Source organism: Lepisosteus oculatus, chromosome 8 (assembly GCF_040954835.1).
Source record: "Lepisosteus oculatus isolate fLepOcu1 chromosome 8, fLepOcu1.hap2, whole genome shotgun sequence".
NCBI lineage: Eukaryota > Metazoa > Chordata > Actinopteri > Semionotiformes > Lepisosteidae > Lepisosteus > Lepisosteus oculatus.
In genome coordinates this window covers 46000915-46282323 of record NC_090703.1, presented here as the reverse complement: position 1 = coordinate 46282323, position 281409 = coordinate 46000915, and the positions used below count along the sequence as shown (strand labels likewise).

Sequence of the window (281409 nt, the reverse complement as noted above, 5' to 3'; positions counted from 1 at the left end):
AAATGAGCTCTTGCAGATTTTCTTTAGCCAACCAACCCACCGTATCACATAGTATGAGAATACTTACCAATTTGCTCTTACTCCTCAGATTCAGATTCCCAAACCAGCAGATCAGGGCTAAAAGTTAAAGCAGCCTCAATACAAGACTGCTAAAACACGATTAACAATGTATTATCAACCTTAAAATGTTTAGGCTTCCTTATACAAAATACTTGCAGGCCAGAATGGTCCCTAAATACTTATATATATCTATCTATCTCAACCATTAACACCAATTCTCCCTGGATGCAGGTTTGAGTAGGGGTCTGGGGTTTCTTCCTCAGATCAATTGCCATGTCTTTGGTTTTACAGACATTTAACTGCAAATAGTTAAGCTCACACCAACTCATCTACAACTGGCCCACGCTTGCGACAAGCTGAGAATAACAGAGTCATCTGCAGATTTAATTAAGGGTCTTAATTAATGTTATTCATGAGCAAGTGATTGATTTAAGAGAGATCAGATAGAAAGCAGGGGGCATTCTGGTTAGTGATGAGGGCTCCACGTTCAGGCACAGCCAGTCCCAGACAGCGGGTGACTGGCACAAGCAGAAATAGGGCTTTGGAAGAATTGCACACTGCCTCCATAACCCAACAGCAGACATCATAACAGAATTATAGCACAGATTTCAGAACATGGTTGCACTTGACAACATAAGAGGACTAAAGTCATAGCAGAAGTACTTAACATAATAAAAGAATTACAGGAAGCCGTAACAGAGTTTCAACAGAGTGGGAGGCAAGGTTTCATGTGACACATGGAGATGATGTTGTGCAGAGCCAGCTCTACAGTTAATATAGTAAATAATGGTGGTAGTGGCTGTAGTTCTCTGCTAGTCTGTGCAGGTTGTGAGCTTGGCTGCACTTCCCCTCTGGTGTGTGTCTTTTGTCTTGCCTGGTTTCGGAGGTCTGTTGTTGCTCTTATGGGGAAAGTCAGATCAGGTCTGTAGAGCAATGATTCCCAAACCCAGTCCTGGAGGATCTCCACCTGCTCTGTTTTAATTTTGCTCTAGCCGAGCGCTTGATCACAGGTTAATCAATTTCGGTTTCTGTCTGGGGCATATCTGTACATTTGCTTTTGGCTCTTAAAAGGTCAATTTGAATTTAGAATTTCAAAACGGCCCTTATTCAAGCGTGGTACCTGACATACCATTGACTGTCATGACCTTACAAAGTGAAACTGAACTCCTTCCATCAGGGTTTCGAATGCTTAGATTTAAGTGCAGTAGTTATCCTTCATTCCCACAGATTTTAACCTGCTTAATCTGGTCAAACGATTATTATATTTTACTTTATTTTTTTGTAATCAATGCAAAGCAAATTTTCCATCTCTGACAATAAAGGACGTAAGCAAGCAAAAGGGAAAATGCTCATTGTGGGCATGTCCAATACAGTGTCACTCCATGGGCTTGTCTAGTCTGATCGTCTCCTTCACAGCTTGAATTCATACCAGAGACACAGTGCTGCTCCAGGACCAGGGCTTGGTGTCAGACAGGCAAACACCTCTCACCACCCTCAAACACACACATGTATTCCCAATTCCCAATAAAATCCCCTCATGTCTCCAAACCCCGCCACCGCACACAGGAGAATGAGTTAGTTTGAACCCGCCTACATTCGAATCAGTGATCAGTAAATGCGTCTCAGGCAGTACAGTCCCGTGCCAGAGGATCAGCTCTGACTGCAAGAGAGGCCTGTCCCTCACTGATGGCACTGCTTGCCTGCAAATGTCCGCAGACTAATCCCCATATGCCTTACTCTCAGTGGTGCTCAGCCAATGTCATGCTGCCATTTGGAGTATCTTAGCCACAGTCAGCTAGTAACATAACCCAGGCTTGTACCCACGATCACTGAGTTCAACCTGAATTCGGGGGAGTTACCTTTAAGGATTGAGACACTCAGAAGGCCCATTTTTTCAGAATTTTTTACAACATAGCAAGAATTGAACAAAGTATTGTAGACAAAACGCAAAGCGTTTTTTCACGACATCTTTCTACATGGACAATTTTTGTAAACAAATGCAACCAAGTGTCAGCCAAGAGTCCGAGCTCCAACCAGTTTCTCAAAACAGATTTTCTGGGCTGCCTATAGATCAACTCGCGGAAGGTGTCACGCAGGATTAGTAGTAAACTGGGACTCGTGACTGTGCAAGAACATCTGGGAGCTCGGTGGCACACTCACATCCAGAAGCCCATCAGTGACTTCCACCCAAAAGTGCTCCATCGCTGCACAATCCCAAAACACGCAGCTATGCGAGTACCCAGTGTCAACACTGCGGAACTCAAGGGATGGAGCCTTTCAGAAACGAGTGAGTTATGGGTCAGAAGGCTTTACTGATTCTGCTTTGTTACGTAAGGTCCTGACTGGACAGCCCTTGTACCTGCAGGAGGTGTTTTTAATCGCGGCCCTTCGGAAGAAGTTCCCAGGCGAGAAGGCAGCTGTCTGTCCTTGCCGCTGCTCCTGAGTACGGAATGTCATTAGCTCTGAGACAAAGCCAGCTGGCTACTCCTCTGTGCTGGAAAGCCTTCGCAACGTCATGCTGATCTCATCTTTTTTTCCCATGCCACACAGTGCAACAAAGAGAATGACTCTCGGGTGCCTCTCGGTGCCTTCTCTGCTCCGCTGCTGCTGTGCAGAGGCTGTCTTCTTCACCTTTCCTGTCTACATGGTGCAATCTGGCCTCTGGGCTTCCTGCTTTCATTGGTAAGGACAGGACAGCCTGGATCTAACACAAGTCAAGCAACCAGAGAGAGCCCTTCACATCCTCCCCCAGGTGCCTGGGAACACATGGATATAATCTGCCTGGGCACTTGGGAAGGCTGTGAATGGAAATCAGTCTGATGTAGTACAATTGTCCTGCTAATCATTGCACCGAGGAGGATGCTCTCTAACATACACTCTCTGGTGGAGACAAAGAGGGGCTGGGAGGGGATTAAATAACCACTCTTCTGAAAGTGCAGGAGATGAAACAGGCAGGATTAATCCAGACACCTAACAGAAGAAGGTGTGTGAGCACACTCTTAACAGCTTGGCAATCTTTCTCTCGTCTTACTCCTTGCAGATCATACTGTACGTAAGACTCCTTCCAGGTTCTTGCTGGGCTTTGGTTACAGCCACTCCTCTGCAAAGTGTTTAGAGAAAGGACTGCTCCCAAGGCCATCAAGTTTCACTCTGCTTACATTACAAACAAGATCCTAATGCTCTTAGTGACAGGGATGCCTGTTTCACTGCTTTGTCCATCAAAGATCCAAGAGGCTGGACCATGTTTTATGTTGTACTCTGTGTGACTACATAGTTAACCTGGCTGAATTTAAGGAAGTGCTGTTGCTCTCTTTTTTTCGTATTGCCTGGTTTTCCTCGAACAGTCACCTAGTCATGTGAGACATAATTGATAGAGCATTGTTCGTGTTTAAGGGAAAGAAAAGCAGAACTCCATGTTGGTTAATCCAATTTTATTCACTGCAGTGTCCAGTAATTAGAAAGCAGTTAACAAACCCAGAGCTGTTTTGCATTTTCAAATGGGGTATGTCTGTTGTGCAGGTTTTAAAACATGAGAGGTTGAGAATATCCTGAGGTATTTTCAATGCCTCCCCAAGCTGCAGTCAAAGAGCTGGTCTATGAGATCATTACAGATCTTGTTTTATTGTTTTAAAATGGACTGAAAAAATCACGGCGATTTCGGATGTGAATCACTGAGATGCAGACTGTGAAACAGAACTGGAGGAATACATGCGACTCTCAACGGCGTTCCCATCCGGGAAAAGCGCGTTGTTTTGTTCCGCAGCCCGGGACATCGGTGAAAGAGACTCTACCCCGCGTCTCCCCCGCCTCCACGATGACCTGTGGACCTGTGGAAGGCGTTTCTCAGGGGAAGCAGCTGGCTCTGGAAATTGGAAAGGGGCATTCGCTTTCGTTTCCTGCCAAGGCTGCAGTAAGTGAACGTAAATAACCTGGGAGCAAATTAAACTTTAATCCCAGCAGCAGCTGTCTGTGCGACACCGCACACCCGGAACAAGGCCAGTGTTACCAGGAGATGAGAATTTTCCAGCTGAGTGATATGAGAGCAGTGGGTTATGACCTTTTGGTCAACAGGGCTGTACGGCACGTTTTCCTGTACAAGGGGGAGACTGCTCAGAGTTTCAGCAGGAGCTAGCACCCCCAGACCCAGGTGTGCTTCCATAGAAAGTCCTGCAGACAGTGCAGGCCTCTGCCCGCCCTGGTCAGGCTTGCCTTCTCCAGACTGACTCCAGGGCTCCATCTCCTCCCTGCAGCAATTTGTGATTAAATCGCAAGCAAGCAGCGTTGAAGACTGACCAGTCACAGATGGGTGCGTGGGCGAGAGGGGGGGGGGGGGCACGACTGAATATTTTAGTGACTTGGTACAAGCGGCAGTGATGCTACAGAAAACACATTCCAGACGCTGTAGGGAAGTTCTAGAATTCGGAACTTCCGAGGAGGCTGGGAAGAAGCCAGGGGAATCCGGAATCGCGGTCAGGAAATGTAGGAAAGGTTGGTACACCCCCAGCATGGTAAAGAGCAAGCAAAGCAAGGAAGATCACCAGTAGAACGAGCAGAGCACGCTTGAGACAGTGGAAAACCCAATGACAGCACAGAGCAAGGGCTCGGTCAGGACTTAAATACAGGAGCTGATGACCATGGTTAACAAGAGACTGCAGTGGGGACTGATATTCGCCCATACTGGGTACGGACAGCCCCAGTGGAGGAATCAGACCGCGTAGAGACACAGTTGGTTGTTATAATGGGAGTGTGAACCAGCATTCACACAGGTATAACATATATACAACAGAAGACACACATGCAACACCCGGAAGGTTGTTTGCTGGTTTATACTTATACGTAATGCTTAACAAAACAGGAACAGAACCCACTGCTTTACACAAAAGGGTGGTGGGAGTATGGAACACGTTAGCCTGTCATGCTGTTGAAGCTGATACCCTGGCTTCTTTCAGGCAGTGGCTGGAGGAGATCCAAAAGATAGGCAGGCAGGATGACCTCCTCATTTGCCACCTTTCTTGTTTTCAGCAGAGGACATGTCTATTGTGCTACACACAGCTCAGCCCTCCTGCCTATATAGTGACAGTACACTCACACTCAGGGGTTAAACAAAGGTACTCTCACTTGGAGACAAGAAAAGCAACCCATTTACAGAAGAATCTTTCAAGAGGCTCTTAATCATTCTCTCCCCCTCCCCTTCTCTCTCTCCTGTCTCCTGTGGTTGGAGGGATGGGTCTCTGCCTCTGTTCTCTCTCACACTCTGCTCCCTGTGCAGTGCTGCCCCATCAGCATTTACCCAATTTTGTGCAGGGATGAAGAGTGGCACTTCTATTTCTGCACTTCTCTCTCTAATTCAACACCCTACCGCAATGTTTGCAAGAAAGATACAACAGATTCCAGGCAATGCAGCAAGCATTGTGCCCTTCATGTTAAAAGCATTCATATTCATTTCACAAAGACACGCTCCTCAGTGTGAGGGCTGAGCAAGAGGAGAAGAGGACAGGTCGCTACAGGAATTGACACTGGAATCACTGTTTACTGCTACAAGCTGAACACACCAGCAACACGTCACCTCTGACTTGGAGACAGCAGAGGTGGACAGCGGGTAATCTTCTCAATCATTTTATTACTGACAGTACAACCTCCACAGCTCACTTCCCTCAATCTGTCAGTCAGCTTTCATTATTTACTCATTAAAAGTAATTGCTGTCAGGTGCTGAGCCCTGAGGAGAGTGGAGGTTTGTCTGTAATTGGCACCACGGCTGTTTCGAGGCAGCAGAAGGGAGGTTAGGGGGGTGGGGGAGTGGCCTGGGCAGGGGGCCTCCATCTCAAACCTCAGCTCCACCTGCCCCTGACTTGAAGAACATGCGAGTTTGAAGACAAGGCCATTCGCCCCAACGTGCCTGATGCCCTTCTTGAAAGATCCCAAGGATCCAGCTTCACCTGGATAGCCTCTGTTCTTCTCCTCATGCCAAGAGCTCCTGTTTTCAGTTCTGCAGGACTGAAGTTTATTTCCACTGGGATCTTTCTGCCTCTGACTCTGAAGTTACCCACTGGGGTTGACTTTGTCAGGAGCATTAAGGCCTTTCACTGGCACAATCTCATCAGTTCATGCCTGAAGTGATTCGGTTTAGTGTTTACTGAAGATCCTGCAGGAGCTTTCTGATAATCCTTGCAATTTAGCTTTGAAAGAGCCCGAGAAGTCTCTCTGTACAGCCCTTGACACATTCTCATGTGAATCCACCTCTGCTGTGCAGGCACATTTAGTGCAATCCATAACAGTCTCATTACTGAACCATCAATGAGTTCATGCACGACAATATATTTGCCTTTCCTGTGAGCTGTGAAGCAGGTGCTCTTCCCGTCTGTCTTCGCTGGCCAATATGAGCTCAACAGCTCTGGGGAGACCCCTGCTGGACCCGCACAATGACCCCCCAAGGACATGGGCTCTGTGTGGCGCCCCCTCTAATTACCCTCTCCTGCAGGCCAGAAGTGGGGGGGAGAGGGAGATTAAGACAGGGCACCTGGCAGGACTGACCTTCTCTTGGCGCTGCGCGGCTCTGCCACAGAGCCAGGAGTAAAAGGGCAGACTGCAAGTGTCACTGTTCCTGACTCCCTGTTAAAGAATAACCACAAAAAACCTGTCAATCCTCTACTGGCGGTCTGATAGTCGACTACAGAAACCATGGATCTCCCTGTCGTGAGGAGTCCCCCTTTTCAGCCAGCAAATCCCTGTGGAGATTGTGTCCAGACTACCCAGGCCAGCCCAGCTCCGGTCTCCCCAGCCAACACTGGACCAGTGATCCACTGTGGTCAATCAGAGAGGTCGGCACTCCCATACTGTGGTGTGAGAGTCCAGTACCATCTGGTCTTCCTTAGCGTGTCTTCGGGAGTTTTGTACATCTGTCTTTGTGAACTGGGTTGCTGGGGTTCCGACTTGCCCTTTATTTCTCGGCTGGCGTGCGGACGTTTGCATTGTGTTTCCTCCGATCAGCCCCTTTTTCAATCGCAGGCCAAGCCGGCCGGATCAATACCTCGGCGCATCCCTCCTAGGGACACATTTCCCTTTTTCGGGCGTTTTGACATTTTCATTCCGCACACAGCACCCAGCAGGTGACCTTCACTGTGAGCTCCACTCGGCAAATGCAACTGGCAGATGTTGAACTTCCTAATAGGGAAGAGTATTCAGATGGAGGGTGTGCTGTGCTTCTTGTATAGCGGAAATCTGCTTCACAGCGGCAAGACCCAGCAGGAGGAGGATGTAATACTGAGAGAACAGACAACTGGCAAACCAGGGGAGTCAACTTAAGGCAAGACTGTAAATATCTAATTATGTCGCTATTATAGGGCAACTTGGTGATGGTGAGGTTAGTACTGCTGGCGCACTGCTCTTCTTGGGTTCGATTCTATACTGAAGCACTTTCCGTGTGGAGCGTGCATGTTCTCCCTGTGTCCCTGTTTGCTTATGTGTGAATGGGTGTGCCCTGCAGCGAGCTGGACTTTATGCCAGGGAACAGTCCCCACCTGGCACCCTCTGTACCAAAATGTTTCCACAACCTTTAAATGCAGTAAGCAGATTTTTAATAATGGATAAGAATAACAATGGATAATTTTCTAATAATGGATATTTGTAGTCTTATTAACATTATTGGGCTTTACGGCACCACCCTGCCCTTCTGCAATTTCCCTCACGGGATCAATAAAGTATCTATCTATCTATAATTTCAGGGTCCTAGATTTGATTGCATCCTCAGACACCTGTCCTTAAGGAAGACACGTTCTTTCCCAGCTGCCAGAGCATGATAGTTACAGTAGGTTTGATTGGCTGTTTTACATGCTTGGCTGTGGACTGAGAACAGCCTTGTATTCCCTGTCATGCCCAAAGCTGAACTCAGAACGATTGATATTGCAATGACCCTCACAAGAAGCAGTGGTTCACGGGCGCCGAATGGAAAAACCAACCTTTGTGCCAACAGCAGAACCGACAGCTCCCTGCCGGTACATTTCAACACAAATTAATGAAACCTCTTGCAGCAAATCTCATCTCATTAAATCACAAAGCCATCTTTCAATGCCAAGACCAGCCTACAAGATTCACACGGACTCTCTGGAGAGGAGCTTTTTAAACACGCGCTCGTTATTTCCTCACTTATAATAAAAGTGTCGTTATTAAACTTTAATCTCCGCTATTATCAAGCGGGGGGGGAGGGGACACAGAGCACATTAGCGATTTCAATAAGACTGATTGACAGTCCACACATGAAGCCACATCACTTAGACCAAAATGAAGTAAGCAGTTAAGAGCAGAATGAGTATAGTATGGAAGCCCCCTCTCACTACCAGGGTCAATGGGCAGAGAGGGTTAGACAAAGCATAGTCTATTCCATTTAATTCTCCCTGGAGCACTGTTGGTGAGAATTATTAGTGCATTGATCGAAAGAGAACTTAAACAGTATTTATATCAGGCTGTGGTAGTATAAGTAGCATCGGCTGTGATATTAGAAGTCATAGTTTCAGATTTAATAATAATTTTATATAATACATTTATTGTGCCACATTTCACAGGACAAAGGGGTAAAACATAGGACAGATATATACTACAATATGAACAACAATGCCTTTCCAGTTTGGTAACAGTTTCAGTCTCTTATAGTCTTTAGAAGATTATTTCACATTGTAGTGATGGAGAACAGAAACAGAGTAGCTGAAAGACTGCCACTTAGGGTTTAGGTACTGAGGAAGAGTAGAGAAATCAAAGGCCACACTAGAAGGAGTGTATGTTTAAAGACATTTGCAGATGGAAAAAAGTGCTAGCTCATGCAGGGCTTCAAACTTCAGGATATTTTTCTCTGAACCCTACTGGTAGCCAATGCAGGGAAGCTAAGATTGGAGTAATGTCATCACAGAATTCAAGTTTCCTGAGCAGAGTGTCGTTATACAGGTGGAAAAACGAGACATCTGAGTAACTGTGAGAGGTTTTTTAAACGCGGATCAAATTTAACACCTGTTCTTAAAAATAAATCTCATTTATATCAACAACTCATTTGAGATTTCCATATTTATGTAGCTAAGATGTAATCCATCTGGCATTTCTTTGGTCTCAACAGAGTTCCAGTCCAATTCTTGATATCAGTCAAACAGAGTGTTGAAGAAGATTGTTTCACTGGCCCAATTTAAATGCAAAATTGCTAAGTTAAGTTGGAACAGGTCAAACTCTTGGGAAACACCTGATGTTGATGAGAAGCTCTGGTCCATATTTAAAACTCAGTCCCTTCCTGTTACAAAATAAACCAAGAGAGAACAGAGCATGTAACAGCCTAACAATATGATTTGATTGTTATCAAAAGCAGTGGTGAGTTCTAGGAATAAAAGAATGGAAACAAAACCTAAAGCTGTATTCATTAGTCAACCATTCAGTTCCCTGAGAAGTACTGTTGCCACACTGTGCACAGATCAAAAACCAGACCGAGGGGATTGGGAAAAGCTATTAGCTCAGTGATCAACAGCTCACAAAAATGGAAGGTGTGAATCACTTTTCTTGACTCAAAGCACTCAAAGCGTTTTTCAGCTAATGGAGACTCCCCTCCACCACCAGTGTGTGCCCCACCAGGATGATGTGACAGCAGCCATAGTGCGCAACACAGTCCCCACACACCAGCTCTCAGTGGGGAGGAGAACAGAGTAATGATGCCAGTTCAGGGATGGAGATTATTAGGAGGGCATGATTGGTAAAGGCCAATTAGTTACACCCCTACTCTTTTCAAGAAATGCCCTGGGATTTTTAATGACCACAGAGAGTCAGGACCTCAGTTTTATGTCTCATTCGAAGGACGGCGCCCTTTTACAGTAAAGTGTCCCCATCAACATATTGGGGCATTAGGACCCACACAGACCACAGGATGAGCGCCCCCTGCTGGCCTCACTAACACCTCTTCCAGCAGCAACCTTAGTTTTTCCCAGGAATCTCCCATCCAGGTACTGACCAGGCTCACACCTCCTGAGCTTCAGTGGGATGCCAGCTGTGAGTTGCAGGGTGATATGGCTGCTTCTCTTACTCAATGCTGAAGGGAAGCATCCTGCGCCCGGCTGACTCAAGCCTCTTTCAAGCCTCTGTGCCCTTTTTACAGCAGCAATTTCTGAAACGCGGCAGCGCGTGCTCTCGTAAATTATGAATACAATCGTTTGAAACGAAGCTCATCTGGGAAAACCGCCCTCTAATTAAATTGCAATTCTCATGAAACTGTGATGAGATCAGAGGCGGGGAAGCTATCGGACTGGCCGGCGGGGGTCGGTCTCCGAATTAAAAATATATTCGCGGACCACAATGCACCGCGGGAGTAACCCTGCACCCCAGAGCTTTGTCTTCCTTGGCGTCGGTGGAGTTTATCTCAGCACCACAGAAGAGGAGGCAGGCGAGTGAGACACTCTGCTGCTGCTGTAGCAGCCTGATATTTTAGGAAGGTCACAGTCAAGACTGTAATCCTATTAATAATGAATTCTATCGCATGTTTAAGGAGGGGCTATACGTTGAGCAGGGCTGGAGGGCTCAGCCTGCTCTGAGCGATTGCAGAGGGGAGATCGGAGAGCAATACCCAGCCCGGGGAGAAAGCAAACGAGCGAGATTTCCACGGATCTTTGCATCCCTGCCCGCGCCACGCAGAGACGAGCCAAACCCAGCCCTCCCACGTCCGAGGGAGAGAGCCCGAGCTCTCCTCCTTCTCCGGCTTTCTCCACGCGGCGCGGGCACGGGCGCCAGGCGAGCCTGCGCCGCCGCACGCCATGTGTTGGTTCCGTTTTCCATTGTCAGTCCCTGGCGTTCTCTGTTGGCAGCTCACCCGAGCAGCTTTCCTAATTAATATATTATTTTAAGAATATAAGAACAGTTCCAAAGTGGAGGAGGCCGTTCAATCCATTTGGCCCATTTGGAAATATAAGAACAGTTTGAATGTTCTCCCTGTGTTTCTGTGGGTTTCCTTCGGGTGCTCCGGCTTCCTCCAGTAGTCTTCTTCCCACCTGCTGATACGTCAATAGGCCTCCAATAGTCTTCTTCCCACCTGCTGATGGGTCAATAGGCCCCCAATAGTCTTCTTCCCACCTGCTGACAGGTCAATAGGCTTCTGGGGAAAGTGGCCCTGGTGTGCGTGTGTGTGCGTCTGTGTGTTCCCTGTCTCTTCCGTTGCTTGCCAGGATAGTTCCGGCTCCCCCACAGCCCTGGACTGGATGAGGAGGTTTAGAAATTAGATGGATAGGTGGCAGATTTAAGTTATAACTGCAGTTATATAATAGACACATTATACAACTGCATGCTGTTATAATCAGATTTATAAAATACACCCATAAAACTTTACATCATTTTTTAAGCCGTACCAACGATTTAACAATATCCAAGGTTTCCAAAAGGCTTCCAGGTTGGGGAAGATCTGTAGGAATGTGGGATATGTGAAAGTCAAGCCACACAGCTCCCCGAAAGAGCACACAGATAGCATCACCTCCTTCGAGAGTGGCACTGAGCCTAGCGAGAGATGAAAGGTTTGTCCCCTCCTTTTCTCCTCTTCACAGACGTATATTTACACACATTTTCTTTAATCTGCCTTGCCTTTATTCCCCTGCCGAAAGCACCTCTCTTCGGTGAGATAATGATGGAATAAATGCACTTCGAGGGCAGAAGAGCAGAAAGAACAGAGTCCAGCTCTGGAGAGAGGAAGGAGTGTCCTGTGGGCCAGTACTCGCGCGTGATGAAGCGTCAAGGAGGGGGAGCGTCATTCGGTCAGACCTGGTCCGGACAGAGGGGGCTCTTTCCTTATCATTCCTGCCGAGCAAATATCCCTGCAGCAGGCCCACACAGGGAAAGCTCAGAGCAATTTCCTCTGGAAATCTGTACAGTATTTTCACAGGTGTATCACGTTCCCGCTGTGCTTTTTTCCTGCAAAACTGGGCTACACTATAACTCTACCTAATCTACCATGATATTACTGTGCATTGCCGCCTTTTATATTTCATGTCCCAGCACAGTGCAACACAGTAGGCTTTATAAGGAAAAACACAAACAGTGGCACGCACGTATGCTCCAGCAGAGAAAAGGCAGAGCTACCGACTGATGAGAACAACTGCAAGAATCGCACCTGCACAAGTACCTGCGGAAGCACAAAAGGCACGATTATTTACAGGAGGAAAGCAAACATACAGAGGCACGGCACCTCACCCGCCTACGCGCGGACACACACAGGAAACATACTGAGCGTTTCACAGACAGTTTCACATGCAGGCTGGCACCTCGGACAGCAGGCCCCTGAGCAACCTCACACACATCTGCGAGAAGTCACAAGCTACATTTCAGCACAATCCTGCCAGCTCACACACAGCCTGTAATCCACCACTAACGTGAGTGAATGCTGTAGGCTTTGACGATTGCTGTGGCCTGAGAGAGCCTGGAGAACATAGACAGAGGAGGAGAGAGAGAGGAGAGAAGAAACTCAATAGAGCTGCAGCCCAATAGGTGATCTCCTGCCAAAGCCTGAGGAACAGAGAGTGAGCTTCCTGGGTAATAACAGTTCTAAGTAAGCTTTGAGAACTCTCAATGCTTTGTCATTTATCGGTCATGTGGCTAAAGCACTTCAAATCAGATGGTGAAGCACAGAGAGAAGGGGGTGGCATAGCACAGTGGATAAGTCTCTGGATCATAACTGGTGGGTTGTGGGTTCAAGGTCTCCAGCAGACACTGCTGCTGTAATGTGAGGGAAGTATTGTTCCCCCAGTTTGCCCAGTCCTCCCAGTTGTATAAATGGGATCCAGCATTGCTGGGGTAGGGCCTGTGATAGACTAATGTCCCATCCAGGGGGGAGTCATGTGCTCAGAGACTGACTCAGAGAGGAGAAGGGGAGGGCTAGGGTGGGCTAACAGTCAGAGAGGGGCCCGTACCCCTGCTCATTTAATTTCCGTGCTCACAGCCCCCCTCCAATCCTCAGGGCTGCTTTAATCTCGCAGCGCCGCTCTCTCCTGTGTGCTCATCAACCAGCACCCTTCACAGTGCATCTCAATATCACAACCACTGCACCGCACTTCAAACACGGGAGGAACACGCAGGAAAACCCCTATGAATTAATAATAAGAGGGAAAAATAATCTGCTGGAGAGGAGAAACCTGATTTACACAATACTCTCTTTCAACAGCCAGAACCCACCCCAACATCCTCAGTTGTTTCCATGAGCTCTGGCTAACTCATATCAGGTTATTGGGCTACAGGGTGCAGTTTCCCACTGCTAAACGTCTGTCTGTCCTCAGAACTGCGCCAACAGCATGCTGGACAGCTCCCAACATTACTGTCAGAACTGATAATTCCCTAGGCCAAGACGGATCCAGATGACTCTGTGTCTGAATACACAGTATCCACTGTATGTAATAGAAGCACTGGATAGTTACAGAGTCCTCCCTCAAATTAAGCTTAGGAACAACAAAACCGTTTTCTAGAAGAACATATACAGCAACCAAATGCTGTCCCCCAAAACCAAGCAGGCATCTGCCCTCTCCTCGAGATTTTAAACCCCAGAACACACACAGTCTCAAAGATTTCAAAAACATTTAAAAAAAAAACCTGCAGTTACAGAGCTTTTCAGCCCAATCCTGTACATAATCCTGTGCACCAGGTCAGACAGCAAGTGTGAAGAAACATTGCCAAAGACTTTCCAGAAAGACAGACATACTGTAGCGGGAGATGTCAGATGCAAACAGTCCAGAATGCTGGACGGGATTAGAAATCTGAAAGAATGAATCCCATGTCACGCAGACAAATCCATCAGCCCTGCCTACAGCTCTCCTCTCTGTGAACCCTGCCTGAACAATGTCCACCTTCATCTGGGGCGCAGAGATCATTACAGCCTCTCATTTCCACAGACAGTGGAAAATCTGTACAGTCGTCATGGGATTCGTAACTCAAGTGATTTTTGACATGTGAGTGAGTGTTTTATTTCCACTATTGCTGCTGTCTACATTTTCTTCAATCTGCACAAAATCCGCAATTCCTAAATCCTTCTCCTCTCATTTTCAACCCACCCACGTTCTCTGAATCCCTCTTATTGACAACGCCTGGCATGAACCAGCCCAGTTCCTGTAGGTCAGTACCAAGCCTGAACACAGGTGCTAAACAAAAACGATCTCAGACATTGGCGGAACTCAAACTCAAAGATTGGGCAAAAGATCAAAAGAAGCAAATATCGTGCCAGTGAGAGGACAGATCTCAGCAGATTACACAAGCTCTAGATAACACAAGAGCAGATAACACAAGCTCTCTAACAGGCATTCTGGGGAAATAACTCATTTTGCAGGATCCGCACATCTTTTGATGTGCGTCTAGTTTCAAAACTCTTAGTGCCTCCCCAGCCAACTGACGAAACCTATAAAAAAATTGCTTGAAAAAGAAAAATAGGATACATTTTCCGTAAGGACTGCAGCTGCAAAACATTATTAAACCGTCTTTATTGTCTGGAAAACAGCATCTGATGTGCGTTTCTGAACAAGGCATTCCTGCAAATCATACTTAAGTGCTATACACTGTCAGAAGCATTGTATTTAAGAATCCAATTATGACACAGAACAGGATCCAAGGGTTAGCTCTCCAGTTTCTGAGCCTCAGAATATCAATAATATAACAAAGAAACCAGTTTTTGAAGATATATGCTCACTAAGGGCTGCTGACTTCGTCTTTGTAGCTGTTGAGCAGCAGCTTTTAATGAACTGCTCAGGAAGACAACATTCAATAGGACTCTGGTACAAAAAATCCCTGCTAATATATGACTTCTGCATTTAGTCTGTAAAGGAAATTCAAGTTCAGACCAAAGACTGTCCTCATTACCCCTGTGAACAATGAAACAATGCACAGTTTACTTCTGTTTTAATTTCCACAAAGCTCTTTCAAAGCTTCATGGGTCTCTTCTCTCCTACGTTCATTCCTGATTGAACTGAGATCCAAGGCTTTGCTCTTCAGGAGAAGGGCAAAAGCAAAAGCTAATCCACCCATCTTCTAACTGCTTCTTTCAGCCCAGGGTGGCAGGAGAGCTTTAGGGAATCCAATTAACCTACCACCATGTCTTTTGACTGTGGGAGTAAACTGGAGCAACTGAAGGAAACACATGTGAACACAAACTCCACACAGATAGCACCTCAGGTCCAGATTTGAACAGAGGGCCCCCACAGTGTGAGGCAGCAATTCTGACTACTGTGTCTCTATGCCATCACGCTCTCCAGAGCCTGGTTATTGATCAAGAACATGTTTTTTTCAGGCCGGAAGAACTGGGAACATGTGTGTTTTCTGCAGTTTGAATAGTGAGTCGGCAGCTGCATTTCAATAAACGCGTAACCTTATCAAAACCAAAAGCACAAGAAGCAAAGCACAGTTTTACGTTTGACTTACTTGGATCCGGGTGTTTCTGACTTCTGAGGTTGCAAAACAGGGCAGGGAAGACAAAAACAAAAACAAAGACCGTGTAGATGAGAAGTCTAGTTCTGGGGTTCCCCAATCTAGTTGGTCTATTAGGTCATCAAATTACCTGTTTTATTTAAGATGAGAAACATTTGTGAGTTACTGATCATCAAGGTTAGTAATCTGTTCAATTAAGGGGACTTATACTGTGCATTCAGAGAAAGACCAGCTTCCCTGGGCTCTCAGGGCTCTCAGGGAGAGAGCTGATGTGACCGACTGTAGGTTTGCAGACCACCCCTCTGCCCTCCTTCCCGAACAGTCTCTCTCATATGCATTGGCTTATCCGGTTTGTGTTTACAAACTCTAGGGTCCCTCTCAGCCTTGGTCTGTGCCAGAATGGTGTTGTCCCATCCTCCTGTCTCGCCCAGCGGGCAACACTGCTGCCCCCCCATCCCCTCTGCCCTGGTGGGCCAGTGTCAGTGGGAGTGAGCACTGTGGACAGTGAGGAAAGGAGAGAAGCCAGCCAGCTCTGTCTGGAGTCATGCAACGCCTTCTATAAATAGCTCCTGTTATTGACAAGCCTTCAGATTAATTCCATTTTAAGGGGGCATTCAGCATGCCCTGCGGTTGTCCAGGCATCCCAAGTGCTTCTAATAGCAAGTCAGATTATTTAATGAATTTCTCTCGTTACAGTTGGCAAAAGCTTTGACTGCATCCACAGCACAATAAGAGTGCCCGACATCGGGGCTCAGTGATGAGGTTCATGTGATTTCTCACACTTCTGAGCAGACCTCCCATTAAATACAACATACCCAGCCCTGGGTAACTTCATAAACATGTTTAATAAAATCACTCTCTCAGGTTTAAACAGGACAAGCCTGATCATACTTATGTGGCAATTAGATTGACGTGATTGGCAAACACTTTTACTGGCATGACATTGGCAAAATTGTTCATAAGAAGGGGCAAACTCAACACCTGTTAAGTGTCACAGATAATTCCAGACCTGGAGACTTTAACAGCTGTGACCTGGAAGTGGTTGGAGCCCTTGGTCCAGTTTGTTCCTCACGAGCAGGTGATAGATTCTGCACGGATGAGAGTGTGGGTGTGTCTGGCAGAGAAAGTGTAAATCAGTCCGTCTCTCTCCTCTCCTCCTAGGAGACAGGAATGTGCTCTGCAGGCAGAGTCTGTCTCGGCAGAAAACGGTTCCCCTCAAGCCTGTTCTCAGAAACCTGGCCCCTCTGCTGAAACGGCCCCGTTATGCGCACATATAAAGATGCCAGTGACAAAACTACAGCTGCCGACACCCCGGACACCTTGGTTCCTCACACACCGTGCACGATGCACTCTGGGACCAACAGGAAGAGAGCTGTGAACTCCTCTTTGACTGAAGGCAAACTTTCCTCTGTCTCCAAACTTTCCAAAATCTGCCCGTGAATGAGCCCTGCCCTCCAAGGTCAGCCTTTCAGCGATGAGTAATTTGTCTTGCCGAACAGCTCCCGGAGACCGCTTCTGAGGGGCCAACGTGTCTGTCTTTGTTCGTTGTGTTATAGCTAGGGCAGGATCGTAGCTTCCACTCTCAGAAACCGCGAGCTGCAGTATCCACCTTCAGGAGTCGTGCTTGTGGCAAGAGGGGTTTTATTGCGGGCTGCAGGTGAGGAGGGCATTGCTCTTTCCCTCTCTCTCGCAGTAACGAGGGAATGTGGAAAAAGGAGGAGTATTTTGTCTTTGCGCTAGTGTCTCCACTAATCCGCGGTCTTTTCTTGCACTCAGATTTGGGATGGTGGTGGGGTGGCTCATCTCCTAGGCTTGTTCAGCACATGCCAGCATTTTCTCGTCTCTTTGTGAAAGCAACAGGCCTCCTGCTCTCTCCCTCTCCCATCCCTTAAATCTGTTTCTGCCCTTTGTCCAGGACGGCCCATCAGTCTCCCCTCAGCTAAATTGAGAGAGATTTTTAATAAGCTGACTGCACCATGGCAACCGCTGGCAGCCTACCCTGTGTGGGGAGAGGTTTCTCTGACATCTGACTTCTTGTTCCTATTCGGCCCGCACCCCCTGCTTACTGCGCTCTTCTGCAATCGTGCGGGATGAGCGCCGTGCCCTTAAAGAGGCTGCACCTCTTTAAGGGTGTCAGCAGGGGGCTCAGGGCGCGGGGGCAATGCCACCCGCATTGGACACCGTCTGCCTCCGGAGATGCCCTGACTCCTGAGTCGTTTTTCTTTTTTCATGCCTCAGAGGAAAGATGACTTTCAAGGGCGTGCGGCTGAGTTGTTTGAAGGACTTCCTTAAAAAAAAAAAAGACTCCACGTATCGCCGCTTCGCTCACACGTCTGTCCTGCAGCGCTCGGTTACTGCAGGAGCAGATCAGCAGTTAAAATGTTGGCAAGATAATTACCAGGCTAATTAAACAGCACTGAGAACACGGCACTTCAAAAACAACATCGCGTCCCATTACGGAGCACGGCGGAGTCTGGAGCGGCGCCTTTGAAGTACAGCGCGGACGGGGGGTGATGAGAGCCAGACTCGGTTCTGAGGAGACGCAGCCTCTCTCTCCCCAACGGGTTGTCATTTTCAATTAGGATCCTCGTTGTGTGCTCATTTCTCACGGGAGGAATAGAACCCAAAGCAAAAAAAAAAAAAGGAAAAAATCCTTGAATTTCTTTCCTCCCCTCAAACTTCGTCTTCACTGACAATTCAAACAGAGATGAAGGTTGTGGTAGAAATAGGTGGTAAAGATGACAGGCTGACAGTGCTGCTTCCATTCATTTTCTAAACGTTTTATCAAAGACAGGTTCCACACTCTGGACTGGAGCCCAGTCCATCACAGGGTACACACACACACACACACACACACCAAGGCCCATTTTCCCAGAAGCCAGTCAACCTACCAGTACGTCTCTGGACTGTGAGAGGAAACTGGAGCACCTGAGGCAAACTCACGCAATCACATGGAAAACACACAAACTCCACACACACAGCACCCCAGGAACAAGGCCCAGGGCCCCAGCACTGCTAGGCAGCCCTGCCACCCACTGCCCATACAGTGCCACCCTGTTCTGTGCCAATGTGATTCAAATCCCAGTAGCTTTATTGGCATGACCCATACATTAGCCAAAACAATACCACAACAAAACACTTCCAAACATTTAGAATGATAGCAGAGCATTTAGCTCACTCTCTGGTCCCTGAGCTGAAAGCAGAGATCACATATGTATAAAACTCTTTCCACAATGATTAGTAAGCACTGCTTGCCAAGATAAGAAACTCTCAGGAATAAAAATCCTTCAAACACCATTGGCACCCCAACCTCTCTACTCAAGCCCTGAACAAGAAACTAAGGCGCACAGTGCTGCATAAGTCTCCTCCAGCGCACACATCCCACAGAGTCTTCCCCTGACACCAGCGCCCTTCAAACAGGAAGACTGACATCTAAGAACAATCCTCATTTATTCATCCTCTGCTCATTTATTCATGCGTCTGTTTCTGTGTTTCGACACATGTAAAGACAGTAGAGACCCTCTCAGTGAGATGGATGTGTGTGTTTGGGGAAGGGGCATCTCTCGGGTGTGTACAATTCCCTGAAGGGCCTGAGCTTCTGCGCATGAAGAATCTTGTGTTATTTCTCCAGTGCCTTATTTGCGTGTTCTCAATGTCAGGTACTTGTACAGCTCAAGAGGTTGACACGGCACTGTCTGCTGCTACTGCACTCACCCAGCTCTGATTCCCAGCGATTGCAAAGGCAGCGGGCCCCATATTTTGAGCTATTGATCTCATCGGGTCAATGCATCGAGCGTCGCGGTCTTCAGCGGGTTCGTGTTTGTGGGAGAGCAGCAGGAATCCAGCTGTCTTGCGGGAGCAGTGCTGTGAAGCTGGAAGGGCAGCCAGGCTCTCTCCTGTGCAAGCACGTTCTCTGAGACAGCTGTCCTGCCTGCCTGGCATCTGCCTAATTGGAGAGATTAAATCTCCGTGCAGGCGTCGAACTGCAGGAGCACACACTGAGGCAGGGGTGGCCAAGCCTGTGTATGGGTAACTGGAAGAGTGTGGGTTCAGATCCAAGGTGGGGTGCTTGAGCAAGGGAAATTGCTTAAATCACCTACTGAAATTCTCTCCAGGTCATCACTGGGAATGAGAATATGCTCTCTTGCATATCTGGATAAATGAAGATGTAATACTACTTGGGAACTACAAACCTTAGAGCCTTCTACACACGATCTCTGAGTCACAAACAGAACTGATCCCGCTTCATCCCGCCTCCCAGACACTGGCACCTTCTCCAAAGAACCTGTTGGACAGAGAGGTGATCCTGACTCTCGCAGGGCATCGCCAGGCGGGCCCAGGAGACTCACAAGCACAGTCTCTCTGCATCAGCCGAGCCGATTCTCGTCCTGCAGGCACTGATTTCCCTCTGCAGGGAAATGAAGGCAGAAAATGGAAGAGTCTGAAAAGGAAGGCCAATGCCCCATCTGCCCATCGCAGGACTCCATGGCCTGGGCAGGACAGACGTGAATGGGGGTAAGGAGCTGAAGCACTGAGGTGCAGGCACCCCACTGCAGGGAAGACAACCCCATTTGTTGCCAATGTGTCGGAAGAAGAGAAAGAGGTTTACAAAGGCGAGGGAACCACTGCGCTCGTCTTGTCTTTTTCTTTTTGTTCTCTGCCCGGAGAGATTCATTCAACCCCCTGATTGGTAATAAGACCCAGAAGAGGACCTCCTGTACTACACTGCGCAGTCCTGTAGGGGGCAGGCAAAGCAATGGCACAAGTAGGGCCCTGCACTGAAACAATCGCGACGACGAAGACATCCTCAGGGGACTTAACCTTTGTAATCTTGAACACAGAGAGAGGACCTAATCCCCAAAAGCACTGACGATCCACACAGTAGACGACTTCAGAATCAACTGTGAAACACAGACCAGTGGAAACTACAATGAAGCACGTTCGTAACCAAGACCAGGAGGCACTTCTTTGCCCAGAGAGCTGTGGTAATACGGAACATGCAACCCGGCTGTGTTTTTAATTTCAATATCCTGGTCTCTGTCCTTGGACTACCAGCCTCCCCTTGCTTCAAACTTTTAAATTCTAATGGAGACACAGGATGTCTTTTCCAGCTTTGATCCACTTAAGGTCTTGCATGCAGCCAGTTTCCAGTCGAAAATGCACTGACGGAAGAAGGAAACTAGATATGATCTTAATCCCATCTGCTCGGAGGGCTCTGCAAACTTCCTCAAGATGAGGCAACAAGAACAAAATGTCTGTCGCGTGGCGGTCGACACGAAAGCCTGCAATCTCAGGGAAATTCCCAGATCCCAGCTTGTTTAGGCAAAGCCTGTTGTTGCGTTGGCAGTCCCCAAGTCTGCACAGCGGATATCAGCGTAATCGGAACTGTAAATACTCTATTTCCGAAGCCTGTTAATTGGGAGTCTCTGAAGCGTGTAGGTGTGAGGAGGCATAGTGGTGCAGTGTGCTGGGAGTTAGTGGCTCAGCTCACCGGAGCCTCACAGCTCTGTTCTCCCATGTGCTGCCCTTGATGCTCGCCTCACCGACCAGCCCAGTCAGGGGAGGCTGCAGCAATTACACACTGGCCTGGCCCAGCCCCTCCACCGCCCCCCGCTCCCTCTCAGACAGACTGCAAGGCAGCCTGGTGGAGAAGCAAAGCCACACCTTGAAAAAAGAGACTCGTTTCCCATTCGGGAGAGCAGGGGAAGGGAGCTCTCCAGGCTTCTGTTCCACTGGGGTAGAGCTTTAGTCCTGGACAAGGAAAAGAGGCCTTGGCTTTTCATTTCTCTTTTTTCCCCACTCGAGAAGCCTGCACACAGAGCCCCCTGCACCTTCAGAAACAGCGATAAAAACTGTGCAAGACATAACCCCATGCAGAGAACAAAACAAGCGAATCACACCAGCACAGCAGCGCCCTGGGTTCCAGGAGGTGATTTCCTGCAAAATTTGACAAAATCAGCTTTCACAGCGGTCCAGTACGGTCACTCGGTCCATGCACTCGCCACTCTTAGTGTCAAAGAAACACCTCTTTCTACTTTGTGTGCAGGGAATGTAGTACAGGAAGCCGCGACGTTCATCGGCTCTTGCAAATGTTTCACCTTGAGAGCAGCCGCAGAAGAACTCCTGGACGAGGAGTTCACGGCCTCTGTCGAAGCCAGTGAGCAGATCTGTCACTAATGGGGTGGTTATCTTAATTCTGGCCTCAGACACAATTATCTGCAGAGCAAGAGTTCTGTGCGGATATTTAGTGGCGCTGTGTTATAAATGATAATACACTTGAACTCCGCGTCACTTCTACTTTCTGTCCAATTATGATTCACAATCCAGCCCAGTGCAGTGATACAGACGCTAATGGGAGAAATTAAGTTTGCTGACAGATAGTCATTAGATCATTATTAGTCTTTCAAAGCCTAATAGTTTCTGTGCAGGGGCAGATCATCCAGCTGCACGTGCTCACCCATGACCCACAAGCATATTGATAGGTGGAGGCCCTGCAGTCCTGCAAGTGGTCAGCCAGTGCTTATTGATCCATTATTAACAGCTCTTTCAAAAGGCTGTTTCTTTGAGAAGCCTATCAGGAACCAGACAGGAGCAGAAACAGCATCTTATCTTCCTAGGGCTCCACGTTTGGGCTGAATCAATTGAACAAGGTCCTGCAGCAGAAGAAGTTAATGCACAGTTCTCTCCTCAGTCTCTATATGTCCCTTTGCATGAAGGGGACAACTAAATTGACCGACCACAGACCACAGTCCACAGTGTTATAGATGCTTTACAAGGATAAAAGCTTTCCCACTCAAGAGCCTCTCTAGATTTCCACCTCTGGCTGCCATCAGCTTGTTAATTTTCTTCCCCATCTCTTCTGCACGTGATATTGAGCTGTTAATATAAAACCAGAGCTGTGGACACCCCCTATGTGGTAGTCTTCAGTGCCTCCTCCTGCTTACACAACAGCGATAGAGAAAAGACACTATATACATGCAAGATAATTAATCCTTGCAAGAATAACTCTTGTAAGAATAATTCTAGATTTCAGAATAAGAGAAGCCTGCAAAACAAACATTATTACTTTTTGCTGAAAGGGATAGTGTTAAGTAAATGTCTAAAACATGTCTAATTAATGAAAGGTATATAACTGTATTAGTCATTTATTATCTGTTTACTACCAGTAAAAGGTAATAAATAGTTAGGGAGCTCTCCTAATAGATTGTCCATCTTGTTTTAGGGCTTGTATATCATTCATACTCAACTCACACGTCTAACAGGTTTCTCCTAGTCCAAAGTGTTGCTATTATTTACAGTATAAAGCAAAAGGTGGTTTCTTTCAATTACCACGGTGCACTCTGACAGCAGAGTAAAGACTAGTTCGGCACACTGCAGAGGCACAGAGAGCTTTTTCTAGAGCAACGTAAATGTGTGATATAAGTACAATAAAGCCATGGAATAAATGCACAACATTTGTGCAGATTTACAGAACCAGAAGGGTGATGCCCTCTCTTCGCTCAAAGCCTGTCTGTGTCAAAACTGGCTTATTGAGAAGCAATATGAGTTAGTAGGAGTGTGCAGAGGTTAGAGGGAGGGGAGGGGGCTTCATAGCAGTTCAATATCTGTGATGGTTCAATGGAGTGTCCGGACAAGTGCTTTCAGGTCTGTGTTCCAGGCAGCCAGCTCCACAGCCAGCGTTCATTAGAACTGAAGGTTCATTTCCGTTCTTTCTTTTATTCGAGGCGAGCTGACAAAATCATCCGTCACTTTAAAGCCAAACGGCAGGACGGCGGCCATGTGATGGAGGATTAACGAACACCCGCATGAAAAGGAGAAGCGTGGAAAGCGGATGGATAAGTGAATGGATGAAGCAGCCGGTTCAAGGTTAAAAGGTCTCTTAATTGCTGTGATATCCACATCTGAAAGAAGCTGCTGACAGACAGCTCTTATCAGCCGGCACACTGTAGAATTCAGAAGCGGGTGTCAGCAACACATTCATCTGTGACTCAATAAAAAAGTCAGAATTGCACAGCAATTTGAAATGGTGAGGTTCTGAGCAAGCCATGGCATCCCATGGAACACATTTAGCAAAAACAGGAAGGTAATCAGCGTTAATTGCGCTGCCTTTCAGAAACACACCTGTAGGCTCTTCAATTAGCCCTCCTGTCATTCAGCCCTCCCCCTCTTCCTCCTTATCTCTGTCTTCCTCTCCTTCTCTCCTCAGCTTCAAGGACAGCGAGCAGGAAGACAGAACCGCCCTGAAAAACACTGCACATGTCCTGCAGGAGAGGTAGAGAGAATAACAGAGCTTGAATTTGCTGTCTTCCCAGAGTCTACGAAGACCAGGCTTGTGCTCAGAGTGGAGATCCTGTGCGTTAAGGAGGCTGTGGAGTTTGTAGCCGGCTGTCACATCCTGAGGGTCAGAGAGTGATGCTGTTGGCCTACATAGCACAGACCGGGCACACTTCTAAACTGAGCTTTTTGTCTGTTTTACTCATTATAAAAGATTTTTGTCATGCTTAACGCTGTATTTTTTAACTGTTAGCATGAGTTAGATTCAGCTTTTGGTTTCTTTCTTTTTGCTTGTTTCCTAGAACTAATGAAACTGTCAGTGAATTGGCAAATGCAGAATTGGGACGGGGGGAGGCCTCAGGGGCATCAAGAGAGAGCAAGACAGAGAGAGATGAACACAGCAGATAAGATAAGGTACAGGAAATGAAAGAACGAAGGTTCTGACAGACAGGGGATGAAAAGAGATGCACATGGAAAGCGCAAATGACAACATAGCACTACGCACGTAAAAATGAAGAGACCCTTCAAATAAAGCTCCTCCAGTGCAGGAATTTTCTCTTGGTGTAGTGCACCACCCGGTGGCAAACGACAGTAACTGCAATGAGTTGAGATGCTTTTATCTGCCCCTTTGGTCAGTGCACACAATTGCTAATGGTCTTATTATTCCATTGTATGATCGTGCTTCATAAAGTAGATAAGTATTAAAGAACTACTAATGAACTGACACGAAAGATTAAAAAAAGGTCAGGTTACAAGCAAGAGGAAGTCATTTGTTCTAATATTACAAATAAGGTAAGGTTATCCAGTAAAGTGCCTGCTTGTGAAACAGATTGAAGTACAGGCTGAAATGCCACAAAATTCTTTCCACTCTTTCTCCTTATTAAACAGATTCTGACTAGATTGTACCCAGATATGGTTTCAGCCAGCCTAGCAACTACCCAACATTAAAATCAGTATCAGTGCATCTCCTGCAGGCAGGCATTTTAATACAGGTAAACTTCCCAGTGCAGAGTCTGTACACACCAAGGTGATTTATCACCTCTTTGAATCAGGCTGTGCTCAGAAAGCAAATGCACTGTGCTCATTTACGTCCAGAAATTGAAAAGCTGTCCAGCAGTAATTCTTATTATCAGTTTGTTTCTATGTTGATTGCCATTGTTGTGTCACTTTTCTCTGCAATAACAATAAAATGTCCCACTGCTGTTGTCTGGCCTTCAGACACTACTTTCTGTTTTGTAAGTATATTTAATTTCCGCATTCGCACGAATAAATGAATGAATTACAGCCTTTTCCTATTGTTCAGTAGCTCAATAAAGTCTGTCAGTCATGTTCAGACACAATTTCATTAGTGCCAGTCTTTATCCTCTGTAGGACCATGTTCTGAATGAATTCATAGGAGACAATGCATCTCGTTGGCTCAAACAACAGCTCATGAACGATTATATAGATGTTTATGGGAAGATAATGTTACTAATTAATAATAATGATAATTGCTTACACTTATATGTAAGAGGTGTTAGTGGGCCCAGCAGGGGGCGCTCACCCTGCAGTCCATGTGGATCCTAATGCCCCAGTATAGTGACGGGGACACTATACTGTAAACAGGTGCCGTAAAACCGAGGTCCTGACTCTCTGTGGTCATTAAAAATCCCAGGGTGTTTCTCGAAAAGAGTAGGGGTGTAACCCCGGCGTCCTGGCCAAATTTCCCATTGGCCCTTACCAATCATGGCCTCCTAATAATCCCCCTCTATGAATTGGCTTCATTAACTCTGTGCTCTCCTCCCCACTGATAGCTGATGTGTGGTGAGCGTTCTGGCGCACTATGGCTGCCGTCGCATCATCCAGGTGGGGCTGCACATTGGTGGTGGTGGAGGGGATCCCCATTACCTGTAAAGTGCTTTGAGTGGAGTGTCCAGAAAAGCGCTATATAAGTGTAAGCAATTAATTATTATTATTATATAGCGCTTTTCTGGACACTCCACTCAAAGCGCTTTACAGGTAATGGGGATCCCCTCCACCACCACCAGTGTGTGGCCCCACCTGGATGATGCACCAGTACACTCCCCAGCTATCGGTGGGTAGGAGAACACAGTGATTAAAACTATTATTAAAAATCGACAATATGAATATCTTTGGCAAAACAATGAAGCAACTCCAGCAACGACACACTTCCTGCTTCCATCTTTTTGCCCCGGGCCTGCTATTCTCCAAAGCTCCAGCAGGGGGAGCAGATTCTGAGACCGTTGCCTTGCCCATAAACCCCAAAGTTCCCTCTCCCTCGCCGACCCACTGCCTTGAGCTCCACTGTTCACTGCAGTCCACAGTGGCTTTCACACTCTATCCCCGGAGTGGGGACCGGGGATGGAGACACTTCCCTGTGGCCCCGGCCGGCTGGCAGTACTCCTGCCTGCTCCACATTGCTTTCCGCCGGTGCTTATGGAATCCTGCTAGGAGAGACCTGCCCTCCAAAATGGCGCGAGCTGGAGAGAATCCAGATTCCAGCTCTGTGAATTCCAGCGCAAACTCCCTGGCACAGGGCACCGTGGGGAGGGGAGGGGAGGCGTGGGGCACAGCTGTGTCAGTGTCAGCTTGGCGGTCAATTTCAAGGCTTGAGGAGCACCAGCCAGTAATGGTGTCGTATGTGTAGGGCCCTGCTCCCACTTCCTCCAGCACAGAGACCAGCAGGAGCTCTGAAACACCATTACACTGCTGGCAAACACGCCAGTTATTTCACTGATGTCATGCCAGACTTCCTGTAATTGAAAAGCTCCATCTCTAACACGTTCTTTCCCCTCCCCTTGAGAAGCTTCTCCTGGTCCTGCGGCAGGGAAAGAATGCCTCAATGGTGCAGATGGAGGAAGTCGCGGTTTTACTTACACACTTTGCAATGCTGCTTCAGTATAGAGAGAGTGAACAAGATCGCGGGGAGGGGAAGCCATGCACATCTGGCACATCTGTTCAAGCTCCAACGACCCCCCCCCACCACCACCACCACCCTCTGCTCCTCTCCCCTGTTAGAGGCAGACCCAGGGGTCTGGGCGCAGATAAATAACACAATAAACCAGCCAAATAAGGCAAAGCACAGAAGCCAAAACAGCCTCTGAAGCAGGAAGGCAAAAAAAAAAACCCTAAAGCTCAGCTCTGTCACTGTTAAGAGTTTGAGCTTTCAAACAGAGGTACGTTTGATTTTGTTCAACACGTCTTCGCCCAGCTCCAGCTTCTGTTTTTCACCATTGAAGTAAATGCGTCCCCTTGAACAGCAGATCTTACAGATCTCCCAGCTGAGGCAACAGAAAAATAAACCACAGCAGAGTTCCTGAATCGAGAAGAATCACGATCTGAAGAAAGGCGGGGTAGGGCACAGCTGTGATCCACTGATCCACGGAATTAGAGCCTAATTCAACACCAAGCAATTTCAAATTAATTTTTCCCCCAGTAATCTGAAAACTGCATTAAGCTCTGCTTCCAGCGAAGGGCAAGCAAAAGACTAACCGCTTCACAAGGAGTAGTGCTGACAAAGGCTTTCTAATTGGGGCCGCTGAGAGTTTTTGTTAGGTTTTAAAAATGAAATTAAACATTCTCTTCAGACCGATTCGTCCTTCCTTTGATGCCTGCTGTTCCTTTGTCCTTTGTAGAGACATAGAGAGGCAGAAAGCCGTTTGAAGAGGCGCACAGCATTATCTACAGGACTGGCGAAGGCAGCCATCATGGTTAGAGACTTCCAGCCCCGATATACATGCAGATAAGGAAACAGTTGAAAGCATGAGCAGTTTGATTTGGATCAATCGCCGGAAAGCTGGAGCAGAACACTGAGGTGGCACTTTTGTCCTTGCTAACATTTTCTAACGTGTTACTTTTATGAACACAGTTTTGCAACGTCTCGTCCCAGAGCAACTTTGCTCCTCTTTTTCCATTGAATTCTGGTGAAAGTTTTAAAACCGTGCAAACCTGGCAACATGCACTGCAGGTATGGAATAGGTGTGAATTCCTCAGTTAAATGAAGATTCCTGGGAAATGAAGTAGCTTTTATCTGTGGTTAGAAAATGTTCCTGTGTCAGAAACTCTGAAACATCTTGTGTTTTACGTTGCAATATGAGATATGCCAGATTCTGTTATCACAGCTTTCATCAGCCGTGCTAATGAGGAAAATTCCGTCTTTTCCCATGCAGAGCATTAGACCTTCAATTCTTAAGACAGCCATCAACTTGGAACAAGAGGAGAGAGCTATTGAGGCAAGAGCCACTCTCAGGACACAGGAAACTCATCAGCTTCATTCGCTGCAGCTGTTGCTGAGGCATCTTGGTCTGTGCCTCCCAGACTTTACTTGTACACATAATTACCCAGCAAGCTGTCTCCTGTCCTGACTCTACAATGTCTTAGAGCCACTGCAGTGCAATAGTGCAGAATACAAGGGTTCTGGCCTTTACCAGTCAATCCCCATCTTTGGACTGGCTTCATCACTCTGTTCCCCTCCCCACGGAGAGCTGGGGTGTGGGGAGTGTACTGGTGCACTATGGCTGCCGTCACATCATCCAAGTGATGGGGGTTTCACATTGGTGGTGGAGGGGAGTCCCCATTACCTGTAAAGCTCTTTGACTTGAGTGTCCAGAAAAGTGCTATATACTGTAAGTGTAAGGATGATGATGATAATGATGATGATTATTATTATTAGTAGTAGTAGTATGTGTGTTTCTTGTTTAGCTCAATTTCTGCTAAAGCTGGATTTCTTAAGGTAAGTAAGGGTATTCTTTCAGCTGCTCTGACCTTACCTCTGACCTTCTCAGGCCAGTGTTTTGATACTCAGGAAAGCTCCCTTCTGCTATCAGATTGGGTCAGAAATTTGCACCCGGAAGATAATATTAATAATTATAATTGCTTACACTTATATAGCGGTTTTCTGGACACTCCACTCAAAGCGCTTTACTGGTAATGAGGATCCCCTCCACCACCACCATTGTGCAGCCCCACCTGGATGTGTTTAACTCTCTGGCTACCATTCCTTTTCTATACCGACAAGGCAGAGATCAGCGAACGAGCTCAGCTCAGCTGTTCCTCTGCAGGCTCCTTAGTGGAATGAGCTAAAACAGCAGAGGGGGAGGGAGCTAAGAGCCGTTTCCTGCAGCCTCTGCTCTCGCCAACGGGGTCGGCAGCTCAGACAGATGATTATGTCTCTGGGATTCAGAGCACAGAGTAAACACTTGTCATCCTTTCCATAACAAGCAGGAGAGGAGGAGGAGGGGTGCAGTCCATCACTCTCCCCGCGGATCAGCAGACTAAACCTCTGCCTTGGACGGCTGCCATAAGTCTCCAGCTCAGACCGACAGGCAACTCTCTAGAAGACCACGCTGTCTGCTCCGGCCCCCTCTCGATCCGTTACCAGGTTTGCTCTGGGCTCGCGGTCTTTGACAGAATGACAAGCCCAGGGTGAGGCGATAAAGATGATTTAAAAGACACTGTGGAAATACACACACCACTCAATGAGATTGGTGTACACCATTAGTGAACTCCATCTGCATTCTCGGAGCTGGGGGCTGTATTGAAACAGCAGACATCAGCTGTTGAAAGACTGAAACGGCATTTATCTCTGGACACATCTAATCCACCCGAAAAGACAAGGAGTTTACAAACAACGTGTGCAAATATTAATCTCAGAATGAATCCTGTATGCAGCTCACCTAAAGCTCAGAGTCCTGGGACATGCTGAGAGAATGGAATGTCTATGATTATCAAGACTATGAAATGAATGCCTGTAAAAGTCCCAGATGATAGACCGTACTTGACACCTCATATAGACTTGATGACAGACTTGTACTGGACACTCCACTCAAGAGCTTTACAGGCAATGGGGACTCCCCTCCACCATCACCAGTATGTAGATCCCACCTGGATGATGCAACAGCAGCCAAAAAGTGCGCCAGTAAGCTCCCCACACACCAGCTATCAGGGTAAATTTACAGCCATTACAGAAACGAAGACAAATTTTGGCAAAGGCCAAAGGTTTGAGGAGTCGAAAGTAAGAATGTCCTGTGTTGATCTTGGTAACAGCAAATTGCCAAGCACAAATGCAGTGAAATTCGAGACAACTCTTGTAAAATCACAAAACATCAAGAAAAGGGGAAAGACACTGCATAGAGTAAATCCAGAGTATCAGCACAGGAAAAGTGCTACAATAATACTGTACAAATGTAGTATAGTAGAACTTGATGTTAGAAGACTCACTGGAGTCCAGGAGCAGGGAATGAAAAACTAAATCCTAATCCTAGAGAGACAAGAACCCCCTCCCAACTCCTTAATTTAAAAGCAGATTATCTGTGCAATCTGCCCCTCGATCCCTTCTCCAGAGCATTCCTCCACAGATCTCCCAGCAGCTCTCCAAAACAAACAGGGAGATTACACGAACAGACACAGATTATCATGCTGACTTTATACACCCCAGAACACGCTGATGCCACAATCTAATACTTTTGACACATTTCCACCAGTTAGAAACAGCCCTGGGAATGCTATCCAATATTCTGCACAGGCTCGGCTTTGGAAAACATGTCTATGCACAACAACCATGCCTGATCGGTTGGGATTTCAGAAGGTTTTCCAATAACAGGGAGGCTTTTCTAAACGTTTGGTGAGCGTAACCCAGACAGTGTAATTAACACGCCAGTTAAGTGGCGCACTAGCTCTGGAATGCAACACACCCAGCCTTGTTATCCATTATCTGCGAACTACTGGCACAGACATCATCTGCTCAAGGTAACAGGGAGCCATACTATCACAGAGGTTCAGGGACACAGTTAGACCCCAGTGCGTGCCAGACAGCCCTGTCTGGGAACAAGGAGAAAGATCACAGCTTGTGAATCCTGCTGGTGATGAAAGTCCGACCCACAGTTACCACTCTTGGGCACGGTGTCTGTACATCGCTGTGGACGTGCATGAGATGAGAAAGGCGTCCTGTGGAAATTGGCATGCCCTTGCTGGTGATCCCTCCACTAAAGCCAAGTAGTATTTCACGTTGTGCCACCACAGAAAGCTGTGTCAAAATGGGAGTGGAAAATCAGGTGAGCAACCGATGGGGAGAGTCAGAGCACTTCATTAGCCAAAACAACATTGGCGATTTTGCTGAGGCTGTTAAGAACACAAGCCTTCATACCTTGGCGGTCGGGATCAAGTCCTGAGGCTGCTGGCAGAAGTCAGAAAAGCCTGTATGAAGATCTGAGAGAGTAAATCTGTTGCACAGAGGAAAGGGTGTCCGTGCTCTGCAGAGCAGTAGAAAATGCATTGGACGTTTAGTGAAATGACTGACTTCAGGAGTAATAAAGCTTCTGTTTATACCCTGCCGGACTCGGGTTCGAGGGACGTGACGTGAAAATTGCACAGCACACTGGCATAGCCTCATTTAGAATACCGTGTCCGCTACGTTGGAGAAAAGACATTGCTGGCCTCTCTTTCAGGGAGGAAGAACGAGATACTGTACAGTTCAGGGCTTAAAGGAATGTCCCACACTGACAGGCTGAAGAGACTGAATCTTCCTCGCCTCGAGCAGAGAAGATTACGGACCTGATACAAGTACTCGATATCCTTGAAAACGTCGACAAAGTCAACGCAGTAGATTGCCTCAGAATCTGCAGAGAACAATGTGCTACAGGCCACCAGTAGAAACTATGGGAAATAATGCATTTAAAACTTTTTCACATAAAAGGCTGTGGCAGTATAAAAAAATAACCCCATGTTGTTCACAGAATAGCTGGTTCCAGCTACCGATCAGATAACCACTAACTGCCAAGGGCTATTTGAGCCAAGTGGCCATAATTCATTTGCAATTTCATGTCACCTAGAAGTGCATCCTTCTGTCTTTTCAATTACTGAGACGCACACCTGCTTGTAAATTTATATAGCAGAGTTGTATAGCTGAGAACTGCTGTACTAGTTCCCATAAGCTTACACTTCAACTTTTCTATTCTAGACACCCTATGGTAAACCAGGCTGAAATCATGCTAAAGCAGTCAATGTGCAATATGCACATTTAAAACCAATGAAAAATTGCTGAATAGATTGGCTGAGTTCTCTGATATGGGCAGAGAAACCTTGGACCGTGAACTCATCTCCCTCAGTCTTTCTCCGCTTTGCAGAACTTTTATTGATACACAGCACTCAATCACTCTCTCCTGTCATCCATTATCCCTCCGGAAAGAAATAGACTCTGCTCTCAGGGTAGTAAATGTCAGCACTGGGGATAATCTGTGTGTTGATTTTTATACCAGGCTAGCAGGCTCTAATCAAAGCCAGCACATTCTGTACTGCCGCTGTTGTTGCAGCTTTCTCTAAAAAAAAAAATCCTCTGGCAGTGACGAACGACAGTAATTGCGGCGCAGCACGGGAGAATTCCAGAAAACGAAAAGGCTGAGACGTGGAAACCTGGGAAGAAAAAACAACACAGACTAAACAGCAGCAGGGGAGCCAGATAAAAGGAGGCAGGTCCTGCACTCACACACAAAAACACAGCAAGTGCTACTGCTGCCGTCCAGACTGCCAGTGTCCACACTGGAGCGGACCAATGGCTCGACACACCACTTCGAACCTGAGATACAGATGTCCAGTAATCTGTTTTCCTGTTTCTTCCGTGCTACACGTGCAAGACCTGACTTGTGAAAAATGGATCCAATTGCTATGGCTGTCTGATCAGTTGTCCTAGTCAAGATGAAGAGGCTTCCTCACCAGTTCAAAGGTTTGAAAGGTGTGGACTTACACATACATACAGTACCAGTGAGACAAGGAATCTTCCTTCACAGCAGCACTTTTCTGAGTAGCAGCTACAGACTGCAAACGGTTTTCTCCCAGGACACATTTAACGACTTATCACTGCAGCAGAGCCCAGCTGATGAATATGCAGTATTGGAATGTTAGTGTTTTGGGGAGGGGACAGGAGGGGGGGTTGTTAATACAACTCTGCTGGATTATCATTAAAGGGGTTGAAGAACTGTAGACCAGCAAGCACAGGGACACCAGTGCCCGGATCAGCGGACAGATCAGGAACGCAGCCGGAGTTCTGTTGTGTTGCATGAGTGCATGGCTCTGCTCTGGTGTTTAAATAAGCTCTTTGCCACTCCTTTCACTAAAGCAGAAAGGAGATCCTTTGTCTGGCAGCCTGCTTTAGCTTCTGCTTGCTGGGAAGGTCACGTACATTAACCCCAAGACCACGATGGCATTGCCAACTTCATAGTGCCAAGCTTCTGACGCGATGCAGTTACCAGCATGTGTTGTAAAAGAACCTGTGCTCTGGGCAATGAACAGAAAGTAAGATATAAGTTCATACAACACTCACCACTAGCTCTTAAAAGAGAACAGCAAAGCTACTTTTATATTTTGGGGTTAGATAGAATTGGCACTGATGAGTGCATTTCAAACCACAATGAAAGTAAAATGTATGTTAACACCTTAAATCTCCAATTTCCGTTACAAAATAGACAAAATTTCCCGGCATGGGCAGTGCCATATTCTGCGGTTCAGAACCAGGCAACCAAACTTCCCGTGAGGTGAAGTGGCCCTGTTACACTTTTAACAAGCAGGCTTGGGAATCCAGCTCTTTTAATCCACTAGAAAGATTGCTGGCAAATACTTCTTGTTAACTCTGCGTGCAGATCATGTTGGAACATTTCTGAGGTGAAATATTTGCTGCACAACCTGTATTTATTCACTCATCCATCACATCAGTCATTGAAATCATCAATTTCCCTTCAGGATCAATAAAGTCTTATCTATCTATGTATTACGGTGACTAGGGAGCAGGTAGGGACAGTTTTTTACGTCACAGTTCTTGTGAACTCTCGCTCTCGCCCGTGGAGACCAGCGGTTTGCGACAACATAGCCACCGTACAGTAATTTCACAAACACTTTTGTGAAATCATTTGGTCCCGATGTTCATTATTTTGTGCTTGATATGGAATCTGTAAACAATTTGCGATACCATCAATTAATTTATTTTGTTACCGAGATATACTAACCGGTCTGAGAAATCGGAGCCGCAGTCTCCAGTGGGTTGGCGAGGGAGGCAGTAAAAGGCAACTTGTTCCCTACAATCAGTAGACACGTGATCACAATCATCACCGCGGGACCAACAGTGGATGCCATCTCCCAATTTGTGCTGCTTCAATTTTCGACAAAAAAACAGTTGTGCAGTACTGTACAGTTCCCATAGGGAGAGCAGCCCAACCCTTCTTTTTAACAGGGCTAGAAAAGCCAAGAACTATTCGAGTTCTGTTTTGTCCTGGATCACCACCTAAGAAAGCCTGGGATTCCTCTTCTTCTCCCTGCAGTTACAAGCCCTGCTCTAGCACAGGAAATACAGTTTTACAACAATGCACTCCTAGTGCACTTTTTGGTGCACTAGGCTAATCCCTGGTCAGAATAGCTGTGCACATCTCATCCATGGGACCTCAGCTACAGCCAGGGTAATGCTTTCCCGCCAGATCTCTCACAAAGTACAGCACCGACAGCTAAATGACACCGTCAGCACCAGTTCACATAAACCAGACAAAAACCACAGTCCACGCACGGTCCACTTGAAAGAAGCAAGCAGGCGAGTAAAAATCACGACTGGGCAAAATAATTTTGACAGAGCAAAACCACTACGTGATATCCATAGATTATGCAAAAGTAAGACAGGTCCTCACTCTGCGCCTTATTATACAAAATCCTGAGCCAAAGAATCTGTCATGTTACAACATTGACACACATAGAGACACACACCATCGATGTTTCCTTTGAAGTTCAAAAACATCCTCCTTTTTATGGTGTTAGATACCAATCTACTGCAGCTTATTTTTAATGGAAAGCTGGAGAGTGTTTGAAGTGCCAGACAAAACTTCTGCAATCTGCCCCCCTCCTCCAGATCACTGCCAGCCTGCTAATTGATTAAAAGCTGCTGCGCTGTCAGCGCTGGACAAATATTGATTATCTGTGATGTCAGATTTACTGTGGATTCAGCACCCACTAGTTTAGAAAACACAAGAATAAGTTGTGGCAGCAGCAAGTCTGAACTAATGGATCTGCAGTGTGTCTGTGCCGGACTCAGGCATTGGGGAGTGTGGGGGAGATATATTACTCTGTGGGAGTGCAGTTTCGGGACAATTTCTAAAATGAGCGAAATCCATCCTTCCCCCAGAGCCTCGTCACGTGCGTCTTGTCCAGGTGGACAGTACAATAGCATGACTGTTAACTCTACCGTCTGCAGGGTCCTGGACGCTGGACTGGGCTGTCTATCTGTGTGGAGTCTGCATGACCTTCCCTCTTTTTGCCAGGCACTATGGCTGCCTCTTGCCACTCAAAAACAAGGGGGTTAGGGTTGCTTGGCTACTTGAAACTGTCCCTATCAGTAGGAAGTGGATTTCACAACTGGCAGGTTTGTGGCCAGCATAACCAGTAGTGACTATGGGACTATAGGAACTCAGACCAAAATAACTCAATGGGCCAAATGTCCTCCTCTCACCTGTGGTCTTTCTGATAATCTGATCGCTACTAACGGACGTCTGTAGAACTTACAGGATACCAGTAGAGTGGGGTCATGCACCCCTCAGGCATACAGTGATATATAATATCAGGCACCTTTCTCAAAGGAAACTCCTAAGTGTGCCATCTAGGAAAGGCGTCTCATCAGACAACTGAGAGATCACTGATTTGAATGCAGGCTTTTACTACAGCGCAATCACTCGAGAGCCACGAGGCGGCTGGGCTGCTCCACGCTCAGTATGAGCCTTGAAGATGAGCCTGGAATGATCTTACAGCTTCCTTCCTCCTTGCACAACTCAAGAACAGGCGCTTCCTCCTGCCCTCCTCAGCTAATCAGCATGCTTCAGCTACAGAGAAAAGACATCGGGAGCAAATTACACCATGAGGAGGAGCAGAGAGTCCTGGAGTTTCCTGCTCTCTGCTGGCATCAGCCCTGGGTTCATGTAACCTGGCCGAGGGCCAGCTCATGCCCTGCTGCTCCCCTGTACGTCTCCCCTGGTGCCCTGCCTGCCAGCCCAGCCTGCCTGTTATTGCTATTAAGCAGCTGTGACATTATAATTGTGAAGCAACCCGGTAAATAAAACACACAGCCCTAATCATCTCTCATTCTTCACAGATATATAAATCAATAAATCCTCCCCCCTCCCCACACGCTCGGACCCCAAGATGAAGCACTGTGCCAGATTTCGCTGTGATTAGAGCACGTGTAGAGCTTACGAGAGATAGAGGTATGCAGCAGGTTATAAATGCCGCCCCAGAGAGCTCCGTGGCGCTCCCTGGGGGACTCCCATGTTAACCTCTCGCCTGTGGGGCACTACAGCAAACCAGACTCTAATGGCGCATACGGTTCCAAGTCGGGAATGCCAATTTCCAGTGTGGCACCATCTACCCCAATGACCTTTGTACCAACATGTGGGGGGAATGAGGAGTATGAATACTGTCCTCCAAAATCGCACCCTTGTTCGAGGCTTACAGCTGAGGAGGGGCTTCAGGCAGCTGACTGACTCCCACTGACATCGCAAACCCCCAGCCGGTCAGGAATCGCAGGCGGTCGTTTTTCCCGGCAAGTCAGAAACGCTCTGGCCAGCAAGAGCGCGACTGGACCAACTGTGCACTGCCGTTTCCTGTTGGCAGAAACCTGATCTCGGTCAAATAACGCCGTAGCTTGGGCTCGACCCAGCGGCAGTGACGAGCAGGAGCCCCAAATCCCCCTGCTCAGCCAGGAGGATCTGGGGGTGAAACAGGCTCGCGCAACACGAGCTGCCAGCCAATCTCTTCTCGAATTCGGTTTCCTCTGGCTCCACACACATCTCCCACGACTCGACCGTTTCCAGCCAGCGGGGAGGAAAAGGAGAGAAGGAGAGCAAAGAGAGGACGAAACGGACCTGATGGAGAAGAGGGGGGCGATGGGGGTGGGGCTGCAGAGAGGGGGTAAGCGAGCCGTGTGAGTGGCTCAGCTGCTGCTCCGGTAGTCCAGCCCTGCCTGTTGAGGCTCGCCCGGAAGTCAGCTGTGGGCCACGCTGAGAGGAAATGGGACCTGCTCTGAGACAATCGATTCCAGCGCAGGAATCCTACAGGACCCGACGAGAAAATCACACGCTAGCAGATGTGTGTGCGGGTGGGTGTGTGTGCGTGCACACGTGGGTGGGTGGGTGGTGAAGTTTGTAAAGGACGCGCGAGGCACTCTCCCTCTCGCCGCTGATTGGAGACTGCAACACCAGAAACCACTGCTGCGCTGATTAGATGACGGAAAAGCCAAGAAGCAAAGCAGAGCAGAGCAGAGCCCTCCTCTTCAATTTGCTAACAACAGGGAGAATACCTTACATTACAGAAGAAAAGGATAGAAAGAAAGGACAGCTCTCTGAATAACTAAAAGACTTCTCTGGAGCCACTGATCTAGCCGGTTAACTCCTCTTTATGACCTTTTTTTCTGTCAGCAATAACCCATGAAGTGCCAGCCCCCTAATTAAAGGTAAACTAGTATTCTACTATGGGGTTCTGATGAAGCCTGTGGTGGAAGTGTTTCAAGTGTTCTGTGGGTGTGAGCGTGACACTAAGTACTGTACAATGAGAGCACTATGGGATAACAGCCTTGGATGAGCCTGTACACCAATGCAACACAGTGCTTAGTCTATATCCCCAACCCCTGGTGATGCCCATCTCCTCCTGCACCTCCTTCACCCCCTCCACACTCTTCGTCGTTCTGCAGGGTGGCATCAATTAAGCACTCCTCCCAGGAGGGCTCTGTCCTGGGCAGGATCTCTTTCGCTTTGAACAGAAGGGCAACTTCCCAGGGGCAGATCCGATGGTATTAATTAAAAGCCCTCCCTCCAACTCTTCGATAATAACCCTGCTCCGCCCCCCCACAGTGGCTGAATTCATTACCCTTCCCAGCCCAGCACTGCCAGCCTACCCACCCACTGTGTGCACAGTCTGGAGCTCCTGTTGCTATCTGCTCTCTGTCCCCCTCTCACTCCCCCTCTCACTCCTCACCCCATTCCCCCCCCCCCCTTGACAACCACTCCTCCTCACATCCCTCTCTTAACGGGAGCCCCCACTTCTCTCACTCCTCCTCCTTTCCAGATCACCCTCCGGCACATCCACACTATGTATTCCACAACAGGAGCAGCGCGCTAGAAATATTGAATCGTCATTGCTGCTCTTGGACGAGGGATGAAAAAAAGGCTGTTCGAAAAATGAGCACAACAGATCACCCTCCAGGAGTTTAATCAGAGCCGCACAACCCTCGAAGGAGCTCTGATTACACTGCAGCAGCACACGGCACACAGCAAGAACAGCCATTAAGTTGCAGGACAGTTGCAGGACTGTTTCTGTAGCTCTGTGGGAATGGGCTCATACACTCAGCCTAGAGGGGCTATTGCATTAGTTGTCTGGCTTCTGCTCCGCCAGTCTGTCCCATTATGCACAGGCCACAGACTACTAGTTGAACAGGTTCTTTGCAGGGCAACGCAATTTCATTGGCGGGTTCATTCCCTTTTTGGAAAGGTTTAGATATAATAGTAGCTTGGGTTTAATAAATCAAATAGCATTGGTTCATGCAAGTAAGCGGTACCACTCCCCAACCTTTTCTAAATACAAACTACCCCATACAATCATGTTGTCCATCCATATAATTCAATAGTTAAATTCTAGTATATTTATAAGTAATTATAAGTATAATTTTCATAATTTTGCATGTGATAGAAATGTGATTTATTGGTTTATAATTGTTTGACTACATTTCAAGTCAATTGCAATTATCCCTGATTTGAGTGACTGTTAAATGCCAATAAATAACAGCTCTTAGTTTTCTTTAGTACAACTAGGAAAATACTGTTAGGCTCTAGAGTTTTGTTTTCCTTGAATGTTACTAATCTTTTTTATCATAGAACATTGTGTTCCATCAGACTGAGGCAACTTGTCTTTTTCTTGCTTCGTAAAACACTTGAGTACTTGAGTTAAGCATTCATTGTACACATAAGCCACTTCCTTTTCATCTTCTAAAAGTTTCACACCTGCAAACTTTTCTTTTGCTGCTGTTATACTGAAAAAAATGTCTTATTATTTATTGTATCATCCACAATATCCTTCTCTATTTCTGTATTATAGTCATTCTAATATCCTTTATTACTTGCTTGCAGTTCAGTACACGCATCTTTTACCGGATCCTGTTCTTTTTTAATCATTTTGTGAAGTGCTTTCTTTCTCCTTATATTTTTCTCTATTCATTTATTTAACTGTGTGGAGCTTTGCTTTCTAGCCTTGGATTTGCCAGCTCGTCCACTGCCCGCCATCTGTTTAGTGTATCAGCAGGACCAAACCAGAGCATCACAGTCTGTTCTTCATCATGAGCCCCAAAAATAGATTTTCAAATCATAGGAACAGTGGATCTCCATCAGACCTGCTTTTATTTGCAGACATGAAAGCACTAGGAACCGATGTTTATGGCGCTTGCCTGCCTAGCTTTATTATTCTGCACAACGAGAAAACTGGTCTTCAACAGTCTCTGTGGTCTTTGAGTTGCATTTTAAGGACCACATTGCTCGCAGTCAGATATCCACACATGAATCCTACCATCCACCTTTTTACACCCTCACGCCGGAATTAAATGGCAAAGATCAGCTCTGACTCAGGGAAGTCACCTCCAGGTATTAAAAAAAATAGTTTCTACTCTCATTTCTTCTTTCTGAATTCGTAATAGCAGTTGTTGCGTGGGTTAATATAATCTCATCTACATTTGCGCTGAAAAAAAAAATCTATAGATCTGTACAGCCTATAATTATTTTAATCTGTGCTGATGACAAAGCGACTCCCTGGAGTAATTCACTCTGTAAGGCTCTGCGCTTGCTGGCTTGCTGACACGCTGAAATTTCTCTAGTTCACACTAGATTTGCAAAATCATCATGAGAGATCAGCAGCAAAGTGCACTAAAGTTATTATTCCATCCCAGCCCAGCAGGGGCAATGCACACAGGCCAATGTTGCTGGTAGAATGTAATCTTCAGGTTACGAAATCATCTCTGCTGCCTCCCCTCCCACCCGCTACACTAATGCCTTTGAGGGTAAGAATTATATTTCTCTTTTTCCATCCGTTGGGTCAGACATTTTTTCTCATTAGCGTAGCTTAATGCTTTCTAACTTCTTTCAGCGTGGTAATGAGACAGACGCGCGTCTGCCCTTCCCAATCTGAAATACCATGATTATAGAACAGTACCGCCAGTCCATAAGGGCCTCAGCACACATCCGTTGCTGCTCATTGAGAGAGAGAGGAATACGTAGCTCTGCCAGTTGCTTAAACCACATTACAGCGTGAGTACCTGACAATTGGTCAAAAAAGCTTCTTCTCCCTAGCCATGACAAGTGCACAGTCACATGGCATCAACAAGAGATAGATACGCAACCTTAAAAATTACAGACACATGATGGGTAAATGCCTAGACCATAACTCACTGATAAGCACTGATTGGAAGGACTGTGTTTACTGTGATCCTCAAGGAATGTTGACTCATTCAGGACAAAACCATGCCGAAAATATTTTTTTCTTGTTTTGAGTTCTGGTCCTGTGAAAGCTTTGCAAATCTTTCCCACGAATGAGATACATTCCTCTTTCCTGGGTGCTGTACTGCTGTATTTCAAATGTCTATACTCAAATGGGATCAAATGTTAGTCTCAACTGAAAATCTTTTGAAAGTCTCTGTCTGGGTGTTTAATAAAAAAGAACTCCACAATAAGAAAATCGGTGGCTCTGCCCAGGCAGAATATTTGCAGGTGTTGTAAATGGGAAGGGGTCTTTGTCTTATCCAGCTTTCCCATCAGAGACAACAATTGTGCCAATTGAGTCCAAGGCCACAGGACAACAGCAAAGGTCTGGCTGTCCATTAAATGTGCATCAGAGTGAGGTGATGGAGCCGTTTAAGATTCCTGCTCCAGCCAGGAGTGTTGCTTCCGCGCTCTTCCCAAGCTCCGACTCACCCGTCAGTGCCAGGTCGCCTGCTCAGGCCGCAGGAGTGGGATCAGGGGTCAGGGGTCAGGGGTCAGTGGACTCTCCCCAGGATCAAGCTTGCAGCACGTCACATGTACCCATCTCTGCTGCATTTCCTGGGTGGACTGTATGCAGAGCTGGTGCCTAAAGCTGGGAAACTTATCCCCAAAACCCTGTGGAAGGGGAGCATATCCACCAGCATCCCCTCTCTTCCACCTGCCTTAACCACCTCTGTGCGCCACTCTCCAGGTGTCCCATCAGTGTAAGCACCATCTGCTATGTTTCCTTCAACCACATTCTTTTTAAGGGAAAATGGTTCCAAAGTGTAACGACTGTAAACTACACAGGTGTGATGTCAATGATCAATGCTGTGGTTGTGAAAAAGCGTTGTACTCACAGGGTGTAGATTAACACAGGGCCAAGAGTAACCTTCCCACTGACTGCTGAGGCAGCAGCCCCTGAGATAGCTTGGCCCTCTAATCAGCTGTGAGCAGAGGGGATCAGGGACTGAGTGGCTGGCAGATTACAGCTCAGAGGCAGGGGAGGGCGGGGCTGGCCACAGCACAGTGGTGAAGCAGATGTTCCCCAGAGTGATGAAGCAGGGTAACCCATGGCAACAGAACCTTGGGCTCTCTATCTTTTGTCTCCCCTCTCCTTCACTCTATCACTCCCCACAAGGAGATCACAGGACTAACACATTACTGGATTAACGGATCCTTCTATCGCATCCTGTGCGCTCTCGTCAACCTGAGTTTGACAGGTTGCCATGGAGAAGGTGAGCTGCAGAACCTCCCAATTAAAAATGATAATCACCCAATTCAGCAGCCTCCCCCTCCACCCACCCGCCCAACCCCATTTAATAATCCTTCAGTCCAAGAACAATCCGGATTTGAGGCCTGGTCATTCCAGTCCGCTCCACCGAAACACTTTGAGACAATCAGCTCCTTAGCCCTTCCATCAGATCCTCATAAATTTTCAATAAAAATAATGATGGGAATCTGTAGCAAAAGTCTGTCATGGAGCAGACTGGTTTAGGGTTTGCAACCCACCGAAAATATAAATCATCAATTTAGAATATGGATGCAGATTCACCACCTCGGTCAACAGCTTTTCATATACAAGGAAACTTCCGCAGCATTTTCCAGTCCGGACTCTCGATGCCACCCCACACTGACCACAGCAGCCGCAGACAGACACACGCCAACAACCGCAGCCTCACTCGTGTGCCAGGACATGGAGACTCGCCCTTGGCAGAGATCCTTTCAGCACCCTGCAGGACAGAATGGGTGAGAGGGTGAGAGCCCGGGGACGGACCCTGTGAACTGAGTCTTTCAGGCAGGCTGGAGGGCAGTACATCTTCCACCGGGGTGGGAATATTCAGCCAGACTGAGGATGAGGATAGCAGCAATGCAGTGGGACAGCTTCCCTCAACGTCACTTGGAATCAACCATCTTCTGGGCCCGAGCTCAATGTCTGAGTGCCTCCTCAGTCCTTAATAGTCCCATCCATCAAAGTTAGCCATTTTGAATGAACCATGTTGCTTTGGGGGCTGAACTAGAATTCCTTTCAATGTTAAGAGTTTCACATTTGCGTTGCCCATCACACTTCCACAGATAGTGGACACTAGGCCAACAGAGGATACAGCTTGAGTTATTGGATTTTGTGGGTCATTGTAGGAACATTTGAATCCCTTTTTAAAATGTTAATGGATTACTTCTGGACTATTTTGTTGTTTTTGACCACAAAGCTGAACGACCCGTTTCCCAATATAACACACTTATTTTATTTTCCCCGAGCTCAGCGGAATCAATAACAGATGAAGATCTTCCATTGTTTTGTTTTTTTCATCCCGAAGGAGACAATTGAAAATTTAGAATTTATCCATTTCGATTAGGATTGTAAAGATTAGTGCGAAGATTAAGATTACACAACAATGTCAATTAAGAAGGCCAAGGACACATATAGTGTGGAGATTAGCCTGCAGGGATATTGATAAATTGCATGAAGCAATTGCACTCTTCAGCACATAGGTGATTAACAGCCTGGGGGAGATAAGCAGAGGTGATCACCTTGCCAGGCATGGAGGGACTGCAAAACATGGGTTGACACTTTTAAGTGTTTAGCATGAGCCAACGGAGGGAAGGCGAGGTAATACCCGTCAGGACAGGTGTAGAAATAAGACTGCAAACCCCAGTTTGAGAAACCTGAAAATGGATTGGAGCGCTGAGTCTTGCTTGTATCACTCCTGATGTGGTTGTCATGGCTCCAGCAGTGAGCTGGATGGGCACAAGTGAAGGGAGAGAGACCTGCTTGTTGGGCCTGCCAGTCCGGTAGGTCAGGCAAGTGTGCCCAGTCACATGGTCCATTCAGGGTCCACAAGTAAATTGCACAAGCTTCAGGAGGGATAGGGTTCCCCTGCTGGCCGGACTGCTGTCATTTCCCATTGGCGTGTGTTCTCCAGTGCACCGTTACACCAAATCCCAGTGCTCCGCAGTGCAGTGAAGCTGTTTGAACAGGCCAGCTAGCTTTAGGAGCACGTGCAGTCTGTACCCAAACACGCTTGCCCACAAAACGTCATTCAACAGGGAAGAGGCTCAGCTGGTAAGACTGATGAACACTGAAGTGCCAGCAGGAAGGACAAACACCCCCATTCCCCCAGGCTCCTGCGGATAATCAGGCCTGCGTCAGGGATGCAATCGGGCCTCTGCTGCCCACTTGGCAGACCGGAGAAGGATCTCAGCTGAAGTCCCCCAGGGATCATATTCCCACACTGCCCACACCAACCGGAGGCCGCAGAGAGTGGGATAAATCACACAGGCTGGGACAGCAGCAAGCAGAAAAAAAAAATGTGGACAGATGACATCTTGGCTAATCCAGTCTGACAATTTTCTACCACGCTTAGTGGTTTAATTTATATGTTGTTGTTTTTTCGGGAGAAGTTGCAGCCTGTCCTATCCCATTCCATTCTGCAGGGTAAGCAAATGAAAATTGCACACGAATGGCATTTTCTGTTACTTCCTCTCATGCGAGCTCATCATCGGGATACAACAGGTAGCTCGTTTCCTCCCTTGAACTGACCAGAAGCACTCGGCGGCAGCTCTGCATTCTAATCACAGAGGCGCAGCTCCTGGAATAAAATTAAAGTCAAACAAAGGCGGAGAGCGAGGACTAATGGGGATGACAATAGACAATTTCCCTGCGAATGCAGCACATTTCTAATCGCTTGCAATTATTCAAAGCAGACCTTCCCTGTCACCGGGCTTGCATTTTAGCATTGGGGTGTAAAATCCGCCACAATTTTCCAATCAAAAATCAAGCTGTTGGACACGGAATGAAAGGCACTATATGCTGCTGTGATACTGATACCGATACAGCTCTCTGCCTTCCCCACAGACTGAAGAACAAATGTGCTCTGCAGACACACTGCATTATTCCACGCTGTGCAGCAATCACTCTGTTAGCTGTTCAGCAGGCTGTGCTGTGGGAATGCAGGAGGCTTCTCGGGTGCTTTCAGGGCTGATCAATCGTCTTTTACTCCCTCATACAGCACTGGGTCTGGCTTCTTCACATGCCTGGCTGACTGGCCGGGGAACACTGGTTTGTATGGGTATCGCATCAAATATCAGGGAGAGGTAAAAAAAGGTACTCTTGTTGTCGATTAATTATGCATGCACCCAGTTTGGAATCGCCAGCAGTTGTGCTTGTTTGCTGGTTTTTATCAGCCAGGCTTCTCAGCCCACGTTCAGCTGGGCTGGTTAGTAGCCAGCAGTGGGCAGGAGACCGGGGGCAGGGGCGGTGTTCCACGCAGACGGATAGTGAGGCTGTCGCACGAGCAGGGTGCACATGTGGAACGTACATGGGAAGGGCCTTTAAAACTCAGATCAGGAGGCTGATCTTCTCTGGAAGGGTGGCTGGTGGGAGTGGGACACCAGCTGCCCAGCCGTGATGCCGAAGCCGATACCTTGGTTCCTTTCAGGAAACAGGTGGATGAGACCCTGAGATCAATGAATAAACTACTAAGTACTAAACGGGCAGAATGGGGGGGAACGACCTCCACTGGCATGTAACCTTTCTTATGTTAACATGCAGGCCAATGACTAGAGATGGAGCTGTGCTCCAGTGGGGTGAATGACTCTGCTCCTGCACCCCCTACCGACACGGCCCTGACCGCCCCCCTTTCTCCCTTTCCGCCAGGCCCATCTGGAAAGCATCCCGCAGTGGTCCAGAGCAAATAAGACCGGGGATGTTTCTTCAAGCAGACACACCTCTCCTCTATGCCTCAGACTGAATATAACATGTATTTATCAGGGCACTTTTGCAGACAATTATTTAGTGTGTACAAGGCACGGAGTGTGTGAACCAGTGCTTCTGCCAGGTATGATCTCCACACAATGGAGATTATTGTGCCTTTGCGGCTTCGGAGAACAAAAGCAAGCTGATTCGCACACTAACGCCATCCCTCTTCCACACCAAGATTGGATCACGAACAAGGTTAACAGCCACATAAAGACAAGCACCTCCTAAGACCTGCTTAGAGAAGCACATTTTCTTCTTTCAAGGGTCTTTAACAAAAGAGCTTAGCTGGAGCGGCTTAGAGATAGCCCGTTGAGACAGAAGCAGCTGAGTCAATTTGAGCAATCCCCGTGTGTCATTATTAACGTGGGGTTTGGGGGTCAGCGCAAAGGGTGCAGAATTGCATAAGAGGAAACGTGGGCAATAAATTACTCAAAAACTGGTGTTTGCACACATTTTGAAAATAATACACATGTATCCATCCCTAGCCGAAGGGCGTATCCTATGCTGCAAGGCAGGACATGCACACAACATGCGTTTGGGAAGTGGGAGGAAACTGGAGCACCTCATGAAAATCAACACAAACCCAGGGAGAACGTGCAGGTGCCTCACTCCAGAATCGAACCCAGGACTTAAGAGCTGTGAGCATGAAACACACTACATATACTGTAGCACCTCAGAGGTGGAAATAAATTTCCAATAGCAGTTTGTAGTGTTGTAGGTTTTGCAAATTCCTATCTGCTAGTGCCATGTGACCTAGAGATCAGACTGCTGGGATACTGCTAGCTGTCAGGCTCTGCCACCAAATGCTGCCATTCAAGGGAGGCAGATTGCTGTGACACTGCCTCCCGAAACAGGATTCTTAATTATCAATCTTGGAAACTTGTATTTATACATTTTCTAGCTTAATAACATTTGGCTTTTGGCTCCTTTGAATCTCTCTTCTGAGCTTGCCAGTGAATTGCGTTAGCATCGCTAACTAACCTTGAAGGACACACTTTTGGAAAAGCAGGTCAGATCTCTTCACGGTGTCAAAAGCACTGATGTTAATACAGCAGGGTCTCTTGGCTGCCGGTGGAACACATCCTGTGAAACCTAAACCTGCAGTCAGGAACCATAAATAAGAAAAGCTCAGGGCTCCAGTAGGGTCTTCAGACTGAGATTGCATGCAAGAACCTTGATAATTTAAAGACTCATATGATCAGCTGTTGTTCTCAAATACAGCGGGTCTCAGTACCAGTTCTGAGAGACCCTTGTGTCTGCTGATCTCTATTCCAAATGGGCTAAATTCCCATTTTCTACTTCTTGTTTTAATTTCTGGAAATGCTGAATGAGATATGCAATTGGCATGCTTCCTGTGCTCATTAGCGAGTTTCAGGATGGCCCTCACTCAGGTGCGTGAAAGTGAAATTCAGACGAACTTGAGCAGAAAGAAAAATACTGACTGACATAGCGTCATTCCCACCTCTGTCTGTTCATCTTCAATTTGTCACTCACCAAGAACTGTTTCGGCAGAAATAAGGGAGCAAATTCCCCATGAGCAAGTTGAGAAGAGAACACACAGAGTTCTGTGTGCAATTGATCGTATATTTGAAATGGAGGACTGGGCGATCAAGCAGATCAGTAACAGTCTACAATTTTCCCTGGTGATTAAGGGCCCAGTTGAAACAGTATCCAGGAGAGTCACGTGTCCCCAAAGACCAGGCCTGAGAATCTCTTTTCTCATCTAACACCTGTTCTCCCAGCTCATTTAATGCACTTGATTGTGAAGAAGATCAATGATGCAGGAAATTGACTGTTCTGCTGCAGAAACAGAGTCACATAAGAACAAAGGGGAACAGGTATATTGTAAATTAAGAATTAATAACTGTGCGGGAATTCTTTACAATAAAAATGATTGCTTATAGACAGAGGGTCAGGTAGCTGTCTCAGACTGAGGGTGAACTCACAAGCAGTCATCCATACTACAGGCGACAGAATTCATTTAGTTTGAGTTCAATTTGACTTTTTTTTCCCCTGCAGTCTCATAAAAAATAGCTGGAATTCCGAACAAAGCCCATGCATTCTAGCTGTCTGACATCGGGAAGAGGACTCCCGTGCTCCTGATCCGAGAGATAATAGCTGTTTTCAGCAGAGGCCATATTCCAGGCCTGAGCAAGCCCTGGGGGGAGGCGGCTCAGTCAGGATCGGTGCATCTGAGCCCTGCAAGGCCAGGAAGCTGGCAAACATATGAAGCTACCAGTGAACCAGGGAGTTTCTCTCCGTGGCAGGCACATCAGGAACAGTCTTGCCCCTGTTTGCTCATTCCCTGTCCTGCCAGGACAACCAGTCGTCTCTTCCTACTTTAAACAGGGACATTTAGCATGTCTGCAAGACCTTCTCCTCCTTCAAATAAAAAAAAATCCTAATAACTTCATGAGTGGCAGCATCATAGCTAGTTCTTGGATTTCTGCAAATGTATGTTCCGACAGTGCTGTGTGGCGACTTGAAATTGCTTTAATAGCAGCACTAGAATTAATCATGTGTACGGAAATTGAGTTTTCGTAAGCATGAATGTCAGCACAAGCCATTTCTCCTCCCCACCAGCAAGGCGCCTTTTTCAGAACATGTACTAGCTTAACTGAAGACCCCCAGCTCCTCTGGAATGAGATGAATAAAAACATCAGAGGAGACTCCTGGATTTCTTCTAAACAGCAGTCTCTAATCAGCTTGGCAGTTCCGCAAGCCCAGCACAATGTACATCTACTGGCTAAGGCAGATGTACAGTAAAGTTGCCAATTGCTTGGTAGATATGAAGATTAGCGGGTTTGTACCAGTGAAATACAGAATTCTTTGTAAAAGTCTCTCCAGCCTTGATTCCTGCTTCATGCTCAGGAGGCAATAAAGGACAGGACCACGCCCCTCTGCCACGCCCACCTGAAGTGTCATTGGTCAGCTGACACGTGGCAGAGGTCCATGGTGCAGCATGTCTTTCTCTGCTGCCACTGCAAGAGCCCAGCCTGGTGGTTCCCCACAGACTGCGCAGGGGTCACAGAAGCCCACTGGATCACACAGCCAAATGTGCGCTCTGACAGTTGCATGAAAAACCAGCATCAGGCCGTGGTTTCTGCAAATCTGCGCAGTATAATAAGGCATCATGACAACAAGAGTTATTTTTGAAAGCACTTGTCATGATGTGTCCATTGAACACGGCAGAAAATCGGCACTTGCTTCGCCAGCGCAATTTTCAAGACGCCGCATTTCTCCCGGCCCGAACGGGCTCGACACCGTTCCAACTCCGAGCGCTTGTCAGCGCTCTGCAGACTGCTGGGCCTGTTGTTTGCTGGAGTAATAAAAGATTACAGTGGCTTTAGCGGTGTTAACGCAGGCTGGGGGAGCTGTAAGCAGCTTTAGTCATCCCTCCAGGCTGTGTTCTGGCACTGGAATGTTCCGAGGACAAGAGCCACAACAATGACGCGCGCGGCCGTATCTCCACAATGCTGGAAGGGGCTTGTGCAGCTGTTAATAATCCACTAATCGCCCGCTTCAAAAATATCTTCACAGCTTCAGCTTTCCCACTCCTTGATGGTGTCCCTTCAAGAAATCTTCAGGTTATTAATACTCAGACAACTGAGAAATGACAGCGGCTACTTGCAAAAGGGAGAGAGGGGAGAGGTCTGGTACATTTATTACAGCGGTGTGATTGTGACTCATGAACTGTTATGGCACTGTGTGCCAGCATTTACTGCGTTACTGTGAATTTGAATTACTCATGCAATGAATTATGGTGGAATGTATTGCAGTCTCCGCATCGGACTCCGAAAGACAGTCTGGAATTCCATCCCAAATTCTGAGCAAGGCTGCCATCCCCGATGCTCCGAATCCCGAGGAAATGAAAAGGCAGGCTGCAAGCAGTGACCCATGTCCACGCACCTTGGTCTCATTTAGTAATCCTCAGGGCAGGCAGGGGAGAGACTACTGGTCATGCCACGTGTCCAGGAGAGCCACTGCTCATCGCAGCCTGTGCACAGCAGCGCCAACATTGCTGTTGTTGGAAGTGAACGCCCCCATCTACCAATCTGATCAAGGGGAGCATAAGGCCTCCCCTTCTGTTCTCTGTTTCCTCTGATGCAATGCTTTCCCCAGAAGGTCCCCAGGCTGGTTCCAGGGCCACGACAGAGAAAGCCTTCAGCAGCAGCATGATTTCGATTTGAAGTGCTTCGTGGTTTGAGCAGACCTGAAATGACATACCGTACTACACTCTGCGAGGGCCAGAACATAGGCACCCTAGTTTACACTTCTCTACATTGGCCCGGTCCATCTCCCTCTAAGAGGCCATGTCTCAGTCCTGCTGGTTGTGTAGCTGTAGCCCCCAGCTCACAGATGTCCATGCTGTGCAGCTGGCCTCGTTCATGGAAACCAGCAGCTGCATGGTTTGTGTGTTTGCGGCATGCACAATTTGTATGCTGAAAGATTTATGAAGGATTCACAGCCAGGCTTTCTGTCCTAATTGCTTTTCATCACATGCCTAAAGGGGGCTAACGAGCGACAGGGGCTGACAGTGGAGAAGGGGCTGTGTGTCTCTCTCTCTCGGACAGCAGCCTGCTCCAGCAGGGCCAGGACCTGCGCTGGAGCCACAGTATAATCACTGTGATTTTCCCCTGGAAGGCTCTCCAGCGTCACATGGTGCTGGAGAGCAACAAATAACCGTTCACGTGCTTCACTTCCAATTATACCTCCAGCACATCCAAGAACAGGATTTGCATAATGAGAGACGGGCCTGTTGTTCTCTGCTTGCTGTGTGTCTCTGAAGTGCAGCCCTGTAGCCTGGAGACGGCCCGCAGGCATCATCTCCAACTAACTCCTGATCCCCTTGTTGCGTCCATCTGTAATCAGATCTAAAGACCTCTTTAACGCAGGTAGGACTGAGTAAAGCAGTTGGTCATGTGGAGATTGAAAGGGTGATGAAGTAGTGTAAAAGCAGAATAAAAGCAAGGTAGCGTTCAGGAGGCACAGGAAGTAAAGAGCAAAGCGAATGTACAGTATGATCACAGCAAGGGTACAAGATCACCGGGTCCCATCCAGGTCACACAGGTGAACCTAACCAGCTCCAAACCCAGTGCAATCAAAGACAAGGGGAAAGCTTAGCGGTCCCATCCGTCAACCTCCTGATAAACAGTTCAGGCAGCCAGGCAGCAGGGTAGGGGTTGTGTGCCCTGCTCAAACCAGGGGCTGTCCAGTTCTTTCATCGACTACCCAATGCAAGAAGGTGCAGCACGGCACCCAGGGACATAGAAAATCACACAAGCAGAGAACAGCACGTGCATAGATTTCTAAAAAATGATGTACATTTGAAGTGTGAAAATGCACACAGTAGCCTCAAATATGGATTCCTGATGGGTACAGTGCCAGGCGACCCCTGACCTCCGCAGACAGGAGAAATTAAAGAGCTGGCAGAAAGAAAGGCTGCGACAGAGACAGAGACAGAGACAGAGACAGAGACAGAGACAGAGACAGAGACAGAGACAGAGACAGAGACAGAGACAGAGACAGAGACAGAGACAGAGACAGAGACAGAGACAGAGACAGAGACAGAGACAGAGAGAGGCGGGAGAAGAGTCAAAGATCAAAACCCTCCCCCCCGGTGACCCCAGACCACTGGCAGACCTGAGGATCCAGAGCCCTGCTGGAGATCACTGCTGGGCATCCAGGGACACTTGCACACCCCTTACGGATGGGCCTTTGTTCTGCTGGGTATTAAGACGGCTCACCAACTCCAGGACACCAGACCTCCTACTCATCCGAGACCGTTCCAGGTCACCCTGAAGCACCAGCTACAGAGGAGGCCTGTCACAACCCAGAGTCCTCTACTCGGGGGGAAAAACCAGAGGGGGTACTTTAAGCGTTAAATAACGACATCCTACAAAGAGCACCCCACAAAGGAGGGTGGGAAATAAAATGCAAAGCAAATGTAGGATTGGTCTGGATAGCTTTTCTCAATCGGAGTCTTTCAGAAGAAACAGCCCAGTTCCTATCAACTCCATTACAGGGAGTGCCTGAGAGAAATTAATTCTTATAAAGCTAGTGATAAGAACAGGACAAGACAGGTTACACATGAGAGGGGGCTGCTTGGACCATCTAAGAAATGACCCACATTTCTTTCCAATTTCCCCAATACAAGAAAACAGATTTTCAGTCCTCAAACTGGTAACTCAATGAGTGAACTACTCGTTTCCCTTCGCTATGTCCAGCTCCGTATCTGGGCCTCAAACTGTCGTAAGAGAGCCGTTTTACCTCAGCCGGCCCCCTGGCTTGGCGCAACAGAGCCAGTTAACCTCATCTCCACTCTCTTTCCTCTAAGAGCTCCTTCTGAATGAACAGCTTTTAAAGGACACCACACCGCCAGCTCACTGACACAAGCGACAGGCTCTCGGATGATTGCGGGGAACAAAGAGAAGCTGTTGAAGTGCCTCTTGGAATAGAGGATGGGGGGGAGGGTTAGTAAGTGGTTTTGCAGCAGAAAGATTAATAGGCGTCTTCATGCAACATCAGTGGTTTCCAGCTGTAATTAAGCACACAACTGTTGCAAGCACTCCCCTACCCACTACGTGCCCCTGGGCAGTGGTGGGAGAACAGGGCCATTAATGACTTGTGAAGGGGACGTCTATGCAGAACAACACCACAGATGCTTTCACCATCCCAAGGGCAGCAGCTGTGTTTTCCAAGCCAGCTCCTTATCAGAATCGCAGTCTTAATAGGAGAAATGGGCATGTCATCCAGTTCCACAGGGGACCTCTGCTCTGGGCTCGGTGCAGAATGCAGGCGGGGTAACTGTTGTTGATCTTGACAGGTTAGCCGTGGTACAGAGGTGGAGGGAGAGGCCAGCGCACAGCAGCGGCTCACTCAGTAATGAAAGCCACTTGGTGATCTGTGCAGAACCGTCATAGAGTTCACAGAGTCGCAGAGCAGCTCGGTGAAGCTTGGTAGAAAGATGTAGAGGGTCTGCTCTTTTAACAAACTCCACTGTTTTCAACGGCCTTTTATAATCCAAGCATGGTCCCGATCAACCTCTTGTGTTACCCTAAATGTCACGTTTAAGACAGGGAAGTAGCATGTAAAAAGACACACAGGTATGGGAATATTTTAAACCGCCAACACCTGTATTCTGATGTCCAGCTGTCCAGGAGAATCACACACTTTCCAGTCTGTCCCTGCCAGAGTCAAACAATAGGTGTGCTGCCTGCTTTAGCAAAGTAAGGTGCTAAGCTTAACATAATTCGACAGCAGAACGGTACACCCCTGCTAACCCTCATCTAGGCAAAACAACAAAGAGTGCTGCTCAGAGAGGTCATGTTGAGTCTGTGAAATAGAGGTCAGGATTTTTCCATCTTACAACTGCTAGCTGAGGGTGAGGGTGCCCACTGTTTCATCTGTGCCCCAGGCAGCGAAAATAATCAATGAGTCACTTTAGCAGGGTCTAGCCTTACAGCAATGTCCAACAATGTCTAGTACAAAACCACAGGAAATGCATGGTAGATGATGCAATAGTATGCTCACTTACTGCAGTAAACCTTTGAAATGGTACAGCACGGAGGTCTATTGGAAGGTAGAGAGATCTATTTTGTCTAGACCTGAAGATGACAGTCTTATAGTTATCAAAGGGAGAACAGAAACTGCCCATAAAGGACTCTGAAATGAACACTGAAATATTTGCTAATATAAACCCAGGCCTGGTTTAGAAACTAGTATAAAAGGCAAAGGGAGAAATCAAAGCAGTCTGGGTTCACACTTCAGAGTTTAATAGCCTGTCAAGGTGATGGATACAACAGACCTCGATGCACCTGGGGGCTCAGGAGTTCTGAAACACTGAGGAGCCAACAAACCTGCGTGCTGGAGCTGCAAGCACTACAGACTGCTAGCGAAGAGAACATCGAGACGGCAACAAAACAAAAACATGCTTCTCCAACGGCATCCTGTTTGTCTTGGGCCTGACAGGTCTGATCTGATCAGGGCAGAGAGCAAGCACCGGGGAAAGAAGCCGCAGTGCCGCTAATTGGGCTGTGAAGCCCAGGCAGAGGCGGGACTGTTTATTCTGCAAAAAGAGCTGCAAAACACCTGTCAGGTTCAATAAGGCAGCCTGCGACTCTCCTCAGCTCAACGCACTGCAGGAGCTCTGCACCTTAACGCGGAAAATGAAACGGATCATGTAAGCGATCTGGCAGCAGGACGCCAAACTCCCGAACGAGCAGCGACTTCCTGGCTAATCAACTCAGTGTCTCCGCTCATTAAGACTGGCGCCAACCGTGGAACTTTTCTGCGAGCCGGGGTAATTGGGGCGGCTCGTTTTCTGGTTTGAAGCAAATGCTCATCCCACACTCAACTCCATGGTGCACCAGATGGCTACAGAGCCGGGCTGCGGACTGCAGTTCCTGCTCCCTCGTCCGCCTGTGGCCGGTGTGAGAGTCCATTGGAAACACTGGAAGTCTAGTGGCAGGAACGCATCTGGACCTCTTCTCCTCTGGCCCCTTAATGCTGGCCTGCAGCGAGAGGCCTCTGAAATACCGGAATCGGTCCAGAAATCTTCAGCAGCAGCACAGCCAGACAGTGAAATCACATGAATGGTTGCAGCCGAGAGCTGGAGACAGCTCACCAATCCGGATCGATATGCTGCAAGTACCTGGATTCTACCAAGCTACAGATCCCTGGAAATCTACCCCACCTCTGGGTGGATTTCTGGCCAGCGTCCCATGTCCTGGGAGTTTTGCATGCAATTGGATAGAATCACTGAGGGTCTGCGCCCCTCTCACATGCATCTTGGAAGTCGCCCTATATCTCCCCCAGGAAGCTTGTACTTTGAGCCGCCATTCGAAAATATACCGATCTCCCTTCTCCACCTCTCTACCAGGGTGTCAAACCACCAGGGAAGAAAAACAAATGTTTTCAAGTCGAGCTATTTTTGGAAGAGGCTCAATTTGTCCTTTATCAAGCCTGTCCTCTACGTCACTACCCTCTCGTTAACCCACTATAACATAGGCATGGGACTCATGCCACTCCCTCAGGGGCACAAACAAATTGGAGAGAAAAGCTGGGTACCAGTCATGAGGCACACAGGAGCACCGTAAGAACACAGCTACAAAGGAGAGGCGGTCTGTCCAATCAGGCTCAAGCAGTTAACTGCTTTTTGAACCCAGAACTTCACTTCAGTCAGTTCTTAATGATCGCAGCCGGCCAACAGCAGTAGCAAAGGTAGGTTTATTGCAGACCTGCTCGAGTTTGAAAGCGAAGAAACGCATCTTGTTCTCAGTACTGCTCCTAATTTCCACTTGTGCCACAAGATGCACGTTTCATCGCTGAGCCTGAGGCAGACCCTGGGAGACTGCTGCCGCGAGCTGTGGACACGAGAGGTTCTCGAATCAATAAGCTACTAAGCTTTCAGCCCTTCAGTCTTTACATTAGGAAAAGTGTCATGTCTCAGCTCTGGCACGATTAACTTTCAAATAGATGCCTGCTTGCTTATTAACATTGCTACACTGGGACCCAGAGCATTATTTTCTAAAGGCAATATGGTCAACAGACCTACGTGGTTTTTAGACTCCAGATGTCAAACATTTTAATCAGGTCAGTAAAGCACATTTATACTGGCATGCGAGTGCACACAGACACATAGACCTGTGCTTAACTGCTTCCATATCCCTGCCGCCTCAGCCTTCTAAAGATCCGTGCTTCAGCAGAGACGGACCCCTGGGTTTCTGCCATGGCAGGGCTCAGTTAGCCTGCAGGGCCTGTCAGTTAAAGTGCCAGAGGGCTCAGAAGCTTGCTCCCCACCTCGGCCTTGCTGATCATCAGCTGGGGGCTCTGTGTGATGAAACGGGCTGCTGTGCTTGTGAAGAATGAGCCTGAAGACCTTTCTCGCAGGGAGGAGAGAGCAGCTCCCCCCAGCCCTAGGCCAGCTAAGCTTCAGTCGCCAGCCTCAGAGCAGTGAAAGCAGAAGAAAAGGGTCAGCCTGGGGAATGGAAGATCAAGAACGGAGGGAGAACAGAAGAGAAGCAAGAACGCAGCACAGAAAGCCCAGTTCTGTAATGTTTCAGCAACACTGCTAGCAAAGCAATCAATCGGGGGGAAAAAGGAAAAACGCTTCATAATACTTAAAGCATTAGTCACATAGATGTAAAGGTCATATAAATCTTCCTGTGATATTAATCCATTGATTTTGTGCTGTTGCCAGAACCAATGAAGCATAAATATATAAAAATAACAGCTCTCCAGTCAAACAGTGTCGAGCCCAGCAAAGCTTCCTGATGTAACAATGCAAAACACTTTGGACTGCAACATCCCTAGCAAGACAGTCCAGAGGAAGCCGCAGGCCCTACTGAAGCACACAGGGGCCCAGGGGCAGAAGCAGGAGACTTAACGGAAAGGCTGAGTAGGAATACACATGGCTTAAAGCATGGGCAGTTCATTTAATTTCCCTGAAGGTCAAGCTCGTCAATGATGATCTAAGCCACGTTCCACAGCAGGGCAAGGAAAATGAAAAACATACATTTTGTGTGGCTTGGAAACGCAAGATCAGCTGCCTGGTCTGTCAAGTGAAAGGACCAAGGTGAGAAAAAGGACATCCTACTTAAAACATGGCCCTTCCTCCTCCCTATGCATACTACTGCCCTCCCGATTTTCTACTGCTGGAGCTAGGACACCTTTACAAGACCCCCACATAAAGGCCACCATCTCCAAGGCCACTACATTTACACTCAAGCCAGCAGGGAACAGCAATTCACAAGAGAGGCTTTAAAGCTCAAAACAATAGCTAAGAAATAAGAAGTTCTCTGTTGCCATCTGCTGGGAAAAGAAAGCATTACAATGACCGTTGCACAGCCCAGCTGTTTATAAAACCAAAGATACCCTCTAATTCGCCTGTCTTTTCCCTATTACAGCAAAAATCATGTGGAAAAAAATCTTTATTATCATTTGTAAGCGCGGACTTTACACAAAAAAGTCTGCCAAACGGGTGCGGTGGTGACACACATCACGTGATTGAGCGGAGCAACGCTCGACTGCGCACACAGGAAAGGTGACCTGGTCCATAGGCTCCGACCAGCTTCACTCGGGGGCGCCTCACCGGGGGAGTCTCGGCCCCATCAGTCTTTACCCTCCTCCGTGAGGCTGTGCAACTCAAACCCCACAGATGAAGGTGCTCTACGATAGCAGGATGACGTCGCGGTGAAGTCTTGGGGTCTCCGGTGGACCCCAATCAGAATCCCACAGACTGTTCCAGGAGGACTGCCTGGGAAAGGTGAACGCTCACAATGGAGGATGGAAAAAATGCTCACAGTGGAGAACCGCACAGAGAAGACTGGCCAGATGGGTGCAGAAAGGAAGGTTTTACACAGAGAAATTCCAGACCCTGAAAGGGATTGGGAAAGCTAAGCCACTGCATGATCGTGTGGTCACTAAGGCACAAGGCCACGACAAATCCAGACTGCAAGTATTCCAATGGCTTCCTCTGGCTAGATGGAAATGTATCTGTCCAGCACCTGGCGGTACGGGAGGCTAAGTCGTGAGTGCTGCTCGGCACAGCCCAGACCACCACCGAAGGGGCTGGGCGAAAGGCAGATGCAAATGCAGCCCCAGTTGTCCAGATGTTTGGGGGCTCTCCCTAGGTATCGGAGTCCATGTCGCTGTCCCCCCCAATGGAACGGAAGTCCTCGCTGTCGTCCTCGTCTTCGCTCAGGTGGACCTGAGAGAGCACGCAGGGCCCGTGCCGCCGCCCCGCATCTTCTTCCTCCTCTTCCTCGTCCTCCTCCTCCTCCTCACTCAGCCCGTAGCCCGCGCTGCTGCCCAGGCTGGCAGGGTGCCGGCGGGTGCGCCCCTCCCCCTCCTCGTAGCTGCCATAGCTAAGAAGAACAGGAAGCGAGCAGGAGAAGGGGACGTGAGTATCTCACCCATGAGAGCAAATCCACAGCTTTCGACTGATCACTACAGCTCCCTTCGGGATCACCGTCAGAGGCCATCAGCAACACTTTCAAATTAACCAGGAAGAGGATGGCTGTGGAACAAGGGAGTCACGGAGAGAGAGACCGCGGCCCACCTGACGTTGCTGTCCTCCAGCTGCGAGTGCTCGGCGCCGTCCCCCTCGAAAGACATCATGCTCTCGTCCTGGTCCAGCCCCAGCCGCGCCGTCTCCTGGTGGACCCGCGGCTGCTGGGGACGCATCCCCCCCTCCGGCTCCGAGTCGCTGCCGCTCTCGCTCAGGTGGAACGCTGGGGGGGACAAGCGAGAGGTCAGACGTGCTGCCTTACCCACTCGGGCCCAGGGGGGAGCGTCCCCCTGTGGGCAATCTGCTTGGTTCTTGATGGGTCGATCGATTGCCCACATGGGCAATGAGGACCTCACTCTCCACCACAGAATCTCAAATGTTATTTCACACGCACACACACATTCCCAGGCACGCACACAGGCACACACACATTCCCAGGCACGCACACAGGCACACACACATTCCCAGGCACGCACACAGGCACACACACTCCCAGGCACGCACACAGGCACACACACACTCCCAGGCACGCACACAGGCACACACACACTCCCAGGCACACAGGCGCGCACACAGACACTGCATGCCCACTGGCCACTGGGGCTCTGACTTACAGGAGAACGGGTTGTCTCCCTCTTCCTCGCTGGCTTCATCATCCTCGCCGTCCGACATCAGCAGGTCCTGGTACAGCACGCTGGCCTGCGCAGGCCGCGATGAGCCTTCGTCGTCGTCCTCATCCTCGCAACGCCGCTGGGACAGATCCTCGTCCTCCTCTTCCAGGTCCCCATCTCCATCGTCCGCCTGGGGGAAGACAGGGAAGAAGAGGGGTGCGCAGGAAGGTTAAAACATCTTTTTCTTCCACTCCTTGCTACACTATTCATCTTGTATGTAGCTTGTCAGACCAACACATTCCCTAACCTGACAGAGGCAGAGACTGTGCAGGAGAAGGAGAAAAATCAGCCCTGATTTCAGATCACAACCTTTCGCTTTAACCAGGAGAGAATGCAGGGCAATCTGTAGGGGCTTGGAGCCCAAACTAGGCTTTAGGGGCTTAGTTTTTCTAGCATGACCAGAGGAAGGACAGAGAGGGACACCCAGCCCCTCTAACACACCAGTCTCTAAATGCTCTGTCAGTCTCAGTCATCATTCTGAAAGACCACCACGGTAACCCATCAAGACCCTTTACAATCAGACAATTCATCATTATGTCTGCCACTTCCAGATCTCTGATCTATGTAAGGATATTGAGCTCCCTCCCACACCCGGTCCTGGAGAGCTGCAACCCTGTGAGGAGCACAGAGGGAGAGGGTGCCCGGCCACCTCATCACAAGCAAACACGACAAGCAGCCCAAGAGTAAGAGACAGGACAGAGGAATGAGGTGTCAGCCCTTCTCTCCTTCATCTCCATCCCCCCCCACCCCAAGGGAGGCACAAGTCTTACAGGAGTTGGGGTCTTGGGCTTGCCATCATCCTCTTCCTCAAATCCTTCTATGTCCACATCCGACTCTTCCTCACCGAGTCGGCCTCGCCCATGACGCGCCTGGAAATGGGGGAGAGACGACGAGGGGTCCAGGAGCGATGGAGAGAGAGGAGCCAACAGCAGATGAAGACGGGAAGAGAGAAACAGGCGACAAAGAGAGACGGAAGAGTGGCGGCAGGGGACAGAGGCCAGCGGGATGCCAACAGAGGAGGGAGGGAGGCAGAGCGGACAGAAAGAAAACAAGAGGGAAAAGACGAGATCATTCACCAGCAGAAACAAAGGGCATTCAGCCATGCTTCATCACTCTCCCCGCCCTCTCCCTCATTCCAAGACTCGGATTATTCTCGACTTCTAATTTGCCCTGCCAGCCTGTCTGCTCACCTGCCCGCCCCTCTTTTCGGGCGTGGTGGTGGGCGTGGCATCGGCGTACAGACTGGGATCCCTCGGGAGGCTCATGGATGTGCTGGAGTCGTACAGGTCAGGAGGCTGGGGACAGAGAAGGCGGTGAGGTCACAAGGTTGGGGAAGAAGACACAAAATTAGCTCCGCCCACGTCTCCGTTTTTTGGACAAATTCTGGTAGCAATATGTTTCGGGGGTTACCTGCGGGGTGTAGGGCCCAGGTGTCATGGGGTCAAGGCTCTCCAGGTCAGCCGCATCCAGAGCTGCCTCCTTGGCTGTAGAGATGTCCTTCTCCAGCTGAGTCAGGTGTTCATCATACTGAGTGAGGACAGACAGCACATTCACATATTGAAGACAGGCAGCGCTGTTTGACACCGACCGGTTCGGCAGGAGCATGACGCACTGATCGCAAGAAGATAGTGCCATCGCACAATGAGAACTGAGAAGTTGCATGCTGGGACAGTGACTGAAGACAGAGGGAGCAGGGAGCACGACAGAAAGGCAGCCATTTCCTCACCTCAGCTAGCGTCTGCTTGCAGACATTGACAATCTCCTGAGCGGTCTTGGTGTAGGGGCTGTCGGGGCCTGAAACAGACAGACGCCCATGGTGAGAATGCATTCCCCAGACTTCAGAAAGGGGCCTTTCTTATATAGTTGACTACAGCGCCCACGCCAACCCCTCCACAAAGCACCGATTTCCCCCCTTCACACACTTACAGTCCAGCTCACCATTATACTTCACACTGTTGGTATAGATAAGATTGACATCATCGAGAAAAGCCTCTCTGTTCTGGTACTTGTGCTTTGAGATGTTCTGCAAGGATACAAAACCACAGACCCCATCAGCATCAGATCAAACCAATGAACAGACAGAGACCTTAAGAGAAAGAAAGGCTGCCCTCACCTTGCGGATGTTTTCCAGGTCCATGGGGTTGATGATCACCTTGTAATAGTCTGGAACAAACTTCTTATTGACCGGGTGATGGAATGGCCAGGACTGCAGAGAGAGAAAGGACTTGAGTTGGACAACAGTAGAGTACCAATAATACTCCGCTGCCAATACAGACAGGGGTGTAAACACTCTCACAACTCTATCTTGACTTCATTAAGCCATAACTAGAAGGAGTAAAGATGTTAACAATGGCTCCTTTATCCCCCCCACCCCCCGAGAGCAGATCAAAACATTAGAGATTAGAAGACTCACGTCCGGCACAGCCATCATCTTCTGCGTGACGATGTTGTCAAGGATGAAGGAGAAGGCCACCTGGTCGTCGTCATCCAGCAGGGGGTTTATAGCCTTCTCTAGCCTCACCAGCCTGTCCTCTTTCTAGAGGGAAACATGAGGGGAGCAAGAGGAACGCCATGTCACAGGGGAAACCAACATCGGATATCACTAGATATCACTAAAAGCCACCCTGTGAAGACACTGACCTCCTTCAGCTTCTCGTCACACAGATCCAGCATGGACTGCGCAACCTGGGTCAGAGGATGCTTTGCACCTGCAGCGAAATAAGAGTGGTCAGGACTTGAGTGCAATGCACATCTAATCTCACTGCTTTAACGCCTTTACCATGCGCTGCTTATGCATGGAAAGTGGACAAAGCTGCCCAGACATGCTGCTGACACACATGCTTCTTTCAAAAGAGAAGCCGGAGAAGATCCCTGGAGTAACCAATGGCCTCCCAATGGCCTCCCAATGGCCTCCCAATGGCCTCCCAATGGCCTCCCAATGGCCTCCCAATGGCCTCCTCTTGCCTGTACCCTTTCTTGTAAAGTTTGGGAAGCGATGACGATTACACCGTGATGGGTAAAGGGGTTAATCGGCACATTTATTCCCCCCCTGCCGCCTGTCCCCCTGTCCCGCACCGTTGTAGGTGATGCTGTTCTTGACGATGAGCTCCACGCTCTCGCGGAACTCCTCCCGCGACGGGTACATGCGCTTGCGGACGTTCTCCCGCAGAGTCTGCAGGTCCATCGGCCGGGTGATGATCTTGTAGTAATCCTTCACCACCTTGGCGTTGACGGGAGTGTGGAAGGGGTAGGTCTGAAGAAAAGAGATCGCCATTTTATGACAGCTGCTTTAGAGGTTCTTCATTTTTCCTTCGGTCATTCCGATTATCTTACAGACCGATTTTTTACTCTTCTGGATTCCCCCCCCTCATCTTACATCTTTTCATTTCTTTTGTTCACCGGTGGCTTGGAATGTATATTGTACACTGCTCAGGGAAATTGCTAACGTCACACAAAGAAACTTTGAACAGAACAGAAGAGGAAGAGAAGAGAGAGGTGTAAGAGAGCAGACAGAAGGGTAAAAGAACACTTATTCCAGGGACGTAACAGATCCACAGTACAGGGTGGAGTCAGAAGAAAGACTAGGGGTGAGGGAGCGGAGGTTCACAGAAGGATGAAAGGAGCAGGGAGAGAGCCTGAGAAGGGCTAGAAACTGCGAATCAGAGCAGGAGGAGGAGAGGGCACTCACGTTGGGGTGGTCCCGCATGTCGTTGATGATGCCCTCGAGGACCGAGGACAGGGTGACCATGGGGTCCGTGCGCCGGCGGTGGATCGACTTGTGTGGGCGCTGTTGGGAGAGCAAACCCACGTCAGGCGAGAGACGGGAACGAGTGCGGCACCGCAACGCCACCGAGCTCTACCCTGAAGCAGGGCGGGACCGGAAGGAGGCTCACGTTGAGGTAGTCGCAGTGCACGGTCGTGCCCACGCGCCGCTTCTTCTTCGGTGGCAGCTGCTGCTTCGGGAACTTCAGGACCAGGGACTTCCTCCGCACCTCGTCCGCGCTGGAAAGTGAGGTGGGGTAAAGACAGAACAGAGCAACATGATATTCAACAATAAATAATTTCTTACACTTAAAAAGTAGTGTAATTGTATAGTGCTTTTCTGGACACTCCACTCAAAGCGCTGTACAGGTAATGGGGATCCCCTCCACCACCACCACCAATGTGTGGCCCCACCTTGATGATGTCTCATCTGAAGTACAGAGCCTCTTTTTACAGTATAGTGTCCCCGTCACTTTACTGGGGCATTAGGACCCACACAGACTGCAGGGTGAGCGCTCCCTACTGGTCCCACTAACACCTCTTCCAGCAGCAAGCCCAGCTTTCCCAGGAGGTCTCCCCTCCAGGTACTGACCAGGCTCACACCTGCTGAGCTTCAGTGGGTTACCAGCTGTGAGCTGCAGAGTGATACAGCTGTGGGCGGTAGGTTGTACAGTGCTGTTCAGTACGAGGGTGTTACACAGTCATCATGTTCAGTATAAGAGCTAGCCCGTTACTGTACCTCTCAATGAGCTGCTTGCCCAGCACAATCTTAGTGCCCTCCACCTTGATGAGCTCCTCGTTGTCATTGTGGATGACCGTCTTCTCCAGCTCCTCCTCCTGCTCCTCCGTCATGGCGACCGGGTTGGAGGGCGGGGCATTGGTCTGGTAGTACAGCGGGCAGAACTTGTTGGTCCTCATGTGACCAATTGCACCGCAGGCGCCACACTTCAGCTGGAGCGGAGAGAGAGGACACAACAGCGAGACCATCAACGCCAAGTCCGACAAAGCGGGCCTGCAATGCAGACCTGCTCAAAGAGCGGCAGCACATTTAAATCTAAATAGGGGAGAATCACATTGTAGTAAAGGCAATACAAATTTGAAAACATAAATAATTCACAAAGAAGGAGCACGTGTGCAGCTGAAAAGCCTGAGATCATAACACAGACCTCAAGATGGCCAAGTCACAACTATCACTAGTATTTCAGGTGGGTAGCTGCGTCAGCATGTGTAGGCTGCAAAGGAACAAGTTATAGGTTTATTCCATGCTGAAAAAAAGAAGAAAGAGAACACAACGTTTCAGCCGTGGAGCCTTCTTCAGGTGTGGAAGAAGGCACACCTGAAGAAGGCTCCACGGCCGAAACGTTGTGTTCTCTTTCTTCTTTTTTTCAGCATGGAATAAACCTATAACTTGTCACTATCACTAGTATCGCTGGTAGTGACCTACTGACAGTGTCAAGTATGAGGGCCCAGGGTGGGTACCTTGAGATCCGGGCGCTCCTTTATCTTCTTGGGCTTCTTCTCGGGCGGGCCCTTGATCTTCTCCTTCTCCTGGTTGCGCTTGAGGCGCCGCAGCTGCTCCTGGATGCGCCTCCGCTCCTTCCGCATCTCCTCGCGGTGCTGCTCGTCGAACAGGGCGAACTTCCGGCTGCGTGCCAGAGGGGGGAGCCGGTGAGCTCGCGCGCGCGCGCGCGCGCGCACGCACGCAAACGACCTACGGCGGACTACGAGGGAGGCTCACGAGGAGGAAGAGGGACGGGCCGCGAGCAGCCCGGACTCACATGAAGTCGTCGTCCTTGGTGGTGCGGATGCGCGTGTAGGCGTCGATGACGGACGGCTTCCTGACGGTCTCGCAGCGCACGTACTCCTTGCCGTCCTCATCGCGGAAAGTGCGGTAGATCTTAAGGCGCCGCCCGGTGGCCGAGGAGTTAAGGCTGGTGACCGAGGAGGCGTCGTCATCCTTGTGGGAGCTGGTGGACAGGGCACTGGCTGCACGACACACCAGAATGACACTCCCATCAAACCTTGCACCTGGGCTGGACTGATGCGTTGCCAGTCAAACCCTGCACCCCGGCCTTACTGGCATCTGTGCCCTTCTCTTTCTCTCCGTCTAGCTACGATCCAGTCGAGCCCCGCTTGGTTAATATTATTGGTTAAAAACCTAAACGGATCTTGACAACCTCTGTTGCCAGGTCTGTCACTCAGGATGACGTGCCCCCTACAAAACCAGACAGGTTTCAGGTCAGGAAATGGCTGCGTGAAATTCTGTGGGACTGAGCTGCTGCAAGCACTGTACTGTGAACAGCTCATCTTGTGCTGCAGTTAGTCTAGCTCCGACATATGAGTTACCAATAAAATGAAAATCCAAGAGAAAATTTTGATATTGATGTAACCTACCAAATGTTTTAAACGTTTCATCGTCTTTCTGCACTATTACAAATAATTACATAATTTCAATGTGTTTTAGTTTTCCTAATTAAACCTCAGAAACAAAGTTTTATTGGCACTGAACACTTCTCGTAGCTTTAATAAATCCTATAAATCACCCAAGCACTGCACTGCTGAGCAAGACATATGACAGGTCGCACACAAGGGAAGGCCATACAGCCCATTTAGCCCGTGTGGTAGCTAGTTTTAAACTGATCCAAGAACCTCATCCAGCCATTTCCTGAAAGAAACCAGGGGATAGGGTTAAGCAACAAGGCTAGATAGTTTGTTCCACCTCCCGTTGGGTAGAGTCTCCCTTGCCCCTCTCATTCTCCAGACTCACAGCAGCCCTTGCGGTCTCGCCGGTCCTTGCGGTTCTTGTCCCGGTCAGGGCCACTGTCCTCGCCCAGCAGCATCCTCTGAAGCTCCTTCCTCTCCTGCTCCTCCCTCTCGCGGGACAGCTGCGAGCTCGTCTTCTTGTTCTGCAGCATGTTCTCGATGTTCTTGCCCATCTCCTCGAAGTCACTGTCCTCCGCAGAGCTGCTGTCCGTGTCGGTGGACAGGACCTCCGTCGACTCCAGCACCCTTGCGGTGGGGAGGGAGGCGGGTATTAGCGATTGCTAGAGGATCTGACTCACTGCACCCGTCTACAGCAAAATCAGTAGTGTGGTTAAAGAGCCATATGGCATAAGACAGTTGTACTATACACACTTGAAAAAGGCTTAACAGCCAAAAGGGTCTTTTCTTTCTACTCTTCGGTGTGGAATAATCCTTTACTTATTCCTTTGCAGCATGATACTGCTTTAAACCACAACTCAGTCTTCTGATTTCCACATCATTTCACACACATGTAACCCATGATCTGGAAAATGAGAGGTGAGTGATTTTTTTTTCCCCATCAACCCTGCGGGCACATCTCTTCCATAAACTAACGGGTGAATACGAGCATGCGCTTCTTTTGCTGGCAAGGAAAAAAGAGCCAGGACCACAGAGAACGGCCTCTGGAAGCAATCGGAGACAGAGGTTGGGAGCGACAAAGAGGTTTCTCACTTGTTCTGCAGGTCGAAGATGCGCTGGCACTCCTCCTTGTACCTCTCCTGGTGCTCTGCCACGGAGAAGCGAGAGCCCCGGGCAAACTTGCTCATCGGGCCCTCTCCAGAGCGCGCCTGCTCCGTCGACATGGTGCGCACCACATCGATCACCTCCCAGCGAGACAGCTTCTTAATCTGGGGACACAGCCAGCAGGGAGCTAGACACCGACCCAGTTGTTGGACAGGCACTGCATGTTGGTCCTTCCCGCTACACTGCCATCCAGCTTCCCTCCTACACCAACCAGCTGAGCAGAATGGCTCCTTCCACTTATCTGTTACCATGGAAACCCTTTCCACCAGCCTGACCCCTCCCTTCTGCCCACCTCTGGCCCAATGCGTTACCTCTTCTTCTGGAACCCCGAATTTTCGTAGAAGCTGTTTGGCATTTTTAAGAGAAAGCCGCCTCAAGTCAGCGTCTGTCCCCGTCACGGTCTTCTTGGCAGGCTGGGGCTCCTTATCGTCCTGTAAAAACCACCCACGCACACGGGAAGGTCAATCCTATTTCTCGAGATTTTGCCCCCCCCCCCCCCTTCAAGCATGCCGAAGAAGTCCGAAGAAGTGCAACTCTATAAATGAACATGGTGACCTTTCAGGCTCAGGGCACAGCCGTCTCCTAGCCTGAGCTCCTCACACAGACCACCCAGTTTAATAGACTCCACTCCTCAAGCCTGCCAGAACCCAGACCCCCCCCACCCACACAGAAAGAAACACAGTGACCGAGAAAGACAAAGAACTCCTGACCTTCTGCTGCGTTGGCTTGTTGGGAACCTTGACGTAGGAGAAGCCCTCCCCACAGCCTGTGGGGTCGGCCACTCCCGTCACCTCCAGCAGACACTTGCCCTTCATGGCCGCGATGAACGCCCGCGTGGTGTTCCAGGGGGCCGTGCGCACCTGCGGGGGGGGGAGGGGGAGAAAGCGGGGAAGAAGGTGGACAATTAAAAGAGTAGCAGAGTCTGCTGCACGTAACTAAAAGGTAGACCTGCAAAAAGCAGGACTTTCTGTAACCAAGGAGAAGCCGTCAAGGAGAAATATGTCAGGCACAGCGAAGACAAAGATCCTGGGGGTCAGAACCTCGGATCTCCAGGAAACAAGGCTTAAGCATGAAAAACAAACTCCAGCTGGAAACTCTGGAGCTCTGAAGAACTGGAAACAACAATAGAAGTCAGAACATTAGGACACGTCATTTGTTTTGCATAAGGAAATTTACTTGCAAGCTTTAAAGGCCTGCAGGGCTAGTGGTTATTCAATTCAACTTTATTGTCATTAAACTTACACAGGTGCATAGTATAATGAAAAGTGTTTCTCATTAGTCACTCAGGTGCAGTACATAAATAGGACAGAAGATAAGACAATAGACAGTAACACAATAGCAATAACAGTAACATGTAATAATATAACATAAATAACATGTAATCAAGTAATCGATTACTAGGGGCTGCACCAGAGATGGAATGGCACCCAGGACCAGCACCTGGTCATGCAGAGGGGGATACCCATCTCCCCACCACAAGCAAACAATACAAGAGGGGAAGAACATGAAAATGACTCCCTGTGGAAGAAAGCCCATGTGAGGGGGAATGATTTGCCCCAGGGCCCACAGAAAGGCACCACCAGCAAAACTGCAGTCTCACCTCATCATCAATCTTCATCTGGAAGTCCTCCTCATTCTCCTCCTCGGGGGCGAAGAAGGACTTTTCTCCATAGCCGGCATCCTGAGCGGCGCAGGGAGAGACAGAAGAGAGACATCTAGACGCATCAGCACTGGTCATCTGACTTAACACGCACTAGCAAGCAGCTCTCTACAGCACAAATCAGTAGACAATCTCCGCTGTGAAGCATTACTTCCAATACTAGTACAGCTCATAGCATAAAAACACAGATTTCCCTTATGTTTTGCTTGTGTTTTAACACACAGAATATACAGTGAAGTCCAAGTACTATGTGTGGAAATCTGGTACATGGACATATACCACCAGCCAGTGATGTTGTGTACCTTGAGTCTCTGCTCGGCTACCAGCATGCTGTAATAGGCACAGCACTGCTCTGGAGACACCATGGCCCGGATCTCCTCCTCTGTGGGCAGCCGGAAATCTGGCTTCAGCACCCACCAATTGGAGTCCATCCCTGGAAGAGAGAAGGGCAGAAACAGGGAGGTCGGTCACTCCTTCACAGAGCCAAGACACATGTTACTCAAGTATTTTCCACTGCATCAGGTCAGTGTTTAGAGATTCCTAATTTCAGAAAGGAACATCTCAAACAGCCTCGATGGGCATCCAGAAGAATCAAAGATTTATTCCCTCTATTTGGTTGCGTTTCCAGTCACATCCAGAATTCTATTCCCTCTCTTCTCTTTTGTATTGGGATTTCCATCATCCTGTCCACTATATACACATCTCCTCTCCCCCTCTAGATGAAGTGAAGCTCTGCTTCAGGGTTAAAACCTGTACTGGTCTGTTACAGCAGCAGCAGTTCTATTGATATGGAATAATTTATACATGTAGGGACCATCATAGGGCATTAGGAGAACTTCAGACATTGCTGCCAAAGGACACCATCACAGGATCTAGGGAGACCAGGCCAGTGCCTTCAGACCATTGCTCCCTGCTTACCCTACAAAGAGGGCTGCCAAACTTTCAGCACCTCTAAACATTGAATTTTCTGATTCTAGCAGAAAAAAACTGTCAAATGACATGAAGCTCATGTTCTTTCGCCATGTGAACAGCTGTGAATAAATCAATGGGAGCTCATGGGGAGCTAGAGGAGGGGTCACAAACTGCCTCTCGCCCAGGCCCACGTGCGCCACGCTCAAACCCTGAGCCCGGCCCGGTACCTGTGCGCTTGAAGTCGGCGCACAGCTTCAGCCGCTTGCGGATGCTGCTCTCCGAGTGCGAGGGGAAGGCTTTCTTGATGTCCTCCATCCGAATCCGCCGAGGCCTGTCCTTGCTCTTCCAGAAGAGCCGGTAAATGAAGACCTGCCCGAGGGAAAAGGACGAGAGAGAGAGAGAAATAAAGAGGAATGTCGACCTCGGGAGTCCTGATCACATACGTCTCTGGTGAAGCTGCACTTTCAGCACAAGCACGTCCCCTCAGACTGGACCGAGAGCAGTAGCACCTCTGGCTTGTCAGTGATGTGTTTATTACCTGTGATCACTGAAGATTTCGTTATTTTCCCCAAGAGATAATTCATCTAGGCACTGAATGAACCACGCTGGCAATGTGCACATGACTGAATGATAGAATAGTGGAGAAAAAGCTTAAGGACACAAGCCTAGCAAAACTGATTTTTGGAAAACAGAAGTGTAGTCCGTTTTCATGAATTACTATTAATCTTATATTTCCATATTGTTATTGTTGTTTCATAATTCTGCAAAATATGAATATTTCTATGCCATTTGCTTTTTTTGCCTTTTCAGTCCTCCAATCTCTTACCTTTCACTTTTCCATTACTATTCCGGGAACAATATGCTCATGTGTTTCAAAAGGGTACTGTTAACATGCTCTGTAACTGCTGATGTAAACTGCTGACCAAGCATCTCTGACGTGAAGTTGAAAAGATGAGGAGAGAAGAGAATAGAGCACAATAGAGATCTCTGACAGCTTTCCTCATGCTCAAGCCAAGATGCCCTTCAGCACTGGCAAGGGAAGAGTCATAACGCAGGTCATCGAACAGAGCAGGAGGTGTAGACCCGTATACAACGTCACTATCGATAGGTCACTGCAGTGAGCCTGTACCTGGAGGAAGTCGCGGATATGCGTGTTGGCACGTTTGGAGTTGGGCCCGGGCACCTCAAACAGCGGGCACTCCTGGCCCACCACAATGATGTCCACCAGCTCGCGGACATAGTAGCCCTGTCGCGTGCGCAGGATCAGGAAGTCCGTCTCCGGCATCTTGTGCAGGTAGATGGGGGCGCGGAAGAGGTTATTCTCAAAGGCCTGGGGGAGGTGGATGGGAAGACCCATTAGAAACACCTCATGCAACACACCAGAGAACCACAGTCAAGCTGAAAAAACACGCAGTGCTCCTGGAGCAGCACATTTCTTCCTACAAAGGGAGAGGAAAGTGTCAGTTATCCCCCCCCCCAAAAAAAAAATCTCCTTGCTTTTCAAATTCTTTCATTCGTCCTTTGCACTGTCTGTGATTTGTTTCTCTTTCTTCTGTTCCTCTATCTTCTTTCCTGTCTCACTCCGTAAATTGTTTCTGCTTATGAACATAAGAAGTGTTACAGATGATTAGCCCATCTCTAAGTACTTAATACTTTCAGAACCAGTACATCCCTTCAAACTGGACCCAGAATAACAGCAAGTGTCGCTTATCAGCGGTGTGTATTTACCTGTGGTTAATGCAGATTTAGTTATTCTTCCTAATAATTCAGCTATGTTGTAGATAATAGCTAATAACCTGAGGACCTCATCCAGCCATTTTCCTTTAAAGAAGCCAGGTGAGCAGATGTAATGACATGGGTAGCTTGTTCCATGGTGCCTCCTGTTCTCGTGTCCCCTGGTTCCTGTTTCCAGCGGGTTAACTTTGTCAGTGCCATGGAGGATTCATGTCTATCCTGCTCCCATCCCTCTCTGCTGCCCCCGCCCCTCCCACACTCCTCGCACCTGCAGCAGCTGTCCCGGGTGCAGGGACCCCAGGAAGGGGGAGGTGTGGCAGTACACCGTCTCTCCGTACTTGCAGTCAGGCGCCCCGGGATCCTTGCCTGGTTTCTGTGGAACGGAGCAGAGCCGTGTTAGCGCCGGATGCCGAACCCAGCGGCGAAGTGGTTGGGAAGAAAAAACAACACTGGCCACCAAATTCCTGTCCCCTCCAGCATCCCCAAATCTACTCCTAATGACAGAGCATGCCCAGCCCTCGATTTCCGAGCACCCGGTTTAGGAAATGTGCTGTAAGGAAACGTGCCTTTTAGTAGCCGGTTTTTGCAGCGATGAAGTGAATTTTTCTACAACGAAGGTATAGTCGTACGGAGGACACCATCCTCCTCGCATGACAACCCTCCACAAGACAGGTCCTCAGTGCGTTTGCCTTCTTAAAATGTTTACACCTCTATTTCTGTTGTCCATCTGTATCTATCCTAGTGGGTTAACAAAGATCATTATCATCTACAAGTTCATCTGAAGTTCAAGGTCAAATTTTAAGAGGCTGAGAATTTTAGCTCAAATGTAATGCCGGGTGATTTTCGGTTTCGGTTTCCAAATTTCGAAGGAACGAAATACGGTCTCAAATCGAGGGATGGGTGTACTCGCAGGAAGCAAGACACTGTGTACTGCTTGCCTTTCACATTCAATGACAACTGAGCAGCACAGACCACTGGAAGCGATGCTGGCAAGTCAAGTGCGCAAGACGCGGCTCTCACCCTCTTGTAGTAGTTCTTGATCTTGGTGGCCATGCCCACTTGCATCATGAGCGGGGGGTACTCCTCGCTGTACTCGGCCAGGATGAGGTCGCCGTCCTTGCCCGTCAGGTCCTGCGCCGTCCGCATGAAGAACATGTCGCCGCCGCCGGAGGCCTGGCGCTCCTGCTCCCGCATCTGAGACAGGAAGACGAGCGGGAGAGGGCGGTGAGCACGGGCCACGGAGGAGGGAAAGGAGGAGCGTGGGGCAAAAACTGGACCGAGACTTTGAGAGAGGGAGGATGAAAGATGGGGTGGAGACCGAGGTCACAGCCCTTTCTTCCTGCTGGCCTGAAAGGGCCGGGCAGGGAGGGGGAGGCGAGGAGACGACAGGGGCCCCAGACCTTGGCCTTCTTCTTGATGTGTTTGAGCAGCGGCTGGACAGGGTGGGGGCCGGGCTGGGACAGCACCCCGAAGGAGTACTTCTTCAGGGTGGGCCGGTGGAACTGCCGCAGCTTCATGGGACCCATGTGGGTGGGGAAGAACGGTTGCCTCAGCTCCACTGAAGGGATGGAGTGCTACAGGGACAGGGGGAGAGGGGAGAGAGAGATTGACAAAGACTCTTTTGGCACTAGTGTCACTACAAAGCCAACCTGCCAGATTCCTATTCCCGATGAGGATAGTGCTCTTCTTTAGCAGGAGACATAAGGACCAATACCTGATCCTAGATGGAAACAGTGGTCCTTAAGGAAACCAGCATCCTACCCTCCCCCCCGACCTCCAACAAAGGGACAGAATCAGAAAAATCTCAGGGCTTTCATCAGATCAGCCCTGAGCAGGCAAACAGGAGAACAGATCCATCAACCCTGTAAGGGAAGCTCACTGCTCTCCCAGATCTTCTTTAATACCCTACCTGGATGATGTTGCCTCCGAAGGTGCCCCGCAGACCCTGCTGCTTGGGGTAGTAGAACTCATCATTTGACAAGTTCCAGGGGTCCTTCACCTCTGGCTGGGACATGTTCTGAATAAAGAGAAGGAGCAGGTGTGAGTAAAGACGAGTGAAGGAGATCCCCCCCCCCCCTTTCCTTCCTCTCTTTCCTGCCTCTGACCTGCTGGGGCTCATCCTTGATGACGCCAGTCTTGCCCAGAAGGATGCGGCTCTTCTTCAAGGCCGATTCTTTCTTGTTCTCCTTGGAGGGGGAGTTGGAGGTCATCTCCTCTTTCTCGTCTGGGATCTCTGCAATTTGCGAAAGGGGGAGAGGGGAGATGTCAGATGGCCAAAGAGAGGAGAGAACGGCAGAGAGATGGGTGGAGAAGGAGAAGGGAGGAGTACCACCTAGGATGATGTTCTCGTCATTGGGGTCCAGGGTGAGCACTGGTGGGGTGGGCATGTCGTCCATGGCCTGGTCATCCCAGATGATGTTGTCCTCCCAACGGCCGTACACCAGCTCCTCGTTATCGATGGGGAAGATGGAGAACCAAGGGGAATCCTCCTCCATGGAGACTGAAGGGATGGGAGGAAGGAGCAGAAAACTGCAATATAAGATCAGCTGGGAATGGTCATTCACAGGAGTCAGCACAGCGCTTCTCTCTGCCAGGGTGGGGCCCACCGAGCCAGCTCGGCAATGTCAAAACCAGCTCTCCCCACCCCCCAGACACAGGGGCACCGCCTGCTTCCCAGTGCTTTCGCCACCAACTCGTCAGCTGCACAAGCATTTGCATCGAACCCCATGTGATCCATAAAACCAAGACGGCCCTCTATCTCATGCGCACATCATCGTCATTTCAAGGCCGTTGAGAGAGGACACTGTGCAGCAGGAAAGTTTTGCTGAGCCTTGATTTTGACTATAGGTACTATACAGCTATCCCACCACAGTGTACGTGCTGTTCCATTTCAGTCTGCAGGCACACTATTTAGCCATCTGCATCTTTTTAAATTTTTACTAGTCAAATTTCAGTGGCTGCTTCCCAGCAGCTACTAAACTCCAGGTCATACTCATCTCTCACAAACTACATTTACAACTCTGTCCCACGCTGTCTGCAGACCTCAGTCTATACACTGTGTGACATGCCCTTTACCCCACTCTTCACTTTACAATCCTCTGTTACAGACTGCATCCTCTCAACGCCATATTCGACCATGTCTACACCTTGTATTTCAGCCTGTCCAGTTTAGGTTTTCATACTTCTCCCTATCCCTAAGTGCACTGTCTATAGAGCTCAATCTCCTATTGTCCAGTTTATTTTCTTTATCCCTAGACAATGCGTTTTTTAAGCCACTACCGCAGTCTGTACTTTATTAATAGGCTCTAAACTGTGTCTATGCTTGTAGAACAGCCCCCTACCCTAAAGTAAACTGTCTGCAGGGCAGGTCTCTATACCAATCAATAACACTTCTGCAGCCCTCTATCCCAGAATGCCCTCTACCTAAGTCTGTGCTTTGCCTTGGGTCATGTGTCAGACTATTAACAGTGCTCTGTCTCCATCTGTACTGTGCACAGCCCTATATTCCTCTTGAAGTCAACGTTACCCTGCTGTTCCTGGGAGTGTTTGTCCCGAATCTTGCCGGAGCCCTGGGTACCGGGGGGGGTAGCTTTGGGCAGCGGAGGAGGGGTAGGGGGCACCAGCTGTGAGTTACTGCGGCTAAGACCTGCACAGAACAGACACATCCCATTAAGAGTGGCACGCTCCTTAACTGAGAGGTCGGGGTCAGGTAACTGAAAGGTGCAGCATAGTCAAACGGGAAGATACATTTTGGCAAAAAGTGTGAAAATGGAAATAAGACTCCCAACTGCACAGGGGTCGTTTTGGATTGCACATAGAGATTCTCTTATATACAACTGTACCCCTGCAAAGTTTTTAATGCCCTCAGTCTTATTCTGCATTAAATTCATCAGCCCTGAACTAGCCATGGAGCTAGAGGGCACTCACCCTGCTGGGCATTGTAGGCATTGGCGTTGCGGGTCATGCTGGAGGGCAGCCAGCCGGCCAGGCTGGCACGCTGCGTCTTGGTGCCCTTGTGCTTGACGTCCTCGCCGTTCCAGATGATGTCCTCCTCCCAGCGCAGCTGCGTCACCATGAGGAAGTGCTCGTTCTCCAGCAGCTCCGCCTCCGGCTCCCCTCCCCCCTCCTCCGGCTCGGCCTGCGGGCACACGCGCAGACAGGATCATGGGGGCGAGCCGCCTCTCCCCGCGGGACGGGCCGAGTCGGCTGGAGCTCAGCACCGCGGGGGAAGCGCCTGCTGCTCGCGCCCCAGGACATCAGCCCGGGGGTTCAGATGCATTTTTCAATCCAACCCTGACCTTTCACTGTCCCCGTCAAGATGAAGCACGCAAATATCCAAATGAGCAGAGCCCCTTGAGAAACGACGATCCGCTGTCTTCATTAAAAAGGTTTTGTTTTTTATGGCCGTTGGCAAAACACCACCTCCTACCAGACTGTCACTTTCAGAAGAGCACTCATCTACTCCTCCCGACAGCCCCACGTTCACCTAGCAGACATGTTTTAATAAGAAGGAAATTAGGCTCCTCTTTTTTTCAGCATGGAATAAACCTATAACTTCTTCCTTTGCAGCCTACGCATGCTGACGCAGCTACCCACCTGATGTTTTAATAAGTTCAAGTAGGTATCGGCGCCAGCACGCGCAGGCTGCAAAGGAACAAATTCAATTAAAGGCTTATTCCACGCTGAAAGGAAAAGAAAAGAAACAAATGTTTTGGCCTTACCAGAAGAAGGCTCCACAGCCAAACTTGTGCTTCTTTTCAGCACGGAATAAACCTTCACACGTTTTATTAAGCCTCACTCAACAAGTGGAAACCCACTAATTCGTCTTGTACTTGAAATCTGCAGCACTGACGTCACATGTAAGCAAAGCTGCTGAGCCTAAACGACTTCAAATGTCTGACGCAAGGTAAAAAAGGTGGATACTGCACACTGGTGGTGGTGGAGGGGAGTCCCCATTACCTGTAAAGCGCTTTGAGTGGAGTGTCCAGAAAGGCGCTATATAAGTGTAAGCAATTATTATTATTATTATAAAATGAAGAGGTTCATAGAGCACGCTTGCTTTGAGAGGTTTTTCTGTTTATGATTTGTGGCGAAGTGAAGGGTGCCCTTGTCTGCCAACAGGAGGTCGGTGGAAAGTGCCCCCCCTGCACAGCGGTGCAGACGCCACCCCACCCCACCAGGGGGCGCCCCGTCCCCTCGCTCGCCTCTCCGTTACCTGCTCCGGCTCTTCCGGCTGGGAGCCCTTCAACCGGAAACCGTAGTCGAAGCCCGCGCCGTCCTCCGGCACGCCCAGCATGTCGTACCACAGCTGCGCGGGGCCGTACCGCCACTCGGCCACCCGGGGCCGCGTCTCCGCCACCTTGTCCCCGTCCCCGGCGGACTGAGAGAACTTCGACTCCACGGGAGCCATCATGGTAATCTGAGGACAGAGGGAGGGAAAGGGGGAAACGTTGGAGACGGGACCAGGAACACGAGAAGAGTTACAAACCAGAGAGGGGAGCGTGGTTCAACGGAAAGGGAAGCGGGGAGAACGGATTGTTTCAGAAGACAAACAGAAAGACAACTGTGCAGGAACGCGTGGACTAGTCAAGCGGAAGAGCCCAGCGTTTCTTTCCAAATGCTGCTCTCCCACCAGAATGGAATCTGTCCTCTTTAAGACCACTACCTGACTATACAACAACCCAGATCCCATTAAAGGAAACAAAGCATTTTCTTTCAGGGCACCGTCTGCCATGTCAAAACTCAGATCGTTCAGGATTCGATCTTTTTTCGTCTGAAACAACCGCCCGAACGAAACTCACAGATGGATGTATTTCTCCAAACAGACTCGGCTGCGAACACCCCGTTTTTGTTTCCTAAAGTGCGTAAAAAGCAAGCTGCAGGACACCCACTGCTATCCTGGGAGAGTGACCGCGCCCGGCATGGGCCCCACAGCTGAGCAGCGCTGCGTTATCACTGCCCCCTGGTGGCAGCCAGCGGTACTGACCTCATCGTCAGAGAGGCACTGCTCTGGCGGCAGGGCCGGGGCGTACTCGTAGTCCCACCCCGATTTCTTCTCCGGCCCCGCCTCCCCGTGCTCGGGGTCGCCGGGCGGCGGCGTCCCGGGGTGCGGCTCCCGGTGCTTCTTCTTGCGCTTCCGCCGCGCGCTGCGCCACACCGACGGCATGTTCTTGCCGGGGCCGAACAGCCGCAGGAAACGCAGGACCTGGGGAGGGGAAAGAGGGATCAGAAGGACGCCGTCTGGAAGTGCGAACCTCCTCTCCAGGGAGGGCGGTCAGTCAGGAAGTCTGGTGCAGCGACAGGCATCAGCCCCTACATGTTCATCCCTCACACACAGTTAGATGCGCTTATTAAGGCACAAGGCAACGTGTTCGGATGTTCTCCCAAGACACTGCATCCAACCCTCTCTTAATTCAAGGGATCGGATTGTATCAGTGCGACAATCAGAGCAATCTTACTTTTTGTGCCAATTACAGTTACTGACAAATGGAAACTTTGTATTTTTAAGAATATATAAAAGCATTCATCATATGACTGAATATTTTTCTTAGTGCTAATTCTTCATTACTGTTAGTAACTCACATTCATGCACACTATAACACGGGACTGATCCTCTCCTTATCCCTCCATAACCCAAACCCAGGCTCAATCCTCCTCCGATGGGACTGATCCTCTCCTTATCCCTTCGCCCCCCACACCCCAATTACCTTTCCCGGACGGAATTCGGGGAAGAGGTCCGTGACGCTGGGCAGGAGCTTGGTGGCGTCCCGCTGCATGATGCCGGCCAGCGGCAGGGTCAGGCTGCCCTCGGACCCTCCCCCGGCACCCTTGCTGGGGCGATCCGTCTCCGACTCCGAGTCCGAGGAGCTGCTGAAGTCCACCTTCTCCCCCGCCGCGGACGGCGCGATGATGGACGGCAGGATGATCCCGTCGCCCTCGTCTCCGACTGCAGGGGGCAGCAGAGAACCACAATGTGCTTGTAGTCCTGCACATTATACATCTATTTTTTCAGAGTGCAGGTTGCAAGCATGTGGAGCCCCAGTACATTAACGAAAGCCACAAAGACAGGATAAACCAATCTCTTCTGCATCTATGGCATAAATATCAGAATGACCCTCTACATCAGAGCCAGCGTTCCAGACCTGCCAGAATATGCCAAGACTCTTCCGCACACAGACGACACTTGATCTTTTACCCAGATTTCCCCTTTATCACCATACACACAGTGTAACCCTGGTCCTGAAGAGCTCCAATCCAGCAGGTTTTGGAGGTCACAGTTAAATCACCAATTTCTAAGGACATCGAACAATTCAACTGCGGTCAATTAGGCAGCTTGTTAGATTTTGTAACCAGGACATCGTTTAAGCCTAAATCCAAGTACTCTTCAGATCTCAAGGACCAGAGTTTTCTTAACTGAACAGATTACCTACTGAATTCATCACTAGTTTACAGATGGTGCCAATCTTTAGGTGACTAAAGATGGTAAGAGTAACTGAATCAAGCCCTTCCAGAATCAGGCTTGGAGACCCCAGATGCAGAAACACAACTGGAACAGGTTGTTGGGAAGAGAGGAACCAAAGCCTCCCAGTGCACAGACAGAGAGTCCTGCCCCCTGCCTCACTGGGATAAACTCCAGAGGAACAGTTTGGGGAAGCCAATCAAGGCTAATCGGCAGTTTTTGGGTAGGTGGGAGGGAACGGGAGATGCTGGTGGAAACACTGAGAGAACACACAAACCACACACTGGCAGGAAGCAAAGGCTGGAATCGAAACCCAGGTCCCCTGGTGCTTTGATAACAGCAGTGCGACCCAGAAGCCTGTAAAGGTGTCGTAGTTTTCGGCCTCAGAATCGGGCGTCACAGGGAATGTTTAAATGCGGCGGCTAGGTATAAAGACTGAACAGAAAGCGAGAGCTGATGGAAAACTACATGTATTTAAGGATGGGCCACACTGTACCCCCCCTAACGTGATGCCTACCGCTGGGACCAGGAGCCGCGGGCTCGTCTCTCTTGGGCATGGTGGGCAGCACGGGCGGCGGAGGCGGGGGCATCAGCTTGGCATCGATGTCCTCGCAGTCGGCATCGTAGTCGTCGTCGTCGTCGTCTGAGGAGGCAGAGGGCCGGAGTGGGTGGGGAAACGCACTGTGCTTACAGAGAGAGGGACTAGCACTGACCACAGCTCTCAAGCCAGCACAGGGCAGGAAAACGCAGCTTGGCTTCGGTAATATTTAAGTCTTACTACACTTTCTGTGATCCTTAATCAGTCCTACACCTAGATTACCAGTTCTCTCAACATTTTTGTAATTACTGTTTGCGCAATTCCTACTGATATATGAGAAACCCACTTATTAATTGTTACTAATTAGCCGGTGGGATAGAGACAACTCCAGCCGAAGGAAAAAAAAGATAGTCTGAAGAGAACGTTTACGCCAAACACCAGGACGATGTCAGGATGTCAGAAATACAATACGCTGGTTCTAACTTTCCAAATGCAGCAAATATATGTAAAATAATAAACAGGTTAAAAAAAACTCTGCTTTTTTAGAGGTCATTTATTTAGTGTGAATTTATAGAACGTTAGCTTTACACAACTCTATCTGAAAGAGCTTCTATCTTAAGAGCTCTTGCAGACTGATTTCCACAAATACGGCCAGTTCTAACCGTAAGAAAGGGAGGGAGTCTCTTCTCGTTCGGGGGTCTGACCTGTCCGGTGGAGGGCCGGAAGGCTGCCCATGGCCTGGCGGTATTTCCGCGTCTCGTCCTCGGCGACCTCACTGATGTCCGAGTAGTCCACGGCGTCCTCTGTGCTCTTCACCCAGCCTAACGGGAACGGGGGAAGGGTTGAGCTGGCCAATCAAAAGGTAACGGACACCAGGAGGCTGTTCTGCCCATCTTGTTTACCCGGATGTCAAGATCTAAGAAGACTCTTGTTCAGTGTCCCCTAGGACCCCAGCAGTGACAGGAAAATCACTGCCGTGCAGTCAATATCTCCCTCCACCGCCCACAGCGCTGGGAGAGAACTCAGAAGAGAGAACACAGCTACGCAAAAAGGGTCCCTCTCCCCGAAACCTGTCACCTCGTCTCACAACCTGGCACTTGCGTCTCTTCCACTGCTGTCTCTCATTGTACTCCACACTCCCTGCCCAGCATCCCTGCGACTCCTCCTCCCTTACAACACTCCTTCCCTCCATTCATCCGATACCTCCCTTCCTTCCCAATCCCTCTCTTTCCCCTCCCTTTGCCCCTGCCCCTCCCCAGAAGGGGGGCGAGTTACCCTCCGCGTCTGTCCCCGATGAGTCCCTCTCATCCTGGGGCGGATCGTCCTCGCTGGCCGTGATCTCCGTGAGCAGGTTGCCCAGGCCCAGTGAGCCCAGCCCAGCCAGGTGCTTCTTTGACTCCTGGGAGACAGGGCAAGGAATCTCAGTCAGGCGAGATGGCTCTCAGATCACTACTGTCCTTCTGTCTCCGTTTCTAGTGAGCCACTCGGCAAGGACCAGTGACTGGATGAAGATGACATGAGCTTCTTTACTTTCTTCCTGCCCATTCTAACTCCTTGTACAGAAACAAAACACTCCTGTCTTTTTTTCTTTCAAAACAGTTTTCTACGTACTTCAGTAATCCCTACAGAAAGAGCAGCAAGGAGACAATCTTATTGTTGTACAATACAGCATCGTAGCCGACCAAACCTGACAAGCCTTACAGTTTTTTTTTTTTATCCTACACAAGGTCCATTTATACCTGCATCCTGAGAGCTATCTCCTAGGATCCGGATGTATTCTGTATGGGAACAGTGCATTTACACAAGTACTATTTCTGCTTACAGAGCTGCCTACACCTCTGCCCTGTATAATCTCTTACACCAACACAGATGTGTCAATGCCGTGGTGTATGATGCACAAACAAAGAGCAGAACTCATAGGACTGCTAGAATTAATCCAACTCTCTCTATGCTAGGACTTCAAACTGGAACTTATTTCTTGTCACCCCACTCTTGGCCTCAAGTGCCTGAATGAATAAAGGGGAAGCAGATAAGTGGTGACTATGTTTCTTGACATGCAGCGCCCCCTAGAAATTATATCTGCATTCTCCAATGCATGCAATAGGGTTTATATTATGAAAACATACGAGAATGCATCCTCTTGTCCTCTCATTCAGCTGTATTTCAGGTGCATTCCTCCCAATTGAAAAACACACGTGATTGTTTTCCCCAGGGAGAAAGCTACTTGATTATCCCTTCCCACTGCTGGAGGGGTATGTGTAGGCATCTCTAACAAACTCTCGCCACGACTGCGCAGTATGAACTACTGGGGGAATACTGCAGAAACAAACTTTTACAAAGCTGCCAGATCCATTTGAGGTTTTTCAAGCCACAGGTGGGTCTGTATTAGTAGAGGTGTTAGCCATTTCGGGATTATCTGGGGGTAGATTTGCACAGGCTAGTGTGGCGCATTCCAAGAGCCATCCTCCCCCCCCCCCCCGCCCCTTACAGTGTCCAGCACGCTGTCATCTTCCAGCTGGCCGTCCTCGTTGATGTTTCCGAACAGGAAGCCGGTGAGGGAGAAGGGCTGGTCCTGATCCTCCTCGCTGTCTGACTCCGACATCCTGCAGGCTGGGCAGATGGACAAGCAGTAAGTAGACAGGCAGTACGGACTGCTGAGAGAGATCCAATCAGGGCAGGACACTAGGGCAGCTTCTTGATGTCAATACTGACCCCTCGCCTACCGGTCTCTGGGAGCACTCTCACAGAGCCACTGGCCAGAGCAGAACGGTTACCAAGTGCGACTCCAAAAAACTATTTCTTACACCTTTTCTTTTGGGTATGAAATTCACCATCGCATCAACGTAAAGCCCTTTCAGAAGACTCAAAGGCAACGTCCTCACAGAGACAGTACGCCAGACCAGACAGTCCTGAAACCCGGATATTACATTCATCCACTTCATCCAATTCAGCGTCGGAAGGGAGCCTGAGTCTATCCTGGCCAGCAGACACAAGGGCAAGTTCGCCCAACTCACACCTGGGCCAATTTTCCCAGAAGCCAATTAACCCACTAACATGTCTTCAGACTGTGGGAGGAAACTCAACTAAACACGGGGAGAACGTACAAACTCCACACAGACAGCATCCCCGGGAACTGAACCCGGGGCCTGCGCTGCTAGGTTGTAGTGCTCACCACTGCGCCGCCCACCACAAATACTACACACGTTTTAAAACGAGAAAGATAATATTATATTCCCGCCAAATCTGGTCCAATAATCGTTTTTTTCTTTCCTTTGGTCGCAAACATACCGAAAAGAAACACTCCCGTTTAGATCAACATCGCACATTAAAGTATATCATGCTTTTAGTATGTTCTGTCCGAACACGGGCCAGTTTGTCTGCAGTGTGAGAGCACACAGAACAGTCCTCAAACAACATCGCAAACACAGACAGCTAACAGTGTGAGTGCAGGACAGAATCCAAGACACAGTCAATGCATTCTACAATTGAAAAAAAAAGATCATTACTGTTTGCTTTGCCACCAGTTGTGTCGTTGTCTTAGTTCTCCGCAGCTGGGGCCCAAACTGGATACTTCTTCTGTCTTACCCCCCAAAGAAGCAGCTATCTCCGGGACAGGGGTGAGAGACAGACCCGGAGACTCTAGCCAAAGGAACCCAATCCTCCTTTAATTTGCATGCACAGCCGAGTGGTCTCGCTGAAGTGATGCGAATCGTATTTCCATCCGTTTTTAAAATCAAACCTCTCCGCTCCCAGCGAAGAAACAAACCATTCCAGCTCACTGCATTTCACTGCTGCTTCCCGTTTCCTAGAGCGTCGCTCTTTACTTCCGCTCCTTACTGCCTGGCGGTCATTTCCCACAGCGCCCCCCTCCGGCAATAACCGGTACACCACAATCCCGTTCTCCGGAGATCTCCAGAACACGAACAGATTTTAGAATGAAATGATTTTATTTATGATTCAGAATTTCCTTAAAATAGTTAGCTGAGCCTATCTGTGTCGCTCGTCTTAACGGTCCTAAAAATAAGTTAAATTCTGAGAGAGCGGTATACTTTCAAATGGTCAGAAAGCGTCCGTCTGAAAAAAATGCATGCTTTCTTGTAAAGGAATTGGGATCGCCTTAAGATGGACTGGAAGACTTTTTTCGATGTATTAGCTTTTTTAAAATTGTATTCTTAAGAACTGTGCCAGCCCTCCCTCTGCCGGTCCCACCTGTGACGGGAGTTTGCCGCTGTCCCAGCAGGCGGCGCTGTCTCCCGGAGCCCAGCCGTTTACAGCCAGACCTCACTATGAGGTTCCGAAACTGTCAGTTTAAAGGGAGTTTTTGCTCCGAAGGTGCATGGAATAGAGTGAACAGAGTATAAAAACAACAAAATGACAACAGGAATGGCTGTCATGCCTCTTATCTCACACGCTGGAAGAAGAGTACTTTTTAAATCCCCTTTCCTCTACGGAATAGTCGCTCTGTACTTATAACTCAGCTTCTCTTGACTTAAACCAGCGTTTCTAAGCCCTTTCGATTAGTACTTGGGCTCCAGCTGCCGAGAGTGATGCGAGTCAGAGGACCCGCACCGGCCATCTGCGGTGCAGGATCTCACACACGGGGTTAATGGCGTTGCCGTTATGTAAGGAGGCGCCGTGTGACGCGGCTGCGCTGTCTCGCCTGCTGCAGCGCACAGCCGAGCCCTTTGCTGCGGTTACAGCGAGGCGGAGGTGTCGGCCAGAAAGGGCGCCCGTCTGCGAGCGGCCTCTTCGTCTCCTGCCCTGGTCGAGACGCCCCCCAGCTCTCTTACAGTAAACGCGGCTATTGCAGCGGCGCGGCCACCGTGCACAGGAGGTGCTGAGCTGCTGCTGACCCCCCGGCACGGATACCAGAGCTCTGTGCACGTCTGTGAGAAGCCCAGTCGTGTGCGAGAGGTCCGGAAACCGTTTCAATGTGACACCACACCACAAGGTGTTTTCACATCACCAAAAGACCGAACTACTTCTGCTGCCCTCTCCTGAAGGGGAACTGGGCCCCAGCAGAGCACAGGCAGGCTGTGAGATTCATATAGACTGCAAAGCACCCTGCTCAATCATGGAGCGGATAATCTCGTCTTGTGTGGCACAAGTAAATGTTGTGTTTTTTGCTTTATCCTGCACTCATCCCTAAGCACTTTTAGATGATTTTTTAGAGTGGTGGACCTGCTGCATGCTGCCAACTGATCTTGTGAGAGCAGGACTGGGATCGCTGGTCCCAAAACGATTCAGCCACCAGTCTGTGCTGGAGGCGATGGTGGCTGTCTGTGTTCACTGTCGGTTAGCTCATCGGGGAAAAGCCAGCCCACCCCCCCCATGAATGGGGTTTCCCACCTGCAGAGACTGCCCCCTCCCTCCCTTGTGCACATGCAATCGAAGAGTGTGAAGTAACCTTCCTCTCCATCGCGGGCTCTCAGGACATCACAATGGGAAGACAGCAGTAAACACAGGGCAGTTCGCAACAGAGACCACACTGCCTTCACAAAAAGCACATTACTTCCACATCTGAGATCCCATATGAACCTTGTCCCCAAGTATTAACGCACACTGTATAAACACCAGTAATAAAGGCCGTTGGCATCGTGCAACAAATTTAACACTTCCTTTATTTTGCACTGCTGTGATATGATTAGCTCACGGTGTTCACCTCAAAAAGCCATTGCCCCAAAGGAAGTGACTCATGAAGACCTCATGAACCAGAGTCTGGCTCACTCATCAGATTCATTGCTGCTATTTCAGAGTGTCATGACCGCACGTTTCAAAGCCTCCAAATGTGAAAACCGTGCAAGGGTCTGAACACTCTTGCAAAGCACTATATGTTATGAGCATCACCAATTTACCCAAAGCCCCCATTAATATGTTGTACTATCATCATCTATTATATATATTTGACTATTATAAATCTGACTGGTGCTAAAAAGGCTTAGCTTGGGTGAAAAACAATCTTGTCATTCCAGAATCATAAGATGTAGCTAAAACGTCAGATGAATTTCACTACAGAATTCTGTCAGAATGAAGAACGTTGGGTGAAAGAAGTGGAACAATGCAAGATGTCAGAGACAGCAGTATATATACACATCTTGAACCTATATTGTATATTCCCTAAATACAGTAGGCACTCTGAATTAGTGCATTGTGGAAAAAGTAGACATAATCCATAGGGAAGGAACTGCCAGGCAGAAAGGAGCTTTCAGAAAGTAACAGCTAAATCATTTTGTAAGAAATACTGACAAACAATCCCGAATCTACTCTGCCCTGCAGGCTAACTTACAAGAACAGTGAGTGAAAAAGGACATGTAAAACCGTTCTGGACGTGAATCTACTCCACCACACAAGGACAAATGAACTGCGCAGTCTCTCTTTTGCAGCTTTACAATTTTATTTAGCATAATTTAAAATCGATTTACCTGTTAGTTCTTTTTATACAAATACATTGTTAAAAAAATTCTACAAATCAAGTTCCCAGTGTATAAATTTAGTACCACACACCGCAGAGGAATGATCTGAGGCACTTGCTGTGGGACACTCAGTCATCCATCATTTTGACAGCATTTCTACAGTTATGTCAGTTAAAAAAAAAAGAGAGAGAAAATGACAAACTGTCTTTCACTCATTCATTCAGACTCAACACAGACATACTCTGGCATACTCAGCATTGGAAAAAGAGATATGTCATCTGATGAAAATGCACCGATGCAGCCTGAAGTACCTTCCTTTCCTCGTTCGCCAAGAGAAGACTCTCTCATTCCTCCAATCCCCCTCCCGACATTTAAGACAGGAGTGGAGACTGGCCCCTCCCATCACTACCACAGGTTCCTTTGAGAGGCTATAGAACTACTCGGATCCCTGAACACAGGTCAGGCCCTTGCCCAATCTCAGCAGCACACAATGGCTTCAGTTCTGCCTGGGGGAGGTGGCGATGAGTCTGCTCTCACACCTTCTAAAGAAGCCCTACCATTTCCTGGATACCCTCTGTTTGCAGTGACATCAGCGATAGGCGGGTCTCTGCAGAATTTCTAACGCGTCAGAGAAGAACTCCAGGAGTCCTGTACCTGCTGCAACAGTTTCAGATCTCGTTTCTGCTCCGCCACACGGGGGATACTCTGTGCAGGATTTACTCTGGATTCAGCATCTTCTTGGGCATCGTCCAGCTAGATCACTCTCTTGCAAAATAAAATCGCAGGGGAAGGGGGCGGGGCCGAACTGTGCAGATTAACTTACATTTACACCCCACTTTCTCTTTGACAATTAAATGACCAGCCTAACACTGCAGGACACACGGTATAGCCTTCGTGCCCTTTCCTGGTTGAAACTCCGACTGGGATCGAGTTGGTGTGATAATGGATCGGAAAAATTGCCAATCGATTTACTACCTCAAACGGTAAACGGAAGAAAAAAAAAAACAACGGTCTAAGCAGTGTGCATGAAAAGAGCACATTTGAGAGTGGTGCTATTGCAGCCAAACTGACCACAGGACATCCTGCAGGCCACATCTGCCCGCATAGTGATTGCGGCAACAGAAACTCAAATGAAGTGAAACAAAAGCCATAGACTATTATAATATATGGTACGGCTCGATACAGTGCTTCTTCCAGATTAACGATACTGGGATGAGAATGAGACAAGGGCACGAACATTTTCCCCCTACAGAAACCACAGACACCGAAATGAAAAACCTGCTGGGAGAAAAGTCAACACAAGCCAGGGGAGGACTAGTATCTGACCAGACTATGCAGAGCCAACAGTTTTTTACATTCGGTAAGTGAATCAGCTGTTCGGACTTGACATGGGACGATTTTAATGCTCAGACGTGCAAAAGTCATTGATCACATTTCTAAGGGAATGACGACTACAGAGTACCAAGGGCCAGACGGCTTGCCTTAAAAACGGAGAAGTCTCCTGCTCTCCGTCAGGCTCCAACAAAAGCGTATACCCAAGTGATCCTTGATGGGCAAGCTAACAAGTCCTGATGGTGGCACAAGGTAGCTACGTAACCAGGGCTCTGTGGAACAAGACCAGGAGTACTGCACCCCTGTGAAGCCTGGTGCATCTGTGAGCTGTGTCTGGGCTCAGCACCACACAAACAGGCCAGAAACAGCAGATCCGTCTGAAGAACTCAGGTTGTGGAAAGACAAGCAACCGAAAGCACTAATATCCAGGAACACGCCAAGGAACAGGAGAGGGAGGAAGAATAGGGCCCTGTGGATTTGTTCCCTGCAAAATGCAAATCGCAGATTTCTCTACCGATGCCAACATGCATGAATAAGAAAGCCAAAATAAAGGCAGAACAGCGCGATGGGCGGATGGATTAAAGGAACCCGTCTTCACTTCCTCATTCTTCCTGTGTGAGTACAGGAGTCAATGTGATGAGCCAAGACCTACATTCGCAAGAGACTCCAAACTCGGTAATTGCCAAATGGGTAGGTATGCATTAGGATTAACTGGGGACTGAGGGTAAATAAAAAAAAAACAGTCCTGTGCCACTCATAAAAGAGTCTACCTATTCAAAAACTCCAAAGAATAGCTGTGACAACAGAATTTGGTACTAGCACAATAGCTGAAAGGAGGGTTCTGTCACGTTGCCAGCCGAGTATTAACAGTGTTTCTGTTGCACCTCCTCTTCAGCCCTGATCTGTTCATCCATCAGAAACTCGATCCTCGCATGGAAATATGATCATTCTCAAACAAGAGGAGCAGTAAACCCTGCTAGACCGCTCCATGGATAATCTTTGACTCTTACATTGGCTCAGCACATGCTGGCCAACTCCTCACTGCAAGCAGGTATCACAGTGAGCTCCCATGATTTCTCGACGATTTAATCCTGAGAAAGTCATGACTGTCTGACCTTACAATCAGAAGGGCCTTGATGCGTGCTTAAAACAAGAGCCTGTGTTGAACTTCAGAAGCAATGCTATCTTTGTCTGAAGGTTAGTCTCTTTCGGACAGATCCGGAAACTAATCCTATACCACAACCTTCACGAACAACCCTGTGGGGAGAGCTTCATTTTATCCAGGATCTTAAACTCCTAAGCACCAATTTGATATTAGTCTCCGTCATTCCCTGATGCGTTTTGTAAACTAAAACCCTGGAGTACCTGACCCTGACAAGGATCGCGCAGTCGAGTCTGCAGCGACACCTGCCCTCCCGCAGTCCCGAGCCCTTGCACAAGACGGCGTACCCCACCCAGACTACAGGGGTTACTCTGCCGTCTGTCGTTCACCCCCAAGAGACCGGGTGAGCGGCTGGGTCCTTATCAGCTCAGCTGCAACCGGAACAGAGCTTCCCACACCAACCCGCGCGTGCAAACGGTTCAATCCACTCAGAACGCCACCCCAGCTGCAAGCTGCAAGGTTTGAACCCGGCAAATATTTGACGCCGAAACGAAGCCACAGGAAAAGAAGACTCGGGCCAGGTTTAACAGTCGGAAAAGCACCTCTTGACATCTCCTTCTGCGCAGGCACTAGTGGGGGCAGCTGCAGACCATCCGAGAGGAGCACAGTTTGGGAAGTCTACAACCTCAAGAGCTGCATTCTCTCTCTAAGCTCCGATGTGCGGTCCCGATGAAGCAGGGCACCCGCAGTCAGAGCCCAGACTGGGACACAGGCCTGTGCACGCCCCCCAAAAACACAAGCAAACATGCAATTAAGCCTGCCCACAGCTCTTAGACTAAAGTGCGAAATTAACACCCTCAGCGGCTCATTCGATTCCCTGCCTGCCCGGATCACGATCTTCCACGGCACCGTTTTCTCCACAGAACAGCTCAGGAACCCCACTTGTATTTGCAGCACAGAAACCCGAAACTTAAAAGGCTTTCTGTTCCCCGCTGCCTGCCGTGATCCTGGTTTCTTCTGGTGCCCATGCAGCAGGAAAGCAGTCCGGCTGTAGGGTTCGGTCGCACTGCAGTGCGCGTCATGTCTTGACATGACAGGACAGGGCAGGGCACGACTCCACCCTTCCACACAGGCACGGGGAGGGGAGTGCGGAGATAGGGCAAAGGCAGCTGCATTACCAGCTGCAGAGTAAACACTGCTGGTAAGCCAACGCTGAGAATCGTATCGGCGGATGAACGCACTCTAACGGGGGCGCTGACACTGAGGCCGCCGCGGGGGCACTGAAAGTGAAACCTCCGCGCGATCACGCCAGTCGTGCTGCTGGGGGTAAAGGTGAAGAGGAGGCACAGGCGGAGTTCCTGCCTGGTGATCACAAACTCCCCTAGGCGTGGGACGGACTACGGGAGGCCTGGCCGTGCTATCTTTTAGAATCCGCACAGTCTTTCAGATCTGTGCAGCTTTGCTCCTGGGGCCTCCATCTGGAGCTCCCAATGAGCCAAAGGGGAGATTATAAAAACCTTGAGCTACCTGCCCCCACACCTCTACCTGCACATCTGAAACAAAGAGAAAGAGCTCCCCTGCACATCACAAACACTATACAAACACTGTACAATTAAGGCTACAGAGCAAAAAGGCACTTGGAACCTTTTGAAAATGCAGATCACAAGCAATAGGCAAAATAAGTGCACTTTCGTCCTCCAGGACAGTTTGGTCAAACGTTGCCTCTCCTGTCCATCTGTAATCCCATTCAGAGGGAGGATTAGGAGAACAGCAGGCAGAGCAGAGAGCAAACATCGCAGCCTGGTCAGACACTCTGTGAATTGAAATGAGGAGGAGACACCGCCAGGGAAGTGGTCAGTGTCCAGATCAGACTGAAGCTGGACACTGAATGACCGTGCTATAACCTTTCACAAGTGGTTACAAAAGACCCAGCAGCTAGAAGTCTAAAGCCACAGACATCTGTATGACATATACATGAGCACAGGCGTTGTTCCTGGCCTGCCTATTAAATACTCCAGACACCTATGTATCTGCTTTTACATGTCAATCGCAATTGAGTGTTTCGAATACATGAATGTCAGCAAAAACCTAGACCACTGTCACGGTCCCTCTCTCGACACCCTGAGCAGGGTTTAAACGTCAAGAGACTTCCCAGATCCTCTCCTCCAAGGCCCCAGCACCAACCCAGTGTTTACTCACTGTGAACTTCTGTTTCTCAGCCAAACTGATCAGCTGCCTAGCAGGACGAGGCTAACACTGATAATTCCAAAGCAGAGCTGACAAACCCCAGAGCTCAAAACTCCAGTGCTGTTCCATTTCATCCCCCCCGCCAGGCCAAATTATTTGAATCAGAAGTCTGCTTTTAAGGCTTTATTAGCAATTTGCTAACTAGGGTGTACCTTCAAAGGTTCTGCAGATTTTACACAAATCTCTCCCTAATGTACTGGACCTGCTCATCCCTGATTTAAGAGGTTCTGGTTAAGCATGTAGGACTGGGGCGATCAAAGGCCGGAGCAGATGGCCAGACTTCACACACACACACCCGTCAGAGAGAGAAGCCCACAGTGTCCCCAGGTGACAGACCCGTCAGTCCATCTCTCATCACAGTCTCACCCAGCCAGTCCAAACCCTGAGCTTCAGACGCACATTGATTCTTCGACATAAAACAGTCATTTGGCTAAAAAAAAAAAACTGCATATAAAAAACTGTTTCCAGAAAGGTGAAATTCATTTGGAACTGATAATAAAACAAGCACATTCCTAAAAATAAAGCATAATACATGATTTCAATTGTTGTGTTTGCACATCGCAGCCCAAGACCAGATTAAACTCAGCCCCCTCTGTCTGCCAGTCTGATTTAAGACGGCAGGCATCAGCGCGCTGGGCTGCATGTCAAAAACTGGGGGTTCGCAGATGGGAAAACAGGGGAATGTTAACTGGAACTGGGAAAAAAAAACAACAGATTTGGTACGCTCTGTTTCAGCACTGAAGAAACACTGTCCGGTTCCACACCTTCGTAAGTCGCTATTCTGAAGTCACGTCGGCTGCAACGTGCATCAGAGAAAACAGGCGGTGTACCCCAGTGGGATTCGTGATCAAAAATCCCTAAAACTAGTGGGAAACCGATTTAGAAGACTTGCTCTTTAAGCGGGGACAGATGGATAGTAGGGGGCCGACAACAGCTCCTATTCCGCCCCGATCGGAGGGGGATCTGTGCTGGGCTGCAGGGAAGACCTCCAGACTGCCCCCCCCGTTTCAGTCAAACCTAACGCTGTAATACCTTACCCCCTCCACCCCCCCCCCCGCGCACAGCCGCGAGTGGGGGACTTGAAAGACTGGCACAAAGGTCCTTGAAGAGAGAGGAAAAAGGCACCCAGTTAAAGGGACAGGCACGTGACCCCAGTGCTGGTGGCGGCGGTGCTGTGCTCGAGGGGCTAGCCCCTGCTCCTGACGCACTGCGGCTGGGCCCGAGACCAGCTGGGGGGTTCGGTGCTGCTCCAGTACAGGCCCGTTCCAAGCACCTCGCTCTCTCCACTGGCAGCTCCACAGACACTGTTGCCCCTAGGATCTGGGGTACAGACATAACACGGGGGGGTCGGGACTGAGGAAAATGAGGTCCCCCCCCCCTCCTCCTCACGGAAAAAAAAAAAAAAAGTGGGTGTGTGTGGGTACACCGAGGTCTGGTTTTTTTTTGGTATTTCACTTTTCTTTCGTTCTCGCGTCCTCTGGGGTTTCGATTTCGAGAAAAAAAAAGCAGTAAATTGCGAGGCGGAAGAGGGCGTGGCGACCTGTGCCTGCTCAGCCCCCTGCTCTGACCCCGGCGCCTTGCCTACACGCGTCAGTGGTAAAAAAAATCCTTGAAATGCAAATTATTCCACAATCATCGTTAAAAAGTGGGGGGGTGGGGGGGAGGGGTTGCAGACAGGACACGAGAGGGAGTGGGAGGGGGGCGTGCCCGAGCGAAGGGAGACCGCAGGCCTCAGTCCGACTGCGCCCCCTCCTCCGGCACTATAACAGGACGCACTTTTTGGCGTTCTTCTTGGCCACGGGGTAGAGCACGGCGCGCACGGCCTCCGCGAACACCTCGCGCACGCCCTCCTGCTGCAGCGCCGAGCACTCCAGGTACTTGACGGCGCCGACCTGCTTGGCCAGGGCGCTGCCCTGCTGGGGCGTGGTGGGCGCCAGGCCCTGCTCCTTCAGCTTCTTCACCGTCTCCGCGTCGGCGCGCAGGTCCCGCTTGGTGCCCACCAGGAGGATGGGCACGTTGGGGCAGTGGTGCGACACCTCGGGGTGCCACTTGTGGCGCACGTTGGCGTGGGAGGAGGGGCTGCCGATGGAGAAGCAGATGATGAAGACGTTGGTCTGGGGGTAGGAGAGTGTGCGCAGGCGGTCGTACTCCTCCTGGCCCGCCGTGTCCCACAGGTTCAGGCTGACGGTGCGCCCGTCCACGCTCATCTGCGCGCTGTAGTTGTCGAAGACGGTGGGGATGTACTCCTCAGGGAAGGCGTTGGTCGTGTAGGAGATCAGCAGGCAGGTCTTGCCCACTGCCCCGTCCCCAACCACCACACACTTGATGGTCTGCATCTTCCCTCATTCACTCCGGTTCCGGCACCTGGGGGAGACAAGTCTCAGGGAATCAGGGAATGGGGAATCAGAATACTGGAGAAATCAGGAAATCAGAATACTGGGGAAATCAGGAAATCGGGGAAAACAGAAAATCAGGATATCAGGGAATCAGAACATTGGGGAAATCAGGGAATCAGAACATTGGGGAAATCAGGGAATCAGAACATTGGGGAAATCAGGGAATCAGAACATTGGGGAAATCAGAATATTGGGGAAACTAGGAAATCAGAGAATCAGAATATTGGGGAAATCAGGGAATCAGAATATTGGGGAAATCAGGGAATCAGAATATTGGGGAAATCAGGGAATCAGAATATTGGGGAAATCAGGGAATCAGAATATTGGGGAAATCAGGGAATCAGAATATTGGGGAAATCAGGGAATCAGAATATTGGGGAAATCAGGGAATCAATCAGGAGAGAGAGACTGTAGAGGGAGTGAACGAGAAACAGGCAGGAGAAGAAAAGGACAGAACAAAAAGTGGACAGTAACAGAAAGACAGGCTGACAAGAGCTCAGCAGACCAGTTTTTCCCCAGAATCTTGAAATACCAATTGTATCACTTTTATTATAAAATGCTACTGATAATGCACCATCAGAACAGAGCTCTCTGTACATCAAATGTAAACTCATTTAAGTTTAACTTTGAAAAACAAGGAAGAGAAACTAGAGAAGGCCAGGCACAGAGAAAAAGTCCACCCGGTTATGTCAACCCACAGAGCAGGGGACACCTGATGCCCCGTACTCTGTGGAGAGACACAGCAACTGCTAGGCAGCACAATATCAAATCAAGATCAACTGGCACAGATGAGAAAGTGACTCTTTAGATTGGAGACGCATGCTCACCTGTCTGAGCTGTTCCCAGGGGGAAATGCTGTATCTGCACACAGGTCTGCACAGGAACTCCCGCCAGCTGATCTGCCGTCTGCGGAACAAAGACAGGAAGGATTAAAGACAAGGAAGGGCTTTGTCTTAGCAAAGAGGGAACATCCAAAAAATGACGAGAGTGGGTGAATTTAGTCATCCAAAGGACAGAAACTCCTACAGGACAGTGTCTTTGGTCACCACCCTTGGCCTTGGGTTTGGAAATTCTGTTCCAGGTGGAACAGCGCCACCTACAGGTCCACCACCACCACCACCTGTTTTTTTTTTCCTTTAAAGTCTCCCATTCAAGTACTGACCAGGCCCAGCCTTGGTCACTGGGCTGCGATTGAAAATGTCAAATTACGCAACCTTAAATTCCGTTCCATCGGTACAATTCGCAGAATAGCCAGCAGCTTGAAAAGGCCAGATTGAATCGGATCCGTTACACAACAGCAGTGCTCTCCATCGGCTCCCTGGAGCTCCGGCTCGTACACGACGCACGGAAAGGAAAAAACAGAGCGCTGTTGCGGTGCTGGCGTTTCCCTTGCGTCGTGAAGCTCAGCGACCTCGCCAGGGTGCACTGGGGTCACCGGGCCCCTGGACAGACACCCGCCGCCTTCCTCACGCCACAGGGAAACACGCGTGCCGTCGCCTACAGCTGCCAGCACCGCCACCACATCATCGAGGCCGGGTCAGGAGACGTGAGGCAGAAGTAAACAAAATCAGTTCTCAGATCTGGTCTGATGCGCCAGCGAGCAGAACCGACGCTGCATGCAGATCTTCTGTCACCCTGTCATCAGAAAGGACATCGCTGCTTTGGCATCAAAGAACAGCAAACAGGTGTATGCTGGGATTTAGAGGAACGTCCTACACTGCCAGCAGCCTTATCACCCTGCAACTCACCACTGGCAGCCCACTGGAGCTCAGCTGGTGTGAGCCTGGTCAGTACCTGGATGGGAGGCTCCTGGGAAAAACTAAGGTTGCTGCTGGAAGAGGTGTTAGTGGGGCCAGCAGGGGGCGCTCACCCTGCAGTCCATGTGGGTCCTAATGCCCCAGTATAGTGACGGGGACACTATACTGTAAACAGGCACCGTCCTTCGGATGAGACGTAAAACCGAGGTCCTGACTCTCTGGTCATTAAAAATCCCAGGGTGTTTCTCGAAAAGAGTAGGGGTGTCACCCCGACAACCAGGCCAAATTTCCCATTGGCCATCACCAGTCATGGCCTCCTAATAATCCCCATCTCTGAACTGGCTTCATCAGCCCCCAGAGACAGGGACCGGAGAAGGTACCATCTACCGTTGTCCACTCCCACTAGAAAAACACAAAGCCTGTCCACAAATGGTAATAACACTCCCATTGTTGTGCAGTTCAATCCAGGTCAAGTTTTACAAACCGCACTTGAACCGATAAAGAATAAAAGTGAGCCCAGAGAGCACGCCCATCTTGTCTAAAAAAAAAAATACATCTAACGTGTACTTAAGATGTACGGAAAATAAGGTAATAAAGCATAATCAAGGAGCATCAGCAGACACGGGCTTGTACCAGAGAGCAGTTCAGGTGGGCAGCTGCGTCAGCATGGGTAGGCTGCAAAGGAACAAGTAATAGATTGATTCAATGTGAGTCAGTCTCACACCTGAAGAAGGCTCCACGGCCGAAACGTTGTTTTCTTTCTTCTTTTTTCCCCAGCATGGCATAAACCTATTACTTGTTCCCTTGTACCAGAGAGCCTGGCAGCTTTTAAAACACGAAGTGGACCAGACTGCCGTGCAATCGGCTCTGCGCCCCTCCTAGAATCTAACCCCGATGGCTCCGGACAGCATGGTCTCCTATTAAGCACATTCACAGGACCCGAATATATAATTTTTTTTCCGTAGCTGAGCAGGGTCAGATCAGGGCCGTAGACTCTTTCCTGCTCCCACCTCTCCGTCAGCCGAGCCCCACTCGCTCGTAAGAAACCCGGGCCGGGCCTCCGAGACACCGCACCGGGAGTACCTTTCCGCCCACCCCGGCCCGGGCAGACCAAACACCCACCTCGCTTTACTCATTTAAAAAAAAAGAAATGACAAAAACGACGGCGGCTTAAAAGCAGAATCGTCAGTTACGCCGACTCACCAATGCACACTCCGCAGTCCCCGGCGGCCCCTGTTACTTTTCAGCTGGCTGATCTAGACAACATTGGGAGTTTGAAGGCATTGGAGAGCGCTTGGATGACTAAACCACTCTGTGGTGAAACGGTTTTCCTGTTTTCAACTACAGGCCATTTCTGCCTTAAGAAAATGCTCTTAAATCGAAACTAGCGATCCGGGAACGCCGCGAAGGCAGTAAGTCTATAATTTACGTTGAACTCAGCTTTGATTTAAGTGCCGTGTGCTGGAGGACTGATTTTTTGTGTGTGCGGGGAGGGGGGGCGTTCGTATCAGTCTTCGTGCAAAAATGGCAGCAGGCAGATCGAGGGAAAAAAACGACAGATTCCGCAAATCCTCCCCCCGATCGCAAATCAAAAGACTATGATCAGAATATAATTAAATAAACCTTCACCACCTCACCGCCTCGCTCACGACTCGCGCTCTCCGTCTCTCAGTCAGACCCGCATCCGGGGAGCTGCCCCAAATACGGACTGCGCATGCTCCACTGCTGGACGGTGGGAAATGAAGTTTTTTTGTCTCCAAAAAACCTTCCAAGGAAATTGTTTTCCTACCTTTCGTCTACTTCCGCTTTTCCCCCACCGGTCTCTAAAGTCAAAGGCTTTCGGGAAATTGAGTTTTCTGGCTTTCTGAAGGTACATATCGTGCAGCTGCCCGACGAATGTTTTTTTTTATTTTTACACTTCTTGAAACCTGTCTTTTCACATATAATAGCTAGCGTTTAGGAGGAATTTACTGGTCTACAGAGATCTGCATGGAGTACTAACACACAGAAGACATGATGGATGGATTAATACCCTCATTATTTCCTTTTTTTAATTATATAATGTTAGCATGCCCAAAAGGGTTGGGCAACCAGTTGACCTTGGACCCCTAGAGCTTTTTTTCTCCTTACTAAGGAGTTTTTTGGTTCCTCTCCTCTGTTGTCTTCTGTATTGACAAAATGTATCGTCAATTGCATTGTTAAGCGCCTTGGGGCAGCCTTGTTGTGAAAGGCGCTATGTAAAAATAAATTGAATTGAATAAGTGTTAAAAATTCTTATAAAATCGTTGCTTCTCGAAGGAAGATGTACATTTTTAAAGTCAGTATACAAACAAGTCCTGATTCTGAATTCACTGTTTACTTTTCATTCTATGCAGCCGAAGAAATACCTTTTCTGGAAATGCCCTGAACCAAACTCTTATCGTGAAGCGAAACAAAACCGTTTTTTCCCCCCCTTTCGGTCAACGTGTTCTCGGAAACGACGAAGCACCGATACATGTGTGCCACCAGGGGGAGCAGTAGATCTCTCGGGTCTCTGCAGCATGAATCTTAAGTTCGGACGTGTCGCCCCACGCTTCTCTGGAGGCGATCTGAAAAGAATATTCCTGAATTCGGTTAGGACTTCGGTTTTCCTTGCGTGTTTCCTTCGGGTTTCAGAGAGACACAGAAGTGAAGTCTCATTCGCTCTTACGGTCGCCTATGCAAGGTAGTGGGATCATTCCAAGACCAAAGGAGGTCCTGCAGTGCATACTATAACCTCTTTTTCCTATACAGGGTCACAGGGTGGGGTGGGGTGGCTGGCAAGCAATGGGCTCGAGGCAGAATATAGACTCTCCCCGGGGGCACTACTCCATCACAGGGCACACACTTACACCAAGCCCAAGTCTTCCCAGAAGCCCATTAGCCTACCCATATGTCTTGGGACTGTGGGAGCAGAACGGAGCACCCCAAGGAAACCCACACAAACCCAGGGAGAACATGCAAACTCCACACAGATGGCACCCCAGGGCTGGAATTTAACCCATGACCCAGTGTTGCAGGGGCAGCCACATCCCCAGTGCAGACTACAACCAGACAAGTCAGCCAGGCAGACTAAATAGACACCTGTTGTCTCTGATCTTTGTGTGGAAAGTGCATATGCTTCTGGAGTGGAATGAAACGAGAAAAGCCGAAATATGCCGCACAGCACAAAAAAAGCCGAGAGCCCCAGTTATTGCTCTTACAGTACCTCAGTGCCCCAGGCCCGGCCCGTCAGGGAAAGGATGCCGTCAGGTTCAGAGAGCGTGAAATCGGAGACTCTCTCTTTGGGTCAGCAGGGGAAACGGTCCTGCTTTAAAACTGGGGCCTCCCAGCCCCAGAGCAAATGGAACAAAACCGTCAGGGTCCTTTCAATAAAAAAAGGGAAGACGACCGTCCTTTCTCCGAAGCTGCGCTGACGCTACAGGTGTGCGAGCAGGCTACAATAAACGCTTACGCCAAGAGACGCAATGACGCACTGTCAGGCACACACTCACAAAAGATGGGCTCGGCTGCGCGCAACAGGAGACGCGCAGACAGTCCCGAGACAAACGAGCACCTTCGCTCTCGCCTCCTTCCCTGGCGTCACCCCGGCCTGCAAAGAAAACCTTTCCCCGCTGACAAAGGGATTCCCCGGAGCCCCTCTCGAGTCCCCATGGCGACAGTCCCAGGCCCTGGGTGCTTGGGCAGAGAGAAAGAGAGGCGAGGGAGGGCTCGGGAAGCCAGGGAGCGCTGCTCCAGCAGGAGGAATGTGCCAGGCTCGTTAATAAGCTCTCCCTTTGAGTCAACACTTGTGGAACTCCTGAGCTCGCAACCCCACTCCCCCCAGTCCAGGAGTCTCTGGTGCCGCTGGTCAAGTCAGCCGTCTCTCGCAGAAAACCAGTTTATGCAGCGAGTGAGCGACAGCACAGCCTGACCTCTCCGGATTTGCTCTGGACAGCTAACCCTCTGCTCTGCGGGGGCTGTTCAACTTCCTTTCGGTTTCATGAACAAAGATGACAATTTGCCTTTGCCCAGATATGAACAATTATCTTCCTCACATCGAAAGGCAGCTCCTCACGTCTAAGCCAAAACCCAGAGGTGCCAAATCAATTTAGGCGCAAAGTGCAGTGTAATTAAGACTTAATGAAGGAGTTGTTTGCAGATACTGCACATGCATACATAATACAATGCACGGTTTTGTTTAATACTACTGCAATCTGACGTATTTGAGGGAGAACACATCTGCATAAAGGTTACTGGTAGAAAGTAACTTTCAAAGACTGTGACCTAAATTTTATTTCTGATGTGGCATAAATATTACATTTAGAAGTCCTGAGCTTATTTCTTGCAATTAACATAGAGGGAGCAATTATTAGCCATTTCCAAGTATTTTATATTCTGATCAAACTGCTTCCGTCCGTATAGAATTGTGTGCATGCATTTGTTGCTAAAACTCACAGGCGGCACAAAATGTGGTTTCATTTACATAAATCACTTTTATTAAGTCATCCTTTTCTCTTTTTTTGTAAAAATCACATACTGTACATTACAGATGCATTATATAACAGGAAAAAAAAACTGACCTTAACTTTTACAATTCTTATAAAGTGCACCAGAAATAAAGTCGCACTGTACTGTAAGGCAGCAAGACAGACACGCGTGCTGGGAGAACAGCCCAGAGAGGGAGGGGGGGTTTCCGTACCTGTAGGCTGTGGGCTATGGTTGTCAGGAGGTGGGAGGGTGGGGCACAGTCTCTGTATAAACTCTTCTACTCCTTTACTCACCCTTGAGTGGGCTGAACTGATTTTCAGAAAGTGGCAGCTGAACTACAGGATTCAGGATTGCTGGATTCAGCCCCAGGACTGTCAAGGTAGAAGAGGCAGGGATTCCTAGAGAGCCGACAATGTGGTTGTAGCCCAGTAGGTGGCAGTGTGAAGCAACTGTCTTAATGCCCAGGGACCAACGCGCCCTTACCGGGGCTCTGAAAGCTCAGGGACAGGACAGAAATTCCCACAGACAGGACCTTCCAATCCTTTCCAACAGAGTTTTGGTACAACCTCCTCCTTAATTAAATTGAATCAATAATCAATTAATCAAGCAGCCAAAGAGTTCGTTGTTCCAAAATCCAGGAGTGGAATGCACTGAAAGGTCAGGGATTCGACTCCCTCTTCCACCGGGCTCTTTTGGTTGTTTTTTTTTTTTAAGCGTAACCTCCTGTGTTGCCAAACAAGGAGCTGGCGCCACCACTCTGCCAGCCTGCATAGGCTGCCCTGCTAATGCCCCCCCGCGTGAGATTCAGGGGTCTGGCTTTTGTGGCACGCCACACTGTTAGGCCAGACTACCACCCCACCTCTGTAGGGCCGTCTGGTGAGGAACTCACTCCAATTCCTTACCCACCATGTCGGGTTCCACAACCCTACCCACCTTGGCTACTCATCATATACAGTGTACAAAGAAAGGTTAGATAAATTACAACACTTTTTTTTTTACATACAAATATAACTGCTCTTTTCTTTTCTCCCAGTTCCCAATTAAATAACTGTTCAGAACAAAATCGATGACTCCGCCAATCATGGCAGCCTCCTTTTCCATCGTTTGGTCCCATCGTTTTCCCCCAGTTGGCACGGCAACAGTGTGGGGGCGGGATTTAAGGCAGGACAGGGCGGGGCACACATACAGGAGAAGGCGGGGCTCTGTGCTAGACAGAAGTCTGACAAGAAAGCACGTTCCTCTCGGTTTGGTTTAAGATACATAAGGAGTAACTAGACAGTGCTGCTTCGTAACACCGCGGTGACTGCATGGCATTGAATGCACTGTGCTTCAGGACCACCATTTATTGTTTAGTGGAGGATCATACATCTCTCGCTCTACTGAAACTGTAGGATACCGAAGTGCACCAAGCCTGAGTTCACTTTATAAAGAGGCACTGAAGAATAAGTTTCACTTCAACAATTAAGCATTCGTTGAGAGGCACTGAGGTTCTTCAAGAGGAAGGACACGTTGATGCCGAGTTTATCATAAGGTGCAAAATGGATGCTGCCACATCTCGCATGGCTGGTCTTGAGGGTTGCAGAGGATGGATCGAGGGTCCTGAGACAAGTGTTTGCCTCCAGAGGCTCCCTGCTGCCTGCACAGGGCCCCCTGGTGGGTGGAGGTAGTACATTTAGGTCCTTGTAAAGCTGACATGTGCTGCACTGGTAGTGACCCCTTCCCCATTGCCACCGCCTATTGTATCCAATTGCATGCCCTGCCACGGGCCACTCTGATGTCAGGCTCCCAATACTGATATTTCACATTCCCAGTACACAAGGCAACTGCTGAAGATGCGTCTCCCCAGCTGCATGACCCAGAGGAACAGCGCTAGTTCTAGTGCCATACAGCCAGCCATGTAGATGGGCTGGAAGTGAGCCAGACGCAGCTTTATCCTCTGGATAGACTCCTCTTCTCAGGTGCCTTGGTGGGATCAAGTCAACAGGAGAAAGGTCCTTCAGTCCCTCACAGGCTGCCATCCAAACGGGAGGTGAAACTCAAACGGACCCCACAGAGTGCCACAGAGGACCAAGGAGTCCCTGGTTTTAAATAAATATTACAAGAAAAATACCACAGACATTTGAAATCCCCTGGGTCCTAGTTTAAAGGAGTGCACAGTCTCTTTTCCCCCCCGGCAGGACAGGTTCCAAGTCTCACCTCCACAGAGGCTGAGTCGGCATGCGGGGGGTCTTTCCCAGCCGGGCCCCTGGGCTCCTGGGGCTGCTGGGATCACAGTGCTTTGCCGCCTTTGCCGGAGCTGCTGGAGCAGGAGCTCGAATTCTGGTGTCAGCGGTGGGATTTGGGATCAAGCGGGACGGGGGGAGGAGGTTGCTGGACGGCTCCGTACCCCCCGGCAACCGCCTGGACACCCGGAGCAGGGAACCACGGATGAACGCCCCCGGTCCTGCAGTGCCCGGCTTGTCCTTCTCCTGCCTGGGTCGGTCCGCCGGCCGCCGCGGGGTGGGAATCGTTTTGCCGGCCGCCTCCGTGGTGCCCCTGGGCGGGTCCCGTTTCTCCCGGAAGCTGCCGGGACGTTTGCTTTCTGTAAGGGGGGCAGCCGAGGTTGGGCGGTTAGGCAGCGTCGAGCGCAGAGCCCCTCCCCGGGAGAGGGGCAGGCGAGACACCTTCGGGGCCGCCGCCTCCTCTGGCACAGGCGTCTCTGGCTTGGCAGCTCCGGGCACCTTCCCCCTGGGAATACCTGTGCTGGTGCCATTCCCACTCTTTTCTCTGAGCCCTTTCCTCAGAGCCACCTCTCTAGTCCTCTCTCTGGCCAACTCTTTTCCTTTTCTCCCACTCTCTCCCAATTCCTTTGTCGGGGCCCCACTGCCTCCCCTTTCCAAAGCCTCCCACCCGCCCGCAGCCCTGCTCTCCGCCTCTCTCTCCCGGTGCCACTTGGAACAGTGCGCGGGTGCGGGTCTGGGCAGCGGGGTGGACAGACTCTCGTAAGACCTCAGCCCGCGTACCAGCATGTGGCACTCGACCGTCTCCCCTACTCTGGGGTACGGAGCGTGGGGGCGCCCCATCTCCGGCGGGGGCTGCTGCACCAGCTGTGGTACCAGCTGTTCTGGCTTCTCCGGCAGCAGGGGCTCCGGCTCCAACTTCGGCGCTTTGATTTGGGCCTTCTCCGTGTCGGGTGTAGCCCTTGCGCCCGGAATGCCGACGCCGCGGCCGTCCGGCTGGCTCAACGGCGTCTCCGTCACGGCGAGGCGCTCCGGGGACGGCACGGGCTCCGGGCTCTGCACCGTCCCAACGGCCATGTCCTGGGCGGACAGCGGCCGCTCCGAGGTCAAGGAGCGGCCGGGCTGCCGCGGCTCTCTCCGCCGCAGGCTCCGGCGGCTCCAGGAGTTGCGCAGGTTGCGCTCCAGCGTGCGCTCCAGCTCGTCGCCCTCCCCGTCCCCCGCCTCCAGGGCCGTGCAGGTGGAAATGGAGCGCCGTTTCTCCGCGCTGTCCCTCTCGCGTTGAGCCCGCCTCTGCTCCTGCGCCTCCCGCTGTGCGTTCTCCTGCCACCGAGGGGGAGGGGGGGGGGAGAGTTTCAGAGAGCGTTCCGCGCGGCAGGGGACCGCAAGAGCGACGCGAAGAGAAAGCGGCGCACGGGGCCCAGAGGCCCGCGCGGAGTCGATACCCACTTGGACAGCTCGCTGGAAGCGCTGACAGAAGCTCTGGAAGACCCTGCAGGCCTCCTCCAGCTTGAAAGTGTCGTCGTCCTCGCAGAAGAACTCCACGAGGGCCTGTCTGGCCTCCCGCATGGCCTGCGCCTCCCCCTGCGCCTCCCCCAGCCGTGCCTGCGCCTCCTAAGAGAGAGAGGAAAATGGGCACCCTGTTTCACCTGCACCTGACCCTGCTCCAGAACCTCATCACTGTTACTAATCTGCTCGGCTGGCACTTTTCTGCATCAATTTACACTGCTGGTGACTGTCCTGCGGCACTCTCATTTGGCAAATGACACACGCGCGCATGCAACAGCAGTGCCTCACTGGGGTTTGAACCCACAGCCAGACAGCAGTGCCTCACTGGGGTTTGAACCCACAGCCAGACAGCAGTGCCTCACTGGGGTTTGAACCCACAGCCAGACAGCAGTGCCGCACTGGGGTTTGAACCCACAGCCAGACAGCAGTGCCGCACTGGGGTTTGAACCCACAGCCAGACAGCAGTGCCTCACTGGGGTTTGAACCCACAGCCAGACAGCAGTGCCTCACTGGGGTTTGAACCCACAGCCAGACAGCAGTGCCGCACTGGGGTTTGAACCCACAGCCAGACAGCAGTGCCGCACTGGGGTTTGAACCCACAGCCAGACAGCAGTGCCTCACTGGGGTTTGAACCCACAGCCAGACAGCAGTGCCTCACTGGGGTTTGAACCCACAGCCAGACAGCAGTGCCTCACTGGGGTTTGAACCCACAGCCAGACAGCAGTGCCTCACTGGGGTTTGAACCCACAGCCAGACAGCAGTGCCTCACTGGGGTTTGAACCCACAGCCAGACAGCAGTGCCTCACTGGGGTTTGAACCCACAGCCAGACAGCAGTGCCTCACTGGGGTTTGAACCCACAGCCAGACAGCAGTGCCGCACTGGGGTTTGAACCCACAGCCAGACAGCAGTGCCTCACTGGGGTTTGAACCCACAGCCAGACAGCAGTGCCTCACTGGGGTTTGAACCCACAGCCAGACAGCAGTGCCTCACTGGGGTTTAAACCCACAGCCAGACAGCAGTGCCTCACTGGGGTTTGAACCCACAGCCAGACAGCAGTGCCTCACTGGGGTTTGAACCCACAGCCAGACAGCAGTGCCTCACTGGGGTTCGAACCCACAGCCAGACAGCAGTGCCTCACTGGGGTTTGAACCCACAGCCAGAACCCTACCTGCTGCTCCACACAGCGGAGACCATGACAAAATTGTAATGGATTTCGACCCTTAAAAGAGAAATCCTCTTTTTTTTTTAGCGGCAGCCTGCTAGCGCTAAAGTGCTAAGTACACCCCAGTAATCTCCATTGACCCCATGTGGCGGGGTGGTGGGGGGGTCGAAGGAGAGGGACACCCACCTCCAGGAAAGGCAGGGTCTGCTGCCTGAGCTCCGCCTCGGCGTCCGTCTCCACAGCCGCCCGCAGGCCAGCGACTCGGCCCTGGAGCCTCAGCAGGTCCTCGTGCGCCACGTCCTCGGACAGCCTGGGTAGAAGAGGCGGGGTGTGAAAATGCGGCCATCACCCGTCTGCTCACTGCCCACCTCCCCCCACAAAATCCTGCTTCTGTCCACAGCTCTGTTATTGTTCCTGCACCGCGGGCCTAATGATCAAACTTGGCTTGCAGAGGGCCGGGCCGGGCCCAAAACCTTGTGGCCCGATTGACCCGCTACGTCTGTTCGCCTCTGCTCGGCCGGTGAGCCTGGGCTAGAGCTCGACAGCAACAAGCGCCAGTCTGGCAGGGCAGAAGAGGTCTGTAAATAATGCATGTATTTATGTCATTCACGTATATATGCAATTTCATGCAGGACTCATTCTCTAAATTATTCAACTGTTTTCCTGCGGTTCTTGTCAACTGTGACGGGAGAGTAAGCAGAGGCTCTTCTGTGCCTCCTGGAGACAGACTACCATCGGGGGACAGAGGCCAGGCCACCAGCAGGCAGGAGAGGAGGAGGAGGATGTTAGGGTGCAGGAACAAAGGCAGTGTGCTTGGGGGGGGTGTTGTTTGAGAGCCCAGAGTGACAAAGGGACACAAAGCTGGCTTCCTGCTCACACCCGCCAAAAACCGCACTCTTGGGAAAACTGCTTCACAGAATATATTTCCACCTGAGCCGGGTCAGGTGCCGCTCGTGTGATTAAATATACTTTCGGGAATCCACTGGCTGTTCAGTTTATGTTATTTTTTTCCCCTTGACTTCCTTAGCTCAACTGGCGCCTCTCGGCTTCGGGGGCGTGCGCACTTCCTTTGTTTGTAGCTGTTCACACGTAGATAAGTGACGTTTATCTAGCGGCAAGGCTGGGCGCGCTGGGAGCTGTTTACTGCCGCACGCCTCAATGACACGGCCGTCGACACAGTCTCAGTCACGCTTGCCCTCCAAATGTGGACCAGCTGGCGTGCTGCTGTGGTTTTGGTGGGGGAATAGTTTTCAGCAAACTGGCTGGATGGATCTGTTTGGGTAACCAATGGTTTTTCCCCATACCTGTAAGAGTTAACAAGTCCTTGTCTGCAAAGGACATATTCAAATCATACCTACATCCCAATCGGGCTACTTTCAGCCCTGTGTAGGATCTGGGCTGTGTGACGTGTAGGCTGACAGGCTGTAAGGACACATCCCCATCCAGCAGGGGGCAGAACTCACCTGGAAGCAAGGCTCACGTGCTTCAGCCTGCTGGGGAAAGACAACAGCCCCTGGTCTTTCTTCTCCGCTTCCTGGGGAATGAGGAAGAGTGCGAGTGAGAAAAAGAGAAGAAATAAAGAGACTGAGAGAAAGAAAACACTTAACACCCACTCCTTCCTCCGTATCAGGACTAACACTGTCCCAACCATACACAGCACATTCAAGGGACTTGGGCTTGCAACAGAGGCCAGTCCTCTCATTCATTCAGACTGTGTGAAGTCAGAACTGTTTGACCGCACTGAAGTCTCAACGGGTTTGTACCCAGTGAAGAGAATGGATAAGCAAAATGCAGGCTTCTGAACTTTCTGGCTGGTAGTGCCCCCCCACAAGCAGGATATAATTCCATGTTTGACAACGTGAATTCTATCACTAACAGACCCGGCACAGCTCAGCCGAGGAAAGTCCAGTTTCATCCATTCTGGCCCAGATCACTGCACAAACAGCCCTGCCCCCTCCTTGGTCTTACTATGGCCACGAAGTGCAGCAGGTTCATGCCCGGCTTGTTCGCTTTGGTGTCGGCCAGTCTGAGCAGAGAGGCAATGCGGAATCCGGCCGCGTTGCCAGCGTACCCACCCTGGGGGGGGGAGACAGAGACAAACTGGAGGTCAGAGTCAAACCCGACAATGCTACCCGATTTTATTTAGAAGCCTTTCCAACAACCCCAAAGCACCGTGCCAGATGTGCGACAGGAGAAAAGAAGAGCACGGTCAACCCAATACAACAAAATTCTACATCAAGTGCTACAGGCTGCATACACTTTCCTTTCTCTCACGCAGATAATGAGGGCCTTTCTCCAGGCCTGTGAGTTTACAGTAAAACGAACAATAACGAGACCGGCTGTAGGACAGACCTGCCCCCACATCAGGGTACACGCACACGGCTGACACGAGGCCTCGTACGAAAAAAGCTCATTACACAAACACCGCCCCCCCCACCTGCCGTGATCCGACCCTACAAAATCCGGAGCAGAAAGACAGGCGGGCGGACGGGGGACAAACAGAGAAACGGCAAGAGACTCACAGCGTTCATGTAGTTCCCAGCCTTGAGGACCAGCCGCAGGATGGAGTGCAGCTCCGGACAGCTGAGCAGCTCTGAACAGCGGAGGAGCGGTAGAGAGCAAAGAGAAGGGGAGTCAGGGAGAGGCTGCCTTCGGCTCTGGCTATGTATTTACAAAACTATTCTGCACTGCATTATACTAAATTCCTCCACTGCAAAACACAGCCTGATAAAGGCATTGGCTGATGCACTTCAGTGTCATAGAACGTGTTAGTAATACACTTCTATTACATGAATACAATAATAGTATTGAGCAATGGTAAGATTACTGTGCTGCAGGGCGGTCTGCGCAGCAACGCCAGGGTTCGGTAGCCGTTTTGGAGAACGCTCAGCCGTTCCGTCCGTGGTCATTAAAAACGGACGCCAGGATATTTCAGTTCTAGTCCCTCCGACAAGCTCTCACCCTTGGCCGCCTCCCGGAGCGTGCGGGCCGCGTCACACAGAGAGGTCAGAGCCGGGTCAAACTCTTCCCGGAGGATCAGCGTGTCCAGCCTCAGACGGAAACTGGAGGGAGAGAGAGAGGAAGAGAGAGTCTGAACGGGGCAGCAGGGAAGAGTTAGGGGGGGGGTGATACACTGCATTTGTATATTGAATGCAAGATGTATTTGGGTTAAAACACGGTGAGTCAGTACACAGGGAGGCCACAGACTGATACGGTGCTTTGCAGCGCGACAGCAATAGGGAGAGCCAGCGAGCGTGGGAGAGACGCTCAATATCCGCACAGCTCACACAGCTGGCAAAGGGGGTCGCTGGATGTGTCACAGGCTGACTGAATCACTCTCTCTCCCCCCTGAGTCACATAGCCACAACAACCTCTTACAGGAGGCGGGGGACCGGGGTTATAGCGCAGCCCATTGGCTGGGTTGGCACTGAGCTAATGGGACTGGGGCACAGGATGGGAAACGGGGGGAGAGAAGAGTCTCACCTGGGCACCTCCACTACCAGCAGCATGAACAAGTCGGGCTCCCCCAGCTTACTGCGATCGCCCTGGAAAGACCGTAACCTTTTCTCCTGCAGGACAGAAAGAACATCTTGGTAATTGCGCCCAGGACAGAGAAAACAAACACAGACACGGGCCACCAACTGGAACGAGACCCCCGCTACACAGGGCCATTCCAGGTCCTAATACCCACAGAGCCAGGTGCCAGATGCTCTATTGCCATCTTACCCACAGCTGATTTTCACAGACTGTTAACTTTACTAAGCCAGCAGTGCAATTTGTTCAAGAACCTAACGCCCAGGCAGCTGGGGACAGGGCTCAGTTGTATGCTCGAAGTTGTATGGAATCCAACACAGATGGCACAGGGGCAAATGGACAGTAGAAAAAGAGAAAAGGAAGCTCCTTCATACCTCTTCCGTGTCAGGAAGCAACTTGCTGAGCTCATTCAGTCTCTCTGCTCCGTAGTTCTGCCCTGAGCCCTGCCTGATGTCCTCTATGATCTCTCCCGCCGCCCTGCAGGGGCAAAACATAATCAGTGCACCCTGATATACACACAGCGCTTATCACTTCCAGGGCAGCCTTATCTCCCCACCAGGGGCAGAATTATCGGGGAGGGGTTGGATTACAGCCCCATGACGCCAGGCTGGCGACAGAGGGAGAAAGGGACAAGGAGCAAACACAGATCTCCTGGGAAGTCACCCTGAAATGCACAGACACAGGGAGAGAGAAAGAGAGAGAGAAATCTGGAACCCAACACAAAGCCAGTCTCTTATACATCCACCACCACCCTGCGTCTCTCTCTCCATCCCTCTCCCTCTCCTGTTCTGCGTTCAGCCCAGATGTGAGCCCCCTGTTCGTGTTTCAGGCTTGCGTGCTGATGAGACTGCCTCTGGGCCTCTGAATCGCTTGCATGTGTCACGCAGAACAAACCCTCTCATCTCCCAGGTGACCAGCCCGGGAGGCAAGAGGCAGGCGTGAGTAAGATCATCAAAGGCAGAGAGGTCGTTGGGCAGCTGTTTGTGCGGGGGCTCTGCAAGGCACCGTCTCATTCAAATGCAAAGTTGCATTCACTCATGGCCATGGCCAAACACCTTGTGCACATGCAGGCATTTCTAATTTCAGTGTGAAACTCACCTAGAATTATTTGCAAGACAAAAAGAAAGCAGCCCTTGCAATTGAGAGAAGGCGTACAGCAGGCTCAGTGACTATGGACAGCACCCCTCCCCCCTTCCCTCACACTTTGAGGGTTACAGCCTCAAGTCCCACACCTCGCAACTCCATAAAGTGCCAGACGCACAAAGGAAGGGGCAACAAGAACATAAACTGCCTCCCCACCCACGTTTCTACATGAAAGTGAAAGAAGTGCTGAGCCAGTTCAGGGTTCAGAGCAGGTGTCACCTCTGCCCCCTTTAACCCTTAACTGACAGGGCCGGCTGCTCAGACAGGAAGCAGGATCATCTGGGCAACGCGCACCTGTCTCCACCCCTCCTCCTCCTCCTTCTGCTCTTCTCCCTGTGACAGGACCCCAGGAAGACTCGGACCACCCACACACCACCAAAAACCCAGCGCCCTCCACCCCTCGGCCCACTGGGGGCCATCGCCTTGGGGAAACCTGGCTCGAACCCTAGATCGCAGAGCTCAACCTGCACATTGGAGCTCGGCTTTATATATCAGGAGGCTCATTATATTTGTATCTGCTTTGTCCGGACCACCATTTAGGCTACATCAGTGCCCGTCTCTCAGGACAGATCAAATGCTCCCAGGAGGAGGGAGAAGAGCACTGCCTACACCCCAAGAGTCATCATGACACAGCATTAACGTTCTTCAGGCTAGATCATTCAACCAATCCCACTCACCTCTTGAAGTGCCTTAAGAAAATCCCCACGTTCATACTGCGTTTGGCGTCCAAGAGAGAGACCTGCAGAGACAAGACGGGAGTCAGGGGGGATGCTGGAGAACTTGGCTCCAGAGCGATTCCCGAATGTGCAAGGTTCAGTCATGCATTCGATGGCACCGCAAACCACAGCTAAAGCACTGAAATGTTGTGCAGGAGATTGGGCTCTACTCCACGCCAGTAAACAGATCAGTTCTGATACTTGGGGGTGTGGCACCCCAGCAGGAGAAGAGCAAGATGCCCCCTTTAACCTGCAATGTGCTTTGGGATGCTCCCTGTCCTGCATCAATAACAGTCCATAGATCTAGAATTCCGATTCATGGGATTAAGGCATAGGTAACTGTCATGCCCGTCAGTACAGAAGTAAGGTGTAACACTCCCAGGAGCTAGTGGGCTTCTCGCTCAACACAAGACCTTTCCCCTCCCCCTCACAGAAACAGGGGCCTCCCACTCTCGATCATCTTCCCTCTCCCCCTTCCACCCTCCGTCTGCATCTCCCACCTCCACCCCGCACTCGGCTCTCTCACAATCACATTCAAGCTGCTTCCCTGCCCAGACCGACCGCTGGATTGCCTAATCAGCTCGCTTTGAGAAACGTTTATGCAAATATTAAAACAACAACACCATGCTTTGTTCTCTCCTGCCAGTCTATCTACCGCCTCCCAGCTCTTTCCTCCTCCAGCTTAGGATCAGGGACAAGCAGTGCAGCTCCATCTGTAACCTCCATCCAGGGCTCTCCCCAGCTCAGCACCTACACAGATACTCACACAGCCTGCCCAGAGAGGACAGGCTGTGCTCCCACTGCCAGCAGGGAGAAATAGAGACAGAGGTGCACTTCCTACTGCACTGTGACAGATACTCTGGGATTAGAGAAACATTCTTCCCAAAATTCAGAAATCTAATCCCAGAGTTCCCACACCTGCCAAAACCACAACAGGTCCCAATCCTACTGGGAGAGGGAGGAGGGAACTCAGTTGATCTGGCAGCCCAGTATGTGATCTCCTGTCACAGCCTGAGGAACAGTGAGTCCATCTCCCAATAATGCTCCAGCCGCCTACAGTATATGTCGATATTATATAATATGTCTTTGTTGTAAATGTCTGTAACATGTCTGTAGATTTTATTTTACTTCTATTTTTTGTTTTGTTCCATGTTAATTTTATTATTTTTATTTGCTTTGGCAACACTGATTGTACCCATCGGTCATGCTAATAAAGCACCTTGAATTGAATTGAATTGAATTGCTCACTCACACCTCTCCCTTCTTCTTCTCCATCTTTTAAGCCACATTTTACTATCAGCTGTAGAGTAGTAGCAAAGTGGAGGAGTTTATTGCCATATGTACGTGTGCATTGGAATTCTTATTTGTGCCTCTCAAGACAATCAAAGTACAACAGACAACACCACCCAATGCAGATAGTACATTGCAAACATAATAAATAATAACAACTAGAGTAGTTCTTTAGAAGTGGCAAAGAAACTGCCGATGCCCAGTGATCCACCTTGAGTGCGCTGAGCACTGGAAATCTCTGCAGGTCAGGCCCTAGGGGAAATTCTCTAGGGAGGCTGACGGAGGGAATCCCCAGCCAGGTTGCGTGTGTGGGGGGGATACTAGGGTCAGAGTCCAGAACGCACAGGGTCACCTGGACACACGCTAATCGTGAGTCAGAACCACCAGCTCACCGAGCATTCCCTGCGCTGCGCGCCAGTCAGCGAACCTCAAACTCGCAACAGCTGGCCTCACATCGCTGCGGAAGAGTCACCCTCGCTTTGAAGTCGGTGGCGGCCAGCTCAGAACAGGGAGTGCTCCCCGTCCCATAGAAGCACTTATTCTTGACAGCACAGACTTTACTGAACACATTGAAATGATTCTGAACTGAGAGCTGATGTGTGGGGAGCGTTCTGGCGCACTATGGCTGCCGTCGCATCATCCAGGTGGATGCTGCACACTGGTGGTGGTGGAGGGGAGTCCCCATTAGCTGTAAATGTTTAGAGAGGTTTTTGAGTGAATTTGTCTTCGGTTCGGAACGGGGCGGAAATTTCCCCCTGAGAAACAAAAACAATTCTTATTTCCGAACAGGAAAGAATTAGGTTCGGATACCGGGGTGTGAGTGTAATTGAAAGTGCTGTACAGACTGGATATTGAGACAAGTCTCGGAATAATCGCTGGGCATCACTCGCACACGGGGTCTCGGGGGGAAAGCTGGTTTGGCGTCGGGGTCTCAGGGGTGAAAGCCGGCTCGGCGTCGCCTCACCTTCTCCAGGCCGGGGTCCTGGGGCCGGCTGCACAGGCTGCGCCGGATGGCGGCCGACCTCTCCAGGGACAGGGCGTCCTTCCTCCCGAAGAGCTCGTCCAACGAGCTGAGGTCGATGGGGAAGTCGTCGTCGGCCCCCGGCGCCCCGCTCCACACGCTGCGCCGCCCCTCCACGCGCTCCCTCGGGATGAGCTCCCAGTTCAGGTTGCGCAGCTTGGATCGCTGGATCGAGTCCAGGCGGGACAGGGGGGTCCCGGGAGTTGGAGGGGGAGGCGGCGGCGGAGGGGGGGGCGGGGGCGGAGGTGGGGGTGGTGGCGGCACCGGGGGTTCCGGCAGGGACTCCATGATCGTCACGGCGACCGGAAGCTGGGCGCACAGGCCGCCCGCGGAGACTCCATGAAAGAGGCTCTCTTTGCTGCCGACGGTAACATTGATCAGCATGGCGGCTGGCGCTGGTGGCTGCCTCTCATCGCTTCGCGCTGCCGACACGGCCCAGATCGCTCCACCCTTATCCGTCGCGCGCTCTCCTGTTCACGGTTCAGTCAGGGTGCCCCTCTCTGCTGCTGCAAAGGCCTGCCGGTGCTGTTCTGAAGAGGAAAGGCAGAAGAAACGCACCTCAGTGACCACATGGAGCAGCGCGGACAGCCCATAAGCAAGAGGATGACAGAGAAGACACTGCACGTCCGACATATTGATATCACGGATGGCATGGTGGCACACTGGATAGCACTGCTGCCTCGCAGGAGCTGGGGTCCTGGGGTTCAACTCCAGACCTGGGGTGCTATCTGCATGGGGCCTGCATGGTCTCCCCATGTGAGCATAGGTTTCCCCCCAGTGCACCGTTTTCCTCCCTCAGTCCAAAGACAGTAGGTTAATTCGCTTCTGGGAAAACTGGTCCTGGTGTGAGTGTGTGCATCTGTGCCCTGTGATGGACTGGTGTCCCGCGCAGGGGGTACCCTGTCTTGCCTCTGCTCACCCTCTGTGTCGCTGTACTGGATAAATCGTTTCGAAATGGATGGTTATCCTTGACATCTCGCACATTTCAAGCACCTGCCTGTGGAAATAATGGTACAAATCTGAACGAAGCACCTCCTGGCACGAGCCCCGTACATGCCTCGACAGCAGTAATTCCACCTAGAGAGCACCGAGTCAGATTTCCAGCTCTGCGCAACGCTCAGGCGCGGCACCAAACCCGCGCTTGGCTCCCGTCCTTGAGGCTGGGATAAGGGGCTGCAGCAAACGGACACGAGGAAAAACCGCGCTCAAAGGCGAGCGAACTGAGAAGATTCCCCCTCACGCTCCGCTCGACGAACGCGCGCCCGTAGACAGCGCCCGCGCTCCGAGGATTACACCTTCTTCCCCGAGAATAGCTGCCAGCCCCTGCCCTCCTGCGCATCCGCCCACCATTCATGAGAAAGATTTAAGTCAATATAAATAAACCCAGACAGGGCCTGTGGCTACAGGCCTGCGATATCCACGGTAACAGGGCGCCCTTCGCTGGAAAAGGCGTGACGAGGAAGAGGGGACACGAAGACCGAGATCCACTCTCCTGACAGAGACGGCACCCTGCCCCCCCCCTCCTCCTCCTCCTCGTCTGTGAGGCTCGGGCCTGCCCGGCCCTGCCTGCCCGGGTCCAATTACAGGCCTCCACACTCCTCCACACTGTCTGTCTGCACAGGCAGCGAGCTCATTACACCAGCTCCCTTCCCAGTAATTAGGGCTTCTCAAGTCGACATGAGAGAAAACACTCTCAGCGCTTCTGAGAACAAGCAGCCGGGCTGGAGAAGGGAAAGGGAAGAGGGGATGAGTGTCTCCCACTGGCAGGAGGAAGAGTGACCTCAACACAACTGGGCTTTTTAAAAAGAAATAAAATACTTCAGTGAGCAACGCAGGCTGCAGACAGGACAGCAAGGGCTAAAAAACCCGAAATACAACCAACACAATTTCTATGGTACATGACAGCCATGATAAGTCATGGTAAGTCAGAAATGTCTGAGAAACTGGAGAATTCTCATTTGTACTGCAGGGCCTTTACTGGAGCAAAGTGCAGCAGAACATTTTGCTCAAGGGCGCAACAGCAGCGTCTCACGTGGGTTTTGAACCCAGGACCCTCTGGTCCAGAGCCCTCACCGATAACACACACTACTGCCAAGTACCCGCCTCTGCCACGCCAGCATCCGGCTCGATGGAAGTACACCTGCTTCAGATAAAAAAAAAAGGAATCCTAACTCCTTCTCTCCTACGTACAAAACAAAGAATGAACAAATCTGGTTTGTATGATGCTGTATACCGGCACATTACCTCAGCCTTTTTTTTAGCCTCGTAAAATTACCGGGTTTAAGGAGAAAAAAAGACACCTTTCGAACGACGGGATACCCATACTGAATTGGTTGCTAGGAGCTTAAAAAGCCCAGACTGTGGCCCGTTTCTGAAGGCCGCTCAGATGGGTTCAAAGTTGGGGCAGCCCAGACCAAACCTTCGGGCCCACTTGTACTGTACCGCCGGAGGCTCGGGGAAAACACACCAGCAACAGGGCGCAACAAGTTTAGCGGTAAAGCCAACACACACGGTAATGTCTACAAGTCTGTGTGCTTTTTTATCTTTGTTGTTGCCTTCGCCGCAAAATTATACGTTAGACGTCGGGTCCAGTCTTCAATCCTAGCGTGGTTTATTATATTAAACAATAATAACTCAAGTGCCAAGTAATTAAATGCCGTAATTAAATATCCCCCCGCACTCATACACCGTGTGAAAGTCCCCTTGTCGCCCGGCCGTTGGAGCAAGTTGAACAGTACAGTGTCCCCAGGAAGAGCCGCTGCCGTATTATTGTTGAGTTTCGACAATATAAAATCTCTGGGGCTTTCCTGTCGGAGAAACACCCACCGATAAAACTGCGGTCAAACCCACGACCCCACAACCAGGTCACTGTATTACAATAACTGCGCAGTCGACAGACTCTCCTTTCATCCACTGGAGCTTCTGCCTCAGCGCTACTGTTTAACGTCGGGACGGGGGCCGAGACTTTCACTGGTATTGTAAGGGGGCAAAACACATCACAACTCTCTGGATTTAAAACTCCAGTCGACGTCCCACTTTCAGATCTTTTGAGAAATTGTACACAATGCATCTTTTATTTCAAAGAAAAGATTCGGAAAGCACTATCCCCATTCGGGCGTTAGAATCACCTCTGATGTAGTTCGGATATTTTCTCCCCTTTTCGAAAACGGTATTATTTTCTGCCTTTAAGGGTTGCCTTTCAACACAGACATTCGTCTAACCCCCCCAACGACGTTAAACGGGCATCGACATAATTCTATAAACTTGCAAAAATATTGCTCTTTGAGCCTCCCTTTAAGAAAACATTTCGTTACGGTGCAGATTTTTTAAAGCCATGTCGAAAACTGTCTTTGAATGACTAGTCAACGAAGACTTACGTGTGGCTGGGGAAAAAAAAACAGTCGCGCTTTCCAACACAAGTGTCTGAATTGTTCTATGCACCGTAAAAAGCAAACCCTCACAACAGCTCTGAATATACTTTTTTTTACCATGTCGTTCAGAAACGGATTGTTGCGCAATTCCCTTTTAATTGGCACCTTATTATGTAATGCTATAGAACTAAACTCGCAGAACACCACAAAAGCGATTGCTTGATGAGCAGTCATTATCAACGCTGCGATGACTAATTGCCGGCCCCATGGGCGAGAAACATTCTGCATGTGCCGAGAATACCATGTACAGGTCTTCTCGCTCATCATCCACATCGCAGGTAGACCCCTCTGGATCCCAAGCGGTGTCCCAAGAACGTTTCGATATTTTTCCTAGGCGGATTCTCTCTTATCAGCAGCGCAAACACTTGAGAAATCGGTGTTCACATTCTCGTAATCTTATTTACCGACACCTCTCTCTGCCTCAATCCTTACAACTCTTATCTCCAGCCGCCGCCGCAAGAGGACGGCCTCCCCGCCCACGGCACCGCGGGGTCAAAATCTGTTGTGTGTCCCCCTTTTTTAAAAGCCACGCAAATGAAGAACAAAACTTTCTTGGAACTCTCCTTTACTACAGCTGGTAACCCGCATCACCCGTCGTCTCAATTAGCTGCAGGACTCATGTGAATAGATCTTTGCGGGTCATGTACCGGGCACCTTTTCCTCATGATTAAAGTAAGGGGAGTGCGTGCGTGCACGCCCCACATTTTTTGAGGGTGTGCGGGGCGAGGAGTCGCGGTACCCCCAGCTGAGACCCACAAAAGACTCGCGTCTGCACCCCTTTTGACGGCACTGGGAACTCGGTCTGCTTGCGGACCAAAGAAGCCTTCATCTCCAATCCTCCAACTTCTACCATAATCATAACTGTTTCATAAACCCATCAGTCAGAGGATCCCGGCTCCTGTCGATTATATTACAGCAACAAAATCGCCACCAGTAGTGACCTGGGTAGCCGGCGGTGGTCTGTCAGGTGGAATCGCGATGCCAAGCAGTGACTTAAACAAATGAGAACCGGACCACCGAATCTGCAAGACCGTTCACGCCACGGAGAGATACTGCACCCACGAAAAGCAACGTTGGATGTTAAGTGTGGTGTTTTTAACACAACCTCACCTGTATTTTTTTTAATGAAATGCAAAGGGTCTCGACAAGCGCTCCCTCTTCCGATTTAAAAAAGAGGATCCACTCACATCGCGTTGTGTCGGTATTTCTGTCGTACTCCACTTACTTTCAGTAGCTGACGGATATTATCCATGAAAAGCGGAGGCTGCGGATAGTGCCATTGGGGGTGTCTGCACGAACCTCCCTCCCTCCCTCTCACTCTCGTACTAAGCCCGCACGCCCGCTCTTCGAAACTTTTTCACCAACTTCGAGCTCGGAGTGCGCCTGCGCGTCATCCTCGACTCCAGCAATTTAAAGGAACAGGGACGCGTTCCTCCGGACGGAGCCTGGTTATTTTTCCTTCGGACGACCAAGGACTGATTGGCAAGCAGGACACAATCTGCAGAGCTGTCTTTCTTATTCGTCCCACGCCCGAGTCCTTAGCGAGGTAGACGATACGCCTTGTAAAATCTTATCTTGCTTGTGGCTGCAGCCGCAGTCCTATCCTTGGCGAAGGTTTGGCACACCTGGACAGCGGTCGAGGTGCAGACTGTCCAGTGAGGGCAGATTGCATGCACGTGGCTCCTGGTACAACAAAAACATGCCAGCTGAACGGCTTCTGGACTGGTCGAGGATTTTTCTTCTTAAACAGAATACGGCTCTGGCTGCCTACACTCCCTCGCGAGTGCCTGGGTGGCAAGGGATCGTGGGGGCTGTAATCAACTTAATCTGCCAGGCAGATCTGCCTTTGCCCCAGTTCCCACAGAACTCTGCGAAAAACGTGGCCACCGACTTCAGATCCTTCGAGGAGCTCTGAATCGGCTCCTGCTCTCCGGAGCTCCCCCACCAGACCCGTGACCCCGACTTCCGGAGGAACGAGAGAACGGGAACTGGTTACAGGCAAGGAGGCCTTGTGGTCCATCCAGCACAGCGCTAGTAGCGAATCGCTCGGGGGGTCTTACCCAGGACGGTCTTGAAAGAAGCCCGGGTGTCAGCTTGGACGATATGCCTTTGATGCTTGCTCCATGCCCCCCTCATCCCTCTGTGCACGTCTTTTAAATGCACTTCCCTGTACTTTCCACCTGTGTTGACTTGTTTATTTTTCGCTGGAGTTTAACACACAGAAGATCAACTCTTTCGACACTGCATTGACCTTATCTCTTTGCTGCAAGAGGGAGTTTCCAATGGGCCGCTTAGCGGCACCAAAAAGAAAATTCCATATGCACAGCTAGAACTGTCCTGAAGGAGGTGAAACCCATTTGTAAAAACCTGTGTTTTCTCCTTTCAAGTGGACCAGAGAGATGCCCCCACCTCTCTCTCTCTCTGATCCAAGCCAGTGCATGGGAGCAGATGAGGCCAGACCTGGCAGCACTGTATCTCCCAGGACGGCAGATTACACTGGTTCAGCTGTTTCCCACTGACTCAGATAGCAGAACCCCTGAGCTCATGAACTGTAGTTTTTATTACAGGGGCAAACAATTTAGAAGGCAGTTTTAAACATGAAAACACCCAGGCCCTAAGTAAAGTAAAGAGCAGGAGCAAGACGGGGTTTTCCCTGCAATACTACAGCAATCAATTAGGCACAGTGGAGATGGAGAGCACAGAGTGGCACAGTTCGCAGACAGGGGAGCGTGATGGAGCGATGACATCACTGCTCTGCGTTTTCGGCACAGGAGAAGAGAGCTCTGTTATCACAGCCCAGCGCAGACAGGCTTGATCAGGGCCGGGAATGAGATAGACTGGGAGAGAGGGGGCGGGAATGTCCCACTGTGGGAAACTTAGGCAGCCCCGGCCGATTGCAAAACGTTGGAGTCGCGTTTTCATAACGGGATCTTTGTTCCCTGCCAAGCGTGTTTTTGATTTCTCAGTTTGTGTGGCGTGGTGCAGAGAAGCCTGTGAATAACATCCTGCCTATTCACCCCCCAGTAAAGGCTCAAAAGCCCTTTTCCTTTTTGAGCCCTGTAATATGGCATACGTAAATAAAACATGTTTAAAAATGAAATTTGTCGTTGTTCTCTTTCTGTGCCCAGCTGGAGGCCCAGCCAGAAGGCAGCAGCAGGTGCTGGACTGTCCACTGTTCTCCAGCAGCGCAGGTCAGGACAGCAGTGGGAAGCAGTGGTCAGCGTTCTGGACTTGTAACAGCTCGGTTGTGTGTTCAGACCCCAGGTGAGTTACTGCCGTTGAGCCCTTGAGCAAGGTGCTTTGCTCAAATTGTTCCTGTAAAATACCCAGCTCTATGAACAGGTACGATGTTAGCTGCTTGGATAATAGCGTTAGCCAAGTAAATGAGTTGGTCTCAGGAGACTCCGTTGTTTGGAACCATGACAGTGAAAGCCTGGGCTGGAATACACTCTAGCTCCGCAAGAGGCACGCTCCTCTGCCCAAAGAGGGTGGGGCAGAGCCTCACACTCAAATGTGCCCTTTCCCCCGTCCGGTGGAAGCATGTTTTCGTTCCTCCTCACCGGGGCATGTCTCTCCAGCCCGCCGGGGAAGAGTGTTTTGATGTTTCCACGCCAGAATAAACGCACACAGGAAGCTCCGCCACAGAGCCCATGACCGACGCAGCCCCCTTTTCCCCTAAAACAGATTTCTCCGCAAACAGAATTCAAGGAAATACCACAGGCTTGCTTTGTGCCAGAGCAGTGCCAGTACTAGGGGTGGCGAGGGGGGGGAGATGGGCAACAAGAAATCCAGGTTCAGGAACCCCGCCCACTTCTCATTCCCCCTTTGCTGGCCATTTCCTGCCACTGTTGCCATGGTAACAGAACAGCAGTCCACTGCACCAGTCTGGTCATGTGACTACATATTCTGAGGGGCCTGGCACCCTCACCTTGCCAGGCACCCCAGTACCCTCTCCAGCCTCCAGCGCAGCAGAAGGAAGCTCTGTTATCACAGCCTGGCCCTAAGAATCCCCTTCACTAAGGGAAACGAAGTCCAACTGGTCTAGTGACGAAAGTGTGGTCTCTCACAGAAAAATGTACCAGGACCGTGGGCCAGCAGACAGTTCTACAGTTCTACTCACCCGGAGGTTCTGCCAGTCTGGAGGTGGAGGTGAACTTCCCCTGACTTCAGCCTCAACACTCAAAGCAGCAAAACTACACCGCCTCAAGCAGCAGCAAAACTACTGCTTTCACACAGTGATCAGAAAGGGTCTGCCTTCATTCTAAGAAGAAAATGCTCCCAATTTTGTCAAAACAGTTGTAAAAATCCCAAAGCAGTAAATTCCAACTCATATCAACAAACAGAGGAATGCATTTTGGATCTGGCTTTGGAAAGCAGGACGAAGTCAGCAGAGCCTCATAAAGGCGCAAGGGAGCACCCCAGTCTGAAATCTCTGCCTCACTGGGTTCTGGGGGTTCTGAGGGTTCTGGGGGTTCCAGATTTGCTGAAGGATGTGAGCACTTGAGGATTTTGGGGGATTCCAGCGACTCTAAGAGTTCTGATGATTCTAGGGGTTCTTAGGGTTTATGGGGTTCTGAGGATTGTGGGGGGTTCTGAGAGCCTCAGGCCCCACAAACCGGCAGTGAAGACTGGATTTACTTCTTCAGCTGCAAGATCAGGTTTTGAGCTGGGAACTGTTTTGATCAGAAACAGGTTTTGAGCTGGGAACAGTCCATTCCACCTGTCAGCTGAGTGCTCTTGTTCCTGCTCTGTAAAATCTGGGAAATAAGACGTGTCTGATCTCTGTATTGCTACAGGATTACAGCTGCAGATTAGTGATAAACCCTGAGATCAAAGACCTGCTGAGTCCCCCCCCCCCCCTACACGAATCACAAAACTCCCCCCTCTCCTTTTTCTAGCCTCTTTTCTCTCCTCACCCCTCCTGTCTCCTTTTTCTACAGGCCCTCACTGCACCCTGGCTTCACAGACACTCGTCTCCTTTATGGAGCGGATACTATTTTCTCTCTCTTCCAACAAATTGGTGCATCTAATTGAAAAAGTCTGCTATCCAGTTCCCTGTAAGTGAGAGGACCTGACAGCTCCTTTAAACTCTTTCTTTATGCAGATTCCAGGACGTAGTTCGTGTGCTGTGAAGTGTGTGTGGCACAGAGGTGACAGAGTATAGGATGTGTCAGGTATAGTGCTCTCTACTGATCAGGTGATATAAACACACAGCCAGTATGCCCTCAGGGTACCAGCAGTTTCCTATGTTATGTAAAAAGCCTTGACCCTTCTAAAAGTGGTTTAGGTGGCAGAGAGATGAGCTATCACATCTGACTTCTGCTGGAGACAGAAACCATGCTGTGTTACTGACAATGTTCCCCCTAATGTTTAATGGCCTGTGGGCGCAAAAGTTGTGCAATTTTTTCTCAGTGACAAAAACTTGCGCGCCAGTCTCATGTGGTCAGTTTAGCATTTTTCAATTGACGACTGTGTTTGTTTTATTATCATTTTTTTGTGTGCGCAGTTCAATTTCCTGTGTGCCCTAATTTCATAACCTGTGTGTGTGCGCACACGTGCACGGCTTAGAGGGAACATCAGTTACTGACTGTGGCACTGAGGCTTGTTTGGGAAACTTGTTCTAGAAACCCCCTCTTCCAATCCCCCTGGACAAGAAAGGACATACAGTGGTGAATGATCAGACCATGTGATGCCTAATCATGTCCAGGATGTGAATTACATAATGACAGGCTTCTGGAAAACATAATCTCCTGGCTTTGAAGTGCTGGGAGGAGTTACATAACAGCATCACTCAGGAGAGAGTCCAGTCAGCTTTCATTAACAACCTGCCATCGCTGAAACCCATCGCCCTGCTGTTTTGCGTAAGGAAGGAAGCCCACACTGACAGGCCAGGGTGGAGGAATGCACACAGTCTGCTGTGTCCCACAGGGGAAGAGGCACAGCTCAGGCTCTGTGCTGAGCCCCTAGTACAAGACAGACAGGCTCAAACTGCACCTGTCCAGACTCCGGCTACTTCTGTACCACACACGATGGGGACGAGAGGAGCAGGAGAGACAAAGAATGAGACAGAGAGCCGGAGAGAGATAGAGACAGACAGATAGGAAGACAGAGAGAGAGCTGGATGGAGACAGAGAGACAGAGAGGTAGTCAGATAGGAAGACAGAAAGAAAGACAGAGAGACAGACACAGAGACAGGTTGACTGACAGACAGATAGAGGGACAGAGAAACAGACGAAGAGACAGACAGAAAGAGAGACAGAGTAAGACACAGAGACAGGTAGACTGATAGAGAGACAGAGAAACAGACAAAGAGACAGACAGAAAGAGAGACAGAGACAGGCAGACTGACAGACAGATAGAGAGACAGAGAAACAGACAGAGACAGACAGAAAGAGAGACAGAGACAGGTAGACTGACAGACAGATAGAGAGACAGAGAAACAGACAAAGAGACAGACAGAAAGAGAGACAGAGACAGGTAGACTGACAGACAGATAGAGAGACAGAGAAACAGACAAAGAGACAGACAGAAAGAGAGACAGAGACAGGTAGACTGACAGACAGATAGAGAGACAGAGAAACAGACAAAGAGACAGACAGAAAGAGAGACAGAGACAGGTAGACTGACAGACAGATAGAGAGACAGAGAAACAGACAAAGAGACAGACAGAAAGAGAGACAGAGACAGGTAGACTGACAGACAGATAGCAAGACAGAGAAACAGACAATTATTGAGAGACAGATAGATAGCGGCAAACAGATTCCTCTACTATTTGTTGTTGCAGTGTCTCCCCTGTCCCTAAACCTGCACTGGTGGAAAGACAGGTGACAGGTTACTTCTGGTGGGAATGGTATAGTTTCAGTCACACAGAGCTGAGGGTTTAAAGGAGATGGGCAGTGCGTGCCCAGTAACGCCAGTCTGGCCAGGGGGTGTTAGGGGGCGAGGGGGGAGGAGGGAGCCCCACAGATCCTAGCTCTAACAGGGCTGGCCTTGTCTGACTTGTACAAGGGCTTCCGACTCCAATTAGGATTTCCTGAGGAGCAATAAAAGGGATTATCTCCCACCGGACAAACACTTTTGCAGCACCCACCCCCCCTCCCGCCTCTGACCCCCCCCTCCCCACCACCACCACCACCACTCAGTCCCCCATTGCCTGCCACTTCCTGCCTCCGTTGCCATGGCAACAGATCCAGCGGCCCGCTGCGCCAGTCTGGTCATGTGACCAGGCACCCTGAGACACCAGACACCCTCACATTGCCAGGCACCCCGGTACCCCCAGCAGCAGCTGTCAGAGGCAGAGGCCCAGCACAAAGCACAGAGAGGGATCCCCAGTGGGTTCAAGCTCATACTGCAGGCTCGGTTTAACGGCTGTCTGAAGGCAAGGCTGCCAGTCTCCAATTTAAGAGGACTCAGGCCCCAGAGAACAGAAAGTTTATACAGAGAAACAATTTTCAGCTTGGAGGACATGTTGGGGCTTGAAAGAAAGAGCCAATCACTGGCTCATATTGTAGAGGCTTCCACGTGAATGAGACAACAGTGTTGAAATTCTGGATGAAAAAGAAATATTTATTTTGTAAGCAAAGCAGTATTTTTAGTTTGCCTGGGCGGTCTGTCTGGTGTTAAAAATAGATCCCAGTGAAGAGGATGGTTGCAATATTTACTGTCCGTATTTAGAGAAATGTGGAAATTGGGTATTGTGTATGCATTGTGCCATTTTTCAGCTTGCCTGAGGCTTTGAGAGGAGCGGTGTTCTCAGACAAAGACAGTCACTTTAACAAAGCAATGGAGCTGAAAAAGAAAGCCGGCACAGATTCAGAACGTCAGACTGTTTGAAAATACCTGGGTGCAGGAACGTGGAGGAGCTTGTGACCTGCTGCACCAGCAGCGCACTCGTTAGCGCAGAGGGTGCTGAGGAGCCTACTTGTGTGGCTTGGCAGAGCTGATGGTTAGGGACCCCAGGCCTGTGTCTTGGCACAGAAGGGGCGGGAGAGGGGCTGTGCTCTCTGAAAGAGAACTGACAAAGCACAGGCAGCGCACAATGGCCACACAGCAAATGGACTGTGTTAATAGTCCTGGAGGAGTTGCATGCTACGGGGGGGAGACTGTCTTTGAATAATAATAATAATAATAATAATAATTGCTTACACTTATATAGCGCTTTTTCTGGACACTCCACTCAAAGCGCTTTACAGGTAATGGGGACTCCCCTCCACCACCACCAATGTGCAGCATCCACCTGGATGATGCGACGGCAGCCATAGTGCGCCAGAACGCTCACCACACATCAGCCATCAGTGGGGAGGAGAGCAGAGTAATGAAGCCAATTCACAGAGGGGGATTGTTAGGAGGCCATGATTGATAACAGCCGATGGGGAAATTTGGCCAGGATGCTGGGGTTACACCCCTACTCTTTTCAAGAAACACCCTGGGATTTTTAATGACCACAGAGAGTCAGGACCTCGGTTTTACGTCTCATCCGAAGGACGGCGCCTGTTTACAGTATAGTGTCCCCGTCACTACACTGGGGCATTAGGACCCACATGAGCCATAGGGTGAGCGCCCCCTGCTGGCCCCACTAACGCCTCTTCCAGCAGCAACCTTAGTTTTTCCCAGGAGGTCTCCCATCCAGGTACTGACCAGGCTCACACCTGCTTAGCTTCTGTGGGTTGCCAGTTGTGAGTTGCAGGGTGATATGGCTGCTGACAGGGGCAGTCTTGCAGGCAGGGTGTGATCTGCAGTTCCCCCTGCAAGCACCCCAGCATCTTTTAGTAACCCCTGCAGTCCTCTGTGCTGTCTCCGTCTCAGTGTCATCCCTTGTCTTTCCACCTGTCAGTACTGGTCTGTCTCTCTCAGCACTCACAGTCCGAAAAGTGCGCATGGCATGTTTCCATCTCCCCCTGTGTGGACTGCGCCCCACCCTCCAAATTTCCTTCCCTTTATTAGTACCTTGCTGAATTCCAAAGAGCTTTATTGGACTGGTGCATTACAGTGTTGCCAAGGCAGCAACAATTAGTAACGTTTACAAACATTTAGGACAATCCCGTATTATTAGTAGTAGTGGAGGAGAAGTAGTGGTAGAATTTGAGTGGCTCACTCTGTGCTGGGTTGTTTTTTTTGGCAACACTATCGGTACAAAATAATGATCACAAGAAAAATAACAGGGATTGGCTTTATTTCACACACTGCGATTGTATTAGACATTTCGAATTGAATGCAGTTGCATGACAAAAAAGCAACAGAAGTTAACAGCCAAGAGTTCAGACATTTTCTAACGACAGGCGCTGCCTGTACAGTACAGAACCTCGAACCCGGGGTCCGAGCATTCTGTTATCTGTGTCGGCCTGTGACAGAGGGTCACGTATTGGGCTGCCAGCTCTATGGAGTAGAGCCGTTCTGGTTCTGGCAGGCGTGGGGGAGAGGTCCTGCACAGCGCTGTGCTGCTGGGAGGCGCAGTGTCTTGTGAACAGGATGAGAGGGGATGTGCTGTGTGGGCACAGGGCTGTCAGAGCTTGAGCAGGATAATGGGGCTTATTGTGCAGCCCACACCCCAACCCCCCCACCACCACCACCACACTACCACCGGCCACCAAAAGCTTCCCCACTACCCTTCAATAAAGCAGCAGATGAGAGAGATGTTGTCACTGTTCTGGCTGCAGAGAGGGAGAGAGAGGGAGAGGAGAGGGAGTTGGGGTCTATTATCAGCCTTTATTCTCTCTCTCTCTCCACAGGAAGAGCAAAGGAGGCAGGGAGGGGACCATTTATAGTCTTCCCAGCCAGAGCACTTGATCTTGACAAGCTACACCAAAGGAAGAAGGCCCCTCCAATAAGGCGTAAAGCGCTCCAGCAAACACAGCGATTCCCACACACACACACTCGCACTCTCATGCCTCTCACTGCGGGCCACGAATGACCTCATCTGTTACTCCAGCGCTGCGCCAGGCGGTGATGTCATGGTCCGAATCAGGAGGGATCATCTGCCAGAGGGATCCAGGGGCACCGGGAAGACCCCCCTCTTTCTGGTACAGAGGGGATTACAGCACAGGGCTTTTGATAAAGCACACATCCCTAGAGAAGCTGCCAGGCTGGGCAGTGGGCTCACTGGTCCCCCTACCTCTGGCTTGGCTGTGATGGAAAGGCGGTGTGGCGATTGTTTTTCGGGGTGCAGTCAGGAACTCAGAGGGCCTGCACTCTGAAAGCCCTGTGGATTAACATTCATTGATCTTCCAAGTGGAAACTGATATACTTCTCCCCGTCTTTTCACTGCTGGTTTTCTAGTCCTTCATAAATAATGCTCGGGCCCCAGGTTTATGTACTGTACAGACAGCACCTGTCGTTAGACATAAAATGTCTATATTCTATTTCTGTTGCTTTTTTCTTGTGCCACTGTATTCAATTTGACATTTACAGTATAATAGCCAAATAAATTGCTATATATTATATGATATTCGCACTTTGTGAAATAAAGCCAGTCTTTGTTATTTTTCTTGTTATACAGTATATTGTGCAAAATCAAGCTGATCTTTGCTATTTTTCTTGGGATTATTATTTTTTCACCGATACTGTTGTAAAAAGAACCCAGGATGCGGTTGTGTCTATCTGCCTTTATCCAGGGAGGGGTTCCCCTTGGGGGAGCTGCTCTACATTGGGGGGGCTCGAGGACGGGGGACGGGGGGAGGGTAAGGGGTAAGGGGCGGACACAGGAAGAGAGAGCGGAGAAGAGCTGAATCGCAGGATGTGATGGACAGGCGGATTGTTCAGCGACGCCAAACAAACCGCGGCGCTGTTGCTAGGCTGCCCATCACCGGCACAAAGAGCCCAGGGGAGAGCCAGGAGGCTGGCAGAAGAACAGCGGCCGGGCTCTTGAGATCAATGGGCTCCTCGAGCTCATTCAGGCCCTGCCAGCGAACACCAAGAGCTCGCCCACCTCCCAGCCTCCGCAGGCTTCCAGCCCTGCCCTCCGTAACCCTCCGCTGACAGTTCTGGGCTTCTGCGTCGGTCTTGGGCATTGCGATTCCCATATATTTGGTTGATGCTTCGATCCAAAGTGGCTTCTATTTATGCAGCTGGGTGTTTTACTGGAGCAATTCAGGAAGTACCTTTATCAAGGGGACAACAGCTGTGCCTCACCTGGTATTTGAACCTGCAACCTCCCAGTTACCAGTCTAACACCCTAATCACAGCTCCGCATTCTGCCCTTTGTATGTGAATATGACAAAAAGACGTCAAGCACAACACCCGCACTACCTCTCTTCTATGGATGCCTGAGCTTCACCTGTACACAAACACACTGTCGTGCTCAGTCTCTCACACGCCATCTCTCCACAGGCTGCTCCTGTTCTGTCCTGATTGGTCTGCTGACACTCAGGACAGAGAGTATCGGCTCAGGACTCGTCATACCTCTGCTCTGTGGCAGAGGTTTGTCCCGTCTGAGCCCCGGACTTCCCTTAAAGACACCACCAGCACTATGACTTTGACTGGAAGACATTTATTTCCGACAGGTGTGCGTGCACGTACAATTTGTCCTCTGAGTGAGCTGATGTGTTCGCAAATTCATTATTTCAATGGTCTCCCGGCAGCTGCCCTGTGGCGGTGTTTGGGGTGTATTTCCTATTCGGTTACAGTTATGAAAAATATGTGATTGTAATCAGCCTGACAGTGCCAGGCAGGAGAGGAAAAAAACAGCTTGTAGGCCATGGGATGGCATGATGATGGAGGCACTATATCCTGCAGCTGGGGGAGAGAATTAAGCCATCTGAAGTTATTCTATATAGAGTCCCATACGAGACACACAGAGACTAAACAGAGAAATGCAGCTCTCTGTCTTTCTCAATTAAACACTTTCACCTTAACGAGCAGCTGACGTAATGAGCTGGCTCAACGACAGGGTGAGAAATGTGTCCTGGACCTGTATTTGGATCAACAGAAAGGGAGCAGGTGGCTGTGATGGGCTGGCCTGAGAGACTAGTCTACTGTTCGAGGGGTCAGCATCCTGTCAGTGTGTCTGTCTGTGATGCTCAGTCCCATCAACAAATCTGTGACCTCATTAGCTATAAATAGAATGTTATGCGTACTGAGTATATTTACTGTCATCTGTCCTGATTAATGAGGACATCAGTCTGGATGGTGTCCTAATTGTGAAACGTGACTTAGACGTCTCCTGAGTCTTTGGATCAAGGCCAGAATTATTAAAATAATAACATACAAACTGAGCATCAAAAGAGGAGCAGGCCTTTCGGCTGCTTGGACCAGTTTGTTCCTATGGAGGGACTGTAATAATACTTTATGCCTCACACTGGTATCTTCTGGCCTGCTGTCATAAAATCTATAAAAGGGAGAGAGTTGCATTGTTGATAAAATGAATGAAATGCAAACAACAAAAACAAAACAGATGTTATAAGATGAGAATGATGATGGGTAGCCCTTAAGGTGGTTAGGGGCCCAAGGCAGGAGAGAAGGTGAGGGGTGAAATCGAGGCAGGAGAGAAGGTGAGGGGTGAGACAGAGGCAGGAGAGAAGGTGAGGGGTGAGACAGAGGCAGGAGAGAAGGTGAGGGGTGAGTCAGAGGCAGGAGAGAAGGTGAGGGGTGAGACAGAGGCAGGAGAGAAGGTGAGGGGTGAGACAGAGGGTGAGGGGTGAGACAGAGGCAGGAGAGAAGGTGAGGGGTGAGACAGAGGCAGGAGAGAAGGTGAGGGGTGAGTTAGAGGCAGGAGAGAAGGTGAGGGGTGAGTCAGAGGCAGGAGAGAAGGTGAGGGGTGAGTTAGAGGCAGGAGAGAAGGTGAGGGGTGAGTCAGAGGCAGGAGAGAAGGTGAGGGGTGAGACAGAGGCAGGAGAGAAGGTGAGGGGTGAAATCAAGGCAGGAGAGAAGGTGAGGGGTGGGTTAGAGGCAGGAGGGAGGGTGAGGTAGTAAGCACGCAGGTAAAAAGCTTCAAGAGTGCTGAGTCACATTTCCACAGCAGCCTGCTCCAGGGAGAGATGCCCACATGCCCTCCTCGGCAGGATGTCTTGTCAGTCGGTTGTTTTCAGCTGAAACAGAGCTGGCTTTCAGGCATGTTTTTTTACTCCTTCACAGAACAAAGCACCTGCCACTGCAGGCTGCCCTGCCTGCGGAAACCGGGAGGAGAGATGCTGATAAACAGCTCCTCCCTGACAGGCCTCGTACACACTTCCTGCCCGGGGGAATCTGGATCACTAACAGCGCAGCTGGCCTGGTGCCGCCTATCAGGGAGCACCGTTCCCATCACACAGACACACGGCCGGGGCTCTGTTTTTCTCATTGGTCTTTGCCCTGTTCTGTGCTCCATTTTAGAGTAGGAACGTTTCGACTGAACCACTGCCTTTAGAAGAGAGAGAGGAGAGACAGACAGGAAGCTGAGCGGAGTTTGGGGGGAAGTCGCTCCAAGCTTCTCCCCTGAGTTTGCACGCCACACCTATGTGCCGTCTGGGGTGGAGGTTTAGAGAATCGGCGCTAACGAGCGGCTTTGTCATGGGGCACACGGGGCAGGAGGGAACCAGCAGGACAGGAGCTGTCCTTTCAGCCAGGGAGGAAGGATGGGGCGACTCCCCGAAGAGCACCGTTCACACCTCACCGACACCCCAGGGCGCAGCCTTGGGAGGAGACACCCAGCCCCCGAGCGGGTCCCTGCCTGAAGCAGGAAACGAGCAGAGACAGAGTGAGAAAACTGAACTCACAGAGTCACAGAGTTGTCATTCTGGGCATCCCTCTGGTTATTTTGTGCTTTTTTTTAGGGGGGGGGGCGCTTTAGATTCTACCATGCCCCTTTTTTCTCCAGCACTGGGCCCCCAACAAGGCTGGGCTTAGGGGAGGCTGTCTCCTTTACAGCAGCAGTTGGCGCTGTCCTTCGGATGAGACGTAAAACCGAGGTCCTGACTCTCTGTGGTCATTAAAAAATCTTTTCTTCAAAAGAGTAGGGGTGTAACCCCAGCATCCTGGCCAAATTTCCCACTGGCCCTTACCAATCATGGCCTCCTAATAATCCCCATCTATGAAGTGGCATCACTCTTATCTCCTCCCCACTGATAGCTGATGTGTGGTGGGCGTTCTGGTGCACTATGGCTGCCGTTGCATCATCCAGGTGGGGGCTACACATTGCTGTAAAGCGCTTTGAGTGGAGTGTCCAGAAAAGCACTATATAAGTGTAAGCAATTGTTATTTTTATTATAACAGCTCATCCCCACAGAACCAGACCTGCTTTAGGAAGACAGCCCCAGAGGTTTCTTAGGCTGACTGCCTCCAGGTGTCCAGAGGGGGCCATTCTTAAACAATTAACAAGCTGAGCAGTATCAGGCAGCACCTGGATGGGTTCAGCCTTATCTGTCATTAATCTAGAAACAAGCTCTCAAAATGCAGCCTTTATTTGGCAGACATTAGTACCCAAAGCAACTTACATTGCACCTGTTTATACAGGGTATCCTACTGGAGCAATTTGGGTGAACCATCTTGCTAAAGGACACAGTAGCAGTGTCTCCCCAGGGAGTTGAACCTGCAACCCTAACCCACCCTGCCCCAAAACTGTTAGATATTTTAGCTGCCTCAAGTTGATCGCTAATGCTCCCAGGAAGAAAAATAAAATATGCACCTAAATGTTTTGATAGAAAATACAGTAAGAACACCTACTTATATGCTTGCTGGTCATGTGACGAAATCCCATTGAGTCGCTCTGGATCATGGCAGATGCCAATAGCTTTTTGTTCTTCTGCAGAATCTTTTATTCTGACCCGTTGGCACCTGGAGCTTAAATAATTACTCCTGTTAGTACTACAATCACACAGCCCGGGCGAGGTCTTAAAAAGTGATGGCATAGCTATGGGATGGAGTAGTTTGTTTTTTGAGTTAAATGATAACTGCGGTTCAGAAAATGGGGCGACTGTTTGCGGTCTATTAGTCCTAGGACACTCTGAAAATGAAGTTGACTAAAGCAGCTCTTGAACTTCAAGACATCAACATGTCAATTAAAGGAAACAGCTCTGCTAATTGACCACAGTCACCCAATTAGCAATGCATGCATGACAATACAACAGCCTTCCAAAGAAATGCAAAGGCCCCAGGAAATTTCCCTTTCCATTTCTTGACAGTTACCTGCCGATGAGTCACTTGACCCTAACTTGCATGGACTCTCCAGATCAATCCAGCCACACTTACAGGAAACAGGCAGACCAAAGAGCCGCTCAGTAATTATGAGCAAGGGGGCAATGCTCAGTTTGCACAATAGCTGTTTTCTATTAAAGCAACGGGCGGTGTGTCTGGGATTGCGGAGCCACATGCATCTCTCTAGTGAGAAAACGAATTTGCACAGAGAGAAAAGCTTGTGAATAGGCACAGGTCTCATGTGGCTCCATGCAGAGGCGTGGCGAGCCTAAGGGGAGGTCTGACTGCAGTGTGGGTGGAGACTGGGGAAGAATCCGGACAGATTGAGGTTTTATGTAATCCTGGTTGCACGTATCTCCTTGAAACCCCGCACTCCAAACAAGCCAGCCAGCTGCGTCCCATGAGAGGCCAGGAGACACTCCTCCTCTGACGCGTGTCTTCCACTCTCTCTCGATTGTTTCCACCGAACATGGTGATACCTGGATTTCCTATTCTGAATTTACAGCAATGAGAATATAAAGTCTACAGCCTTTCTCTGCCAGGTGTGGTGAGATGCTATATATAACACTACAGTTCACTCTCATTTCATGCTTTTCAATCATGGCATCCCTGAGCACTTTACTGGAGGAACTCTTGTCTCTTCTGGTTTTCATTCCGGTTGATTTCTGTTTTCTGTCTGTGGCGTATTTGTAAACCTGTCAAAAAGTGAAAACAGACCTGGAGCTGGTATCAGCCCTGCACCGACTTCTGAATTTCCAAATCGTCTTCATTCAGCTGAAACACAACCAACAGTTTTTTGCTTCATAGTTTTATCAGTTATGTTTAGGGTTTGGGGACTAGGGATTAGAGCGAGGACTTGGACTAGAGGTAAATGTAATGACAACATTTGACTTAGGCTTGTGATAAGGCTCAGGGCTAGTGATAGTGCTACGATGAGGGATAAGGGTCAGGATAGGGTTAGGATTCAGGTGACAGCTAGGCCTAAGGTAGGGTTTTGGTTTAAAGCTCGGGTCAGGGCTGGTGTCAGGTAAGGGCTCAGGGTAGACTTTCCTTTTAGCTTAGGATAGCAGTGTGTCATTTAGGCCCTCCATTGTCATGCAGTGTGCTAGCCCCCAGGCAGAGGAAGTGGCAGGGCCTCTTGCTCTGATCCCATGAGCCTCCAGGTGAGGGACACGTGCTGCTCCATTGTGGTCATGACAGGGCACCCCTGCTGGCTGGGACGTCTTCTGCACTTCCCCTCCATTCCCCCCTGTGAAGGGATCTGGAAGGCTCACGGCCTCTCGGCTTGTAAAACACGACAAACGCTCCTGACAAAGCCTCAGCGATGTGCTCAGATAAGCCCTTGATTTTAATGACACGGTGCACACTTCTTAAACAAGGAAGGTCCTCTTTATCACAACATCTTTGACAGACAATCTTTTGCCTGCTCCTGGAGCTGGGAAGTATATACAGTACTGTAATTCCCTTCCTCACATTGTTTCGTATCTCATTACTGATCTGGGGAGGCATTTATTATTTTTCCAGAGTTAATCAGCAGTTTGTGTGAAGGCTGCAGTCTTCTGGGAGTCTGTCTTAGTAGCACAACAGCAGTGGTAATTAAGGAAGACAACGCAGAGCAGAGGATTTCAATGTGAAGCACCCTTAAATACAGCCCACATGCCATGAACATCATCTCACAATAGTGATTTTGTGATACTTCATTGATTTTACAACCCAGGATAACTGAGCATCAAAGTTATAATCTGTTCAGCAGAAAGGTATGTTTTTTGCTGCAGTGAAACCAGAGTTTTTAAAACCAGGGAAACATCCCTTCAAGCGCAGAGCACTGGCAATACCCTAACTAGTCATCGACATGACCTTCCCAAGAAGGGGATTCAGACTGTCTCGATGGCGTTTGGCAATGATTTCAACTCGGATGTTTTCTGCAGGCAGAGCTCTACTCTCATTCTCAGAGAATACTGCCAGGGGGATATAATGTGTTGCACAGGGCAGCCAGCACATCTGGGACTGACCAGTTAGCCTCTTCTGGCCAGAGAGCAGAGTTAAAATGTTCCCTCTACACTGCTTCCAGTTTTGAGGTGTCCTGGCTCTTCCTTTGTCAATAGACTTTGCACATCATAGTTCCCCCAGACTCTGACTGCCCCCACCCCCCACCCCCAAACCCACAGCTCTGATCTCCTTGAGAGCACAACTCCCACCATGAAGTCAAGCAGGCTTATGCCACTGGGTACACCCACCCACCACCCTCCTCCCCACTGTCTCGTGACCCAGCATTCCCAGCGCAGCAGAGCCGCCACCGCGGGCACGCAGTAGACTCCTTCTCTAATTCCCCTCTTGTTCCTTCCACATCAAAGCCCCACAGCTCAGCGTCTCCGGCCAAATCAAACAAGCAAACAGTTTAATGAAATACTCTGGAAGCAGCCAAATTAAACAAATCCCTCAGGGCGAGATGGAGCACAGGGGGAATGAAAGACCAGCTTGGGAGTCCTCGAGGGTGGCCCCCCCTTTCCTCGTTCTCCCTGACCGACAGCTGGACAGCCCATGTTATGCTAAAGAGAACCTGACGAGACACAGTCTTCGCCACTTTTCCAGGAACTGTTCCAGACTGAGATCCTGAGATCCGTCTGAGAAGACGGGTGTAGGCAACACAGGAGAGCAAATTTGTGGAAGTGCGTTTAAAACCCAGGACAGGAGGCACTTCTTTACCCAGAGATTTGTGGGAGAGTGGAACAAGCCACCCAGCCCAGTTGTTGAAACTGATACCCTAGTTTCTTCCTTTAAACAGCTGGATAAGATCCTAATTAACTTCTCACTGTCACGCAACAGTTCTTTCCGGGCCCTATGCAGACGACACAATCCGGATTCGTGAGGAAACACTGGGGTTAAGGCCACGCAGGAGAGGGTATGGAGACAGGGGGCGTGTCCAAGGGGTGCAGGTGTCCAGGGGGAGTGATCCCGGGGCGAACAATCCATGTGGAAGTCCAAACGGGGTAATCCAAGACCATAAGTCCATAGCCAGGCGATCCATCCGGGGGTTAAAGAACGGGAACTGGGTCGGAACCGGCGGGGGGGGATCAAGAACAGAAAGTTAAAATCATAACAGAACCAGACACAGCAGGACCCGGGCTCTCACGAAACGGGATTCAATGAGGAGCCTCGGAGTGATGTCTGCGTCTGGCTTTTAAGGTGGAACTGAAGAGCGGCTGAAATAAGGAACAGGTGTGGGTAATGGGACAGAACGAGGAAGGGCTGGAGCGCCCTTAAGAGGAGGAATAGCAAGCGTGACACTCACTACTATACAGGCATTTGTCGACCAAATGGCTTACTCTCTTTTGTAACTGGAATTATGTTCTTGAATAAGAGAACTGAGATGTAAGTAAAAGTACGACCCTTAAAATGGTTCCTGTAAAAATACAAGTCAGGTGTTGTAGAACGCAAGAAAAGTATACTGTAGCTATTTCATAGACACACATGTTGAACGCAAAGTTAGTGTGAAGTGTTTAAAGAGAGAAGGTTAGTGTGGAGCAGTCATGCAGATGACCATGATAAAGCTGTAGAAGTCCAGCACATGGACAGAAAGCAGAGCTCTGGACAAAAGACCTCCACAGACTTCAGGGCTCCAACTCCAGCCGATGACACCAGGCCTGTGGGTCAGTCAGTCCTGTGTGGCCAGCGTCTGTGTGCCCTCTCTGACAGGAATCCTCTTATATTACTGAAATGGGATGTGTGCATGACAGACTTACTGTACTTAGAAAGACAGAAATCCCAGTAATCTATCACCTGGACTCTCTCCTGCACAGATTATCTGTCTGTGGAGCTCAAGCACCAAGGAAAAGGGTCATGACCTCTCTTTACTCCCTCATGACCTCCTCACCCTTCCCAGAATTCCCCCCAGCTGTCTGCTCCCCCCGTGACCGGGATTTTCAGCCCCACTCCCTGTCAGTGCAGAAACGGCTCCATCAGCACAAACCGGCTGTTCCTAACTCCTGGCTACTCCGTCTCCTTAAAGACAACAGCAATGCCTTCACACATCTCTGACCGAGCAGCAAACTATTACTTTAAATCCTGAATACATAAACAGCCTACAAATGAAAGCAGGGTCTTTTCATCTGCTTGCTTGCTTAGTGTCTAGAAGATTAATGATTCAAGAATTGCAGCAGGTAATACAGCACCCAGTTCAGCTGAAGGGCTGCAGCTTTCCTGTCCCAGACAGTTTAATTGCAAAGCTTCACAATGTGCTCCTGTGAGCACACTGGTCAGGCAGTTCCCTCCACTCGTGTTTGCTATCGGAAGGGGTTTCAATCGGCCCGGTGTTTGGGACAAACACGGCTCTGGGCTGCAGCGTCTCTCTGCGCTGTTTCTGGCAGCGGCGAGCCCGGCGCGGAGAGGGACCTCTTGTTCCTGCCTTTGTTTTTCGAGGCGGCTGACAGAGGAACGTCGGGACGAGCCGAGGAGCTTGGGTCAACATCCTGTTCTGCCAGCCTTCTCCTGCAGGAGGTCGGGAGAGCCTTGGGACCCTGCGCACGGAGGGGCTCCCCTTGGGGGCACACACGGCCGGATACCCACGTACGCCCACGTCATAACCGGTGACTCTATTCCACAATCCGCTCAAGCCTGCACAGGGAGAAAAAGACATGATGCAAACATGTTTGCACTTTTATATTGAAGAAGAATGGCAATGACAAAGTGTGGACACCCCCCTGATTCACTCTTTCTCGGGAGTAAGTGTCTTTGTGGGGAGATTTCCTGAGATCGCCCCACTGGGCTGTCTCCTGTGCCTACAGTGACATGACTGGCCAGACACTCCTCAGAGGCTCCCAGGCCTTGCCAGGCTATAGTCCTTGCTCCCTGATCCTTGACGCTCCAGTTGAGTCTGTCTGTCCTCTCAGGTCAGAGGTCACCCGCCTCTCTGACCAGCTGCTAGAGATAATGGCTCCCACTGTCCAGCTAGGCCAGTCTCTGGCCCCGCTGACCCCTGTCCCCAATATACACTGCTATGCCCCAGCACTCAGCAGGCGATAACTGCAGAGTGACAAAGCAGTTTGCATGTATTATCTTAACGTGAGCTTGATTAGATTAAACAGTAAGTGACATCAGTACTTCCCTAAGTGTGTGCCAGTGCCCAAAGGTCTCCGTACCAAGAGATCGTGTTCAAAAAGTGTGGATCAGGCTCTCTTTGGCACTAAAGCAAATATAAATATAAAGTTCACTGAATCAAGCTCAGCCGGTCACAGAAGTGAAGTCAAGCATTTCTCATTCAGCCTATAGTCTAGATCAAATACAGTATTAGTGCTGAATGTTTTTAAAATCATTTGGTGTGCTGTGAAATGTTTGGGGAGACGCTACAAGCTGGACAAATTGGGGGAGCAGCTGGCTCTGTGGTTATGCGTGAACCAACTTTGAACCAGACCACATATTGTGTTTTTGTTCCTGTTCGGCAGCTTGGGCCCTATCAATAAAAGGCCCAGAGAAGAGAGGGGCTACCCCACCAGTGACTATAGTGCTGGAGAGTGGCTAGCAGTGAGAGGAGAGAGCTGGAAAGTGCCTGTGAGGAGGCGAGGGCATCTTGCAACTCCTGTGCTGTGTGAATGAGCCATTGCCCAGTGCATGGGTGATCTGGAGGGGATAATCAACGCCTAGGTTTCTCTTAAATGACAGGGCCCTTAAAAGGCATCGGCAGACTAAAAGAGGCTCTAACACAAGGACTCGGGTCGTGCGAGCTGGGCTACCCCCAGGGTGCGGACACCCCACCGTCAATCAATCTGCTGGACGACCCTGCACTCTCCCCTGATTACACCCTGAGCCCACTCAAAACGTGCATGAACTGGACAGTTCAGACTGGCCTCGCACTTTTAAAAGAGACCCAGGGTGTCTCCTGATTCTTGCGAAAAGCCATCTGCATCTCCTTCATCTACATCTTACTGTTTCTGTAGGCAGGACAGGGTTAACCTCTGCTCCCTTATAGTTATTTGTATTGGGTATCTGCGAAAATCTAGCTGCTGAAGTTGGACACAGTAAAGAGTGGAACGCCCTTTTCCTGACGTTTCCTGTCCAGTGTCTTTAAAGGCTCCCTTCTGTGTTTGGAGCTTCCAGTCCAGTGTTAACATTAGACCCCAGCTGTGATGACCACACGCACACTTAACGACGCTCTGGGAGGAGCTGTGGTCCCTCAATCCAAGCTGGCTTGATCAGGAGAGGAAAGACAGCTACTTGCTCGCTTGCGAGAATCAACGCAGCTTGGACTCCGAGAGGTATAGAGCTTCAGGTTTAGTAGTCTCCTATGACATATTGCCAAAAACCTTGAAGTTAAGTTTCCCTTACTTTTAGTGTTTCTTTATTCTGAGAATGTTGTAGAAAAGAGGTGAACACAATGACACTGATACCTAGTTAATGGGAGAGGCACTCCTTAAGTGCAGCTCTGTCTTTTTTTTTATGCATTCCTATTTCCTAACATTTCTGCACTGGTGAGGCTGCCCCTGTTCTCTGTAGGTCCTGGGAGAGGAAAGAGGAGAAGAGAGAGTGAGAGAAAGGGAGAGTGAGTTAGCCAGAGAAGAAACAACAGTCTTCTATCAGTAAAATCTCAACAGTGGCTCAGATAATGCAGCAACATCGACAGATAAGGGCGTTTAGGAACAAATCAGTCAATCCCCCTGGCAGAATAGGAGCAGCACAGCTCACTCGCCCCAGAACAGTGTTTGTCTGGGCCAGCCTTCTCACCACAGGAATATAAGCTAAAGAGGTGAAAGGTCAGAGGTCACCAAATCGAACACATGCAGAACCTGTGAAGTCCTTGTTCGGCTATTCATCAAGAATCAGAAATTCTGCTCTCTCCCCCCCGTGCTCATATCCTGGGGGGGGATGTGATTCTGAAACAGGAGCAGGTGATTACAGGGGCTGACTTCAAAGTGGCTCCATCAAAGCTCCTTAGGAGGCGAGAGAGACAAGGCTGCTGCGAAACAGAGCGTTATTGTGTTGGAACGAGCTGTCGATTCGCAGAGCTCTGTGAGAGAGCTTTAGCCGGCTGATAGCAGGGCCCAGTACTGTCTGACCTGCTTTCGCAGACAGTGTTCGGCAGTCCTTGCTGCGTCACGACCTGAGCCTTGTCACTAGGGTTATGCAAGAGCTCTCAGGCTTGCTCCAGTTTCTTTCCTTATTTTGCAGGAACGGCAACAATGACAGCCACCCAGAAAAGGGGAGAAAATCAGGGCTGCACAATAAGCGCTGAAGGTTGATGTCAAAATATTCCCAACGCTGACATACTGACATCAAATAAATAGCTGACCAAGTGCAGTGAATTTGTGTGCAAGTAACTACAGCTGGAGAAAACGAAATGCACCATTTCTGTGTATGTCACCTAGGCCAGATTGGAAAGACAGTCACAGCTTTGGCTGCAGAGACAGGTGGGCAGAATATTGGTGATATATATTCCAAGCTTTACAAGATAATCTAAACGTATGGAGGGTTCTAGCACTGTTAAAGGGCACCCCATATCTTCTGTGCATATTTTGGATTTAAAAAAACTGGCCGGGGGGGGTTGGGGATAATCGACACTCGACAAATGCCTCCAAAGAAATGAATCTTCATTACTTTTTCTAATCAAAAAATCAATTTAAACTCTCGTTTTTATTAAACTTCTTAGTAAACCTTTAAGCACTTGCAAGGTTGCTATTTCTCTTCCATGATGGCAAACAAGGGAAAAAGAAAAATATAGCCCTATTTTAAACTTTAAGTTGTTTTTTCATTTTAACACAACAAAAGTCTTAACACCTGAAGAAAAAATGAAGACATCATAACTCCTCATTGGTTGCAAAAATGATCAATTTTAACGAAGCATTTTGAAATATAATGAAACAAGTTAAACATTGTTATTTGTCACGGCCATGAAAACTGCCACACACACACAAAAACCCTTTTCAAGCTAAGTTCAAAACATCTACCGGTTATGCATGGACCGAACGAAAATATGTAGGCCTGTGTTTGTTTACACAGTCTGAGTAACTAACGAGCATAAAAAAACCCAGAGAGTTTTGGAATTTTATAAATCCCGGTCGGACCAATATTTTAGGTCTCAAAAAGAGGACACGTCTGGGAAAAAGAGGACACCTAGTCACCCTACAGTACAATATAATAAATAATCAAAGTTGTTCTGTTAATCATCCTCACAAAAGGACAGCCTGGGTGGACACATCATGTTTTGCAGGACACCCTGTTGGTCCTTATCCTTGTCACCAGGAGTTGTCCCAGGGACAAGGACAGGCCCTGTGTTTTTCCTTCAGAGACAGAGGTCGAAGTCTGAACATCAGGAGGTTTTTTTTTTTCCATTGTTCCCTTCTTAGAGTAGCCAGCGACCTCTTGCACACTGCTCTGCTGCCGAACAGCACATACCACACTCCTTCTAATAATCCGTCTCTGTGTTCTCGGTCTTTGTGTGCATGTGTTTACTGGGCTGCAAAACAAGGGGCTTTATTTTCGGGAAGGAGCTGCCAGGGTGGACAGATTCGTGTTTTGCACGTTCGGGTGGGTGGCTGTATTTTCCTCACAGAGAAGAGAAAGAGCCAACAGACTCGTGCACATTCATAAGGCAGCCCACAATGTCCTCCCACTGCAGGCACAGAGAGAGCTGATGTAGAGGGGGCCTGTTGTGTAGCTGTATCTGAGCCAGGTGTGGCGCAGGGGGTGATGAGAGAAGCAGGAAAGGTACGTACAGCCTTAATCCGAGAATCCAGGCTCAGGTGATGCACCTCAGTGAAGTCAGCTAATCTTTCACACCCCCTGCAGCCCCGCAGAACAATAATCACTCATATGGTGCAATTACAGCAGGCAGGGTGTCAGCCACACAGTAGCTCAGAGGTCTGAAGCCCAATGCGTTAAGCATAATTGCTTAAGGAGCCAGGGTGTCAACATGTATATTACAACTTTCTGCGGCGCAGCTTTTCTCACATGCGATATAAGGCTTTGCAGAAGAAAAAATAGTTCTTTTGCAGCAAATTTTGTGCATTTCCTTTTATGTTCCAGCATGGGATGAATCTTAATTTATAAGGGCATAACAGGTTTAGCACTTGGTTGTCTGACAAGAACACCGCTGCGTGTAATTTAGGAGCCTGTAGTGAGAGCAGCTCCATCACCTCAGGGCAGGCCGTGCTCTAGGGGGGACAAGGCACACATTTTGTATGCAGACCGTGCTGTGCACACTGTGGCTTGTCTAGCCTCAGAGGGGCTTCTGGGAGGAAATGGACTTTCTCATTAGGAACCCACCCAGAGCACACTTTCCTTTATTGCGCCAGAGCCTTGAAACTGTCTGTCCTAAGGGAAACACTAAGTCTTTGGGGACAGCACTATTGCTTCCTGGCCCGAGACACACAAGGTAGAACAGGTCTAACACAGCACTCCGGCTGAAATCGCCGTCGTGTACAGGACCGAGGTTCCCGAGCGAACGCAACAGCGTCAGCTGGTTCCAAAACTCTCGGCCCCTCGTCTCTCCGGCTAGAGCTCCACACCGCCACTCCGGTGCACGTGACCCCGTCGGTGCCAGGAACCTGAGCCGCGAGGAAACAAACCAGGAAGGAAAACAACACAAACGCTGGCAGGCAGGCTCAGTCACGGAGGGTGGGTGCGCAGACCTTCAGACACCGCCAAACAGGGGCCGCAGCTTCACGCAGATCAGGGAGAGAGAGAGAGGGTGCTGCTGAAAAATAAAATAATAAGAATTCTTTACACTTATGTAGTGCTTTTCTGGACACCCTACTCAAAACGCTTTACAGGTAATGGGGACTCCCCTGCAGTACCAGGGTGTAGCTCCACCTGGATGATGGTGCCCTCCGGCACCGTCACCCTCAGTCATCGCTCCCACTTTGAGCGAATTCGAGTCCGGTAGGTGACAGCCTGTGATAGTTCAGGTGGGTAGCTGCGTCAGCATGCGTAGGCTGCAAAGGAACAAGTAATAGGTTTATTCCATGGTGAAAAAAAGAAGAAAGGGAACAACGTTTCGGCAGTGGAGCCTTCTTCAGGTGTCACCTGAAGAAGGCTCCACGGCCGAAACGTTGTGTTCCCTTTCTTCTTTTTTTCACCATGGAATAAACCTATTACTTGACAGCCTGTGATGACAGGCAGGTTGGGGGGGTGGGGTGGGATTAGGGGGAGCTCCAAACTCTAAGGGACAGATGCGTTAGCACCTGCCAATTGCAGCAAAGCATCTTAAACAGCTCAAATTAGCACCTGCACAAGTTAGCACCTGCAGTTTAAGGTACTGCACTATGTCCTGTCTTGTGTTATCATGTCTATCGTCTGAATTTATTATCCACGTCTGTTTGTCATCTTTTTTTTCCCCTCTCTAATGTTACTGGTTACGGCTCAAAAAATAAGCATTCCAATACATTGATTGTAGAAGGCAAATAAAGAAATCTTGAATCTTGCAGATGAGATTGCAGATTCGTTTTGACATACACTCTTTTAAGAGACCAAGCTCTGATCTGTTGCGGTCAGTCGCTGTGGCACAGTGGAGTGATGGATGTCCTGGGTTCGAATCCCACATAGGACATACGAGTCTGCAGTCTCACCCTGCTCTTGAGAGCTTTTCACTGGTAGCCCCTCGTTTCCCCTCTGCGGACACAGGTCGTTCAGGCTGGTTCCATACGTAAGGGGTCTGTTCCCAGTGCAGCCAGTAGAGCCTCTGGGGACAATGGAGAAACCGATGAACATGCTGAATGGTCTGTCCTTGGCCGCCGAGCTGATGGTCAGGTTAAACACCGAGGGAAACCTAATACTCAGCTATCAGCTCCCCCAATCTCTCTGCCCGAACAAGAGCTGCTTTCCTCTCAGCGCTGTAACCAACACCCAGCCTGTCACCTGAAACATTATTGTCAAAACAAACAAAAAAGCTAAAGCTGTCTCTTTGCGTTCAACCGCTAGCCAGAAACATGTTAAATGCGATTTGTTTTAATCAGGAACCGGCAAAGGTGAAGCACATCTTGCTTAGGAGTCACAAGATAACTAGCACAGAGTGACAGAATCACATTGCACAGACGCAAGCTGAAATGTACAGGTATAGTCCTTTAAAAATGCTTAATTTCCTTAAATCAAATGCATCATTCATGCTGGTAGTTTATAGAGGTTTTCTGGAAATGATTTAAATTTTCCTGTTCACACGACAAAGGTTAATAATATCCCCCCCCCCTTTGGCCCTGGCCCGTGTGAAACCAATCCTTCACCCTGACCAGACAGGACACAATGGCACTTCCTGCCCTAAGTAGCCAATGTTGTCACGAGTAGCATAAAAACCACAAGGCTGTTTACAGGAAAAACAAGATGTCTTAAAGGGTTTAAGCGGGGACTTTGAATTTCTATTCCTCAAGGAATTCCTCAACTCCTGTGTCAGACGGAGGGTTCTCCTACAACAGCAGCATGTTTGAGTTTGAAAAGGCTCACTTCCTTCAGGTTCCTCCTTGAGCTCAGGCCTGAAGGGAGAACCAACGTCCAGAGAATATCCTTGGCCTAGACTGGGAGTTTGAACACAGACGCACTAACCCACAGTGCCCCTCTCATTCTGTCAATTGGACAACATCAGGTGAATACCTGTGCAGGGTAAGTAAAGTGGAATCAGAACGCTGTTCAAGCTCTCTTATAAGGAAGCTGTCATTTTGGACAGGAGGGCTTGTTGACAGTGACTCCAGCATGCCCCCTAGTGGCTGCCATGTGATGTACACCACTAAGGGTTTCAGCCTATCCACAACAACAGAGCAGGTGTCAATGGGGTAGGCAGGCACTACACCCAACCAGAATTACCTCCACCCTTTGATGTGGTTGAAAGGGGACTTTTTCCCCCCATGAAACAGACTGATCAATTAAACAGATTTGTGGTCCATCTACAACACAGACGTACAGCGCACGCAGATGCACTGTACGGGACCATGAAAAACAGGCTGTAGTAAGATACAGTGGATTGTATTAACAGAAGGGTAGGAATATTCCTTGTGGATAAACTGGCCAGGTGACCTCTGACCCCCAGAGAGAGAGAGAGAGAGAGAAACCAGGGCATGTCCCACAAAACAACACCAGTAGACTCTCGCCTGGACTACTGCCCAGCTGAGCCCAGAGCCTGTGGCATTGTACTGCGGGGAAAAGAGGGGGGCTCGTTCAGTCCACTGTGCCCCAAAAAAGCCCCAGGGGGGTGGAGAGAGAGAGAGAGAGACCACCATAGGTGACCCTGAGCTCAGGAACCACCCCTCAAAACTCTGAAAAATGGTGTTAAATTTGACAAAACCCTGGGAAGTAAAACTATACCTGCAAGTAAAAACAAGTATCTCCGGATCTATATATAGTCAGTCCTGCTGTTGCCTACCTGGAAAATTGTACCGGAGCATGCAGGCCCCGACCACCAGACTCGGAGACAGTTTTTACCCCCACACTGTCAAACTCCCAGCCTCTCGCCTAACATCTGAACCCTTACAGGGCCTTCTCTCTAGATCAAAACTCAAACGCACAACGAAATCTACCTCTACCTCACGTGTCAAGACGTTTACTCCCCAGAATTGTGTATCCTTTATTTCATTCTGTCGGCAACAGTTGTGCAAAATCGGACGTCAACGTTGCCCGTTGCCTCGGTCTCTTTTCTTGCACCTTTGTCTTGTGGTTTGCACCACTCACCGTCCGAGAGCCCGCTAAATAGCGTTTCGTCCTACCATATACCCGTGGAGGAGGATAACGACAATGAGCTCGAACTTTTGAAGAGGAGTCATTGTGGCTTAACTGGAACGTGTAAACCTGTGGCAGAAAGACCCTGCGGCTCCGGTCTGTCCGGTCCGGACCGGGCCAGGCTGCTGAAGTGCAGAGGGGCTCTCCGGGGAGCCAGCGCCCTCTGAAAGCGGCGGTGTTGACAGACATTCACAGAGGCCGAAGGCCAGGCTGGCCCTCCTCTCCTTCTCCCAATCCGTGGGGCTCTTCTCGCCTCCCGCGCCCCAGCCCCTGCGTGCGGGAGCTGGGAACAACCCGCAGACACAACACAAAGCCGGGGGCTGCCCTCCCCCTCGCAGGCCTGCCCTGCGGTTGCTCACGGGGAAAGGCCAGCAGGGGCTTCAGCAGCCGGGAGACGGGCGACGTCATCGCAGAGACCAAGCCTGACGGCACGCCGAGATCCCCGGCCCCCCCTTACCTGCTGAGCTCGCGCTTACCTGCTGTGGTCGCTAGTAAAACCCGGAACGGCTCCAACAGCCATGCAATGGGATTGCTGATGCTGTCTCTTGGTTCCACTCTATTCCGAATTGGGCCAGCAAGGACAAGGTCTGTGGGGTAGAGGGACTGGGAATATTTAGGGAGGATGAGGGGGGGGACAGAGGGCATGGAGAGAGGACAGGGCATTTCAGGGTACCACAGCAGGCCTAACCTCTCCCCAAATTAAAATACACTGTGCTCAGCTGACCGGGGGGGCATCCGGGTGGCTGGGGGTTAATGGTGACCGTGGCGACTCTCCTCTCGCCTGGGCCGCCATTCACGGTCGCCGGGGGCAACGGCCCGTCTCCCAGCGGGAGAGGAAGGAATGCGGGGGCAAGCTCATCACGCTGAGACCGGGGGGGGGGGGGGGGGGGTTCAGTCCGAACGCAGAACAGCAGGGGAACAGGAGCTGCACCGGAGGAGGATGACGAGAGAGGTGAGGGAGCAGGGACAGAGGAAGAAGACACAGAAAGAGAGGCTAATGAAGGAGAACGGGGAGGTGGGAGAGGGAGTGTGTTCTCTCTCCTGCTGGAGCTAGGGACCCCAACTCTTTTCTGGGAAAAATAAACACCGAGACGGTGTGGGGGGGAGGGGGATGCCCTAACTCTCAGACTTCTCGGCCCCGTGTTTATGAGGAGACATCTTTACTCAAAGAAGAGTGATCCTGAGGACTCCTATAAAAAAAAAAAGGAGGGTCGAGAGTAATGAAATGCATGAATCCAAACAGAACAGGCAAGACAGCCTGAGAAGCCCTCTCTTGGTTGTAAACATTTTGATATGAAATGGAGCAACAACAACAAAAAAAAAAAAGATTAAACTGTCATAATGTGAAGGTTTTTCACCAATTCGACTAGTGACCTCGTGTGGCGAACACGCGACACTACCGATTAGAGCTGCAGACGGATACTGTTCAGATTACAATTCCCACATCCGATGACCTAACCTGGAAGACCGTCGTGGTCTCAGGTTTTAATAATAATAATAGCTTACACTTATATAGCGCTTTTCTGGACACTCCACTCAAAGCGCTTTACAGGTAATGGGGACTCCCCTCCACCACCACCAATGTGCAGCATCCACCTGGATGATGCGACGGCAGCCATAGTGCGCCAGAACGCTCCCCACACATCAGCTATATATCAGTTTTCTGAGTGTCTTTAGAACGGCAACACTTGAGAAGCTAAATGTGTCCAGTTGACGAGCTGTTTTACGTTGTTAAAAGCAGAGTTTTAATGAAACAGAACTGGACACTGGTCCTCCGGGAACAGGATTGGGCAGACATGACCTGACCGTGTGTAGATCATTAACCATTAGGATGTTGGGAGGTAGAACTTCTGTGTTGGCGTAGATACTTACATTTTCCGGCACATCGCCTTTTCCCAAATTGTAACTGCTGTTAAGCTTTGAAATGAAGTCGGCAATAAAAATAAAAGGTATCCAACACATCACGAGTAGGGTGTGTAGACAGTCTCACCCGCCAGGGGGCGCGCCATAGGCACGCTTTGCGGCTCAGAGACGCAAGTGCAGATTGAAAGAGGAACCTGGAAGCTGGTTTTGTGATTTTAAGCCCCGGAGCAAGAGAAGACCATCCTCATTAAATAAAGACACTTATTTGATCAATAATGCATTGAGAATCAAAGCCTTAACATTTAAACGGTAGATTTCACTAGACGGGCTTGTCTGGAACACCACAACAGCGTCTACTGCGGCTCTGTCCCGGTGCGGCGGGCTGTGAACGTGTTAAAAATGAAATCGTCCGAAGATGAACTCGAACACTACTTGTCCTAACAAGACACAAACGAGATAGTTGTTGCTGGGTGTACATTAGGACACGATTCTGTTGGAATTCCCATATCCCAGTATGTCACCAGTTCTGCAAAGGAACAGGTAAAGGTTTACTCCATGCTGAAAAGAGAAGAAAGAAAACAACGTTTCGGCTGTGAGGAATTATTTGCTACGAACGCTAAAAGACCCTTTGGTTGGTCCTCGCTGTATTTGTGAAGTTTATGTACAGAACTAAATACAGGATTCAGTCGAAAAAAATAGACATACACTGGCATATTTTTCGACATCTCGAAAGCGTTTCCCTGGGCCTTTTTATTATGAATTGACATTGGTGCCAAAAAAAATACTTGAAAATTTTTTGCGTGATTTTCTGGAAGAAGACATCATTTGCGATCTCCGCCCAGTATGTATATTTATTTAGACTAAGAACAGTTCCATAAAACCCAATTAGCATATCCTGTTCAGTACGAGATACGGCTTTGTGGCTCCCCACGTGCCGGCTGGCCCACCCATTGCCGCATTGCTGCCGCGCATCGGTACACAGCCCTGCCTAGTTCCTAGACACAGCGGTCTCTGGTATTGACACATCCGCGAAGGGGGAATTTTTCCATCCGCTTCAAACCGAGAGAAACTTCTCGTTCCCCTCCCACAAACATCTGTTATTACGTAGCGTTAGACATTTAAGGCTCGACGCTGCCTCCCGTTGTCCCGCTGTTTCGTTTTTCTGTGGGTCCTCCGTAGGGGGTCTATTTGTACCAGTTGAAGTAGTCCCGGTCGCAGCCGCCATTTCGGGATTTAGAACAGCCGCTTTGTTGTCGACGCGGTTGTTGGTCTATGCAAAGAAGTTTACAAATATAAAAGAGCACCTTTTAAAAATTGCGATCAGTCAGATTTAAAAAAATCGAACGCTCGATATTTATTTTTTTTAAATCGGGAAGAGATATCAAACATTTGACTGAGTCAACGTGTGTTATTTTAGGTTTGTAGTTGACGAGCTCACCGGCATTACTGATCGATACGCACGGCGAATTCGCGGCACGGGTCGTCAATTTTAAATTTTTTTTTTTTTGAGAAGAAACTAAAATCCAAAGCATTTTTAACAGCGATTTTTGTTCCGATTTCAAAAGACTTGTGAAGATGGCGACTTCAGTTGGAAACGTGGCTGACAGCACAGGTAAATACGGCTTCTGTCGTTTGCTTGCTCAATTAAATATTAACTTGAGATTGAATGAACAGCAAAGTTTAGTTTGGTCTTCTCCTAAACTAGCCTCATACGACTGGAGAGTAGGTAAAAGACGAGATGGAATAATTTTTTGGACATGAAGCGGTTGCTTTGTGTTCGAATCCCTTTTAAATTCGACTTGTATGGGGATTAAATTTACAAACTAGTAATATACCACTCCCGAAACCGGGGGGGTATTGATACGAGAATGGATGTTCATGAAACCAGAACAGGGGCTGCATTGTGTAATTGGACATTTCTTCATTGCGAGATGCACAAAACAGTGAAAATGATTCCGACTCGCACAGCCCTCTGACATAGGTCGAAGCAGAGTTTAGGGGGGGAAAATGAATGCAGTTATGATAAAGTCCACTTGAAACTGTGGTATTTGTATTTCTAAAAGGCATTGCAGTACAGCGGCTTTTAACCTTACTAAACAGTATGGCCAGAACAATCTGTAAAAAAAACAAACCCGGAGAGGCCTGCTTGTTTAACTAGCTGGCTAAACCTCGCTTGTGTGTGCGAGTACCTGCAAACGGAGCGCTGACGTCATCTCTGCCGGACAGCTCGCTGGACTGCGGCCTCTGCGCTGTTGCAGAACCACACGATACGAAGAAGCGTGGAGACACGCCAGGGCCAGTTTGTCGTTAATCTGCTTGTGGGCACCGTGCACCTCGCGTCCGGCAGCCCAGTTGAGCCGGCCCTTTTCACCCACGAGTTCGCTTAACATAACGTTTTGGCGGGTTTAGACAAACCAGGGACCGTCTAGTAACTCACCGAGCTTGCATAGCGCAGAAGCGTGTGTTTCGAGCGTCTTGTTTTCTTTTTACTGAAAGGCGCTTAAAGTAGCGAGACGTCCCTCCCAATCGTCCTTTGTCTCGGGTATTATACGCACGTTAATTCGTCCAGATCGGATCGTCCCTGAAGTGCTGGTGTGGCTCATTTTCTCTAGATCTCTTTAAATCTCCAGCACTTAATTGGGTCTAAATAGTTGATTTAGGTAATTAAGAGGTGGAACAAAACAGCCAGATTTCGTTTTTTACAGGTTTAGGTCACATCACGCTCAGAATAGGCGCTATGCACTGAGCTCTGCAGCATAATATGATTAATTTGAACTCTTGAATTGTTTTTACTTCATAATCATGGTGGAAGTTGCCTTCTTGTGCAGGTAACCCACGATCTCCTACCTTTGAGCAGATTTAAATTGTGAGGTTTAAGGATTCGTTTAAGTTATGCGCTGAGTTGGAAACCAGCAGCAGTGTGATTCTGGGGGTCCTGTACTGTGTAACATTAGTGGAGGTGTACGTCTTTTGTACAGCTACTGAAGTAATATTTAATAGCTAACGAGTACATTAAATCACACTACTATGTTGGAAAGATGAAGAATTCTTTTATATTCATGTAGACCGCACAAGTTAGGTGGTTTCTCATTCAGTTTTCAGAATTTACTTAAATGACCTGTTCATGTTCATATCCCTCTGGTACCTGTTGGTGTGCATCTATTGTCCCAGATAATGAATTAATTACTTAATTACCCGTGTTGAGTTCAGTGCAGCAGCTGTTGTAGTTAATTACAAAGTATGCACTCTGTATGACTGAGTATAACCATGTATTCCTGAGCTGTTTAGGTTCTGCAAAGGTGTGGACTGCAGTCCATCTGGCTTGTACTGAATAGAGCAAACAAGGAATCACTCACCATCTGTGTAAACTCCATATACCACAGTAGCAAAGGGCTTCTTCTGTGTGCTTACCCTCTGTTGTCAATATCATTTGTTCACTGTATTGTCATCATTTCATTATCGGTATACATAATATATTTCCATTCTCATTTTTGGGTCATTTTATCCTCAACCTTATTTTGTTAATATGTGCAAATCTCTGATGTAATGTATTAAAGTTGATCCAGGGTGTAAGATGACAAGGTGGTATAGTGCTAACAGCATTTCAGGTAATTTGACAAAACCTGTGAAATTGGCAACCGTTAAACATTTTCTGGGGACTGTGTTTTGCTTCTCATATTAAAATTTACTTCTGATTGAAGTGCTGTGTACAATTTGTGAAGAAGAATGAGGTTTAATGGAAACCAAATTTGAGTTTCAGCTCCATTAGTACTTTCTAAAGGCAACAACATAAAATTGTGCCATAAAACGGCCTTGATGTAAAAAAAAAAAAAAAAAGTTGGGTAGTTTCATGGATTGTTCCAACTGGGCAAAATGTGTTTGAGCATGATATAGCTGTGCAGGTAAGACATTGGATAACATTAAAGTTGTCCAGATCACTGCTGTTCTATGTTTCAGAACATTTCATCCTCATTTTAAGTTTTAACACCCTGTTTTACTGAATGTTCTACATTTAACCTTTTGCTTTTTTATTTAGATTCTTTGTTTTCATGTTTGATTTTTTTTTTCTCCATTTGTTCTAACGTGTTGTTTTCCCCTCCTCCCCCCCCCGGGTTGTGTTGGTGACTCTGCTCCAGAACCGACAAAACGTATGCTTTCCTTCCAAGGGTTGGCAGAGCTGGCGCACCGGGAGTACCAGTCCGGTGACTTTGAGGCGGCCGAGCGCCACTGCATGCAGCTGTGGCGGCAGGAGCCGGACAACACCGGCGTGCTCCTGCTGCTCTCCTCAATCCACTTCCAGTGCCGCCGGCTGGATAGGTAAGGGCAGGGGCCCCAGTGCAGGCTGGGAGAAGCACGGGACGGCACCTGTCCAGTTCTGGTCCTGGGGGGGGGGGCTGGTGCGACACCTTAACCCCGGTTTTATCTCGTTAACGAGCCGAGTTGGAATCAAAACTTGCAGACGCACTGGTCCTCCAGGACCAGAATTTTAGAACCCTACACTCAAGTGCACTGCTGTCCTGGAGCTGCACTGTTCCATATGGAATCAAAACGGACCCCCTGGTGCTTTCCGGTGGGGTCATCCGAGCTTCACAACCTGCAGGCTGGTATGAAGCCAGAATCGGGCTCTAGATGTTTCATTTTTGTTATCAATTGGACATTGTATGGACTGATATGCTGGTTTAGAGCAGAGTTATGGACTCTATATATTGCTGATTCGTCAGCAAGCTTTGGAAAGAGTTTGAGCCTCGGCATCATCATGAACTGGGGGGGTTAGATTGGCTTCTCTCTGTACACTGGGAGCTGGACTCTGGATTTCACAGCTCTACTGCTACACGTGGTCCCTTAGTCCTCTGAATTCTTTATTCTGTCGTGCTTCCATTTTTATGTACCTTTGTTTACAGCGTCTGATAGCGGTCACTCCCTGTTTCCCCGTTTGTCCTTTTTTTAAAAGTCTTTCAGCTTTCTCACCAACCTTTGCTTTCTTTGTCTGTACAGCTGGTTAAGGTGTTTTGTTTATCTCCTTTTCGGGGCCTTTCGTGCTTATTTTAAACGTGTGTTCCGTTAATTGTTTGTTTTTTTTCTCGCTTAACCTTTAACCTCTCCCTTCCTTGGCTTCCTACTAATCCCGTTTTAAAATCCCTTTGTCTGGCGGGAGCAGTGTTTCTGGGGCAGACCTTGCTTGGTCTCTTTAATACCGAGCCTTTTATGGAAAAGGAGGTCGGGGTCATGTTGAACATCGTCGACTCTTTGAACAGTGATGCCGGAGTGAACGGTTTATCATTAGCACACGTGTAGATTGGGAAAGTATTGTAAATGTGAAGCAAGTAATCTGTCCAAAGTTGGAGAGCACATTTAAGAAATTTAGGGGAAGAATACTACAGACTATACGTTGTCCTTTTATGGCATTTTTGTATTGGTGTTTAGGCTGTTACTATGAAAAGCTGTGTTGTTAGGGTCTCCCTCTGTTTGAGCTGAAGTCTTGAGTACTCTCCCTTTCCTCCCCTACCTTCTCTTGTCCGCAGGTCGGCTCATTTCAGCACACTGGCCATCAAGCAGAACCCCATGCTGGCAGAGGCCTACTCCAACCTGGGCAACGTGTACAAGGAGCGCGGGCAGCTGCAGGAGGCCATTGAACACTACCGCCACGCGCTGAGGCTGAAGCCGGACTTCATCGATGGATACATCAACCTGGCCGCTGCACTGGTGGCTGCAGGGGACATGGAGGGAGCTGTGCAGGCTTACGTGTCTGCCCTGCAGTACAACCCGGTGAGTGGGCTGGCACTTTCACGCACGGGCTCTCTTTCTGCACTCCTGAAGTGGCGATCTCGCCGGTAGAGGGGCGACGGTGTAGAGCCGCGGTTACGAGTCTGGGCTTCTGGCTCGGAGGGTTGGGGGTTCAGTTCCTGCTGCTGGTGCATGTCACCTTGAATGCTCCAAGAGACCAAGCTGTATCGATGGGTGCAAAAAAATATTTACATGACAAAAAAATGAGTACTGGTTCGTTTTCTAAGGTACTTTTTCATAGAAATGCATCTGTCTGGATTCAGAATCGGGCAATAAATCCGTAGAGGTAAAGGGTGCATTGCTCGGATTGGGGCGATTAGTGGAGTACCACAGGGACCATAGCTTTCATATCAATGATCTCAATTCTGGTGTAGTTGTACTTGTATAAACACTTGGTAGTTGGAATTTAATGTAGGCAAGTACAAGGTTTTGTATATCGTTAACATGATAAAAGGGGAAAGTTCACTAGATGAGGCTGTTTAAAGAAAATGACTCGGGTTAGTGCGGACATAAATCCATTTACATCTTCTAGACCGATGTGTGGGGAAGCAAAGAATATAAAGCTTTATAGTAGAAAGAGCAGAATCGGGATGCTTGTTATGTTAAAGGAGGCATTACTAGTGTGTTTTAAAATTGTGTACTGTTTTGGTCGCCATGTTCTAAAAAAGATACAGCTGATCTTGAGGAATCAGGACAGGCTGCAAGAACTGAATCTTTTTAGTCTTGAGTACAGAAGACTACAAGAGGACGTGATACAAGTATTCATAACCCACAGAAACGCTGACGGTTAACACAGTTGACTGCAGTCTGTTATGTTGATAGGTGCATGGCGTTGTGTCTGAGATCGAGTATGAAATGGAAAGCGCATTCATCTGGGAAATGAAGTGACGGCCTTATCCGTTACAGTTTTGGGGTATCGAGTTGCCTTGTGTAACCCACTGTGCATTTTGTATTTCAGGATCTCTATTGTGTACGTAGCGACCTGGGGAATCTGCTTAAAGCCCTAGGGCGTCTTGAAGAGGCCAAGGTAGGTTTTTCTGGTCAAGGCTTGGTCACTTTCCTTTTTTGTTTTAATTTTATTTTTTGGTTGTAGTCAAACATTCTCAGCCTGGTCCCCGCCATTTTGTTTTCCGTCCTCACCTCTGTGGAGGGTGTGTAGGCAGCACCTCCTTCGCTCTCTCCCCACTTTGTCTCTGTCTGTCTCTCAGGAGGGCAGTTTTTGCAGGGGGTGCTCTGTTGTAGTCCTTTGCTACACCCGGTCTTCCCAGTGGCCTCCAACCTTTACAGCTCCACTTAGGCTGGGTTATCCGTGGCTGGGCAGCCATGAGCTGAGACCCAGGCCCAGCAGGGCAAGTCACCTCTCGGTATCTCTCATAGTCCTGGCCAGTGCTTAGGGAGAAGTTGAGAGAAGCCCCTTCTCCCTCTGGCCTTTCTTTAACAAACAAGTGGAACTTCCTTAAACGGGTTAGTTTGCTCGTTCCCTTTTTTTTTTTGTAAGTGGGCTTTATAATAAGTCTGGTGTGTGGTGCCTTTTCACTTTTTTTCCCCTCCTCTAGTTTCCCCTTCCCCTAAAGAAAATCAACCACCAGATTTTTTTTTTTATTATTCGAAGAAGTACAGAATAGGTGCTTCCCTCCTGTTCCTCAAACTCCCCTTCCCCCTCTTTCAGACTCGTATCTGTTGCTTCACCCTGGCTTGACGACTCTTGTCGGCGCCTTCCCAAGCAGGAAGAAAGGCTGAATCTGAAAACTAAACATTTTCCAAACCCCAAATTTTAGCATCAGGCTCGAACTGTGTTCATTTCTTCCGGAGGGATAATGCTGGCTCGGTCTTGAGGATATAAATGGACTGATGAAGTTAGTGATATTTGCCGTAAAAGAAATAAGATGGCTTCTAACCCACCCTTTCACGTAAAAACAAACTGTACCACTCGTTTGTCCCCCCCCTCCCCTTTGCCCCTTTCTTTATGAAATGGTGTGGGAGCAGCTGCGTGACTCTGCAGCGGCTGTTGGATTGGCCGTAGGATGGAGCCGCTGGAGTCGGCTGCTGTGTTGCTCCTCTCGCCGGTTACAAGCCATCTTATTCCGTGCCTGAGGGGGGAAGAGCGGGGGAAGAGTGCGAGGGTGCTGCCGGCCCCCCCCTGCTCTCTCGCTCGAAACCCCGCGCGCCGGCTTAGGACCCGTGGAGTGCCCGCGCGCGAAGAGCTGTCTGCCTGGCGACACCGGCCAGGCGCTGGTCAGGGCTAAGCCCTCTGGCTCAGCCAGGCCTGAACTCGGGGGACACCTCTGCCCAGAGATTCCCCTTCCAGCCCCGTTTCCCAGCCCTCCACACCAGCACTGCCCCTCTGTTGGGAAGACGGCCACCGTTTATAGAGCTGCTGGCCTGTGTGTCGCTGTGGAAAGAGTGAGGCTGTCGGTCTGAACTGGAAACCTCAGTCAGGCCCGTGTCCCCTTCACCTAGGTTCCCCGGCTGTTGCCTCCTGCTGTGCCAGGCACACAGCTCGCACTTGGCACTCCACTGCACGCTGCAGTCGCTGGGATAGTAAGAGAGAACGCGCGCGCAGCACAAGCGTTGACCTCTTTATTTCAGAGCTGTGGAGGCTTCTAGATACAGAAATTAAATGCAAGATTTTTTTTTCTATCCATTGGCCAGGATTCAGGAAAGCAGGACAGGAAAAAGAGTGAGGTATAAAGCACAAAAGCTAAAAACAAACAAACAAAAAAAAAGAATGATTTTTAATTTTTTTTCTGTTTCTTTCCCAGTCCACGATGATTATTCTTTCTGATTACCTGTGATCAGTTCATTTGGTGAAGATCAAGCCAGTTAGCCCCCCTTCTATTTTTCAGACCAACCAAGTCGACACATTCAGGTTTTTTTTTTTTGTTATGTAGAATTTAAATTCAGAACAAACCAAAGCCTTTCTTCTCTCATGGTCCTTTTCTGAGCATCGCCCCCATTTCCCCCCCAAAAAAAATTGAAAACCAAACTTAACCTGCATGATTGGAAACTAAAAACAGGCTGATTTTTTTTTTTGGTTCTTGTGGAATTAGGCTAGTGGCTTCAGTGTTTTTTTTTTTTTGTCGTTTGTTTCCATAAAAAGAGAATGTACTGTTTGCAGACTTTTACTAACGCTCTTGTTTTCTTATTTTGTCTCTTTTGGTTTTTACCACTGATATTGTTATTTAGAAGGTTTCAGGTGGGTGACTATTCCTGCGTAGGTGCCTCGCGGAAAGGAACGCTAGGGCAGCATCAGTCCTCACCTCCTCTTCCAGCCTCGGCCGCCCTCGACAAAGTCGAAAAATATGGTAACGGGTTTGTAACTGCCACCAAAAGAAACGCACAACACTCCATGCCTGAGTTCTTCTGTCTTGTGGCTTCCATTTGAAACCAAGTAACTTACAAGCCAAGAGCAAAAGCAGAAACAAAAAACCCAGTAATGTGCTTTTATTTCAATACATAGCTTTAGCCACATTTCTCTCATGTGAGATAAAAGATGAATTGGCTTTAGTTCTAAGTAGTATTGAAGAAAAAGTAAGAACCTTCTAACTCTCCTGCTCGTTAATTATTTTTTTTCCTTTTTATTTTGGGATTTATTCTTCTTGATTTGGACTTGCAGCGTTCTGCTGGCCAGGTGATGCGCCGTGAGTCTGCAGTAGCGCACAGGCTGCGCAGCGACCCCCCCTTGTGGCAACGCGCGGCTCCGCGAGACTCTCGGCCCGGCAGCTGCAGACTGCCCGTGCCGGCCCCCACCAGCGTGTCACCGAGCGGCCTCTCCACGCGAGCGCGGGAAAGCAATTGGGCCTCGCTTGCCTTTAGACACCATCAGGGAGCCCCTGAGCGTACTGTTTCGTTTGACACGATTGTCCCACACTAGAGCTCTTTGACCGGCTCTGTCCATTCACATCCCGTCCGAGCTGGAGGGGCGCAGAGCGTGTGCCTAGCTGGTTTGGGGTGCCCGGTCCCGGTCTGCGGTCTGCGCGCAGAGCCAGAGTTGGCGCCAGCGGGACGACTCTTGGTGTGGTCGGCGCAGCGAGCGACAGCAGCAGAGAGCAGCGCCAGCGTGGGTTTTTTGCGCACGCATTACAGGGACCTTCATCCGCACACAGCACGTGGCATTTGAGGTTGTGGGACTATCTAGGCCCACCCAGGCGACCCCCTTCCTCTGCTTAGGAATTGCGAAGCCGATCTGCCACGTTAAGGAAGGACTGGTCTGCAGACACCGTAAAGGAAGTTTAAAATGAGGTTTAAAATGTAGTCGCCAGCACGAATCCAAAATGTGTTGTTGTAATTAAGGTTTTAAATTGACATCCGCTTCCCGGTATCCTGACGTCCATGTGTACATCGCGGTGTGCAGGGGGTGTTGGAACAGGGACCGGTCTTCTTGCGCGGGTCTCGGCGAGCGCTTGACTGAGCTCGCTCCATAACTGAAGAATGGCAGTCTGTGTGTGGGTGTGGGTTGGATCCGCGCAGCGCAGGGAAAAAGCAAGCGGCTTAGCGCGGCAGTGACACTCGCGCATGCTAGCCTATACTGCAGACTCACTTTTTGGCTTTGTCGAGAATGAACACTAACGGTTATTTTCTCTGCCCTTTTTTTTTCTTTCTTCCTTTTTTTTATTCAATCTGTTTTTTTTTTGCGTTTGTTTTTCATTTATTTTTATAAATCTTCCTTACCCCCCCCCCCCTCCTCCAACCCCCCACGTCTCCAATTCCCTGCTCCCCTCTTCCTCTTCCTCTCCTGATTTCATTGTTAACCCTTTCAAGGCCTGTTACCTGAAAGCCATAGAAACCCAGCCCAACTTTGCGGTGGCTTGGAGTAATCTGGGCTGCGTGTTCAATGCCCAGGGGGAGATCTGGCTGGCCATTCACCACTTTGAGAAGGTGAGCAGCAGTAGTTGTGTTGTAACTGGACAGGGTTTGGTTTTGACTACAGTATCGATCTGAAGTCTACTACTTATATGCGTGACTGTGAAGTAGGGCTGAAACGATTATTCAATACAGCCGTCAATCAAAAATCTGTCAACCAAATATTTCCTTTGTCGTTTTTTCGTTTACATTTTAAATCGGGCCTCCAGCGAGTTAATGACTTCACCTGAAGAGGGCAGCGATGTTGCTATAAAGATAAAACTGGTTAGGTGGTTGGGTAGATGAGTGATTAACTACATGTTTGTTTTTATTGTCACGCCTGACATGTGGACATGTTGACTTTTAAATATTTGCATGTATAACTGGACATATAAAGTTCTTACTCTCAATGTTCTTTTTCTTTTTTTATAGTTCCCTTTATGCTTTTATCTGAACAGTGTATTAGTGGCCATGTGTGTTCGTAAGTGTGTGGAGTCCTGCCTGGTCCTGGTCAGGTCGTCATGTCTGTGTTCTGTTTCAGGCTGTCACTCTGGATCCCAATTTCCTGGATGCTTATATTAACTTGGGCAACGTGCTGAAAGAGGCTCGTATCTTTGACAGGTAATGCTCGTTTACCTTCTCAGACGTTGTAGGTTGGACGCATCTCCCCTGCCTGGTCCTAGGTTTTGGTAGCTGGATTAAATGAATCAGCATTCTGTCACTGTGGCCCTTTGGAGAGCTAGAAGAGAGTAAGCTGACAGTCTGCATTTAATAATTGTGATGACAGTTTGCTTAAAAGTCATGTTAGTATGACAGAGGGGTTGTTCTTAATTTCTTTAGTATTCTCTTCTCCCTGACGAAATCTACAAATCATCTTTAGTTACTGGTTTTCGTTAAAATCATCTTCCTTTGATGTGCCGTGACACATTTTTAGCTTCGTCTTTCAATTATATCTGTATCTTTTTCTCCACAAGCTTAGTTTCACATTAGCACGCCATCTTGAGCAGACTAATCAAGGGTAGTTGAAATGCATTCTGTACCGTTGCAGGGTTGACGTTATTTTTTTTTATCGTACTTTAAAGGAGACCGTTTTACTATAGACTAGAACGGTGTGGTTTATGATCATCCTTGCTTTGGCTTGTGTGTGGTTAGGGTGCGAGAACTTAGTTCCTGTCCCTGATGCTATGGTGCTGCTGTTTCTCTGTCCTTGCAGGGCTGTGGCGGCCTACCTGCGTGCGCTGAGCCTGAGCCCCAACCATGCCGTGGTGCATGGGAACCTGGCGTGCGTGTACTACGAGCAGGGCCTGATTGACCTGGCCATCGACACCTACCGTCGCGCCATTGAGCTGCAGCCTCACTTCCCGGATGCCTACTGCAACCTTGCTAACGCGCTGAAGGAGAAGGGCAATGTAAGGAAATCCACAGAGAGCGTACGTGCACACTGCTCCATGCCTTTTTTCTGTACATAAAACCTGTGTTCTTTTTGTTTTTGTATCATAGTGTGAAGTTTCCAAAGGACATTATATTCCAAATTAAACCATTGCCAAAGCTTGGCCTGATAACTTTGAATGTTGCCTAAAAACCGTAGATGTCAGGTTTGCGCTTTAGATAGCCTCGTTATTTTCTTGAGGTGCCTGGTCAATTGTTGTAAGTAAATGATGGGCTCTGACAGACTAGCTGGCAGAGCTGTTTTTGTTTTAAGACCTGCCCAGCTGGTATTTTTAAGTGGATCCTCTGTTTCACACCAGCTAGGTGAAAGGTACTTCTGTGCCCTCAGTGTCTTTTTTTTTTCTTTCTGCGAGCCAGGTGTCGGAGGCAGAGGAGTGCTACAACACAGCTCTCAGGCTGTGCCCCACGCATGCAGACTCCCTCAACAATCTGGCCAACATCAAGAGGGAACAAGGCAGCATCGAGGAGGCTGTCCAGCTCTACAGGAAGGCCCTGGAGGTGAGTCTGCGCATTGACTCTTTGTACGAAACTGAAATACTTGGCGACTCTGTGTATTAGCACTTGCTGGGAATTGTAAAACAACGCTTGGAGACTAGAACTGCATCTTTTCAAGTAACTGAAAATCATAAGCAAACGCCACAGTTACAGTGCACTGAAGACAATCCAGTCTGTCCATAAAATCCATTGGAAACTGGTATTTAAAAGAGAAATTGTTTTGATCATTGCTCTTTGGAAGGATTCAATGTGAAGCCTGTGTTGATTAGCTTTCTATTTGCCATGTGAAAGAAGAGATTGTGTTTTGACTCTGTAAACTCTGTGATCACAGGTGTTCCCAGAATTTGCAGCGGCTCATTCCAACCTGGCCAGTGTCCTGCAGCAGCAGGGAAAACTGCAGGAGGCCCTCATGCACTACAAGGAGGCCATCAGGTAAGAGGACAAACATGTATTGCTTTGACTTGCTGGTGCAGAGCCCTCCCAGATTGCTGGTCTTTTCAGATTTTCTTCACCAGAAAAGCTTCTCTCACAATGTTGAATAAATTCCATTCAGTGATTATCTGAGATGTGAAGTTTGTTCTATATTGTGAGTGCGAATGTATTTCTGTAATGGAATAAATGTTGGAGTGGAGACCTGCAACAGCGTGCATGCTGCAAAAGAACAAGTAGAACAAGTTAATTTGAAAACTAGAAAATGAGAATCCAAAATGTTTTTTCCAAAGCAGTTCTGATTCAGCAGGTTGGTTCCTTGTTTGACTCTCAGCTGGAATTGATCAATTACTGCTCGTTATTGAAAATAAATCTGTTACGCCCTCAGGATCAGCCCTACCTTTGCGGACGCGTACTCCAACATGGGGAACACGCTGAAAGAGATGCAGGACGTACAGGGGGCTCTGCAGTGCTACACACGAGCTATCCAGATCAACCCTGCTTTCGCGGATGCACACAGCAACCTGGCCTCCATCCACAAGGTACTGCTCGCCTCACAGCTTGTGAGGGTTCTCTCAACGGGGTTTGGTGTGTTGGTCTTGTAGATTTGTTTTTTGCTTTTGTGTTAATCTTTTTTTCTCTCTCTCTAGGACTCTGGAAATATTCCAGAAGCAATTGCATCTTACCGCACTGCTCTAAAGCTGAAGCCGGACTTCCCTGATGCTTACTGCAACTTGGCTCACTGCTTGCAGGTAACGTCCCTGCTAGACAGGGACACTAACCTTCCCTCTCCGAATTTCTTCACGCATTATGGTAGTGATGTGACTGACAGATATGCTTGACTAGTAATGGCCTCCCTAATGGCTCTGTATCCTCTCAGATTGTGTGTGACTGGACAGACTACGATGAGCGGATGAAGAAGCTGGTGAGCATTGTGGCTGATCAGCTGGACAAGAACCGTCTGCCGTCGGTACACCCCCACCACAGCATGCTGTATCCTCTGTCCCACGGCTTCCGCAAGGCCATCGCGGAGCGTCACGGCAACCTCTGTCTCGACAAGGTATTGCCCTTGAGAAGACATTAGTGAAGCACGCATCACCTCGACCTCTGCAGTAGGCAGTTATTCCCTAGCCTGTACCTGGATGCCCAGTTTTCAGCATGCTTGCCTCAATGAGTTGAACAGCCTAGTTATTGGCACTCAAGAGGTTAAAGGTCATACTTTTAAAGGACCTGTATGAATTCCTACCAGTCCTGCACACACATTCACTGATTTGAGGAAATCAGACAACCTTAATCCTCATCCCTCAATCTTGAGTATTAACTATTAATCCGTTTCCCTTCTTCAGATTAATGTGCTTCACAAGCCCGCTTATGAGCACCCGAAGGACCTGAAGGCCAGTGGGGGGCGCCTGCGTGTTGGGTATGTCAGCTCAGACTTTGGCAACCATCCTACCTCCCACCTTATGCAGTCCATCCCTGGTATGCACAACTCCGAGAAGTTTGAGGTGAGAGATTAGCCGAGGATGTTTATTTAGATGTAAATATTTTCAGACTCGTCAGGGGCGTGGGCGTGTCAACATGTCTAAACCCACGTCTGCCTCCCTTCCCAGGTGTTCTGTTATGCACTTAGCCCCGACGATGGCACAAACTTCCGTGTGAAGGTCATGGCTGAAGCTCACCACTTCACAGACCTGTCCCAGGTACGTTCTTTGGCTCTTTTGTCCGTTTGTGTCTTAGTTCTCTACATTTACGAGTACCTGGGGGCCTCTTAGATTACCCTCGTTCTTGTTTCTCCTCTAGATCCCCTGCAATGGGAAGGCAGCTGACAGGATCCATCAGGATGGCATTCACATCCTGGTCAACATGAATGGCTACACCAAAGGAGCACGGAACGAGCTGTTCGCCCTTCGCCCTGCACCAGTCCAGGTATGGGAACCGGCACACTGCTGCTCAGATTGCATTTGTGCTCTGTAGGATGTCATAGTGGCTACTTATCCTCGAAAAGTAATAACTGCATAAATATAATGGAGTTGTGGCCTTTGCTATTTTGGAAATGGTTTCGTTTGAAATGGATTGAATTAAGAGCTGGGGGTTAAAATTTCAAAATGTAAGGTTAAAATTCCAAGCAACTCATTCACCAGGCATAAGAGTTGTTAAGTAGTTATTGGCATAAATTTAAGAAAAAACTGAAATCCCTTAACCATCCCTGGCCTGGTTGGACGCAAAGTTGTCTACGTCTGCTCTGAAATTCCCTTCTCCGGGCATTCCCCAGCCACTACAACGCACCTCTTCATTTGGTTATGTTGTAGCATATCTCTGCGTGTATCTCTGTAGAAGATCACCTAACCAAATCTGCTAGGTGAAAGAAGAGTATTGAGCATAGGTCTGGGACTTTAAGTGGATGAGTTAAAATATACTCCACTGTTCTTTAGCACAGAAGCAGAGCTTGAGCCTCACTATTGGCATACTAGTGTAAAGGACAGTTTGTATCTGTCTCTCGGAAACAGTGCACATCTCTCACTGCTGTGAACCAGCTGCCTGACTGTCTGCTCTTCCTACTCCTTTACAGTCCATGTGGCTGGGCTACCCTGGAACCAGTGGGGCCCCCTTCATGGATTACATCATTACTGACAAGGAAACCTCTCCCCTGGAGGTGGGAGAGCAGTACTCGGAGAAGCTGGCCTACATGCCAAACACCTTCTTCATTGGAGACCACGCCAACATGTTCCCACATCTCAAGGTGAGAATGGGTCCTGCCTGCAGACCAGCTGTGTGCATTTGGTTCCAGATCCACATTAGTTTCAAAACTGAGTTAGGGTTTTCTTCAGTGCTGTTCCTATGGAGCATTATTTGATGCAAAAAGATGCACCAATTTCTGAGTGAAGATTATTGTTAGAACAGTTCCCAATTGTTAGATACTGGTCTATACTGCGGCTCCACTGCCTCTGCGTTGGGTGATTTTATTTGCGTTGCACACTTTCACAGAAAAAGGCAGTAATTGACTTCAAGTCCAATGGGCACATCTTTGACAACCGCATAGTGCTGAACGGGATTGATCTGAAGGCCTTCCTGGACAGCCTGCCTGATGTGAAGGTGGTAAAGGTGAGAATTCAGATTTGGCCAGTGTGGTGCTCCTTGGTGTGGTACTTTTAGTAGAATTAGGATTTAGTGCGTGACTGGATAGCACACTGAAAATGAGAAGAATAGCTCCCATTTCAGAATGCATGACTGATTTTTTAATTTACTGCTGGTTTGAGTCCTATAACTAAATAAAAGTCATATTTGCGTAAATGACTTGAGCTCTCTCAGCTCTGTCGGAAAGTCTGTTTGATTTTCATTTCCTCATTTTCCCAATTACTAAATGTAAGTTCTATAGTGTATTTCTTGGCGAATCCAGCTTGTCCTCTGGAGTGGAAGCTTCAGTAATAAAATGTAGTCTGGTATGACCATGATGTACTTCTGGCCCTTCACCCTCACTTTCACTTCCACCCTACAGCTGAAGTGTGAAGCCCAAGAGAGCACAGACAGCAACTCTGCCCTCTCCATGCCTGTCATTCCAATGAATACTGCAGCCGAGGCCATCATCAACATGATCAACCAGGGCCAGATCCAAGTCACCATCAATGGCTTCACAGTCAGCAATGGGCTAGCCACCACTCAGGTATGACACTGGATGTAGCACCCCCTATTGGGGGGAGGGGGGTCGGTGTCCTACTCTCCCCGCACTAGCTGGGAAAACTGGGTTTACATTCATTTGCAACAAAACGTATGGGAAGACCTTTTTGAAAACATTAGACATTATTAAGAAGTCACCTTTTGTCTTCCAAATGACCTCCTGGAGCAGTTCATGACTTAAGTGTGCTAGAAAAACTTGCCCTGTTCAAAGCAAGGGGTACACTGTGGTCTTAACTTGATAGATTTTATTCCTCTTTTTTTTGTTGACTTGATCCTAGGTTCGTTTCAAAGCAGCCTGACCGTTACTACCGGAAACTGCTGGTTACTGGTCTAGTCTCGGTTTGCATCTACATGGACTCCAGGCATGTTCAGTTTTGTAGTGCTATGCTGAACATCATGTAGCTTGGAGTGTGTTTAATGAAGAGAAGAACTTGTGCAAATGCACTCAAACCTTGTCCTTTTGAAGATGTGACCATGGAATATGAATTACTCACTTCATTCCTCACCTTGCAGAGCTACACATGGACTGTGCTGTGCCCCCTCTACTGTCATACATACACACTGTACAGTTCAGCTTTGAAATCAGTTGTTGCTGTTTTAAAAAGAACCATTTCTGCAGCAGTAGGAACACCGTCTGACCATCCCTCCTGTCCCCTGTGCTCTACCAGCCTGCTCACTGGCTCAGGTTCAGCCTTGATGCCGTATGACCACATATTATTGTCTTTCAGATATTTACAATCGAGAAGGTCAGTGTATCGGGAACTTTAGCTCTGCAGGTACGCTAATCTTTCACTGAAGCGGTGATCTGACTCTGCATACAAATTTAAAGAGGTTCTCCTTTCTGAATGACCGACTGGAAGCTTGTGTATTACTATCACCCTGCCACTGTAGCCTCCTGAAGTGTTGGGCTCTCACGTCACCCTGGTGTCTGTAGAAAGGCTGCTGGCTGTGGGGTTGCCAGACAATCAGACGTTTGGTAGTAAGGTATAACAATATCATGTAGTCATGTAGTAGCATTGCACAGGTGCTGTTCTTCAAGCACCCAATCTCTCTGGTATTAGTGACACCGAAACTGGCCACTTTCCCTGACCTCCTCGCCGGCTTGTCTCCTGCAGATCAACAACAAGGCAGCAACGGGTGAGGAGGTCCCCCGCACCATCATCGTCACCACGCGCTCGCAGTACGGCCTGCCGGAGGATGCCATCGTGTACTGCAACTTCAACCAGCTCTACAAGATCGACCCTCCCACCCTCCAGATGTGGGCCAACGTGAGTTTCAGTATTGCTGAGATCGGCAATCTCTCTGTGTTTCGGAAGAAATATTACAAGAAGGTTTTCTGCTTGGTACCGAGTAAGCTTTGTATATGCATGGCCCAGACTGGTTTAGAAGGATGGGGGCATTGTGTCAGGTGCCGATAACTCGTGTGGATGTTTCTGTTAGCTGATGACACTGTGGTAGCTCTGTGTGCTTTGTTACTTGCATCTCAGCTGCATATATCCGTCTGTCGCAGATCCTGAAGAGAGTGCCAAATAGTGTCCTGTGGCTGCTGCGCTTCCCAGCTGTGGGCGAACCCAACATCCAGCAGTACGCCCAGAACATGGGTCTGCCTGCTAACCGCATCATCTTCTCACCCGTGGCCCCCAAGGAGGAGCACGTGCGGCGCGGGCAGCTGGCGGACGTGTGTCTGGACACGCCACTCTGCAATGGGCACACAACTGGCATGGATGTTCTCTGGGCGGGCACTCCCATGGTCACAATGCCAGGTAGGGCTGCAGGTTATGAAGAGAAGCACAGACTTGGCTTATACGTACTATCCAGGAGACAGAGAGGAGGTTTTCCAATTGTTTAGTCCTTATAAAGTAGCTTGTACCGATACAGTTCAGACTTTACCCATAAAATGACTTAAATTGTCCATTTTCCCTGAGCCAGGTGGTGTGGGTACCAGCCTACCTGAGCAGAGGAAACTGATCCTGAGCAGAAGTCAGGAGCTGCTGAGGGGGTCTTTGAGGACTAGGGACTAGAAGTTTTCAAGGCTACATGAAGCTAAATCCACGAGCTTTCTAGAGTGAGCAGTATTTCGATGAACACTGCCAGCATGTTACATGGGTGTTTCAAAGCTTTGAGAAAACTCCCGCCCCCAGTCTGCTTGGGCGATGCTCGGAGACGTTAAGAGTTCCATATTCTGTTGCGCATTGTAGGTGTCCTTACCTCTCCCCAGCTTTTGACTGGTTTGAGTCTGTGTAATCGATGTTTTCTTCACCCCGCAGGAGAGACCCTGGCGTCGCGTGTGGCTGCTTCCCAGCTGACATGCCTCGGCTGCACCGAGCTCATTGCCCCAAACCGCCAGGACTATGAGGATGTAGCTGTCAAGCTGGGCACCGACATGGAATTGTGAGTCTTAATTCTCATTCACCTGAAATGCTTACCACACGTGCTTTCCGCCATTCAAAATATTAGCTGTCAGATGCTTTAGTGAATCGATCTTCTGATGGTTTTCAGTCCCTGTAAGAAACATCACCAATATTGTCATTCGTAAAGGGAGTGACAAGCATTTGACCCGCTTCATACAGCTTTGCTAGTGTTTGATTTCTTAATTGCAAAAACTTCATTTGACATTCCATGTCAATGGGGAGATAAATTTGGCATCAGTAAGCAATAGAATTTAATTTTGCTTTACAAGCCATTTCTTTACTTCTATTGTCTCTTATTATTCAGATAATGGAGATCTGAGTGTAGGATGTTCCCCGTTATCTTTATAGTTGTCAGTTGTGTTTAGTCAGATCATTGGGTATGTCTGTCTGGGCGCTGTCTTTTCACTTTGGATTTCAACTCTTTGTCACCCCACAGCCTGAAGAAGATCCGTGCCAAGGTGTGGAAACAGCGCATTTGTAGCCCACTCTTCAACACCAAGCAGTACACCATGGACCTGGAGAAGCTGTACCTGCAGATGTGGGAGCACCACGCCGCGGGGGGCAAGCCTGACCACCTCTTTAAACTGAAGCCCATGGAGAGCAGCGAGAGCGCCTGAGCCGAGCACCGGCCCAGCCTGTACACCCTGCTGCTGCTGCAGTCTCTGCTCTGCCTTGTAATGCAGCCCTCCCAGACCACCCTCCTCTCCCTGTGGAAGAGACTCTCCCTCTGCTGGAGCCTTCCATCTGCAGCGTGACCCTTTTCCTGGTAGAAAAGAACTTGATCTCCCGAGAGCTGTGGGGGGGGGAGGTCTGTCTTGTACAGCACCTTAACTGAGACTTTTCATATCCTGCCATATCCTGGGGGCTGCTGGACAAGGGAGGTTTTTTTTCTTGGTGTTCCCAGAAAGCACCAGTTTTAACAGCGGGTGTACAACTATACTGATCTAGTGATTCATATGTGAATCCTTGTCCGCCAAATTGTGACTTCAGTCTTTTTTTTCTGTTTTATCTTTTTTTTTTTGAACCAGACATTCTGGATTTATAAGAATAGAAGGAGGGAATTACCAGGATGTACCCGCACAGATGATAAAGCTTTTGTTGAAGACGAATAATTTGTAAAAAAAAATCATCTTTAATGTGGATACAAAGTCATTTTTTAATTATTTTTTTTTCATCAGGTGTTTCACACACACCCTTTGAAGTACAGTCAGTATGTAGATGAGTTGCCTTTGGTGGTTGTTTTCTGTGCAGCTCTGGCTGGATGACGTTTTGTCACTGTTTTTGACACTCCGGCCATAGGAACTCCTTATAGGTCAGCATCTGGCCTGCTGCCTGCCCTCTTGCTGTCTTTGGTCTGAACTGGCGAGCAAGGAGCGATCTTGATTTTGTTCTGCACAGTCCCAGTACACACACTGTACTCGAAATGTCTCAGTCTTAACGTGAAACTGGGGGGAGGGGATGGGTTGTGGTTCCGATTTGGGAATATTGGAGAGAAAAAAAAAAAACAAGCTCTTTTTTTAACCACATGCCAACTTTTTGTGAGTGTGTGTATGTGTGTATTAAAGATTTCCCCAAATTAATCATTCTTTCTTCCCTATATACTAAGATTTGTGCAAAAAACAACCAATCCGTTCCAGCCAAGTATAATTGTGGACAAAAATCAGTTTCTCATTTCGGAAAGGGCAGCCTTCATCTTACTAGAAGCATGGCTACTCTTTTCTTTTTCTTATCAGGAAAGGCCCAGGTAAGTATTTTTAAGCTCTTATTTTTTTTTACAATTTTTATTGAAGATCTGTGCTGTTGTCTTGCTTACTTCTGCTTCGCTTCACCATTGTGACTGTAGGGGAGACCTCTGCAAACGGCTCTACATCCTAAAGGGTATATTCCACGGATTACAACATTTTGTTTGATCTTTTATTGTTAAATCAATGTTAAGATATCGGTTACAGGAGTCATTTTATGGATTTCATACATTGTATAACTGGCTCTTGTGACATGGGGGGGAGAAAGTGGTCTATTTTTCTTTGGTACATTGATTTCTGTTCAGTCACAATCTAGTTTTTCAAAAAAGGTTCCAAAGAACGTTTGCCTGCCTTTAGGGGCACATTGAAAACAGGCCTTTGTATTGTGGAAGCAGTGTCCTCTAAATTACAACAGATGTTCACTTGTATGTTTTGGTCAGTGTCAAAACAGTAGATTCCTAGACTGAGAAAAGGGAATATATAACTCACTCTTGTGTGCCGTTTAACTGGGGCTCACATTAGATCAAGCAAAAACATCACCATGTGTAGAGACTGAAAGCAGGCCGTACTTGAGGGTTATTTTGGTTCATTTGATTATTTCTTCTACCCCCTTCCACAGTGTTGTGAATCTTTTAAATCTTTCATCGTTATTTTTGTTTTTTGACAAATGTGAGCCGAAACAAATGGTAAGACTTTAAATACCACGCCAGGGCGGAGCTGTACAATTGTATATCCTTCTGAGATCTGTGTGAGACCTATAAAATGTCTTTTAAAAACCAATTTACTGCTGCTGTGCTTCCTTCAATCTGTTAGGTCTCTTGCAGTGTGGTCTTCAATCTTACGTGCCAACTGGGCTGTTGGTACATCACCATCTAGAGTGCAACTATAAATAAACTATTGGTTCCAAACTGAGTTGGTGTCCTTGTCTTCATTGCTGTACGTGTTGTCATGTATTCTACCCTTTCTGTACAACAGCTTATATTGTTGAATGCACAAGAGAAGAACATTTCGAAGAGACTCCTTGACAGATCGTATGAAGCTAATGTGGTAAATACACTGTGATTGTGGAGTGGTACACAGATTCTGTCTTTGATCCTGATGCCTGTGAAGACTGGCTCTGATGTGAAGTGCTCTCCACTGTTTGTGCTGCCAGCGCTGAACACATCTTGCACTATCACAGCTACTCATGAAGACCAACACCTTTCACTTGAGCTCTTTTGCATCGGGCTATACCCATGCGGCTCACAACCAGAGGGGCAAGGTAACCAAAATGTTACCTTGCCCCAAATATTATAGTAGAGTACAGAATTGTATGAACTTTTACTATATTATAAACAATAGTATCCGTTTTACGGATGTATTTCTGTCCAATTGTGGGTGTTGTGGAGAACATTCTTGAGGGAAAGGAACTAATTCAGCTCACTGCTTAAGGCCGGAGTTGACAAAACCCCCTCCTAGACACCAGCAATTTGACAGACTGTAACTCTATCCTAAAAACCATCTCATTGAAAAGACTTGGAATTTAACTGGATCCCCCAGAATGGTTAGATGTGATGAATGTAAAATTACAGTTGCTCACAACGTGTTTCATATGAAGTGAGCTGAGCCCAGCTTCATCAGTCAAAATTAGATTGTTCCAAGATTTAGAAATCCAGAGCGGCCTATATACGTGTTTAGATACGATGTAAAATGTATTCGTCAAGAAGTACAGTTAATGGATATGACCTAGTAGCAGAAACGTAATTCCCTGATCGAACTGAACTTTTAATGAGTCTGGTGCAATTATCCAGGTTACCGTACCCCGTGCGCAGGGGCCTAGGCAGGAATTGGTTTTCGGGTGGCCCTGTGCAAACGTGGGTGGCCCGGGCTCTAACTGACCGTCCTGCCAGCATAGGGGCACCCCTCCAATTCACTATGCAGTCCTCGAGCGGTATAATCAAACAGCAGAATTAGCGGAACCTTATATATTCTCTCTCTCAATTCAATTCAATTCAAGGTGCTTTATTAGCATGACCGATGGGTACAATCAGTGTTGCCACAGCAAATGAAAGTAATGATATTTACATTAAACAGAACAAAAAATAGAAGTATAATAAAATCTACAGACATTATAAAATATTTACATATACTGTAGGCGGCTGGAGCATTATTGGGAGACAGACTCACTGTTCCTCAGGCTGTGACAGGAGATCACATACTGGGCTGCCAGATCAACTGAGTTCCCTCCTCCCTCTCCCAGTAGGACAGGTTAAGCAGCACTTTACCTAGGCTTCTCACTGCCTCCTTCTGAAATAAACACGCGCACCGAAGGACGTGTAAAGATTCGACCCGTCAGTCGACCCACGAGTTCAAAAAGACTTGACTGCAACTTTAGAACAACAAGACCACTGTCGCACTTTTTATGCAGAGCACGTTCGCTAACGTGAAAAAGAACCAGGGTGAGGGTGTTTTTTAAGGGGCACTACATACAAGGTTGTCGCGGGTAGTAAATAACACATCCGAGAAGCGACACTGGAAAGTCCACCGTCTCACACCTGCGGACCGCAGCAATATTGGAAACCTTTTTTTATTTTCACATAACAGAAGTGAACATGTATCTGAATTCTTTAATAAACTGTCATTATCAATGTGTTTGTATTTACAGGGGTCTTATGCGCAAACAGTCCTTTTATCTTTGTGTTTCCAGGCCAGTCCTTGGTGTAGAACACAGCGTGAGGGCACACCTGCCCTCTGAAGACACAGGTGTGGGCGCCTGTGTTAGATCCTCAGGTGAAGTCGAGTCTTCTGCGGTCTGCAATGTAATGACCCAGACATATTTGCTTGTCCTGCTCCATGAAGATGCCCACCCGCCCGTCGAACAGCACAAACCACGAAACTCACCGCAATCGTTAATGCTGCGTTTGTGCCGGTTTGTGTCGCTGTAAGTAGCGTTTGTGTTGTTTTTATTTCCGAGATATAACGGCTTGGTTTTTCGGGTAATCACGTGACTATCAACAAGGAAGTTATAATAATAATAATAATAATAATAATAATAATAATAATAATAATAATAATAATAATTGCTTACACTTATATAGTTTACAGGTACCAACAAACTCGGTGCTTGAACTCCTCATTGTGTTGAAAACAACGGGGGCAATTTGACGCCACTCTATGACGTACAAAAAAAAGTCACGACCACCAGATCCTTCAGTTGTGATCTTGATCAGTTGACCCCAGACTTTGCAGCCTTAACAAGAATAAAGAGTCTTACATTTAGGGAGGAGTTACTATGTTAGTTCATTGGGTTCGGTGTTTTCTTTTAATTGTTAACCATGTTCTCGAAAATGTATCGCTTGTGTACTCCTTTCACTGGTGAAGAGACACCAGTTTCAAAAGTTCCGTTCGTACAACACGAGAGCCCATATTCACATTTGTAGGTATTAGTTTCAAGATCGATATAATTTATCAATAAAAAACAAAATTGAAAGCACGGGCATAATAATATAATGATCACAGACTTTACATTTCTATTTATTTTTGAAGTACAAAGCAGAAGGTGTTTCCCCTACTTTAAATATACGATTAAAATTGTTCAAATACCATGTATTCGTTACGGAAAGCTGCTGAGACAGTTATATTGCAAATAAAACATGTATTTATTTAGAAGAGTACGGGACATTGCGAATCTTTACACAATAAGCTGATGTAGTTATTTTTCAAATAAATAAAGCATTTTAAACATAGATTCTCATTGACAGTAAACAAGCCGATCCACCTGGCGCTGCTGGCTTGAACAGCTCTCAGACCCGTGATTGGCTAAAGCCCCGAACAGGTCGGGTCGCGATTGGGTGAAGAGTGAGAATCGACACTCTGATTGGGCAAAGCGCCACAGCGGAAGTTCCGGGAACATGTAGATACACAGGTGATGGATGTTCTTCTTGGTCCAAATACTGTAGCCCCGGGTAACCGTGTGTGCTGTATGAGCACGCTGGATATACAGTAATTTCTTATTACTAATCAATCTAAGGGAAGTCGCACTGAGGTCAAAACACAACAGCAGACAAAGAATAGCATGTCACGATAGGAGTGCGCACATCACGATCACATCGCGATTCCCATTGCGACTGACGCATCACTGACATGGCGCTACTGTGGCGACATTAAGTCCATATATCGCGATATGGCGTACCCCCGACAAAACGCCCACTCCCCCATGTTGCGACATATATCGCGATATTGACAAGCACCCCCACGCCCATATCGCGACATGAAGTTCACATATCGCGATATGACATACCCCGGCAAAAATGCCCCGCCCCATATCGCGACATGAAAGACCCTATATCGCGATATGACCAAATCTGTCACGCCCATGTCGCGACATAAAACCCATATATCGCGATATGACATACTCCGCCAAAATGCCACGCCAACATGTCGCGACATGAAAGACCCTATATCGCGATATGGCCAAATCTGTCACGCCCATGTCGCGACATAAAGCCCGTATATCGCGATATGATATACTCTGCCAAAATGCCACGCCCACATGTCGCGACATGAAAGACCCTATATCGCGATATGACCAAATCTGTCACGCCCATGTCGCGACATGAAGCCCGTATAGTCGTGATATACACTGCCGCGTACATGGTTATACATGGGGTCCGATATACATGGGGTCCCTATCATAACATGCTGCGGAGGTCTTGTCGCTATGGTATCCGGCAGTTACGCGTTTGGCAACAGCGTGTCATGGCAGGGAAAAAAAGGAAAACGTGCCTGAGAAAATAAAAGCCATAGATCTTACAATCACGGTGATTTTACATAAATTAAAACCACAGGTTTAAGTCATAGATGGCTAACTTGTTGGCATGCGTCATGTCTTAGTATTAATCACATCTATGGGGGCTCATATGTGTATGGATATTGATTGTCTTTAAAATGTTACGGGTACGAGCTAAACTGTAACAGAGCGCTTGAAGTCGGCAGACGGGGTCACTGGAGGTCAAAGTCGCCGTGCATGGTCACGGGATATCTCGGGAACGAAAGCGGCAAAAACGCTACTTTCAACTGCACAAACCGGTACAAATGTAGCACTAATGAGGTGGGTTTCATCGTTTGTGCTGTCTGTAGGGGAGGGGCAACTTCACGGAGCTTTTAACTTGTCTTTATATATTCAGCGGACTTGAGCATAACATACCAGAAGAACAGGTGGGTAGCTGCGTCAGCATGCGTAGGCTGCAAAGGAACAAGTAATAGGTTTATTCCATGCTGAAAAAAAGAAGAAAGAGAACACAACGTTTCGGCCGTGGAGCCTTCTTCAGGTGTGAGAGAGACAGGGCCAGAAGAACGTGCACTTATGGGATTCAGAGGTTGGAGTAAATGCATCGCCCCAAGGGTAATATCGAGTGAGGCGCCATGAGATTAAAAACGACGAAGATCTTGTTTGATCCTTCATGATGCTTTTAAACTTGTATGAAACCCACGAAATTAGTATTCTATTTTCGATGCCAAAAGACACCTAATTTGGAAATTCGTGACTTCCCACAAGACTTAACACTGAATTGTTATAGTCGCATTACAGTGCTAACCAATTAATTGTACAGTACCTTTAATTGCAAGAATGGTCTGCTAATAAACGCGTCAAATATATATTTTAGATGTAGTTTAGCTCTGAAAACGTCGTCCACTTACAACTGCGGGGCATTTAGAGGTGATCCGTAGAATGCACACTCGCATCTATCCGTCAATATTATCTTAGTGTTATTCATGCATTCCAAAACTTGTAATTTGTTAACAGGAGAAATTTTAGAACCTCTTCGGGAAGCCAGGCTGTACTCCTTAAAACCCAGGGTGCCTGTAGCATCTCATGTGTCTTATTTGTTTCGGGACTGGTCTGGTCATCTACAGGCGGCTTGTTGAAAAACGTAAATGTATGCATTTGTTTTGCCATGTTGGTTAATAAACCAAAAACCCAGCGCTAGATAGCTCTAAGAGTCTGACAACAACGTAGCCAATTAGGCGACGGGTACGCATGCACCGCCCCACTATATTTACATAATGTTCTTATTGGTCACAAAAGATACAGCGAGCCAATAGCAAATCACATACGATGAAAAAAAAAAACGTAATATTAAAAAGCAAATCATGTAACGCAAACAAAGGGAAAAAAATCTTAAATTACTTTGGACTGATTGGGTAGGCCTAGGATCAATCAGGGTCACCCGTGGCTACGCCCCTGCCCGTGCGGCTGCAATGTGTTCTCATTTCGAAATATCCAAGAGGTAATTAATTTTTATCGCAGTTTATTTCAGCCGTGCTCACCATGCGAGAACAATGCGCCCTCCAGGCCAGCCGGGGGCGGTAGTACCACTGTCGGAAGTCCACTGTCTGTTCGGAAGGGCGGTCAAAAGGAAGTGACGTAACCAGCTCTCGAGGTTGCGCCAGTTTTTAAATGCTCTTCTGAGCGTCTCCAGTTGTCAATAAGGGGCTCTCAAGACAGTAATGCAAGATTTGCATTACTTCAAATGGAAATGAAGCTTTTTGTGCTCTGACGAATTCACTGAAGGACAGTTTCAAGGTAATGGATGAATATTGAATCTTGTTCATATTGAATGTTACTGTTTTGTGGACAGACGATCAATTGCAGTGACATGACGTTGATCGTAAGTAATTAGAATTTAAAATGAGTGTTTAAAAGTGCCTGTCTTCTAATCTACTTTCTAGGATTTCAGTTGATATTTTGACGTTTGTGCGAGAACTGTATATCTTTAAAATAGTTAAAGTAGTAATAAAGTAGCTGCGTCAGCATGTGTAGGCTGCAAAGGAACAGGTAAAGGTTTATTCCCTGCTGAAAAGAGAAGAGAGAAAACTCAACGTTTCGGCCGTGCAGTCTTCCTCGCGGGTGATCTTAAAAGACGCGTTCATCTTTAAAATATGCGTGCTGTAGAAAATGGACTATTTTAGTGTCTGATCTGTTAGTAAAGAAAACGTCTGCACTCGTCACCTCGACCTCGTCACCCTGTAGCAATATAAAAGAACGTATGCCCCAGGTTAGTTCTTTATAAAAAAATATTTGTGTTTATCTGTACATCGGTCAAGGTGCATGAACCAGGGAGAGAGTAACAGCTGTGACGCAAGGACCGCGGCTCTTTTTCACGCGTGTTTTTGTCACACCGTCTCCGAATTAATCAAGCCCACAGCTTTTTGCCACCAGCTGCTTTGTGCACTTCGCGAGCCGCGGGACTCCCTGCTTTCTTGGGACGGCTCAGGAAGTGGTGATGGACGACGACACGCAGAGGCTGTTCCAGAGGGTGGCTGGGAAACTGGGCTGGACCAAGCCTGGAGGACTGGACGCCACAGCGAGGGAGGTAGGAGGTGTGGGGCGTGGGGTAGGAGCGGGCCTTCACCTCTGTGATTAGGTAGTAGTGTTTCACCACACAATTCCAAGTGTCCTGTATTTGATTTAAAAAAAGGTGTTCAGTAAGTTGGATGACTTAGAACTGTCAGGTCTAGTAAGATATATCCGGAGCACTACTGTATCATGGGTGGTGAGTCCTGGGTGCTGATTCAAAGGCATCTGCCAGCATGTCATTCTGCCATCACTTGCAGCCCACTGAAGCTCAGAAGGTGTGAGCCTGGTCAGTACCTGGATAGGAGACCTCCTGGGAAACCTAAGGTTGCTGCTGGAAGAGGTGTTAGTGGGGCCAGCAGGGAGTGCTCACCCTGCAGTCTGTGTGGGTAGTCTAATGTCTAGTATAGTGATTGGGATATTAGATAGTATTATAAAAAGATGTCCTTCAGGTGAGACATAAAACTGACTCTCTGTGGTCAATAAAAATCCCAGGTCATTTCTCGAAAAGAGTAGGGGTGTTTCCCTGGTGTCCTGGCCAGATTCCCCTCCCTGGCCTTTCTCAACCATGGCCGCCTAATAATCCCCATCTCTGAGCTGTCTTCTTCACTCTGCTCTCCTCCCCACTGAGAGTTGAGAGTACTGGTGCACTATGGCTGCTGTTGCATCATCCAGTGGGACTGCACATTGCTGGTGGTCGTGGAGGAGAATCCCCATTACCTGTAAAGCGCTTTGAGTGGAGTGTCCAGAAGTGTGAGGAATAGTCATTATTATGGTTATTAGCAGTAGAGTTGATGCCAGTCCAGGCCTGACTGCCCCTCCTCTGTCTAACCTTTCCTCCCTCGTGCAGCTGCTGAGGAGTGTGGGGAAGAGTGAGCAGGTGGTGCCAGGACGGGCAGGCTCCGGGAAACAGAGGGGTGATGCCAGTCCTCCTGCAGTGCAGCCCCCCACCACTAGGCGGCAGCTGTCTGACAGTGAGAGTGAGGGGGGCAGCACCTCGGAGAAGGAGAACGAGCAGCGAAGGGGGCAGAATCGGGCCCGGCGGGACTCCAGCGATGAGGTGTTCGGTGAGTGTGAGAGGCTGGGGAGCAGACAGGGGCAGTTAAGGGAGGCCATTCAGCCCATCCTCACGGTGTGTTTCTTTGGAACTCATTGATCCAAGATCTCATGAACTCTAGTCAGCTCTAGCAACATTATTGATGCTGTGATAACAAGTACATGTTATATTCAGTTCTTAATGCAGGCACTCTTTGCTTCCATTCATGATAGTGTTTAAGACCTAAAAAGACCTTTGGGATGAGTTCATCAAGGCACTTGAGTTTTTTTTAAGCAATCTAACCGGTAATGTTGTCAAAGCCAATACAATGGATGTTTTCAAGGAACAGCTGGGTGAGATTAACCAATCAATTAGCTTCAGACAAATGAATGTGCCTCCTCTCACCTGTAACCTTTGTTATTAAATTCCCTTCTCTGGTCAAAATATTGCTTCCCCACCTATGAACTGCCTTCATCACTCTGTTCCCTCCCCACCTATAGCTGATGTGTGGTGAGCGTACTGGCTCACTTTGTCTGATGCTCTTTTGTTGGCAAAAATTTTCTTTGTGGCCCAAAATTATTCTGGTCATTTTTTATGTTTTTTAGGGTATTGGTTTCTCTGTTGTTAAGTGATGATCAGCACTTCCAGTGTTCTTTGTTGGGGGGGAAAAATGGAAGAGTTCTTATTCTATGGTGATTCTCTTCTTGCATGCAAATGTTGCAATAGTGATGATCCATTCTGAGATGCACAGGGAGTGAAGTCTGTGGCTGCTTGGAGTGTGTGTATCAGGTCTGTTCTCACACTGCTGTCCTCCCCGCAGTCCTGACAGAGAAGGTTCCACTCAAGCCTGCAGCCCAACGCCAGGGTCGCCCGCTGACTGGGCACAGGTGGGTGCTGTCCAGGGAAGGGACCTGATCTCTCTGCTCTCTTGCTCTTCACCCATCGCATGACTATTCAGCCCTGGATGTTAGTCCAGAACTTCATATTACTGCTATATCCAGTCACACTTCTGTTCTGTGCAGTTACTGCTCATATAAGTTAATATGAAGTACACTGATGAAGGAGAAAGAATGCTGTGGCATGGGGGGTGCAGAGATTCTGTCTAGCTGGTGCCCCATCTTCCACAGTAAACTGAACACCTCGTGTTGAGGCCTGGCTCAGACTACAGGAGAGCCCATGAGTGGGAATCTGTTAGGGCTGCGATGGAGAAATGAACCTGCTCTCTCACTGTTCTCTCTCCATCTCCTTGTACCCCCAGTGAGCAGGTGCTGAGCTCTGACAGCGATGGCAGCTTTGATGACTGTGAGTATGATGGTGGTGCTGTCTGGGGCTTTATGAGGAGTGGTAATTGATCTCCAAGTTCATTAGAAAGTGATACAGACACCTCAACGGCAGAGTGAACTACTTGACCTTCTGTAAGCTCCAGACTTCTCGATATGAGCCAATAGCAGGTGCTAGGTAACACATTCCTCCTTATCTTAAGTAAAGTTTCTTATTGTTTTGTCTGTTTTTCCATCACCCAGAGGAGATGCTACATGAAGAAGAAACTAAAATGAAGCAAATTTCTGTGTAAATATTATTCTCATCTGTGAATGTGCACAGAGAATTTGCTTGTTGGAGAGAGTTCTATTAACTCTTGGCCGTGAAAATCCCGTCTTAGAATTCAGTCTCTTTCTGTCCGCGAGTACCTGTATTTATATCCTGCAGATCTGAGCCGTCTGCACACACCCAAGCTGAAGCCGTTAGCGTCCCTGGAGGATGGCAGTGACGACAGGTGAGGCAACTGGGCCACTGGCCTGCGCTGTGGTCATATGTGTGGTCCTTCTGGCTCGACCTCATCCTTGCGCAGTTTCCTCCATTCTGCGTTTACTGCATTTCCAGCAAAGTAAAGTCAAGCTCCTGACTTCATGACATCGTAAAGAAACAAGAAACGTTTGAATGCCGGTGGGGGGGCGGGGCGGTGGTTGTGCCTGTGTCTTTTTAAGAACAGCTGCCGTTGGTCCAGTCGGCCAGTGAGTGGTCAGTCTCTCTGCTCTCTCAGGGCACCCCGGGCAGCAGCCCTGGACAGCAGCACCCGGGATCTGTTTCAGAGGGTGGCAGGGAAGCTGGGCTGGTCCAATCCTGGAGGACTGGAGTCTGCGGAGCAGGAGGTAAGATACCAGGGGTTTGAGGGTAATCCTGGGCGCTTGTCTGTGTAATGATGTTTGTTGCACAGCCACAAAGTGCCAAATATCATGCATTTTGCAAAAAATATTCTGTATATAAAATAATTTAATTCAGTACCTAGAGTGACTTTAGGGCATCAGATCTACTCAAATATATGCAGAGCTCTCCCCCATCACAATGGGTGAGTTCTGTGTGCTGATTCACTGGGATCTGCCAGCAGTAGAGTTGATGCCAGTCCAGGCCTGACTGCCCCTCCTCTGTCTAACCTTTCCTCCCCCGTGCAGCTGCTGAGGAGTGTGGGGAAGAGTGAGCAGGTGGTGCCAGGACGGGCAGGCTCTGGGAAACAGAGGGGTGATGCCAGTCCTCCTGCAGTGCAGCCCCCCACCACTAGGCGGCAGCTGTCTGACAGTGAGAGTGAGGGGGGCAGCACCTCGGAGAAGGAGACGGAGAACGAGCAGCGAAGGGGGCAGAATCGGGCCCGGCGGGACTCCAGCGATGAGGTGTTCGGTGAGTGTGAGAGGCTGGGGAGGAGACAGGGGCAGTGAAGGGAGGCCATTCAGCCCATCCTCACGGTGTGTTTCTTTGGAACTCATTGATCCAAGATCTCATCCTGCTGTTTGTTGAAAGATTCCAGAGTCAGCTCTCATGACACAAACAGGACACTGATAATTGTAAAGAAGCACGTCTTGTTTTCATCCCTAAATGCACTGGCTGTTTTAATCAATGCCTTCTGAGACCATAGAGGTTGTCTTAGGGAGTCCTTCTCCCTGTAGGTGTATAACATGAGGCTAAAAAAATACTTCCCAGTCACTAGATTCCCATTCGTTAAATGATCAGGATTTCAGCTTTGTTCGAAACAATCTGAAGGAATTCTGTGCCACAAATTCAAACTCCTGTGCACATTTTTGTCTGCTATTAATTACTTTAAAATTCTGAATATGTTGTCTGAATAGCATCATTATTTTATTGGATTATTTCCAAGAAAAGAGCAATTACATCCATACAGCACTATCAAGGCTCTGACAAAGTCATAGATTTTTTTTAAATTGAAGTCTGAAGCTGCTTGGAGTGTGTGTGTGTGTGTGTGTGTGTGTGTGTGTGTGTGTGTGTGTGTGTATCAGGTCTGTTCTCACACTGGTGTCCTCCCCGCAGTCCTGACAGAGAAGGTTCCACTCAAGCCTGCAGCCCAACGCCAGGGTCGCCCGCTGACTGGGCACAGGTGGGTGCTGTCCAGGGAAGGGACCTGATCTCTCTGCTCTCTTGCTCTTCGCCCATCGCATGACTATTCAGCCCTGGATGTTAGTCCAGAACTTCATATTACTGCTATATCCAGTCACACTTCTGTTCTGTGCAGTTACTGCTCAAATAAGTTAATATGAAGTACACTGATGAAGGAGAAAGAATGCTGTGGCATGGGGGTGCAGAGATTCTGTCTAGCTGGTGCCCCATCTTCCACAGTAAACTGAACACCTCGTGTTGAGGCCTGGCTCAGACTACAGGAGAGCCCATGAGTGGGAATCTGTTAGTGCTGTGATGGAGAAATGAACCTGCTCTCTCACTGTTCTCTCTCCATCTCCTTGTAGCCCCAGTGAGCAGGTGCTGAGCTCTGGCAGCGATGGCAGCTTTGAGGACTGTGAGTATGATGGTGGTGCTGTCTGGGGTCTTTCCAAGGTGGAAAATTTGCTCATAAGAATTCAAGGGCACTGAGCTCCCAAGTAGATCTGTCAAGTGTACATTGAGGTCTAATGCCCAGATGTTTTCTGGCCGAAACTGGGATTCTCCAGTTAGTGGTGCTCAGGATTCACCTGGAGTCTTCCTGGCTCTCGGCAAAATGGTGCTTCCTCGGGTTTCCTGGACGCGATGCCAGTAGGACACCTGACTTTTCTCCTGTTGGCATTATTAAACATGCAGAGTGTTACAAAAGATGAAGAGCTCTGCTAGCTCCTGTTCTCCCCGTGCAGTTCGGGAGCCATTGCTATAAGCCCAAACATAAACGATTGGAAAATCCAGCTGGCGTGAGAAAATGCAGAACGCAAACATTTTTTCACCCAAAAAGCAGAGCGATAACTCCTGTTTTGTCCACTTGAGCTTTCGTGTGCTTACAGCCTTCTGTACAGTATGCAAGCCAGATGTTGGGTAATCCATGTGTCAAGAGTACTGTTCTCTCTCCTCCCGCTGGGATTAGATCCCTGTTGCTCAAGGGCTACAAGCTTGCAAAGCAACATTCCCTGGACAGAGGATAACTCTGCCATGCAAAAAGACTGGTCCTCTGTGGTGTCAGTGTTTTACATCCTCTAGATTTCAGAGGAAGTGCCATGACTTGTATAAGAGGGCACATGCACTGACACAGTTATACATGCCTTATTTAATTAGTTATATCTGCTGTTTTTTGCTTTTCTACTACTTGAATGCAATTCGTAAAAGCACCTGTTGGCAGGAAGACCTGAAAGAGATCCAGCTACAAAACAGAGTAGTCTGATTATCATTCGGGTGGACTCTTACTCCCTGAGCTAAGTAGATTGTTGTCTGCCAGTGTGAAGAGCAACACCAGTCAGCCTGCATCTCCAGTCTTGGTCTGTCTGTGTTTTTCTGCAGTCCTGAGCCGTCTGCAGACACCCAAGCCAAAGTCCTCGGTTTTACTGGGGGGCAGCAGTGACAATAGGTGAGGCAGCTGCTCTTCCGGGTCAGTGGCTACGCTGTGGTAAGGTGTTGTTCTCCTGTGTACGGGCCCAGTTCAAGAAGCACTTCCTGCCGTGCCGAGCTGGGCTTTTTCTGTTAAGAGCAACAAAATTCCCAGTTTTACAGAAGAAAAAAAACATTGAACCTGGTGCAGGAAATCCTGAATTAACCTCCTGAAAAAATGGGCGTGATGCTATAGAACTTCAGCATGTCCATATTAAGAAGAAAAGCATGAACGAACTTGACATGGCGTTTAGTGTTGTAGAAGGCAGCCCATAGGACTTGGAATCCAGTGAGCTCCAGAGACCTCCAGCATGAACTATGGGGAGTTCAAAGATCACGTGCCTTTCTTGCACTTAGTTTCCAAGAGTCTGGATGGCTTTTTGTCTGTGCTTGTCAAGTCATTGTGTGGCGTTTCCCTTTTTGATTTTTGTGTTGCATTTAAAAAAACCCAACTGCGGGCAGTCTGCAACACTTCATCGTCAGCGACGGCTCCTCGGGGGATGACTTCGTCACGGAGAAGAAGAAGCTGCCCCATATCAGAGGTGAGCCAGAACTCTTTCCACAAGCCCTCTGGGGAGGCTCAGAAGGGAGGATGGCTAGTTAGCATCACTGCATTGGGCTTCACAGGGTTCATTCTGACATATTTCTTCAAATTTGCTGCTTTTGTTTCTATGGAAAGGGAAGTGGGTTGTGGGTTGGCCGATTTTTGTTTCTGCAATAAGTTATTTTTTTCTGTGCTGTTACTGCAGCAAGTTTTAGAAAGTGCCACTAGTTCGGGACGACTGGCCCTGTCTCTGATTCAGTCGATAATTGTTTGTCTGATGCAGGGCACCGGCGTACCCCGGCCAGCCAGCCCGCCGCGAGACGCCCCCCTTCCCGGAGGGAGCGTCCCATCTTCCTCAGCGACAGCGATGACGAGGGCGGGGCAGGCCGGATCACCTGGGGCTCTCGGAAAGGCGGGGTGCCTCAGCGCCTCAACTCCGCGGGGCTAGAGGAGGAGGAGGAGGAGCAGCAGCAGCAGCAGGCGGTGAAGCCCAAGTCCACGCCCTCCGCTCCCGCCCCCTCCAGGAGGGCGCAGAGCGAGACGGCCCAGCCGCCCCGCCTCGACAGCTCGGACAGCTCCAACGAGGAGTTTGAATCTCTGCTGGCGAGGATCAGGAAGAACCGCGGCGTAGGAGTCGGCAGCACACACACCCCGCCTGCAGCCAGCAAGGGTGGGTTCCTGCACCGCGTCCCCACGTCTCCATCACTGCCTGTGGCGCTTGCAGCAGTGCTGGTCTCCAGAAGTGTCCAATGGGTCTGTCTTGCTTCCTCTGTCCTTACCTTTCTGTAACCACGCTTATCTTTTAGCATGATGACGAGGCGTTTTCCTGTATGTCTCCTGATCACCTCTCCCATCCCCCCACCTTCTTTCTTCAGAGCCCAAGCCCTGTCTCTCCTTGCCACCCGCAGGAGGCCAGGGGAGTCGGCCAGCGGAGAGGGCGGCACAGCTTGAGGTGACCCCAGTGCACCCGACGGTCAAGCGCCCTGTAGTGAGCCAGACCGAGCCCCGGGCAGCTAACAGCAAAAGGTACCGAACGAAGGGGCAGGCATCACGTCTCTTATTTAAACCACAAAACTCCCCAAACAGATTGTGGTGCCGTAGGGCAACCTTAACTTAGAGGTGACTCATGAAGCAGGACACTTAGCACAAAACTGGGGCAAGATTGAAAAATTAATAAATCGGAGTGTGCTTGGCCTTGTGCAGCATCTGAAACGTGATCCTGCAGTAGACGGACATTTATCACTTGTGCAAAAGTCCTGTGGGATTCTTGGAAACTGGGTTATTTTTTGGGAGGGGAAGGGGATATTACTTTAGCAGCCCCGTTTACTCTCTCCAGGTGTGAGGTCCTGCTGTCTCGGAGCTCAGTGGAAGCGTGGTTTATGTGCGTGTTTCAGGAATCAGGTGGCAGGGCTGTATTTGTGTGTTTCAGAATAGTGCTGTGCAAGACCCCTGGCTGTTTCCTGGAGTCCCTGTCCGACCCCCGTTCCTCCTATGTCAGGGGCTTCAAGCAGACCCGGCAGGAGCTGAGCCAAAAACTGTATCAGCTCTACAACAGCACTGTGTTCGACAGCAAGGTGACCCTGCAGAGACGGAGCATACTGTACACTCTCGCCAGTGCTGGGGGCAGTTACCTGTAATACTACTTCAATACGCAGAAATTTTAATAACATTTAAAATGCAATATGTTACTTTACTTAACTTTCTAAAATAAATTAAAATGGTCCCATTTCCTTTTTTTACCAGAGTCTTGTAGCAGTGGGGTTTTGCTGTTCTTAGAACTTCACAGAACAGCTGCTTAATAATTCTTAAATTGTTCTGTTCTCCATGGTGGGGGAAGGAAATGCTTTCTTTAAAAATAGTGAAAGGTTTTGTTGGTCCCGGTCAATTGAAATGGGGTAATCAATACATGCACGACTCCTGGCAGTTAGGGACTGTGAATCCTCTCTGTTCCCCCAGCTCCCCGCCATGTCGGTCATCTGGAATAAGAAGATGCGGAAGACGGCGGGGTACTGCGTAACGGGACAGCAGCAGGGCCAGCGCTACGCCCGAATCGAGCTCTCCGAGAAAGTCTGCGACTCTGCAGGTACTGCAGGCTGCCGGAGGGCTTCTGCCAACATGCTCTTATCTGCTCCAGGTTTTCCGAGCCCTGTGACATTCGGGTCTCCCTGCATGCTGGTGCCCGCAGCGTGCCGAGGGAAAGCAGGCTTCCCGTCAGTCCAGTCCAGAGCTCTTCGGGATAATTCCCAGCGCTCCGGTGACCCCTGCGGTTTGTAAGGCTGGAGGTGGGGTGAAGTCAGGACTGAGGGCTGGAGGTGGGGGCGGCTGGTCTGAGCACAGCACTGGGGCTCGTCGTGTAGCGCGCTGGTCTGGGGTCAGTGAGGGTCCGGGTTCAAGTCCTCATATCAGCATGTCATTGGACCTGTGCAAATGACAAATAAACTGACCTAATTAAGGCCAGGTTTGCGCACAGAGGTGCGAGATGTCCAGGGTTCATGGATGCTCCCGGGCAGTAGGGAAGGGAAGCCCCCCTGACTGCCTGCTTGTCCCCCCCAGAGCGCCTGAGGGACACCCTGGTCCACGAGATGTGCCACGCGGCCACCTGGATGATCAACGGCGTGCGCGACGGTCACGGCCAGTTCTGGAAGATGTATGCCCGCAAGGCCACTGTGGTACACCCTGAGCTGCCCATGGTCACCCGCTGCCACAGTTATGACATCAACTACAAGTACCAGTACCAGTGCAGCCGGTGCAAGAACACGTGAGTCCGTCTGCCCATCGGGACGTCTGCGTTTCCACGACTCCACTAGCAGAAAATTTATCTCTATGCTCACTGTGTGTCCAGCTTTGAGCAATATTTCACATGGACAAGGTTAGGATTCCTAACGTACCTCTCTCTCTTGTTCCTTGCTTTCTCTCTCTCTCTCTCTCTCTCCTTGTCTCTCTCTCTCCTTGTCTCTCTGTCTCTGCCATCTTTTTTTGCCCCCTCCCCCCTTTCCAAAGGGTTGGCCGGCACTCCAAGTCGCTGGACACGCAGAAGTTTGTGTGCGCGCTCTGTACCGGTCAGCTGGTGCTGCTGACTCCCGCCAAGTCCAGAGGCGCCACCCCCTTCGCCACCTTCGTGAAGGAGCATTATGGGACAGTGCGGCAGGAGCTGCAGGGGCAGGGTCACGCGGAGGTCATGCGAAAACTCAGCGCCGACTTTGCCAAGACGCGGCTTGCTGACCCCTGAGGCCCCGAGCACGTGAGACAACGCCAACCCTGCAACACGCGCACATAAGACGCGCAAGCTGGACGCAAACAGTGTTGGCATTAGTCAGTGCTTTTGAAATCCAGCCTTGTTTTTAAACTGTGAAATATAGCGTTAACTCCAGGAGTCTGCAGTAGACAGATTATGCTGCTTGGACGGAAGTTAACGTTCTCAGGACTGCAGGACAGGAGGTGCCACTAGTGGGTTAACAGTCCTGCCTTTTTAATTCTGTTAGTCCAAAGAAGAATTGGCAAACTGGGGAATTCAGGTCTTAACTAACCCAACTGTTCCCATTCTGTGCTGAAAGTGACTCGTCACACAGTACAGGGGGCAGCACATCTTTGCTCCAGGGCAGGGGTAATCAATTTCAGTCCTCCATTTACCTCTGGTTTACATTCCATCTCGGAGCGCAATGGTTTGATTGGGCTAATTAAAAAGTCAGATGAACTGGTTTACAGGTTTTAATGTGGTGCTAATTGAAATGTACGTCTAGAAAGGGGCATCAAACTCAGTTCATGGAGGAGCCAGTGTCTTCTGGATTTTATTCCATCCTAGTCTGGTCTATCAGACATTTAACTGTTAAACCTTCCACCCTGAAAATAAGTCTTATAGGTAACTGTACATTCATTGGAGTGCATTATTTTCAGTAATCACCTGTAAAAGACTTGAAGAAAAATCCTTTTTATGTCCAATTAAGAAAATAAGTGTTTAATTGACTGACTGCACAGGTTTGACGAAAAACCAGAAGACACTTAGCTGTCCAGGAAGTTTCTGACATCCTTGTTCTAGACCCTGCAGAAAACCCAGCACTCGAGGTCTTGTAGGTGCCTACCCCTGCTCTAGAGCCTAGTGTTCACGGTAGCTGGATACACACACACCATACCTCTGCCAGTCAGCTGGTCCTAATGCACTTCAGTAGCTCCTAAGGAGAACACAGTTTACAAATTCAGCTCTATACAGAGTGCAGCATGGAGTGAGTTGAAAATGTTTAGTATCCTGTCTTGTAGCAATGCAGCAATTCTGCTCCATATAACAATATGTCCACCCCTGCATGAATTCTGAAACCTATGAGTTAGTTTGCACTTGGGTCATTATTGCTAACAAGTCTGTGACTTGCATCAAGAATTAAGTGCAGGTTACTTTTTTGATATTCTGCCTCTAGTGACCGCCAAGAAATCCCAGATAATACTTCAGCAGCTACAGTGAGCATACGGTCAAAACTGGGAGTTAAACTACAGCAGTAGTTGCAAACAGTTTGAGTTTTCCAGCGAAACATTGCTTTCAAAAAGTGCAAAGCCACCATGATGCATTCTTGCCGTCTGTAACAACTGATCCAGGAGCGAAACGGAACCATTGTCCTGAAGCACTCAAAGGGAAAGAGGTTTTGATTTCATGTAGATCAATAATATTGTTGTTATGAATGTAAACTGTAGGTTCTGTCAAATTATGTGATGTCTGTTCTTATGAGTGTTCTTATTGTTGGCCTGTTCCTATTGGGAACGGATAACTCTTAGATGTGTCTCTGTACATTTTAGTAGTGTTGAACTCCAATAAAGATCTCAATTTTTTAAATTTAGAAATTCAGAGCTGTGTTACTGATTATTTGTTTGGGCTGGGGAGAGGCCGTTCAAGGCTTTGAATGTTATTTCTTTAATCTCCATTTTCTCTTGTTTCCAGATCTTAATCTTTTTTCATCTTGAGCTACTTTGAGATGCTAACTGATGATGTCTCATTAATGATTTGAGAAAAGATGTAGATGTTGGGTTTGTGTAGGGAGGATATCCTATACTTGACAGTGAACCCACTTTCACAAGTATGTGTTTTATTTCAGCTTTTAACTCACGTTTGCAGTTATGACGGAGTTATGATAGTTATCACTATCGTAGCCAGTTATGACGGAGTTATGATAGTTATCACTATCGTAGCCACACCTCTCCCCCACTTTGATCCAGAAAAGCCTATACCTTTTAGTTTTTTCTAAGCTCAATTTTTATAATGTATTTGCTGGTATATCCAAACAAGTTCTGAGGTTGCAACATGTTCGGACCCCAGCTGCTCAGATTTTAACCAGTTAATAAGCATGTATTGCTGGTTTTAGACTGGCTGCACTCACTGCGTTTTAGAATAAAATTCAAAATAATGCTGCTCATCTTTAAGGGCTTGAATGACTTTGTCAGTGATGTGTTCACTCCCTGTACACCTGCCTGTTGCGTTTGTGGTCCTTGGATTCCAGTCTTTGGCAGGCTTTCCGATCTGTATTCTGCACTTGGAGTTGATTACCTGTCTGTCAAGGTGTATCACACACTGTCTCATGTTAAAATATCCTTCTCTGTCCTTGGTATCATACAGGGTTTTTACGATACAAGGTGCTTTAAGAGTCACCTTTGGGGAAAGCATACAATCAAAAGGACGAGTTGTTTTAAGAGGCTGCTAAATCTTCCCGCTTTTGTTTTGATCTGCTCTGGAATCAACCGTTTGTTATATACAGCCTTTCACAATTGCCAGGTTTTTACTTTTTTCACACAGTGCAGTGGGGGAGAATAAGGACCTGTAGACATTCTCCACTGTGCTCATCTTACAGAGCCATTGATCTTTTCATTTACATCTTTTCCGTTTGTTTAGCTTAAGGCAAAACGAGTATTGGGCTGTCTCAGTTGCTGGAGCACTGCGAACTGTTGGAGCCCTTTGCTTTCACATATTGGTGATCATGCTGTTTGCTTGAAATTAAAACACTTGTTTATTTGTTTTATATTTAAATACACAACAGAACACACAGTTGTAGGAAACACTATATACAGTAAGGAACAAGGTACACAAACAAGAGAAACAGAACACAATGGCACATCACAAATCAGACACCACTCTCAGCTGGGGGAGTTGGGAACTGCAGAGAAGTGTTGAATGATCCAAAGGCAAAGGTTTCTGCTTTTTTGCCAATCCGTATTCTTATAATTTAGCTGGAAGAAACCTGATTAGATTTGTGGTCCCTACAAATAATACAGAATCTGATTTAAGCACAAATGATCAATAATTGATTTTGGTTTGTCCAAAAAAACATGAGTCTTTAACCCTTAAGACCAGAGACTGATATACAGGAACTTGCCTATCTGCAGTGATCCAGTTCTAAGTAAGGTGATCAGCACATCAATTAAAGCATCACCTTATCAACAATTAACCTTGTTTCATAATGAAATTCTGAGGGATTTAATCAGCTAACCAAACTGGTCCAAAATGTGATGAGAACAAAACAATTTCAAGATGTGCTGTTAAACAGGCTCACATACGCTATGCCATCTTATCTCAGGAGAACAATACATCCTACTGGAGAATGAGAAATAACCCTGTCAAGGGGTTATCAGTGATGCTCTCCAGGCCACCATACTCTCAGTACAAGCTGGTCTTCTTCATGATGCGCAGGAACTCCTGCTCGTTCACCTCCCCATCTCCGTCTCGGTCCGCCTCGTCAATCATCTCCTGCAAAGAGAGACAGGCATCAGCGAGACCCTGGCAGCGTGCATACACTACACAGCCTCGCAGTGGTGGGCCCCTGCATTCAGCTCTGGACCTTTGGGTACTGTCTGTGTGGAGTTTGCATGTTCATGTGGATTTCCTCTGGGTGTTCTGTTGTCCCCCCCCCCCCCCAATCTAAAAACGTACTGGTATGTTAATGTGCTGTTTCATATTGGAGTTCATCTTAAGGTTTACAGATTTTACTTGAAACAAGAAAAAGACAAAGCGCTCTTATCTTCATCCCCCGACTGCCTGCGCACACAACCAAGAAAAGTGCGTCTCTGACCTGCAGCTCCTCGTCAGTCAGGTTCTCTCCCAGCTCCTTCGCTACTCTCTTCAGGTTGCGGAAGGAGATCTTTCCCGTCTCGTCATCGTCGAACAGCCGGAAAGCCTTCAGGATCTCCTCCTTGGAGTCCTTTTCTGCCTGGGAGAGTGCACAGGACAGCCGCCTCAGACCAGCAGTCCCCAAAACTCCTCATGCTGACCTACACACCACAACTGAAGTAGGACAGCAAGGGCACCTTCGCTGGAACATCCTGGGTTGTACAAAGAGCCCTGCTCCATCTTATTTACATCACCAGAGTTTGGGGTATTCCCCTGGTTTTGAAATGCTGGATCTTGGTGTTACCCTTAGAGCTCACTGTGTACCCAGAGGGATAAGAGAACTCTAATCAGCTGACTCGGGACATACCACGCTGTTTCTAAAGCTTGGCTGAAAGCTCACATGTTAAATGTGTCCGTTAATAAATAGTGGCTTAGGGCAGTTTCAAACATGCTAAGGCAATACTATTGCTAGTTTAGCTCACCCAAATGTTGTAGCCTGTGAACAAACCCTGGGGTTTGCATGCAGAGGGTTTTGGGAAAATTACCATCTTCTGCGTCATGACTGCCAAGAACTCATTGAAGTCGATCTTGCCAGTTCCCTCCTTGTCGATCTCGGTGATCATCCTCTTTATCTCCTCCTTCTTTGGCTCAAATCCCAGTGCCCTCATCGCCACCTGAACCACAAAAAGGCACGTTCGCATGAGCGCAAAAATACTGGTTTTATGCTGCAAAACTCGCATGGGTCCTTAAGGCTCTGGTTTCCAAGAGATAAAGGGACATTTGGTTGCCTTTATTCCACCTGGAATAAATGGAGTTACAAACTCCATTAAGAACAGTCTGTCTGAGGTTTATGAATACCGTTACATTAACAACCCAACAACAAGTTGACCCAGTCTCTCCCGGACCACCCCCCCGGGCGGACACCCAGCCTGGGTCTCTCCCGGACCACCCCCCCTTGCGGACACCCAGCCTGGGTCTCTCCCGGACCGCCCTGGCGGACAGGGTGGATTTGGCTGGGCCTCGGCAGGTACCTTCAGCTCCTTGACGTCGATGTGCCCGGAGCCGTCGGTGTCGAACAGCTCGAACGCCTCGCGGATCTCCTGCCGCAGCTCCTCCGTCAGCTCCGGCTTGGGGCCTGTTTTCTTCCGGGGGGCCACAGCCCCCAGGGACGGCTTCTTGTAGCTGGAGGCCTGAGGAGGGATGGGGAGGGCGAAGAGGAGCAGGTGTGAGCAGCAGGGAAACAGGGCTAGTCTGAGGCCTGAGGCTGGTAAAGAGGTACCAGGGTCAGCAGTCAGGTACATCCTGCCACCTTGCTGTTGACATATTGTCTTGAATGCCGTGTTGAAACAATCCCATAATCCCAGGCTTTTGTTACCCGGAGTACCCGCACTTTAAGCGTACGGTCCTTCTCTTAATGATCACACCTGCTGAAGAGGGAGCTGAGGGGGGTGAATCGTGTAGTTTTCCAGGGACAGAAATGAAAAAAAGGTTGCAAATCCTCAAACCACGTTTACGCACTTCGTCGTGAATTCGTAACGTTTCGTCTAGCGCTAAAAAAATAAGAACAGTATAGGCTCTGTGAGGTATAAACGTAACCGCTACTAAATTTCTTTCAGTTAGAACTAGGTTGCTATGTATCTGCGGTTTTGAGAATTAGCTCGACTGTAGGCCACACTGCGGTCGTGAAGGTGGTAAATTACATACAAACACATCATGGAAAAAGATGAATAAGATGGACAGAAGCTGCAGGCCCGTGGAAAACCTATACTGAACTTCAAGCAGCAAACAGTGTAAGGGCTCCTATATGCGAAACGCCAAAAACAAACGTCTCATGAATGCAGTTAAAAAGCTTACCATGAGAGCTGCACAGCGAGGAGGGGATACCTATCAACAAGGCCCAGTTTCAATATTTCTGCGCCGAGATGAATTCCCTGCTCATGGTTAACTACTGTTTATAGGCGGTGAGCCAGCCAGGCTGTGAACGTCAGACTGGGCTCTCTGATTGGCGGCTGAAGCCCCGCCTCCCTACGCTTTCCGCCTCTGATTGGACACAACGTCCAATACATTGATGAAGGGGGTAATTCTATTGGCTTGTCAATGGCTGCGGCCTTTCTGCCATTCTGTCAGAAAAAAAATACAGGGGTTTCTTTGACAACACTGCATCGACTTCGCAGTAAATCTATTCCTGTTTCGATGTCTGCGCGAATTTAGCCGTAAAACAAGACGTCACCAGGTCGCGTATCCAAGAGCTAAAAAGTCTGCACAAAAAAGTAAAAATAAAGTCTGCACAGCTAATTATAGGAAGACACCATATCCATAAAATAGAAATGGAATTTTACATTAAAACCATTCAAAACATTACAAATAAGATAGCTAAACGAGCCGTTGAAATCTTACTTTATATTATAATGTTTCTAGAAAGTAATCCCTGACTATTCTTATAATGTATGTTAAATTATTTCGTTTGATGTTACTTATTGTTATATGTTATTTGTTAATAGTTATAAATCAAGCATTAAAGCATGAATCGTGAAAGCATGAATAGTGGTGTACGCGAGGTTTGTATGTTATTGGATATAGCCCTCTCCGTACCTGCTAGCGCAATCCAGTCAGATACAAATATAGGAGGACTTGAATTTGAATTTTCAGCTAGATGTCTTAAACAGTCCAGGTCCATTCTCAAGGACCCCAGTCATCCCAGGCACAAACTGTTTTCTCTCCTACCGTCCGGTAAACGGTACCGAAGCATTCGGTCAAAGACTAACAGATGACGGAACAGCTTCTGCCTCCAGGCAATAAGACTGCTAAATAGCCAAGCGGCAGGTCCTTCAGCAAATCACCTGTAATGGCTACATGGACATACAGTTTTTATTGTATTCGGCATACTGCAGTACTTGGACATAATGTATTGCATACACCCTGGACACATCGCAGCTCTATTTCTGCTGAGCTCTGTCTATGAGTTTATTTGATTCAATTTCTATTGCACTATTATGTATTATTATGTAACCCTTAATTTTGGGATTTTTACCCCCCGGTGAGCTCGCAGAAAAGACATTTCATTGCCAGCAGCTACTGCTGCACGCTGTATTGTTGTGCATTTGATAAATAAACTTTGATTGATTGATTGGGGCTGTACAGGCCGTGACGTCAGGTGCAGACTCAGGCGTGCACTCTAGCCGCGAACAAAAAGTATCATGAACACTGTTTAGTCCTCGTTTCCCCATTGGTTGACCGCATAGCAGAGACCTATTCCGATTGGTTCCCAGTGTGGTGTTTCCGGAGCAGCTTCTTCCCTATTGGTTGGGCACTGTTCTACACTGGCTCTGGAATAAGGGTTTTGTCCAATAGAAGCGCTACTGCGGCTCAGCTGATGGTGGTTCTATGATCACTGTTCATTCATTGACTCGCGGTGAGTTGTTTGGTTTGTGTGCTGTACGCTGTTGAAGCTGATACTATTACAGTAAGGGATAGTGATTTTGTTAGGACTTTTGTTAACAAGTGGAAACAGCATTCTCACTTCAAGCAGGTTATAATATTGTTATGTTACGTTATTCGTAATATGCAGTATATATTTGTATGCAGTCCCGTGTGATGTTCAGAAACTGGTTATTTGTACCTGCTCGGTTTCTGATCAGCTTCGTCCAAGTTCATGTTTTTTTTTTAAGGAGATCTTTATTCGTGTGACGGATGCGAAGGAGTTCGGCGTTTTAAAAAATTAAACACAATATTTTTATTTTTTTAAATAAGATCTTTTTAATTGAATTGTTTAAGTTGCCAACAGTCGTGGTAAAGATTGTGCATGATCTCAGTTTTGTCAGACAGAAACAGTCTTGCAGATGATGTTTTTTACATTTTGCTGTTTGATCACAGCCGAGGTTTCGTGACACCTGACACTGATATGGCGACCCGAAGCAGACCGGTGAGTGTCCGAATTCGCTTCACACCTGATACGGTTTGTCTACTCAAAACGTCTAGCTGGACTAGCAACACTAAGTCCTGTCTCCAGGCCTCACTGTACGATAGACCTAACACTCAATACCATCTCTAATCACCCTCACACTAAATCAAACTTCCCTCGATTGCACTAAGAACCTGAACATCAGTTGTCCACTTAAAAATACATCTCTTCCATGGCCATATTGTAACCTTCTTTCACCCGGACTGTACACGTCCCATATTGAAATCAGCATGTCTTTATCTGTTCACAGTCCAGGCGTCTCACCTGTGTGCATTTTAATATGTCAGCACACTTGAATTGTCAATACAAATAGTCTGAAAAACAGCTCAATTTCAAATTTACAGTGGTTAATGACTACAATTCTCTCCCTGAACACCAAGTGGCAGTACAGTCTGCAATCAACCACGTGACTTGAAAACGGGTGTCGCTATGAATGGAAAAGTATCATTATTAACAACTTTACATAATACTTTTCTGGGCACTCCACTCAAAGTGCTTTACAGGTAATGGGGATCCCCTCCACCACCACCTGTGTGCAGCCCCACCTGGAAGATGCAACGGCAGCCATAGTGCGCCAGAACGCTCACCACACATCAGCTATCAGTGAGGAGGAGAACAGAGTAATGAAGCCAGTTCAGAGATGGGGATTATTAGGAGGCCATGATTGAGAAAGATCAGAGGGGTGATTTGGCAAGGATGCCAGGTTAACACCCCTAATCTTTTTGAGAAACACCCTGAGAGTTTTAAAGACCACAGAGAGTCAGGACCTCAGTTGTATGTCTCACCCGAAGGAAGATGCCTTTTTTTTACAGTATGCTGTCTACATCATTGTACTGGGGCATTAAGACCCACACAGACTGCAGGGTGAGCTCCCCATACTGGTCCACTAGTACCTGTTCCAGCAGCAACCTTAGTTTTCCCAGGAGTCTTCCATCCAGGTACTGATCGGCTACCACCTGCTGAGCTTCAGTGGGCTGCCAGAGGTGAGCTGCAGGGTGATATAGCTGCTAGCTATTTAAAGGCTTTTATTAGAAATATGCTTGTTCCTGGTCTTGTAGCCTATTCTAAAAGTGGCCTTTAAAGATGGAATATACCCTGGATGGGGCATCAGTCCATCACAAAGCTCATACACACACACAAGGATGGACACAATTTAGAGACCTCAATAACCTAGCCAGCATGTCTTTGGAAGATAACCAGAGCCAATAAAGATGCAAGGAAACATGCAAACTCCATACAGAAGGATCCCCATGTAAGGCCCTTAAGTCCTGGAGACACAAAATGCCCTCTTAAGTGTTGTTTTCTATGTAGATTTCACATGTGCATCTACTTCCATGTTCATTAGACAAAGTAACAGGTGGAAAAGGTTGAGGAACTGGGTTTAGGTTACGATTCTGCAGTCTGCCCCTTGTTGATGTGCCTGTGCTTTATTCCAGAGCAGTAAGCGCTGCACAGTGATCGGGGGCTCTGGGTTTCTGGGGCGCCACCTAGTGGAGAAGCTGCTGGAGCGGGGTTACATCGTCAGCGTCTTCGACATCCTGCAGGGCTACGAGCTCCCTGGGGTCACCTTCCACGTGGGCGACCTCTGTGACCGCCAGGTTAGTCTCCGCACGGCGGGCGCCAACTTGCGGGGGGGTGGGGTGGGGGGTGGGCGGGATGAGACTCCCGCGGCACAGTGGTGCAGTCCGTTTCTGGTTTTACTGGCTGCCAGAAGACAGGTTTTGTCCAGAAGCACCAATTACTCAGGCACCGGCTCAGATCCCAGAGCTCACGCCTGGTAAAACCTGAGCAGGATTTTACCGCTGTGCAACGGGAGTCGTGAACCCGATCACAGTCCCAGTGAGAAGGCGTGAGGGGTGGTGGCGCCGTGTGTTTCGCTCCGTGTTGTGTTACTGTGAGTGTCTCTGCTGCCGCAGGCGTTGCTGCCAGCCCTGCAGGGCGCGAGTGTGGTGTTCCACTGCGCCTCTCCGTCCCCCGCCAGCGATGACCGGGCGCTGTTCCATCGTGTTAATGTGGAGGGCACGCGCACTGTGCTTCAGGCCTGCAGGGAGGCCGGGGTGCAGGTAAAGGGTTAGCATTGTCTGGATGTCTGGCAGTCACAGTGGGTAACCGATAGATCACCAGAACGTAGCAGTAACCCTGTTGCTTTTCGGATCCGGAATAGCCAGGGACTGATTGTGGCTTTTTGGATTTGGGTTAATTTTGGGACCAGAGTCATGACCGTTCTCTGTGGGGGCAGAATGGACCGTGTGAGGATGGGAGGCACACAGATATTTTATCCCCAAATAAGGGCGATGCAAGATCCCAGCCCACCTCAGGGAGACTGAGTGAGGTGTTTAAGAGAGAGGGTAGATTAGCTTAGAGACCTCCTCTCATTTGGAACTATTCTTAAAAAGAAAATAAAGTCTGTTGTGGAAATGATTTTTGTTTAATCTAACTCAAGTTCTGCTGCGTGGGGATGGCGTTCTTCTGATTTCTGACATCGCAGTCCAGAGTTTACGTGTGTGGCTTTTAATTTAAGCCTGTATGTGAATTACCATTGTTTAAAAGTTTAATTTGCATCGTTGCATTTTAAAAGGCACTGTTTACAAATGTCGTCTGTGTGCGTGGGGTGTCAGGTGTACAGACTGGAAGTCATTACCAGTGCAGTAAGGATCTGAGTGGTGGTGTGGCATAGTTTTCCTGCTTAACTGAACAGGGCTGTGTTTCAGAGACTCGTTCTGACCAGCAGCGCCAGTGTGGTTTTTGAGGGCACCGATATCAAAAACGCCAGCGAGGACCTGCCCTATGCCCGCCGCCCCATCGACTACTACACTGAGACCAAGATCCAGCAGGAGAAGGTACTGGGGCGCAGTCTGGTCACCCAGAAACCCAGAGCTCAAGGGGCCTGAAGGGACCTCTTTCTCTTTCCAGGTCAACCTGAGGTACTGGAGTGACATGACAAGTTGCACACAGAGGACTAACCTTTAAGGAGAAAAACAGAAAGCGTTTTAGCAGTTCAGAAATTCTCCATCATATTGTCCTTCCTAACACGTTCTCCCATTCAGATTAAGGAGCTGCACTGACATGACTAGATCCTTGAAATCTCTCTCCCTGCATGTCCCCTTGCCTGTTGGGGTGACGGGCCGAATGAGTATTGCCAGAGAGGTGGCACGTCAAGGGAAGCATTATGGGAGTGTTGGGGAACACTGGACAGTCCTGCAGCTTAATCCTCTCCACCCTCCTTCTCTCCTGATCGCCCGCTGAGCTTCAAACCCGTTTCTGTATCTCTCTCTCTCAGCTGGTTCTGGAGGCCTGTGACCCAGGGCGGGGGTTCCTGACAGTAGCAATCCGCCCTCACGGGATCTTCGGACCCCGGGACCCCCAGTTGGTCCCGATTCTGGTGGACTCGGCTCGGAGGGGGAAGATGAAGTTCATTATTGGGTGAGTGCCCCCCAGGTCCAGGTGGAGTGACCAGTGTAGCCAGCTGCCTTATCACCCTGCAGCCCACTGAAGCTCAGCAGGTGTGAGCCTGGTCAGTGCCTGGATGGGAGACTCGTGGGAGAAACTAAGGTTGCTTCTGGAAGAGGTTTGAGTGGGGCCAGCAGGGGGTGCTCTCTCTGTGGTCTGTGTGGGTCCTAATGCCCCATTATAATGACGGGAACGCTATACTGTAAAAAAAGACGTAAAACCGAGGTCCTGACTCTCTGTGGTCATTAAAAATACCAGGGTGTTTCTCAAAAAGAGTAGGGCTGTTACCCCTGAGTCCTGGCCAAATTTCCCCCTGGCCTTTACCGATCATGGCCTCCTAATAATCCCCATCTCTGAACTGGCTTTATCACTGCTCTCCTCCCCACTGAGAGCTAGTGTGTGGGGAGTGTACTGGTGCACTCTGGCTGCTGTTGCATCATCCAGGAGGAGCTGCACATTGGGGTGGTGGAGGGGATCCCCATTACCTGTAAAGCACTTTGAGTGGAGTGTCCAGAAAAGCATTATATAAGTGTGAGCAATTATTATTATTATAAGGAAGTGAGGAGATAGGGAATGTTTTTGCGGAGTGAAGCAGATCAGGACACGTGCCATTTGGAAGGGGGGAATTGCTTCATCATGGCCTGTTGGGCTGTAAAGCTACTGCCAGTAGAAAAGGTCTGAGCTACTATCCTGGCTGTGCTGCAAAGTGCTGGCAAAAGACACCAGCCTGCAGAATCCAGGAGGCCACTGCCTAGAGTCCGTCTCCCACAGAGGGCCAAGTATGACCTGTGTGCCACTAAAAAAAATTAATCTCGACTACCATTCAAGTTACACGCTCCGAAAAACTGTCCTTTGTGTGAATGCCGTTTTATTTTTGAGTTTCACCACACAATTTTGGTTCATTGCACTCATGAGTCATTGTTTGTAGCTGAATCATTATTCTATGAATGTACAGTACCTCAATCATCAGCCTTGAAAAATGTACAAAATTGATAGTTTTACATTGAATATGATAACATTAGCGTATTCACCATGGGAACAAGTAATAGGTTCATTCCATGCTGAGAAAAGTAGGGACAAAACTTAATGTTTTGGCTATGAAGCCTTCTTCAGGTGTCTTTACCATGGGTACATTCAACAGAGTTGCAGAGAGACCTGTTGGGATTTCTAAGTCATGCTGCCTAGAAACTTTGTTTCAGCACAAGGTTTGAGTAATGTGTATATCAAGGGAAGCATTCCTCAAATGTGTTTTCCAGGCTGTTGAGAGTTAAGTTTCAGGCAGATCAATGTTGTTTATAAACGCTGGACAGCGTGTGTCTTTGCTTGCTATCGCTACAGACCAGGGCTGCCCAAGTCCAGTTCTCAACGGTCCTCCTGCCCAGCAGGTTTCTTGCTGCTCTTTAAATCTGCAGCTTCTAAAAACCAAGGAAGCCTGGTCACGTTGGTAATGAAGAGCCTGGTGGACAGGAAACCAGGAACCCCGTGGCTCTCCAGCAGGAACTGGAGTTGTGCGTCCTGGAATGGGTGAATCATGCTGACCACAGAGTTTCTCGCTCCATTGGGTAGCAGGCTGCCCTTTGACCCCACTCTGCATGTCTGCAGGGACGGGACTAACCTGGTGGACTTCACCTTTGTGGAGAACGTTGTCCATGGCCACATCCTGGCTGCAGAGCGCCTGTGTCCAGACTCCCCGCTGTGTGGTCGGGTAAGTGCTGACTGAACACGCGCAGATGGGACCAGCTTACTTCTGCCAGACACCTTTCACAGGAAGGCCTGTCCAAGAACAGAAACTAATCCAAATCACAGGAGTATTGGAAGGAAAAGAAATGGAAGTTTCTTGACACCCCCTACAAAACGTGAATGTACACAATACTTTCCGAGTTAATTTCTCCAGTGCAGGGCTGTCCAGACGTATTCCTGGAGAGTCAGTGCGCCTCAAGAGTTTCATTCAAGCTCAGCTCTGAACAAGCTAAACCAGCTGCTTACTGGCCTCTGGTCCAGCCTGACGGCTCTTCAGGTGCTGCTGCTTTATAGAGTCTCTGAAAACCTGCAGACACACTGACTGGCCCTTTAGGACCAGGATTGGATACCTCTCTGAAATTTATTTAAATTCATACTTTTAAACATTAGTAATGTTTATTGTTCTGTGGTGTAAAATAATACCATTGACACAGATTTGGGGCAGATTTAAGAGCCTAACACAGCAGGGACATCAGTTCAGCAGTCCTCAATAAAGGAATGCTTCAATAGCATGTGTGAGATATAGAATATCATTTCCAGTGAATAACGAGGCATGATTTAAGACAGAATTCCTTACTGATGGCTATAAACTGATACACTGTATCCTGATCTGCTGAAATTATACACTGAAAGCTGATGGACAGGGAAGGTGGAGAGAAGCTGAAACTGAACATGTGGGGAACGGGTAGGAATTTAATATTTCCGAAGTTGAGATGAAGGCGACACTTGTGTTTTATCTTTTATCGCATTGCTGTGGAATTATTGTGAATTTTTCTTGCTTTAGCATGATACCTTTTTTCTTTAAATGGATATTAAACGAGGGCAGCACAGTGGTGCAGGGGTTAACAGTGCTGGGGCACTGGGTTCCATTCCGGTCCTAGGGTGCCATCTGTGTGGAGTCTGTGTGTTCTCCCCATGATCATGTGAGCTTCCTGCTGGTGCTCCAGTTTCTACCACTGTCCAAAGACATACTGGTGGGCTCATCGGCTTCTGGGGCCCTGGTGTGTGTCTGTGTGTCTGTGTGTCTGTGTGTCTGTGTGTCTGTGTGTCTGTGTGTCTGTGTGTCTGTGTGTCTGTGTGTCTGTGTGTCTGTGTGTCTGTGTGTCTTGCAATGTTTTGGCGTCCTGGCCAAGGTGTACCCTGTCTTGCGCCCGTTGCTTGCTGGGATAGGCTCCAGCTCCCCTGCAGCCTTGAATTGGACGACGCAGTTAGAACATGGATGGATGTTAAAATGTACTCGTGCCCTGCTGAGCTGGAGAGCAGAGGGGCGCGTGCGTCCAAGGGAACTAACCCCTTCCTGTCCCCGCCAGGCTTACCACATCACCAATGACGAGCCGGTGCGGTTCTGGGAGTTCCTGTCTCGGCTCTTGGTGGGGCTGGGCTATGAGGCTCCGCGCTACCACCTGCCTTACCGCCTGGTGTACGGCCTGGCCCTGCTGCTGTGGCTGCTGGCCGTGCTCTTGCGCCCCCTGCTGACCTTCCGGCCCACCTTCACCCCCATGCGGGTGGCGCTGGCCGGCACGCACCACTACTACAGCTGCGCCCGAGCCAAGCAGGAGCTGGGCTACAGGCCGCTGGTCAGCCTGGAGGAGGCCATCACGCAGACCGTGCGGAGCTACCCTCACCTGCGGCAGGGGGCCTGAGCCTCCTGCTGACCAGGCCGCGCTCTCAGCCCAGGCTGGGCCGTGGGGATCAGGGCTTCTGCGGATGAGACGTGAGCGTTGGATCACTGTGAGCACAGTCCTGAATACACCTCAAACGACACAGTCTGGGCGATCAGCAGCAGCAGTTTGAATTCCTGAGTTGGCCGATGTCGTTGGCTTACTTTGCTCTGTGCGCAGAAGATACAAGAGCTCAGTGCCACTCAGCTCTCCTCGCAGCTCCACTAAAGCATTTCTAACAATCAGACATCACATCGGGAGGTGAAAAAATCATTTATTTTCCCCTTAATTAAGAATGACCGTTTTTTCTGTTATAATTTCTAACTTTTCTAAGCAGTGTCACCCACATTGTGACTGCAGGATTATCTCAGTATGCCTGTGTATTTACAAAGGCTCTGTCTTTGTATTAATTACCGAATAAACACTGAAAACCGTAATGACCACCGTCATTCCTTATTTGCCCCTAAGCATGAGCAGTGGGCTGGTCCTCACAGGGAGTAGTTTTGTGATGGAAATATTAGAAAACTCTTGATCAGCCCCGCGAGTGCACGGAAAGAGGGAGATCTAGTGTAACTCTTAGCAGAGGAGCAGTAGGTGTTAGGGGGAGTTGGGGGGGTTGATATCTCTAATTGCCTCCACGCTGGAAAAGCGTCTTTCAGAATACAGCCCTGCCCATCGGTTCGCTGCAGGAGCCAGAACCAGCCGGCGAGCTTGTCGGACAGGTCTGGCGCTGTGTGCTGCAGGGAGAGATGGAGAGAAACGGAGAACTGGCGGGTGCAGGGGATCTGAGAGTAATCGGAGTTGAGAGATTCCTAATTGTTTTTAAGGAGTCGGGGAGAGGGATTTTACATCGCCTAGGTTGGACTTGTGTGTGTGTGTGTGTTTTAAAAAAAAATGACAAAGTGGTGGAACAGGATTCCGAATAAAAAACAAAACAAATTCCGAGCCAAGTCCGCCGTTACTCTGAACACCTGGAGGGCCACGGGGGGGAGGGGTTTGCTGTGGAGTGGAGACCGCGGGGCTGGTGGGGCTGTTTGCCGACATTCCTGACCCTGGAGGCAGCTCCCACGGTGCCGAGGGTGTGCAGGGGTGGCCGTACGACGTAATTCACGTCGCCGCTCTGAACTGCGAATTCGTCTTCGTAACGGCGAAGGCAAAAAAAAAAAGAAATACTCTTTTTTTTTGTGGCAAACGTCATGTGGGTTTCACCGCTTAGACTCAGAAGGTGAGTAAGGGCCCTGCCTTGTTTTGACTGACACACAGCTGAGACTGGTGAGGTGTGCCCGACTCACCTTCATTGCATGCAAAGAACGGGAATGAGTATTTCTTGTGTTTCATTTCCACAATGCGTGCGTGTTTATTTCAGGTGACTGAACTCACCGAAGACACTTTTCCAGCTTTAACAACATGGCTGGGGAATTTACTCCATATAATCCCTCTACCCTTTGTGTAAAGACCTTATAGTACACTAAAATGAAAATTCACGGAATTTGTTTCACTTCCTGTGTTGTTATATCAAATCGCTTTTGCAAACTTATTTTTTTCTGGAGCATTGTTTCTTTATTAAAAGATTCTGAGGTCCATGTTTTGAAGACCAGTACTAAGCTCTGTGGCTAAGGATCTGCGCCTGTGACTGGAAGGTTGCCGGTTCAAATCCCGCGGCTGGCAGAGGAATCCTACTCCGTTGGGCCCCTGAGCAAGGCCCTTGACCCTAACTGCTCCAGGGGCGCCGTACAATGGCAGACCCTGCGCTCTGACCCCAAGCTTCTCTCCCTATCTGTGTGTCTGTGTCTCCATGGAGAAAAGCTGGGGTATGCGAAAAGACGAATTCCTAATGCAAGAAATTGTATAGGGCTAATAAAGAAACATTAAAAACATTAATGGCAACTTCACACATCACTGTCTGTTGCTCACCTGGGGAGTGAGGGACTGTCAGGGACAATATAGAGTCAGTGAGGTACAGAATATAGTACTCTGGTGTCTGAAAGCCACAAACCTTGAATGTCTCCTCTCAGAGCCAGAGGAGACTAGAAATGAAGAGTCACTGTCTTGGAGAAGGAAAGGACTGGTGTTTTATCATCATAATTATTAACAGCATGCATGTGGAATATTTTGAATTCTTGGCATTGCTATATTTTATCATAACAACAATGCCAATTGCTTAAGCCAAAATGCTAAAGCCAGGAGTAACACCCTCAGAAAGAATCTGTGTGCAGGACATCAGCAATACCTGATCAAGGCACCGAAACCACAGTATCCTGCTTCCTTTATTAGTTTTCTCAATCTCTGTATGTCCTGGCCCTGTCAGCTTCCCAATGGAATTACAGGAATGTCCCCCACCCCTTTGAGTTGAATCGAATCACAAACAAGCAGTCAGTCAGGCTGGACAGCATGGCCACACCCCTTTGGCTCATGACCCCACCCTCATGGCTCCCGGCCCCGCCCACCGCCAGCTCTGGGAAGGAGAAGGGGGAGGAGACTCACGGCAGTGCTGGAGTACCTGACAGGCTGAGCCTGTCAGTGTTGACACCTGTACCTGCGGACACACCTGCAGACTGCGGGAGGCACCTGCCCCAGCTGAGAGGGTTCGTTTCAGAGAGTCACACACTGGGCTACACTGAAATAAGAAAGGAGCGCGTGTTCCCAAGGACTGCACTCAGACAGGTTAGCTCTGTGCTTCTTTGCTTTCTTCCACTGTGCCAGCTGCCCAGGGGCAGGCAGGGGCTGGTGTTCGGAGAGCTTGAGTGGGCTCCAGCGTTCCTCGAAGCCGAGATATTTGGTAGTTGTTGGTGCGTGCCCTGAGAGACAGGTGCGGCAGGGCTGAGGTGAGTCAGGTGGGAGGACTGAGCAGAGGAGTGAGAGAGAGAGGCAGCCGAACAGGTCTGTCTGCGCGGGTGTTTGAGGGTGGGTCGGAGAAGTTTCCCAGCGATCCCCTCCCTGCTCCTTGTGTCCGGTCGCGGGAGTGTTCTCTGGGTTTGGATTTTGAATACGGAGAGTGGAGAGTTTGGCCCCCCAAATCTGCCATTCAGGGTCTTCTATAGCTGCTCCTGCTGTTTTTCCGCCAGCCCAGTGCTTCGAGTCCAGGGATGGGTCCCTAGGATTCGGGGTGGAAACAGGCCACTGGGGGTCCTGTCAATGGATGGTTCTTCTCTGCCTGAACGAGTTTGAATGTGCTCGTGCTTCAGCTGTCTGTGGATGGTGGCTCCCCGAAAGATAAAGATTGTAACCCTAGTTGGGGATTGATTTAAGGGGGGTAATGCGTTATGATTCAGTAGGACTAGGGGATTGGGTCCTGAGGAGATGTCAGGGTCTCTGGTTCACCCCCAGGATAGACTGCAGCTATCCTGCGAGGAGTCCTCTCTGTGCCAGCTGGGGCGCTGTGTGACACCCCTCTGCAGGCTGTTCGTGGCGGCGCCCGCAGGAAACTGGGGGTATGGCCCCGTCCCTCAGCGTCTGCACCCCAGCAGGGGGCCGCGGTTTTGCTCATCGGCTTTGTGAGAGAGAGGTGGTGCGACAGCAGAGAGATGGGACCCGCTGCTGGGAAGGCAGAGAGACGGGTTAGGGCACAGGAGGAAGGTGTTCCTGTCAGACTCCATTCTTTCCCATTACTTTAATTACTGTGAAATCCCCAGAGCTGAAGGATGAAGACAAGACCCACCTGAAAGAGAAGATAAGTCCCATCAATGCGTGTTGGAGTTTTATTTCGCGATCCTGGCAGTACAGAGCAGGCTGGGGCAATGCCCCTGAGGGCAGGCTGTTGGAATACCCCACAGCTGTTCAGGGGGTGTGCGGGAGACAGGAACTGACTCGTCACCTCTCAGTCTCAGTCTTCCCTTGTAGAAGCAGGGCACCGCATGCTTGCACCGTAACCTGTTAGCGCCAGTCTGGCTGGCATTGCACAATAGCTGGGCTGCTTCCCTTTCTACACAAGCTGTTGTGTGGCTGCTGATTTTGTTGCCTTGCGCCACGGCCCAGGCAGTTTGCCTGAACATTGTATGTAAATCACTGTCGGTGTCTCTTTAGTCTCAAACTCTGGCGACGAGCACCTAGACACTCCCTCGTGGAAACCGAAGACACTGCCTGCTGGCAGACAGTTTAATGTGCAGGGACAGTGCTCAAACAGCACAGCCGAATTAGGCTTCTCTCACTCCAAACGGGCGCCGACTTGTTTATTGGGAACCGAGCCTGGGGAAGTGTACTGTTGTGAGTTCTCACAGTAATTCAGTCTCTCCCTCTGCTAGCCACTAAACTTCAACTGGGCTTTCAGGATATATCCTCATCCTGCATTGTTATTACCTCTTCATTGCTACCAAGTTTGATTCCTCTCTACAGTGGTGCCAGCAAGATCTACCAGAGTGTACGTCTGCAAAGCCTTGCAGGAAATTATGGGCTGGTTAAGGGATTTGGTCCTCTGAGGTTTTTAAGAACAGAAAAGTACAAACAAGAGGAGGCCATTTGGATCATCTAGTCCATCTTTTTAGTTACTAATTCAATGATACAAGGACTTCATCTTGAAAGACACCAAGGTATCAGTTTCTGGGTGTATAGAGCTACATAGCTCTTTCTATATTCTCACAACCCTTTGGGTATAGAAGTGCCTTGTATTCTGTTTTAATTGCACTTCCACATAGTTGCCACTTACCCCTTCAGTGCCTAAGGGCAATGTCACCAGGTCACAGGCTGTGAATTTCCTCACTGTTAAAGGTGTGGCATGACGCAGTCTCTGTCCCTGTGCAAACCTGACAGCAGGCTCTGCCTATGCAAAACCTCCCGATAAGTCACCCATGCCAAGATCCCTGTACACCCTCCATTCAAATCACCTGCCTCTGGCTCATTGCACCTGAAGTGTATGGAGTCATTTAAAATGGATTGTCCACCATTGTAGCTTGTAAGGAAGTGCCCAGAGTAGGGCCAAGCCTTGGGTGAGGGGGTGGTTATCCTAAAGATCCAGATTAACATACTCCCCAGCTCACCCCATGTTCTACCTGCTGTACAAGCATCTACATCGGGCCCTGCACAGTACACAAACTCAAAGTTGATGCGTACCACTGTGTTTGTGCATGCTCCACTTTGTGCTTGGTGCTTTATCCTCATCTTTTTCCCATGGGGCATAGCTCTGTCCACAGTTTCCGTGGGTGTTGGCAAGGGCATCTCTGTGAATTCGGATGCTGCAGCTCAAGATAGGATCTGGTTGATGACAGAGGAAGAGAGGGGAAAGAGGTGGACAGGTACAAGTGGATAAAGGAACAGGAAGGAAGGGATAGAGGGCGGCAGATTTATTGCAATATGCTACAGGTGTATGTGTGTGAGGGTGTGCAGGGGCGTTGTGAGTTCCTTCCCACAGAATGTGGCCAGACTGGCTGGTCAGCATATCTGGAATACTGTGATTCTGGGGAATGCAGAACATATTTCTCCAGTGACACTATCAGTCGGAAGATCAGGGTGTGTACCTGATGGCTTTCCAGCCCTCCTGCTCTGTACAGAGGACCTCTTACTGCTCAGCTTTTCAACATCTCACCCTGGATTCTTGCCCTTCTCCTGATGTGAAAGTCCAGCACAGGGCTGAATGATAAAGCGCAGAGACCCTGTGAGGAATTGTGCCAAAACAAGGGGCTGATAGATGTGTAGCACAAGCATGGGACAACCATGGTCAACTGTATAACCATACAAAGCTATTACTATCAATTACTCCAGGATCCTGGCTTCGACTTTATTGTGGGGTGCCTGTCCTGTGGAGTCTTCCACAGTCCATTTAATCATATGTTCATGTTTTTTTGGGGTGCGCTGCTTTCCTCCCACCTCCCATGAAGACTTAACGCACTAGGTTTGAATGTGCATATAAACCATCCCTCTGGTGGTGAAGAGGGGTGCAAGGGGATATCATCCTTGCTGGATGGGGGTGGGGGGCGGGGGAGGGTTGTTCCCAGTATAACCAGTTCTTGCTCTAGATATATCAGAACCAGATGATCATGATAGGCTGAGGTGTGGCCTTTCTGATGCCCTGGTGCCTGTTCTCCCTACAGTATATCCTCTCCAGTGTTCCTCTATGTGGGAACTGCTCTGTAGCTCTTCTTGGACAGTCCAGCCTTTGCTGTGATCGCACTGCCTCCTGTCTGTGTTTCCACAAGATCATTCCGATCTGCCCACGTGTAGTACTCCCAATATCAGTTTATGGGGGTTCTCCCAGTTTTCCAAGTGACATGTCCTCATGGCCCCCTCCTACTCTGTGTTGCAGCGGTTCAACTGAAGGCTTTTCGCTGATCCACAGGGACTGGCTGGTACAATGCAGAAAGGTGAGTTTCATGTCCATCGCATACCACCTGCCAGCACAAAACACAGGTTTCTCTTGTCCTAAATTACAACCCAAGACTCAGTCTTGTGGTGGAGTGGTTCTGCAGTAGCTAGCTCTGTTTCTTCACAGAACCAGGGTTCTGGGTTTGATTGGGACTTTCAGCATCTGTAGGTGTGGAGTTCACATGTTCTCCCAGTGTATGTTTGGTTATTGGCTGGACGCTCCTGTTAACTGATTCAAGAAAGATTCCGTTTTGCCACTAATCAATCTGCACAACACTGAAAGAGATAATAAATGAAGCAGGTGTCACCCCAAGTAGTTAAGAGAAAATACCACAAACCTGATTAACAACTGGTTGCTGGGAGATGAGACAGTTAATGTCATTGGCCACTATCATATTTCAAAGAGATCTTTACAACTGGAAATGTTTACAGTGATACAATAGTTTTTTACTAATACAAGTTCTTAGCTTAGGTATTAGATGACACTACCCTTAAAAATAGAGCCTATTAGTCATATCTTACATTTTACTAAGGAATATTTATCATGCAATATAGCATATGTAAAATAATACATTTATTGTAGCTCAGTGGAACTGGTAAAGGATTATAACTAAGAGAACTGAGTTTGTGTTTTTTAAGTTGCATTTTGTCACACAGTTAGACTGCCACCCCAGCTTCTGAGTGCTTTTACTCAGGCACAGATTCTTTGCATATTTGTATTGATCGTTCTGTAAAGATCATTTTCAGCTATTATATTACCATCTTTAACTTTCATTATTTCAAACATTTACTTGCACGGGCATCATAAAAATACATTCCATCACATTAGAAGATCTGGAGAATTAAGGTTGCTGGGATGCTTGTGTGTCTCTTGCGTTTGTGTCTTCAGTTGCCTGAGTCTCGTGAGTTTATCTCTGTTAACCTCTGTGTGTGCCTGCGTCTTTTGAATTTTTGTGTGCCTTATGTTTGTGTGTCTTCGGTGTGCCTGTGTCTCCTGAGTTTGCCTGTGTCTTGAGCACGCCGCTGTGTTTTGAGTGCCTCTGTGTCTTGTGTCTCGAGTCTGTCTGTCAGCAGGCCCATGTGTGTTTGTGTGTTAGCAGAACGCAGTGGACTGCCAACGGCAGACAGACAGGCGGTGTTAAGGACAACGAAGGTCCGTGCCACACTGAAGGGCGACCAGAGCTGGATACAGCACCGCAGCACCTCCCAGGAGCAGGAAGATGAGAAACCATGGTAACCTGGGGAGACAGGGAGAGTGAATTTAGGCACGTGGGTGAAAGTCAGTGTATCTGCATACGCTCCACATTTGAACTGTGAAACAGTGGTTTTTGGCATCTCAGCTGAGGGTCTGCTATCTTGAGTCGTCGTAAGAGTCACTTTGCCTCTGTGTGTTGCTCTGATGGCATCCTCCTCTCTGCAGGATAACAGAAGTGAGGGAACGTCGGAATAATGGAGCCTTAGCTGAGCCCACTGTCACTTCAACCCCCTCTGAAAGGTATCCAGACCGGCACTTACCTAGGACTGTAGATACAGCTGAGCAGCAATGGGCTGAATGAATGAATGAAAGCCAGGCTAGTGGAACTTGTTAACTAGATAGTACCTGAACTAGATGTTGAGAAGCAGAGAGGAAGAGGAAGGTGACTTTTGTTCCTTGTTCTCCCAACAGCCCGAGGCCAGTCTCTCCTGGATATCTGATCAGGTCAGTGTTTCTCCTGGTCTTGCATTGTCTTGTTTGTAATAAGGCTGACAGACCCACTGTGCGACAGCATATTTAAAAAAAAAATAGTAGTCATTAAAAAATATTCCCACACTACTAAAATAGCATCATCAGAGCTTTGAACTCTAACTGCGGCTGGAAACAAGAAGGCTAATTGAAACTCAAGAGGTAGCTCACTTTTTTCTCATGAGCAGTTAAGTTCCTGTCCCTTAATGCTCAGTCTGCACAAAACCGGATGTCTGCTCAACCAGTCACATCGCTTGTTTTGGGTACAGAATTGCTGCTAGACTGTACACATCTGCAGTCCACAGTGCTGTACCACAAGGTTCAGCATTCAGGAGCTTCAGAGTGAAATGATTCGGTTGTGGCAATGCTGTACACATGGACGGACAGGTAGAAGCTAAGGGGAAGGGAATTTAAGGCTGAGAACAGGTGGCACTTTACACAAAGGGTGGAGGACCTACCCAGCTGGTGCCCTGACCTCGGTCAAGAAACACCTGGATGAGACACCTAGGCCAAACATGCTGGATAGCCCAAGTGGAAAACCTTCCTTATCGTTTTGTTCCTGTCCTGTCTCGTTTTTTTAAGAGGGGTTTTCACAAAAACGGATTCCCAGAAGGACCCATCCTCCTCCAGCGCTAACAGCCACGGCTCCAGGTCAGCTGACCACACTGCGCCAGGGTACTGGGGTCTGGGAGTGGGAGGGTCGGGCAGGGCCAGACTGAGGGACATCCTGCTTCCTTCCTGAGAGTTGGCCATGGAGCACTTGCCCGGCTTTTCTGTAGTTACCCTATGAGTATGCTGTTCACATCATCCATTTTTCTACTATTTCCATGGCTCTTTTGTGGTTTAATGTATCCTTCTGTTGGTGGCTACGAACCACATCAAGCCTTCCTGAAGCCACCCAGGGAACTGGTGTCATCAGGGTCAAAGGTCATCACGTGTCACCCGTCAGGGTGGTGTGTAGACAGACGTCAGTCCCGCCATTGAAAGGTATGGAGCATGTGGAAGGATTGACCCCGTTCATCATGTCTCTGTGTCTCAACAGCGCCGATATCCCCAAGAGCAAATTTGTGCCTGTCACCAAGAAGTCCACAGACGATTACAAGAAAATGTGAGTGCTGTCCCAGACCTCACTCCCTCCCCCTTCCTCTTTTCGTTCCTCTCACTCACAGCCTCCTCCTATAAAGACTGGTGTCAGGCTGTGTTTTACACCATGGCAGCGCACTGTGTGTCGGGGGTGACTGTGTGATTTTGGATGTGTACGTGGAGTGCACAGGTGTGACAGCTGTGTGCCTTGTTTCAGAGCTCCTCACGGTGTGCGACATCAGTTGTCTGGCGCCACCCAGGACGAGCCCACAGTGTCCCCTGAGGAGCACAGCAAAAGGTGAGGCAAGCCTGTCGGGTTAGCCAACACGTCTTTGTCTATGGTGCAGCTAGTCGAGAGGTCAAAGGTCAAAGAGCTCTACTGGCCTGAGGTCATTGTGAAATAGTAGGGTCAAAGGTCAGGGATGACCTTAGCTGCTGATGAATAATGGGCTGGCATTATTATTGTAGTTTATTTACCCCCTGAATAACCCTCTTCCTACACACCCCATCCTCCTTTCTCCTTCTGCTCTCTGCTACCTTACTCACCCCTCACCATCCGTCTGTCTCCGCAGGACAGAGGCTGCCAGCAGCGTCCTGCGCACCTCGGGCACCAAGCAGCGCTCTTACGTCCTGTCAGCCGCCAAGAAATACGAGTGAGTCCGTGTGCCTGCCTGTCCGTACTGCGTGCACACACTGGAGGTGCAGGGGGTATAGTGGTTAAAACTCTGGACTCTTGACTGGGAGGACAGGAGTTCAGATCCCAGCTGGAGATGCTACTGTCGTCCCTTGAGCATTGTATAGCCCTCAAATTTGTACCCAGCTGTATGAATGGGCAGCAGAATTGTTATTTCATAAATCAGATGCAATCTCAGTAAGCTTTAAAAAAACAAACAACCCTAAAAGTGTGTTGTCTTGACAGATTGTTATAAACTTCATCTCTCACTCATCTGTCTGGTCCTTATTCCCTTTCAGGAGTATTGAAAAAACACAAAGCTCGGATGTACAGCCAGCTCTTTCTTTCAAGGCTAAAAGGTGAGGTTTTATTGTGCTGAAGGTCATCTTCTGAAAATGTACAGAATATTCAGTAGCAATGGTGTTTAGTGTAACATTTTCTTTTTACCAGGCTAGGTCAGCTAATCACTGGCTACCCTTTGTAGCTGTTTGTCCTGTCATTTATTGGCAAAACAGAATATTGCTAAATGGAGGAGTGTTAAACGTGTTTCTGCCGTGTTTTATGTTCCACATATTGTTGCTCTCATTAAAGAACCTGTTCTGCAGGTGGCTAGTGCACCTGTTTTATTAGAGTCTGATACCTGATCCCTGTTTATTTTTGCTTAATGAGGATTCATGGAAAGGTTTGAGTGCAGTGCAAAGTAAAATGTGACTGGCAGGTTTAACAACTGCATGAAAATGAGTGTCATGCTCTAAACTAAACCAATTATGGTAACAATGCTTTGCTGGCTGATTGGGTTCAGGGACATCGTTAATGTTGAGTGAACAGCTGCTAGATTAAATGGCGCAGACTCATGTCACGTATGTATCATGTGTGTGTAACCAGGGTGGAGTTTAACGATGAGGATGAGCGATCCCCCTCCAAGAGCCCCGAAGGCAGCACCCGGCCGATCGCCCCTGTCCCTGAGCCCCAAAAGACATCCCCTGTTCCCCAGCCAAAGTGAGTCTCCAAGAACCACACCTCTCTCTGCTCTCTTTCGCCTTCCTCCTTCTCTTTGCTTACTTCCTCACTTCCTCCTTCTAGAATCACGTCCAGCTAACCTGTGTGTCTTTGGCGGGTTTATTGCCAGCAGCCATATCACCCTGCAACTCACAGCTGCAAATTCACTCACTTTGCCCCAGTTCAGTGATGGGGACACACTGTTGTAGAGAAGACACTGTCCTTCAGATGAGACATACAACCGAGGTCCTGACTCTCTGTGGTCATTAGAAATCCCAAGGTGTTTCTAGAAAAGAGTAGGGGTGTTACCCCGGTGTCCTGGCTGAATTTCCCATTGGCCCCTACCAATTGTGGCGTCCTAATAACCCCCATCTCTGAACTGGCTTCATCACTTTGTTCTCCTTCCCACTGAGAGCTGGTGTGTGGGGAGTGTACTGGTGCACTCTGGCTGCTGTTGCATCATCCAGGTGAAGCCACACACTGGTGGTGGTGGACGGGAGTCCCCATTACCTGTAAAGCGCTTTGAGTGGAGTGTCCAGAAAAATGCTATATAAGTGTAAGGAATTGTTATTAATTATTATAATTCCATATGCCCGACCTGTATATCCTGTATCACACTAGTTTAAATACCCACCCACTGTGAGTCTGTGGCAGGCTGATCCTCATTGTGCGTCCTCACATCTGGACAGCAGGGTGGAGCAGTGGTCAGGGTTCTGGACTTGTATCTAGAAGGTTATGAGGCCAGATCCCAGGTGGACACTGCTGTTGTAGCCTTGAGCAAGGTACCTCATCCAGATTGTTCCAGTAAAATGTAAGTTGCCTTTACCAGGTTGCTATCAGTCATAAATCATCAAGATATCAATATAAATCTCTATAAATCTCTCTGTAGCATGCAGCAGCAGCCTGCTCCCGGCCCGCTTAGCAAGACCAGGTATGCTGAAATGGGTTAGGCATAGGGGGAGATTATAGTGAAGGATGGGTTAGGGTGGGGAAGATCCTGGCTCAGCAGATCCAGTAGGAGTAGGGATAGATTGAAGAATTGTAACCTTGTTTCCAGGTCATGGGTGGGTTACGAGTAGAGTCACAGAGGGTGTTTTTATAAAAGAGGAGTACCTTTTCCGATAAGAAGAATTTTAAAAATGTGCTCATCTCTTACCAACCTATTCGGACCATTTGAATAGATGCTTTTAAGACTTTCCAGCTCCTCTGCCTACTTCTTTCTGTGCTTGTACATTGGACATTGGCCTTTCTTCTCTCTTTATTAGTTCCACAGCCACCAAAGCAGGGCTGGACAGTCCACTGAAGACAGAGGGGGTATCTCCAGGGGTAAACCAGAAGAGGTACAATCTGGCTGCGGTCCTGAAGTCATGGGCTTTAAACAGTCGTGAGAGGATTAAAACCCTTCTGACGCTGGGTTCCCATGAAGAGTTATATTTCTTCTCAATCAGTGTAGACAAATAGGGAGTGCGTAGCCTGGATGCCCTTGCTCAAGGCTGTCTCTGACCATTATATGTTGGAAATGGACAAAATTATTACAATATGTTATAATATTTAAAAAAACAGAGCTCTTGAGAAATGGATTCTAAAACAGTGCAGACAAATCGAATAAGGACAATAATACCAAGAGGAGTTCACTACTGTCTTTGAGAGTGTGTGTGGTTTTATAACTGCCCCCTAGAGTCTCACACAACTAGAGTGAGAAAAGAGATCAGTGCTATAAGAAGGCATGAAGAAATAAAAAAACGCGAAATTAAACTCTGTCCTAGAAACCAGCATCATAAGGGATTTTAATCCTCATGGCAATTTACACAGGATAGAAGCTGTTTTAGGGCAAAATTCACTTTACTGAGCTTGAGTCCAATTTAGTCCAGTCCTGTATTTAAGATACACAGGACAACACAAATGGAGAAATGGATCAGAGCTATTAGGAAGCTGAGCGCTGATTGATTGTACTGTGCATTTGTATATAACTGTATATATGCAGTATGTGTGGCTAGGGGCAGGAGTTGTCATTTCTTGTCATTTAGTGAGGGTGTTTTCATCCTCTTTGTGTCTCTGTCCCTGTGCAGCTCTCAGGTGGTCAGTGACAAGGCCCCAGCTCCCAGGAACGACTTTGACAATGTGGATCTGGCCTCTCTCATCTCAGACAAGTACGTGCTTGTGTGCTCCTTGCTCCTTGCTTTGTGGGGCAGGTGTGTGGTGAACAGCAGGGGGTGTCAGAGTCCTGCTGCCCATGTGTATGTGGATAGTTAAAGCTAGGAGGGTTAATGACAGCTTGCACATTAATGAAGATCTTTGCCACAGGCTGGCATCCATGCTTTCCTGCCATTCTGTTTAATCTCTGTCTTTCTCCCCTGTAGGACGGATGAGGCTCTGGTGAAGCCTGTTACCCCTAAAAGAGACTCATGCAAACAGGACCCTTCTCCTGTGGCAGATAGGTGGGCCGCTGGAAATGTAGGGAACATCTAAGAAGTGTGCAAAAAACACATTGTGAATATGTGTGTTATATTAGGATTATATATGGACAGAGTAACAGATTATATGTAATGCTATACAGTATATGTCACAGGGACTGCCAAAGCAGGGAGGCATAACAGGGGGCTAGAATTCACTCTCTCCCAGATAATGAGTCACACATGAGAAAACTAGGACCACTGCTTGAATTGGGCTGGTACTGTCCAGTACATTCTAACGTCATGATTTTTGCACTTTGTAATGGTTCACAGAACTGAGTAAATTCCACTCGAACTCTCCCAATTCCAATTTCAAGCATGTTCGATTCAAAACACATTTGATAATAATCCACAATACAGAGCACTTTGATATGGCTGTGCTTTTCAATCCTGCACGTTATTACCTTGAGCTGAGTTAATGAAAAATTCTCGAGCTTCAGTTCAGTCCAGGTTATTTGTCATTTGCGCAAGTGCAGTGAAATGCTGATTTGCATGTGTGCTCCAATACAAAGATAATAAGGAAACACCAAACAGCAAAGGCAACAACAACAGGTTAAGTAACATACATCTTAAATGCAAGTCAGCACAAGTAGTGTGCAAAAAAATATACAGTACTATCAGTGTGAGTCAGTAGTAGAATACAATAAAAATGGAGGTACCTGTCTTTATGCTCCTACAACGCTTACCACAAGGAAGGGGAGAGAAAAGTGAGAAGCCAGGATTGTTTCCCATCCAGTAATTTTGAAGGTCCCGAAACCAGTTTTTACTGACTTGAGTATGAGATTCAGTTTTTCCCCTATGTCGAAAGATAAATCCAGGATGAAGTGAAACAGTTTTTTGTTTAGTCCCTCGCCATACTCGGAGATTCTCGGTTCTGTTATTTTTACCTCAAGATAAACTAATAGATATTAGATAGGCATGCTTTCAACATTAAGTTATGTTAGACTTTAGGGGAAGTAGGTACTAGCATTTCTCTATTCTGCTTCAGGCACTTCCTAGGAATAACAGTGTGGGTGTCTTTGGAGCTGAGAAAGCCCAGTGGCACAGTAGCATGGTTTACAGAACACTATTTGAGTTCATCCACTTCAGAACCCTGTAATTACATGATTGCCAGTGTTCCAAGCCTTGAGAAAACTGAATTGTGATCAGTAAAGTTTTTCATCTGCTGAATTAAGTAGTTCAGAAATAGTCTTTATTTCTGTTGTTGAGCAAATTACTTGCTTTCTTAATTGATCAATAACTTACAGATGTTCAGAAACTCAAAAAAAAAGGAAATTTGAACTGTAAAACATTCTAGATTGGGGCTGTCCAGAGTTAGATTGGAGACACTGAACATTACAGACTGGAAATGTTTTGTGCCTTATATAACAGAGACCCCTGCAGCCCAGCAAGTCCTATAGCAAGTGAGATCGTGTCTTGCTACCAGAGAGTTTTCCTCTACAATAACAATTCACTCTGTTTAAGAATAAGAGCTTCCTCCCTGAACTTTTGTTCCTTGTGTGTCCTCAGCACACAGACACAGAAGCCGGCCATGGACAGCAAGACTGCAGTCACCCTAGAACAACTGGCAGCAGACGTGATCCCCATTGACACCAGCACCAAGAGGTACTGGAGAGGAGAGGGAGAGGGAAACTGTGGCAGACTGGGGTACAGTGTCACTGTTCAACTACAGTAGGCTCTGAGAATGAATTTGCAATGAGGTACAATAGATGGTAGAAGACGTACAGTGTTTTGATTTTTTATTTTGTAGTCTCCTTTCTACTTCTCTTAGGTTTTTGATTCTCTGGTGACTGTTGTTTTTTATGTTTTACTGGTCTTCATTGTTGAGCAAGAGGGCTATCATCCGAAGGCGCCGTCCTTCGGATGAGACGTAAAACCGAGGTCCTGACTCTCTGTGGTCATTAAAAATCCCAGGGCGTTTCTCGAAAAGAGTAGGGGTGTAACCCTGGCGTCCTGGCCAAATTTCCCATTGGCCCTTACCAATCATGGCCTCCTAATAATCCCCCTCTATGAACTGGCTACATTACTCTGCTCGCCTCCCCACTGAGAGCTGATGTGTAGGGAGCGTTCTGGCGCACTATGGCTGCCGTCGCATCATCCAGGTGGGGCTGCACATTGGTGGTGGTGGTGGTTGAGTCCCCATTACCTGTAAAGCGCTTTGAGTGGAGTGTCCAGAAAAGCGCTATATAAGTGTAAGCTATTATTATTATTATTATTATTATTATTATTATTATTATCAAGCTGTTCTTACATTTGACCCTCAAATTCACGTACCACGTTGTACCAGGGGGTGGCAGTATATTGACTATACTGTATAATTGGTAGCTCATTGCCTGAAAGTGTTACAGGTCACTTCAGTAATAGATAATTAATTGTAAGGATTTGTAGTGGTGTGTCTGAGGCAGTGTGTCCAACCTCTTTTCAAGACCTGGTTTAAGCTAGCCTAGGTTGAGTGGGCCTTTCACATGCTTCATTGACTGATAGTGGCTGAGATTTTTCCTTCTAAATTTCTTCTCTCTCTCGTAGCTCGTTGGACTCCAAGACTGACCCCTCTGGCACAAGCACAGTCACCAGCACTGTTACGAACACCAGGTACCGAAATTCTCATATTTGGTGGTTTCAGTGATAGTAATACCTGAATTAAATGTGTCATGAACTCTTTCTCTCAGCTTCTCAGACACCAAGACATAAGTACCTGAGATCTGAGCTTTGTTATTTTCAATGATAACAACAGTTGTATTTACTGTGGCACTATCTCTCTCAGCTCCTCAGACACCAAGACAAATCCTTTCAGCACAAACGTAGTCACCCCAGCTGTCACTAAGACCAGGTACAGACTTTCTGTTAAAGCCCCTCTCTGAATGCTTTCAGATTACGCTATGAAACTCTCTCAAAGCCATTAATTCCAAAAACTGTACTGCTGCTATGCTAAATAACCTGTCAGGACAAGACAGACACAGTCCCCACTACTGCTCTTAAGTACCTGAGATCTCCGCTGTGTTGTTTTCAATGATAGCGGTAAATGTATTTATTAACTGTGGCATGAACTATCTCTCTCACAGCTCCTCACAGAATGTCCTGTGAAACATTCATAGAGTTATGCTTTTAATATTTAAAACATTGTATTGTCACTCTTGTAAATAACCTGACAAGACAAGATAATCACAGACATCCCACTGTCACTAAGACCCGGTACCTGAGGTCTCAGCTATCGTGGTTTCTATGATAACAATAGCTGTATTTATTAATGTGATATGAACTACGGTATCTCTCTTTTAGCACTTCAGACACCAAGACGATCTCCACCCCCACTGTCACTAAGACCAGGTGTGTATGTTCACATATATGATGTTTTCAATGATAACATTAGCTATGTTTATTAATTAAATTCAATTCAATTCAAGGTGCTTTATTAGCATGATCGATGGGTACAATCAGTGTTGCCAAAGCAAATGAAAGTAATGATTATGAACTGTCTCTCTCTCTCAGCCCCTCGGACACCAAGGCTGTCTCCTCCAGCACAAACACAGTCACCCCTGCTGTCACCAAGACCAGGTACAAACTCTCTGTTAAAGTTCCTCTCTGATTACTTGGAGATTGTGCTGTGACATGTTCTCAGAGTTATGCTGTTCTATTCAAAACACTGTACTATACTGTAACCTGTCAGATCAGGAAGCAATACACAGTGATCCCCACTGTCACTAAGACCAGGTGTGTGGGTTTCTCAATTATTATGTTTTCAATGATAACTATAACTGTATATATTAACTGTGGCATGAACTATCTCTCTCTCTCAGCTCCTCAGACACCAAGACAGACCTCTCTGGCACAAACACTGTCACCCCCACTGTCACTAAGACCAGGTGTGTATGTTCACATATATGATGTTTTCAATGATAACATTAGCTATGTTTATTAATTAAATTCAATTCAATTCAAGGTGCTTTATTAGCATGATCGATGGGTACAATCAGTGTTGCCAAAGCAAATGAAAGTAATGATTATGAACTGTCTCTCTCTCTCAGCCCCTCGGACACCAAGGCTGTCTCCTCCAGCACAAACACAGTCACCCCTGCTGTCACCAAGACCAGGTACAAACTCTCTGTTAAAGTTCCTCTCTGATTACTTGGAGATTGTGCTGTGACATGTTCTCAGAGTTATGCTGTTCTATTCAAAACACTGTACTATACTGTAACCTGTCAGATCAGGAAGCAATACACAGTGATCCCCACTGTCACTAAGACCAGGTGTGTGGGTTTCTCAATTATTATGTTTTCAATGATAACTATAACTGTATATATTAACTGTGGCATGAACTATCTCTCTCTCTCAGCTCCTCAGACACCAAGACAGACCTCTCTGGCACAAACACTGTCACCCCCACTGTCACTAAGACCAGGTGTGTGGGTTTCTCATTTATTATGTTTTCAATGTTAACAATAGCTGTATAAACAGTATTAACTATGGCATGAACTCTCTCTCTCAGCTCCTCAGACACCAAGACAGACCTTACTGGCACAAAGACAGTTCCCCCCACTGTCACCAAGACCAGGTGTGTGGGTTTCTCATTTGTGATGTTTTCAATGATAACAATAGCTGTATATATTAACTGTGGCATGAACTATCTCTCTCTCTCAGCTCCTCAGACACCAAGACAGACCTCTCTGGCACAAACACTGTCACCCCCACTGTCACCAAGACCAGGTACAGACTTTCTGTTAAAGCTTCTCTCTCATAACTTTGAGATTACACTGTGAAACTCTCTCACAGGCAAGGCTTTTCATTCAGAACAGTGTACTGTACTGTCACCTTGTTAAAAATAAGCAAAAAAACTCAGATAGTTTCACTGAAAAAATGTATTTATTAACTATCACTAACACTAGATGTTAGATGCCTGAGTTCTCATATATAGTGTTTTCAGTGATAACAGTACCTATATTTAATGTGTGATGAACTCTGTCTCACAGCTCCTCAGACACCAAGACTGTCTCCAGCACAAGCACAGTCACCCCCACTGTCACCAAGACCAGGTACAGACTTTCTGTTAAAGATTCTCTGAGACTTTGAGATTACTCTGTGAATCTCTTTCAAAGCCATGAATTAAAAAAAAAACTCTACTATCACAGTGCTAAATAACCTGTCAAGGAAAGACAGACACAGTCACCACTACTGCTAATAAGTACCTGAGGTCTCAGCTGTGTTGTTTTCAATGTTAACAATAGCTGTATAAACAGTATTAACTATGGCATGAACTCTCTCTCTCAGCTCCTCAGACACCAAGACAGACCTCTCTGGCACAAAGACAGTCCCCCCCACTATCACCAAGACCAGGTACAGACTTTCTGTTAAAGCTTCTCTAAGACTTTGAGATTACTCTGTGAAACTCTCAAGGTCACGGCATAGGTTCAAAATACTGTACGAAATACCCTTTCAAAACAGGACAAACTTAGTCACTCCACTGTAAGTGACTGAGTACCTAATTGTAATGTCTTCAATGATAACAGTAGCTGTGTTTATTAACTGTTATGAACTGTCTCTCTCAGCTCCTCAGACACCAAGGCTGTCTCCTCCAGCACAAACACCGTCACCCCTGCTGTCACCAAGACCAGGTACAAACTTTCTGTTAAAGTTCCTCTCTGAATACTTTGAGATTATGCTGTGAATACTTTTATATTCAGTTATACTTTTATATTCAAAGCACTATACTGTCACTATCCTAAATAACCTGTCAGATCAGGAAACTACACAGTCATCACCACTGTCACTAAGACCAGGTACCTGAGGTCTCAGCTGTGTTGTTTTCAATCATAACAATAGCTGTACATATTAACTATGGAATGAACTGTCTCTCTCTCAGCTCCTCAGACACCAAGACTGTCTCCTCCAGCACAAGCACAGTCACCCCCGCTGTCACCAAGACCAGGTATGTGCGTTTCTCCTATATGATGTTTTCAATGATAACAATAGCTGTATATATTAACTGTGGCATGAACTATCTCTCTCTCTCAGCTCCTCAGACACTAAGACAGACCTGTCTGGCACAAACACTGTCACCCCCACTGTCACCAAGACCAGGTACAGACTTTCTGTTAAAGCTTCTCTCTCATTACTTTGAGATTACACTGTGAAACTCTCTCACAGGCAAGGCTTTTCATTCAGAACAGTGTACTGTACTGTCACCTTGTTAAAAATAAGCAAAAAGACTGTGATGGTTTCATTGAAATGTGTATTTGTTAACTGTCATTTATACTAGATACCTGAGTTCTCATATATAGTGTTTACAGTGATAACAGTACCTGTATTTAATGTGTGATGAACTCTGTCTCACAGCTCCTCAGACACCAAGACTGTCTCCAGCACAAGCACAGTCACCCCCACTGTCACCAAGACCAGGTACAGACTTTCTGTTAAAGCTTCTCTGAGACTTTGAGATTACTCTGTGAAACTCTCACAAAGGCATAAATTCAAAACACTGTATTGTCACTATGCTAATAACCTGTCAAGACAAGACAGACACAGTCACCACTACTGTCACTAAGAGCAGTTACCTGAGGTCTCTCTTAGCTGTGTTGTTTTCAATGTTAACAATAGCTGTATAAACAGTATTAACTATGGCATGAACTCTCTCTCTCAGTTCCTCAGACACCAAGACTGACCTTTCTGGCACAAAGACAGTTCCCCCCACTGTCACCAAGACCAGGTGTGTGGGTTTCTCATATATGATGTTTTCAATGATGACAATAGCTGTATATATTAACTGTGGCATGAACTATCTCTCTCTCTCAGCTCCTCAGACACTAAGACAGACCTCTCTGGCACAAACACTGTCACCCCCACTGTCACCAAGACCAGGTACAGACTTTCTGTTAAAGCTTCTCTCTCATAACTTTGAGATTACACTGTGAAACTCTCTCACAGGCAAGGCTTTTCATTCTGAACAGTGTACTGTACTGTCACCTTGTTAAAAATAAGCACAAAAACTCAGATTGTTTCACTGAAAAAAATTATTTATTAACTTTCACTAACACTAGATGTTAGATGCCTGAGTTCTCATATATAGTGTTTTCAGTGATAACAGTACCTGTATTAAATGTGTCATGAACTCTGTCTCACAGCTCCTCAGACACCAAGACTGTCTCCAGCACAAGCACAGTCACCCCCACTGTCACCAAGACCAGGTACAGACTTTCTGTTAAAGCTTCTCTGAGACTTTGAGATTACTCTATAAAACTCTCACAAAGGCATAAATTCAAAACACTGTATTGTCACTATGCTAATAACCTGTCAAGACAAGACAGACACAGTCACCACTACTACTAATAAGTACTGAGGTCTCAGCTGTGTTGTTTTCAATGATAACAAAGCTGTATATATTAACTGTGGCATGAACTCTCTCAGCTCCTCAGACACCAAGACAGACCTTTCTGGCACAAACACTGTCACCCCCACTGTCACCAAGACCAGGTACAGACTTTCTGTTAAAGCTTCTCTCTGATTACTTTGAGATTATGCTGTGAAACTCTTCCACAGGCAAGGCTTTTCATTCTGAACAGTGTACTGTACTGTCACCTTGTTAAAAATAAGCAAAAAAACTCAGATGGTTTCACTGAAAAAATGTTTTTTTTTAACTATCACTAACACTAGATGTTAGATGCCTGAGTTCTCATATATAGTGTTTTCAGTGATAACAGTACCTGTATTAAATGTGTCATGAATCTGTCTCACAGCTCCTCAGACACCAAGACTGTCTCCAGTACAAGCACAGTCACCCCCACTGTCACCAAGACCAGGTACGGACTTTCTGTTAAAGCTTCTCTGAGACTTTGAGATTACTCTGTGAAACTCTCACAAAGGCATAAATTCAAAACACTGTATTGTCACTATGCTAATAACCTGTCAAGACAAGACAGACAGTCACCACTACTGCTAATAAGTACTGAGGTCTCAGCAGTGTTGTTTTCAATGATAACAAAGTTGTATTTATTAACTGTGGCATGAACTCTGTCAGCTCCTCAGACACCAAGACAGACCTCTCTGGCACAAACACTGTCACCCCCACTGTCACCAAGACCAGGTACAGACTTTCTGTTAAAGCTTCTCTTTGATTACTTTGAGTTTACACTGTGAAACTCTCAAGGTCACGGCATAGGTTCAAAATACTGTACGAAATAACCTTTCAAAACAGGATAAACTTAGTCACTCCACTGTAAGTGACTGAGTACCTAATTGTAATGTCTTCAATGATAACAGTAGCTGTGTTTATTAACTGTTATGAACTGTCTCTCTCAGCTCCTCAGACACCAAGGCTGTCTCCTCCAGCACAAACACAGTCACCCCTGCTGTCACCAAGACCAGGTACAAACTTTCTGTTAAAGTTCCTCTCTGAATACTTTGAGATTATGCTGTGAATACTTTTATATTCAGTTATACTTTTATATTCAAAGCACTATACTGTCACTATCTTAAATAACCTGTCAGATCAGGAAACTACACAGTCATCACCACTGTCACTAAGACCAGGTACCTGAGGTCTCAGCTGTGTTGTTTTCAATCATAACAATAGCTGTACATATTAACTATGGAATGAACTGTCTCTCTCTCAGCTCCTCAGACACCAAGACTGTCTCCTCCAGCACAAGCACAGTCACCCCCGCTGTCACCAAGACCAGGTATGTGCGTTTCTCCTATATGATGTTTTCAATGATAAAAATAACTGTACATATTAACTGTGGCATGAACTATCTCTCTCTCTCAGCTCCTCAGACACCAAGACAGACCTCTCTGGCATAAACACTGTCACCCCCACTGTCACCAAGACCAGGTACAGACTTTCTGTTAAAGCTTCTCTCTCATTATTTTGAGATTACACTGTGAAACTCTCTCATAGGCAAGGCTTTTCATTCAGAACAGTGTACTGTACTGTCACCTTGTTAAAAATAAGCAAAAAAACTGTGATGGTTTCACTGAAATGTGTATTTCTTAATAACCATTTATACTAGATACCTGAGTTCTCATATATAGTGTTTACAGTGATAACAGTACCTGTATTAAATGTGTCATGAACTCTGTCTCACAGCTCCTCAGACACCAAGACTGTCTCCTCCAGCACAAGCACAGTCACCCCCACTGTCACCAAGACCAGGTACAGACTTTCTGTTAAAGCTTCTCTGAGACTTTGAGATTACTCTGTGAAACTCTCACAAAGGCATAAATTCAAAACACTGTATTGTCACTATGCTTAAAACCTGTCTAGACAAGACAGACACAGTCACCACTACTGTCACTAAGAGCAGTTACCTGAGGTCTCTCTTAGCTGTGTTGTTTTCAATGTTAACAATAGCTGTATAAACAGTATTAACTATGGCATGAACTCTCTCTCTCAGTTCCTCAGACACCAAGACAGACCTTACTGGCACAAAGACAGTTCCCCCCACTGTCACCAAGACCAGGTGTGTGGGTTTCTCATATATGATGTTTTCAATGATAACAATAGCTGTATATATTAACTGTGGCATGAACTATCTCTCTCTCTCAGCTCCTCAGACTGCAAGACAGACCTCTCTGGCACAAACACTGTCACCCCCAATGTCACCAAGACCATGTACAGACTTTCTGTTAAAGCTTCTCTCTCATAACTTTGAGATTACACTGTGAAACTCTCTCACAGGCAAGGCTTTTCATTCTGAACAGTGTACTGTACTGTTACCTTGTTAAAAATAAGCAAAAAAGTACCTGTATTAAATGTGTCATGAACTCTGTCTCACAGCTCCTCAGACACCAAGACTGTCTCCAGCACAAGCACAGTCACCCCCACTGTCACCAAGACCAGGTACCGACTTTCTGTTAAAGCTTCTCTGAGACTTTGAGATTACTCTGTGAAAATCTCACAAAGGAATAAATTCAAAACATTGTATTGTCACTATGCTAATAACCTGTCAAGACAAGACAGACACAGTCACCACTACTGCTAATAAGTACTGCGGTCTTAGCTGTTTTGTTTTGAATGATAACAATAGTTGTATTTATTAAATGTGTTATGAATTTTCTCTCTCTCAGCTCCTCAGACACCAAGACAAATCCTTTTAGCAACAATACAGTTACCCCCTCTGTCACTAAGACCAGGTACAGACTTTCTGTTAAAGCTTCTGATTACTTTGAGTTTACACTGTGAAATACTCAAAATCACAGCATAGGTTCAAAATACCGTACTAACTAACCTTTTGGGACAAACTCAGTCACTCCATTGTCACTAATATCAGGTACTTGAGGTCTCAGCTGTGGTGTTTCAATTATAACAATAGCTGTATATATTAACTATGTTATTTTTCTCTGTCAGCTCCTCAGACACCAAGACAAATCCCTTCAGCACAACCACGACACCAAGCACGGTCACTAAGACCAGGTACAGACTTACTACATGCATGTTTCTGTTTCTTTTCATTTAGTTTACTGGCATCCCCAATGTTTAATTACTGCTAAAGCCATGTTGTGCTGGCATTAATATAATTAAATCATGTGATAAGGGAAGTTTTTACAGTGGGTTTACACAATATGGATAGAATCTAAAGAAACCTTTTCTTTTCTTTTTACAAATGAATTTCCATGTTTTTGAGGACAGCTGTGGGTATGTCTGTGGTGCTGTTAGAACAGGACAGAAACTGTAGGCTATGACATACAAACAACCAAACAAAACTACCGCCTGCTTTCTGACTCACTTCATCCAAAGGGCAGTCCTTTCAACCTACTAACTGTACTGGGGTCAGCACATCCAGGAGCCTGGCCATTGTGGGTCTCTCTCTTACCATATGTTGACTGACCACATTCTGAACTCTTCCTCTCCCTCTGCCCCTCCTGTCTCTCTCTTGTAGCTCTGCAGACCCTGGCACACCCTTGGTAGATGTCTCTCCTCCAAAAGCCGCAGAGAAAAGGTAACATACCCCTGGTCCTTTGTTTATCTCCTCTAGCACAAAGATACAGACTCTCGTTATGGACAAGACAGGGGATCCTCTGGATAAACTGGCCGACAGTGTAATCCCAGTAAACTCCAAATCCGACAGGTATTGCAGAGAGGAAAGGAGGGAAAGCGAAGGAGTGAGAGAGTGAGAGAGTGCACGTCAGGACTCACCCCAGTATAATATAAACTCACCCCAGTGTACCTCCACAGCTTGAGTACACCGAACTGTCCTTCTCTCTCTCTGTAACTACATCTGTCTCAACTTACGAGAGTTTTATTGGCATGACTGGTGAATTAAAGTCCTGCCAAGGTGATAACATACAGCAAGACATTTTCAAACATTTGCAATAATAGAATTGTCTTAGTTGTAGTAGTACTAGACACAGATGTCAGCACGTTTTTCATCCTTACAAAAGAGACGCTGACATAGGCGCTGAACTGCCTGATGTACTCATCTTCGTTCACCTCTCTCCCCATCTCTCTCTCTCTCAGCTCCTCAGACACCAAGACTGACCCCTTCAGCTCCTTCAGCACAGCCAAGACCAGGTAGAGAGGCCCTGCAGTAAAATGCCTCATGCACTTCATTCAGATTCATCTCTCCCTAATATAAACCTGCTGGCTCACTTTCACAGACACCACAACAGCGGAGGCTGATCTGTACCGCCTCCCTCCCCGGACTCTGGCGCCTGAGCTCTGAACTCTCTCTTTCTTTCTCTCGCTCTCTCCCTCTCAGCCCATCGGAAGCCCTCGACTCCTTCGATCCCTTCCCAGTGCAGCCTGCGTCCGGCCCCTCGGCCAGGAAGAGGTACCGCCCCAGACGAGGTCGTGGGAATCCGAACGGGCCACAGGAACAGGATCACAAACACTAACACTCTTCTTTCACTGTTGCTCTCAGCTCCTCGGACTCCCTGGCAGAGCTGGACCCCTTCAGCTCCCAGACCGTGACCCCAGCCATCAGCAAAAACAGGTACAGAGACCTCTGAAGTACTTCAAACTGCCACAGGGTGGCGGTGCACAGTAAACATCAGTACCAAACAATTTATACTGTATGTATACATCTGTGAATGTATATTAAGTATTTTCCATGTATGCTATAAAGCTGTATATTATTCTGATTTACATAGTATTTCTTTACCTTTCATTTTCTGCCCCCTAACTCATACTGTGCCTGTTGTCTTCCATGTGTCTGAAAAAGCCACTGTTTCCTGATTGTTATTGAATTGGCGGAGATGTAATTCATTCAGGGAACTGAATTGAACTTGATTGCCTTCTCTGGCCAATGTGTGGAGCTTCTGGACTGTTCCCTCACTCTCTCTCACTCTGTCAGCTCTGAAGAGCCCCGGTCCCTCTGGGACGAGTGGGAGACCCCAGAAAAGACACAGGATGTCGTCAAGAGCACTATCAGCAGGTGAGACTTCCTAACACACACGCACAGTGGTGATAGAATTACAAAGCTGGTTAAAATCCAAATGTATGATGGTTAACTTACACATGCCCCTTATACTGTACTTCCAACTTTTGTGGGTTTGGGTGATTGTCTGAATGACAGTCCACTGTTAAATTAATCACTGATACCTGAGCTGATTTGTGGATAAAATGAACTCACATGCCTTGCTCAGCAATTAAACAAAGATCAAGAGAATATAGGAGGCGCTTCTTTGCACAAAGAGATGTGGATGTCTGGAGCAACCAACCCAGCCACGCAGTTGACTCTGCTTCCCTGGGAGCTTTGAAGGAGCAGCTGGATACAATCCTCAACTCATGAAAGAATGAGTTACATGGCCTTCCTGGTGCTGTAGTATTTTTAACATCTTTCAGGGATGATAGCCAGCCTCTGACCAGACTCTTCTCCCCTCCAGATCCACTGACCCGAAGACAGAGGCTGACCGTCCCTTTGATGTGGATTTCTTTTCTTCTTCCGACACCAAGACCAGGTGTGTCACACATACTGTACATCACTTCACTGTGCACACCTTTAAACACTGAGACTCGGGGCCTTTCCAGTCTGCTTCCTCACTGACTCCCAGCCCAGATCTAGTGCTGTCATGTCCGGAACCTGAGAATAGCTCTCCACAGGCCAGAGGTGTTCAGCTCTCTGATAAAAACCTTCGAGAGACATATTGTGACCCCCATTTTTTAATCTGTAATCCAAATACTCTACACAGTAGTAGAAGCAGTGTGGAGCAGTGGTCAGGGTTCTGGACTTGTAACTAGAAGGTTGCAGGTTCAAATCCTAGTTGGGGCACTACTGCTGTTGCCTTGAGCAAAGTACTACACCTGCATTGCTTCAGGAAAATGCCAATAGATGGACTGTGGGTGCAGCAGCAGCTGTGATTGTAGCTTGTTTTAGAATGGGGCGTGTTCCTGGAAGAGAGGGGAGGGGCACAGCCGTTATTCACAAGAGTTTCGTACAGAATGTAATGAACTAAGAGGGTGTTCCCTCCATCTCTCCCTTTAACTCAGTCTCTTCTCCATGTTCCCCCTTCTTCCATCCTTCCAGACCCTGTTCCTCTTCCTCTCTAACACTGTCTCATCTCATCAGTGTATACCCCCAACCTGTCAACCTGAGAAAACAACTTTTAATTTTTTAGTAAAAAAGAGAAGATAACACTGTTCTGGAGTCAATCCACAGTCCTTAAAGAATGTCTTACACTGACAGGCTGAAGAAACTGAACTTTTTTAGTTTTGAACAGAGAAGACAACGAGCAGACCTGATCCAAGTATTCAAATCACATGAGTATTGATAAAGTCAACAGAGCTAACATCTTCAGAATCAGCAATCAACCAGGAGCCAAAGGGCACAATTGGAAACTATGTGGAAGGGCATTTAAACTCAAGAACAGAAGGCATGTCTTTACACAAATGGTTGTGGGAGTGTGGAACAAGCTGCCCCGACATGCCTGTTGAAGTCAACATCCTGGCTTGTTTCGTGTTATCAGGTTCAATTACAGCTGTGTGACCTCTGTGGTGTTTCTGTATCAACTTGAGCTCTCTCTCTCTCAGCTCTGCAGACACCCAGTCCCCCTGGCACATGTGGGAGACACCAGAAGGGACCCAGACTGTCACCAATGTCACTGAGAACAGGTGAGACACACACACATAGACCCTGCCCAGTGCTTTACAAACAGGTATTAAAAATCAGAGAAGCTGAGGCAGGTTTAGATGTTTGGCTTCTAGAAGCTTATGATTCTGAAAATCTTGTGCAGTCTTTCGCTGATAAAGGGGGGTCCCCCATTTACTTCAGTCACTTGTGGGCAGCAGTTGAATTTGCTTAGGGGGTGGTGCAAAGGATCACGTGACTTATTGATTTTTGGAATCATATGATCTCAGTTCCATTTAACGCAGCAGAAACTCCACAATGCTGAATAAAAGCAGAATCATGCAATGAGCTGTGTGCATGGAGCAGAGATAGAAAAATGCTGTGAGTGGCATTTATACAAGATTGGCTATATAGACACTTGTTTCTTGTGTTTGTGCACACAGTGAAGACAGCGAGGCGGATGAGACCCTGGATGAGCTGGCAGATGATGTGATTCCCATCGATACCACTACACGGAGGTACAGGAGATACTGGGAAGGAAACGAAAGCATAATCAGATTTACAAACAAGAGGAGGCCATTGCACAACAGATCTCTTTAAAAAAATCAATGAAATGTTTTATATTATTTTAAGATTTTAAAGATGTAAAACTATTGTATCCTGAGATATACAGAGGGAGGACACTCTGATTTATCTCTTTAAGACCCCCCTCTCTCTCCCTTCTCTGTGACTGTCTGTCTTAGCCTCAGTACGTACCGATCCTACAGCTTTGCAGATGAGACCCACAAGAAGGAGCCTCTGAGCACCCACAGCAGGTAAACACACCCATGGGACCACATGGAGGGACTCGTTTCAGAGGTGGTGGTCTCATACCCATCTGACTTTGTGGCTCCTGTCTTTCAGAACTGAGGACCCCTCTCAGGAATCCCAGCCAGACATTGTCATCTTCAAGAAAACGTAATTCTCTCCGTCTGTCCAAACTAATCTAATCTACTCTGTCTAGTTGTCTGTCCAATATAATATAATCTCTCTAATCTGTTTTCTGTCTAATCTGTCTCTGTGGGTGACTAGAGCACAAAGTGCAATCTTCTACAGGACACCACTGTCTAATGTAGCAGAAAGCCACTGAACACTGTAAAATGCAGGGACACCCAGGGAAGCAGAATTCAGCACAACAGCGTTACAGTGTAATGTGATACAGGGCATTACAATGCCATAATTCAGATTACAGATCACCTGGGATGCAGTAACACACAATGCAGTGGAGATGAGAATCCTGGTGGATGACACTGTCTCTCCCTGTGTCTCAGCTCCTCAGAGGATGACTCTCCCTGGGACAGGTGGATGTCTCCTGTCATTTCTGACAGGGGAACGACCACCAACAGAAGGTACAGCCACACCGGGGGACAGGGGCCTGTAGCAGAGGATGTATTTTACATGACACTTCTATTGTAAAATGACTTTGAAATATTGCCATGCCTTGAAAGGTATATTAAAATATAGAAACATATTTGAGGTGTACTCTCTTGCTATGTGTTAAACGAGTTTGCTGAAATTAATCTCATTCTCTTTCTCTCTGCCCCCCCAGCCAGGACACTGAGACCAAGACTCTCACCACTGTCACTGAGATCAGGTGAGACAGATACTGGTGCTCAGACAGGGCCCCAGACACAGAGTGACATAGAGACAGACAGGACAGAGACAGAAAGTATCACACAGTGTCACACAGTTTCAGACAGGTCACAGCCGGGTGGACGGTATCACACAGAGGTGGACAGAGCCCCAGACACAGTGCTTCATAGAGACAGACAGGTCAGAGACAGATGGACAGTATCACGCAGTTTTCACAGACAGATCACAGATGGGTGGACAGTATTACAGTTTCACAGACAGGTCAGAGACAGATACTCGCCCAGTTTCACATAGAGACAGACCAGAGGCAGATAGACAGTATCACCCAGTTTTCACAGACAGATCACAGATGGGTGGACAGTATCACAGTTTCACAGACAGGTCAGAGACAGATGGACAGTATCACCCAGTTTCACAGACAGACAGGTCAGAGACCGACAGTCACACTGTCACTGTCAGTCACACAGAGGCAGATAGACAGGTGATATTAGGAGATATCGGCGTTAACAGTATCTGTGTGTCAGAGCACTGAGGAGAGGTGGGGCCACTGCATAGACAACACCTCTATTTGACAGAGTAGGAGAGACTTAGAATCTGGAACGAGTCTCTAGGGAAGCATTCTTCAACTTTCTGGCATTACACGGTCAGAGAGCAGCTACAAAACCTTCGCCTGGACAGGACTTTCTCACGACACTCGTGAGAGGAGGATTGCCTTAACACAACTCCAGCAGCAGCAGTGTGAGAAGACAGCCGGTTTGGGTAGCCAGAGACTGAAAGACGCCAGCCCATTGACAGCCCAGGGCAGCCCGTGAAGCTGGGACAGACCTCTCCCGGGACTGCTGCTGACACTCCGCCGAGCGCTGCTGTGTTTCCACCTCCGAACTGAGCCTGTGTCTTCTCTCCCTCTCCGCACAGAGAGACAGGACCTCGCAGCTCCTCGCAGAGCCTCATGGAGAGCACTGTGCCCCAGAGCAGGTGAGCCTGGAATTCAAAGCATGTCTCCTCCTCACTGACCCACTCGGACACACACACACACACTCCCTGCACCGGTGTAGGGCAGGCCCGAGATTTAAAGAGACATACAGCTTGCAGGTTGGAGTCACAGACATAGTGGGGAAATTGAATGAAAGTAAAATCAGTTGGTTGTGTGTTGGGAATGTGTTTGTTGTCTTATAAAAATTGTTTGGGTAAAAATGGTTGAAAAATGGCAGGAGGAAGCACATGCAGGCACAGAGCCGTACTCTCCTTTCAGCCAGAAGGCGAGAGATTAATTTACGGCTAGCCGTGTCAGGAGACATGACCCCCCCCACTGTAAACTGGGGCTGTTTTAATGTTTTGCTCCACTCCAAACTGAAGGACAGTATGTGCGGCACTTTAAAAAAAGCATTCTGGCTGCTGCATACCATTCTAAACCCTCGCTCGTATAGAGTATTCAGTGCAGTGTGTGGTAGCTAACATGGTTGACGCTTGCAGCCAGCGAATGAATTAAAGGGGACAGCGCTCCGGTGAATACCTTTCTCATTACCGTCAGCACTGCGGGACAGTAACATCCAAACTATTCTCTGTGCTGGGTGTGGGACAGAGAACCACTCCCTGTGGAACAGCGTTCCTACCTTCTGGGTCAGCCAGACTGGTCCAACCTGCCAGGCAGGTGGAGTCTGACTGAGGAGCCTGACCCCATGCTGCTCCTGTGTGTGTATGTGTGGATGTGTTGGTGGAAGGGGCCAGATCGCTGCTCAGTCTGCTCAGTCCCAGTCTGCAGGGCTCTGTGAAATTCAGTGCTGATCTGTTCTGAGAGGCTTTTAAAAGAAGTATTGCTACCACTTCTTCCATGTTAATATATTATAGAAAAATGCGGTCATTTAATTAATTGTATTCTGACAATAATTGTCTTTGATTATTGGGGAGATGCTCAATAGTTAGACATAAGCTTTGTTGATTCTTTAATTTAGGGCTGTCCAGTCCTTGTCTCTTCAAAACAGCAGCACCTGAAGAACTGGGAGAAATAGTTCAATTTGTCCAGTGAAGACAGGAGAGAGCTGATGTAGCGCATTAAGAGCTGCAGAGAAATTAATAGCTTCCAGAACCATCACTGGACAGCCTTGACTCAGATATCAAATACATCTCAATAGAGCAGCTTGACGGTTAGTTTGAGGTTTCAGGCTGAAGCTGATCTTCAGGAGGTCATTTAAAAAGACCCAGCAGTATCACCTGCTGTGCAAAGATGGCTGCCTGCACTACTCTTCATGTGAATGTAACTTTGCTCCTCTCCTCTCTCAGTTTTGACCCGTATTCCAGGACTCTGGAGACCTCCTACACCCGCTCCGATTCCCCGGAGAGTACAGAATCCAAGAAGTGAGTGTTAGGAGAGAGGCGTAGTGCGCATCTTTTCTGTCGGTCTTCAGGAGCCCTGCCTTTCAGTCCCAACATAGCTCTTGTCATGGTGATGGTGGTGGTGGATAATTCCAGGACATGTCAATAAAGAAGAAAACGGGGTTTGTCTTGTCTTGTCCGTGTGTAGCCCTCTCTCACGGCCTCTCTCTCTGTCCCGCTCAGGGGTTACGTGTATGTGAAGGAGTATGTCAACACCACAGAGATGTCCAAACTCAACTCTGGAATCGGTGACTATAGAAGGTACCTGTGTTGTGCTTTTATACCATAAAGAGCTGCCTGCCTGATCTGTGTGGGTAGGCTTGACGATGTCTTTAGGTTCTGACCCCTTTGTCCATAACACAAGTTCACCTAAATTACCTTGGGATTCTGTGTCACCACAATCTGGGTTGTAACTGTATCTGCATTGTGAACATGGTGACTGGAAAGTTCTTTCAAGAGCACTGAGAATCCCGCCCTGGCTCTTTCACACTATTGTGAAGTCATGAGTACTGAATGCAACTTGTTATGAATGGGGTGCCCCTCCTTCAGCAAATCCCTCATGCCCTCTCCTTTTCTTCCAGAAGCTTCACTGATGATATCACCCCCAGCTCAGTCAGCTACGCCTACAGCAGCCCGACATCCACCTACCGCAGGTGAGGCTCCTGGCTCCTGTCCTGTAGCTCTTCTCACTTAGGAGGCCAGACCGCTGGCAGTAACACTGGTTGCCTGGGGCTCCAGGGAGTTTGAATCGTTGTCTCCACATGGTATTCTGTCTGTACTTTTGGTTTCTGCAGTAACATCTTCTTCTGAGTAAAGTCTATACATTCTGGCCGCTGTGTAACTGCTTTAGCCCCACTGTCTGCTTTGGAGCCGAAGAGTTCTTCAGCACTCTTCACATCTAAAACAATACACATCAAAAGCAAAATAATAAAGAAAAGAAATCGATGTACCTCTGGTTACGAGTTACATAACAAAGCCAAATGTTTTAAACGAGTCAGTAGGATCTTTTGTAAAAGCGCAAATGTACACGTTTAACCGGTGATAAGATCTGCTGGTGCTGGAATGGTGGTGACCAGGAATGTGGAAATTGTTCAGGGTTCGTTTCTGATAAGAGCCGTCTGTGAGGGATTTTGCTTAATGTCAGTGTGGCTGATGGCCTGAGACTCACATGATTTCTGCTTTAGAAATCTGCCACAATGCCCTCCTCCCCAAAACCCTCTTGAATTCATCTTCATTGCTACAATTAGATGTTCTGTTGTACCAAAAGATGCTGAGCAAAGTAAAACGTTGTTTAGGCAAAAATACCATCTCAGTGAATTACTCCTTTTGGTTTAGTAATGCTTGTCTAGGTTTGTCAAATTTCTACTGATTGCAGGAGTGAAGGCAGTCTGTCTGTAAGGCTATGCCACCTAGCGTCTTCTTGTAACCTCTGACCTTGCTGCGTGTCTCCCGCAGCGTCACGATGACCCCATGCACGTACTGTGGAGAGCTGGTGGGAGAGGATGCCAAGATCACCGTCGAGCACCTCAATATCTCCTGCCACCCCCGCTGCTTCAAGGTACCACTCCATCTGCCGCATGGTCCCAGCTGGCTGCCTCTGGACACAGCTCCCAGCCTATCAGTACATTCAAAACTGATCCTTAAACCTACGCCTGACCTTCAGGCTAAGCAGAACCCCAAGAGCAGTGATTCTCGGCTCTGGTCCTGGAGACACAGTGTGTCTGCTGGCTTCACATTCCAACTTTGCTCTGCATCCATAGTGCTAAATTACTTCATTGATCTACTTGCTTTTTTAGACTTTAATTTTAATTGTTTTTTTGGTCAGTCCTGAGTGTCCAAAATGCCCTGCTTTAAAGGGAATGTTTCTGATAACTTCAGCCACCAAAACCTCTTGCAGCCTCTTCTCATTCAGCTCGCTGTTCCTGACTGAACAGAGACTAGAGGATGACACTTTCAGATACACCCACAGTGGGAGTGACTCTACTGGACCCATCTGAAGCGGGAGTGGCACTGTTCTGGACACACCCACAGTGGGAGTGGCTCTGTTCTGGACACACCCGTAGTGGGAGGGGCACCATTGGACCAGCCCACAGTGACCACTTCTTCCTTATGTAGAGGCCCAGTTAGTTATACTTCAGATGACACATCCGAAAGATGGCGGTTCTGAAATTCAGAATCTGGTGCAGAGTTGATACTAATACCAAATCCTATCTGACAGTTTATTTTGCAAATATGTCCCTAAAAGAAATCTAAAATGGAGCAAAAAGCAGAAGAGGCAGTGTTTCTGGGCAGCCATGACACTGGTCGCCCAGCGTAGAAGAATGGTAGTACACCTTTTAGTAATACATCCAATTTTAGAGGGCAAATAATATCATTTAAAAATGCCATCCTCATAGCTGGTCCTGCCACCCCAAATATAATATATCCTGGCTGTGCCACTGATGCTTGGTGCATTGCCAGGTGTCTGTCTCTAGCCCTGACCTGTGTTGTGTCGTTGCAGTGTGGAGTCTGCAGCAAGCCGATGGGAGACCTGCTGGGGAGCATGTTTCTGCATGGGGGATTGGTGCACTGCAGCAGCTGCTACGAAAATGTGATCTAGGTACGAGACTCGAGGGTGGGAGGGGTAAGGTGGGGGGGTGAGATGTTTAACAGCACTACGAAGCACTACGAAGAAGAGTGCACACAAACCTGAGCTTCACACAGACATGGGCCCTCAGGCCTCTGCCCCAGCTCTTCGGAACCAATCCAGACTGGGGACTGCCCCCCTCCCTCCTGCCACCAGGACAGGAGCCTTGTTTTGTCGATCTCACGTGTACAAAATGCCACATTTCCGAAACACACTGATGGTCTCTTTTTCTGTGCATTTTTACAGATGTGAAAGACCGGATTGCATCAGGACGGACAATTTGCATCTTTTTGTTTGTTTGTGTTTTTTACAATCTTTCTACTTTGACTATAATGTCTTCTCGTATTCGGAAATCGCAAGTGTGTACTTTTAAAAAACGTTTAGGAACAGACGGCATTCAAAACGATTTACTTCGTGTATAAGCGATGCAAGAATCTTGAGCTGCTGCTTGCTGCCTTATCCCAAGAACAACTCAGAGTCTGACTGGTGATCTTAGGCGCTGTGCCCCATTGTCCTTAAAGCTCTTTGGATAAGAGTCATTTTTAACAATGTTTTGGATTTCTTGTCAATTTAGTCTTTATTATGCACGATGCCCTTCTATGCTAAACAGTTGTTAATGTCCACTAACTGTATGGACCTTGGCTTTAGTTCCCCTGTGAATAGCTCATTTGTACCTAAAACTAACATTAGCACAGATTTCTCACTGGGGCTCCCAGGACTTTGGGGGTCTGGGGTGTATATCCCGCAGCACATGTGTAGTACAGGAAATAAGCACCCCCAGAACAGCAGACTTGGTACATTTTTCCTGCATTAGTCCCATGTCTTTCCTACAAAAAAATAAATCTTTCGGCCTGCAAAATCATCTGCATCAGACCTTGCACGACGCACAAGGCATAGCTAGCAGATACAGGTTTGTTAGTTTTCTTCTCTTTTTCATCTTTGATGCACTAATATCCGCTTGTGAAAGGCACTCATATGAGCATGGCAGAGTTGTACAAGCAATATTATCAGTGCAATGTTGCCTGTAAAACACTAACAGGTAGAAGTCTGCTATGACATGAGTAATGTTCTGCTTTTTGGATGGTTCACATCATGAACGACCCTTAAAACTTACTTTTGTTTTCCTGCCTAAAACTAAGACTCTGCTAATTCTGAAACAAAGCAAGCTGCTTATCACTTCACATCAGCTTGCTCAATTCCTCAAGCAGAGTTTCCAGGAGAATGTGATCGCTAACCTCTGAGCCCAAGTAACTTGCATTTCAGTCCTGCAGTTTATGGATATAAGTGCCTAGGGTTTTTGTTATTAAGTTACTGAACAGTATTCTTTGCAACAGAACAGAGAAGTAAGTCATGTGTAGTAATCGTGATATTTTAAGTAATTGTGTTTAATAATGCTACAAAACATTTATATTCAAGAGCTGATCCTCTATTCATGAATAAGTTATACTGGGGTCTAGGGAAGGCACAATGAGTACTAATTGCATCTTAAAGGGAGGCATGCTGTCAGAAAATAAACAGGGGACTTTAGTGGTGAGCTATACAGGAGCTGAGTGCTGCACTCTGGGGAGAGGAGGGTTCTAGTACTGCAGTGCTGCAGTGTAGCAGCTCTGCAGCTGCCTGACCCCCTCTTATTCAGTTGTATCCACTGTGTGTCTTAAATAAGGATTGGGGGTGTGTATTAATAAACTGTGTTCAACAATCCATCTGAAAAGAGAGTCCTTTAATTTTCACATTACAAAAAATAATACGCTTCTTTGCATGTGTGTAAAAACAATATACATCTTTTTCAACTATACATGGGCTATATAAGATATATATTGTCTCTCCGTGACCCCGTATTGGACCAAGAAGTTAGTTACTATGGATTACAAAACTGATATTATAATGTTATTAAAAAAAAACTGTGCTGCTTAAACTGTGCAGCTGAAATGTTCTGTGGCATCTCATTACTGGATTAGGTCTATAGGATTTCTTTGGCTTGCTAACAGTTTCTCAAAGGCTGTATGCACTGAAGTTCCGACTGCACTACTGCCACTCTTGCAAAAATTAGTAAAAAAAAGTAATTTCATATAAAAACAAATAAATAGGGGGAGCGGCAGGAAGGGTTTGTCTCCGTTCCGTCACAGCACTGTTGCTGTACGTTGTTGATACTTCACTTGGCCTGCTTTGAGACATCCCTGGGCAGGCACTCTCCAGCAGAGCCCAGCTAGGTGCAGTGACCCCTGCTGTTTCTGGACACACAGATCGGCTCTGCTGTTCCCAGCTCGAGGGGACACACGCAGCTCCTCTCAGTTCTTCAGAAGCTTGAGCACCACTGGTATAAAACAAGCTCACAGAAAGAGCTCTAGATTGGCTCAGGCAGAGGCCCAAGCGCCACTGTGCTGTGGGATTAAACAGATCTCTGGCTGGAAGCAGGACAGCATAATCAGGCTGGTAACGAAGTTGGTCAAGTTCTGAAAAGACCTCATTGTGTCCCCCCTTCTCGCTCCGGTTGGCAATCCAGTGTGGGTGTTCTGCAGGGACGAGGGGACCCTCAGTGGTGCCCCGCCCTCCGCACCGCCAGCTGGTGGATGTGGTGCCACAGGAGCGAGGGGTCCGACTCATTGTGGAGGATCAGAGACTCCAGGCCCTCTGCCTGGTCCAGGCTTTGCCAGTAGTCCTGCGGCCACATCTGCGCCCAGCTGCAAAACACACACACGCCACCCTGATTATTCACAGGCATGTTGTGAAAATCTGTACGTACAACCCCATGCAGGGAACAGAGCCATGGATAAGACATATATCAGAAATGCACCGAACAAAATTTACTGCCAGCTCTCATCGTCAAAGCAAACACACTGATCTTCTGCAATTCACCTGTGAGCGTATCATTTATTACATGGTAAATTGTTTTCATACCTGTTACTGACCTGTCCCTGTAACAAAACATATCATTCTGATTAATATTACAGGTTAATCAGGTTAATTCTGCCTTCTCGGAGGAGTTTGAATGTTTTCCCTGCATTTACATGGGTTTTTGCTGGGTGTCCTGGCGTCCTGTCACAGCTGAAGACTTGCTGTCTGGGTTAACTGTCATCTCTGAACCATTCATGTGCGTATGTGCCCTGAGATGCCCTGAAGTCCCGGTTCTAGGTTTCACCCTGCCTTGGGCCTGTTGTCAGCTGGGTTAGGCTCTGGATGACTGCAATCCTGGACTGGACTACTTCTAAAAAGGTTCTAAAAATGGACTTTTGTTTTACATTGATGAAACTCCTCATCAAAATTACTTTTCAGTGGTTACAATTATGTCATTTTTATGCATACAGTTTTGGGACCAATTTGGATAGCTGGGAGCCCTACAGCACCCTGGGTGCCAGACTGTTCCAAGGGGCAGTGGCGGCATCCTCACCTGGGATTTGAACCCGTGATCAGGAGGCCCAGATGCTCCCAGGGTTGGGACTGTAGGGAGTTTGCGGACACAATGATCTGCGGGCAGCCCAGCCCGACTCACCTGTCATTCTGGGGGATGTCCTCCGGTTGGCCATAGCCGGGGGCGGGCAGGGGGCAGCCCATGTGGGAGTTTCTGGCGATGCGGGGCGGGGGGGGCGGCACACGGGCGGGGGCGCGGCGGTGGGCGCGCTGGGCGGCCAGCCGCTCGTTCTCCCGGTCGCACACGAAGCACTCGAAGCCGTTGAGGTAGTTGGGCTTGGTCATGTCGTTGACCCCCCACTCGCGGGCGCGCAGGGCCTCCCGCAGGGGCCCGTTGACGACCCCGCCGGGACGCTTGAACTCCAGGAAGCGGGCGTACGCGGCGTCGTCGGCGTCCAGCTGCCGCAGGAAGTCCGCCAGGGCGCGGGGCGAGGGGAAATCGTCCACGAGCACGGCGGAGCGCGGGCTGGGCAGCCAGTCGGACGCCGAGGGCGAGCCACGGTACACCGGCACGCAGCCCAAGTGCAGGGGCCGCCAGAGCTTCTCCGTCATGTAGTCGGGGCAGATCCCGTTCTCCAGGGCCAGGTGGAACTTGTACCGCGACACGAAGCTCATGAACTCGCTGTCCTCTCCCGTCGCCGTCTCCGTGTTCTCCAAGCGCTCCGGCAGCTGCCTGTTGTTCAAGCACTTCCCATAGGAATCGACCTGGGAACAGAGGAGGCAGATGCTGCACTCACCCATCCGGGGCTGTGTTCGCATTGGAGCAACACGAAACTGAGTGGGGACGCAGTGTAAAAGGGATTGTTTTTGGGAACAGGGAAGCAAGGGGGGAGAAGGTATATATTCTACAGCACATGTGTAATACAGGGTATTAACCTTATGAAGAATCCTAACTCTTCAAAATAAGCACTCCCGAAAAAGCACCTTCCTGCGGTGCTTCCACGTCTTACAAATATAATTTCTGTCTGCAAGACCCTCTGCTTCAGACCCTGCATCTCACCCAATCTCCCACATACAGATGTGCTGTTGTCTGCTCCCTTTTCGTGCTTTCCTGCAGTTGTATTCTCTTTAGGGCAAGCGGCACATTTGGGCCTGCCTATATTTAGTTTGGATCCGAGTGTGTGTGCACGCTCGTGCGAAGGGTCCGTTAATTCGGCACGACTGCAGAAGGCGCGTGTTTATGCAGCGTGGAGCGAAGAGAATGGGCCCGTAAGTGTGACACTGCGGTCTCTGTCGCGGTGCTGTGGAATGCGCGGGAGAGCGAGGGGTCCCGGAGGGCGGTACCTCAATGTACTTCATGAGCTCCCGGACATAGCGATCCCGGTCAGAGGGCACATCGCAGTGGGACTGCATGTACAGGACCGGCGCCAAGCCGGCCCGGCGCCAGCGGTTCTTCTCCTGCAGGGAGACGGCGGGCGGCTGGAGCAGGTACTCCAGAGAGGGCAGCCACTGCAGGGTCAGGGGGTAATCCGACTCCCGCCTGAAGGTGGCAGTGTAGTTGAAGAGGCGGATGGCGGGCGTGTGGGACAGGACGTAGTTGTTCATGGGCGACTCCTCGTGGAACAGCGCCCACGTCTGGTGGGGCAGCCGGGGCAGGGGCGCCTCGTAGGCCCGGAAGTCGGTGCCGTAGAAGATGATGGCGGCGGTGCGCCGCTGCAGCTGCACCTTGCGCTGGCGGGTCACGAGGCAGGAGGAGCGGGCGCAGTCGACGCGCTCGGTGTCGCCGGGGAAGTGGGGGAACAGCCCTGCGCTCCACCACAGCAGGATGGGCAGCTCCCTGTTGCCCCGGGTGTCGTTGTTCCCAGGCCCGCGGTAGGAGGCGGCGACGGCAAACTCCACGTCCGACAGCGCGCTCTGCGGCCCGAACGCCTCTGCGTCCGCCGGCTCCCAGCTCCGACACAGCGCCGCCCAGGACAGAGCCAAGCACAGGACCCCTGGCGCCCTGTCCCACCCCCTCCTCATCTCTCCTGGCCCTCTGCAAAGCAAACACAAAGATACTGCCAATGTCCTTCTCACTCGCTCCTAGATTTCAGGACGTCAACAGAGATGGAGTACCACTCTACTTAGGGGCGGCCTTCTGACTCTATTTGGTCTATCGCTGTCGTGTCCTAGTGAACCCACGTGAACATGTGTGTCCTAGTGAACCCACGTGAACTTGCATGCCCTAGTGTTGAAAAAATGTTTACCCTCTAAAACTCCTGAAATTGGAGTTAACAGCAGGTCTGCTTTTTCTCAGTACAAAGAACAGTCCTAGCCTGTATTACTTTATATATTACTGATGAGCAGTCGGAAATATACGATAGTGATTATTATATGTGATTAATACGTGACTGGGTCTGAATTCATCACACTTAATTCAGAGTGATTTACAAGAAATATATGAAATTTATATCAGGGAAGGTGTACCATCATGTACACCCAACGTAATAAAAATGAAAAATAAGGCTTAACTCAAGTGGAACTGTGATGCAAATGCTGCACTAGGTTAAATTGCAGGATTTAATCAAGTCCTCTTCCATGTTGCCTGTATATGCCTGTTAGTTCAATCCTCTCGCCTTTTGCAACTTAAAAAAATCAACAAGAATATTTGTTATGACCTAACTGACCTTGAAACTGCTGTCCACAAAAAACTGTGCCACCTTCACTGACTGTGGATCTTGATCAGTTTAGGAAATACTTAGACATGATGTGCAGAAAGGCATCAAGTCTGTAGAATTTTGAATCGCCATATGCCTTTCTCATGTGGAACAAACTAACAAATTTACTTTGTACTGCTGTATCCTGAGTGCTGAGGTTTTTTTTAAAGGAACCATGACCCTGACAATACCAAGCAGCAATAAACACAGCCTGATGGTATGGCCTCCGTGTTTACAGGGAATAAGAGTTGTAAGCTAACCACACTGCCAGTCTGAAGATCTCAGCTGCTGTCTAAACAGACTGAAGGTTGGGCAGAGCCTGATTTCTGTGGGTAGTTCGTTCCCCCATGAAGCAGAGAGGGTGGAGAAACTGTGGGCACAGAAAGTGTGTCAGAACAGGAGAAATGGAAGGCTGGAGGGGGTTTAGGGAGAGATAAGGGACCGAAGATTGGCAGAAGCACACTGCTGAGGTGGGCTGAAATGGAGCTGGGACAGAGCTAGAATGGAGCGACTGCAGTAAGGAAGCATGAGAAAAGCAAGGAAGAGAATAGTGGAGTAGTCTGGGTTTATCTGCAGGAGAATTTCCCTTCGGGATCAATAAAGTCTTATCTTAAAATCACAGGGAGAAAACGAATATCATACCAAAACAACTCAAAGCTCTTTATACTCTTTATACTTTATATAAGCTCTTTTAAAAAATTAGACTCACAAAAACTAAAATTAAACAGAAAACAACGCATAATAACATTATGATAAAAATAAAAACTTTTGTAAGAGACGTCTGGACGACAGGAGCCTGGATGAATTATTATTCCGGGAAATTCTTTGAGTGATAAAAATGTAAGACGATGACTGCACTTTCTCTGTTGTGGTAAAGCAAATAAACATTTCTCGTTGCACGAAAGCAAAGCTCATGTCTCGAATATCCCGTTTAGCTAAGCGTGTGGACAGGACGAAGCCCAGAAACTTAAAACACACCCCATAGTACCGCACAGAAAACCGAGTCCCCGTAGTGTACTTGTACAACAGAAAACAAAACATTTTCCAAACTGCGGGTATCGTGGATGCAAAACGGCTGGGAAATTTCCCCCGTTTCCGTTTTTAATGCCCACGTACACATCTCACATCACATCACTGGACGAGACGCTATCCCTCCCGCAGATTGACCAGCACAGAGTTCACTAAAAAAACACACACACAGTGACAGATACATTTGAATCGAGTAAACTCATAAAGATACCCCAAAATATGCATCCTACCGTTTCCAGAAGGAAGCATAAAAATTGCTTGGACCGCCTCTGGAGGCGACTGTGTGTAGTGTGTAGTGTGTACTGTACGTCTGACCACCCGCTAGCGTGGTGCAGGAAGTGACTAGGAAGAGGGGGGATTAACCACTGAAATAGGATTTATTTTTACGCTTGGCTGGAGGAAACATTTGAATATTTAAAATGAACCTCTCGGTCGACCATAAATGTTTAGAAACCTACATCGCCGTTCCGTAAATCCCAGAGAATTATGTTTATGTCGCGCACGGATACATTTCCCGATCCAGTTTCACCACAACCCAGCCTCCTTTCGGCCACCAGGCGAAAAACCCGACAACCCCTCACTCGACGTGCCCGCCCCCAGTGGGGCTCGGGAGCGCGCACGGTCACGGAGGTGAGGACGGAGACGCGCGGCACCTGCGAGTGCGCGTTTAAATCTCGGCGAGAAGTGCGGAGACAACAGAGAGAGAGACGTGGGTCGCGCCAGGGCTGATCAGGATGAGGTAAATCACCCTACCGTCACGGGTCCTAGCTATAGTGACCGAAAGTGAACGTTTACTGTCGGATATTGGACCGGTTCTCCTGTGTATGTGGCGTCCCAGATTGATAGATTTTAAAGCTATTGTACGAATGCACAATGCAGTCTGGTGCAAAAGAAAATGTCAAGAGATTTGCAGAAATGCACCAGAGTTGCGTTGCCTGCAGGCAGAACACAATGCGTTTGTGTTTCGGGGCTGGGGTGAGCTCGCCCAGAGTGCGGCAGCTGGCTGTGTTGCTGCTGTCATTATTAATGTTTAGCGTGCCAGTAAAATAGTGAGCGTAAGTAAACTCATGACAGGAGGAGCTTGCGCAATGTGAAGCCGGCTCCTTCCTGCCAAATAGTGCCCCGCAAGCGGGGCTGTGTGTGCAGGCGCCGAGATGGGAACACTGTGGGGGAACTTCTGTTTGTCCGACAGTGTGAATTAATGATGATAAAAAAAAAAACTGCTTGCAAACTTGCTTGATTCAGCCGGCCCCATACTCGGAACTCATCCGGTTATTTACTTGTGTTGTCGATGCGGGTTTCGGAACTCGTCTCTCGTTTCACATCCCTATTCTGCACGTCTGACATTCATCAGTCTGTGCCCGCGGGTTCCTCTTTACACACAACGTGGTTCTGTCCGCACAGAGCCTAGCCCTGGACCAGCCGTGTGTCTCATGGGTGGTTGTCTTTTTTTTCAGTTCTTAATCCCAGGCTAGCTCATCGATATCGGTTTTTCCATCTGTTCGGGGGATTATTTGTAATTTTGCTTTCAGCTCTTAAAAGGTCAAACGGGAGGTGAGACGCGGCTCAACCCCGTTCGAGATATCTGAATTTCAGAACTGCCCTCGTACAGGCGTGTCGCCTCGGGTCTAATCAATCACACTGAGCCCCTGCTGAAGGAAAAAAAAACCGCTCATTCTGGGTGTGTCTGATATACAGTGTGCCTTTCTGTTCATCATCTAGTCAGTGGAAGCAGACCTCCTACAGCAGGGTATTCTGACCCTGAGGGCTGACCGAAGAAATTAGTTGCTTAAAAGTCTAAACAAGCAAGCAGGTCGATGAAGTAATCAATTAGCACTGGAGCTGTAGAGCTCAGCTGTAATGAAAACCTACAGGAAACCCCCAGGATCAGGGCTTGGAACCACTGACGTAGATACCAGCACTGAGTGACTTTTGAGTCCATTTTTCATTTTCTTGAATGCCACAGGGTTAGAGCAGGGGTTCCTAATTCTGGTCTTGTCGGCTTTCGTTCCAGCCCTCCTCTCTGATACAGAATAAAACCCCTAGTTGAATTCATAACCGGACTGCTTTCAAGTCTTGCACATGTTGCTTTCAAGTCTTGCACATGTTGGAAGTTGTCTTTTGACTATTGCATTTTATAAATGTAGTAAGATCCCAAACCTGGAGTAGAACCTGCAAGGTATTCAGATTCAAACAACTTGTTGACTCAATGAAGGCCTCGATTAGGTAACTGAGCTCAGATGGCATGGAATGAGCAGGGGTAGGGGGCCTTCAGAACCAGGATTGGGGGCGCCTGGGTCGCAGTGTTTGAGTATAATCAGGACTTCAGCATCTAAGTGCAGTCAGTCCCAGGACCTGCAGCACTTGGTGGCCCTGAATGAGACTGTGGTACAAAGCTGTATTAAACCAGCTATGTTTTCAGAGAGTCATCTGAAAAGTTCTGTTCAGAACACATGGTTTGTGAATCCATTGAAAAAGCCAGAGTTTGAAGCCATGCACAAAGACAGCACATTGTTTTCACTCCTAGCACCAAGGAGGTTACTGGCCAGCCCCCTAATGACGATATCTTCAAAAGTGATTTTATTTTCCAAAAACCCAACTCTTATGTCCGTGATCACAGTGCTGAATGTATGCTGGGGCGTCAAACTGAGTACCTGGGGTCTTCTGATTCTTGTATGACTGAGAACAGCTTGTGTAATTAATTAACAGCAGAATTATTGATACTTCTAGCCAGGCTTGAAGGTGTTTGATCTGTATTTGTAGTTTTAATGAAGTGCATTCTTTCAGTAATGAAATGTAAATGCCCTTAAGAAAAATCTTTGTCTAATTAGTCAAGCACTTCAACTCTCCGGATAGGACCAAAAAAAACAAAACGGAAGAGACCAGGCCCTGCAGGCACTGCGTTTGACGCCACTGACTTACTGTGGAGGAGGAGCTCGGACTGCAGCGAGTGCCTGTTCTGGGTGGGCGTCACCGGGGGGCCCGTCCTGAGCGCTCCTTTCAGTCGGTTCAGTTTATTGTCAGATGCACAAGTGCAATGAAATGAATGCTTATTTGCATGCCTGCTTCAATACAGGGACGTTAAGGAAACGCCAAAAACATAAACACAGAACAGTGGCAGCAACAACAAGTTAAATAACTAGAGGAAAAAAAAGCATATCAGTGTGAGCCAGTGGTAGGGGTAGAGTTCAGTAATCTGACAGCATTGTGGGAAGAAACCGTCTCTGAATCTGGACTTGCGTGCCTTTATGCTCCTATAACGCTTACCAGTGGGGAGGGGGGAGAAAAATGAGAAACCAGGATGACTGGTAGGTTGTGTGGGGTGTTTTTCTGCAGGCGGGTGTGAGCGAGCCCCAGAACCCCAGAACCCCAGAACGCCCTCTTCTGCCACCATGAGTGGGAAGAGTCTCCTGCTGAAGGTCATCCTGCTGGGCGACGGCGGTGTGGGCAAGAGCTCCCTGATGAACCGCTACGTGACGGACCGCTTCGACTCGCAGTCCTTCCACACCATCGGCGTGGAGTTCCTGAACCGCGACCTGGAGGTGGACGGGCGCTTCGTCACGCTGCAGATCTGGGACACGGCGGGCCAGGAGCGCTTCAAGAGCCTGCGCACGCCCTTCTACCGCGGCGCCGACTGCTGCCTCCTCACCTTCGCCCTGGACGACGCGCAGAGCTTCCGCAACCTGGGCTGCTGGAAGAAGGAGTTCGTCTTCTACTCCGACGTGCGCGACGCCGAGCGCTTCCCCTTCGTGGTGCTGGGCAACAAGGTGGACAAGGAGGACCGGCAGGTGAGCGAGGAGGAGGCGCGGGCCTGGTGTCAGGAGAACGGCGGCTGCCCATACTTCGAGACCAGCGCCAAGGACGACACCAACGTGGGCGAGGCCTTCGAGGCGGCCGTGCGGCAGGTGCTGGCCGCCGAGGAGCAGCTGGACCACTCTCTGCTGGGCAGCGCCATCGATCTCCATGGCAACCGCAAGCCCACCCGCACCTCCTGCTGTTAAGCCCCCCAACCTCTCCCACACCCACCCCACCCGGCCCCAGGCCTTAGGCCCCATTTCCCTCCCTCTCCAAAAGCCCTTCGTGCCCCTAGCAGTCACGTGAAAAATGCCATGGAGAGACACCCGTGGGTCAGCTGTCATAGGAGGGAAACCACAAAAAATGGGAGCTGCTCCATTTGCTCCGTCCTTCATCCCTTCCTCAGAGGGCTCCTTCTCGTCCATGCTGTTTGGACCCAGGGCCAGTAGCTCCACAAAGCCTGGGGCTTTCAGTTTCTGGATCACTTGTGGTTTGTCTCCGTTGGAGTGGGAGTGGGAGCTGGCGTTGGAGAGGCAGGCCAGGCCCCGTTCCCTTTGGAGGGGTCCTGAGAAAGCTTCCCTCGCGGTCCCCGTTCAGGGGTCTGCCTTTAGAAAACAGCCCCCTGCCAAAACACCAGAGCCCTGCCATCTCTGTGTCGTGTCCTGTTGAAGCCGAGATGTAACGTGCCCACCCCAGAGTGGGAATAGATCCGAGCCTGTGTGTGCGTGTGTGAATCCTGTCATCGAGACAAACGGGGCTGGGGAGAATTGAGCTGTGTTTTTGTACTACTGCTTGATCTTTATATCTCTTTTGTTTCGTGTTGCTTCAGCTCATTTCCAGATGCACTAAAGTGCGGAGCTTACAAAATGCTGCTGGGATTTGGGATAGTTGTGAAAAACGTTCAGGGCTGGTGAAAACTTTCTAAAAGAAGGGACGTTTTTTTTTTCCATTTTTAAAAAGGGATACAGAGTTTTTGCCTTTGTACGGTACGTTACTTTTCTGTGTTTAATTTATTGTGAGGATGGGTTACGAACAGCCCCAGTTGTTTTGTGTTTTTGTTATTTTAAGAACAAATTATTTTTAAAACTTGCTGCTGTGCTTTTATACTCTGCTAACTAGACTTTGTAAACCGGAGTAAGTGCTCTTCTGGATGGCCAGAGCTTCTGTCAGGGATGGAACAGGCCGTGCTGTGTAGAACAAGCCAGAACTTTCATCGGCCTTCACAAACGCACAGGGCTCTCGTCTGGTGGGGGGGGCAGTCTCCACCACTGCCATTAACTTGGCAGATATTCCCTGCCGGTCTTTGTCCTCTCTCATGTCCATTCCTATGCACAATTTCCTCCCTTTACTCTTCCTTTCTTACTGGCATTCAGTGGAAAACAAACAAACCAGTTTCTCCTCTCCTTCAGACCTGCGTCACTTTCCAGTCTAGACCTATCCTTGTAAACTTTTGCTCTTCCTGTTAGAAAACGGTGAGCAACTGTGGTTTTGGAGCAAAATGCTGTTCTTATCCCTGTCGACCCAAAAGTGAAACTGGTGGATCTGCTTCCTGTATGCCGATTCTGCTCTATGACCACCTAGGGTGATGCCATCTTTGACTTCCTCCGGTGCCACCAGCTGCAGGGGTGCAGAACACAGCCGCCTGGCACTGGCATCGCCGCAGGCTGTGCACAAAGTCTGAGAAGCTTTCCAGGGCTTCAGGATTTGCGTTTTCTGCTGCACTAGGTGTATCATACCCTTGTTCTTTTCTGAAAAGAAACCAACTTGCTGGGGCCTGATTTAAAATGCTTTTTTTTAAGTAAGGAAAGACAGAGGCTTTCAAAGCGGGGGTGGTTTCAGTATATAGCCATCTGGCCTCTTCACACAGTTGTGCGCTGATGACCCTTAATGGTTTGGAGCGCGTATGGGTGACCCACAGGCCCGTGAGAGTTTCTTCCTTGTGTGCCCACTGGCCTGTGTACGTTCCATGGCCTGGCAGTGCACAGTCTTCACAGCGTGGTTGGTAAAATTAGATGATTACCTTAATAAAAAAAGCACCCTGGGTGAATCCAGTTTCAAGAGCATGAAAAGGAAAAGTTCTAGAACGAGTGTTAACCGCACTCATTGTTTCGAGTTCTCTTCGGTTTCTCGAATTGCTTTTGGCAAAATTGGCTCATATTATTTTCTGAGGAGTTTTGTGGAGAGACAGGGGAGGACTGGTATTTCCCTGTTATAAGATGGGGTCTACAGAAAAGCTTAAAATGGTAGAACCTTTTGATGGGTGTGAACATGGCAGGATTTTTCGAGTACTGGTCAGCGAGCCTCCTGCAAGAAGGGATTTATCCTCCCCTGGTTTTGAAGAGCTGATAGCAGTCTTTGCTTCACATACCAGCCTGATACTGATATTCTCTAGGATGCCAGCTGTTTCAGCAGTGTGCTGTTAGTGTACTAATGGGCACCCATAAGTAGTGAGGGCTTTCACCAAAAGGGATAACTGTAAAACTGTGTCAAGTTCAAATCTGAATAAGACTCTCTGGACTAGTTTCACAGTCCCCATCCTTGATTAACACCAGTTCTGACTCCCCTTAAAAATGTTAGGTGAGAATAAGTTCTGTGTAGTATGTAGAATAGGTAGGTAACTCAAGAACAGAATGAATCGGGGTCTGTGAAACTCATTCTTGTCAGTGCGACTGTGAAGCCTGGATGTCACTGCAGAAACAGTGTTACTTGGCTCTTTGGCCATAAACCATGTGTTATATTTAAATCTGTGGTCACGGCTATGCAGACCGCCCCCTGCTGCTCAGCATTGGTACTGAAACCATACACACTGCACTGTTTTTAACTCAGCTGCTGTGTCAATATTACCATCAAATGTTTGGTGGGTTCAAATCTGTCTGGGCTCGATGTCAAAGTACAAAGTTAGATAATAAGAAAGAGAATATTTGGCCAATGTAGCATGTGACCTCACAGTCTAAGCAGGGCTGAAGCTAGCAAGCGCACAGTGTATTAATAGTGTAGTAACAGTGTTATAATACTACAGTAATTAGAGAGCAGTGGTAATTATGTGAAATAATCTACTTGCTGTGCACTGAAAGCGCACAATGGCTTACTAAAAAGTACTTGTTACAGTTTGCATTAAGTTTAAAACTCTGGATTTACAACCTAAGACTTTGTTTTGTTCTTTAAATCTGTTACAGACTGTGAATCGTGTAAGTAGGTCATTTTTGCAGAAGTGATGCCCAGTGTGTGATGAGAAAACAAGCAGTTTGAATGTCTCTTTGCCACCTGGAGCAGAACTCTTCAAGAGCTGCCACAAGGTGGCACTAATGTGCACAATGGACAATAGCAGTATTGTACCAACACTGCGTGAAGCTGGTGTCCATTGTCAAATGGAAGGGATACTTCTGTTCCTTTCAGAAATCATCTGAATCATGGAAGGACACCGGCTCTGTCCACGTGGTGGACTGGCCTGTGCTAAGAAGCTTTCAGTACAGTGAGGGACATGACCTGTTGTGTTTTACTTATTATATTGCTGTACAAGGGGTATCAAGTGATTGACCTAGTTGAAATTAACACTGAAGAGCTCACATTCCAAATCTTTTTATATATTTATTTTTAGATTGCGATTTCCGGTACATTTTGTATGTTACATGTATGTTATCCTAGCCAATGGGATTTAATGGTACGTCATTACGATGGTATTGCGAACTTTGAGTTCTCTGAAGTATGTGACAATGTGTGGCTCTTGCAGGATAGAGGAAAATTAACTAATTGCATATTGTAGAGTTAATGACAGTACATGGTTATCCTGTAGCCCACTGCTGAACTCCGTGTATAATTCAATACTGCCAAGTGTGTCCTTACATCCTGCAGCTTTCCACAGCCAGACTTTGATCTCTAATTGTACAACTCATTCAGAGGCCGCAGGGCAGCGAGGTAGCAGGAGCTGCCTTAAGGTACAGCAAGGATGTATGGGAAAACAAGCACAAAAAGGAGCAGGCACAAACACAAACGGTATTGGGCACAGTGCTTGGGCCCTTGTGCAGAGTGGCATGGGTGGGGGGCACGGCTTAGTGGCTGTGTGAGGATACACTTAATGTTACGGGAAAAAATCGTCAGCCTGCCCTCCTTTGTGGCTGGTATCTTGGTTGTATCGGACTTTATTTCAAACGTACGATGCTTTTATAATGAGTGTGTAACCACCGCTATATCAAATCTGACCCAGAAAGCTGCATCTAGCTAAATCTAGTGAACGGGGCTGAGGGTACAGGGTTTCTGTGGCTGCGTTGTGAACCCTCACCTTTCCTGCAGAGAAATTGCTGTTTCCTGGGCCCAGGGCCCAGAGCTGAACCTGGTACAGAGGAGGTGTTTACGGTTTATTGCACTAAGGAAGAAGAGACTCTGTTTACAAACTGAATGAATGCTGTTGAAAATGGAAATAATAAAATACAGAATCCAAACCACACCTGGTGTTTCTCTTCCCTGTTTCTCGTCTCGCCTCCCCATCTTGTTAGCAGTGAACTGAAGCTACTGTCCCATCTTCCTGTAGGGCTGCGCACTTGCAAAATTCCCACATCTTCACTCGGGTTTCTTGTTTTAATTTGAACATTGTTACAGCTAAAGGCTTAAAAGATGATGAAACAAGAGTGTGTATGCTTAACGTTCTGAACATAGAGGGAGGCGTAAGACAGGCAATTACACTAATTAAAGAGCTAAGAACAGGGATGGTTCGGAAGCCAGCAGGTGTTTCCACTGCTCGGGACGGGACATACTCTGCGCTGTGAAATAATAAAGATAGTGTAAAAGAGGACTTCCCTCTCCTGCTACTGGTATTCATTCACAGCAAGTTCTTCTACTCGTTGCGTAGTTTAATCCCTTCCTCAACTAAAAATACCTAGTCATTTTCTTTTGATTACCAAACACCCCATTTTAAGTTCCCTTACCATTGCACTGCTAACTTGAAAAGCGGAGCTGAAGACGATGATGGTAATGAAATCAATTAAAGAAAGATTTAAGATCAGGTAGATAAAATACTGAGATTACCACTATCAGGGCTGGGAATCGGACTGTACATGCCTTTTTTCACATTGAAATTAAACTGCACGGGATCCTGTATTAGCTCTCTGCGAACAAGGGTGTCCACGATTATTAGACTTTTCAATATAATCGAGTGCCTGTATATCATCCAGACTTTCCTTAATTAGGTAATTCTTCAAATTAAGATAGAATTCAAGTACTTTGTAGTCTTGATCTTGAAATGGATCAGGACACAGAACAGGCAAAGTCCTGTGAATCAGCAATACGGAGCATCAGAGGATTTAACTTGACATTTTGTCATTTGGAAAAATAAACCCATTCACCCAAGCAGACTAGAACTGAGGTTCCCAGTGCCCTTCATCTCGAAGGCACTGGGTGGCCTTTAGCTATAGAAGGGGATCTGTTTCATCCATCACTGCAGTGCAGCCCAGACCAGGGTGATGGGCAGGAGCCAATCTGCACCAGCAGCCCCCCCCAGCATAGCTGGAGATGAGAAATTGTTACACTTGTTGAACCAAAGGGCAACTGCAGGGAGGCTTTGCCTGTCCGGAGAGTGTGGGGCATCACACCGCGTGTGTCGTGCAGAATGTGGAGATTTATGCTGTGGGTGTGCAGGACATGGGGAAGGTGGATAGTTTCTCCATTTCATTAGATCCAGCGAAACATAAGCCAGAGGACACGAGAGTATTTGCATTTTAAACCGAGAACAGGAGAACACTTCCTCTGCCAGAGAGGTTTCAGGAGCATAGAAATGGTTGCCCAGCCGTGTTGTTGAAGACATGACTGACACTGGGGTTAACATCCCCACTCTTGAGAACGGTACCATAGGATCTTTGCTGATCTTTAATCAGCTCGGCAAGCCCTTGGTTTAACATGTCACCTGATGAATGGCATCATCTTCAGCAAACTGTCCCAAGCCACCAAGCTGGGGCACAGGTGTGGAAAGTGTAATCTAAACGGAAGAGTGCCACCTACTGAACCACCAGCACCACTGGAGCTGCAGCCTGGGGTTTCTTGAAGGTCTCCCACATCAGGATTAGCCAAGCCCAGTCTCGCATAACTTCTGAGAGCTGAGCAGGTGAGACCACAAGGTGCTAACACGACTATGAGACGTCTACTACATGTGAATCTGGGACGTAAATGCCAACAGTAACACTCAGGAAATGGAGTTTTTAAATAAAAATCGGCACATTATTCTGTATTTTTTTTTTCAGCACAGTGAAAAGTAAATGTTTTTCCATTTCAACTCAAAATTTTTGTCTAACTGCATTGGCCAGCCTCAACAACAATAAACAATAAGCTTCAGTCTGCATAGGCCTTAAACAAAACAATAAGGAAACAATATATTACGTTTTTAAAAAAAGGTACTACAGAAATTAAAAGAATGTGTCCTCTGTTGCCACCTAGTGTTAACGTTTGGAAAAGCAGCACAGGTGGGCCTTTACCTCCTGCTTGAATCCCCTATAAGGGAGATAGAGATGTCTCCCTCTAGAATGTACAAGTGCATCACGGCACTGGTCCTCCTCCCCCTAAGAAGACAAGGCGCAGGCAGGCCCCTGCAGTGTACCGGAAAGGCACCTCTGCACCCCTTTCTGAATTACAGGGTCTCTTCGGGTGGGGGGTAGGGGCTGTGGAGGCTGCCCACATCGCCCTCTGGGACACCCTTTAGCTGGAGTTTATCCGTGGTCAGAAAGGTGCCCATTCGCAGCCTGTGCTGGTCCTTCACATGTGCCTGGTTCGCCGAGAGACTCATGAGGCAGTTGATCTGGGGAGAGAACGGCAGGGTAGCACACAGTACAATCCTAATCATTCTTCACACTCCATTCAAGGCTCTCTACAGGCAATTGGGAATCCCACTACCACCACCAATGTGCACTATCACGCCCCCCACACCCCAGCGCTCAGTGGGGAGGAGAACTGAGTGATGAAGCCAGTTCAGACATGGGGATAATTAGGAGACCATGATTGGTAAAAGCAAGGGAGAGAAATTCACTCAAGACCGGTGGACGGGGGTACACCTCTACTCTTTTCGACAAATGCTCTGGCTTTTTTATTGACCACCAAGAGGCAGGACCTCAGCTTTAGGTTTCATTCAAAAGTTGGCACTTTGTTTTGTCACTAATGGGGTATGAGGACCCACACAGACTGCAGGGTGAGCGCCCCCTACTGGTCCCACTAACACCTCTTCCAGCAGCAGCCTTAGCTTTCCCAGGAGGTCTCTCATCCAGGTACTGACCAGGCTCACACCGGCTGAGCTTCAGTGGGCTGCCGGCTGTGAACTGCTAGGCGATATAACTCCTGGCACAGAAGTGTTGTGCAAATAATCAGAAAAACATAACGGTTACAGATGAGAGGAGAAAATATGGCCCCTTGAGACTGTTTAGTACTCAGCAGTCAATCAAACCCAGGATCTCATCCAGTTGTTTCCTGAAAAAAGCTGGACACAGGCTTCAACAACACAGTTGATGGCTTGTGCCAGGCTCTGACAAACTTCTGGTTAAAGAAAGGCCTCCTGTTCTTGGTTTGAAATGGACCATCTGCATGGTTCCCACTTGTGTCCTCAGGCTTGCTAGAGCAAGCATGAGCTATCCCATTCTGTCTCTGCACACCTGCGGCATTAAAATCCCCTTTCTGCGAGACAGTCGCTGGGACACTCAACACATCGCTGGAAGGCAAACTGGATGGCCAGGTGATGGTGTTGGTCAGTGGTCAGAGTACACTAGTCCTATCACTCGCACCACTCTGCTGCCTATCAACAAGGCCCAGATTCCGAACAGCTCACTCAAACTATGGGAGCACTCTTGATGGATTCCTTGCAACTAAAACACAAAAGCAGCATGAGAGCTCCTTATGAGGTTTAAAAGCTTTGACCTCCTTTTATTGTCTCATTTCGTCTTGACAAAACCACAAAATGACCCACCAGCTGACAGAGTCACCCTCAGCCCTCTCTGATGAGAAGAAACCCTCCAATCACATAAAAGGCACAGCTTAATTGCAACACATTAGATCATATATAGGATGCTCTCGTTTTATACCTAAATTGTTTTTGCTTAGTATAGAAATCCATTTTTTGTTTCTTACGTGGGGTAAGTAAGACTATTGCTTAACCTTACCCCCTTAGACAGCACCTTACAAAAGATACAGAACCGAGTTGCTTTACAAATTGAATTCATTGTGATAAACAGCACAAACACTGAGCCATTAAGAACACAGCAGACAGAACAGAAGAAGCAGAGGGGAGTCAGTGTTTTATAGAGACAGACAGGTGCTGATGCAGATCTGAAACATGCTGAACTGGAAATGAGACCGGTCAGGAACATTCAAACATTCAAAGATGAGTAAATTCAGAATTCAGAATGACAGGAAGTGGGATTTAAGAATCAGGTTTTGGCATCTAGTCAGAAAGGCCTTCACTTCCACATGGGTTAACTTGGAAACCTGTGGTGTTTGGTTTTGCACTGGATTTTAAAAGAGCTCCCAGGAATTATGAGAGAAGGGAACTCTTCTGCTGAAGGGGTTCCTGACCTAAATGCAAGTAAGCACAGGGCGGTCTAGCACCATAGCAACTGTGATGCTACGGTAACCACCGTCTCTAGGTTAGCCATGCAACGCATCAACAGCGGTCCGGTCTCTAGTGCCTGCGAACGCCCCTCAAAGCAGTGACCCGACAGACAGCGGCCAGCTGGAGAAAGAGAGTGAGCAGAAATACACACCCCACACCCCAGCTGCCTGCCGCTACCCTCCCCTGCTCACCGTTTTAGAAACCAACGGAATGACCAAAAAGCTTCAAGGTTACACTGTTTTAAGTTTTTTTTTTTATTAAAACCAAAATAAGCAGCTTTCTTTTTTTTTTAAAAAAAAAAAGGAACGGACTTCGTCTGAAAACAAAAGAGGAAGCCAGCGGCCTGTCTGAATCTCCCACTACCGCACCCCTTTCTCTGGGATTCAAGAGAGTGAAGCGCTTGAGTGTCGGGGGGAGGAGCTGTATTCAACTCTACACTGATGGAAGACTGGGGGCCACGCTCGCCTGTGCTTTTCACACCCCCTTTTCATTTTCCCCACTGGGAGAATCCGTGAGCCTTGCATCCATTCACCGTTGTTCGTTTGGTTTTTTTTTGCTCTGGCACAAGGACTGGGCGGCGGAAGAGTTTCATCATGCTCCGGCCGTGGGGCTCCAACAGGCCTTGACTGGGGGGGGGGCGGGGGGACACACACACAAAGAAGCAGAGCTGAGCACGAGGAAGAGGTCGGGGGCGGGGGGGTGCAGGCTAACACCGTGTGCCTATCCCCTTTCGGCCCAGAAACTTCAGCACGGCATAGTTATAGGTGGTGGAGATCATGTAGGTCAGCTAGACAGGAAAGACAGTGAGAGAGAGAGAGAGAGAGTGAGAATACAGAAAAGAATATTAAAGTATTGGCTACACCTAAAAAACAGCGACCAAAATTCCTACCACCACAAAGCCCTGCTGAGCCAAGAGCTGAGCCAAAAACAGAGCCCCCTGAGCCAGCTGGTCCTGAGGCTCACCGACCTGAGCCACACCGATACTAACCAGCCTCAGGACAGCACTGCTAGAGCACCACAACCCAGACTCAACCACATCACAGCACAGATCAAACAGCAATATCTCACACACTGGGACACACACACACAAACACAACATAAACTGGAATGCTACAGAACCCTAAACAGACAATACACACTAGCTGAATATTTGACCGAAGTACAGGCTCAGTGACCACAGCCTGGCCATAGAAACTGGGCGACACAGGCAGACCTGGCTGCCCAGAGAGGACAGGCTGTGCTCCCACTGCCAGCAGGGAGAAATAGAGACAGAGGTGCACTTCCTACTGCACTGTGACAGATACTCTGGGATTAGAGAAACATTCTTCCCGAAATTCAGAAATCTAATCCCAGAGTTCCCACACCTGCCAAAACCACAACAGGTCCCAATCCTACTGGGAGAGGGAGGAGGGAACTCAGTTGATCTGGCAGCCCAGTATGTGATCTCCTGTCACAGCCTGAGGAACAGTGAGTCCGTCTCCCAATAATGCTCCAGCTGCCTACAGTATGTCAATATTATATAATATGTCTTTGTTGTAAATGTCTGTAACATGTCTGTAGATTTTATTTTACTTCTATTTTTTGTTTTGTTCTATGTTAATTTTATTATTTTTATTTGCTTTGGCAACACTGATTGTACCCATCGGTCATGCTAATAAAGCACCTTGAATTGAATTGAATTGAATTGAGTGGGGGAGAAGAGAAACAGCCGCTCAGTGGTGGGCAATCCTGATCTCCAAGCGCTGCAGACCTGCACAGTTCCTAGTCCCTTTGTGTCTCCTGTAGCCTCCTGCACAGTCCCTTTGAGCCAGGATCTAGACTGTTCCCATGTGGAACTGAGCAATTAAGTTCAATTTAAAGGGGGTGAGATTCGCACCTGCGTGCCTTTAAGCACTTGTGCTGACTTTACAGTGGTTTCGCCCCCTGAGCGGATATAATCCGTGGTTCCCCTGTGACCCCCCCACACCAGCTGGTTTTCATTCCATCCCGCCTTCTTTAGATAATCGCAGCCTTAATTGATCTAAGGTAGCTTTGATGGAATATTTGCATTTTGCTTCCAGTCACAGGTTTGGGATTGCATTGCCCTTGTGAGACACAGCGGTGAAAGCTCTAACCCAGCTGCTGAAGAGCGGGGAGCAAGCAGCTCAAATGGATCTGATTATTAAGTCAATGAAGGGCTTGATTGTGTCACTGAGGGCTCGGCTGGAACAGAAACCAACAGGTGTGTGTGCGTGTGGGACACCAGGACCAGGATTAGGAGACTGAATTAAATTGACAAAAATCCAATGATGCACTATGATAGGAATACCAAATTACCTACACTGAGCCCAGCCAGAAGGCTCACCAAAGGTCAATTAAGTGATTTTAAAACTTCTGCCTTTTCAATATTATTTTATTACTATTATAGGACTAATGTGAAAACATTTTCTGAGACAACCTGTTCTGACACAGTGTTCATCACAAAATGCATTTTAAGGAATAACCGTTTGCTGATAAAAAATACTGTATGCAGATTGTGAATAAGTGATGGTACAGGTCATGCTCAGCCTCAATGACATCATCTTTATGAGGCCTGAAATGGACAAGCTGATTCCTGGTGGCTTAGTGTGCGACGCCATCCCTCTGCTTCACAAACCACAAGCCTATTTCTCTAGTTCAAGACCAAATAGATTTCTGAATTACTCAGAATATAAATATTTCATACAGACTGAATTCCAGTCATATTCTATCAATGTAAAACCTAATGCATCATTCAAAGCAATACCTAACCACATAATTGGCTGTCTGGGGAGGACCAGAAAACCCTATTTCAGTTGGAGAACCAAGGCAGACCAATACTTATTTAAGGCTACTGAACACATATTTTAAATGTTAAAGACCCTGCCTGCTGCCAAAAGTGTCCATCTCACACGATTCATCAATAAAGTCACATGATGATTACCCCAGTTGGCAGGATGAGCTCTCCCTGTAGGGTCGGGAGCCTACTGTAGCTTATTCTGTTCAGTATTGTTTCTTATTTTGGCTTAATGCTTTTTTTCCCCCACATTAAAAGAATGTGTCATTCATAGACAAGGAAACTCCCTTTCCCATGTCACCAAGGTTTTTAAGGGACACCTCCATGCCATGCTGCAGCTGTGCGGATCTGAGAGAGTTAGACTGCCAGGTCTTTCTTCCTAGAAATCAGCTAAAGCTGACCTGGAATATTAAACTGCAGTAGGCCTACCTGGAGCCCTGCACCAGGCAGTGAATCAGTATATGTTACCCCAAGGGAGCCTGAGCTCTCTGCTGTAGGGGTTTCGCACTGGAGCGCGAGCTCTTTAATCATCCTATCAGCGGTCCAGTCAGATGTGCACCCTGGTTCTGTGTGCCCCGTCCTGGTGACACTGCCAACTCACCAGCGCCAGGAGGGTGGCCCCAGCTCCAGTGAAGGCTGCGACGTACAGGTCATAGGTCAGGAAGAACTGAAAAATACAATAAGAGAGCACCGTCACTGCAAACACAGTGCTGTCAGCACAGGAACATGCTCTGCCCTGGGCTGCTGTGAACACAAGCTGGAATACTGCATCCCACAGCTCTCCACAGCCCCTTTGGTCAGTATAGCTTTGGGGTCACTCCTTTGTTAATTTATTTTATGGACTACGGAAGCCAGGATCGTCAGAAGCCATGAAAAGCAGGTGTTCATTTCCTGGACAGGTCAAAATGTGGAAAGGCCCATTAGCTAAAAACCTCCCGCTTACCAGTGGCGCGATACTCAAACAGCCTTTTCTTCTCCTAACGGATCTTTGGCTGAGCCGAAACCGTAAAGTCAGTGCAAGATGCAAGACTTTCTCACCTCCTTGGTTTTGCACACGGCCACCAGAGTCATGCCACACACCCGCCCTGGTGTGGCGTTCCAGGGCAGCAGTCCTGGAGGAAACAGAAGCCTAAAATCAGTCCCGGACCCAACGGGTTCACCAGCAGAGGATGGGTGGCAGCGTACCCACCTGTGTCCAGTGAATCCAGCACTGCTGTTGGCTGACATGCTGCACTCATAGAGCCCCCATTGCACAGCAGTTTCAGACATTCTGCATTTTACAACTAAGAGCAACTGACAGCCGATTTTAAGAGCATGCATGTCTCTTAGCTTATCAACTGGCATCTTCTTCCACGTTCCAGGAGCTGCTGATGTCCCCTGTAGATCAGAGAGCTGGCTGTGTGGTCTTACCGTACTGCCTGGCGTCCATGCAGAGCTGGTTGATGCTGGAGGAGGTCTCCGTCAGGATGTTGATGGTGTGGCAAGTCGTGGCCATGTTGTAGAAGAAGTATACGGGCAGAGCGGAAAAGGCAAACACCACCAGCCAGATGACGGCCAGGATGTAGGTGACCACGATGAACTGCACAGGACAGGAGCATAGCGCGAGGGTTAAACGCTCGAAACTGACAGCAGACGCACTGGCCACCCCTGACCAATCCTGCTCTAACCTCCTCCTCCATCCCCTCCCCAATTCCTTCCTCTCCCCTACTGACCGTGGTGCTGAGACAGCGGCCGCAGGCAGTGCTCCTGAACTCCCCAAAGGTCTGCTTCACAGCACTGGTGGTGTAGAAGCCCTCAGCCAGGAGCACAATGCAGTACAGGAAGAAGAAGGAAGCCAGACCGTAGATGATGTACTGGAAATACTGGATACTGAAGGAGAGAGTGACAAGATCAAGCCCAACAGGAGACAATAACAGAAGCGTGAGTGTCAGCATCTTTAGTATGGGATGTGTAATGTCATGGCGTTATAGTGGGATGTCTGGACACTGCTTTCTTGTATGTCAACAGTGCAACAGTGCAGTGCAATGCAGTGATTAGGACTGTGGGCTTGAAACTGGAAGAGGCAGGTTATAGATTCAGTTCCCAGGAGATGCACTACTGGGAACTACCCTTGATGCAAATACATCACTTAGACCTTTTCAGCTAAATACCCAGCTGCATAAATGACTAAATCTAAGTTGCTCTGGATGAAAATACCAGCCTTATTAGTGAGTTAGGCCTACAAAATAAAGTATATAGTCTTGCACGCCAACACCCAGTACAGCATGCACAATTTGCCTTTGCTTTGCAAGGCTGGTGCAGGTAGCCGAGTGTGGAAGGGGCTCACATATAGGCCAGCGTGGCGTAGTCCTGCATGTTCCGCGCGAAGTACGTCTCGATGATCCTCTCCGTCTCCGTCAGCGCCTGGTGCCCGCAGCCACAGAACAGGGCGATGCCCGAGAAACACAGCAGGGTGGCCAGGAGCGAGGTGTAGGGGATTCCGCCCAGGCAGCGCACGCAGCACTCGTAGCAGCCTGCTAACAACAGCGCATCACGGGGCACTGAGAATCCGACAGCAGGGCAAAGCTTACTGTCAGATGCATGAGTGCAATGAAATGCTTGGCTGAGAGGAGAATGGTGTCCAAACTAGAGGCCATCATGGACAACATCTCCCACCCCCTCTATGACAGGCTTGTAGAAATGAAGAGCACGATCAGCAATAGACTGATTCATCCACGGTGCGACAGGGAGCGCTACAGGAGGTCATTCCTGCCTTCTGCCATAAGACTGTACAACGCATCCACCTGGCGTCTGGGCAGAGGCAACATTGACAGTGACCCGTTTCTGGACTGAACAGTAAACTGATACATCTGTTCTTTTTCTTTTCCGGTTTAAAACCGTTTTTGTGCAATATCTGCTAGGGACCTGTGCAATACATTTATATTTATAGTCATATTGTGCAATACGACTTTTTTGTGTACTGTTCTATTCTGGTTTGTTCTTTGTGTGTTCTGGACTGTAAGTATCTCTTCTTAGTGCACTGCAATTTCCCTCATGGGATCAATAAAGTATCTAACTGTCTTTGCCTGTGTGCTCCTATGCAAAGATATCGAGGAAACACTAAACACAAAAACACAGAACAGCAGCAGCAACAACAAGTTAAATAACATACATCTTAGAGAAAAAAAAACATCAGTGCGAGCCAGTGATAAGGGTAGAGCTCAGTAATCTGACAGCTTGTGGGAAGAAGTTGTCTCAGAGTCTGGTCGTTCGTGCCTTTATACTCCTATAACGCTGACCAGAGGGAAGGGGGGAGAAAAGTGAGGAACCAGAATGACTGGGGTCCTTAACGATACTTCCAGGCTTCCTGAAGCAGCGAGCTGTAAAAATGTCTGAAAACGAGCGGAGCTGTACTCAGATGATGGTCTGGGCTGACCTGATCACCCCCTGTAATGCTCTCCGGTCAGACAGCGAGCGGCTGCCAAACCACACTGTAATTCCACATGTACGCACACTCTCAATAGCGCACCTGGAAAATGTGGTCAGGACAGTTGAAGGCAGTCCAAATGTTTTCGATTGGCGCAGGGCGCAAGCATACTCTGGGTGGCAGCTGCTGATGGCTCGGACAAGAACACACCATACTCCAGAGGACGAGATGAGAGAGACAGGGGGTGCGTCCTGAAATCTTCACAGATCACCCCCATGAAATACAAGAGAGAGTGCCATACATATGAACCTCACTAGGTTCTCATGGATCATGGGATTATAATACACTATACTAGGGCAGGTACAAAATATGCAAGAATGACAACCAGTTACTTATGTCGTCTTTTGTACAAAAATAACATCTGGTAGGTTTGTTTGGGTGGTGGTCCTAAGGTAATGTCTGGAGCTACAGTCTTCAGCCAATGTGTTCCTGCCCTACAAAATACCCTTCTAGTCAACAGCAGGGATGCTTAAACCCAAAACTCCTTTAAATCAAATTAAAGTGTGCATCACACACAGCTGATTTTATCTGCAGTGCACCCAGCTCACAGGATCGGAAATGGCTCTGGGAAACCTCAGCAGGACGGGGTGCTACATTTGCATATTCACATTCAGAGTTATTGCATGCAGAGAAACTCCAAAATGTTGTCATTGATTCTATTCATGTGGCACAACCGAGCAGTGAGCTCATTAATTCAATTAGTGTTTCGGCGTTCTCCAGCATGAATATTGCAGTGCTGGGATCTGGCCAGGAGACTGTAGTTCACTTGAGTCTGTGTCTGAATCCTCAGGTCTGGGATCACCAGAAATCTGCTGCTCACCGGGCTCATGACTACATCACTAAAGCCAGGTGTTCTGCACCTGGAGCCAGGTAGACCTACTGACCTGGAGGCCAGACTCTACCAATCCATCTCAGAGCTGACGGTGTAAACACATGTTGAGACAAGAAGGGGTGAGAAAAAAAGGGGGGGAGGAGGAGGAGGAGGCTACTCGGGCCAGCGAAAGAGGCCCCCTTTGTGGTGTGAGAGACAATGGCCCTTGTCTGAACCCAGTGTGGGTGAACAAAGGCCGGTGATGTCAAGTAAACAAAGAGCAGGGGCTGAAAAGAGCTGTCCCCCCTCCCTGCCCGAAATAACCCAACAAACAGCCCTTTCAGAGTTCAAGGAGGGGGGGGGGGTCGACTCCCTCTCGCACTGCGACCCGGGCTGCCGGACTGGCCACATCATTGGCAGCACCGCCTGGGGGTACTGACAGGCTGAGACTGGTACCACTACAGTTGGCACCAGCCATGCCAGTAGGAGACATGGTCAATTGTATTCAGAAGGCTAAGCACATCTACAGTGAGGCTGGGAGGGGGGGGTGAGGGTTCTCACTGAGGTCATTACAGTTTCAGTCCTTATTTTCGTGGGAGAGAAAAAAAGCACCAGAATATTGACACTTTCCCCAAATCAACCCAGCGGCTTCCGAACTCCAGTTACATGTCATTATAATAGACGGTTATTGGATTTATAGGAAATCCTATAGGATTTATAGGAAGGTCTAGGAAGTCATTGGATTTCCTAACCTGGTTTGAAACCTATTGTTCCTGCAAGCAGCCTCTCCTACAGAACTTTGGGCCTAGAAATGACACACACTGTGCCCAAACCCTTTTCACAACTACCAGAGACACAAGACCCAGGACAGGCCACAGGACGCTCACATTAGATACCACCTGTGCAGCAATGTGATCCGGTTCAGAGTTTACTACCTGTATGCTTTTGTGCATATTGTCTTGATACAGTACAGCAAAAAAGCATTAAACATTTGCTTGTGTTGATTCAAACTGAGATACTGACCTTTAGAATAGCCAGCACCTTTCACCTGTTGACTTATACTGGAATCTGTTCAGTCATTTGTACTGTAACCTGCTTGAAACTGCTCAAACTCTTTTGCACAGGCACTTCACCAAACTCCTAGAGTTAGAGCACACAGACCCCAGTACCGAACTGTCTCAACGAATCAGCTTGTCCAGGCTGGTGATGATCAACAGCTCACACAAAAGTACATTTTACAGATTTGTCTGCACACAGGCTACCCCTGGATAAACCATAAATCACGAGACATCACGTTAAATGGCCTTTTTCTTTTTGTCTACAAAACGACACATCACAGCAATCGATAAGCAACTGTTCCTCAGCTTCGGTTCCAGAAAGCAGAAACGGCCTTGATCCGAGCAGCTAGTCATTTACTGCAGGGTCGGTATCGTTTTATTTTGGATGTTAAATATTAATATTTTCTGGGAGCTACTTGGTTCGTTTTCACCATCTGTTAACAATTTGTATTTTGCAAAGTGTTCCAGAACAAAAACATCAGTACGAGAGCCGGAGAAAACCCGTTATCACTTCAGTATCACCGAGTTGAATTTGTGTGAAGGCACAACCTGTGTCAACATCCTAAGCTAATTCATTGTCCCTACCACGCAGCTTCTGTCGTTTGTGAATGGAGTGTAAAGATGACATTTTCCGTTTACACGGCATTTTTGGTTTTTCGGCGCAACGTGACATCTCGAAGAGCGATGAAGTATTAAGTTGGCAGAAGTATTAAACCAAATCAAACAATACAGTGTACAAAACTAAATTAAAATGAAAAGTAAAAAAAAGTAATGGCAGTGCGCTGCCTAAGGTTAGACCCTAAAATACACCATTGAAATCTGTAGAAGGATATAACACAGAGCAGTAGTCTTCAATTAACATTTAGGAATATTTCCAGTATTCACGGTCAGGTATTTTGTGTTCTAGACAGACTTCCTGGGTGCTGTTTAAATACCGCTGCTTTTCAAATTCCTACATCACCAGGAAAAATGCAGAACATTCTTTCTGCGTACGGTAGTCCAGTCTTTTTCGAGGGGAGAAACTACCGGTTTCTGCTTCATTTGACAAATAACACCTGAAGTGCCGGATTGAACCTGGCACTGAGCACTTACAGACCGCCGAGGTGCGCCGCCTAGCTAGTGTGAGAACTTCACACAATTTAAAAAAAAACTGTCGAGTCCCACCACAACTTTTTGCAAATGAAACGTGTTTCTAAAATATCCCTGGAAGGGTACGAAAAAAAATCTAAATCGAGATTTAAGATCCCCAGAGTCCATTTTAATCTGGCCAACACTGCGGGGGTTAATGTCAAACATTTCTGTTTGTCTCAAACTTTTAGACTCGGTAACAATCAAGTTCCCGCACAACATATCCGGCCACCTGTGACACCAACGCAGACTTGAACTGGAGATCAAGCCGGGAATGATTGCTGTGCAGCATTTTAAAACGCATCCAACGAAATATTGTCTTAACAGAACTATGCGTGAAAGGCAAAAAGTCAAAGAAATCTGACTGCATCTGAAGAGCATGTAAGCCAATCCGCTACCGTTCACTTACCCATGTCTGGGAGATGTGGAGGTTTATTTGTGCACAGCTGCTCTCTGTAAGCCTGTTGCTCTGTGATGTGCACAGACCGTGTCCCGCTCCCCTTTATCAATCTCACTTCGCTCCTCTGACTTCCCAACAATGAACAAACCCGCTGCACACTGTGAGCCCGAACTTTAAAGACACAATGTCCCTTTTTCCCCAAGGCTGCCTGGGTCTAACGGGCCGCTGTCCGACAATTGAGACGCTAGCACAATGCAGAGGTCAAGGTCTCCCGCCGGGCCCGTCAAGTTTGACCAATTCTTCAGGAGTATGGAGCAACATCGTCTATCCCCTTTCCACCTGACAGCTTAAAACTGATACAGTAGTCTAATCACGCGCGATGAAAACATTCCTGTATCGGAATTTCAATTGCAGCCCACGCATCTCTGTGTTTTGTCTGGGTGGTTTCTGAATTAAAATAGACCGTTTTGCAAAACCAGTTTCTGATAGTTTCCTGCCTAATGTTTCTTTTATGTCTCAGTTTACGTGATCATACTAATTGATTGAACATGTCGTTTGAAAAACCGATGGCACATCACACAGATGTGTGGTAGCTTGTTTTTCTGTACCTCTCCTGGTATTTTTTTGTGTGTGAAGAGCCAAAACACTGTTCTGAGTTGGGAAAGAACTTTAAAAATCCACAGACACCATTCAGAGAGTTTAATGAATCATTTCTCATTATTGTGTTGTGGTGTTGTAGTGGAAAGAGCTCTGTGTTTTCCCCCACACACTGGGTAAAAACATCACAGGCTGATGTCCAGACTCTAACCCTACCCTCCATTGCACAGTTTTGTTTCATTCAGCATCTTAGTTGTTATATTTATCCTCCTGACTATCAATTCAATTAGAGCTCTTGGGGAAAAACTCTGCTATCGACTGGCAGGGCCAAAGGATGGGTAGTTGTGGTTGAGTCTAAATATCTGGCTTTTCACCGAATGAACTGTGAAGAGGTTTGGTAGTCAGAGGGTTAAACCTGAATTACAGGGTACAAACATATGCCTTGCCTGAGAAAAAGAATGAAGGAGGACTGAGAGACCCAGACAGACAGCAGAAACTAGCATGTCTGGATGTCAAAACATAGGCCAGGGAAGGTCAGAGGTCAGGTCAGAGGAGCTGGAAGATTCCCAAACAACCCCCTTCCTCACCTTAGGAAACCCAGCTTTAGCAGGAATTGAGGTAAACGAGAAATGCATATGTTATTTTAATGTGTCAAGGAAGTTAATAACACACATTTCTGTTGAACTCAAACACATCGTAAAGCTGTCCAGAGGCAGTTTGCTGGATAGTTCTCTCTCCAAGCAAAGCTGGGGGTTAAAAGCAGTTAAGATGCCTCTGCAACAGCTGCAGCTAATAAAGCTGAAGATTTTATGTGTTCCTGCATCCTGAAGAGTTATCTTCTCCACTGCAGTTTGTTCTTCAGTACTTATCCAAATAAGAGATGGTGGATCCCATTTGGGCCTAGTTTTTATTCTTCATTAATCCTTAATTACCTAATGGCAGTATCTGTTGCCTCTTATAGACCAAGGTTAGTATATCTGTTACTGGTTTTAAGATGTTCATGATGTAAAGGGATAACTCTGACCTTGCGCTGTGACCTTGAGTGCTGTACTTATGCAGTTCCGATTTATTTCATTAGCCCTTAAACAGCATATGACTGAACAACAGCACCCCAGGACAAAACCAATCAAAAAAGACACTGCTCTGTCAAACTGGCTTCTGATATCTGTCAACGAGATACACAACTTATTCACAAAAATATTGATGATAAGGGAAAACACACCAAAAAGCAAGTAACTAAAATAACAAACAAGTAAAACCTCAGCAATCTTAGCAAGACAATCTTAATCACCGACTCCTGAAATTCAGTTTTTGGAATCAAGTATTTTTATAGAATGCATTTTATAACAGGGAAGAATGTTAGACTCCTATCTCACAAGAGCTGTCAGACATTACTGAGGGGTCCTTGTACATAAACCAGCACTAAGAATATTACAATGGTTACAACTGAGAGGAGACCATTTGGTAGTTAGTAGTTAATTTGTATTGTGTGGAGTGGGCTCTGCAGGTGACAACTCCTGCATTGAGAGACATATTCTGGCCCCTGATGAAGGCTGAAAAAAGCTCACCAGTGTCTGACACCAGCATACTGTCAGTGCTCAAGCACCCCACACTGGCTCTCTCTCAGTGTCTCCCAGAGTCCCCCAAGCCCAGAAATCTTTGTTTATTGTTCGGCTTGCATTTGAAGAGAAGCCCTTCAAAGCATCCTTGAGAAAAAAGCTTCTCCATCTCAACAGCCCCCTCTTGGCTTTGGTCAGGCCTCCACTGGACTCTGACAGCAGCTGTCCATCACCTAGACTGCTCGTGTCCGTGTCCCACCTGACCACAGGTCACAGCGACGCACCAGCGCAACCGGAAGCGCGATTCAACGTTTTGGACCAATTGGCCATCATAAAAAGATAAAATAACGAGCAAACAAGAGAGTTCTGAAGCCACACAGATGCTCCTGGCATTGCCGAATTATGACAACAGAGGGACAATGGCCGCACTGTGAGGGCCCTGGGTGTGGAGCTGTTTTCTCCCTCCACAGACAGAACTGGTGCTGAGGACCAGCCCCACAATGGCCCCTCTGTGTGAGGAAGAACAACCCTTGTCTTCACTGAGATGTGCAAAAGCTGGACCACTGACAACTGATGCTCTACTGTACTGTACTTCAGGAGCGGCACAGTAACTTCTGGCCCTGGGCGGCTAATCTCAGTAGCCATTTCTTCTGCTCCTGCAGGAACAATGGGCCACACCATGCCAGCCGATTCATCACTCGATCATCTGATTGTTCCATTTTTGCATTTTATTGCACATCTTAAGAGGGAGAAGCACCTCATCCCCAAACCCCTCACGCAGTGGGGTTACAACAGTACAAGTGTAACATACAAGTGTGGTATTAGAATGTCAGATAAGTGAAATAAATGTAACTAACCTCAGCTGCAGTTTGCAACGCAGGCAACAGCTGCTGGAAAAGTAATTTGTGCACAAAAGCATTGATAAGCAGCAGACTCATGTCTCATTGTCCAGCAGAGAGACTGTGAAACAGCAGGGCTTTATTTGGGGAACTGCTGAATTTGGGTGCATTTTCAAGTGGCTTTTTTATTTTATACACCTAGCGTGTGGAGATGGAGTGGCCACTCAAAGATAAGATTCTTTCATGAGCAACTGACCCCTCTAAACTATAATTCAAACTGAGTGGGGGAAACGAAACAAGATCAATGGTGTTGGGAAGCAGAGATTAAACCCAGTGCTGGGATTGTTCTGGGCCCTAAAAAGTATATAATGGTCCAGTATCTGACCAGGGTGAGAGACAACACGAAGATCCAGACCCTAATTAAATGCAGGCTCAGTGACCACACCCTGGCCATAGAAACTGGACAATACAGGCAGGATTGGCTACTCATACACTGCCAGCAGGGAGAAGCAGATATTCTCATACAGTGTAAAAGACACTAAAGGATTGGTCACTAAAATAAGATCAAATTCCAGTATATCATCACATCTGCCAGAATAACAGCTATCAATCCTACCCTGTTACGGGGTTGTAAATTTAACAGAGCTGTGGCCCAGTATGTGATCTCCTGTTACAGCCTCAGGAACACAGAGTGTACACTACCTTTCAGATAATAATATAATGTCTGTAAATGTCATTTGTAAATTGTCATTTGCTTTAAGAGTCTGGAAGTGTTCGGTTAATTGTTTTTGCTTTGGCAACACTTCAATTCATCTGTCATGTCAATAACAAGCTCTTTGAATGTGAATCTAATAATAATATGTTGTTGCAGATGTTTGTAAATGTTCTGCTCATTGTTATGGCTGTGACAACACTGTGATTTATTGGTCGTGCAAATAAAGCTCGTAAATTTGAAAAACGTAGGTTACCCCACTGTCACTCCTGCTGCAGGCTAACCAGACTGGAGAGTTTAGAAACTCCTTGAAGGGGTTGCTCTGTCCAGCTACAGGAACATCCTGCAGTTCTGAATTTAATATGGCTAAGGATTTTTTCACAGCATGGCTTTTTGAGACTGGTTACTCTAAACTTAGCAAGTTAATTGGGTAAAATGGTCTTTAGCCTTGTACACATTGCTTGCAAATGCAAAACACCTGACCAAGTTCGTTCTGAACATGGCTGCCAGCATAGCAATGTTTAGAACCTTGTAAACAGTATATTGTTATAGCAAGCAGCTGTATCACCCTGTAACTCACAACTAGTAGCCCACTGAAGCTCAGCAGGTGTGAGCCTGGCCAGTACATGGATGGGAGACCTCCTGGGAAACCTAAGGTTGCTGTTGGAAGAGGTGTTAGTGGGACCAGTACGGGGTGCTCACCCTGCAGTCTGTGTGAGATCTAATGTCCCAGTATAGTGATGATAAGTAAAAAAGGTAATATAAAATCATATTTAGTAAAACAAAAAGGTGCCTTTCTTTGGATGAGACTTAAAAACCGAGGTCCTGACTCTCTGGGGTCTTTAAAAATCCTAAAGTTTCTCAAAAAGACTTGGGGTGTTATTCCAGTGTCCTGGCCAAAGTTACTTTACCAATCATGGCTTCCTAATTATCCCCATCTCTGAACTGGCTTCATCACTCTGTTCTCCTCCCCACTTGTAGCTGATGTTTGGTGAGCGTACAGATGCATCATCCAGGTAGGGGCTGTAAAGTGTTTTGAGTGGAGTTTCTGGAAAAGCCCTATGTAATAAGGAATTAGTTCAGCTGGGTAGCTGCGTCAGCATGAGTAGGCTGCAAAGGAACAAGTAATAGGTTTATTCCATGCTGAAAAAAAGAAGAAAGAGAACACAACGTTCCGGCCGTGGAGCCTTCTTCAGGTGTGGAATTAGTTAGGAATTAGTTGTTTGCCTTCTTTTCCAGTGCTGTCTCAAGGACAGGCTGTCTCTCTGACACAGGTCGGCTTGTGGTGCTGTGGTTGAAATTATACATGTAGGATCAAGCCAGGACTCAATTTGCTGCCGGATTTCTGTACAGAGTTCATTTTGCCTGTAGAACCTTGCTTTGCAGTGCTGTTTTTACATGTTTATTTTTACCACAAGGTGGCAGCCTTTGCATTCCTAGGTCCGGTAGAGAGCCATCAGAATTCACATCTGCAAGCGTTCCTAAAACCTGCTACACAAGAGCTTGGTTTAAAAATGGGGTTAGAGCTTCTTACATATACTGTACAATAATTGGTGTTCTTATAATATCAATAAAACTGATTTAAATATCTTGTACGCAGAGTATATCCTCTATATGGAACAATGTGCTAGTAAAAACTAAGAACCATGCTCACTCTGGACTATCCTAGTTTGCGATACGTGCAAGAGAACAGAAAGGTTAGGGTGAAGATATTGAGAGTGGCAGAGATGAACACTAGCAATACAAGAATTACATTTGTAACAAAGATAATAACGTACTGGCACTGTGCAAATGCCTTCAGAGTAACTCACTGAAGTGCAGTCTAGACCTGTCTATGGTATAATACAGCAAAGGACCTGTGCGTGGAATCATAAATCTGCAATTAACCTTGCAGTGTTGACAGAGGTGGTCGTGCCGGGCAGCGGATACTAACTGATTTGAGGGATTATGGGGTTTATGGTCTGATTTTGGCATGGTTCCCCGACACCCTCGACAGGATAAGTGTCACCACTGGGACTCCAATCCTTGCCAGAACACCCCCCCCCCATTCCCTGAAAACACACACTGCCTGGTATCTGCACTGCACACAGAAGGGATTTAGGGATTATGGTTGCTCTATTCGAAAATGTGTGGAAGACAGCCGTTGAGTTGCTAGCTCGAGCCACAGTTGTTACTCATGCTTGCTGAAGAGAAAAAGAAAAGAACTCAGAAGGTGAACTAATCAGCTTAGGTGGAAAGAGAGATTTCCTGCTGTTACTGTTCTTCCAGGAGTCAGTTCTACCCCCAAGCTTGTTGGCAAAACCTCTGGAGTAATTACATTGTCTTCCCTGACAAGGGATGAATCATGGACTCCAGAGAAATGCTCTGCCTCTCATGCACCCTGAATTCCCTGACATTCCTGCTGAACAGGATCTGGAAGACAGAGAGGCTGAATCCTGCTGTCAAGAGAGGTAATAAAGATGGGCTTGATTACATCTCTCACTGACACTGTGATGAGTGAGAGGCAGAGCAGCAGGTGTCTCCACAGAACATCCCTGCCGTAGCTTGAGTGATACCCCCCATTCCCCAGAGAATACAGATGTGGCTTTCTATGTGATTTGCAGCCAGGGAAATGCTCACAATCTATCAGAGAGACCGCCAATAAACCTGCGATTGTACATACTTGTGCATAGATGGGCATCGGCGTGATTTGTGATGGAAGACACGATGCTGAATTTCAAGCAGTCAAAGCCCTTGAAGAAAAAAGAGAAAAGCAGAGAAAGGTAATGCCAGACACATTGAAACAAAGCCAACGTGGATCAAGACTGAACCTGAACCGTCAAATTCACTCTGCAATAAGAAATAGGCGTTTTCATTTGTTACGTTTCAAAAAGACCAGCCAATAGAAATGAAACCCTTGGCATGGGTGACATCTCCTTGTGTGTGCACATGCTTGGAGGTGAGGTTGTGTGTGTCTCGTGTGCACAGTGCACCCCTGTGCACCTTGAGTCCTGCTGTAATGCAAACTGAGCAGAAACAAGACTCTGACACTTGCGAAGCCCAAGGGGACACTGCCGGCTGCAACAACCGGCTCCTCCTGGTTTCTCATGCTTTTCGACATTATTTTGGCAAAGGTGAAGTCTGTCAAGGGCAGAGTGCTCCTCAGTGCAGCAAGAAAAAGAGAACCTAAAAGATTAGATAACGATTTAACGATAACTCGGTATTGCTAGTGAGTTCTCTCGTCTCTGTCGTCTCCTAGTCTTGAATGTCAGATACAGCGAGTGAGTGAGTTACACAATTTTAACATAACACCCTGTGATTTGAATTCTGCCCTACTGACTTAGGCTCTGTTTGCATTTCAGTTGTGTCCCCACGTTGCCCAGATGTAAATAATATGTCACCTAGGTCTTTTTTATCTCTCTTCAAGCTGTGTGGTTCCAATGTTGTATTTTTACTCTTTGCTTTAAACAATCTGAAGAATCTGTTCCTTACATGAGGAGGTTCGGAGTTGCAGACAATCACTTTACCAAAAAAAACAGACTTCCTGTAAAATGCTTTGCCTTTGCAAATGTGGATTTTGGAGAGATCAAAGTATCACTAACAACACACACGCATGACTGAAGGTAGATCCTGCAGCAAACGACTTTGTTTCTTTGGTCAGTATTTCAACTTTCCCCCCGCTGTTATGGCATGGGTTATTTATTTCCTAGCGTTTATGCTCAGGGGTTGTGCTAACCCTTGGTCTGCTGCTCCTGACTGAGCTTACACATGAGACCCGGTGCTTTATATACAGTGTCCATGACCTGACTGCAGCATTCCTCGGTGAAACAAAGGCATTCGTGTATATATTAGTACATATTTGTGTAGGAGACTCTTTTACAGAGCTAGGTTAATGATAAAACCCACAAGTTCAGAACCAAAACATTTATGACACTGAAGGAAAACACTGCTCTTATCAACATCAGCAAATGTTCTTGTAGTGACCTCTTGGACCTTGTCAGCTAGATTTTGTTGCTTTCTCCCTTTCATTTTTGAGGGTGCCCAGTGTCTTACCCTGGCAGACACTGCATATTTAATTTCAGAACATGGTGTTCATCATATAGAGCTACAGATCAGCAGGTGTCTTCCCTCTGGCCACAAGTGCATGTTTCACTGTCTGTATTGACTGACTGTACAGGGGCCGCCCACACACATCCGAAACACAAGAGAGATCAATCTCACTGGAACATCAAATGTATTGAGAACTTTAAAACCAAACAATCAGACACTGTTTGTGCTCTCTGCTACTCTAGCCAGATTCGGAACGTTTGAGACGGTTCTGCCCGGCTGCATTGTTCAAGCAGCCTGAAAAAGAGGGGATTAAGACCTCAAACAAGTGTGTATGGTCTGAGGCTGCAGGAATGGCGTCAAAGAGGACTTTAAACAGTTCTGTCCTCCACAACAAAGCGCAGGTCTTTGTGTGGGAGACACAGGGAGAGGCAGAGGGCTTGGAGGCCACAGCTTTGTGCCAGGAACGAAGCTCACTTGTAATTGCAGGCTTTGTGGGAAAAGAACGTCAGACAATTTAGTGACAAAAGAGACTGCCTGACCCTTTCTTTGAAAGGCAGTTGGGCCTGCAGATTCATTGCGCCTTAGGTAAATGGGGCCAGTAAAGTTTTGTGTGGCTAATGCACCTTGCTTGTACTATACATTGACTTTGCTTTGCTACATTTTCCCACAGTGCCTCTCTTGTACTCTCTCCAGGTAGGTCTGTGTTTGTAAAATGCACTCTGCAGCTCACTGCCCTGACCTTCCCTTGCAATACCACTGGAAGCATGAATACGATTCAAGAAGGTGGAGTTGGGGGACAGACCTAGGTAATCTTCATTACAGGGGTTAAACAGACATGTGACAGAGGTGCTCCAGGGAGAAATACTATCAGAGGGCTCCTGCAATCTTTTAAAAAAGGAAGTGGTGTGTAAAATGCAGGACTGCGAGCAGGAGGAAGTTGGTAAGGCAATGCAAAGATATAAGCAGAGAAAGCTGCAAGTGCTGACGTTAGCCCAAAGATCCTACAGCTCAGGGATGTCAGTGACTCTTTTTCTTATGTGACCCTTCTTCTTCAGTGACCCGGTGACCTCTGTGACTCCTCTTCTTCAATCTTGACAGCTCCCAAGTCATTATTTTCTGATCTGCTGTGCAGGGCACTGCTATATTAAAATTTAATTTCCCTTCTTGTGACCACTTCTGCCCTCATAACGAAATTGCTTCCCCTCTCCAAGGCTTAACTATATATCTGTTTTGGGTATTTGACTATCTCTCTCTTTTTCCCCCCCCCATGTGACTGGTAGGTCATTTCAATCCAGTGTCATTGGATTGTTAAAATGTCAAATGCTGATTCAGTATAATTAACCTAAAGTAATGAACTAGATGTCATTTGAAAATACACTGGGAGGAGTTGCCCAGATTCTTAGCATCAGTCTTCATACAGTAACATTGATGAGAGCACTCAAGGAGAAACGATGACAGCCATGTAGTTAATAACTGCAGTGAAAGTGTTATTTGTGGTGAGGACCGATAAGATATTTCATGTGCCTTTCGTTGAAGAGTCCTGGGTGAGCGAACCTGTTCGTTCTCTGGGTTGGAATGTTGTCCAGACCTGGGGAATAAGACAGCCTTGAGGCGTCATCCCCAGAATGCAATGCACTCTTTAGGACATTACAGTCTGAAGGCACAATCCACTCACAGCTGAGCATGAAGTCTTAACAGCTCCTACTCTTTTCAGCACATACTTCTGAAATTCCTAGTTACCACGCATGCACATTTTGAATATTGCGAATCATACTTTCTCGTACTGATCTTTACTTTCTGGTTTATTCAAAAAATGCCTCTCCATAGATCCACAGAAACTCATTCAACACTCAAACACTCCACTCCATTCATGCGGCTAAAAATGAAACACGTGTCTCCATTACAATTCTTCTCTTTACCGTGCAAACTAAACAAACCCTTGCATATATAAAAGTCTTACTTTCTGCAAAATGACACGTCAAGGGGTTTCGATAATCAACACACTATGCCAATCACACGGGTGATGCAGACAGCAGGAAGCTGCTCTTGAAAGGGATCTAGGTGTTTCGAGTAGATTCTTCTCTGTTGACATCAAGGTGATCTGGCAAAGCGATACAAATTCAGAGTACATGTGTGGAATTTAAATTCAGCCTTCCAGTGCACTAGCAAGACCACAGAATACTGTGGTCAGTTTTGGCCAGTATAACACAGCAAGGATATTGTAGCTTTAGAAAGAATTCAAAAAGCAACAGGAATGCTCTGGTCTCAGGGCGTGTCATATATGGACAGGTTAAGTGAGCTTAAGATCTTCAGGCCAGAAGAAAGTAGAGAGAAGATTTGATGTCAGTACAAACAATCCTTAGCAAGGATAGACAACCCAGGGGACTGTTTTACACACAGTAGAAAACAAGGATGCGGGACCACAACTGGAAACTGAAATGGATTTAATTTAGGATGCAAAGTAGCAGTTGCTTCTTTGAAATGAAATGCTAGTGTCACGTAAGACACTAAACTTCAAAAAGACCAATGACCTGTTCTCATTTTCATTCTTTTTCTTTCTTTCCATAGTCAAGTCACGTTGCTGTTCGTTTTTCAGGAAGTTGAGACTGCCTTTAAAGTTAGATACGTTTCCAAGCAAGATTCCTTTTAAAATATCCCGCAAAATTTGCAGAATGAATACATTATAAAAATAAGTCCTACTGCCATCATAATGGGAGTTATTGCCTTTACAAAGTTTGCACAGTGTAAACCTGGCAATATTGTTCAAAATTAATAATGCTTTCACCAAGGTAACGTAGATGTTTAGGAAAATAAAACAGTCAGATCTTCCCTGTGGTTAGGTTTCCAGCACCACAGGAGTGGCAGGCAGTGGTGTGAAGGTGAAAGGTGTGAAGATGGACTGACAGCTGCACTATGCTCTGCCCTGTCCTGCAGGTGAGTGAGGACGGAACCTTGTAGCTGTGTTTTCCAAAATGGCAGCCAGCGTGTCTCCACTTGTCCCTCCCCTTGTCACACAGAAACCAACATGGTCCCGACCTGACATTCCTGCCTCCTTGCCTGGGACTGCTCTGTGCATCAGCTTCCCAGAGTAATTCTAAGAATTCTAATCAGCCTCACCTCAAAACACAAAAGCAGAACCAAGCATAACAATGTATCGAAAGAAAAGTCATACATATGCCTCAGGGGTCTAGTGAGCCAGTGACAGTGTACCGGTGTCAAAATCAAACTTAAAAGCTCATAAACCATTGTGGTTGAGACCCATGAAGCTGCTTTTAGATGTTAACATAATCAGCACTGAATATGTCCCGGACACCTGTGGCGAGGTATATCAGGACAGTTGACTCTGACACTGCAACAATGTCCACTAAAACACATCTCTGCTCACTTGAAAAATTCACATGGGGTAGCAGTAAAAAAGGAAACCTGAATGCATGTGTGGAATCTGAATTCAGGGAAGTTATGCTTTTAATTAATTAAAAATTAATTTAGGGTGGATCAGGAGAAATGTTTTTTTGCTCAAAGAGTTGTGGGTGACTGGAACAGGATTGGCCAAACACTGGGCAGGTTAAAGAAACAGCCAGGTGAGATTTTAATAACACCACCTGCTCTGAATGTGTTACTGAGACCTTGGACACCTCTTATCAAAGCTCTATATAAAATAAAGGATATTACAATGTCAAATACAACATAGTTCTGTCCATCTGCAATAGGCACACGAGACAGAGACCCGCTGCATTCCTGCAGCTTGAGAGGCATAGGAAAATACAGATAGTGGCTTGTACTGCCTTGAACGACGATCTCTCTGACTGTCGCTTTGCCCTGTTTGATCACAAGCCAGGCCAGGGCTGTCTCCCACGAAGAAGGAGGATTTGCCTTAAAGGGATTAATGACAGGGGTGAGGCGGGATCTCTCTTTTTCTAACCTGTGACAGTTAGCAGGATCAACTTTCTTTCTGCACTTGAACCAGTGCCATCTCTGTCATGCTACTGTATGATTGCGGCCAGATCTGTTTAGACTTGTGGAACAATGTGAAGCTTTCTGGGGAGAAACGCACGTTACAATATGTTGCACTAGAAGCAAAACATGTACAGTCTCTTCATATAGTATAGTATTTGTCTTTTAAAATCCACAAAAACTGATGTATAGGGAACAGATATACTGTACATGGCTGTGTGCGAAATTAGACATTGTGCATTGTTCATCATTGTTTCTTCTTCTTGGGATCAAGAAGGTTGGACTAACATGGGTAAGGAAAGGTACTCAGAACCTTTTGGGTAGCATCACATTTCAGCATGCTTTTAAAAATGTAGTTGGACATAAGAACCAACTGCATTTATTTTGAATCCGTAGGAGCTGTAAAAGTGTAAAAGTAAAAGTGTATAAATGGGTGCAAATACTGTCACAATATTAGTCCCCCCTCCTAAAGGGTGCTCTAGCCCTTTCACTCAAGACTTTATTCTGTGCACCTGTTTCCCATTCCCAGCCCACCTTAAAAGCCAGGCGCTGACGCTCATCCGGGCTCTGCATCTGATTTCCGTATCGTGCGAGTCCGGGACCTGGAAGCGCCTGGTCCCGTTAAGGTTTTAACCTCTGTTCCCGTTCCTGTTCCCTGTCCGCCGGTTCCGACCCGGCCTTCGTGGTTTTAACTTCGTGTTTTGATGGATCTCCTGGTTTTGGACTTTCTCGTGTGTTTTTGGATACTCTAGGATTACTCTTTGGGATTGTTCGCCTCGGCCACACCTCCCCCGTGCACCAGCGCACCTTGGACACGCCCCCCTGTCTTCAGCCCTGTATTCCTGCATGACGTTTCCCCAGTGTTTCCCCACTTCGTCGGATTGTGTTGTCTGCATAGGGTCCGGAAAGAACTGTTTGTTACAAATACATACTGATTTGGATGAATGTATTAAAAAAAAGCAAGACAAAACATCTCTAAATGTTTAGAGTTAGTTTTGTTCCCCTCCCTACACATCTCTACACCTTCATTTGAACCACGCTAAAGTAACTGTTTTGTGACAGTGAAGTGATATCATGCCTTAAATATTACTTTGACGTATTTCCATCTGCTACATTACTGACTTGTGCCAATAGAGTCAGATTTCAAGGTTGCAGATCCACGCCAGGCTCCAACCTGTCAGCCAGTGAATAGCAGTACTGTAGAAGATCCCCCACCTTCTTTTTTTAAACATGGGAGATCCTAGCTCAATTATTCATATTGGATCAAAGGTCCAATTGAAAACCACTACACAAAATGTATTTCAGACCATGTCCTGTTCACTGCATTCGTCTTTGGCTTTGTTTAACGTCTCACACACGCCCAGACCCATATTGACTTCTTCAATGGATTCTTTCCGAGTCCTTTTCCCTACGTCTCCACTCGGCACTAAAATTGCATAGTCGGCGCTCGGCCCAGCGTTCACCACCAAGTATCGTCACTGAACAAAGCAAAAGGAGTTCCAGAAAGTTCTGGGACAGCAGGGCCACGCAGAACTGTCGCACAGGTTGGGCCACACTCGAAAGATTCCAAACAGGATGGGCTTGATTAAGCTGTCCTTTTTTAAAGAATGAAAAACCCTTTTGCTTTCACTCGTTAGAGAGCAAAAACATTCAGACTGCGATTTGGAACAAAACCTTCTACAGGCCTGAGAGGAGAGAGAAGAGTGAGATGTGAATAACATCATGATTTGTGTTGTTTACAGCTGGACATCAAGTATATTAAAACTGCTAAGTATTATTAAGACTGTGCTTAAACAGCCATACAAGACACCCCACTCAAGAGAATGGAAACATCACAAGGGTGCAGTACTCACTTGAGTTAAGAGCTGGGCAGAAACATGCATCTTGATTCACTGACATTCATTTAATATTAGATGGTCCAGACTAGTGCTTGGCAGGTTCATCAATGCCATTGTACTTTCTACCACTACAAACAATACTTGGCTAACGAGTAAATACAAAAAGTGTTATTTATAATCACCACTACGCGCACTGAGGAAAGGAAAAAAATCGGAATTTTCGTTCCTGTGTAATCTGAAAGAAGCCATAGAAGCACTGAACAATTTTAGCACAAAATCCCCAAATTTTTAATTTCACTTTATTAACTCTGTATCCTAAACTTTTGTTTGCCTTTTTATGTGCTTCCTCCATAGTGGGGATTTTTTTTTTGTGTTTGATGTGCTTTTCAGACAGATGTGTTGGCTTCTCCAGAACTGCTCAACGTTGCGACACACAACAGTTCTTGACTGATTGTTTGCCAGTGATTCTGAACTGCGTGGCTCTAAAGAAATACCAATACACTGGAAAAGCTGGCAGATGGAAACTATTAGAGCTCTGGTGCTGTGTGGGGTCACAGATGCGGACTGTGTTGACAGTGCAGTGTATCGTAATGCAGTACATTTACTGACTGAACTTAAATATTCAGCAACCCCCATTCCCCCTGACAGAAAACTCTAATCCCTGCATATTAAAGTAACACTAACTGCTGTTTTTGTGGCAGTCTCTTCAATGCAATCCAGAGCACAAAAACCTAAGAACAAAACATGCTTTTGTCCTTTTGTGTCTCGTGTTTCCCAGAAATAAACAGGTTTGTGCGAGACGGGTCCTTTTTCTAAGCACAGGGGAGGTCAGAGGCTTTATCAACGACATGAGGGGAAATTTGCCATTGCACAAATCCCAGCCAGGCTTGACACTTGATCTGAAACCCAGACCCTGTGGGTTTCTGCTCTGCCTTCACCTCCTTCCTGGGAATACTACAGGTAACCGCCAACCTCCCAGTGCTGAAGAACTCCCTTGATCAGACATTAGCAGGAAGCTAATCTTTTCAATCCACTTCAATTATCTTCCCCACCATTCGGCTCATCATTTTCTATATGAAATTGTTAACAACTAACACCAAAAGGGAATTCCCCCATTCTTTTCCTCTCTGCATGCTTGCTTGCCAACTGTCAGTTGCTCACATTTAAAAAGCCTCAGGAATTCACCTACAGTATAGCCTTTAACCCACCCTGCCTGTCGTCCCAGCCTGCGCTTGGCTGTTAAGGGAAAGGGAGGAATTTAATCTTTTGCACAGAAAACATTTCCTGATGAGGGCTCTCTCCCCTCACAGGGCAGTTCTTCTCCATTCGGCTTGCTGAGAGACCCAAAACACGCAATTGAATCCTCATTAAGAACGAGACTTGCTCAATACTTATAGAGTTCACTTTCAAAAGAGGCTTAATTATGAGCCTGTTCTTGACTAAAGCAAATATGTAAAGCTATACTTCTGTGCTGGGATTCTGGTAGTCAGTTACCTTTTTGTGGTAATAATAAACGTCATCCTAAAAGTTTTTTTCACTGTACTCTCATGATGCATTGACCAAATTTCATTTTTATTTTTTATTCTAAATGCCATGAATAACTGTGTAAAGAAGCACAACAGACATTTTTAGGGGAAGAGGTTGTTCCAGGAAATGCAGACACATGGGGAACCAGAAGAAAGGAGATTTTCGAACCTGAGATTTGGTGGCTGACAAGAAGTTAACACAAATTAACTTCCTTATACTGTAAAGTCGGAGTCCCAAAAAATGTAATTTTATATATCTGATTACAGTGTCGTAAGAACCAGTTAAAAGTTAATGAGATTTACTAAAGAAAGGCCAGAACACAGTACTAAGAAAAGCATGGAATAAACCTTTACCCGTTCCTTTGCAGCCTATGCATGCTGATGCAGCTATCCACCTGAACTTCTAAGAAGGACACACTGTGAAAGCACAGTAAATATGGGTTAAAAAGAAAACACAGCACAAGTACCCAATTGTCGTGGAAATTCACTGTTGTAGACTTCCATACAGGCCACCCCATTAACCAATTGTAAAATAGGATATAAAAATATATACCAGATATTTTTACAATTGAAAAGCTAACAATAAATTACACTACAAATACAGGACTCTGACTCTATGTACAATAAAAAAAATGATGTGCTGTACATGTATGCAGTCAATGGGATATTTCACTGCACATCTGGCCAGTCTCTAGTGTCATAGGCTTCTTTTAGTTTTAAAGGGATTTGAACATCTTTGCCAGTCCTGCTCTGACCCTTTCTGTTCCTTTGTCTACACTTTACAATCGTGCCAACTAATGCCAGAAGGAGCAGGGAGGCCACGATCATGCTGAGGCCAAGGAGGAATACAACCTGGCACTTCTCAGTATCGGAGGCGTTGCTAATGCACATGGTTTGTATCTGGGCAGAGGGCTGTATGAGCTGGATGTTTTCGGGGACGCCTTTCAAACTGCAGGGGCCCCCGGTGTCGTTCACCTGCAGGTTGACCCACACTGTGGCCTGCTGGGAGGTGGGCCTTCCGCCGTCCCGGACTGCAACAAAGAGGTGGTGGAAGCCGTAGTCGGCTTCCTGAAGTCGCCTGGCCAGGGTGATGTTTCCAAAGGAGTGGTCGATCTGGAACGGGCTGGGCCCCGGGGGTTCACAAGCAATAATGAAGTAAGAGATAACGGAGTTGATCCCGGCATCTGCGTCGACCGCGTAGATCTCGGCAATGGCGGAGCCTGGTGGAGTGCCGGGCGGCACCGTCAGGCAGGAGAGGTTGGTGGCGGGCAGCAGCACTCTGGGAGGGTTGTCGTTGATGTCCAGGACGAACACCGTGACTTTGGCAGTGGCGGAAAGGGAAGGGCTCCCGTGGTCCTGCGCCACAATCCAGACCTCGTGCCGGTCCTGCTTCTCCCGGTCTACCTCAGCCGCACAGCGCAGTGTCCCGTGCACATTGTCCATCACGAACGGGCTGCTGTCGTTCAGGAGCGATACCTCCACCCTGCCGTTGGCCCCCGAGTCCCGGTCCGTCACGTTTATTACCCCCACCTCCCCGAACGTAGGGAAATTCTCGGGGATGAAGAATATAAATTCGGAGGTGATGAAGGCTGGTCTGTTGTCGTTCTGGTCCAGCACCTGGATCATCACGGTGACGCTGGTTTGGAGAGGTGGGGAGCCCTGATCCCTCGCATGCACGGTAAGACTGTAAAACTCCTTGTGCTCCCGGTCTAGAACAGATGAGACTGACAGTTCTCCCGTTACCTTATTGATGCTAAACATGGGTGGGGTGTTTGTCCCCAGCGAGTAAGTCACCTCTCCGTTCTGCTGGCTGTCTGCGTCAGTTGCCGTCAGTTGTATGAGAATCGTTCCCGGCTTGTTGTTCTCCTCAATGGCAACCTCAAAGCGACTTTGGCGGAACCAGGGAGCGTTATCGTTAATGTCTTCCACACTGACTTGAATCTGCTTCTTGTGGTAAATACTGGAGTCCTTGGCGTCACTGGCCACGATGACAATGTCGTGCTGCCTTTCTTGTTCAAAGTCCAAGGGCCTGGAGGTAACTAAAAGATATTTTCCTTGTTGTGGCTTTATAACAAAAGGGGTTTCCCCTTCAATGTATGGCAAGCCTTTGATCCTGTCAGGGGTTTTCACTTCCAAAAGGGCTAAGGCTGTGTTGACTGGCTCATTCTCTTTCAGCACCACCATCTGATCCTGGTGCTTAGCTATATACCTGACTTCCATCACTGGTTGCTGGCTTGCCACCGGGACCACAGACACAATAACGTCTGTATCATCAGGGGGGCAGTGCGGGCCACTTGCCCAGATTTTGAGCACATGCTCAAAAGTGGTACTTCTGTTGATGATTCTGGACAAGGTGATGACTCCAGTGTTGCTGTCCAAGTTGAACATTGCCCTTGCTGCCTCAGAGACCTTGTGACTAAAGGAGTAGGTGATTTTGGCATTGGAACCCAGGTCAGGGTCAGTGGCAAGCACGCGGGCCACCTCAGAGCCAATGGGCATGTTGTCAGGGATGGAAACAGTAATGGGGCCAGGAGAGGTGAACTCAGGGCAGTTATCATTGGAGTCCTGCACCTGCACAACCAACGTCGTGCTTCCTGTTAGACGTGGGGTTCCTCCATCGACGGCGATGAGGGTCATCTGATGAATATTCTGGATTTCCCGGTCCAGCAGGTTCTTAACAACCACAACTAGCGCTGATCTTTCAGAAACCACACTGAAAAAGCCATCATCCCCCTCCAGTTGGTAAATCACTGTCCCGTTACTGCCTGCATCCAGATCTACTGCATGGTGGTCCAGCTCAAACCTTGTTCCCACGGCAACATCCTCCGGGATGGAAAGTTGGACGATGCTCTCCTGGAAGTGAGGTGCGTTGTCGTTAATGTCCTGGATGACCATTTGTATCTTTATTATCTCAGCACCGGGGTTTATGAAAGCATCCAACAGCAGCTGGCACTGCCCTGTCTGGTGCTCGGCTGGGCACTGTGACTCTCTGTCGATGGCGCGTGAGGTGGCGTACAAGTCACCAGTGCTCTGGTCAACTCTCACACGCTCTTCCGCTGTAAGGAGCTGGTATGAGGGCTGCTGTCCCGGTGGTAAGAGTGTGGATGGCTGTCGGCTGATGGTGCCAAGTTTGACACCTTCCTGCTGCTCCTCTTCTACATGGAGAGTAATTTGAGGAGCAGCTCTGTTGTGGCCAATCTGGGTCAACAGGAGAATGCAAAAGCAGTTCTAAAAAACAAAATCATAAGAGAATAAAAGTGTGAGCAGTATTAGATCCCGATGCATTTCGCTCCTATTGTTACCATTTGAAAAATCTCTGGCATAGGTTATAAGGAGCACCAGTGATAACATCCCCCAAATCAGCTCTTACAATGTATGGTAAGTGAAATCTATCTCACACTCCTTGTCTTGTCTTTGTATGACAGGTAATTGTGGTTTTGGTTGCATTTTGGAATCACAAAAATACAAAACCTACAATAATGACCACTGTAATCTAATTAAAGTATTTAAATTCTCTCCTCATCATTAAAAGAAAGAGAGTCATCTTTGCATTTAAAGAAACTATTCCCCTGTGAGTTTCTCTTTCTTTTCTTAATATTTCGAGTTACACTTCCTTATAAGGCCTAAAGATTCATGTACTGTATAAGCCCTTAACACACCTTAATATATGATGAGAATATTAATACAGTGTCAATAAAATGGAGATAAGTGACCTTTACTATTAATTGCATGACAATTAACTATTAAAGTAGTTGTTGAAGCAGTGAATAGTGAAGTAAAGTGCTTAATTATTATTAACAAAAGCCCTGCATTTCTGAAAAAATAAGTCTGAAACAGAAATATGTATAAAAATGACATATTGCTTAATTTTAAAGAAACTCTTATCTTCTTAACCATTTCAGAATCATACAAATCTTTCATGCACTAGAAGCAACAGGCATAAAAATTCAACATATTTCATCTGGTCGGGAACAAATCATACATAATAATTATTAAAACGCCAATCAGCTATACACTTTGAGTCCTTGAATGACAGTACTTGGGAGTACTTGAAAGAATTAGCTATTGACATGCACAACATTGCATTAGTGTTTTCTTGACAAATATAAACGTAAATACTAAGAAATTATTTGGAAGAGCCTCTTTAAGACAGAGAGAAATGTAATTCACTTGACAGATTCTGTTACCCTGAAGGAAAAAAGTGGGTGGCTGTATTAGTGGGCATTCCTGACTAGATTTTCCAGTATGATCAAGGAAACACACAGCAAAATGTGTTTTTCTTATTTTAACCAAACTGTGTTCACATAAAGAATGGGACTATCTTTCTTAATAACAGAGGCTGGGCCTGACTCATCAAACATACTTTGAAAACTTTTCAGATCCATGTCATTCACAGACTAAGACTAATGGAGAAACCCTCCACCCGTAGCAGAAATATCACATACAGCAATGCCAAAAGACAGGAGGTTTTAAAATCAATCACCAATTTGAAAGACCTCTGGAAAGCCTTCTTGAATACTTGGGGCCTGTTTGAAAACGTGATACTAGGATTTTCTATTCATATTAAATATTGATATTACAGTTTTTTTGTTTTTAATCAGAATTATTTGCAAAGAGAAATGTGTTTATTTGCTTTTAGGCTGTTTTAAATCTTAAAAATCTTCTTATGTTAAAAGTAGAGCTGCATGAATAGCAGGAAGCAGCAAAAAAAACCCTCTCTTGTAAGCTGATTAGCTCAAAAAGGTGTTTGTTTTGTTTTCTGTGACCAGATGCAATAAAAATTTGTTTTTTGAATAGACCTTCTGTTACCTTTAATCCAGACATACTTAAGAGAGCACTTAGGCAAATATTGTGTTTGTGTTTGCAAGTGTCAGCACTTGGTTTAGCAGTTGTGATTTCAAGTGCTCGGTCCCACTTAAACATATCACAGTGAGCTACTGACATCACTTAAACCCCAATTGGATTTTAAACAGCATTTCCAGTCCCACTCCTCTGGTGACATTCTTCAATTGCATGCCCCTTATCATGCGCTACAGACAAGTATAGCAGCAAAAGCTATATGCAGTATGTTTTAATTTCAGATTCACCTGATAAAATGGCAATGACTGGAGTAAGAACAATTGAAAAGCTGAATGTGTATCTCTTTATGCGCAGTCAAAAAAACGATTCTAGCTACAGACATTCCTATTAGAAAGTTTTTTTTATTTTTTCAGCTATCAGACTGACAGATTGATCTGGGCAAAAACTTAGAACATTTTTTTAAAAGCATCACAGGAGCTTCTGTGCAGAATCTTATTGGAAGCTGGGCACCAGTGCTCTGTTCATATTAAGGCATTTCAGTAGTGGTCAGCTTAAACATAGTTAAGTCTTGTTAGTTTTTCTCAGGACCAAGACCAAGAACACCTATTGGAATGCATGAGTCTACTTAAAAGTTTCCTGTACAGGACCTCTCTTGTCTTTTACATTTGTTTTAATTCTTCTCTGCCTGCTTTCCAAAACATTTTGCTTTGCTTTTCAATCTAAGCGATGAAAGACAGACCAAACAGTTGCAGATGAAACATCTCTCTATATATAAGCTTTCAGGATGGGTTTATCCACATAATGTAAAAATGTATATGAAATGAAAACTACACATAGGAATCAGATTCATTCCTTTTCATCTGCCTAGGAAGGTTTTGTGCTCATTTACTTTTTTTTCTACGGCTTCCCTAACTTAAGACTACTTAGGTTATAATAACAGCATAAAAATAAAACTGACCTGAAACAGCGTGAATTTCCAGCTTTGCTATTTCACTCTTTCGTTTCTCCTGTCACTTAGCTTTGCTATTATCTAAAACGCATCAACTTTCATTTTGACTTCACTGAGCAGCTCAGTTGTAGTCTAAGGAAAGGACTTAAAAAAAAATTCTGCCGTAGCCAAAACTCCTGGTGATAGTATGTTCAGTCTTAATGTTCAAACACATTGCCTCACTTACTAGTAATTGCTTTACTGTACCAATTCACCTGACTCTTCTAAGATTTATTCAGTATTTTAATGAACTGCTAACAAGGAGAAATTAAAGCAAGCCCTTTTTACACAGATCTGGAGTGACCAAGATGACCACTCCTGAGTTCACTGACCTGAAGCAGCTGTGTCCAGCACATGTCCACACGTGTCCTGTGGGCCATTCCTTCCGGACATGTTCTCAGTGCCAGTGGCACGCAGCGTCTCTCTGCCTGGAGAGCGTTGGAGCCTGAGGGGAGGAGCTCCACAGATAGTGCACACCTCCACTTTCAGGTGTGGACTGTAATGATTACACTCTGTATACCATTAAATTGCAAGTAATGGAGGCAACATGGGCCTGTGGGCACTTCACCAATGTCAGCAACAAGTCCATGCATGTTTAATGTCTGCACATGCATGTTTCATGCCTGTGTGTGCATGCACATCTGTGCATTTATTGTCTCAGTTTAATATTTGAGCATGCACGCTAGAGTACAATCTGCGTGTGCATGCATTTTTAATGTTTAATTTACACATCTTAGTTTATGTGTTCAAAATGCGTGCATGTTTAATGCAAAGTCTGCTTCACACACGAGAGAGGAATGTCATATTTTGTACAAATTGCTATTTATTCTATCTTAAGAAAAACACGTTTTGAATTTGGCAACACTAAAAAGAAACCATTTGAACACATTAATTTCTTTTGACAACATTTTTCAAGCTGCTCGTGATGTTTTAACGGTCATTATCGTACGCAAATGTTTTCGCTTTTTATTTGAGAAAACCCTTTAGAAGTAAAGTTTTGGTGAATTCCGCTACAGGGTGTCAAACAATGAGAAAACTGACATTTGCTGTACTGACCTTGGTTCTACTCATCAGTCTCCTTTGTTGCTTGAAAGAAAAGCTTTTTAAGTTAAAGGTAAATACTTCAAAGACTGCCGTGGTCAGAGATGCCCTACTGATAATCAGAAAAATACATTACAGTCACTGAAGAGAGGCAGATAATATTAACACATTAGAAACATGACCATGTTTGAGTGAGTGAGGAGGGCAGCTGAGTATTTCTAATGATTTTATCACTGAAATGTTTTGAGGTCTGCCCGCTTTAAGGCATCCATTCCCATCCTGAAGTCCACAGGAAGAGATAAGCTATGAATCACATCTTAAAACACTTAAACAGTGAGAACCTACGCAAACAAACCACACTTAAATGATCTCAGCTCTGCTTTACTGTTGAGCGCTAGCATGGGTGTCATAGACATACCATTTTCTTTAAGACAGGTCTGCCTCCAGGGCAGTTTTGTCTTGAACATACCTGGAATTACAAACTCGGCCATCAGAAAAAAATCCTTTCTGGAGAGAATAACATAACTGGAGCACTCAAGCGACTGACATTTACCATCATGTAAACTGGTGCTGTCAGATCTTAAATGCAAAGAAAGTCTGGCTGTGGCCAGTACTGAGAAGGGAGACCTCTAAGGAAAAGCAGGTTGCTGGTGTTAGTGGACCAGTAGGTGGCAGTATTCTCTCCATGTCAGAGTTTCCAAACTAATGCCCCAGGACGATGACAGGGGACACTGCTGCAGAATGTGTTGTCCTTTGGACATTGACCAGGATATTGAAGTGAGGTCAAGACTACTTAGCTGTTAAAGATCCCATGGTACTGTGAGCATGGGTGACCCCCTATATAAGAGTCCAGACCCCCTAACCTCTTCTCTGGATTGCCACCCCTACAGTATATCACTAATCTTCCTAACAGCAGCACGTCTATATAAAGCAAAGAAGACATCGATCTATGCAGACGTGCAGACGCTTGAAAAGAAAGGGATTTGGAGGACATCAGAATGGAGCCTCCTGTATGAGAAGGCAGAGAGCTGACAAAGTGACTTCCCTATGAGCAGTAAAAAACAATCTTTTTGTCAATTCTGTATTCAGTTATGGAGGAGAGCACTCACGGACGGCACAGCAGGGGGCAATCAGGCTAATCCTCTTCATTCTGGAATGAAGGTATCCTGCCCCACAGTGCCTTCAGTAACATCCTAGCTGTGTCTGATTGTGTAAAGTACATTAGGTATTTATGGTAATTGAGCAATAAGCATTAAAGGTGCAGACAGACCTCTTAAACCAGAGTTTTTATCTAAGGACGTTTGTGTTAATGTGATGAGTATGTGCTATCCATATTTCACCTCTTTGGAGACTTCTAAACATCGC

At 47.9% G+C, this 281409-nt stretch overlaps 12 protein-coding genes and 2 long non-coding RNA genes across 63 annotated transcripts; 6 read left to right on the top strand and 8 right to left on the bottom strand.

Moving 5' to 3' along the window:
* Positions 1 to 55929: 55929 nt before the first annotated feature.
* On the bottom strand, positions 55930 to 81890 carry taf1 (TAF1 RNA polymerase II, TATA box binding protein (TBP)-associated factor). Of its 6 annotated transcripts, none has more exons than XM_015351436.2 (41): positions 81518 to 81890; positions 79797 to 79918; positions 78584 to 78707; positions 78013 to 78129; positions 77288 to 77413; positions 76019 to 76257; positions 75298 to 75516; positions 74527 to 74730; positions 73239 to 73449; positions 72838 to 72957; positions 71644 to 71811; positions 71417 to 71544; positions 71221 to 71328; positions 70712 to 70885; positions 70332 to 70505; positions 69580 to 69684; positions 68707 to 68907; positions 67805 to 67946; positions 66968 to 67098; positions 66606 to 66686; positions 65716 to 65865; positions 65317 to 65436; positions 64934 to 65109; positions 64227 to 64468; positions 63238 to 63445; positions 62939 to 63104; positions 62199 to 62410; positions 61591 to 61699; positions 61386 to 61484; positions 60773 to 60950; positions 60338 to 60405; positions 60111 to 60233; positions 59811 to 59903; positions 59624 to 59720; positions 59424 to 59491; positions 59108 to 59224; positions 58888 to 58992; positions 58468 to 58566; positions 57641 to 57827; positions 57078 to 57249; positions 55930 to 56883 (listed from the first exon to the last, which is right to left on the bottom strand). In XM_015351436.2, exons 2-41 carry the CDS (start codon positions 79908 to 79910, stop codon positions 56646 to 56648), a joined length of 5913 nt encoding a protein of 1970 aa, XP_015206922.2. In that variant the 5' UTR covers positions 79911 to 79918; positions 81518 to 81890; the 3' UTR covers positions 55930 to 56645. The 6 variants fall into 6 exon arrangements, with proteins under 6 accessions (XP_015206922.2, XP_015206919.2, XP_015206924.2 ...); XM_015351433.2 differs by lacking the exon at positions 81518 to 81890 and adding an exon at positions 80815 to 81489; XM_015351438.2 differs by lacking the exon at positions 81518 to 81890 and adding an exon at positions 80815 to 81489 and having other exon boundaries at positions 59636 to 59720.
* Positions 81891 to 83683: 1793 nt separating this feature from the next.
* Positions 83684 to 94271, bottom strand: LOC102690743 (rho-related GTP-binding protein RhoG-like). Of its 2 annotated transcripts, none has more exons than XM_015351399.2 (3): positions 93759 to 94271; positions 91626 to 91704; positions 83684 to 90766 (listed from the first exon to the last, which is right to left on the bottom strand). In XM_015351399.2, exon 3 carries the CDS (start codon positions 90736 to 90738, stop codon positions 90163 to 90165), a length of 576 nt encoding a protein of 191 aa, XP_015206885.2. In that variant the 5' UTR covers positions 90739 to 90766; positions 91626 to 91704; positions 93759 to 94271; the 3' UTR covers positions 83684 to 90162. The 2 variants fall into 2 exon arrangements, with proteins under 2 accessions (XP_015206885.2, XP_015206886.2); XM_015351400.2 differs by having other exon boundaries at positions 94193 to 94269.
* Positions 94272 to 97028: 2757 nt separating this feature from the next.
* fhdc2 (FH2 domain containing 2) lies at positions 97029 to 115003 on the bottom strand. Of its 2 annotated transcripts, none has more exons than XM_069193534.1 (12): positions 114292 to 115003; positions 109579 to 110165; positions 107286 to 107347; positions 105840 to 105942; positions 105415 to 105500; positions 104893 to 104993; positions 104454 to 104524; positions 103900 to 104007; positions 103395 to 103465; positions 102118 to 102241; positions 100709 to 100873; positions 97029 to 100582 (listed from the first exon to the last, which is right to left on the bottom strand). In XM_069193534.1, the coding sequence occupies exons 2-12, from the start codon at positions 110017 to 110019 to the stop codon at positions 99236 to 99238; spliced, it is 2679 nt and encodes an 892-aa protein (XP_069049635.1). In that variant the 5' UTR covers positions 110020 to 110165; positions 114292 to 115003; the 3' UTR covers positions 97029 to 99235. The 2 variants fall into 2 exon arrangements, with proteins under 2 accessions (XP_069049635.1, XP_069049636.1); XM_069193535.1 differs by lacking the exon at positions 114292 to 115003 and adding an exon at positions 110555 to 111108.
* Positions 111987 to 118257, top strand: LOC107077862 (uncharacterized). Its single transcript, XR_001478840.2, has 3 exons — positions 111987 to 112147; positions 116195 to 116330; positions 118171 to 118257. It is a non-coding gene; the product is annotated as an uncharacterized lncRNA (long non-coding RNA).
* Positions 118258 to 137427: 19170 nt separating this feature from the next.
* On the bottom strand, positions 137428 to 145249 carry LOC107077864 (uncharacterized). 3 transcript variants are annotated; one of them, XR_011190263.1, is made up of 4 exons: positions 145162 to 145249; positions 141338 to 141448; positions 138728 to 138840; positions 137428 to 137856 (listed from the first exon to the last, which is right to left on the bottom strand). It is a non-coding gene; the product is annotated as an uncharacterized lncRNA (long non-coding RNA). The 3 variants fall into 3 exon arrangements; XR_011190264.1 differs by lacking the exon at positions 145162 to 145249 and adding an exon at positions 144914 to 144988; XR_011190265.1 differs by lacking the exon at positions 137428 to 137856 and adding an exon at positions 137884 to 138094.
* On the top strand, positions 143934 to 164463 carry ogt.1 (O-linked N-acetylglucosamine (GlcNAc) transferase, tandem duplicate 1). Of its 8 annotated transcripts, none has more exons than XM_015351349.2 (23): positions 143934 to 144336; positions 146861 to 147041; positions 148247 to 148490; positions 149467 to 149535; positions 153270 to 153386; positions 153892 to 153971; positions 154564 to 154759; positions 155157 to 155297; positions 155626 to 155726; positions 156112 to 156265; positions 156374 to 156475; positions 156604 to 156783; positions 157070 to 157228; positions 157334 to 157423; positions 157524 to 157649; positions 158293 to 158463; positions 158709 to 158825; positions 159220 to 159384; positions 160127 to 160174; positions 160514 to 160666; positions 160909 to 161161; positions 161666 to 161789; positions 162246 to 164463. In XM_015351349.2, the coding sequence occupies exons 1-23, from the start codon at positions 144300 to 144302 to the stop codon at positions 162424 to 162426; spliced, it is 3189 nt and encodes a 1062-aa protein (XP_015206835.2). In that variant the 5' UTR covers positions 143934 to 144299; the 3' UTR covers positions 162427 to 164463. The 8 variants fall into 8 exon arrangements, with proteins under 8 accessions (XP_015206835.2, XP_015206834.2, XP_015206839.2 ...); XM_015351348.2 differs by having other exon boundaries at positions 154564 to 154780; XM_015351353.2 differs by having other exon boundaries at positions 143935 to 144336; positions 146891 to 147041.
* A 4764-nt stretch (positions 164464 to 169227) lies between these two features.
* On the top strand, positions 169228 to 182136 carry gcna (germ cell nuclear acidic peptidase). Of its 3 annotated transcripts, none has more exons than XM_069193531.1 (18): positions 169228 to 170116; positions 170753 to 170906; positions 171738 to 171954; positions 172744 to 172810; positions 173182 to 173225; positions 173631 to 173697; positions 173965 to 174073; positions 174374 to 174596; positions 175242 to 175308; positions 175673 to 175722; positions 176685 to 176751; positions 177234 to 177313; positions 177599 to 177985; positions 178191 to 178341; positions 178745 to 178889; positions 179272 to 179398; positions 179869 to 180073; positions 180316 to 182136. In XM_069193531.1, exons 2-18 carry the CDS (start codon positions 170817 to 170819, stop codon positions 180542 to 180544), a joined length of 2325 nt encoding a protein of 774 aa, XP_069049632.1. In that variant the 5' UTR covers positions 169228 to 170116; positions 170753 to 170816; the 3' UTR covers positions 180545 to 182136. The 3 variants fall into 3 exon arrangements, with proteins under 3 accessions (XP_069049632.1, XP_069049633.1, XP_069049631.1); XM_069193532.1 differs by having other exon boundaries at positions 170739 to 170906; XM_069193530.1 differs by having other exon boundaries at positions 170732 to 170906.
* Positions 182137 to 183275: 1139 nt separating this feature from the next.
* cetn2 (centrin, EF-hand protein, 2) lies at positions 183276 to 186368 on the bottom strand. Its single transcript, XM_069193529.1, has 5 exons — positions 186251 to 186368; positions 185428 to 185586; positions 184942 to 185070; positions 184359 to 184496; positions 183276 to 184036 (listed from the first exon to the last, which is right to left on the bottom strand). Exons 1-5 carry the CDS (start codon positions 186251 to 186253, stop codon positions 183947 to 183949), a joined length of 519 nt encoding a protein of 172 aa, XP_069049630.1. The 5' UTR covers positions 186254 to 186368; the 3' UTR covers positions 183276 to 183946.
* Positions 186369 to 187719: 1351 nt separating this feature from the next.
* nsdhl (NAD(P) dependent steroid dehydrogenase-like) lies at positions 187720 to 195645 on the top strand. 3 transcript variants are annotated; one of them, XM_069193528.1, is made up of 8 exons: positions 187720 to 187808; positions 188270 to 188318; positions 189794 to 189955; positions 190274 to 190420; positions 191069 to 191197; positions 191638 to 191780; positions 193410 to 193512; positions 194858 to 195645. In XM_069193528.1, the coding sequence occupies exons 2-8, from the start codon at positions 188298 to 188300 to the stop codon at positions 195188 to 195190; spliced, it is 1038 nt and encodes a 345-aa protein (XP_069049629.1). In that variant the 5' UTR covers positions 187720 to 187808; positions 188270 to 188297; the 3' UTR covers positions 195191 to 195645. The 3 variants fall into 3 exon arrangements, with proteins under 3 accessions (XP_069049629.1, XP_069049627.1, XP_069049628.1); XM_069193526.1 differs by lacking the exon at positions 187720 to 187808 and adding an exon at positions 187815 to 187859; XM_069193527.1 differs by lacking the exon at positions 187720 to 187808 and adding an exon at positions 187836 to 187925.
* A 698-nt stretch (positions 195646 to 196343) lies between these two features.
* Positions 196344 to 230759, top strand: znf185 (zinc finger protein 185 with LIM domain). 28 transcript variants are annotated; one of them, XM_069193497.1, is made up of 64 exons: positions 196344 to 196433; positions 201444 to 201501; positions 202600 to 202735; positions 202923 to 202997; positions 203169 to 203201; positions 203808 to 203876; positions 204268 to 204333; positions 204526 to 204606; positions 204881 to 204961; positions 205281 to 205340; positions 205867 to 205980; positions 206870 to 206911; positions 207246 to 207320; positions 208050 to 208130; positions 208341 to 208418; positions 209943 to 210038; positions 210960 to 211025; positions 211198 to 211263; positions 211713 to 211760; positions 211923 to 211988; positions 212231 to 212296; positions 212459 to 212524; positions 212767 to 212832; positions 212920 to 212985; positions 213072 to 213137; positions 213401 to 213463; positions 213699 to 213764; positions 213977 to 214042; positions 214291 to 214356; positions 214443 to 214508; positions 214764 to 214826; positions 215068 to 215133; positions 215220 to 215285; positions 215549 to 215611; positions 215832 to 215897; positions 216161 to 216223; positions 216442 to 216507; positions 216723 to 216788; positions 217037 to 217102; positions 217189 to 217254; positions 217510 to 217575; positions 217817 to 217882; positions 218200 to 218262; positions 218490 to 218555; positions 218770 to 218835; positions 219302 to 219361; positions 219880 to 219933; positions 220121 to 220192; positions 220283 to 220354; positions 220715 to 220795; positions 221247 to 221321; positions 222391 to 222471; positions 222871 to 222945; positions 223171 to 223242; positions 223331 to 223384; positions 223738 to 223815; positions 224016 to 224060; positions 224975 to 225034; positions 226340 to 226414; positions 226616 to 226693; positions 227014 to 227085; positions 227888 to 227990; positions 228933 to 229031; positions 229305 to 230759. In XM_069193497.1, the coding sequence occupies exons 2-63, from the start codon at positions 201492 to 201494 to the stop codon at positions 229029 to 229031; spliced, it is 4284 nt and encodes a 1427-aa protein (XP_069049598.1). In that variant the 5' UTR covers positions 196344 to 196433; positions 201444 to 201491; the 3' UTR covers positions 229305 to 230759. The 28 variants fall into 28 exon arrangements, with proteins under 28 accessions (XP_069049598.1, XP_069049614.1, XP_069049613.1 ...); XM_069193498.1 differs by lacking the exon at positions 196344 to 196433 and adding an exon at positions 197651 to 197872 and having other exon boundaries at positions 202603 to 202735; XM_069193496.1 differs by lacking the exon at positions 196344 to 196433 and adding an exon at positions 197651 to 197872.
* On the bottom strand, positions 230758 to 236681 carry fut11 (fucosyltransferase 11 (alpha (1,3) fucosyltransferase)). 2 transcript variants are annotated; one of them, XM_015339991.2, is made up of 4 exons: positions 236590 to 236681; positions 233751 to 234441; positions 232549 to 233171; positions 230758 to 231739 (listed from the first exon to the last, which is right to left on the bottom strand). In XM_015339991.2, the coding sequence occupies exons 2-4, from the start codon at positions 234426 to 234428 to the stop codon at positions 231592 to 231594; spliced, it is 1449 nt and encodes a 482-aa protein (XP_015195477.2). In that variant the 5' UTR covers positions 234429 to 234441; positions 236590 to 236681; the 3' UTR covers positions 230758 to 231591. The 2 variants fall into 2 exon arrangements, with proteins under 2 accessions (XP_015195477.2, XP_006643533.2); XM_006643470.3 differs by lacking the exon at positions 236590 to 236681 and adding an exon at positions 236362 to 236457.
* Positions 236682 to 236690: 9 nt separating this feature from the next.
* rab9b (RAB9B, member RAS oncogene family) lies at positions 236691 to 244370 on the top strand. Its single transcript, XM_015339992.2, has 2 exons — positions 236691 to 236870; positions 239468 to 244370. Exon 2 carries the CDS (start codon positions 239524 to 239526, stop codon positions 240130 to 240132), a length of 609 nt encoding a protein of 202 aa, XP_015195478.1. The 5' UTR covers positions 236691 to 236870; positions 239468 to 239523; the 3' UTR covers positions 240133 to 244370.
* Positions 244371 to 248093: 3723 nt separating this feature from the next.
* Positions 248094 to 258443, bottom strand: plp1a (proteolipid protein 1a). 2 transcript variants are annotated; one of them, XM_015351423.2, is made up of 7 exons: positions 258171 to 258443; positions 253625 to 253814; positions 253011 to 253167; positions 252709 to 252877; positions 252337 to 252410; positions 251900 to 251965; positions 248094 to 249291 (listed from the first exon to the last, which is right to left on the bottom strand). In XM_015351423.2, exons 1-7 carry the CDS (start codon positions 258172 to 258174, stop codon positions 249211 to 249213), a joined length of 741 nt encoding a protein of 246 aa, XP_015206909.1. In that variant the 5' UTR covers positions 258175 to 258443; the 3' UTR covers positions 248094 to 249210. The 2 variants fall into 2 exon arrangements, with proteins under 2 accessions (XP_015206909.1, XP_015206910.1); XM_015351424.2 differs by having other exon boundaries at positions 253625 to 253811; positions 258171 to 258442.
* Positions 258444 to 273153: 14710 nt separating this feature from the next.
* On the bottom strand, positions 273154 to 279473 carry pcdh20l (protocadherin 20-like). Its single transcript, XM_015351309.2, has 2 exons — positions 279336 to 279473; positions 273154 to 276443 (listed from the first exon to the last, which is right to left on the bottom strand). The coding sequence occupies exons 1-2, from the start codon at positions 279381 to 279383 to the stop codon at positions 273885 to 273887; spliced, it is 2607 nt and encodes an 868-aa protein (XP_015206795.2). The 5' UTR covers positions 279384 to 279473; the 3' UTR covers positions 273154 to 273884.
* Between the last annotated feature and the right edge of the window lie 1936 nt (positions 279474 to 281409).

Excerpts from the sequence above, each read along its gene's own strand:
- gcna (XM_069193531.1), top strand. The coding sequence starts at position 170,817 with ATGGACGACGACACGCAGAGGCTGTTCCAGAGGGTGGCTGGGAAACTG. Across the intron at positions 176,752-177,233 it reads GGGGGCAGCAGTGACAATAG|TCTGCAACACTTCATCGTCA; the intron begins GTGAGGCAGCTG and ends AACTGCGGGCAG. Across the intron at positions 177,314-177,598 it reads GAAGCTGCCCCATATCAGAG|GGCACCGGCGTACCCCGGCC; the intron begins GTGAGCCAGAAC and ends TGTCTGATGCAG.
- fhdc2 (XM_069193534.1), bottom strand. The coding sequence starts at position 110,019 with ATGCTGATCAATGTTACCGTCGGCAGCAAAGAGAGCCTCTTTCATGGA. Across the intron at positions 105,501-105,839 it reads TGCTTCCTGACACGGAAGAG|GAGAAAAGGTTACGGTCTTT; the intron begins GTATGAAGGAGC and ends TCTGTCCTGCAG. Across the intron at positions 104,008-104,453 it reads CTGGGAACTACATGAACGCT|GGTGGGTACGCTGGCAACGC; the intron begins GTGAGTCTCTTG and ends TCCCCCCCCCAG.
- nsdhl (XM_069193528.1), top strand. The coding sequence starts at position 188,298 with ATGGCGACCCGAAGCAGACCG. Across the intron at positions 191,198-191,637 it reads CCAAGATCCAGCAGGAGAAG|CTGGTTCTGGAGGCCTGTGA; the intron begins GTACTGGGGCGC and ends TCTCTCTCTCAG. Across the intron at positions 193,513-194,857 it reads ACTCCCCGCTGTGTGGTCGG|GCTTACCACATCACCAATGA; the intron begins GTAAGTGCTGAC and ends TGTCCCCGCCAG.
- fut11 (XM_015339991.2), bottom strand. The coding sequence starts at position 234,428 with ATGAGGAGGGGGTGGGACAGGGCGCCAGGGGTCCTGTGCTTGGCTCTG. Across the intron at positions 233,172-233,750 it reads AGCTCATGAAGTACATTGAG|GTCGATTCCTATGGGAAGTG; the intron begins GTACCGCCCTCC and ends CTCTGTTCCCAG. Across the intron at positions 231,740-232,548 it reads GACATCCCCCAGAATGACAG|CTGGGCGCAGATGTGGCCGC; the intron begins GTGAGTCGGGCT and ends TGTGTTTTGCAG.
- ogt.1 (XM_015351348.2), top strand. The coding sequence starts at position 144,300 with ATGGCGACTTCAGTTGGAAACGTGGCTGACAGCACAG. Across the intron at positions 157,650-158,292 it reads TTCGCCCTGCACCAGTCCAG|TCCATGTGGCTGGGCTACCC; the intron begins GTATGGGAACCG and ends ACTCCTTTACAG. Across the intron at positions 161,162-161,665 it reads TCCCATGGTCACAATGCCAG|GAGAGACCCTGGCGTCGCGT; the intron begins GTAGGGCTGCAG and ends TTCACCCCGCAG.
- znf185 (XM_069193497.1), top strand. Across the intron at positions 211,989-212,230 it reads CCTGCTGTCACCAAGACCAG|CTCCTCAGACACCAAGACAG; the intron begins GTACAAACTCTC and ends TCTCTCTCTCAG. Across the intron at positions 214,509-214,763 it reads CCCACTGTCACCAAGACCAG|CTCCTCAGACACCAAGACTG; the intron begins GTACAGACTTTC and ends TCTGTCTCACAG.
- taf1 (XM_015351436.2), bottom strand. The coding sequence starts at position 79,910 with ATGTCGGAGTCAGACAGCGAGGAGGATCAGGACCAGCCCTTCTCCCTC. Across the intron at positions 70,506-70,711 it reads ACATCAAGAAGAAGGCCAAG|ATGCGGGAGCAGGAGCGCCA; the intron begins GTCTGGGGCCCC and ends TTCCTGTCTCAG. Across the intron at positions 60,234-60,337 it reads GTGACGAGAAGCTGAAGGAG|AAAGAGGACAGGCTGGTGAG; the intron begins GTCAGTGTCTTC and ends GTTTCCCTCTAG.
- LOC102690743 (XM_015351399.2), bottom strand. The coding sequence starts at position 90,738 with ATGCAGACCATCAAGTGTGTGGTGGTTGGGGACGGGGCAGTGGGCAAG.
- cetn2 (XM_069193529.1), bottom strand. Across the intron at positions 185,071-185,427 it reads TCGACGTCAAGGAGCTGAAG|GTGGCGATGAGGGCACTGGG; the intron begins GTACCTGCCGAG and ends TTTGTGGTTCAG. Across the intron at positions 184,037-184,358 it reads TGACTGACGAGGAGCTGCAG|GAGATGATTGACGAGGCGGA; the intron begins GTCAGAGACGCA and ends CTCTCTTTGCAG.
- plp1a (XM_015351423.2), bottom strand. Across the intron at positions 252,411-252,708 it reads CATGGACGCCAGGCAGTACG|GACTGCTGCCCTGGAACGCC; the intron begins GTAAGACCACAC and ends TGTTTCCTCCAG. Across the intron at positions 251,966-252,336 it reads CCGTGTGCAAAACCAAGGAG|TTCTTCCTGACCTATGACCT; the intron begins GTGAGAAAGTCT and ends TGTATTTTTCAG.
- pcdh20l (XM_015351309.2), bottom strand. The coding sequence starts at position 279,383 with ATGGCCCACAGGACACGTGTGGACATGTGCTGGACACAGCTGCTTCAG. Across the intron at positions 276,444-279,335 it reads GCTGGACACAGCTGCTTCAG|AACTGCTTTTGCATTCTCCT; the intron begins GTCAGTGAACTC and ends TTTGTTTTTTAG.
- rab9b (XM_015339992.2), top strand. The coding sequence starts at position 239,524 with ATGAGTGGGAAGAGTCTCCTGCTGAAGGTCATCCTGCTGGGCGACGGC.